Source organism: Sorex fumeus, unplaced genomic scaffold (genome assembly GCF_029834395.1).
Source record: "Sorex fumeus unplaced genomic scaffold, SorFum_2.1 ptg000003l, whole genome shotgun sequence".
Lineage (NCBI taxonomy): Eukaryota > Metazoa > Chordata > Mammalia > Eulipotyphla > Soricidae > Sorex > Sorex fumeus.
In genome coordinates this window covers 45,941,904-46,230,261 of record NW_026606060.1, presented here as the reverse complement: position 1 = coordinate 46,230,261, position 288,358 = coordinate 45,941,904, and the positions used below count along the sequence as shown (strand labels likewise).

At 42.0% G+C, this 288,358-nt stretch overlaps 4 protein-coding genes and 2 non-coding genes across 24 annotated transcripts in view; 2 read left to right on the top strand and 4 right to left on the bottom strand.

Moving 5' to 3' along the window:
- The window catches only part of ANKS1B (ankyrin repeat and sterile alpha motif domain containing 1B), a 1,250,258-nt gene extending 1,127,872 nt beyond the window's left edge, over positions 1-122,386 (top strand). For 5 of the 16 annotated variants that reach the window (XM_056114260.1, XM_056114321.1, XM_056114333.1 and 2 more), the window contains 10 exons: positions 39,170-39,277; positions 41,293-41,472; positions 60,210-60,281; positions 67,063-67,191; positions 69,439-69,510; positions 87,517-87,528; positions 88,444-88,530; positions 97,186-97,323; positions 117,954-118,121; positions 120,499-122,386. In XM_056114260.1, the coding sequence (XP_055970235.1) occupies positions 39,170-39,277; positions 41,293-41,472; positions 60,210-60,281; positions 67,063-67,191; positions 69,439-69,510; positions 87,517-87,528; positions 88,444-88,530; positions 97,186-97,323; positions 117,954-118,121; positions 120,499-120,609 (1,077 nt within the window). In that variant the 3' untranslated portion in view covers positions 120,610-122,386. Of the gene's footprint in view, positions 1-39,169; positions 39,278-41,292; positions 41,473-60,209; positions 60,282-67,062; positions 67,192-69,438; positions 69,511-87,516; positions 87,529-88,443; positions 88,531-97,185; positions 97,324-117,953; positions 118,122-120,482 lie in introns of all 16 variants that reach the window. The other 11 variants (XM_056114289.1, XM_056114349.1, XM_056114295.1 and 8 more) reach the window with 10 other exon arrangements.
- A 9,194-nt stretch (positions 122,387-131,580) lies between these two features.
- On the bottom strand, positions 131,581-228,762 carry APAF1 (apoptotic peptidase activating factor 1). The gene is made up of 26 exons (XM_056114368.1): positions 228,614-228,762; positions 228,139-228,328; positions 227,607-227,804; positions 214,780-214,963; positions 212,711-212,823; positions 212,475-212,606; positions 207,132-207,370; positions 206,567-206,734; positions 205,212-205,343; positions 200,407-200,520; positions 199,784-199,968; positions 197,573-197,699; positions 195,203-195,328; positions 187,168-187,299; positions 184,777-184,902; positions 176,421-176,582; positions 173,182-173,310; positions 167,232-167,357; positions 161,285-161,404; positions 155,602-155,718; positions 153,646-153,771; positions 143,636-143,755; positions 142,320-142,445; positions 139,473-139,598; positions 136,745-136,891; positions 131,581-131,990 (listed from the first exon to the last, which is right to left on the bottom strand). The coding sequence occupies exons 1-26, from the start codon at positions 228,749-228,751 to the stop codon at positions 131,844-131,846; spliced, it is 3,750 nt and encodes a 1,249-aa protein (XP_055970343.1). The 5' UTR covers positions 228,752-228,762; the 3' UTR covers positions 131,581-131,843.
- Positions 228,763-232,467: 3,705 nt separating this feature from the next.
- Positions 232,468-252,844, top strand: IKBIP (IKBKB interacting protein). 2 transcript variants are annotated; one of them, XM_056114421.1, is made up of 3 exons: positions 232,468-232,731; positions 241,587-241,704; positions 252,022-252,844. In XM_056114421.1, exons 1-3 carry the CDS (start codon positions 232,556-232,558, stop codon positions 252,775-252,777), a joined length of 1,050 nt encoding a protein of 349 aa, XP_055970396.1. In that variant the 5' UTR covers positions 232,468-232,555; the 3' UTR covers positions 252,778-252,844. The 2 variants fall into 2 exon arrangements, with proteins under 2 accessions (XP_055970396.1, XP_055970388.1); XM_056114413.1 differs by lacking the exon at positions 252,022-252,844 and adding an exon at positions 244,371-245,382.
- A 6,637-nt stretch (positions 252,845-259,481) lies between these two features.
- Positions 259,482-259,728, bottom strand: LOC130029427 (small nucleolar RNA SNORA53). The gene has a single exon (XR_008793346.1). It is a non-coding gene; the product is annotated as a small nucleolar RNA SNORA53 (small nucleolar RNA).
- Positions 259,729-259,789: 61 nt separating this feature from the next.
- Positions 259,790-267,264, bottom strand: SLC25A3 (solute carrier family 25 member 3). Of its 3 annotated transcripts, none has more exons than XM_056114433.1 (8): positions 267,108-267,264; positions 266,734-266,876; positions 265,362-265,486; positions 262,851-263,030; positions 262,055-262,236; positions 261,221-261,393; positions 260,217-260,327; positions 259,790-260,129 (listed from the first exon to the last, which is right to left on the bottom strand). In XM_056114433.1, exons 2-8 carry the CDS (start codon positions 266,870-266,872, stop codon positions 259,969-259,971), a joined length of 1,071 nt encoding a protein of 356 aa, XP_055970408.1. In that variant the 5' UTR covers positions 266,873-266,876; positions 267,108-267,264; the 3' UTR covers positions 259,790-259,968. The 3 variants fall into 3 exon arrangements, with proteins under 3 accessions (XP_055970408.1, XP_055970422.1, XP_055970418.1); XM_056114447.1 differs by lacking the exon at positions 265,362-265,486 and adding an exon at positions 265,067-265,188; XM_056114443.1 differs by having other exon boundaries at positions 267,078-267,215.
- Positions 261,469-261,715, bottom strand: LOC130029420 (small nucleolar RNA SNORA53). The gene has a single exon (XR_008793345.1). It is a non-coding gene; the product is annotated as a small nucleolar RNA SNORA53 (small nucleolar RNA).
- Positions 267,265-288,358: the final 21,094 nt, after the last annotated feature.

Here is a 288,358-nt window from a genome sequence, read left to right as displayed (position 1 = left end):
GCATTTATATATAACCTCCAGTTATATCTTTAACACTTGGCTTTTTAGTCACAATTTACAAGTTCATTTCTATTTCTGTTTGTAGTCAGTGGTTTAGAGATCAGACCTCCTAAAAATATATATATACATATATATTTATATATTATATAAAATATATATATTTTATATATAGCACAGCGGTAGGGCGTTTGCCTTGCACGCAGCTGACCCCCTTGGAGAGCACGGCAAGAGTATCCCACCACTCGGTAAAGCTTGGCAAGCTTTACCGTGATGTATTCAATATGCCAAAACCAGTAACAACAAGTCTCACAATAGAGACATTACTGGTGATTTGAGCAAATCGATGAACAACGGGAGGACAGTGACAGTGACAGTGACGTGTGTGTGTGTGTGTGTGTGTGTTTATATATGTTTTGTTTCTCTGTCAACCAAGTTGACTCACAGGTAACCAATTTCACTTATAGGGAAGAATGTCCTTTTCCCCTCCCATCCCCTAACACTGAGCTCTGCAACCAACTCTCTCCATTCCTCCTTTAGAAAAAAAGCAGATGAATGTAACCCCTGGAGTTCTGTCCCCATCACCAGCTAATCAGGGTCCCTGCCTCACCAGGCCCCTGGCAGGCTCTGCTGTTCAGCTCCATCCAGGGCCATCGTGCATGGCAGCTGATCTCAGAGGAGGTTCAGTGTTGGGATTTGCATAGCCAGTGCCTCCTGCCCTCTGCCTGTGGAGAGCTGCTTAGCAGCAGCCATCACAGAGGTCGGGATCCAGCAGAGCAGCAGAGAGCACCTGCTGTTTTGTTCTTCGCAGGTGAGAGAGGGCAGAACCTCTTCATGAGCCGTCATTATGGTTAATAAACATTTACTAATAGCAAGAGGGGGTGCTGAATTCTTCTAGTGAGCACAAAGACTTCAGTATGCAGAACAAGACTGGAATTACTGCATCATAGTCCCAAGTAGTTTTTCAAAATGTATGAGAATCTTCATAGATAAGTGGAAGCCTAAGAGTTGATGAGAGTCCCGGTAACATGAACGGATATTAGCTGTGCCTATACTGTGAATGTATTGGAATTTGTGTTGGTTTTCTTGTGGGGACAGTATTGGACCATTTAATACAACTGTCTATAAGTAGTAAGATATTTATTGTTTTTTACTATCACTAAAAAAATATTGGTGGTGGGCAGTGGGCAGGGATATGGCTTAATGGTCATGGGGTACATGCAGGAGGCCCAGATTCGACCCCTGACACCACGTTGTCTCCCAGCCATCACCAGCAGACCCTGGACAATGTGTCAGGAGTAGATCCCCACAACCATTCAGTACCACTCACTGTGGCCCAAAATAAAACAACAGAAAGTACAGAGGGAACAATTCTCTGTGAACAAAATTGTTCTGAACATCACGTTATGGAACTCTAAATGTGTCTTGATTGTGTTATGAAAGCACATAATACTTAAAGCAAGTTTAACTGGACAGTTTGCAGGAGGGTACAAATTGTAAGTAGGGGCTGGAGCAATAGCACAGCAGGTAGGGCATTTGCCTTGCATGCAGTTGACCCGGCTTCCATTCCCTGCATCCCATATGGTCCCCTGTGCACTGCCAGGAGTAATTCCTGAGTGCATAAGCCGGGAGTAATCCCTGAGTATCGCCGGGTGTAACCCAAAAACCAAAAGAAAAAAAAGTAAGTAGGACATGGGCATTATTGATTGATTCATGCTTGGGTCTGGGAGTCCCATAGTTTATATTAAAATACTGTTCTTAAATAAGGCATATTTTTATTGTCCTCAACACCTGAAAATGAGTCCTTGCTAAGTTACTCTGCCTTAGCAAATGATTTTGCATAAAATCTACTCAAATAATTATGAAATTTCACATTCTAAAATGTGTTGTGAAGTTGCATTTCCACTAATATAAATAACAATTGTTTAAAATTCTTTTTTTTTCTTTTCTTTGGTAAAAGGGTGGTTGAGGAGATGCCCTCAGGTAGTGCTGAGTGAGCCTTACAGCCTAACCGTACTTAGCTGGGTGATGTGAACTTGAGGGTTTGATGCTTGATCTTTGCCGGACAGTGATAGGAATCACCAGGGTTACACTCAGTTATGCATCGAGGTCCCATGTGGTAGAAGACTTCACACAAATGAGGCATGTTCCCCAGCCTCTGAGCTACCTCCTAAACCTCTCAAATTGTGTAATCATCGTAGATGCTAACTGCATTGAGCTTTTACTATGTGTCAATCACTGGTTACATGTTTTGCAATTATTAGCTTATCTAATTCTCCTCCTTCCCCAAACACAAACAACCCTTTCTCAACCTGTCTTGCAGATGAGAAAATGGCAATGCAGAGGTTAACTCATTGCCCATATCTACACTGCTGGACAGTGGTAAAGCCTACACTCACTCAATCCAAGAAAACTCCAGAGCCTGCCTGGGCTCTAAGGCCCTTGTCAAGGTCAGGTCGTTCTCTTTGCTTCCAGGAAATTTTCATGTCAGCATAACCCCACCAACATCTATTATAGGAGGGAGGACTGAAACAATTTAGAGCAAAGAGGACTGACACCAACTCTTAACCTTTAGAAATTGATACAGGAGATTCATCTCCCAAAAATCATTACTGAATTTAAAGAAGAAAGAAAATGAGATTTAAAATATTAATAACATTTGAAACATGTAGAAACAGGAAGGTCAAGATGTTTTTTTATCAAATCATCTGTCAAAAGAGAAAGTGAACACCCAAGTGACAGTGCTACTTGATGTCATTCTTCCGGGTGGGTCTCAGAAACAGGATTCTGCAGCAGCAAAATGAGTTTATTCCGACTTCTCTATTAGCTCTGTTAACTCTGACTGACCCTGAACATGGCACCCTTCGTTTCTACAAGCCTACACAGCATTCAGGACAGCTGTGATATTTCTGAGTATCTTCAGACTAGAACTAATGTATATCTTTTAGATGCTCTTTTAGAATCAAAATAAATCTCTTTTAAAGATTATTTCTCCTGATGGGATCAGCAGCTGGGCCATCCCCACCCCTCAACACTATTATGTGATGAGATTACATTCCATCAGCACCAGGGTTTGGGGTCATCGGCTGAAGCTAGTGAAATAGATTCCTCAGGAAGAAGGCACTTGTCGAAACTCCTCCACAGTGTAGGAGCCATATGGAACTCTGAGAATAACAAGCAGCAAGGATAATCATTTAATAAGCAACTAAGCAACACCCTCTCTTCCTTCTCTGTTTTGTTTTCTGTCTTGTTTTTGCCAGAGACACACTCCATCTTTCTTCCTGCAAATTCAGATGTAAAAGGTCACCATAAAGACATATTAACTCTTTGTATGATCAGTACCCATACTGAAAACTAGTAATTGTAAAATATTAAACTCCAAAGGAGAAGCAATGTTTCTTCTAGAGGAGAATCTTCTATGAAAATTTGGGGGCCTTCCCACCTATGCTACACAAGGGAGAGAACAGGCTGGGGCGAGATGAACATGGTTACCACAGATCTGCCCACAGCCCTTTCATAGGCTAAAGCCAGTCTGTTCTTGCCCCTTCACCTAAAGCTACCAACCAACCAACAAATAAAAAACTGACAGGGAAACGAGACCAATTTTTATTGTAGGTGCATAGAGGAAAAGCAGTTTGAGGAAGCCCTTTTCAATGCACCATTGACCAAGTGGTTCTTCTTCCTTGACTGCCACCTGTTCTATTCTGCCTCTTCCTATTTGGTGCCTTATTTCAGTGAAGGATCTAATGTTTTTCTCTGTCCGGTTTTAATTAAGACATTGGTATGCATTCACTAAGGCAAGCTGTGCTTTTATCTCTAAGGAAATGTAAGGGAAAGGAAGCCAAACATCCAGAAAAGTTTAGAATCTTTTCCTAAAATTCAGAATCTCTGAGTTTGGCTTTAATGCAAAGAGCTGACACAGGACAGCTTTAAGGTGCAACAAGAAATTCATGGTTCCTTCCAAATCCCTTTGTTCATAGAATAGATCACAATGTCTATGTTCAGCATCCAGGTGTGAAAACTATGTATATTAGGATATTCGGGACTGTGAAAGCTCATGGGTTTTTAAATCCTTAAGATTGCAGTAATTGCGTACATATATTATCAGAACATGTTTTTAAAACCATCTTGGAATGAGGGAAAACGTGAGTAGCCTACGTGAAACATATGGTAAGATTGTTCTTTCCATTTGCATTTGTTTCTGGGAACTGTACTTATGGCAGTTGCAAAATCAATTCCATTTAACTCCTCTTTGTGCAAATAAAAAGTTTTTTTCTGTGTAATAAAATATGAGCCCAAAATATGGATCTAAAAACATTTTTGTCACAAATTTAGGTGTATGTTGGCCCAGATATATACAAGACTAAAAAAATCTGTATACCCCCCCTAAAAAAATATTAAGGAGATTTTCCATTTTGCTTACAGCGATCTTAAGCAAAATAGCGTGTATAAATATTATTTGTTTAAAAAAATCTATACCTTTACATCTTGTGGGCACATTTATCAACTGGCATTTGATCAACAAAAATGCAGAGCATAAAAGAATTCCTTTTCCCTATTGTTGCCACTGAAAAACATTGACTCAACATTCAAATTATACTTTTCTGATAAAATTCTTAATCTACCAAGTCCTTTCTGTTGTCATTCATAGCTTGCCTTCTGATTCATTATTAATCACAGCTCATGTGTTCAATCACTATAAACTGTTCCTAATGGCTTATTTGTAGCTCTTAGGTTTCCTTTAATCTCCCCACAGTGAATTACAGTAGAACTCAATTCATTTGTTGGCATTATTAAATAGTTGATTAATGCCCAGGTTTAAATTGTTAGTCTTTTCTCGTTTTCACAAAGAACTGAAAAATCAAGATTTGCTGCTCTTGCCAGAAACCAGTGAGAATTTTCAAAATATTTCTCTTTGAAAACTTGGTCTCTGATCCCCTTCCATATGTGAATTGAATGTTCTATTGAAGTCATTGCTAGCTTAAGCTCTCAATGTGTCTGTTCTTCCTTGTGGGATCCAAAGTTCCTGGCATTAGACCTAGAATCTTTCCTAGAAAACAACCCTCATTTCCTCACAAACCAACTGAGTTCATGGGAATGAAAATATCTCCTTCAAAATGCTTCAAACAAGCTTGACACAACACTCTGTAGAGCCAGTTGGAGGTCATTAAAATGAAGTAAAAGAAGTCTGTAATTCCCTTATCTGAGCTCCAGGAAGAGATGTAACACTAACAGAGGCCAAAGTCTTCTTAATGTAACTGGACAATATATATTTTCCCATCCTATGGGAAATAGTTCACAAGTCTTGCTGCCCAAGGACAATCAAGAGACATGCTCAGGTTGTGTGTGGCCATAGCTTCCACAGAACCTGGGTGGCACATCACCTGTGTGAAAGAAATGGTCCCATCCCTGCCCCTGATACTTCTTGTCCCTCAAGTGAGAGTGAGATCTAGCATAGCATTAAAACAGGGAATCAAACCCCAACCTGTTATTTCATTTTCACTGTTCAGCTCAATTTCTTCCATCCAAAAGGCCATTTTCATCCTAGCACCTTATGCCCACTTCAGCCTCTCTTTGGCACCAAACTGCTTTTACATAGATCTGGAGCTTTCTTTTAAGGGTGACAATATTGCTTTTAACGAAATCCTCTCTAATCTCCCCCACCTGCTTATAGAGCAGAAAGCACCACACTGCCCAGTCCTGGGCCCAATACTGTAATCTGACCCAAAGAATAGGAGCATAGGGACTCTGGCAGGAGATGGGAAGTGCATCAAATTCCTTAAACTACCTGAATCTGTGTGCCAAAGGTTTTTAGTCACTTGTAAAATTAAAAGTATAACTGTTGTCATGGGTGAGCTGTCATTTTTTTAATATGAAGGAGAGGAAACATGCTCAGTGTAAGTTAGGACACATCTTAGAGTTATACAAAATATAGCCAAAAATCTTTACTAATCCCCAAGATATCTCTTCAATCTTTTGTTTTATGCTCTGTGGGCCTTTTCCCTAGCTGGTCTCTTTCACTCTTTCAATCAACAGTGCTCTCTTAAAACTTAACTGCTAGAGTTTGGAAGGAAAGTTATGGAGATAAGTGGACTTGATGAGATAGCACATTGGTGAGATTTCCTGGGGATATACTTATCTTTAAGCTAATCAAGAAATATGCACAACTCTCTATTTGGCAATCATACCAAAATAATATGTTGGGGTTTTTTTATATATATAAAAGAGAGTGGTAGGTGGTTCAAAGGGCTTAAGTGCCAACTTACATGCAGGAACTCGGAGTTCTATCCCTGGCACTGTGTGGTTACCTGAATGGCCCTACATCACCATTAGGTGTGTCCCCCCCAAGAAAGATGTATTGCCTTGGCAGCTGTAGATTTATCCAAGTATTACTCAGCTTTATATACCAAAAATCATTAATTCCCCCCTCTTTTTTTAAAGTTAACCATTCCGGTTGTACTCAGATCCATCCACACTCTCGTGCTCCAGAACCCACCCAGTTTTCTTCTTTTAGCCTTAAATCTCCCTATGTGTCACCCACAACTCCCCTCTGCTGAGGTTACCATGCTTGAACAGAGCAAAAGATCTGCAAATCTCCAGAGATTGCTCACACACAAATCCCATTCCTGACTCAAGTTGGTGCATTGGCCCGTGATGCCTTTATATCCTCCACTTCTCTGTGAACTTCCCGTTTGTCCTCTAAGACCTAGTTTAAAATATTCACAACTCCTTGAAAATGTCCTTGATCCTCACAGACAACTTTCTCTCCTGTACTCCCAGAATGTAATGTCTCATAACATGGGACTCAGCCTAGCCTAGCAGCGCCTTTCTTAGGTACGTACACAAATAGCTTTACCCACTAGACTGAGAACTTACTGCAGGCAGTGGTCATGTCTTAACAAGTCATATCCTCTTTGCGTGTTTTTCTCATAAAGTTAATATTTTAACAAATGTTCAGTAAATATTTTTGCTTTCCCATCCTTCCCAGGTAGGATTTGACCAGGTAGTTATGCCTGGGCCTGGAGAATTGTGCAATGGGTAGGGTGCTTGCATTGCATGCAACCTCCCTGGGTTCAATTCTCAGCACCCCAAGCCCACCAGCAGTGATTCCTGTATGCAGAGTTAGGAATAAACCCAGAGTACTGCCAGGTATGACCCCCAAATCAACCCTCCCCCCAAAAAGCAGAGTAAACATGCCTTTCCTATCATTCATTTTGTTCTCTAATGAAAATCTCCTTTTGATGATGCCTTCAGAGTGATTCTTCTAGATAGCAAGACAGTGAGCTTTAAAAACGTATGTGAAAGCTATTTTGGCTCTTCCTTTTTGCCCTCCTCTAGTTGCAATCATCCATCCTCCCAGGCTCACAGAGATTATTTTCTATCTGCCTCATTGTCAGCTTTGGCAACTCTGCTAACTCCAGAAGAAGCAAATACTAGCACTTACCATTCTACTCACGAATGTATAACGCATAAAGCCTAGGGGAAGGACCGCATTGTCAGAACTGCACCCTCTACAGGCGCGCACACACACAGATAGCAGATCATCTGGTTCTGTTAACACATCGTTTTATATACATATTTTCAACTCATTGAGTGCTTTCACTCAGTCTATGGAGGAGGTATTATTACCATCTCCACTGCACATGAAGAAACCAAAGCTACAGAATGTAAATCGCTTCCCTAAGAGCTGTTCTCCTAAATATTAGAGCAAGCAATCAAACTCGGATCTGCCTTGCTTCAAATCTGGTATGCTTTCAGTGGCTCATACTGCTTCAGAAAATACAGAGAACTGATAAACATTAATGATTGCCTGGTGTATATGTTAGGCTGTGTTAGATTATTTATAACTATACTGTATATGTGTCACAAAAATAGAAATTATTTACTAAACTGCTGTTTCCAGCCTCACATATGGTCCTATCTGCAGCATCTCACAAAACACCATTTGAGGAATTGTTTAATTTATTTATATGGTGGAGGGCTAGGGAGGGAGTCATTCAAGTAGCTTTAAAAGGTCTGGGGCTACTTTGGTGATGTGGTTCTCAACCACTTAGACTGGTGGTTCGGACTATGACCCAAGAGTGATTTGCGGGTGGCCTCCAAGCCTCCACTGGGGTGCTCTGGGGTCTTCAGGGCTACACCAGGCAGTGTTTGGGGGATCATGTGGTGCTAGGGATAGAACAGGCAAGAGCCCTAGTCCCTGTACTATCATTCCAGCCCCTAAGTTTCTATTAATGGCCCCTCTGAAACAGAGGATAGTCTTTGATGTACTCTGTGATACTCTGTGATAAAGAAATCAAGGTCCAAGAAGAGCAAACCTCTCTCAAAAGTCAGTTGTTCCAGTACAGAACAATACCCTGGAGTTTGGAGACTAAGTTGAACTAAGCGCACTCTTTGAGAATGCACACCTGCATCTTTTTCTTAGCAAAGCAAAGCTGACACTCTCCACAATTAAGGAGTCTGAAAAAAAATAGCCAATTTGGAAGAGAAACAAGGTTCACACAAGATTGCAATATTAAAGAGGAAAACAGGAAAGGCAGAATAGGTGTTTTGTGGTTCAAAAGACTTTGGAGATCTTGTTTTTATGTCAATTGCCAAGAGCCATCTTTTGGATTCTGCATTTCTTGTTCCAAATTTGTCACACTGAGTATATATTTATATAGGCAGGCCCAGCTTTTAAGACAATGCAGTCCAAATTATGTATGGGTAGAATTACGGAAAAATCATAATCTTAGGTGTTGGAGAGATAATACAGAGGGCACTTGCTTCAACCATGGCTGACTCAGATTTAGTTGTGGCACCCCACAGAGTCCTCGCAAGCCCCAACAGGAGTGACCCCTGAGTGCAGAGCCAGGAGAAAGCCCAGCACCAGCCACTGTGACCCAAAAATAAAAAGCGAAAAACAAATCTTATTTTCTTCATTTTCTTATTTTCTTATCTTATTTTCTTCATTCTTATAAAATACTGTTCTTACTAAGCACCTGTTATATATCAGGTACTCCTCAGGGTTTGGGTGAAGAACCTGGAGTGGTTATTTTCAACATCAGAAAATTAAGTGTGTTCTAGAACATGTGCCTGTCTTCCCAAATCAACATACAAGCATATTCAGCAGTCCTCAGTGACGTGTGGGCATATTTAAAGCACTGAAGCCCTTCAGGGTAAGCAGATCAGCAAAATGCAGTACCAGAGCAGGTTTTGGTTCTATAAATATGGCTACTACATATTTGAATTTTCTTGGCAACTAGTACTGGATGTAGAATTTATGTGCTTTCATAATTTTTAGAGAAGAGAGTGAAAAAATAAGTATTTTGTAAGTAGAAAATGTATATATATATATATATATTTAAATCTTTATTATTATTTTGGTTTTTGGACCACACCTGGCTATATTCAAGGTTTACTCCTAACTCTATGCTCAGGAATCAGTCTTAGCATAAAGTGATATCAGGTGCCAGGGATAGATCCTGGGTCAGCTGTGTGCAAGGCAAGCACTTTATCCAGCCTCTCTCCAGTACTATCTCTCTAGCCTCCTAAAAAAATACTCTTAAAAGGGACCGAAATTGTTCAGTGGAAAATAGATGAGATTTCTAGACAGCCATTTTAGTTCACACAAAAGAGATAATATCATTGTTCTCTTAATTCTGTTTGCAAAAGAAAAATGTACTCTGTCTTTTGGAAGCCAACACTTTAGCAATGATAACCTGCTATTGGCTATTACTGACTTCAAAAGGTGTGAAGTAAAATGTAAGAAATAGCATTGCAGTAAGGAATTTGTAATTATAACTGAACAGCTAAGTTACATGGCTTCAAGCCTGTTGTAAAGAAATGTTAAGTGCTGGAAGCTAACAGACCTAGTTGCGTGCATAACCTCCTGAACCATTTCCTTGCTTATAAAATAGGGACTAATAGTACTTTCAATATAGATCCAAAGGCTCTGATGTGATTCATTATGCATAAAGCCAGGCCCATTGCTCTTCTTTGGTGACTTTCTAGCTGTATCACTACCTGCATCTATTCTTTGCAAGTCTTAAGGATTCACTTCAGGAGTGGAAAGGCAGGAGAACAAAGGCAGTTCTAGAACCTCCTCTCTCCTCCAATATGTAAATCATTTCCTACAGCACCACTTCCTGGAGTAGTTTCTCTTCCCACCCCTGGCACATTCCAGACTCCCCAAACAGTCACACCTCCCACTGAATGGTTCCAACACTTTCCTAGTCTACTTTGAGCAACTGTGAGTCCTTCTGCCTGCATGATTATTTTTATGTACCTTGCATCTTTAACTCAGAGAACAAGGAAACTACTCCAAGGTGGAGGAAGAGCAGTGTTGCTGCTGGGTGCTTCCCTGTGGACTAGTTGATGCATTTGCTTTGGCCGAACAGAAGCCTCAGAGGTATCCTCGGTGCACTGTGAATGAAACCCTGTTTACCATTCCTGAGCCTTAGTTCTCACTGAGCCAGATGCTGGGTCAGGGACCCTCACGAGCTGAGTGGCCCTCTGCTTCTCCATCACATATGTCACCTTCCTGGACTCATTGGTGTTGGTCCATTCTACAGCATGAATCCTTTACAGCTTGCAATATACCACCCCATTGAGGCAGTGGGCTAAGTCAGATAGGTATGTTCCTAGCTCTTGGAGAAACGTTAGAGGCCACATATATGCCAACCTGCAAATACGGGGGATGGCCAGTTCTATAAAACCACTGGACAGTACATAGAGGGCACCAAGAAAGCCATAGGTTGGGCAGAATTGCAGCCCTGTTACCTGAACTATAACAGAAAATCTATGTGTTAAAAGAGGGAGAGGGTCCAGAGTGCTGGTACAGCAGGGAGGGCATTTGCCTCGAATGCAGCCAACCCGGGTTTGAACCCCAGCATCCCAAATGTTCCCTTGAGCCCACCAACAGTGATCCCTGACGGCAGAGGCATAAGTAAGCCTTGAACACTGGTGGATGTGGCCCCCAAACCAAAACAATAGTTTTAGACACAAAAGAACAAGAGTGAGTGTCAAGAAGGGCTTCTTAAAAGTGCAGTTGTGAGACTTAAGGGTGTGCCTCTGGGATGAGAGCTGAGCGGGAAGGAGGAGCATGTCTTCTGGAAGGAGAGGAAAGCAAGCACACACGTGCATTTCAGGATATATAGAAAGTCCTGGAAACAGGGAGCCATGAGCATCTGAAGTGTGGATGTGCTCTGCTCAGCCTGCTGACACCATGGCCTGAGACACCTCACCTTACTCTCCTCAGTCCTCAATGATGATCAGAGGCTTTGCCTTGTGGATGTTATTCCTCAGTAACTGACCATCCCATTCCAGACCTCAGAGGAATTTTGCAGAAATCAGTTGAATAGATTGAGATTTTTCAACTCCAAGCCTCTTTATGTTTTTCCTTTTTAAAACATTAAATTAAAAAGCCATGATTTACAAACTTATTAACAGATGAGTCTTAGGCATGCAATATTTCAACACCAATCCTACCACCAGTGTCCACTTCTTTCAGCCAGAATTCCCACATTCCCTCACACCTCCAACATTTCCCTCCTCTGTCTGCCACCTGGGTCTGAGGTGCTTTTTAAAAATTAAATTAAAGAGCCATGACTTACAAAGTTATTGATGGATGAGTCTTAGGCATGCAATATTCCAACACCAATCCCACCACCAGTGTCCACTTCCTTCAATCAACATTTCATGTACCCTCCCACCTCCAGCACCCCCCTTCTCTGTCTGCCATCTGGGTCCAAGGCTCTTTGAGAAAAGATTGACAGTTAGGGGTGTAACTTGGTGATAGAGCACTTGCCTTGCACATATGAGTCCTTGGGTTTCATCCCCAGCATTGCACAAACAACAGCAGCTGGAAGCAGTCCATGGCACAGAAAAAGAAAAGGATCGAAGGCTGCAGGAATAGCTCAAGGCTACAGCATGTGAATTTTATGTGGAAACCCAAGGTTTGAGCACATGACCCCTGAGCACCCCCAAGCACTGAGCCAGGAGTAACCCCAAGCACTGCCACATATGGCCCAAGACCAAAGATTATAATAATAAGAGAATTGAAAGCACTAGAGTTGTCAGCGCTCTGTGGAAAGTAAATTCCATTCTTTTCCCATAGTGAAAATAATGTTTTTAGGAAACTTGTGCCTCAAACACACAAAAACACCTCAACAAGCTCTCCGAAAGTTGCTTTGCCAAACATTTTTAATACAATGCATTCCGCTCCTGTCATCTTTTGCACATTTCTTGAATTGCTTAACAAGAATCTGAATGTGTTGTCACATTTTTTATATCACCTTGCTTTTATAGAATGCTTTATATATTTTTTTCAAAAAAATTTCACATATTTTTCTGGTTCCTCATAATAGCTGTATGAGTGTGGGAGAAGGGCTTGGAGTAGTAATGAAGCAGAAAGGTCACTGGTTTTTTTTCAGAGTGCCTCCACATGCTTGACCACAGGCTTTCTGAACACAGCAAATGCCACAGTAGAGATATTCTCTTTTTTCCCCTTTCTTTTTTGTTGTTGCATTGACCAAGGGCCATGCACACAGTTGGTTGTGGTGCTTGGTGGGGATTTTGCTCTTCAGTTGCGGTGTTTTCCTGGGTGCTCCCTAGGGGGTGCACTCTTTGGCTTGTGTGGGGCATGTCCAGGTTCTCTGTGGCACTCAGACAGATGTTTATGAAGAGGTAATACCTCCAGGTTGTGGTGCTCACATATCTTTTGTGGTGTTCCGTGCTCTTTGGATATGGCACGCTCCAGTTGTGGCACCCACCATGCCTGGCTGTGCTCAGAGATGGGAACACTCTGTTGGTGGCTCCAAAGCCCCAGTCAGCACATGGGTGGCACTGGAGAGTGAACCGGGACCTCATGCTGGCGATCCAGGCAGTTGGAGCTGCTGAGCCAACCCTAGACACCTCAATACCCCTTGTAAAGGAGAAGGCAGAGTGTGGGGGCTTCAGTGAGGTCACAAGGGAAGCTCTAAGCACAGCACCTGGGGAGGCTCCTTGGTCCTGCTTTGCCCACTTAGGGAAGCTGTGCCCACAGGCTGTAGGTGGTATTCCACATGGCCAAGTCTTCCCTGCCAGCACCTTTCCCTTCTGCAGCCCTATTCTCCCAGTCCTTTACGTAGACCTCTGTTCCTTACCCTGCCTCCCCTATACTCAGTCCTCTGCACCCTAGCCCTCCTGCTACTGAGCCATTTCCCAAATATGCTTCCTGCCACGTGACCCATTTCTTCAGCCCCTGTGCTGTGGGACCAGGGTGACAAGCTCTGGGAATGGTGAAGTGAGCAAGAGGTTCTACCTAGTCCTCACCCTCACTCCCTTGAATCCTTTCAATTTTCTGGCTCGTGGAAGTATCCTCACTCCACTCTGTTCTCAACACTGATTTCAGAATATCTTTTCTTTTGTAAAGTGCCGTCATTTACAAAGTTATTCATAGTTGGGTTTTAGTCATACAATGTTCCAGCACCAATCCCACCACCGGTGTCAACTTCCTGCCACCACTATTCTCAAGTTCCCTGTCCTACCCCCCAACTCCAGCCTACCATGTTGACAGGCACCTTTTGTAAGTTTGATTGTTGAAGTGCGGGTCTCATTTCATTGCTGTTAACTCTGTGATTTGAATATTTAGCTCTATCATTCCTTAATACCATCAATGTACCTGGATCCTCTTGCCCTTTGCCTTCTGTTGCTTCTCATCTACCTGAGATGAGAAACCAATTCTTTAAAAAAAAATTATTAGTGAAACACCATGAGGTACAGTTGTAGACTTACAAAGTTTAGTGCTTGGGTTTCAGTTATACAATGATAGAGTACCCATCCCTCCACCAGTACCCATTCTCTACCACCACTAATCCCAGTAACTCCCCCCCCCCATCCTCCCCATCCCACCCTGCTTCTGTGGCAGGGCATTCCCTTTTGTTCTCATTCCATGGTTTGGAGGCCAGCCACACACGCTAGGGGAAAAGGCAGTTCAGATAGAGAAGGGAGCACCAAGTAAAGGGTGTTGGGAGGATACTCCCAGGATGGGAGATGCATGCTAAAAGTAGACAATAGACCAAACATGATTGCCACTTAATGCCTCTTTTGCAAACCACAGCACCCAAAAGGAGAGAGAGAGAAACCAATTCTGATCTTCCTTCTCCTCTTTAAAACTTGACTAATCCTGTTGTGTGTGTGTGTGTGTGTGTGTGTGTGTGTGTGTGTGTGTATTTGTAGTGGGGCTGGGGAAGGGGAGTTTACAGGGGTCGGAAAGTTCAAAGGGCTGAGTGTATGCTTTGTATACAGGGACCCAAGTTCTACCCCATTACCAAGTAATCCCCCCAGCACATCCAAGAGTGCCCCCCCTCAGCACATACCCAGGAGTATTCCCCTAAGTACTGCTGGGTGTAAACCCCTAAACAAATAAATGTGCTACTGGGTTTCCCAGTGATTCCAACAAAACACAAACAGCTCAGATTGCTCTGTGCCAGGCAGTATATGAAGCACTTTACATGCAGTGTCTACTGGAAGACTGAATTTTTCCAGAACCCACATATGTCAGTTTGCAGCCAGTCTATATAGTCTCCTGTCCTTCCACTCACCTGCACAGTTCTCCCTCACTCCAAAATAAATAGAAACATAAAGAAAAATTCTTTGGCCAGAGGGCTATTACAGGAGCTGACCTTGATTCAAACTCCAGCACCACAAATTCCCCAAAATACCTACAGGGGTCACTTCTGAGCACAGAACCTTGGAATAGCTTCTGAGTACTGGAGTTGTAGAGCGATAGCACAGCGGTAGGGTGTTTGCCTTGCACGCAGCCAGCCTGGCTGAGCCGGGTTCGATTCCTCCACCCCTCTCAGAGAGCCCAGCAAGCTACCAAGAGTATCTCACCCACACGGCAAAGCCTGGCAATTTACCTGTGACGTATTCAATATTCAATATGCCAAACACAGTAACAATAAGTCTCACAATGGAGATGTTACTGGGCCTACTCGAACAAATCAAAGAACAACAGGAGGACAGTGCTACTAGTGCTACAGTGCTACTGGAGTTGTGGCCCAAATCCCACCTCCGAGAGAGAGAGATGGGAAGGGAGGAAGGGAGGGAGGGAGGGAGGAAGGGAAGGAGGGAGGGAAGGAGGGAGGGAAAGGAAAGGAAATAGATTCTCAAACCATAAACCGAATTGTCATTTTTACATTTTTATGTGTTTGAACAGTTTTGTTCCTGGAATTCCCTTCCCTTCCTTCTCTAGCTGGAAACCCCTTACTCATGCCTGAAAGGCCTTCTTTCTCTGCATCCCTCCAGCTCCCATGGGGGCTGTGATTTTTACCCTTTGCTTTCCCTCCACTCACCATTCTCACCTGGTATGTCTTTTCATCTAGGGATTCCTCATCTTCTAAACCTGACAAGGAGCTTCTTGAGGTGATAATTGTGTCCTGTTCATTTCTGGAAACCCCTGTGCAGTTTGGCATAGCCAGCACATCAGTTGTGTTGGATACAAGAATGACTGTGGATGCTAGTGGGGGTTTCCCCAGGCAGGACTGTCAGAGCAGAAGCTGCCTGGAAGGGTCTGAAAACTGTAAGACAGTAGCAATTTTGCAGAGGACTCAGGGATACAGTTTTATAAGTGTTCTGGCTCTTTAATAAGCTCTGTTCCTTGAGGGTTTGATGCTTAAAGAGTAAAAGTCATAGAACGTGGCACTTAGTTAAACGCTGAGTGAAACACTGCTTCCTTCTTGTAAGCTGAGGTCTGGGAGAGCCTGAAGGCTGAGAAGATGGAAATATTGGCAGGTGAGGCACAGAGATTTGGAGAGAATCATTTTTCTTCCATTAAAGGGTGCCTTGTTGGGCTCCATCATCTACTCTATGTGGAAAATAATGTACATGCCTCCAGAGAAAGCCTTCCACCTACATTTTAATCAGAGAGCAAACCAAATGCTTGAAAGGGATGTATTTCCTAAAAGAAAAATGAGGCACTTATGCTTTTTTGATACTTAATTTTATAATTATTTCTTTTTCTAAATGATTCCAAGTGATGAGGAGATGATGAAGAATTAGCAAGTAGGGCAGGAAGAAGCTCTTCTATTTCTAATTCAGCAAAGACATAAGCAGCCAAAGATGTTTATGGCAGAGCTTTGAAAAAATATTGACTGGGGGAGGGAGAGTAGTTCAGGAATGTAGTTCAGGTGGTAGAGCATATGCCTTTAGTGTGTGTGTGTGTGTGTGTGTGTGTGTGTGAGTGAGTGTATGTGTGTGTATGTGTGTGTGTGTGGTCAAAATAGGGTCTAAGTAATGAGTCATGGGGGTGGGTGTTTCTCATTTGGAAACCAAGTGAATTTTCTGCAGGCGTGATGATTTAATCACCAAGTAAATTGAACTACTCAGACAAAGCCCATTTGTTCTGTTGTCTTAATGATCGATTCAGATCCCCCCAGCTTCCTAATAAATTGCTTGGTGGTCAATCCAAATGAACTAGAGATAAACATCTATCTGATCCTGCAAAATGACAGGGTATGAGCCAAGAGGACATTCTAAGGGATAAATGTGAATCCTGTATTTAAATACACTTGACTATAAACCCTTTCAAATTGAGACAAATCATTTTTCCCTGCAAAAGCCCTCATAAATGAGTGTAATATGACTATTTTAAAATAAAGATCATCTTTTTAAATTTCTGTATAACTCAAGGTTTTTCAAATAGCCTTATTAGTGACTATAAAATGGGGCAGGGTGGGAGGAATATTTGAAAAATTGCATTTTATTAAATTCTTAGCTAAGATGCACATGTTTTTCTCTCTTGAACTTACAATTGAAATTTTTCAGTTTTGGGTCTACCCAAATGCAGTCTTTTTTTAGGAAATGAAAAATAAGACATTCTTATGTAAGATGCAAGCGCTTGCTTCCTAAAGCCACCATGTTAATAATACTTGTGTTTTAAATGTTGTGTTTGGAGAGATAGCATCTCTTCTCCCAGCCTCTTTAATTAGCATTTCTCATATATGACATTTCTCTAAGGGACACTGCAGTAAAGAGCTAAGGTTCCTGCATTGATTTTTACCTTTGCTCATGGTTTCCCACAGGGAAACTTCAAAATATTCTGTCCATGTTTGGAAAATATAAAACCTTAATGAAGATACTCAATCTAAAATTTTTTTGAATACTGATTTGAAAAGGAAGCAACATTGATCATAGGAATTAAAATGTAATATCTTAACAATTGAGGCTTTGGGCCTCAAATAAGGTAAAGGTAAAGGCCCTCCTGTTGTTCATTGATTTGCTCAAGCGGGCCCAGTAACGTCTCCGTTGGAGATTTTGTTGTTACTGTGTTTGGCATATCGAATACATCATAGGTGGCTTGCCAGGCTCTACCGTGTAGGCGAGATACTCTCAGTAGCTTGCCGGGCTCTCCAAGAGGGGCGAAGGAATCGAACTCGGGTCGGCCATGTTGGCTGCGTGCAAGGCAAATGCCCTACCGCTGTGCTATCGCTCCAGCCCTAAAGGCCCTCCCGTTGATCACTGATTTGCTCGAGCGGGCCCACTAACGTCTCCATTGGAGACTTTGTTGTTACTGTGTTTGGCATATCGAATACGTCACGGGGAGCTTGCCAGGCTCTGCCGTGCGGGAGAGATACTCTCGGTAGCTTGCCGGGCTCTCCGAGAAGGGCGGAGGAATCAAACTCAGGTTGGCCATGTTGGCTGTGTGCAAGGCAAACACCCTACCGCTGTGCTATCGCTCCATGTTAATAAATTTCTTAGAAAATTTACCAGAGAGATAGTACAGCGGATACGGCATTTGCCTTGCCATGTGGCCAACCCAGGTTCAATCTCCAGTACTACATATGCCCCTCTGAGCACCTTCCAATTGTAAACCCTGCTCACGGAACCAGGATTAAGGCCTGAGTGCAGCAAGTTTTCACCCCTACCCTGTCCCCTCCAACACACACACATACACACACACACACACACACACACACACACACACACACACACACCCCCGAAAGAAAGCTGGGGTTAGAATACTTCTATAGCACACAGTCCTTTTTCATATACTGGCAGTGAGCTTTGGTCTTTATTCGTCGTCAATTGCCTCGAGCAGGCCCCAGTAACGTCTCTTTCATCCTAGCCCTGAGATTATATTCAAGGCTCTTTAGGAGAATGAGACCCATCATTGTTACTGGTATTTGGCATATTTGGTACGCCACGGGGAGTTTGCCAGACTCTGCCCTGTGGGCAGGCTACATTCGATAGCCTGCAAGTTTGTCCAAAGTAGGAATGAGGTAATAAGATGTCATAAAAAGATGTCCAGATAAGATGTCGTCTTGGCCATTGATGGGATTACACGGCGCCAGGGGGCCAGGTGGTGGGTGTGACCCCGCCTACTGGAATTTGGAGGATCTGGGTGGAGGATGCTTGACTCCAATCCGAGTAGGCTTGGAGATCTCGGCCCTGGAACCCGCTTGGCTTTGTCCCTCTGCCAGTACCTTCATGTGTGCGGAGAGTGGTCTCAGCATGGTGGTGTCTGGTCCTGGAGGTCTTCGGCTGCCAGATCCCTGGTTGGGGCAGGGAGGAAAGCTCAACCCGCTCCCCTCCAAGGGACCCCGGCGAGGAACAGCCAGGCGCGGGGGCAGAAGACTGCACTGTTCTTGTCTGGGAGCTGGATTTTATAGTCTCTGAGTCTTGGCCGTTGATGGGATTACACGGCGCCAGGGGGCCAGGTGATGGGTGGGTGTGACCCCCGCCTACTGGAATTTGGAGGATCTGGGTGGAGGATGCTCGACTCCAATCCGAGTAGGCTTAGAGATCTTGGCCCCAGAACCCGCGTGGCTTTGTCCCTCTGCCAGTACCTTCATGTGTGCGGAGAGTGGTCTCAGCATGGTGGTGGCTGGTCCTGGAGGTCTTCAGCTGCCAGAGCCCTGGTCAGGGCGGGGAAGAAAGCTCAACCCGCTCCCCTCCAAGGGACCCTGGCGAGGAACATAAATTACTTGATTCCCAGGAAGATTGAAGAAGGATTTCAGGAAGATTTTGTTTAAGCACTGGTAGAAAATGTTTAATGTAATTAAAAGGCATGATATTAATATGCCAGCATTTTCTTTTTTTTCTTTTAAATTTTTATTAGTGAAACACTATGAGGTGCAGTTGTAAACTTACAAATTTTTGTGCTTGGGGTATAATTGCTTTCAATTATACAATGATCAAGTAACCATCCCTCCACCAGTGCCCATTTTCCATCATCACAGATCCCAGTATCCCTCCCACACCCCATACCCCCCATTTCACCCTGCCTCTGTGGTAGGGCATTCCCTTTTGTTCTTTCTCTCCTTTTGGGTGCTGTGGTTTTTGCAAAAGAGGCATTGAGTGGCAATCATGTTCAGTCTATAGTCTATTTTCAGCATGCTTCTCCCATCCTGGGAGGATCCTCCCAACACCCTTTATTTGGTGCAACACACCAACATTTTCAACATTAATTATACATGTTATGGACATCAGAGACTGCCACATGAATAACATTACATTAACTAATGGCATGTTTCAAACTATCATTCAACAGCAATATAAGGATAACAATAATTATTTTTTATCATCTGTCCAGCTTAATATTATAGTCACCTTAAAGTAAAAGTGAATAATTCTTCACTGTGTGCACAACAATGTATGCAGATAATGAGTTCAGTGACAGTTGTATATTAATAACTTCATTTTTTCCAAATATGAAATCATTATTTATTTCCTGACCTTCTCTGGAGACTTGTAAATTATAATGAATTATATTGGCAAGTGGGGACATAACTTTTCTATTTCAGCATCTATTTTTTAGAAAGCAGTCTCTTCCTTGCACTTTGTCTTGAGTTCATCCATTTGATCAAGAGGCTCACAAACAAAATTGATGTACTTCCTTTTCATGTACAGTGCACTAACGAGGTATTTTTTCTTAAGAGGACCATGACTAATTTGACACCGGAATTCGGAAGAGTTTGTTGCTATTATTTATTTTACAGTTTCTGGGCCTTGGTCTGCTTTGGGTTTAGTTTTGAGCCACATTTTATTGTGCTTCATGCCAGGAATACAAGAAGAAGGCTTATTTCTGCCTTCGAGAGGATTTGGGGTTTGCAGAGGGGATGCCTACAAGCCCCTCACTGAAACACAGCATGAACACAGGCAGAGAGGTAAAGACGAGTGTGGATAGAATTACGTTTCTCACCAAAGAAATTTCTGAAGTAATCTTAACACATTACTTCAAATCTTAACAGTAGTAACAAATGAGTAGGGGACCCAGAGTGATTGCTTTGCACATGGCCAACCTGGGTTCACTCCCCAGCATCCCATATACCTCCCTCAACCCCCCAGCACTACCAGGAGTAATTCCTGAATGCAGAGCCAGGAGTAACCCCTGAGCATCGCTGGATGTGACCCAAAAACAAAAAATAAAAGAAGATGAGTAGGGCTTCACCCAATGGAGAAGAGGTGAAGAACACTCCCAGAAGAAAGGACTCACCTCCTGGACATTTAAAACTTAAAGGAAATGTCTCATATTAAGTGCTTTGGAGTTAGAAGGATCCTCCACCCCTTTTGTCTCTGTCCTTACAAGGCACTTGATAGCAACAACTCTCAGCTCTCCCAGGCCACAGTTTAAGCTGGCCCCTGGCCGTGGCAAAACCCCTTCTTACCAGAGCCAGGACAGAACAGCACAGGCCACTCCATGTTTGGTATGAAAGAGAGTTAGGCTCAGCCCCACCCTCTCAGGATTGTTATTTACAGTAAAACCCCCAATAACTGGAACTTTAGAGCGCTAGTGTTGTCAGCCCTTGCTTTAGCTTGAGACTTTGACCACCAGCTGCCCCTAAGAATTAATTTGTTAAATAGAGAAAGGCCTTCTGGGTTGCTGCAAGGGTCCAGGTGCTTTCATCAGCCCCTTTGGAGGCAGGACTTGTTTTGTTTTATTTATTTATTTATTTATTTATTTATTTGCTTTTTTGGGTCACACCCGGCAATGCACAGGGGTTACTCCTGGCTCTGCACTCAGGAATTACTCCTGGTGGTGCTGGGGGACCATATGCGATACTGGGAATAGAACTCAGGTCGGCCGCGTGCAAGGCAAACGCCCTACCTGCAGTGCTATTGCTCCAGCCCCTGGAGGCAGGACTTGTGACCGAGTGACAAGTCTCTCCACAGAGCCTGACACAGATACCAGGCAGGAGATAAACAACCATGATGAACTGTCCTTAGGGACAAAATGTCTATGCATTTTTGTAATTACAAATGTAATTTGTAATGTAGTTTAAGTATGTAGTGTTTACTATATGATATTTTTAACTAAATATATACCTATATTAGACATATAATGTTATGGAAGACTGTGTATTATATTTCTGGAATAAATATATGGTTCCTAAATGCATATGTGTACATTTAGGAAGAATTTTTATTAAGAAAAATATTTCATTGAGACATAAGATACACTAATTAAAAAAATTGAATTAAGTGAAAATTTCATTCTATAGGTGTATCATTGTATGAAAGTTACTTAACATACCATCTCATTATCCAAAGGTAATTGAGGTTTTATCACGTAAATATGCAACATTGGACCACTAATGCAGTCCTTGAAAATTACCTTAATTACAAAAATTAAGATTTCATGATCTGGGAATCTTTACACATGACAGAGACTTCAGGTTGCCCTCTGATCTCCTTTCGCCTCTGTCTGAAGGATGTTGGAATAATGCTAAGCACGTGATTTGTTTCCCAAAGTCATTTTACCTGTTTGTGTTCTCTTCCTCTTCCAATCTTTACTCTTTCATTCTTTTCCCAAAAACTCTTGTGTTCAACTAAAAACTCTACTAGTTGAACCATGTTCAACTAGTTGAACCAAAGCCATCTCTTTTCCCATCTTGAATTTGCACGATTGATCTCTTTTGGAATCTGAATGTAGGACTTTTCATTTATCCCTGTTAAGTTACATCTTTTGAGTGTCAGTTTAGGCTTTCACCCTGTTGAAAGACTTTTGAATTTTGCATTAATTCTATTAGTTAATTCCTATTACCATATTAAATATTCTTCATAGCTTTATGTCATTGAAAAATCTGATAAGTGTTCCTCTTGTGTCTATTTTGATGTCCTTAATAAAAATACTGAATAATGCAGAATCCAGGAGCAGAGTCCTTAGCATTTATCATTGTCCCTTCACCAGCTGTGACAGAATCATTCTTCAAGCCTTTTGGGCATAGATGTACAACCAGCTGTGAATTTACTTAATTCCTCTTTCATAGATGCTGCCACCTTATAGATAATGCAAGACTTCATTAGAATCAAAGAATACTATAGCTCTGACATTCTCCTCCACTGCTCACCTCATACTAATAACCTTGTCAAAAAAGAGAAATCTAATACCGGGTGGCAGAAACTTGATTTAAATAAGATCACTGACATTTAAAAGAAGACTGGTCAATGGTGCAGGATATTTTACTAGAGAAAATAGACTCCTGTCCTGTTATTAATGTTTCTGGTTATAGTGTTGCCTTGATGAACTTACTAAATTCTAGGACTGGCATTGTGCTAAATGCTTTTCATGTTTTTGGCTTAATCCTGACACTAATAAGTACTATATTTGTTAACCATGTTATTTTGGATAAGTTGGGTAAAGTTGAGAGAGGTTAGATGCCTGAGCCAAAACCATATGTATTAAGTGCAGGAATCAAGGTTCATATCCAACTTTACTTGACCCATAGCTCTGTTTCTGCAGTGCTGGGAATCAAACCCAGGGCTCACACTTCCCGCTCGAGCTCGATGCCTCAGTGGTGTTGATTTAATTGACGAGAGAGCACAGCAGTAAAATTTCTAGACTGTTAACTGTGGTGGGAAAAGATTTCTCTACCTTATTGAATACCTTCCCAAATCCCTGTCTTCAATATTTAACTTCTTGGTGTCTGGATGCCCGGAAGTAGATCCCATGGTTGCTTTTTCCTGGTACATGTAGTATTGAAGAAGTAGGGAATTTGGGGGTATATCATTTGAATCAATTGAGACCTGATGAAATAAACCCTACCTAATGGGGGAGAATACATTTCTCTTACATGATCAAGACTCTTTCTCAACATTCTCTCTCCCAACAGTTCCTGCCAAAGCTAGGCTTCCTGATTGCCTCATATCCATTGTTTCACTCCTTGAATTTATACCCCACCCTTGTTTCTACGCCTACTCCACCAAACATATATCTTCTTTATCAGCTGGGTTTCAATGTCAGTGATTAAACTCTAGTCAAATTGCCTGTCTAGTCCATTAGCTCTTTCCAGGCCAAGGGAGTCATTCTGTCTCCAGTCTGTTGAGGTGATCAATTTAGTGTTTAAAAGGCAACCTTATTTCCTAGCTCTTGAGAAATCTCATTATCACCACCTATTTCCCCTGCAGAGCCTATGTTGGCTCCCAGGGATGACTATACTCTTTTGAAACATTTACAATTTACTGTAAGCATTTAGGAAGCACAAGCATGTTTACCAAAGCAAGGTGGCTAGGAGGATTAAGACTGAAAATATGCCTATGGGAAGTCAAGGATACTAAGTTACTGTTCATATATACTATATCCTGCTGGCCCACTGCTCTGCAACTAATCAGGAGTAGAGCGGCTGGCTTATATTTCTCTAGAGATATGATGCTACCTTGAAGTCCATCTGGTAAACATCACCAGAAAGATTGTGGTTTCTCTCCCGAGCAGTCTGAACTCTAACCTTCAAGAATGGCTTTATTGATTCAATACTAACCAAATGCTGGTTTCTGGGTGTTTTCGACCAGCATTAGTTGCTTTTTAATTAACATTGTAACAATATAAATTATGTTATATTATGTTGTATTGGGGCTGGAGCGATAGCACGATAGCACAGCGGTAGGGCGTTTGCCTTGCACGCAGCCAACATGGCCAACCCGAGTTCGATTCCTCCGCCCCTCTTGGAGAGCCCGGCAAGCTACCGAGAGTATCTCGCCTGCACAGCAGAGCCTGGCAAGCTCCCCGTGACGTATTCTATATGCCAGACACAGTAACAACAAAGTCTCCAATGGAGACGTTACTGGGCCCGCTCCTGGCAAGCTCCCCGTGACGTATTCTATATGCCAGACACAGTAACAACAAAGTCTCCAATGGAGACGTTACTGGGCCCGCTCGAGCAAATCGATGATCAACGGGAGGGCCTTTACCTATATTGTATTATAGCAATAACCCATCATAAAAATCACCCATTTCAAATCCACCATTCTTTGAGTTTTATTTTGCCCAACCATCAACACAATCCAGTTTGGGAATCTTCCCATCATCCTAAAGTGTCCCCTCCTAATCACTGCAGTCAATCACCTCTCTGTCTCTACCCTGGACAACCAATGTTCTTATCTCTTTGTATCTAGTTTTATATTTTCTAGAAGCATCATTTCAGTGGAATCATGTTAAATGTAATCTTATTTATCAGGCTTCTTTGTAGAATAATATTGTTGAGATTTGCCTGTGCTATCGCATGTAGCTGTAGTTTCTTCTGGTTTATTACCACATTGCTTAAATATACTACATATTACTATGTATACACTACTACTCTATGCTACTCCTTCTACTATATACTACTATTAAATACCACTACTACTCTTAATATACATGACTACTACTTTTACACGTCCATTCTCCACAGAAGGGAAACTAATACTGTGTCTAGTTTTTAGTTCTTGAATAATGCTGTTTTAAACATATACTGATACATCTTTACATGGCCATTACTTTCCTTTTTATTTTTTTTTAATTTGGGGGCATCAAGGTTTACACAAACTGTTAGAGAGTTTCATACTAAACTATTCCAACACCACACACTCCACCCAGGTGTCTGTTTCTCTCCACCATTATCCCAGGGTCCCTCACCCACCCTCCCCTCTTTTGGGGGTAATCTCAAATCTCTTACATTTGGGTTTAATGGTCAGAGTATGGGTCAGACAGTGAGAGATTAGCAGTTCTCCTGGAAGTATCATTGTATATTGTCAGAAGCAATCTGAAGAGTCCAGATTCTCCATATCCTTACCAGCACTCAGTACTGTCTGTTTGCTTCATGCAAACCATCTAATGGGCATATAGTGACTCAGTTTTACTCAAAGAGACTAGGAAGCAGATGGTCAATGGGAATGAGGCTCATAGTGGGGAGCCATGAAAAAAAAAAGGAAGTATAAAAAAAAATCTCTCACTATCTTGAGCCTGTCCTTAAAACTAACAGTGGTACTGCTTTCCTTAGAAATACTGGTGAGCCCTTTTCTCCTCCACACTTGAGCTGAAATATACTAAATATCCAATTCTAAAGTGCAGTAGTAGCTAGCTAGGCAAAGTAAAACCCACAGATGCATTTTTCAAACCTTAGCTTAAGCTAGTTTAAGATATATTTTTTTCTACCTCCTCCCACACCAAAGTCTTTTATCAGAGCTGCTGACAAGAAGCAGAATTGACTTGTTTGAATTCATTGCCTCTTTTGCTATTCTCTCCTCTGATGGAGGGTGTTATATGCCATGAAAGTAGCTAAACAACAAGAAGGAGACAGCAACAGAGCAAAAAGAAGAGGCCATTTATAACCCTCAAAGTGAATGGCCAGATCCTCACATAGGATAATTGTCTCAAGATCTGGTTTGTCTTAAAAGCTTCTTTACAAATATGTGTGTATTCACATTTTGTATTTTTCACTTTGATAGTATACAGACATGTGCTAATAATACATTTTGTTGAACTTAAGCTCACTTATAATGTTGAGAACAACAGTCCTCTAATGTAAGTACTTATATGATCTCAAAATCGGAAGGAAAATCAGTTGGGCTATGCCTTCAGTATTTTTTAAGTGCTCTTCATGGTTAGCAAAAAAATAAGCAAAACCATGGCTTCTCTGCTTCTGAAGATGCTGGCATTTTATGTATTACTAATACTGTGGAGAGATTTGCAGCTTTCAAATGCGGTTAACCCATCATCAATCTCCCCAGAATAGCTTCAGATGCAGATATTTCCGGTTTTCTTTCTTAACCAAAACTTCCTTCAATAATCCCCAGCAATTCAGTTCTTGAGCATGCAAACCAAATTCCTCCTATGAAAATCTACTTTGTGAAAAGCTGTACTTAAAAGTAACCTACAGGGAAATGAGTTAGGAACTGATTGGTTGGCTTGTTTATGTATTTTTTTAATCTCCTGGAGTAATGTTTATGTGAAAATATAATCAGAAAATTAGTACCTTCATCAAGAGGTAATTCAAAGCTTTATGAATAAACCTGTTTCTCATTGATTACAAAAGAGTTCTACCTCCTGAACCCTTAAATGCTCAGAGGCAATTATACCATTAGGGTCTCTCTCTCCATGCAGAAATGATCTCATTTCCTCATAATTAGTATTTCCTGTTTATTGAGAGAGACTGTGTTCAGAAAAAGCACATCCCCCTGCTCCCCTCCACTCTTCCTCTTCCTGCCTGCCTTTGGCTTGCTCTGGTGCCATTTAGCCATTTAGCCCCTTTTTCTACTTAAAGCTCCACATAGTCGTATTTGTATGACGCCGCTACAAAAAAAAATGTTATTTGCTGATTCTTTAGTAGCTGTTGCTTTGAAAGCTAATGTCAGAAAAGAAAAGATTTGTAAAATCTAGTCAGAGAAATGATGCTACTGCTTTTGCTCTGAGATGTGTTCAAGGTCAAAAAAAACAGCAGTGGTTGGTCTGGTCGGGAGTAAGACAATTCGTGAAAGATAGTGAAAAGGAAGTGAGGGTCTAAAGGTCAGCAGAAAGAGTCACCTTTCTAGACTGAAGGAGAAAGAAATGGATAGAGGGATTCTATCCTTTTTCTCTTTGCCTTTAAGAGACACCTCCCCAATTGGTGTTGTTTTCTCCCTTATTGGGAATCAGATCTGCAGGTTCAGGGATGCAACTTTAAGGTGTGTTGGAGTGCTAGATGCAAGAGGGACTTGAGTGACAAGGGTTCTGACTTCAGAACTTACACTCTGGTGGAACAGGTGAAACACAGATACACAGAACGAAAGCCCCCAGGACCTGCCAGGACAAACCAGGTTGTAAAGACCACCCGGCAAGTCACAACAATGAGAGAATTTCAGAGAGAAGAGTTGCTGTACAAGAAAACATTAAGTGGTGGACTTTAATTTTATCCTTGCAAGACTCTAATGAAAAGGAGGGCAAGGATATTCTAGAATATGCCGAGGTGTGGTGTATTGGGGCCAATGAGAAGTGCTTAGCACACTTAAAAATGTGGAAGAACTTCAGCTGGTGAAAATAATTTTTTTAGATAATAGGATAGAAGGCTAGAAAAGCATGGTTCTTGATCTAATATCTCCTCCAGAAATAGCTCTAATAGCATATCAAAATAACAAAGAAAATCTTACCTTTTTGCCTATAAAGTTATTCAAAGATAAGATTAAAAACTTTAAGTTCCCATTATATTTAAAAGGGAAATAATTCTTTGGTTTAGTGTCAGACCATTTCCTGATCATTCTCATTTAATTCACAGCAATTGCATTTAATCTGGGAAAGCTGAGTAGGCATATATATATATATATATATATATATATATATATATATATGATACATAAGTAGGTAGGTAGAAAGGTGGATAGGAGGGTGTATATATGTGTGTATATATATTTGTATATATAACACATTTTTTCCAGTATTTTTTCAGTCTATTATATTGGAAATTCAAGAGGATTGGATAGTGTTCCTTTATTGCCCACTAATCACATAATTTTTTTCAAGTGAATTATTGTTGGCTATTTATTATCAGAGCTCAGAGATGCTAAAGTTCACTTAGCTACAATGTCAAGGGAAGAACCAAGTATCATGACTTTTGGCTTTAGAAGGTCTTTTATCTACTATATCATGCCAAATATAGAATCTTATAGTCCAAGAAATAAAAGAGAAAATGTCACAGCCAAAAATCAGGTTCAGGGGCCGGAGCGATAGCACAGTGGGTAGGGCGTTTGCCTTGCACGCAGCCAACCTAGGTTCGATCCCCGGCATCCCACATGGTCCCCAAAGCACCGCCAGGAGTAATTCCTGAGTGCAAAGCCAGGAATAACCTCTGAGCATCACTGGGTGTGACCCAGAAAGCAAAAAAAAAAAAAATCAGGTTCAATAAAGGTTTTCTAAAATTATGGTAGTTGGAATTGGATGACACACAGCCATTTTTGCCTTGATGCTTTCTGGTGGAACGAAAGGAGAGAATTCTTTTAGCTTTAATTACAGTGCTAGTACAGCAGAGAAAAATAAAGAGATACATTTCCAATTTCACTCCTATTCTGGCCATTTAAAAAACACAGGGATCTCCTCTGAACACTCACAATTGATCAAGGAGATTTCACGCTACAGCCAGATGAAGACTCTAGATTTCCATGGGAGCCACTTTCCTTATTTGGCAAATATCTAGAAAAGAAAAGGGAATATTCTACCACCTCAAAACAGAAGGGAGGTTCAAACACAAGATGAAGCCCTTTCATCCTAATACCTTCAAAGAAAATGAAATCAGATTTTCTCCCTAAATAGAAATCCAATAAATAACAAAACCTAGAGAACAACAAACCTAAATAGCAAAACCCCATTATATATCACAATGGAATACTATGCAGCTGTATGAAATGATGTAATCTCACATTTTGCTGCAACATGAATGGAATTGGAGGGTATCATGTTAAATCAGAAGAAAGAAAAATACCAGATGGTCTCATTCGTCTCTGGTAGAGACACAAAACAAGGAACTGGACAGTACTGAGCAATGACAAAGCTGAGAGTATCAAGCGGTGGGGAAGAGGCAGGAGGAGAACTAAAGATATGAATAAGAAGTGACATGAACATGATGGTGAAGGGTCATATGCATTTTGGTGGAGCGTGGAGGGACACACTTTGTACATCAAAACCATCAAAGTTAACTAGTGCATGTTGACCATGTTACCTAAACTATAATTTTTAAATTAATCATATAAGAATAAAGAAAACTCAAGAAACCAAAAGAATGTTATCCCATTGTGATGAGATGTCAAATGGCTCCTGTGCTCAGCCCAGCTGCATGTGTAATCTCTGGAGGATTCCAACACATGTGTTATCACACGTCTGTCAGCTAAAGCTGAACTCCAAAATATAACAGATACAAATGTGACACTGAGGAATATTATGTGAATTTGTGATTTTCCCCAGAGGACTTGGTCCAGCCGGCAATCAGTGGATTGAGATTTCATGCAGAACATGGAGACAGACTGTCACTATATGACTTCTCTTCAGGACTCAAATGAATTCTTGTAGCATTCTCCAGTCTGTGCAGACATGGCACTGAAAATACCATGTCTATAATCTTACAGTTTATTGGGGGCAAATTAATAATTTGATATCCCAAAAGAAAGCTCAAACCAAATTTCCAACCATACAAAGAATAGTTAATGAATTATGGCGCTATTCTCTCAAAGTATTAATATAACAATATGGTAATGGGGAGTTACTCCAAATGTCTGCTGTGCATATGTAAGTAATTTCTTTAGCTTTTGTATTGAGTGAAAAATTTTAAGTGAAAACTCTATGACCACTGCAATGCATAAGCATGGGGAGGAAATGAAAAAAAGTATATCTAAATACTCATAGCTTATATAACTCATTCTCTTATTTAGAAAATATAAGAATGTATCTTCTACCTCTATTGTGGGAAAGAAGAATTGTCATAAAATTCAAAGGATATTTCAATTTTTCAAAAGTAGATATGGAAAACGGGTGTGTAGTTTATATAATATTAAATTAAACATATTTTTCCTATCAAATTACAAGGAAAAAATTATATGAACTGATTTTCAGTATTGCTATGACACATATTCTGATTTAAGCTATTAAGAGCAAGAAGAATGTTACAGTGTCTAGTGGAATTCCTACAGCAAATCCAGACACATAAATGATAGTGACATATTACAGCATTGTCACTCACACAGTTATTCCCCTATTGTTGGGATGTGCAGTGAGATATCCAAAATTGTCCTGTTTAATTGATATTGTAGAATATCCCTAGAAGCAGCTATTCTTCTGATGAATGGATTCTAATCTGCCACAGGCTGTGTTGTTTCAACAATATTCCTTGCCTTTGACCCGCATTTCTCATGATAGCAGTAATAAAAACAACCATTAAGAAAACATGCAATAACTTTTATTTCTTATATATTGAAACTCAGCAGTTAGAGGAACATTCTTATGCTCATGTGTATAATAATTTTTCTGTTAATGGTTTGACATTGTAGTTCTTTGTACCTAATTTCTCTGAGTTTCCCCTCTGAATCTTCAAAGAATGTGTGGCAGAAACTCAATAATGTTTTTTCAGTTGAATTGAATTGTGTCGACTTTTCAAAATAATCAAATCCCCAATATGTACCTTTATTCCTCTTGGGCACCTTTTTACATGCAGTTAACTTACAAGCAGTAATGAAAACCATAGAATTCCCCTATAGTATAATAACTGCTACTCTAGCCTTTTGAAAACTCAAGGTTTACTATCTGATTAGTTATCAGTTATAGGATACACAACTTCCCTATCTGCTTGCAATGATGATGGCTGTTAAGCAGTTTTCTCAAGGCAAACACAATTGCTTTTGGACTTCACTTTTCCAAAATGACTTTCTCTGTAATATTCTTTCTATTGTTCATATGTTGTATTTTTTAATGTTAACTTGGGAGTTTTAAAGCTAAATATCACCTACTTTTCTACTTTAATCCAAATTAGCCAGGTTGGATTAAATTAGCCAATTTGGATTAAATCTTGGACTATGAAGATTCCCAATGCTTTGTTTATATATGTAATTCAAAGGAATTGTATAATGTCCTGCCTAAGATCTTTTGGTTTGTAGTTTTTTTGTATTCAAGATCAAATATGAGTACTTTGAATATGATAACTCAAAATAAAACAGCACCATTTGTTTATATGCAATTAACTTACAAGCAGTAACAAAAAACATAGAATTTCTCTCTACTATAATAACTTGTTCTAGTTTTTTGAAAAATTAAGGTTTACTATCTGATTAGTCTTTAGTAGTAGATATAACCAGTAGTAGTTAGGTAACAGGTATAGCCGATAGTTCAGCCAAGACAAAAATATATTAAGATTCACACGGGGATGCTAAAGAATAGGTTAAAAAGCAGGACTAAGAGCCAGAGAAGTAGTACATGGGGTAAGGTATTTGCCTTGCATGTGGCTGACCCAGGTTGAGTCCCCATCACCACTTACAGTGCCCCTATACCTACCAAGTGTGATCCCTGAGCATAGAGTGAGGAATAAACCTTGATCACAGTTGGTTTGATCACACTAACCATCTAAAAAACCTTTAAAAGCAGATTTTTCAGTTTATTGAGTTTCTGTAATTTACTGTACTTTTGATGGTTTCCTTTGCACATTATTCCAACACTATATCCATTACCAGTGTGCCTACCTCCCTTCCCCAAGGACTCCAGTGCCCCTCTCTTTCAATCCCACCATACCAATTCAGTTCTCTGGATCTGTACTCCCATTGTGTTACCTTTGTTGCTGCCTTCCTGTGTATCTTTAAGTCCCACATATGAGAGATAATTCTGTGTCTATCCCTTTCCTTCTGACTTCACTCAGTGTGATATCCTCAATATCCATCGGTGTTGAGACAAATTGCATGATTTTATTCCTTCTTAGAACTTTCTTAGAGGATTCCATTATGTATATATACTACTACTTCTAACTCCATTCTGAAATTGGGCATTTGGGTAGTTTCTATACCTTGGCTATTGTTCTAAGCTCTGCGATGAACTTAGGTGTGCATATATTGTGCATATATTCTTTCTAATTAATATGTGGTAATGTGTTTGTGTTTTGGGGGTAGATGTAGTATCACTGGATTGTATTGGAGTTCTATCCTATTTTTTGAAGAGGTTTCCATATTGATAAAGAGCATATTTAAACCCAGGCTATAAAACCAATTAACAAGATGACCACATACAAGTTACTCAGTAGATCCAAGTCCCAGGTTTTGTATATCTAAAACGGATTGAGACACAGTGCCCAAAAGTAGATAGAGGAAGAAGAAAAGTGCCTGCCATAGAGGCAGGCAGGGGTGGGTAGTGTGGGCTTGATGGGAGAGAACCTGGGGACACTGGTGGCTGAGAAATATACACTGGTGGAGGGATGGTGTTGGAATACTGTATGACTAAAATCCAATCATGAACAACTTTGTAAAAAAAAAATAATTAAATTAATAAATAAAATGGGTTGAGAATAATAATGTTAATAGTATTTTAAGTAGTAAATAAGATTTTGTACATGTATGAGGTATCCTTAGAATAGTTTATAGCACAACTCTGACAAAAAATAAATATATAATCAATGATTTATCTTCTTTAATTTGGTAATTGTTATTTCTAATAAATAACAGGAGTTATGTAATTTTCTTGACGTGAATTAACTGTATTAATGTGTTTATTCCGTCTGTCTGTCTCTGTAACCTCTCCTGGGTATGGAGATAGCAGCATTGAAACTTATGTGTAGATAAGTGCTTTTGTATACTGCCTATCAGCATGTACAGGAGATAATTGCATCTATTCTTTTAGTTTAGGATCAGTATTAAACTAATACTAAGCTAGAGGCCAGACCCAGTTCTACCCACACGTCTCTTCAGTAAAGGTATTTCCAGCATTATTCAAGTCTCTTCATGTAAAACCAGGCTATTTTGGACATGATTAACTTTATTAAGACAACTCAGTCCGTTTTTCTAGATCAAGATTGCCATGTGTGCTTTGAATCCACTACCTATAATAACCACATTGTGACCGTTGCATCTTCCTCATGCCAGACACTGTGACCGTCCTCACAATTTCACTCTTTACCTCCCACAATTTGAAATTGGCAATCACTCACCTGCATTATAGGTGAGAAAAGAGAGATCAAAGGAGTTAGATAACTTGCTCCAGCTTGAACTGTGGAAGAATAAACCAAACGCAGCAATAGAGATCACACTAGTCCATTTGCTACAGTGATTTATTATTTAATGTCAGTTATTTGTTAAAATAATTTTGAATGCGTTTATTACTATAAAAGCATGACTTGGCAAGACTCAAAAGCTCAAGTGTAAAATCATGACACCTGGTCAGAGAGAGAGAATGGAGCAGGTAAGACATGCACAGCTCCTCTTCCCTGTTGGAAGATAGGTAGTGTGGGTTTTGTGGGAGGAATTGTATATTAAATAGAAGCCTATAGCAAAATAAGTAGGAATTAAACAGAATAAGAAACTATAATCATTTTATTATTGATGTGGGTACCTCCCAGTTAATGCCTAGGGGACCTGGAGGCCACTCCCAGCATTTCTTGGCCAACTGGTATACAATGCCAGAGTTCTGGGGTGCCAGGGATCAAGAGGACCATCTTAGTAACAATCGAGGTCCCCAGGAATACACCCAGTGATGCTTATGGGATGTCATAGCTACATCCAATGATACTTCGGGGACCACATGGTGCTGAGACTTGAAACAAGTTCAGGTGCATGCAAGGGATGCGCTGCTACCTGTTCCACTATCTCTCTGATCCAAAGTAGTGATTTTAGATTTGCAAAATACACTTGAAAAGACTAATTTTATATTTTTCAAAAATTTTTTTAAAAAGGTTTTTATCCTGATGCTTAACAAAAAGAAATGCAAGAATACAAGTAAGAGCTGAAGAGATAGTGCAGCAGAGAGGGTGCTTGTCTTTCATGCAGCCTGCCAGGGATCAATCCCCAACATCCTGTATGGTCCCTGAATCCCACCAGGAGTAATTCCTTTAGCACAGAGCCCAGGAGTAAGCCCTAAGCAAAACAGAGCATGCCCCCCCCAAAAGAAGATGATGAACAAGAGGAATATAAGTGTATTTCTCTGGATTATATAAACAGTTGCTGCCTGCATTGAGACATGCTTATCTAGCAGATTTACAAATCATCTGAAAGAAGTAAATGATGAAATCCCACTTTTTCAAAAACTGTCAAGCTCCTCCAGGTAGTGAAATGCCAAACTGGCTAATTAAATGCAGAAATATAACACAGGACTCTGAGTGGGCAGGAGTTTGGCAGATGGGCTTCTGCATGGGCATCTGTAAGATAAGGAATATAAGGAGAAATCATTCAAATCCCCTTTCCAAGATTAAAGGGCTTTGAACTATCAGCTATAACATGAGATTTTTGCAGCCAGCTTTGGGCCATAGGGGGGCAGGGGCGTTGCTAGTTATTCCTAATGCAGCTAAAAGGACAGCCAGAAATCAAAAGCACTTAGGAAGGGCATTTAAGGCTAGGAGGAAGAGGGTAGCATTAAGAGCAGAAAATAATGTCGCTAATTCCATGGTTCATATATACCTGGAATATTGTGAGCAATTTGTTTCCTGGTTCTCTTATGCCTGGAATATTGTGAACAATTTGTAACAGGGCAGGAGAAGGTGTAGCAGAAGTCATCTAAACTGATCTGTAGGGAAGAGAACCTGCTTTGTGAAAGCAAACTTCACAGATAAAGATCCAGCAATCTGGAAAGAGGTAGGTTTTCTAAAATCCTAGGGATAGGGTGGATGTAGACATTCATCTTTATTAACATTTTCCTGCCATTAACAGGCATGGATCAGAGAATGGACATGAAAAGGTCACAATGCTAGTTTAAAATGGAAATCAGTTTAAGCAATAGGCTAACTGACAAACAGGTAATCAGGCTGACAAACAAGTAAATAGGCTAACTGACAAACAGGTCATCAAGCTAACTGACAAAGAGGCAGACAGGCTTACTGACAAACAGGTAGATAGGCTAACTGACAAAGATCAACTGGCTGACAAGCAGGGAAATAAAATTCAAGGTGGCACAGTGTGAATGCCAGAGAAATACCCAATTTTTCCCTCTTACAACTTGAAAATAAGGCTGAGAGGGCTCAGGTGGCAGAACACAGGCATATCATGTGTGAGACCCAGATTTAGTCCCCAGAACCACATCTCCGCTCCCCCAGTGCTGCCTGGGAGAGCCCCAATTTTTAAAAAAAGCTGTCAAATACTTGAAAAGTGAAGACTTTTGAAAATATTATTTACATAAAGACAGCAGAACTGAGCTTACTGGGGGCATGGGGACGGATGGAAGGGAATGGGTGGAATGGACTTCAGTTGGGAGGGGATACTCTGATGGAGGGCTATAGAGTTGGAACAATGTACGCATGAAAACACTATCATTAAGAAGAATTAAAAATTAAACTAAAACCCTAAGAAATAAAAATTTCTAAATGAAATCTGCATAGGGGTAATATACTTAGGAACTGGCTCTCCAGCAAAAGGTGTCTTTCCTCTAAATTCACATGGGCAGGGAAGGGGTAAATATTGCTTTAATGAAAGTAAAGGCCCTCCCGTTGATAATCGATTTGCTCGAGCGGGCCCAGTAACGTCTCCATTGGAGACTTTGTTGTTACTGTGTCTGGCATATTGAATACTCTCGGTAGCTTGCCGGGTTCTCCGAGAGGGGCGGAGGAATCGAACTCGGGTCGGCCATGTTGGCTGCATGCCTATTTTAATATGTTGTTAAAAGTCAATAATATTTGGAGATATGTCCCCAAGTTTTCATTTTGCTTTGGGGTAAAACAAGCTTTGAAATTAGGCAAACCAATTCAAATTCCACAGCCACCACATCCTGGTAACCTTATCGCCCAGAATCTCAGTCCTTCATCTGTAAATCAGGAAGAATCCCTTCCAATGAGAGTTATTGGTAGGATAGAAGAGTGGTAGCATTTGTAAGACCTCAGACAGAGTAGGGACTGGGGTTGACTGCAAGTCCTGGTGTCTTTGTCATATCTTCTACGATGTCTTTTGTAGCACTGTAAGTCTCAAAATCCCTCCTGGGAATACTAAGTCTCCTGCAAAAAGACAGTGCTTGAGAGGTTAGAGATAATACAGTGGTAGAGGGGTTGCCTTGGATGGGGCTAACCTGGGTTTGGTTCCTAGCATCCTATATGGTTCCCGAAGCCACACCAGGAGAAATCCTGAGCATAGAGCCAGTTTTCTTGTGAGGTCACACATAATGCCCAGAATTATGATATGTTTCTGCTATCAAAACTAATGAGTTACAAATGCGGGCCACCAAAGGCCCAAGCCAGTTAGAACCAGATGAAAGGACCAAATCACTTATAGATAACCCTGGTTTCACTATATGCTCATTATATTAATTAAAAAAATCAGACTCAGTGGTGCTATGGCAGTTACATTTACCTTGGTTACCTCTGGAAGCATCGAAACATGGTTAAAATTTGAGTGGTGCTTTGAGGCCAGAGAGATAGTACAGTGGGTAAGGCTTGCCTTGCTTGCAGCTAATCTGTGTTTGATTCCCAGAACCCTACGTGTCCCGCCCCCCAGCCTACCAGGAGTGATCCCAAGCATAGAATCAAGAGTAAACCCTGAGCACAGCTAGGTGTGACCCCCACACACTCCCCCAAAACAGAAGATAGTACTTTATTCTAAGCCTACTTGCTATTTTCTATATTAGCAGTCTGTCTTTCCTATTTGTTGAGCCCCTATCACTTTAAATATAGATTTGGCAGTTGAGGGGAGGGGGCCCATAGAAATAAAGATATACTAGGACCCTGCTCTCAGGAGGTCGTCCTGAGAAGAACAGTATACAAAGTCTAAACGTATAAAATTGCTTCAGAGAACTGTAAAAAGGATCACAGGGTAGCTCATGAGGACAGTTCTTTTGAGGAGTGGGTGGGGAGGTTTGGGGGCACAGGGGAGTTGAAGGTGATTCAAGCATATGGAGAGACAGAAGTAGAAGCCCCAAGGCAAGAATGAGTATGGTTTGTTGTGAGTAAAACAGATCAGGGCTTAAAGCTTTCATTCTTCCCCAGGAGTCCAGATTCTTGACTTTGCCACAGGAAAAAAATTCAAAAGCCAGAAAAATAATACAGGAAGCAGTTTACTAAAGCAACATATACATTAAAGAATCAGAGTGTAAGCATAACCTAATGGGAGTAGCATTGTATTAAGATAAATCATTTCTTAGAAGCTAGAGTACACACTCGTGTCAGAATGCATATGCACTCTAAAGGAGTTTGTTTCTACAAAACTTTTAAGGTTATATGGATTATAAATGGGGGAAACAATAAGGGGCAAATATGAATCAGATTTCAGAAAATAGGGAGGTTGGGAGGCGGGGAATGATGATTGCCCAGAGGCGAAGCACCACTCAGATATTGTTTGTTTGGGGGCCACACCCAGCCTGCTCAGACTTTACTCCTCAGAGAGTTCTCCGAGATCACTCTTGGTAGGCTTGAGGGATCCTAAGGAGTGCTGAGAATCAAACCCAGATCAGCTGCAAGGACGGCAAGCACCTTATCCACTGTACTATGTCTCTGGCCCCAAAGTACCGCTAAGATTTTAACCGTGTTTCGATGCTTCCAGAGGTAACCAAGGTAAATGTACCTGCCATGGCACTGTTAAGCCGGGGATTCTGGGTTCATAAGTGGCAAGACAGACAGAAAAACTAACTCGATAATGCAAAAGCAGAAGGAGTTTTATTCCAGTATCCTGGGGTCAACTGTCTCACCTAGAGTGTTCTCTTGATAGTGACCTTGACTTCAGACAGCAAGCAGTTTATATAGGGTTTGATTACATAAGCTGTACATGCCTTATTGTTTCAGAAAAAAACCTTATCTAATTACCAAACAAAGGTGTTTTGGCAAGTGTCTAGGGTAACAGTGGTCAGGCTATAGTTAAACAATAGTTTCCAGTAACAGTTTATGGTAACATATGCTACTCATTCTTTTTAGGGTTAACAAAACGCAGTTTCTGGGGAATTGTGAGAATTGATTGATTGAGCCCACTTGCTGGGCACAGGAACTTTCCCAGGTGGGTTCAGGTTGGCTAGTTACGCATTGTTTTATTGCTGGGAAACTGAAGCTGTTTTAGTTCTTGTAACTGAACCTGAGGCCTAGCTGATTTTGCTGATTTCTGCTGCCTGTCATGGCGTCAGTTTTGCCCTTACAGCACCATGGGTCTGATTTTTTTAAATTAATATAATGAGCATATAGTGAAAATAAGTGACTTGGTCCTTTCATCTGGTTCTAACCAGCTTAGGCCTTTCTATTTTCACCCCTTGGGTGCCCCTCATTTGTAACTCGTTAGTTTTGATGGCAGAAACTAATAGTCATACTTCTGAGCATTATGTGTGGGCTCATAAGAAAACCTTGATCAAAAATGGAAACTGATCAGAGATGCAAATGAAAGGTAACTGAGGTTAACATGTTAAATGATAAGTTACAACATTCCTTGTTCTTGGTATAGATGTTCACTTAAGATATGAGCAGAACCTTGTAGATTGTTAAGCTCTATGGTGTCTTCATCAAAGATTTTTTTCAAAAAAGGGAGAGTTTTCTGATTTCTTTCCTAAATAGCTCAACTGCACCCCACATTCATGCTAGATGCTCTCCTGTCTCATTAGGAAAGTTTGAGAAACAGAGGCCATTGTAACATATCATTCTGAATGGAATGGGACAAACCCAGAGAGATACAGGACTCTACCAGCCCAGTTGGACTTTGAGGTCAAGTCAGGACTAAGATCGTGTTCTAAGAGCAATGGGAATCTAAGCTCCTCTTTAGCTGCTTAGGAATAAAATGGATCACATGGTTTGGGCAGATTTTGTGACAGCAGAGCAAAGAATGGATCTCTGAGGCATCTAGAGTGGAAGCAGGGCGGTCTCTCTATGCCTGCCACTAAGTCACCCCAGACTTTCTCAGCACCATTCCTGACTCTTTAGACCTGAGGTCACACCTTGTTTCTCGTGTCGCTGAAGGTGACTTTGTGGAAAGTGGAACTTTCTAGCACACGAATGATACTAAGGGAAATAATAGTATACACCGAAACTATAACTATTGATAAACAAATAATGGACGTGAGGTGGGAGGGAAGGACTATTGGACCAAAGTGGACAATGGGATGGGAGCAGGTCATGGGCACTTTGGTGGTGTGAATGGGCAGTATCTTTGTGCATCAATGCCAGAAACTTGAACAATACTATAACCTTATCATTGAACTAATAGGCAGACAGACAGACAGATAGATAGATGGTAGATATTATATGTATATATTATATAAATATAATGTGTGTACATATATTTCTCACACCATCTTTTAGGACAAATAAAAGTTATTTTTCTCTGTTGAAATATTAAATCTAAATATATTTCATTTCAGGTTTTAAAAATCAGTTTGATTGGCCACAGGAAACGTATTTTGGCATCTCTGGGAGACAGGCTACACGAGGATCCTCCCCAGAAGCCCCCACGCTCCATCACCCTCAGGGTAAGCACCCAGCATCTATGTTCCTTTTGTTCTCCAATATTCTCCTGAAACAGTTTTTTGTGTGATAAAATAAAAATGACCAAAGCTATGGATCAAGAAGTACAAGCTGTTTTCCAGAGAGCTTACTTTATCATCAAATAAAGCAACTGGCTTTGATTGTGCTTTATAAAATAAGATTTATTTTCTTCCCCTGCATTGGAGAAATGCATATTTTTGAGATTCAGACGTACTTTTGACCAACCACATTTAAAGAACTACTCCCTTTTGTCCCATCTACATAAGATAGAAAATGATTCTCTGCCAAATTCCTCAGACCCCCGTATAGAAAATACACCAAAGACCACTATTAAGAGCCATTAAAAATTAACTTCAGGTCTTTTTTTTTGAAGAAATGAAAATTTGAAGAAGTGAAAAGTGAAAATTGTCCTACTTTGAACATTTAGAATAGAGAAGCTACTGAATTTGCTATTTCAACTCATTTTAAAAACATGAAGATGAGGGAGAAAACCTAGGGTAAAACTGTAAAAGGAAGGGAAAAATAAAGGAAAGAGAGAAGGAAGGAAAGAACGAAGAAGGAAAATGAGAGAGACAATTCCCAGGCAAAATAGCAGTGGGAAGGAGAACCCCACAGTTGCTGAACTTTAAAAAAATATATTGTTTTGAAATCCTTCAGAGAGCTAGAGCTCCATGACCAGTTGAAGAACTCCAGATCCGTTATTTATTTCGACCCATGCTTGCTTGGTTTTGTCAATTCTCTTTCAGAGAGTGTCAGGAAAGTAGCAATAATGAGCACCAGCAATGGCACATAGATGGAGCTGTCAGCAATAAAACGCTGTGGAACACCCCTTATCACGAAACTCCAGCAAACAGCACCGAGGCTGACAAAGTTAGCAGGGGGTCATGCAGGAAGGGAGTTGTTAAGATTTTCATCTGATTGTCTTTTAAATGAGAAGAAAAATACATAAAGATTTTAAGGGATGCAGGCAAAGGGTGCCATGGGGGAAATTGATTAGGAGGAGAATTGGGATACGCTAAGAAATTTGGAGAATAGTTGAGTGGTTTGGGACTAGTGAAAGTAGATATGGGACCTAATTTTCTCCCTCAGTAAAAGAAGACTCAAATAAATTGTGAAGAGAAATGAGAATAGACTGTAATTGTTGTCTTGCCTTCACTTGGCTACAGAAGGGAAGAGAGATTTGAGCACCAACTGGGTAACCATACTAATATGACCCGAGAGGAGTAATTTCCTACTACTTAATTTAATCTTTCCTTCCTCTTCTGACTTTCTCTCTCTGGTTCCCTGGAAAAAAAATTAAGGGAATAACAAACAGACCAAAAACAGAGATTTCCAGGAAAATATGCAGGACATTATTCTATCAGGGGGTGGCCAGAGCAATGGGGTCCCAGAAAATCAGTTCTGTTCAATCCTCCTCTGACTTGGAAACACAAAAACCCTCCATCGGGCACAAATAACCTTACTTTGAGCCAGTTTCCCTCAGCTTGAGTTGTCTTTGCCGTTGAAACGCATCCTCTGTCATTATATGCATGGCTCTGCAGTCTGTGCGTGTGACATGCTGTTTCCATATCGTGTCCTCTCTCCTGCCTGATTGCCAGACCACTCTTGGATGGAGGATCAAGACTCCCTAGGCCCCATCCTAGTTTTCACCCTGTTGAGGACCGACCTGAAGACACAATCCCTCCTCCTATAAACATACACAAAAGTGTTGGGGAAACCCACCAAAGGCATGCTTCTCTCTTTTGCTGTCATCCAGTACTGATTCAGGAAACAGAGACTGATGCTTTGTACTTTAACTCTTTGAAAAAAAATGTTGGGGAGGGGGGCAAGTACTGACTGAATTGGGCCATTCATAAAATGGTGGGATGTCATCATTCCTTGGCAGTTGATGCAAAAGTGGCTCCCCACACCCAGTGTGTCTTGTCAGTATTTCACAATTTTGAAACCAAAGGTCAGCCACGAGAACATGGTATTTATTTCATGATGTATTTCCATTCAGGAACCCAGTGGTAATCACACTCCTCCTCAGTTGTCTCCATCACTTAGCCAAAGCACTTACACCACTGGTGGCTCCCTAGACGTTCCTCACATTATCATGCAGGGCGATGCAAGGAGGAGACGAAATGAAAACTACTTTGATGATATTCCCCGATCAAAACTGGAGAGGCAGATGGCTCAGGTAAGGTATCAAAAGCCTCTGTGATATTTATGCCTTTCACCCGTAACAAGTGATGCATTTTAGTACTGAACAATAAGCTTATAATGAATGCTGACTGTTCACTCCTAACTGGAATTTTATCATTTTATTCCATTGCCTTCCTTCCCTAGACTGAACTAGACTAAAACATATACACCCATCCTTTGTATTGGTTGCTACTGAAGAAACGATGTCTTAGTTTATTGCACCTAGAAAATCTTTGCTCTAAAAGCAGTAATACTGCGTAAGAACCAACTCACAATGAGAACAAACCCTGATAGTCTGTATTATAAATTGTAACTTGGCTGAGTAACAGGGCAGAAGGCAGGGGAACTGCTAACACCACATAGTAAGAATTTTCTTCCAAGTTGGCACATTTGTACAGAATTGCACTATTGGATTAGTTGCATTGTCCCCTCTTGTTACCTTGAAAATGGTGATGCAGATTGACACCATTTCCAGCAGAACCGAAAAGGACAGCTCTTCTCAGACTTTCCCATACTTGGGGGTTTGCTATCTATGTCTAGGCTTTCTGCAGATCACAGCTTAGCAACTTGAGTCAGCCACAACCAGCGGTGACACTGTTGTTACTGCACATTCTGTTGGACAGTCAAGTCTGCAGCCTCATCTTGAGATTGATTGTGACATGGGTTTGTTGACAACTATTGGCAAAGTCAACCCTTCTCATCCTCATTCCAGGTTCAGATGATGTGTTAAGAGACTTCTTTCTACCTCCCACACCTAAGATGAGAATCTCGAGGTGAAAATTTGACTGTAATTGCTTTGCCTTGGTTGTTAAATATTTCTCTCGACTGTTTGGTGAGATTCTGTTTTTAAAAGCCTTTGGTAAATATTCCGTGCTTCAGCAGACAAAAGAAAAATATGAAGAGAATATTCTGGAAAGAATGGCATTCTGCCTTCAAATGCCCTGGAGAGAGAGGGCACGGGATAATATGTCTCCTTTCAGTGTTCTCAATATTGAATTGTTCTCAGGGTTCTCTGTGCAGAGAATGACAATGTCAGGATTATGGAGAATCTTTTATTGACAGGATATGGCAAATGTAGGAGAGACAAGAAAAGAATAATTGTCCCCTTTCCTTTGTTAGGTATTGTCTTTTAATCCTTATTATTTGTACTGATGTCCTTTTAAATATAGAGCCTGAAAGCTATTTTTTCTAAATTTTTCTTATATTTTCCTGCTATTTGTTCATAATTGTGTATCATATATAGGGTTAAATTTCCCTACTGAAAGCTTATTAGAGACATGATTTATTTTAACCTTGAACCATGTAGTCTTTACGTATTAATAAACTGGGTCTTTGCTGAACCCTTTTCTTCCATGGATAAAGGAGGATTGTTGGTTAATGAGCATTCACTAATATTAACTGCCAACTTCAGCAATAACCTATCTGAAGCTGATTATCTAATGAAATTTGTCCACATAGTGCAAGTTTTTCAAAGAGGAAATCGATTATTCTTCTGCCTATGTAATCTCAGAAGATTGCTGGAGAGATTGTCTGGCTTACTGTCTTCATAAGATTCACAAGCTAAGGACTGTAGTACCTTTAGCACAGGTACTTTTTCCACTCACTCCAGTCTGACCCGTGAGAAAATTGAATGAACTTTCTCTGGCCAGGTGAGAAAGTCCCCAAGCAAAAGATAAGTAAGATAAGCAGACAGAAGGGAGGTGGTGAGCTCTAGTCTGTGTGCTTGTGCTAGTTTACCTCACGTGCACCACTCTCAGTGATTTATGTGAACACAGGCCTCCATCAGCTACGAGGAGCTTATTAGAAGCTTTCCCATGCCTGCTGCTCCGTACAGCACCTTTGCTGCACAGAAAGTAGGAATCTAATCAATTGGTTAAAGGCATTCTGAATTGCAACTCAATGGTCTGTTAATTGCTGCTTTTCATTTGTTCATTTTTTAAAAATGTATCCTACTCTAATAACATAAAAAAATGACAAAATGAGCCTACACTTACTTCTTTAAAAACTAGTGTCATGTCAAGGTTTTAATCTGCCCAAGTCTGGAATATTTGGTAACTTGTATTTGAACAATTTTGTTTGTATGTCTTTTCCCACTACACAAAAGCTCAGTTGGGTTTTCCCCCCTTTTATTCTACCTTTTGGAGGCTATTTACTATAATAATGTTTTTGAAATCCATTTTTGACCATTTATTATACACTCTCTAGACTATGTTCTTCCTTAAGTCATGTGTTCAACCAATAATGCTGGACCTCCCTAAAGAATTAGCCATTCCGGGTCCTGTAAGCAAGCAGCTAGTTATCCTCCTTCCAACCTAGACCTCAGCCTCTGAAAATCTGTCCCAAAGGGTCTTTCCCAGGGGGCTGACTGCTGTTGGATTTCTGCGTGCCTCACCAGTATGTTTCCCATGAAGACACAGAAGTCGTTTTCAGCCTTGCTGTCTTTTTTGCTAAAAGAAAGGAAAATGGAGTAAGAGAAAATCACTCAGACAGCTCCATGTCCTCAAAATCCTACTACTTCTTTCAAATTATTTGAGTCCCTGCCAGGTTTTTAAGTTCTAGCCACAGATAAGAAAGCTAACATTCTGGGTGGCTGCAGTAATTCATAGTTTGCCTTCCTTTTTTTTTCACAGTGCCTCAAATTTTTTTATTTTATTTTTATTTTTATTAGTGAAACACCATGAGGTACAGTTGCAGATTTACAAATTTTTGTGCTTGGGTTTCAGTTATACAGTGATCTAGTACCCATCCCTCCACCAGTGCGCATTCTCCACCACCACTGATCCCAGTATCCCTCCCACCCACCCCCCGTCCCCGTATCCCACCCTGCTCCATAGTTTTACCTTCTTAACATCAGTGTAACAGATGTTTGGAAATGCTTTGCTTCACTTGGGCAAGGATTGCTTAACATTAAATTGAGATACATTTGATGTCCACTGCACCTATTAAATTTGTTGGTTGGCAAATAGTCTTTAAAAGGTAATATGGGAATAGTGCTTAATTGTTTTCAGTTAAATGATAGAACCTATATTTAGAATTCCTGTCCTGGAATACAGAGGATTGGTAAATATTGTGACTGTTATTTTGTTACTTGCTTACATTCTGATATAAGCAATATACTGGTGTCCATTTGTCTTAAATGTGAGTATGTGAGAAACAAAATTGAATTCAACACTAAATATTTTTTAAACCACTGGAAGTAGTGATATAAATGCATCTAAACAGTGGGGTTCCCCTCATGCTGAAAACATAACAGTTCTACCCTGTAATTCTAATTTGGACTCATTAGCTCAGAAGTTCTGAAGCCCTCTCTTTTCCATACCCCTAATAAATAAATGTGGTGTTTATGTTTGTGTATATGTATGAGATATCACATTTTAATCTAATACCTTCTTATAGATCTTTCAAAATTTCAAAGCTCTTTGTCCCCAGAGTATTCCAGACACAATTGTCCACATGCATCTAGTTCATGGAAGGCAAAATTAAGTTGACATTCTGTGAAGATGAGAAGTAAATGAAAATATGCAAAATATACTAAGAGGAAAACTATTTCCAGCATTTAGGGTCTAATCACAAGTTTTAGAAATTTTAGTGAATGGTGTTCAAAAATCAAAGTGCTTTTTAAATGAGTAGTAAGGTAGAGTGATGGAATTATTAAAGTTGAGGGACTACATTCTCCAGCGTTATCAAAAAAAAAAGAAGAAGAAGAAGAAGAAAGAAAGAAAGAAAAAGAGTTGCCCAGTGTGAAACTTGTAACCATTTATGGAAGACATCCATTTTTAGAAAACATGAAGAATTAAATACTTGTTTTCATAAAATGTTTTTAAAACTCCTAAACAGTGAGAGAAATACATAGCTTTGCACAAACTTAACTTAAAAATAAATAAGGAAAATTTATAATGTAGAAGTCCTTGCGTTTTGAGCGAAAATAAAACACCTAAATAAAGATATTTATATTTCTCAGACTGTTGCCTTATGTAATGTGCACCAACTGAGAAACAATTTTCAAAATAAGGATGTTTTAGACATGTTAAAAACAGGGAGACACCACATGACTGACTGAGGCAACATACCCAGAAAGAAACCAAACACAAAGTAGCCCATGAGCTGCACTAATGGCCCAGTCTTAAATGCTTTCAAATCTTGAGAAGCTCATTTAATTGAGTCTAATGTCTCTTGATCTAAACAGCATTACTAAAGAAGTTTGACTAGATCAATCATGTCTTTATTTGAAAACATTTCACATATTATTATATTAGTTCCACGATGTTCATTCTTTTGGTCTTGGTAAAGTAGGAACCTTGGAGAAGCTTGGCCAAGGCCCTCTATGTGCCTGGGAGCCCTTGTGCAGCTAGACCCCCATAGATGGTGAGGCAGCCAGGCACCCATACAGAACTTCGGTACCCAAAGCATTTTTATTTTTTTTTCTTGTTACATTTTTAAAAATTTTTTATTAGTGAAACACCATGAGGTACAGTTGTAGACTTACAAATTTTTGCCCAAAGCATTTTTAAACCTCAGGATGTAATGGTGTAAAACATCTATGCGATGGGTTTCCTCATACAGAATTGAAATTTTTCTAACCTATTCTTCTAAATTTGACTCATTCTCTCAGAAGTTTTGATATTATCCTGTTTCCACACTGCTAACAAATGTTGCACTCACATTTGTATCATACCACCATAATGCAAATAGTGCTTTTACATTTTCAAAGTACTTCTTCATCTGTTATTTCCTTTAGCCTTAGACCAGGTTTTCTACACAGCTATTCTACCTGATGCTATTTCTCTGTGTCCCCTGACGCCCTATAGGCTGCTTCTGCTTGATAGTGATCTAACACATTTTCCTAAGATAAAACATAGACTAATTTCCCATATGCTGCCGTAAGTTATACTTAGGCAGAACAAGGAAGAAAAGCACTGGTAGTTTAATGGAAACAGATTGAATCAGTTGCTTGTCATCACCATGAAATCTTCTAAAAGTACAGCAACAATGGTTATTCATTTATCTTTTAAATAGAAACTCTCCCTGTGAATCCTGCTAGGGTTTTGCTCTTCTCTCGTGTTTGTGGAAAGTTCTCTACCTTGTGAGGTTTTCTGTGTCTCTAAGAAAAGATCTTGCCTGTAGGATTTCTTCAAATAGTGGATTCTATTTAACATGGTGCTCCTTCACTTGAAGTTAAGATTGGATTTCTGTGGTTGTGTGATCTATACCAACAAGGCCATGTTGTTCTTTTGAACTTCAGTTTATGTATGTGATATAATAATCAATTCAGGTATATCATAGTGTTAGTAAGGTATTGGGTAGTTGTGATATCCTATATAGTCTATATTTTTGGTATAGTTTCATCTGTGCTAAGGATATATATTCAGAGTTAAATAGAATTTTTGCTCCTTATTTTTTAATTGAATGTATATGAAGGTTTATCAAGGAGTTTTTGCCACAATGGAGAAGGTATCTGTGTATAATAATCATCAAAACCTGATATAAAAGAGGATAGCTAGGATATTCTATGCAAAACCATGTTACAAATGGTATAACAAAGGGTATCTTACAGTAATAACATGTTACTGCAGCTTGGCCAGATAAAATAATAAGTGAGAAATAAATTTTTCACTTAAATGAAATTTAAAACTTGTTTAAAACCATAGTACACGAAATTGTTAGCTCAAGAAGCATGACTATCCAAAACAGCCATAAGGCAGACATTTAGCTATCCCAGGGAAGAAAAAAGGATAGTATTTGATTCTTTTATACTGTCTTTTTCTCTGGGAGGGAAAAGCCTGTTATTCCTAGAAATTCTCTTCACTGGTTTGGTATTTGGGGAATTTACAGAAAGGGACTTCAGAAAATAGCACAAGTATGTTGGATGGAAAAGCATTTTACAAAGTCATTTTTTTCCCAAACTGATGAGTTTTTATTCTGTAAAACAACATTTTTTAGTGAAACACCAGGAGGTACAGTTATAGACAACATTGTTTCAATGTCCATTATTCAATGGCTAGTTTTTCTTTTCCATTTAGATTTTTATCACCTAACCTCTACCCCAGAGATCCATCCTGTTCAAATTATCCTCCATGAAGGGCTAAGGAACAACTCTAATACTCAGGCACAGACATATCATATATAACAACAACAACAACAAAAATAAGAATGAAAAGGAAAGGAGGAAGGTTAAGAATAATCTCGGTAAGCTCTTCCATCAGGAGCTTCCAGTTTGACAATACATCAAGGTGACATGCTGACATTTATTCAGAGAAATCTTGAAAAGTTGATGATCTCTGTTCCCTGTTTCATCTCACAAAAAGCATCTATTCTCAAAGACACCATGCCAAGTAAAATGAGAAAACATTGCTTTCATCCTAGGAATTTACACCTGATGAGGTAAAGGTAAAGGTAAAGGCCCTCCCGTTGATCGTCGATTTGCTCGAGCGGGCCCAGTAACGTCTCCATTGGAGACTTTGTTGTTACTGTGTCTGGCATATCGAATACTCTCGGTAGCTTGCCGGGCTCTCCGAGAGGGGCGGAGGAATCGAACTCGGGTCGGCCATGTTGGCCGCTTGTAAGGCGAACGCCCTACCCGCTGTGCTATCGCTCCAGCCCTGATGAGATACATCACTTATTTATTAATGGTGACCAGTGATTGTCTCTTCTCAAACTCATAATACATTACCACATGTGTGGTAGCTCTGGGGTCAGAAATTCCAGTGCTAGAGAGATGAGCATTTTGGCAGCAATGGTCAAGTGTTCCTACCCCTACTGTCCATGAGTCTTGACACTATAATCAGGGAAAGCAGTGGGAGATTCACTCAGGTGGATGCGTTTGGATCCTGACACCTTACAAATCTTGATTCTGCCATGCTCTGTTCCATCAGTAATGAAAATTAGAGACCCATGATCATGTTCTGACCATCACCAGTTAGATTTCAACCCCTCCAATAATTTTGCTGGAAAAATTCTGATTCCCTCAATGCTGCTGCTTAACTAAGGGAGTGGTTCCAGCTGAAATCAGACCATGGATTTTTTTAAGCCTCGGTAGAAAAGATCCTATTTTCAACTGAATAGGTAAGATATCTGATGATACTTAAAAACCCCATTTCAGTGAACTTGGCTTGTGATATTTAATAGTACCCAAAGCTGACTGACATTGAGCAGCTTGTACCCAGAGAGGCACCAGGCTGTGTTCTACTTGTGAAATTTTTTAAATGTTTCTCATTATAGTCAGTCCAATACTCGGAGTTTTGGCTGTGAGAATCTAACCTTCCTAAAATTTCAAGGGTAGATTAATTCTCTAGTTCTATTGTAGCTCTTCCTCCCCTGACACCATAAAAATAAAAATAAATAAATAGAAAAAATTTAATGTCTAGGATAAATGATTTTGATTTCATATGTAGTGAGCTTTTTATAATACCAGATTTAAAGTACCAGGAAGGGTTTTTAAAAAAAATCTCATCTCCTAAATACATATCCTCCATAACCTTGAAAAAACCTTCTAACTCATAGCCTTATTTTTTTTCATCTAAGGAGATATTGATGCCTATCTCACATCCTTGTTATGAGGCACAAAGAAAGTGGTATTTGTTAATGTGTTTTACAAACAAGAAAGTGTTTCATAAATGATAAAAATGCTTGGATTGTTTTGCAAAGTATTATTTCTTTTGGATAATGTATCATTTTCTTCAGGTCTATGATTTTCTACTGCAACTGGGAATAAGTGTATTCTAAAGTAAAGGAAGCAATATTTAGCTATGTTGTACAAAACTATTTCATTTTGCAGCATTGAAGTCTAACTGTTACCTTTCCACTGATAAGAAAACAGTTGTTCTTTGAACTGAAAATGCTGTCACTTGTTATAGCACTATCAGTCTTATAACCTTTTCGGAGCTCTTTGTAGTGGATTTATAGATGATACCCATACTTAAACTTTTAACAGTTTATGAGTTGGCATATATCAAAATACCTAATGACATTTTGTGTTAAAATATTTTATTTCTCTTGTGACAAAATGTATATTACCTATGTTAGGATAAGACCTGACTCTATCTTCAACATTTTTTAATTCTTTATGACAAAGAATTAAAGGAGTAGGAGTCTCCCAGATAACACAGACACTGTTTACAGGTTCTGGGCCTGCAGATTGGACACAAGCTGAGAGGGTCTCAGATTTTCTGGGGAAAAAAACTGCCTGGAATAATAGGAAGCATAGTGCCTCCCTAGTTTTGATCTGCTAGTTCACCATCACCATCATGAGATCCAGTATGGTTAAATGAACTTTATAATGAGGACATGGAGGCATAGCAAGTTGTTGTGAACATAGAGACATGAATCGAACCCAGGCAGTCTGGTTTCACAGCCTGCACCTTAGCCTTTGTGTTGATAAGCACCTCAGGTTATCTCTCTCCAAATTGGGTTCTTCGACCCATGACACATTCTAGAAATTATGGAACTATTAAAGGCTCCACTATTATGCTTTGAATTTCCTGAAAAAGTCTGCTAGTAATATTTAACACCTAATGTACATTCATAGTAAGCTGAGAATTGAACTTCTAAGATATTTTAGATAAATATTTTATTTCAAGAAAATCTTTCATTCTTAACATCCAATTGGCCATCCTTTATAAACCAAAGATAGCAAATACTGCTTCACATTAACTCTTGTGAAATGGGATGACTCATTTTCAGTATGAGTCCATGTTTTCAAGATGTTTGAATGCAGAGCACAGAAATTTCTTATTCTTTCTCTGCCTTAATGGTTAGGAGATTCCTTATTTTTCTCTTAAAAGCAAACCATTGGGGGCGTTGGAAGGACCAAGGCCAGGAAAATGTTCTTGATCCAGCCTCTACTGATAAGAAAACAATTGTTCTTTGAAATGAAAATACAGTCGCCCTGTAGGTAGCATCCCTTTTAATCCCTTTCATAACTGAAAGATGCGCAAGGTTGCTGAAACTGACCCCTGCAAGCACAGCCTAGATCCACTTTCTGCGGGAGCATTGTTGTCACTGGAAACGTTCTGATAGAACTTTTGCCTTTTATCAAACTGAAATCAACCTTCCTGAAGCTCCTAAGTGGTTAGCCCTCTCTTCAAAACAATGAAGAATGAATCTGCTCACTCTTGCTGAGAATTGTCCAAAACTAAAGACAGTTTTGTCTTTCCTTCACTCTAGCAGGCATATTCAGCTCCTCGCCAATATCATTCTGATTAAATGAAGCTGGGGACACACAGCCTGATTCCCCAGCTTCGGGCACTCTGCCTGGTTGATGTTCAGGCTTCATGACATTAATTTATTGTTAATTCCTGCTAAGCTTCTCTTCAGCAAGGGATCCCAGCCTTTATCAGTGGCTATGAGTTATGCAGAGGGCCTCCCTTTTCAGTGCTCAATGTGTGTGTGTGTGTGGTGCACATAGGTGTATGTGCATGTGAGGATAGGTGTGCATGCGTGTGTGAGTATGTTTAACTTTAAAGCAAAATTTACATTTAAATTATTCTTTCCCAGCTAAAATAGTTATATCGTTAGTGGTCCAATTTATAATCTAAATTGTAATCCTAGTCGATCACTCAGTGATCCTTCTTAGCTATGTAATGCACTCTTTTAAAAAGCTTACCTCAGAAAAGCATGTTTTTTTTTCAAGTCACCATCAGTTTATTGATTTTTAGTGTTGAACAAGGTAGAATAGAGTTAAAAACCATGGGGCCTTCTAGCACACATCTCTTACTTAGGTTGTCATCACTCAAGGTAATCATTCAGCTTGTTTTTTCCATGTTTTCCACAAAAACAAAATGAGGTAAAGTAAGGGTCTCAATAAACATCCATTGAGTGAATGACTTTGTCCAACTACCTCTTTTTCACCAGAGGCTGGAAGCATTGTTGCACGTATAGTTAATAAATGGGTTTAAATAAAGAAAATGACAGTCTTGTTCTGCAAGAATGGAGCATAATTTATATTTTTAAAAGATGTTACAGGCAGAGAACAAGATTACTTTTCAAAATTGAGTTTCTTTGCAGTAATTCATATTGTGATAAAAAGCTGATCACAGCTCTCCTGAATAAGTTAACATTTCTACTGCTTTTAGAGGTTCTGAAAAATGTTTATTGATGACAATGATTTTCAAACTTTGAGGTAGAACAAGCCGAAGAACCCATAGTGCAATAAATAGCATGCTTCTAGTCAACTTAAGTTTCTTTAATATCCAGAGAATTGTGGAAGTTCTATCCTGAGATCTGGATTATACAGATGTATTCCATTTTTTTTCTCTGCTCCATTTTTTTCTGCAAAGAGACTTCATTAATAATTGTGGAATGTCATTTAGGGCTACAACTATTACATTAGGGAATGCAAGCTATATTTCAACTCTGCATATGAATAACAAGAATCAAATAGTCAATCGTTCTCTCCTAATTTGGCAGCTGAGGGTCTATTTCATATGTTGTCAGGACCAGAATCAGAGATAGCAAAGAAAGGAGGAAGAGAAAACTATGAATCTAGTCTGTCAACAGGTAATATCAGAATTTATACCATGTCAAAATTCTTATGGCTAAGCCTACATCCTTCCCCACTTCCTAGAATACGGGTATCAGCAATGAGGGGCCCCATGTGGGGAGACCACTGCCCACCTGGCTTTCCACTTCCTGAAGTGAGCAGCCTGCTCTCCAAGCATCCTCCTCCACCCCGAGGGCAGGTCAGCATCACAAAGGTGTCTGATCATCTCTTCAGAAAAGGGAAGAAATGTGAGCAGCTGTGGGTTTTTTGTTTGTTTGTTTTGTTTTGTTTTGTTTTGTTTTTATCTCATCCCCTGAAAATGAAAACCTTCATTGGAAACCACTTACGAAAAGGGTCAGCAGGGAGATCCCTGCATAGTGACCAAAGAACGGACTTCTGATGCTGGCTAAGCATCTGAAGAGAAGCACCAAATTGGGGCCGGGCGCCATGTTCCCATCCCAGAATTCAACTAGAGGGTGTTCCCAGAGTCCACAGTGAGGGGACTGGAGAAATGAGATCTAGCCTGCAGTCCCCGGAAAACTCAGGAGAACAAAGGGTCTGAGTTTCTTGTCCATAAACAGCCTTCTCGCAATATTCCTAAACAGTACTGTGGGAGGAAAGAGGCCCCCCTTCCACAGCTAGAGAGATCACAGAAAACGCAGGTTCCATCCCTGGCCACCATGTGGCTTCCCAAGCACTGCCAGATGTATCCCATCTCACCTACCCCGCCCCTAACAATAAAAGGCTGACTGTGTGGTGTCTTGTTCCTTGCCTGAGACCATCCTTGGACAGGTCTCCTCTCCTTTTATCTCTGCTCAAGTCACTACTGAGGCTGCGGCTCTTGCCCCGGCTGCCTCTGTGACGTTCCCTTGGTCTTTGAAGCAGCTATATTCACTTTCTCGCTTGATTTGGCTTTATTTTAGAAGCACTCTCATGCAAGTGAGGAATGAGCTTCCATAGCCATTTAAATTGCACTGTGAGCCTTTCCTGTTTCTGGTTGGATTCCTTCTGGTCTATTTCTTTTTGCAGAGTGAGAGGGGGCAAGCAGTGCTCAGTAACACCTGGGACCAGCATTCCTCAGCCCAGTGCTGCTTGGGCACTGGGGCCCTCTCAGAGGAGCTTGGGGAAACATGCAGGCATCAATCCTGAGTTCTCCACATATCAGCCATGTACTCCAGCCCCTTGAACTAACGTCCAGGTCCATCTGCCCATTTCCGAACTCCTCCAAATAAGAAAGAATAGTGACCAAAGAACAGACTTCTGGTAGAAGAGCAGAGAAAATGCCTTTTCATTGTTGTCTGTCAGGGCTAAAATAAGGCCGAAGAAGTCATCTCTGATAGACGCTAGATTCAGAGTTCTTTAGGATTGGGGAGATGCCCAGAGGTTTGGGGGGCCTAAGGTTGGGGTTGCAGAGGAGGAGCTCATGTCAGCTTGTTCCTCTCTAAGACCCAATCCAGACTGTTGCCCTCCCATAAAGGCTGTCTCCAAGTAGGCCTGAGCTTAACCCACCAGTCCTGGTGCCCACAACCTTCTGAGACTGATCAGCTGGAGAAGTGGCTCAGTTTCTTAGATAAGGAAAAAAACTGATGCAGAGCAGAGAAGGGGCTCGTGGGCTGAGCACATGCTTTGCATGCAGGAGGAAATCCCTGGCCCCTCGTGGTCTCCTGGGCACCCAGCTGTAAGTAGGCCCTGAGCACCATAAGGTTCCCCAAACAAGAGAAAGCTCATGCAGCAGGTGGGTGGGGTGCAGGGAGGTCAAGCAGTAGTTAGGGTTCAGTTTCCAGCACAAAATGGCCTCCCTCGTGGACAGGTGTAGTCCTAGAGGCCCCCTAGTCCAACAAGGGGATTCTGGTCTCGAACAGCACCACATCCTCAAAGCCTCATCCTGAATCGTCAGCTGGTGTTGTTAAAACCAGCTCAGATCTCCCCAGAGGAATCACACAAAGACAAGTTTCCATGCAATAAGCAAAGGGTCACTATTGGCTAGCTCAAGCTAGGGTCCAGGTCTCATCCCATGCAATGGAGTATTGACAAGGAACCTGAATCCAAATCACAAGCAGTTTATATAGGGTTCAGAGTTAAGAGCAGTTTATATACTGGTCTATTTTTAGCATTGGCCTTATTATATCAGTGGTCAGCAATTAGACAGCAGGCACCAGTAATAGTTTGGGGTTCTTCCAAGAAGGGTGCGGTGACCCATCATGACTGGCCAGTTCCAACTGCCCAGTTTCTTATCTACATGAATTACTCGACTGGGATTTTACCAGAAACTGCAAGTCCTGCCTCGGGGAAACAGAAACTGAGTCCTAATTGAGACTTAATATTAGCTGCAGCTTGTCGTGGCATTAGTTTCGTCCTCACAGTGCATCACCAGCAGTGGCTTCGGGTCTCCTGAGCACAATTTACAGGTAGGGGGACAGTAGTGGTAGAAAAGGTGATATTATCAGAAGCTCAGTTTGGGGCATTCGCATGAAGTTTAAGTTGTCCATTACACATTCAAGTGTGTATGAAGCAGACTGCCAGCCATCCCATTCCAGAGTTCCAAGGAGAGGTCTGGGTTGGAGACAAAAATGTGGGTGTTGGGGCCAGATGATCCCATATCACAAAGGAAGGGACAGGGAAAAGATTTGAGATTTGTCATATGAGAGATCCCAGGATCAGGTCAGATGATCTAACAAAGGAAATTTAGAAAATCCCTTGACTGGGTGGGAGCCACCCACCCAAGGAAAATGGATGTAGGATTTAGAGAATGACAGTCACTGGGGAAAGTGGCTTTAGTAGCACGGGCTTAGGCGTGGGGTGAAGAAGAGGGATGGTGGATAACACATACTAGGGGAGCATAGACCCCTCTGGGGGTGGTGGTGTAGGAAGAATAGAAATGGAACAGGAGTTTGAGGAAGATGTTAGGTGAAGGAAAGGACTTGTTTGCTCTTGTGGAAGCTGTTAACGGCACTTCCCATGAACATGTCATAAAGGGGGAAGCAGGTGAGGAAGGAGAGAGGGTTTATGACAAACAGCTGGATTCCTATCAGTTGAGCAGAGCAGAATCTGACTCCAGAAGAAAATCGTGAGAGACTAGGTTATAGCTTATCTTGTTGTTCTTTTTTAAATTTGAATGCAAATGCTTATATTTTCTGAATTGAATTCATGGCAACCTGAGTTCCCTAATGGAAGCACAGGGGCAATTGGTGTTGGAGTTGTAGGAAATAAACACAGGAGAAAGGTCTGAGCTAAAGGTAACGCACATTTTCAAAGGTGTGTTAACTTCATGATCAAGAAAATAAACATTAAATTATTGACGATGTCTCAGTTACAGCTTGATTTAGCCCCCATTATTTGCATTCCATCATGATTCAGGGTGAGAGAGATGAAATTAGCCTTTGCGGTATAAGTAGGAAAGAGATTACAAGAAAATTAATAAGCAAATGGAATTGCAAAAGGGGGTTAACACCCCTTGACAGAACCGTTTCCAAGCTCTTTCAAGCAGCCTTTTAACAGATAGATGTGCTGACAAATGTTCCTTCTCACTGCCACAAAGTTGGCAGCCAGCTTTCCGCTGTTATCAGGAAAAATAAAAACTCTTCTCAGGAGAAGTCTGCAAGGTTAATTTCCAAGTGTGTTGGGCAGTACCAGTCCCATTTTACTAAAGACACAGCACAACAGCAAGGCAAGCCACCTATAAATGGAAAGAAACCTCAGTAATTAATGCACTACAGTGTTTCACTATTTACTGAGAAGTAGGTGTTGTGCTGGTGTGAGCCGCGAATGAACAGAGAGAGAGAGACAGCTCAGGATAGGATAGTGAGTTTATTAGAGGCTCAGCACTGAGAACCCCAAGTCAGAAGAGAAAGAGAGTTGGAGCCTCATTTGTTGAGAGGGTCTCTCTTTTATCCTCTAAATGTGGGCAACCATCTACGTACGTTCTTATCAGTCAAACAGGGGATACAGAGGTAATAAATGAAAGAAAAATAATCAGTGCATCATTCCCACATCATACGACCTTCAGGTGCTCAAAAGAAAAACAGTCAGTGTTGGTATCTCTTACCCATTTTTGGTGTGGCCTTCAGATACCATCTCCCGTGCACTCCCATAAATCTGTCGGGCCCAGTTTGCTCCCATTAATCTGCGGGGGCCTTAACTAAGTTAATTGGGGTCATAAAAGAAATGCTTCTCCCTCCCTTCTCTTGTTTAACTTAGAGGGTCAGTTTCAGTTTCTCAGTCCCGATCACATTTTCTTAATTTCCAATAGTTTCATAATTCTCATCACATACAGTTCTTGTCATTACAGTAGGAGCACATTGTATAAGTCCATTCATTCCATAAAACCATTAGACAGGTGTAGGCAGTCTGAGTTCTAGGTCTGGAAGTTCAGCTATTGAGAAAGTGTGAGCTCATGAAGTTTACCATGAGTTACAACCCCCTGGAGAAATCAGTACTGTATTCTTCTTTACAGATGAAGAAAGTCTAATTCAAACTAGATGGAATGTTGCTGTTACAAGAATCTGGGCTCAGGTCCTCACTGGTGTTTTTCTTCATCAAAACTCTTCCAGACAGCTATCTAATACTTCTTGCCGCCTGAAATGTTATCTTCATAGATGTAATGAAATTCTGCAATGGAAACTCTTGCATTTAAAAATTAAGAATACAGTTCCAGGGGCTGGAGAGTTAGCACAGTGGGTGTGTTTGTCTTATGCACAGCTGACCCCAGCTTGGTCCCGGGTACCCCATTCTCTAAACGTGATAGGAGTGAGTAATCCCTGGTCAAAAAGCCATGAGAAAGCCTTGAGCAAAGCCTAGTATGGTCAAAAAATAAACAAAAACAAAAAGTTGATTACAGAAATGTCAGATAGCCACAATGCAGGAAGAAAAACTCTTATGAAGATTGCAGTTACAAATGGTCCTCTTCAAAAGACAGTTCTACAAACCTGATAAATAAATTCCTGGCTGCCAGCAAAATTTTTGTGCACTCTGAAATGTATCAACCCTTGGGAACAGCCTTCGTAACTGGAACACAATTACCTGCCTCTCTTTTAAACTATTGTAAAAATTGGACTTTCTGTTATTTTCATGGAACCATGGGCTTATTGGAAATTACAGGCATTTTACGTTTTCTAAATTTAAAACAGTCTGCAGGAAAAAAAATGGTGATAATTACTTCTTAATAATGTAAGTCACATATGAAGTCTCCTCACAGTTTATGATTAGGCTTTTTTTCCTTCGCTGAGGTTGTCTAGAGGAAACCCTTCCCTCCATCCTTAATTCTCTGTTAACATCCTGTGACTGTTGGAAGGTAGAGTCATACCCCAGGACACTAACTAGGAATTAGCCAGTAGACACCAACTACTCACATTCTAAGAAAAGGCTGTGTAGGTGGGATGCAGCTGGGCACTGAGAAGGAGGTGGGGCTTACTCTCTCGCCTGAGTCCCACCCAGGGGCCATGCATGTTTACAGGGAGGCCTGCATGGTGGTTGGAAGGAGCCAAGCTCCATCAGGCATTGGGCATTGGCCCCCCGCCCCATCCTAGCAGTACCTTCCAAAGAATTCATCCAGGTATGCAGCAACCCTGAGACCGGGAAACCTGGCAAGGCTCTTGCTCAGAAGCAGGAGGAAGTACCGGAGAGAAATAAGCCACATAAGAAGGGGGGCTGGGGACATAGTACAGCAGATAAGATGTCTGCCTTGAGTGTAACTGATCCAGGTTCAGTCTCTGGCAACCCATATAGTCCGCCAAGCACAGAGCCAGGAGTAAGACCTGAGCCAGAAGTAAGACCTGAGCACAGTTGGATTTGACCCAAGAAAACAAGGGAAAAAAAGAGAAGAAAGACCCCAGTTCTTCTCCTTTACCTTCCTTCCCAAATAAGGCCATGAAGAAGCTTGGGATGGAGAGCATCTGAGACCGACCTGCTCTTCAGTGAAGAGCAGAGATGGGGAAGACCACATGTCTCGGGTCCCTTGAGCCCAGGGATGGGGCTGGGGTAAATCAGATACACTTTGGGAATCTGGTATAGAATGAAGCTTGTGTCTCCAGGAAGTAGGAAATTTAGCACAGTCAGCCCCAGAGGCTCAGTGGCCGGATGCCCATCAGTGAAACAAGGCGTTCACAGAGTCCACGCCTTTGAGCAGGGAGACTATGCCATGAGCAAGTTTCACATACATTTACTTGCTCAGGGATTCATGTTCCACACAATCAGGGAATCCCTTTGCCTGCCAGGAAATCCAGTACCAGGCTCTCACCCCTCCCAAGCTCCTGTGGCCAACTGGTGTGGACTGATGACCCCAAGTGGGCGCTGAGCCTCTCGCAGGTCTTTACCTCTAAATGGCAAGTGGGTGCTGGGTAACCACTAGCACTTAGCGCCTGTGAATGTGGTAGAAGGTATGATTTATGTCCAAGAATTCGGTCAGAATGGCTCGCCTCTTTCCAGTGAGAGTGCCATGAGATGGAGGTCCAACAGCAGCAGGGAGGCTGTACTTGAGTCAGAGGACACTGATGGATACATGGCTGGGAGTGAATAAACTTGAGGAAAAAATATGTTTGGGGGGGTTGGGTAGAGCCATAGTAGTCCGGTTAAGGTATTTGCCTTGCACGCAGCTGGCCCGGGTTCAATCTCTGGCATCCCATATGGTCCCCTGAGCACCGCCAGGAGTGATTCCTGAGTGCAGAGCCAGAAGAAACCCTGAGCATTGCTAGGTATGACACCAAAAGCAGGAAGGAGGAAAGGAAGGAAGGAAGGAAGGAAGGAAGGAAGGAAGGAAGGAAGGAAGGAAGGAAGGAAGGAAGGAAGGAAGGAAGGAGAAGGGGAAGGGGAAGGGGAAGGGGAAGGGGAAGGGGAAGGGGAAGGGAAGGAGGGAGACGTTCCCTGAGGTGAAAAGCATACAAAGCTCAAAGGAAGCTGAGAAGGGGCTTCCTAGTTTAAATAAGAGTTGACCAGAATAACAGTTACCCAGCATCAATCCCCTGCAAGCTATCAAGGTAGTCCAAGGAATGGAGGCAACGGGGTATGTGTTTGTGTGTGTGTGTGTGTGTGTGTGTGTGTGTGTGTGTAGATGCTCTTGTAACTAGAGAGTGAGAGATATGTTAAATTTCTGGTGAGCATTTCTAGGAGTGTGGAGGTGGGGAAGGTATTAAACCATGGATCAGCTTTCTTTTCCTTAATCTGCTGTTTGATGGTGCTTTGAGGTACGGGTGGGGGCTCAGGCCTGGTCTCTATACCAAAGTGTGGTTCTATTCTCCTCTACTTCCTGAAAATCTCTGGTTATCTACGTGGTCAGTGTATAAATGCTGAGAAATGTTCCTGGTGCTTGCTGACCACCGTTTGAGCACTCGACCATTCTCCGTGGGGTTCAATCTCCTGATATATTTAGAATGATGGAAATCAGGAAAAGAACTCCTGCCAAGATGCCTGGTTAGTTTCTTTGGTGATTCTTCTGTAACACCTGGAGGGAGGGTATTAGTAGTTTGGCATTTGGTTCTAAGCAAAAATTGCCTTTTAATAGCTGCTAATGGTTAGATTGCTAATGATGTGGTTGAGTCCGAATTATGCGTTGATTCATTAGGCTCACAAATGCTGTTCCCCAAATTTCATGCTTTACAAACAGAACTGAGCTTCCCAACCCAAAGCCCTCTCTGCTCCAGCCTCCCTCCCCCCCCACCCTCACCCCCATCAGAAGCACTCCCTCTATCACAGACTTGCATCCATTGTGACTGACCCACAGAGTTTGCCCTTGAGGACACGAGAGAAAAAAATATCTTCTAGATTTATCAAATAAAGCAATGACTAAATCAGGACAGTGGTTTTATTGATTTTTTTTTTTGCCTACTGAATATAAAAAGGTTTAACCTGTTTGAAAGGGGGTTTCTCATCTTTCCTAAACTTCATAAAAACTTTTATCCTCTGAAATGAATGTCAGAAGGGACTCTAATGCCATTCTCTTTAGCAAAGGTATAACATAGTTTGCTTTTTCCAAGATGTGTTTTGGAATCTCCTTTGATATAAAACTATTCTTAAATGCTCTTTTTCTCCCCTCTCACCCCCCCCCCAACCCAAAATGCCACTGAGTAAAACAATGACTTGGAAGGTCAATTATTAAACCTTGGGTTACCTAAAAACATGTTCTGAGTTTGGGGTGTTTTTTTTTAAGGAATGTGATTCTTTGCTCTTTATTATGTTCCTCCTTCCTTTCCCTGATGCTACATTGGTAGCTGCCATGTTTTAAATATTGACAAGATGAGATAGTTTTCTGTTTATACCGGCAGTCGTCTGTCTGTGAGATATGGACGAATCAGAACGCTGGATTTCCTTTCTCAGCCATTCATCAGGTTCATAATGTAAGGTTACACCTGGTTATTTTTTACTTCCTCAACTTGCACTATGTAATGTGTTGCCAAGTGTTGTCAAGAGCTAAGGTACTGTGTCCTGGCAATGCAGAAAATTTGTGATGTCTAGTGACCCTTGAGATTCTTTGTCTATTATATTCATTCGCTGTGCCTTGTGACCAGTTGATGTGCTAACATTGTCCTAGAACAAGCAGCATAATTGGTATTAAAGTCTCCAGTAAAAATCTGTCCCGTGTGAGTTATGGCTTTCATCCTGGGTGTTCATGTTAACTTGCTTTTACAGAAAAAAAGGGAAAGGGTAAATTGATATATATATTTATATACACTCACACACGTATATATCAGCTCTTCTTCCCCATTTTGTATTTCCCCATGTCCATGGGTTATTCAACCTTTTGTGTCTTAACAATTTTCAAAAGTTCCTGTGCTTTTCTTGTGAGAAACAGTTGAGTATGATTTGCATGATATTCTGTATGGATTTTATGCAAACGTGGGAGGATGATAGCCCAGAGAGGCATTGTTACGGCTACAAAGTGGTTCTCAGCCTTTTTTTTTCCCCCTGTGAAAATACTGAATTTGGGGACCAGATGTGAAACTGTGACCAATTTTACTCTGAGCAGCATAATATTCAGAGGTTCGCAATTTGTGTTTCTGGACTTGAAATATTATTTTGCATTTTATATTTGTATATCTGTCTTAATCTTCTTTTTGCAGCCTGTTCAATATTCCCATTGGATAGTCTGCTGTCTGGGAGACTGAGACATTTGGTTGAGAATCACTAGCAGAGCTCTTGGGGTAGCATGTGAAGGCCTCTTTGGGGGTGCCACTGGGCTTACACCCCTCCTCTTGTGCATGAGGCTGCTGTCTCTTGCGGACTGTGGTGTCTGCGTGTGACCAGGTGTTGGTGTGCCAGGGACCCAGCTGAACTGCAGTTGTGAGCAGTGGTCTTCCTGTTCAGAAGTGGCCATCTCTGCTCTTGTTCATCAAAAAGAACAAATTCAGTATAACTAAGTGCATGTGATCTAGCTAGTGTTCTCTATTCTTGAACATGGGTAAAGAAATAACCACAGCAGCATCCTGCTTTCCTGTGTTTGGACATGCTTTGGGGAGGCCTTATCTTTGCATTCACAGCCAAGCAGTTGCATACACATTTATGCAGAGCGCACCATGGAGCATGCTGCAAGACCTAGAGGGATCATGGCATGTCAGCAGCATCACAGAAATCTTATGTTTGTTTGGGTATTTGTCAGAATTATTGAAAAGGAAACCTGAAAATACCAATTGTCACTTCAAATCCATTTAGCTCTTCATTAAGTGTTCTGATGAAATAGAGAATAATGTTTGTTAATGTTCAGATCTAAATTTACAAGCGGGTACGTGGGAGCAGTTCCTAGTAAAAAAGATTTAAAAGCTTCTATTTTAAAAAATCAATTAAATCCTAATATTTAAAAAAATTTAAGACTAATGCAATACCAGGCCTTTCTATTCATCTTAAAAAGTAAAGCAGACTCATGGATTTTAATAATTGACTTGACACCTGAGAAAACTTTTTTATTCTCAAAAATAAGACTGTAAGCAATGATCTCCGCTTTGTAGCTTCAGAGCGACACATTATTTCTATGGGGCTGAAGCGATAGTAGAGTGGGTAGGGCATTTGCCTTGGACGTGACCGACCTGGGTTCAAACCCCAGCATCCCATATGGTCCTCCAGCACCGCCAGGAGTAATTCCTGAGTACAGAGCCAGAAATAGCCCCTGAGCATCACTGGTGGTGACCCCACCCCAAAAAAAATACATGATGTCTAAAATTTCCCATTAGGGGCAAAGAGAACTATTGGCTGTGATATTTTGGCATTTTCCCTGGGTATCTGATTTATAAACAGTAAAACAATATAGTTTATCCACCTTTTGAAAATGCAGTTACAAGGTCACAATTGGGGAATCTGCTATCCACTAAAGCTATCTCTAGGCCTTTGTGAATTTTCTTTCTGTATTAAAATTAAGTTCATACGTAGTTATACTTTGGATGTGGTGGTGAAGGATAGTGGTTTTCAACCTTTTTATACATGCAGACCAGTGAGTGAGAATAAGGGGGGGGAAAATGGAGCTACTGGTGAGGCAGAAGTAAAACCATTCTTTGTAGTAATATTGTGTGTATTCTTTTTAAATCTGATATCATAAAATGAAAATTCTGTGGTTATTTTAGTTTAAAATAGCCAGAAATGGAGCAGTAAACAAAAGTGCTAATAATAGAACATTTTGAACGTGTGAGAAGGCAGTATTTAATTCAAATAATGTTAGTGTGAAATCATGCTGCCACTTTGCTAGAATATTTAACAGTCATGGATGCAGCATTGTTTTAGGGAGACAAAGAGCTGCACTGACATTCCTCTACTGTCCTGTGTGTTAAAAAGCAGGAACTTTTTCGAGGACCAACAGGAAGTTTCTGTAGACCAGAATTGGCCCATGAAAACCACAGCCTTTCAAAACCACAGGTGCAAGAGAACTTCATTTCATTGCATTTCATTCATTAAGACTGATTATAATCCTTCAAAATCAGCCAGACTCTATTTCTAGTTGACGTTAATAAATACCTCTTAACCAGAATCACTCTTCAATTTAAAGCTCTAATCTCAAATATTCTCTCTCTATATTCAAAGGTTAATTTTTATTTGTGCTTAATTAGAAAGCTAGCTAAAGGTGTACATTTTTATCTGCGTAGTTGATATCAGATACTCATGTATCAAGTAAATGAGGCTTTAAACCGTGAACAAAGTCTTGGGATATTGAGATCATTCAATACATATATCTAAAAGAAAAGTTTTCTCAGGAATGTGTCTGGGATAGAGCACGTGCCTTGAGGTAACTGGGTTTGATCATAAGTACAGGAAAAAATGGAAAAGAAATGGCCTGAAAATGTTTAGGAGAAATTAAGAAATTAAGTTGAGCTTCAGTCAACTTAATTTCTTCTCTGTAATTACTTGAAACTTCTAAAGTGTACTGCCAGTTACAGTGTTTTAAAATATAGCAGAATGGTAACCCAAAATTTTCTTACTTTAATCATTTGAATTAAATATTATGGCTATCATTATTAAATTCAGTTGCTTTATCATCATTACCCACACTGAGATCTAGTTTGCGTTAAAGGTTTGTTTATAAACTATTATTTTAAACAAGAGACTTTTGGAGTCTGTTTAATTTTTATATCATATTTAGTAAGTACTTGTTGAACTGGAAAGATATTAAATCAATTGTTTAAACTTACTTGAAGAAATACAGGTATTCCATAGACAGGTTTGTAACTGTTGAACAAGATTGGATACTGGAATTCACAGTTAGAAATTATTTTTATATATGCGGCAAAAATAGCTTTATTTGATTTCTGGACTCCGCTGCTGCTCCACAAAGCAGCTGCTTTATCTAGTCCGTAACGTTACTTATTTCTGCTGTATTTCAGCCTCCAGTAGGACTGAGACCTAAGACATTTGTGTCCTCTGAACTCTTGTTTTCACCCTCAGTTGAACAGGAAAAGCTGAAACCCACCGATGGGTCAAGGCTAGACCTGCCCTTTACAGTAATATAATGCCAAGACCACCTGTTCCCATGAAAGGAGTTCCAAAGAGGAACTTGATTACCTGTAAGCTGAATCATCTAAATATACTGACATATAACGTTTAGGGGAAAAAAATGAAGCTGATGAATCTCTAAGATAAAAAAAATAATTTTCTTGCTTATTTCATCTTAGGAGCACATTTCTCTCTGTTCAAAAGTGAATTTCTGGAAATAGCACAAGGTATCAGAAACCTCAGTTGGTGTTTCCAGAAAGGTAAATTCAGTCCCTGTAGGAAATTTAAAAATATTTGGACAAGAACAATGTTTCAAGGCCATAAAGAAAATTCAAGAAGGAGTGTGTTCTTCACCCCTATCATTATCTCTCCCTGGAGCACATAGGGAAGCCTGGGCAGATTCCCCCCTCCCCCCCGGATTCAGAGCAGGTGGTGTGTAATTTCTGGACAAAGTAGAGCCGAAAAGAGCAGATGATGGTGCTGCCTACACAGAGTTGAGAGGATGTGCCACTGATTTTTTTTTCTAGTGGTTATCAATTAAGAGCTGGGTTTGGTTTCCAGACTGAGGTGGGTTGTGCTGGGGCATCGTTACTCCCCAGCTGGCTGCTGTGACTTATGTGGATGATGTAAATATTTGGATAAGCATTTGGCTGTATGTGTGTGGAACTCACATTGAAGTTTAATTATAAAAGTGCCTGAGTTCATTCAACCATGAAAGAATGAATTTGCATATGATTTGCATGCTTAATGTACTAACACCTGGAATGGCCCCATTAACTGTAGCTTCACCCCCGCCCTCAACCCCGTTCCTCTCCCTTGCCCTCAACCCCTTAGTACTCCCAGCGCCTACCATGTTTGTTCAGGCTTTTTGGAAAACTGCCTGTTGAGCTCGGCCATGATCTACTTCAGCTAAACTATGACTGACAGCTTACGTGAAGATCTGATGCTTGATTTGAGTTGTCTTATCAGCAGACACTGGATCGAAGGATCTTTTGATGTCATTCAAGCTCCTCCCCTTGTATCATTCCACGGAGTTGTGTGCAAACTTCTGTTGTTCTGTCAGCAGTGTTCCTGTGACTTCACTGTACAACACCTGTTTGCTCTGTTGTTGTTGCTTTCTCGAGGGAGGAGGGAGAAGGGGGAGTTAATGGGGAGAGCAAAAGATGACTGGGTAGATTTGGGAGGAGAGTTTTGAATTCAGGATTCACAGCTGCATGTTTCCAGAGTTCTGATTTAAAGGTTTTCACACTCAGCTTCCAAATAAACTTGGAATCCATAGATCCAACATTTTTAATTGTATCTGAGTTTTTGAGGGTAAAATCAAGCCCATGGAAATAAAAACTAGCTAAGTGTTTGAGAGGGAAGGAAAAGTACAAAATAGGAATTCGAAGAAAAACTTAATTCTAACCCACAACAATTACTGCTTTTACAAAATAAAAATCCATATAATTAGAAAACTCCAGAAAATTCAATGAGGGGTCATAAAGTAGACAAAAATGCTAAATTGCTAGGAAAGGTTTTATCAAAAGACAAGATAGGAGAACCAAACCAGCTGAACTTGTAAAGCTACAACTAGAAAGAAACTACAAAGGGGCTCAGAAAAGAGCACAGCAGAGGGGAGAGATGGTTCCATTGCTCACACACTTCAGCCAGAAGCCACTTAGCCCAGACTGCACAGAGAGAATTGAAACATTCTTCCTCAAAACATGCATCCTACTTAAGCCCTTCCTGGGAAATTGCAATTCTCAACTTTTGAGGGTTTCTAAGAGCCTTTCAAAGAATTTAGTAAACACTAGTGAGTTTTTTCTTTCCCACAAAACTTGTACCTGTTTCCAGAATTTTGCATTTTTACCTGAAACTCTCCCTCCTTAAGACACCTAGTGTCAACCCATTTGCTCATACTTTTGTAGAATTTAATTTCTAGTGGAGGTTTTATTTTGTTTGGGACCTCATGAGACCTTTGTGTAAGCTTCCAACCACTAAGGTCATTTCTTAGCATTCTTTAAGACAAGTGAAATCCCAGTTAGGAAAACATGACTTTGGAAATTTGCCTGTGGTCTAATTTTAGTGATAGCCAATTGAGAACAAAGAACTTTGAAAAATCAGAATTCAAACGTGGAAAGAGTAGAAATCTCCTACATACAATACCCAATCAGACTAGAGCCCATAAAAGACGTGTGAACATCACCTTTAGCTTTAAAGATGCTCACATGATTAATAAAGCAGATCGAGACGAATTCTCATGAAAATGATAAGTACAATGTTGGGATATTCTTCTGTCTTTGACCTATCCCAGCATGCAAGTATATTATAGCATCCACTGCTCCATGAATATGTGCTAGCCTTTGTACTTCAGGATGCTCAGGTATATGACTAGGCTCCTCAGATGAAACTGGGAGTTTAAATCTTCTGTCTAACCAAGCAGTAGTACTTAAAATAGATAGGGGTGCTTGCCTTGCATGGCACCAACCCAGATTAAGTCCCTGGCACCATAGATGGTTCCCTGAGTCCTCCAGGAGTGATCCCTGAGCACTGCTGTGTCTAGTCCCCCAAAACAATAAAATAATAAAAAGAATAATGGATAAATATTTGATCTTTGTCTAATTACTGTCAGTGGAATAATAGAAACATAAATGTATTCAGATACAAAAAACTAGCTGTCAACCATTAGTAAATTTTTCTCCTAAACATTTTACTCTAATAATTATATTACCCCTTTTCCAAAGATAAAAACAAGCTGTACAGTGTGGGGTCACCTGTTCTGTTTGGGAGCCAAAATTTATAGAATGGAGTATATTGAGTATAATAGCAATTAAAACCAAAAGTTCCAAACAGTGAAGTCTGAGAGCTGAAAGGAAAATCTTTCTGATAATATATTATTTTGCTGTTGTAACAAAATTAGGAATCAGTAAATAATATATGATATCCTCATGTTTTATTTTTAAATTTACATAGTTTTGAGTGTCTTTCTAAAAATATAATAATTCAAATTTCACACCTCAAAAAATCAATTCAGCTTTTGGGGACTATGATGCTAGTACATATAAAATCATAGTAAATAGTAAAGGCATTTATATACAGATAAAACACCCAAATGTATTTTCACATGTGTAGTTCATATATGTGGATAATATGAACTCAGGTTAGCTATAGGGAATGAATTTTGTCTGCTATTCCTATTACCTCTAGAATAATTGTGATTTTCAGACAGGAGACTGGGGAGAACCTTCTATTACTTTGCGACCTCCAAATGAAGCCACCGCCTCAACTCCAGTGCAGTACTGGCAACATCACCCAGAAAAGCTCATCTTCCAGTCTTGTGATTACAAAGCTTTTGTAAGTTACCCCAAAATAAGTCTTTGGGTATCAGTGGGTATGTGTAAATTGTTTGCTTTTACTTGGAAAAGACATCCAACTAAGTGCCCATTATAGAAATTCCTAAACTATTCTTCCCTTTTCCTTTGTTGTAACCTTTTAGTCTTGTAAGCTTAAAGTCCTTTTGACCACCTTCTTATATAGTTTTGCCTTCTAAATGGAATGCTCTGGAAGGCAATGTTAAGATGGAAGTGAATATAGATAGAGCACACAAAGACATACTCTAGTGATCTCAAAGCAAAAGATCCGCCACTTTCTTTTCTAGACTCTTTTTTTCATCATCATTAGTAGATATCTGGGTTGTCCATTTTTTAATATGATTAAAAATGAGATGAAGGTTCACCTGAAAATTGTAAATAGCGTGAACAGATAAATGTTCCAAAAAATGCCATCAGAAAAAAAAAAAGATACCATCAGTTAGGGGGCAAGTGACGACTGTCATAACCACAGCAGGGAAGATGATTGAACCCTGGCCAGGTCTTTGGAACTGTTGCTCTTAAAAAGAAACATTAGGACAGCATAAGGCTACCTTCAACATAAGGATTTCTCTACCATCCTTTCCCTTAGTTAGATTAAGGTGTGAGTGTTCTACTTAACAGCATAGTAGTTTGCCATGTACTGTCTAGTACTAGCTTCTCCTTTCACTACTTGCTTATCTTAAAGCATTGAATTGACTTCGATCATGATCTTCTCCCAAAGCAACAAGAAGGAAAGGTGTCCTCCTTCCTCCTTCCTGTCTGCTGTGCTTTTGTTCAAAGCCTGTGCACATCCTCAAGGCAGGCCTGCAAAGCTGTACCCAGCCCTGTTATTGCCCTGTACCAGGGTCTCTTAGGTGATTTTCAAATATCTTCTAAAGTAATTATTTTTTATTAACCTAAAACATACCCCAAAAAGGTGGGAGTAGGGGGGAGCAAAGGAAATTGGTCAAAGGGCTGGAGCTCATGTTTTGCATGCAGAGACCCCAGGCTTGAAGGCTTGATCCCTGGCACTGAATGCCCACAGGCCCCCAGACTACTGTTTGGGAGGTCCAAAAAGGATAAGGAAATTAATTAATAAATACATATAATAGAGAATCAGCTTAGTAGGCTCCATACATGCATGCATGCTTCGCATGTGAAGGACTTAGTTCTATCCTCAGCACCACATGGTCCCCCAAGTACTGAGCCTAAGAGTGTGCAGATATGGGGGGAAAGAATGGAAAACTATGGCAGGGAAGATCATATAGAGTTTTGTTTTGTTTTTAAGGAAATTGGGAAGGAAAAAAGGGAGCCCTAGGTTAGCTTCCAAAAGGATCAAGTGCCAGAGAGAAAGCAGAGTGGTCAGGGATGCATAACCTGGCTCAGTCCCTCTTACTGTATGTTCCCGCCCCAGAACTGCATCACATGTGGCCCTGGTAGCCCCCAGGCAGCTAGGCCCCAGGCGGTACTATGTGCGCTAGCCCTGGCATTAAAAAACTGACTAGGGAACAGAGTACCAAAGAGTGATCCCAGGGGTACCTCAGAACCACGAAGGTGAGTGGCATTTTGTCCCAAGACAGCCTGGGGTCCATCCTTGCTGAAATGAGACTTTCTCGTCCTCCACCCATCCTACTTCCCACTATAAGAATCTATCTGCTTCAGAGGCTCAATTCCCCAGAGGAGCATCCTCCCCTCAGCACCTCACCCACCCGCACCTCCTTCTCAGGTGCATGCCTCTAGGGCGTGCAGCTGCAAATGAAGAAAAGTTCTAGAACTAACTGCATCTGGTCCTAAGAGCAGCCTCACTTTAATTACCTATGCAGCCAACTACTACACCAAGGCCAAGGACGCACATTGCTTAGTTTCTCAGCTGTCTCCTGCAGTCCTGTAATTACACAGAGAGTAGTGGGATTTATTTTTGCAGACATCGCTGCCTCAGGAAAAAAGGGTGGATGTTTTTAGATGCCTCATTTTGCAGTTAAATATGATATGAAAGATGGCATCTTTAGAAAATGCTGCACTTTTATTATCAAGAGCAATTACAGCTTCCCAGAACTGTGGTTAATTCTGCTATATTCTCTCTATAAATGCACTTATTTGTTAAGATTGGTTACTGTTGGTTTCTAAAAGTTATTTGACAGCTTGTAGCAAGGAAATATCGCTGGTAGTACTTTCACAATCTGATTTCAAATCGCTACTTGTGTATGTTTTTCATAAAGTCACTGCTCTTTTTGTTGTTGTTGTATTGTAGTATTTAGGTTCTATGCTGATAAAAGAGCTCAGGGGGACAGAATCAACTCAAGATGCCTGTGCAAAAATGCGGGTAAGTTTGCCAAACTATTTTATTTCTAGTCTCTGAAATACTAAATACTGGGTATGGGATACAAATTGCCACTTTCAGATCACTATTTTCTTCATCTGTTGGTCTTCTGAATCATGTTGTTGTTACATAAAAAAGGTGTTTGGGCTTTGTTCCGGCTTATACTTGAGTTTATTTTACTATGGTTTGAGCTGTCCTTTGATATATTATGCCATGTTATGTTTACTCTTGAAGATTTAAAGTCAGTGGGAAAATATACTGATGATGTTTTAGAATAGGAGAAAAACGATCTTGAGTTTTTTGCAAGAAAGCGTTTTAAGCACCCACTGGACATATTTACTGAAAAAAAAATGTTAGTTAACTAAAATTAGCAAATAACAGAAGTGTTGAAACCATAACATATAAAACTTTGGTGTATCTAACTTATTCCATCGTTTTCAATAAAAGAAAAACATTTAACCCAGTTGAATCATTTAAGGACGGTAAATGAGGGAAGGAGTGGCAGATCCATGAGTGTGATTGAGGAGTGATGGATTCTTTAGAGCTCGTCTGAACCAAAACACATGTCACATACCTTTCTACCTCTTATTATGCACATACCTTTCTACCTTTTCTCTTATGTTCCCCCCATTCTTACTTCCTTCAAAGCAGATAAGACGACACAGTAATATGTACCTGACAGTATGAAAGAAGAATACCAGATGTATTCAGTATAGCAACTAACCAGAGCTAAGATCATGGTTCCTTAACTTTCATCTGCTCTCAATTGTAGTTAATAATTTATTTCACATGAGCACTTCTGGCTGTAAAAATATTCAAAAGCATATAACTGAGGCAAAAGAATGAGACTCAGTATCAGTTAATGCCTTGAGATGTACGAGACCTTGGGTTCAATTTCACATACACTCTTCCCCACCACACATACACACACACACACACACACGAAAAAGGCAACTAAGCTATAAAATAGTACGTGAACTAAGCTATAAGGTTTTACAGCAAACAGGTAGCATACATTGTTCATGGCAAGCTAAAAATGTTTGAATTCTTCATAAACTGAAGACTTTAATTTACAATTGCTGATTCAATCATTCCATCAGTTCAGTAGCAGAAAAATGGAAATAGTTATGCTTTTTTTGGATGGAGAGTTATACTTAAACTCCCAATTCCAGTGAATCTCTATCCCAGAAACTTAGTTTAGATAAAACATCTCTGGTGTGTCAGGAACTCAGAGTTCTGGTTCCTGGCCTTAGAGATCCTTTTTCCTCATCATTATCATAACTGCTAAAAGGTATTGAGATGCCAAACTGCTGCCTTCTCTCTTCTGGGCTGAGTGCTTTGCATATTCATCACATTTAATTTGCCATGAACCTGTGAGAGGAGTATAGCCATTATCCCCATTTTACAGATAAAGACATGGAAGCTTAGGTTAAATGCCAACAGAGGCACACAGCAGCTAATTTAGTTTGCTGGTCTGGGACTCACATTTCAGTGGGTCTGGCCTCAAAGCCCTTTAGGATTCATGTCTGGACTTGAAACCCTTTAGGATTCATGCTGGTTTTATAATTCTAGGAAATGTGTATTCTAAATATGTATCTGATCTAGATGTTGTCACCAATGAATGATGAGAAAACGGAAACATTTTTCAAGCTTCATCATAATTTTAGAGATATTCATGCACATGCCTAAGAATTTCATTGGGCATCTCTGATTAAATACTCTTAACTAGATTATCTGGGTCTAGCTACTTCAATGCTGTTATCAGCATAAATAGTCCTACAGCATAAGGCACCATTTAAAACCCTCTATGATTTGAATTTCAGCCCATTTCTTGAAATTAAGTGGATCTGAAAATTCCATTCTGATAGCAATAGAAAAGCTGTATTAATAGTCTCAGTGGAGAATAATTTAGTTAAATACCTGTCTGTTGCTTGAAATGAAATAGGAAAAAAAGGCCATTTAAAAGCCATTCTTCTATTCTTCTGGGCATTTTTATGGCTTGCTACCTTGTGTGTTTGTTTAGGTACTTTACATGAAAACAGGAACTTTATTGCTTCTTAGAATATCTTAGTTCCCATCTTGATTAGATCAGTTGCAGGCAATCTTCAATACAGAAATAAGAGTGGCAACAGTGAATTCACCTTTATCTGGGACTCTGATACTGTGAACTAGAATTCTCTCCAACTAACCCTGGTGTGGATCTCCAATTGCAGTTAGTTTTCACTTCGAACCTGAAGTTGCTATTTCTCTGCTTTCAAGATGGTAGATTTGAGCCACCAAATCTCAGTATAATCAAGTCTATGGGAAATACTTTAGACACAGTGGTAAAAGTTGATATGTAGCAATACCATTTGACCAAATCAATTGTAGATTAAAATTCCACCTGGCTTATACTTTTTATTGAAAAAAAGAAGTTTTCAGTTTTGCAGTATGCTTTTTAACTGAAATTGAAATGCCTTTCCGCATAAGAAATAAATTCCCTATTCTGAGCACTATTTCCTTAAATATACTTTGTTAACACAGAGGACTACAGCTTGGCTTCTGCTCTCACTGAGTTTATGAACCAGTGGAAGAGACCAACATTTGAACATCTCGTACTCCAGAGCAGCAGAATTATCCCAGATGGCACTTGAGAGCTAGCACCATGCCAGGTCTTACACAAGCAAACCACATGCACCAATTCATGTATTTTTTTTAATTGAATCACAATGAATTTCAAAGTTACAGAGATATTTGTGATTTTATTTCAAATGTACCATGTTCAACACCAGTCCCTTCACCAGTGCCCACTACCCTCCATCAACGCCCCCAGTTTCCCTCCAGTCTCCCAGACTGCCTCTGTGGCAGGCACTATTCCCTCACGCATTGTCCTAATCTTCTCTTCCCTAACTTACCCTCACCCCTAACCTAGTGGCAAGCTTCTTACCAAAGACCAGTTCTCCTGCTCTTTGTTTCTATTGCCTTTGGGTAGTTGATATTCGCCTAGGAAGTTTTTTTGTTTTTATATATCCCACATATAGAAAAGTTTATCTTCCACAAGACTTATTTTCACCCGTTCACTTTTACCCCAAAAGAATCTCATGTCTTCCGCTTCTCAGAAATATTTGGAATGGTTGATAGTTAAAACCAGTAAATTTATAAGTTTATCTAAACCTATTCCTCTCTCTCACAAGCCACCTCTAGTTCTGAAATCAAGGTAATCCTGATTTCCTCCAGGGTTTCCTCCCACAAAAATGCACATATTATTTTCCTTACAAGTCTGCCATAATTGGTGAACATGTGTGGAAAGACGGTCATCTGCTTCAGTGCACAAGGAATTCCTTCTCTCTCTTCAGCTAACAGTCTGTCCTCGTTGAAGTCTTTAACAGTTTTTAGATTTGAGGGGAAACTGAGTATAAAACACAGAAAGTTTCCATGTAAAGTTCCTCTTTCTCTGCCCATCACAATCTACTCGCCTATTAACACCTGTATTAGTGTGGGAAGCCTGTCCAAATTAGGAATTGATACAAATCTTTTATTAATTAAAGTCTGTGGTTCATATTAGCATTCGTCCTTTATAATTGTTTTGGGGTTTTTTTGGGGGGGAGGGAGTTTTTTTTGGTGGGGGTGCTTTTTGAGGCACACTCAGTGATGTTTAAGGGTTGTTCCTAGTTCTGCACTTAGAAATTACTCCTGGCAATGCTACGGCAACAATATGGGGTGCCAGAAATTGAACCCAGATTGACCTTTAGCAGGGTAGAAGCCTTACCCACTGTACTGTCACTCCAACCCCTATTTTGACTTTTGACAAATACCTTATATTGACAAATACGTAATGTCTATCAACCACTATAGTGTCATACAAAGTAGTTTCAGGACTGGAGAGATAGGACAGGGATAAGGCTCTTGCTTGGGTTCAATCCTGAACACTTTCAGGAGTAATCCCTGAGCACAGAACTCAGAGCCAGGAATAAGTCCTGCACACTGTTGGGTATAGTTCAACATCCCCTTTCCCTAAAAGAATAGTTTCATGCCCTAAAAATCCCTGATCTCTCTTATCACCTCTTACCCTAACCAGTGGCAACTTCTTATCTCTTTCGTGGTTCTATATAATTTGGTCTTTTTCCAAGTGCCATATCTGTTAGAACCATACATGCCCACTTGAAACAGTTGTCTTAAGAGTTCTCCTTGTCTTTTGTCACTTGATAATTCATTATTTTTCTCTGAGTAATACCCCATTGCATAACTGTAGCATAGCTTGTTTATCCACTCACCTTCTAAAAGCGTTGGGTTGACCAGAACTGCTAGTCACATTTGTATGCAAGATTATTTTAAGATTTTTCCCTCCTGGACTTTAAATAGCACCAGTATTAAAATTTTCTTCTGAGGACCTGCTTTTGCCCTGCATCTATGAAGTCCTGCATTTGGGTCCTGGCATTACAAAAATAAAAGAATCTTCTGAACTATGTTTAGTGATGAAGAGCAAATATGAATTTGCATTAAACAGTGATAGTTTATTAAGTAAAATTGTGGTTGTTCTTAACTCTTAAAGACTTTTATCAAAATATGATCCTAAATGAGTTATTATCTTAATTTTTATTGATTAAAAAATGTTATTTGAGGCAGCATGATTTGCAGTACTGTTCATGGTAAGCTTTTCTGCATACAACGTTCCAATACCACACACCCCCTGAGCAGAGGGTCTGCTTCCCTTTACCATTGTCCCAAGGCTCCCTGCCATCAGCTTTCCCCCACCTCCTTGGAAAGCTCTTCTGAGGACCAGTTCTCAGGCTCTGTTGCCTTTAGCTGTTTGCTCTCCCCTGACTATGTGTCTTTCTATCCACATATGAAATAGATCATTCTGTAAAAACCTTGATTTTGAAGCACACTCTAAGGTAGAATATTTCTGTGAATGATTTCACTCCTTAGTCCTACAACTTTTCAACATTTCTATTTTTAAAGATGTTAGTAATGCAGGAGAGGTCATGAAAGATACCCATTTCCCTGAATCATTCCTGGAAAGCACTGCCTGCCTTTTATGTTTCTAGTGGGTTTCCCAGCAGAAGCTGTTCTCTAAAACTGAGTCTTTCCCTCTGAGAAAATGTCTGAGTTAGAAAATTTCTGAAATCTTACACTGTACGACTGAAATCTAATCATGAACAGCTTTGTAAAGATGTATCTCACGGTGATTCCATTAAAAAATCTGAAAAATTAAAAATTATAATAACAATAATATTTAATATTATTGTTATTATAATTTTTAATTTTTCAGATAGCACTGTAGCACTGTCCTCCCGTTGTTCATTGATTTGTTCAAGTGGGAACCAGTAATGTCTTCATTGGGAGACTTGTTACTGTGTTTGGCATATTGAATACATCACAGGGAGCTTGCCAAGCTCTGCGTGTGGGCGGGATACTCTCGGTAGCTTGCCGGGCTCTCAGAGAGGAACGAAGGAATCAAACCCAGGCCGGCCACATGCAAGGCAAACACTCTACCCGCTGTGCTATCGCTCCAGCCCAAATAATAATAACATAATTAAATTAATTACAAAAGAAAAAATGCTGAAATCCTGAACACATTTTCATAGAAAATAAAATTTTCTTTCTATCACTCTTTCCCAAAACTTTGCATAGAAGTCTGATTTCTCCCCGCAAAAGAAGAACTCATGTATGGTGTATCCCCACTACGTGCTACACAGTAGCTGCCTTATATTAGGGCTTGTCAAACATTTTCTGCTGCCTGTACCTTTTCCCCCCCAGCAATGTAATAGCAGGGAGCACTGCCAGAAACACCTGGGCTACATTAGGAGGCTGGCTTTGAATTAATTTTAACTTTTAGCCATTCCATGTTCAGAAACTTTTTATTGTTGTCAAATTTTTCAAGTCCCTCCACATTTAGTGATGGGGCCATGATTCACAGTTTAAGAAACTGGGCCTTATATGATAGTGGTATTGGTTCAACCAAGTAATGCATGCAAAGTATCTAGTTTGGTAAAATTATAAAACTTGTCATTCTCTTGCTCCCAAGTGCTTGAAAATTAGGAAAGCAACGCTTAGATTGGCTGAATTATCAAGTGATGGTGAATGAAATTTTTCCACTATATATTCGGAGGAGGTAATTTGCTCTTAAATCCACTTGGGAATTGTCTCTTTTAAATAGGGTGTCTACAGCTCTGAAGCTTTTGAATGCTTCTCTCTGATGTGATTCTCTCCCCCTGCTCCTGCTTCAGAGGTTCTAATGAGGTTCCAATGAGGTTCTACAACTCAGTCTTGCATAGCAAAACTATTGTATACCCCAGCCTCTTACCCTGAATTTTGCCCCAGGGTACAATCATCACTAATATACAGTACTCTGTCACTTCTCTAATTAAATATACCATTAGAAAACATCTGCTGCTGTAAGTGGTAGGCCATTACATTCAATTTAATACTGTCAGAAATCCTGCTTTATCGAATCCCACAGTTCTTGGTTAGTGTTGCTCACAGGTGCTTATACTAAAGTAATTCCTCTTACAAAGAAAATAAATAGAATATCTGTTTTCAGTTACAATAAGGTGGAGATCTGCCCTCCTGGTGTGAGAAAGAAAATATTTTAAAATCATTTTTAAGTCAGGAGTAAGCAAATAAGTCATGTGTTTAACTTTGGAACCTTTCCATCCAAAATCTAAGGCCCACTTACTACCTGTATTGCAAACCATAACACCCAAAAGGAAAGAGTAAAAGGGAATGTACCCGCCACAGAGGCAGGGAGCAGGGGATGGGGTGAGGGTGACAGTAGGGATAATGGGAACATTGGTAGTGTAGAATGGGCACTGGTAGAGGGATGGGTACTTGATCATTGTATGACTGAAATGTAATCACAAAAGTTTGTAAGTCTGTAAAAAAAAATAAATTAAATTAAAAAGTAAACGAAAAAAGAAAAAGAATTACAGAAAATAAAAAGTTTTTCTGAACGATAGCACAGCAGGTAGGGCATCTGCCTTGCACGCAGCCAACATGGCCGACCCGAGTTTGATTCCTCCGCCCCTCTCGGAGAGCCCGGCAAGCTACCGAGAGTATTTGATATGCCAGACACAGTAACAACCCAAACCAAAAAGAAAAAAGAAAAAAAACTCTTTTCTGAGTAAAAAAAAAAAATCTGAGTCCTTAGTTTAACTGTAATTAGCCTTCTCATTGAGTCTATGCCCATTGTGTGATTTTTAAATTTTCAACCAGAGACAATTCTAAATTCATTTTTAAAAATTAAGTCTTCAAAAAAAATTGACTTTTCAAGGGTCAGAACAATATTACAGTGGGTAGGGTCCTTGCCTTGCACATGGCTGATCTGGGTTTAATCCCCAGTAGCTCATATGGTTCCCTGAGCACTGCCAGGATTAATTCCTGAGTGCAGAGATGGAGTAAGCCCTGAGCACTGCTGGCGGTGGCTCCAAAACAACTCCCTCCAAAAAGTAGAAATTTCAAACATACAGATTTCCAAATATTTGTGCCTGGCTTGAGGTATGAAGACTATCTTTTCTGCGTTTGTCAAGAAACAAATTAGTAGTGGAAATCGACTCAGCTCAAAGGAATAGTTTAATTTTTAGATTTATATGAGAACATTAAAGTTAAGCTCCTTCCTTATAGAAGAAACTCATGCAATGATCAGTCTAGCATCAATTCCTACTCTAAGCAATTGTCATTTTCAGGAATATCTCTAGGAATTACTTTTAGGAACAAGCTGTAGAAAACCTCCCCAACAACTGTTTTTCTTTGAGTGTCTGTTAGCTGCTCAGAGTCAGAGTTTGTGTCTGGTGTGCAGGAGACCCTGGCACTACTGCCGCCACCTAAAAGGGTGACCCAGGGGGCCCTGCCACACTGCTGGGTAGACCATCCACTCCAGCCTCACACTGCAGTTTCTGAGCACTGAATGATCAAGCCTGTTACATGCCAGACAGGAATCCCTGGGAGTGACCCTGGCCTTCAAGCCCTTCTAAGGAGCCCCATCCCCAAAATAAAAGACCCTGTCTCCAGAGTTTAAGGGAAGCGTACGATATTTTCTCTCTTACTCCAAGTAATGCACAGAATGTGTGAGTGTGTGTGTGTGTGTGTGTCCATGTGTCTGTGTGTGTGCACGCTGCTGTATTAAACTAGTAATGCATACTAAGAAGCAGCCACCATTATAACTTCCTCTTGCTGAACTTTGCTCCTGTGTGCTTTTTCGGGAATGTTTTCGTAGGAGTCAACATCTAAGACGCCTAATTGCCCCTAACTGTTGGATCCCATATTCTCTTCATACCCTAGTTCTCTTTGTTTTTCACTTTTGTTTCTCTTGCTCTTTTTGCTGCCTCTTCTCCTCTCTAAAACCCTCATCACTCTACTGAGAGAGTTCATGAAGTTTGTCTTGACTTTCAGTGCTGCTTTTTCTAAAAGTGTTGATTGAGTTTATCGACTTGCGCCCAGATGCCCTCTCTTCTGAATTGTGGTACTTGCGGCTTCTATTTGACTGCCATCCCTCAGGTGGGTGGGAGTGGATTCAGTTATGATTACCAATATGGATTTCGTTTTCACCCTCTTTGGACATTGATGGCTGTGCTTTGTAAAGATATCAGACTAACAGGAAATTCTGCAAACCACTGATACTCACCACCAGCAAGACACTGAATTATGTCTGCATCACAACCACTGTATAAAAGAGTTGCTATGTTAACATACCCACTTTACAGATGAAGTAACTATGACAGTGATTTAGTGCCTAACCAAATGACTGTGAAGAAGAAGAACCAATTCAGGATCCAACTACACACTCCTGTACTCTTAGGCATAGCATTGTGGTGCCTCCAGGAGGAAGCAGCTTTTCAAGGACTCAGCATAAATTGAACACACACATACACACACACACTCAAACACACAAAACTGCACAACAAGTGATAGATTGAGAAAACCAGAATGGGGTTTTCACACATTTATAATTGGCCTTTTTAACTAAAATGCTTTATATTTTCTTATTACAAAAACAACACATGTTCACTATTATTCAACTTTAAAATAGATATATAGATAAAGAGCTGTAATTTTGCCACCCAGTAAGTGGTAAAGGCAGTAAGCATCTTGTTGTTAACACCTTATCCATGTGTAATCTTCCATTACATTTATACTTATGTAGGAATCAGTTTCCTGATATGTGTATGTATATATGGTCTGTGTCTACTATAGTATCTATTTTTAAACTCAGTGCACTTCAAAATACTTTTATTCCAATAAACATCCATTCCCAATGTTATTTGTGGGGGTTGAACAATAAGCCAATCCTTTCCTGAACCAAATAATCCAGTCCCTCATTGGACTAAATGTGTTTAACTCATTTCATTTGCTGGATGCTAGGTCATTCCAGTTTTCCCACATTGTAACCAATTCTATGTGTAATAGCCCTGTACCTAATTATTTTGCAAGTGGTTTGCTAATTTTCTTAGAATAAGCCACTGTGAGGGCAACATTGATAGGATAGAGGTTAGGGTGTTTGCCTTGCATGCAATTGACTCTGCTTCAACACCCAATACCACATATTGACCCCTGAGTATTGCCAGGAGTGATCCCTGAGCACACATCCAAGAGTAAACCCTGAGCACTGCCCCAAGACCAAAGAAGAATTAGAAAAATGAAAACTAAATTAGCCACTAACTGTAGAGTGGCTGAGTCAAAGGGGATACATATCATTAGAATTTGGGTAAGTCTGCTCAGATTCTAATTGTATTCCTAGTGAAGGGAGAGCTGGGACTGAACACTTCATGAGGAACTCTATTCAGTATGACCCCTAGACAGAGCTACTCTGTCTGATCAGCATCCCTTCTGAAAGTAATTTAGAATATGTCTTCATGACTTGAACTCCTTATTTTATGTGAAGCATATTTTATGCATTCAGAGTCCCTGAGAGACTACAAAAGAATTCAATAATTCGTGTTAATTGCTCAGAAGATCAAGAGCTGTAGCTAAATGCTAACTCAGGACTTTGGTGATAACTTGACAAGTGGAGAACAGTGTGTTTTGATAAATCAACATCCCTCTAAATTAAAGTAGGATGTGATACAATGGAGGTTACTTGCATAGCAGCAGGGAACAGATCTGGCATTGACTTCTAGCTCAAGTGATGGAGCACATTTTCAGAGCAGTAGATCTCAAAAGATGTAAATCCTGACTGGCAGCACCAGAAGCTTCTGCACATAGTCAGAAATGTAAAATTGCAGACCCTCCCTCAGACTTACCAGCTTTTACCTTAAGAGAAGCACCATGTCCTGGGGGAAAGGTAACTCATTTCTAGAGATCAGGAATTCAGGATCAAAGTCTGGGCAAATTCAGTGTCCAGCATTTTCCTGGACTATAGATACTGCATTTCACGACATAATCATTGCCAATTTTATGCTAATTTTTTAAATGTGTTTGGCCATTATGTGAGGCTTTTCCTTTTCCTTAATTGTGTCAGTGTTACTTTAAGGCATGGTTCAGTGATTATGGGATGGGGACAATTATTTAGTGCGAAAGATGATAGTCAGATTTTCACTGTATGAAAAGGAGAAAGAAACTCACTTAGACTCTACTATAAGCACAAGGATCTCTTTCAGAAGGGCTTCACCTTCATGCCCTAATCACCCCTAAAGGACCCCCACCTCCCTAAAACCATCATTCTGGGCATGGCTGTGGGGCACACACACATTTAGTCTATAGCCCTTTCAGAATCAGAGCTCTTGGGGTGAAACCCAGCAATCCATCACTTCCCCTGCCCTCCGTGGGATTTGGAATGCACTTGGAATTCAGAGAGCCTGTGTAGATGGGCTGCAGTGCTAGCTACATTCTGCCCTTGCCTAGGAATGTGCTCACACTGGAGGGACGTGCTAAGGAGTCACTTTAGAACTGGCTACACCTAGGCCAGGTGTGTGAGTTGCATTGGTAGTGCCATGACTGTGTTCCTTGATAGAGGAGTAGTTCGACTGGCCCTCACTACTGTCTGCTCATGTCATGTGGTTTCTTAGACTCTGCTCACCCAACCTTTGTTTTGACTTCTGGTTCTCGGAAGAGAAATGCTGAGAAGTCATTTTGCTTAATTTCGCTTCATTTTTGGCCAAAGGAATCTTCACCCGAACCCCAGTCATTATTGATAGTTCAGTGTCTAACCTATTTTCAGAAAGGAAGAGAAACTCCCAGCTGCCCCTGCTCATCAGGCTGCCTTCCCTAGAAATCTCTCCTTCTTCTCTGAGGGCTTGCTCTTGGAGCCAGTTATTTGCAAATGGGGAAAACAAAATGCAAACACGCAATACCTTTCTCCTTACAAGGCTGGAAAGGCTGGAAAGATCTTAAAAGCTTAGATTCCAGTCCCAGCTCTCCTCCAGCTTCCCCATGGCCTCTGTCCTGGAACGCTTGCTGTTCTTTGTAGCAAAGAACTTCCCACACGATACACAGGCCAGGCTACACACAGCTTTAGCCCAGAGCAGTGGACACAGAAGTTCGGTTTTATGGGGCAAGTGAACAGGGGAGCAAAGGGGAAGAAGTCTGGGGAGAGAGAAGGGGGTGTCTAGTCAAGGCTTCCCCCAGAAGACAATGATGGATCTGAGTTCCAGTAGATAAGAGTTCATTTCTGGGGGCTGAAACAATTGTACAGGGGTCAGGATGCATACACTACTTGTGGCTGACCCCACTTGGATTGCCCAGCACCATAGTCTCCCAAGAATCTCTGGGTGTCGTTCTGGAGGCCTTCCCGGGAGGTTGGCTAAGTTGGCCTGGTAATCCCTGGCATCACAGGGTGTGAGAAGAATCACAACCTTGAACCCTCTTATTGAACCCTGAATCAGTTGGCCAAGAGTCATTAGGAGGAGGTCCTGGGTCTTCTAAATACCAACTGGGCACACGCCTCTCCCGCCTTCCGTCATCTCCCTGCAAAAAATGTTCATTTCTAGCAGCTAACTCCTCATCTAGTTTTTTTTTAAATCTCTTATCATCAGCTTCACTGGATACAACATCACCACAATAATGCTTGTTTTGTGTATTTTTAAAAAAGCATTTGAAGTCACTGAGGGCTATCAAACCTAATTGTTTGATCCTATTTTAATTTACTCACTGAAACCGAATATAATAATTAAGCTTTAAGACTAAGGAAAATATCTTATGGCAAAATTAATCGTTATGACTCAACAGTGACTATTTAACTAGAAAGCATTCTCAGGGTAGCCCTGTGTAGGTTGAAAATATACTCTCAGTCGGATGGCAGCAGACACTGGAAATCTCTTCCCAGTCTGGAGGTGAAGAGTTAGCAGAAGAATGAAGGGTGAGCAGTGTGCTTCCCATGGTATGTGCATGGCCTTCCTCTGTCCCCCCCCTCTGCTGATTAGAGAACACACATGATTCAGGTTTAGATCCTGAACCCCAATCAAGATGCCAACCCAACATTTGAGCTCCGGGCTAAAGTGCTCCCCATTATATATCTTTTGCTCTAATACACTCTTGGAAAATCGTGCTCTGAAATCAGAAAATAACTGCAATCTGAAAAGGCGTCTCATACTGTTTATTTTCCATTAGAAATTGAGGAACTGTTTTCAGGATCTGCTTTTAAGTGAAAGTGAGAGTGCCTGTGGCAATTTGATTTGATACAAAGATACCAAGTAGTTCCTAATTTCTAATGAAAAAGGAAAAGACAAAAAGGATGGTTATATCCTTTCTTGGTGACACAAATGTCCTCTTTTTCTTCTTGAAGGGGGGCTGTCTAATAGTATCCACTCACCTTATTTATAAAGATCTATATTTTAGGGACTATCTCCAGATAGGAAAATGAGACCCTTATTCTGTGTAGGTGCTGACAGAACATATCAACCACGTGAAAAATGGGAAGCTGACTTTGAATTCAACCGTTGCATTTCATCTTAGGTTTTAGAAATGCAGTATCACCGCATCACTGAGTATTGTTTTTCTTAGAATATAAAAGAATGAAAAGGGAAACAGAGCAGAAATCCTATGACTTTAATGCTGTCAGCTGCTAGGGTGCAGTTCACTTTGAGCATCACTCAGGGCTGCTCAGAGGTTTCACTTACATGTTAGTCTTTCCTATAAAACGAGCTGAAAGGGAGAGAATTTGGGGAACCTCCGAGATTCCTTAAAGGTGACACAGGAGAGAGAGAGAGAGAGAGAGAGAGAGAGAGAGAGAGAGAGAGAGAGAGAGACTATAGGATTTGCCCTGACCATTTTACTGGGGGAATAGTCCTAAAGATGAGAATTGCTTATGTAAAAATATAAGACTTTGTTTTTATCCTTTTAAAACCATATATACATGTATATATATATATATGTATACATGTATATATGTGCATATATACTATATATGTATGTATAATACATATAAAATATAGGTATATATGCATGCATACATAGATGTACATAGGTAACATGGTTACAATAGTCTAAACCCCTATGGGTTGTTTTTAAGGGGGAATGGGTGTTGAACCACACCCAGTGGTGTTGGAACAGGTAATAGGGACTACTACAGGAGGTACTTGGAGGTATTAAACTACTGTTGACCACATGCAGGCAAGTGCCTTTCCTCTTGTACTTTCTCTCCAACACAATATTTAGACCTTTTGATGTACAAAGTTGTTGCAGCTTCACCACCACCAAAGTGCCCAAGATTCTCCACCACTGTCTTCAGTCACTTCTAATCCACCCCTCTCTTCCTCCCCTCTACTCCTTCTGCACTGGAATCTCAGTGTTATGACCCTAGATCAAGGGTCTGATAAGACTTGAATTTTGAACAAGCAACTATGGGAGCACTAATGCTCCAGAACTCCAGCAAAGCTTGCTGATGGCTGTAGGTACGATGATGCCTGAGGCACAGGTTTGGTCACTGGAGGGAAATGGAGACCAGGTCCCTGGTTTCTGGGAAGAAGAATGTGCTGCTGGTGGCACAGGCAAGGATGTGGGAGTGGTAAGTGCATCCAAGCGTGCACATTACTGAGATGTAAATTTCATAGATTGAAATGACCTGGGCACTTAGTGGACTTCCTGCCTCCTTCATTTGTTTTCCTGAAGATTCATTATGTTTCACTTTTTTCTTTAGAGCTATATTTCCAAAAGTGGAAAATGCACCCTCTGCGGGCATTGGACCAGTGGGGAGGTGGGTGATACGGGCTTAGAGACAGTTGGGAAAGGCTTTCTAGTTACTTGAAGAAGGTAGATTTCTAGTGGGGTGTAATTGGTTTTTGTTTTTGTTTTTTTCCTTTTTGAAAAGTAAGCAATGGCTAAACTAGTTTAGAACCCTGAGCCAAGTTCAATTCCTCCGCCCCTCTCGGAGAGCCTGGCAAGCTACTGAGAGTATCTCACCTGCGATATATTCAATATGCCAAACATAGTAACAAGAAGTCTCAAAAATGGAGCCGTTACTGGGCCCGCTGGAACAAATTGATGAACAACGGGGAGGACAGTTTGTTGTGATTTAGCATTTGTGCAAGGACCTCTTTATAAACTCTGTCAAAGTATGCCACCAGAAAATACCCCCAAGACAAGAAGGCAGTAAAGACCCTCCAACCTCCACCCACCCAGCAGTGCCTGGCACTCCAGAGCTGCCAGCGTCCATCATATTCTTGTCATGGGACTCGGATAGGGCAGGAAATTCAGTTGAGGCTCCAGATGAGAATTCATGGCTTCTTCACTCTTGTCTTATAAAGAGGCGAGGACACTGGACACAGCCTTCGTCACTGACACCCCAGCACCTATCTGTGAGCAGAGAGAAAAGGCCAGTCTTCATCTCTGCAACTTTGTTTGACTTGGTTGAGCATATAGTCCCCACTCCTAGATTCACTTCAGCCCGAGAGCATGCGCTGAGCTGCCTGCCCATAGTCCAGCCTCTGATGAGACACTCACATGTCCTTCTCTTCCTGTGCCCTTGCTCTCCTAAAGTCCTCAGAGTTCATTTCACCACAGACTGCTCCATTGGCCAAAGCCATGGGTTTCACCCAAGGAAACCCGATAGAAGTAGCCACTCCTCTGCGTGCCAGCCACAGTGCTGAGTGTGGACTTTCTGTTATACATGGACCACACCAACAGTGGTTGGACAGATGTAGAGACACAGGTGGAGCCAGAGATCGAAGGCAGGGCCTTGCTCATGGTAGGTCTGTGCTCTATCATCTAAGTTCGCTTCCTGGTTCTTTCTGGCTCAGACTTTTAGATCTTTTTAATCCCCACGGCCTCAGGCAGGCCAGGACACACTCACTCTGGGGCTGAAGTGAGGACAGCAGCAAGGAGCCCGGTGCTGTAGGGTCAGCCATGCCTCTGCCTGCTCCCAGGGATCTTCTTTTTGTCCTCCCTGATGCAGCTCTGGGGCTTCTTTATCCTCTAGCTCAGATTCCGCCCCCCACCACCCCGCTCTGCCCTTGGACATGCCCTTTAAACAGCAACCTTCCTCTGAGTTGGGGGCTTCACCCTCCCCCTACCCATTCCCTTGAGTTACGTGGTCTGTCCCATCTCCCCAGACGCCCACTTTGTGTGGGAGGATTTCCCCACTGGATATTCATTTCTGGTTTTCTGCTGGACATCTCCACCCGATGATCAAAGCAGGCAGCCCCCAAAAGGGATTGTCTGATGCTTATGCAAAAACCACATTCCCCTTCTGTGTGGCTCCACTCACTTCAAGGCCTCTCTGCCAAGGTCATCCTCCGGCTCCCCATCTCCTGATTCTGCATCTTTGGAATTGTGTCTCCTGCTTCTGTTCTCAAACCCCTCTAACTTCAACTCAGTTGCTGAGTGCTGTGTTTGAAAGTCCACAGCAACTTCCGGCCTCCCTGCATCCAGCCTGTAGCTGACCCAGTCCAACCATCCACCCAGAATTACCTTCCTGCCACATAGATATGACTGTGGCAATCCCTACCTGCAAAACTCCTGTGCCTCCTAGTCTGATAGAGAAAGCATGATTCCAGACCTTTTTGCCAATGTCATCAGTCAACTACCCAGATCCACCATATTTCTCATTGTGTGTGTATGTGTGTGTGTGTGTGTGTGTTTGTATGTGTGTGTTGGTTTGCAGCTTTAATACCTCTTACACAACCCCAAAAAATTTTCACCATCTTCTAAGAATCAGCTCAGTTCCCAGTAGCCAGCTGTCAGTGTTTGTTGAATGAAGACTTTTTCTCCTATTCTGTTATACTCTTCTGGGCCTCTGGAAGCTCTCTGTCATATGGGTTGCACCTATAAACATGCGTTCCAGACTTGTTCTTTGAGGCCAGGCGTGGCTCATGTGCGGTCTCATCCACTCTCGTGGCAGACATCATGGCCAGCCCTCTTTCCAACAGAGCCCAAATATGGGCTCAGAATCCTTCTGAACATGTCTTGTCAGGCGCCCACCTTTAGCAGCTTGGATGCATCCAGTGTGTCGTTTTGTTTGATCCTGAAGTAAGCTTGGAGTATTTCCAGAGACCCCAGTGGACTCCCTAATAAAATCAGCTCATTGTTGAGTGAATGACGAATGAAATTTCCCCCTTTTTTGGCAGGGGCTATTCTTAATACTAAATAAGACATTGCTCTTTTCATTTATTGTTTACCATATCCTGTTTCATGTTATAGATGAACCTGTTCAGGAAGAGCAAAATGAGTTGTTGAAATTCACTGTGAATTTTTATTTAATTTTATTTTTGGCCACACCCTGTTGTGCTCAAGGCTTACTCCTGGCTCTGCACTCAGGAATCACTCCTGGCAGGGTTCCAGAGACCATGTAGGGTGCCAGGCATCAAGCCTGAGTCTACTGCATGCAAGGCAAGCACTCTACCTGCTGTATTATTGCCCCAGCCCCAAAATCCATCGTTATCTTTTACAAAGAGTCCCTTGTAAGCACACACACTTAGCGCATCAAACTAATACCTGTACCTGCCACAGTCTCTCTGTAGAATTTGGTCTACAGCTTTGTTTTGAAATCATCACACCGCATGTATTTTCTTCTGGCCCTTGCCTTTGATTAACCTGACACATTTTTATGTTTTAGTTGGACAGAGCATTAAAAGGTTAAAGATACCTAAACTTACATTCCAGTTTCCAAACATCTCTTTTGGCCATCACACAAGGAAACTCGAAGTTCGGATCATTTGAAAATGAGTTAAGAGGGTTGCTCTTTTCTATTCTGTGTGAGACATTTAATAAATGTGAAATGTGATACTTTAGTAATCCACGTGCTTGATCTCTTAAGCAGGTAGTGTGAACTATCAAAAAGATGTTGTGTCAAAACAATCAGGAAAATGTGAAATACCTTTTCCGTGGCTAAGTGAAAGATGCAAAATAATTATCATTACTGAGTTCAATGGGTTTCATTCATACTCTCTAATTAAAAAGCTTTCTTTAATTCTGATCACATTTCAAGGCATAAAAGGCAAACATTGAGGGGGAGGGGGAGGAGATAGCTCAAAGAACTGGAGCACAAGCCTAGCGTACACAGAACCCTGGTTCATTCTTAGGTTTCTACCCCTGATGGTGCCCTGCGTCTCTGGGGAGACCTCCAAATACAGCAACAATAGAATGTTGGATTATAAAAATGAGGAAATCAAACACAGTTTCTATTTTTTTGTTTTGTTTTGATTAACGGTGTTTGGGGTTCAGCTCCATCCAGTGGTGCTGGGGGCGGCAGGGGGCGGGGGGAGGGCTTGTGGAGATGAGGATCAAACCCAGTGCATCACACTTGTCAGGATCTACCCCTTAAGCCACATTCCAGGCCCAAAAAAGATCATCATTTTTTTCCTGATTCATTTAATAAGCAGCTCATTGTAGAAGGCTCAAGGCAGAAGGTTCTCTTGTGGCAGTCATGAGACCGGTGCAGGAACCAGGAAGACAAAACAGAAGAGATGAGCTCTGTTAAAGCCAGTGGCAATTTCTCAAATAGTAGTTTCCCTTTGGCTACCTATGGCTATAAAGCCTATTCCCTTGCGCTTGCTAATGAACAGATGCTGTAGATGAATTATCTGAAAAGGTCTCTTCTTACTTTGTTGCATGTTTTCTCTCCTGTTATGCTCCTGCCTGTCTTCTCTGGAAATCCATCAGGCTAACTGTCAGGTGGGTTCTTCTTGATGTTTAATGGAATTATTAGGCCTCTTCATAGCCAGAAATGAAGAGAAGATATTGGTTGGGGGGTGGGGGGGAGATGAGTGATGAATGCTAAAACTAAGCAGAAAAGGCACATCCAAAATGAGGGAGAAACTTTTTGCAGATGCATAAACCTGTGCAAGCTGCAGCCTCTAAGCACATTAAGCCAGTGTGAGCATCTATCCTAAGAACTGAGCCTCAGGGAATACAGCAGCTCTCACTGATAAAGTAGGTTACCTGGACCATCCTGTTTTGCTGTGGCTCCCAGTACAGACTTCTCCCGGAGGGCTTAATTGTTATAGAGCAGGAAAAATCCGAGGTGGTTACAAGTGATTCCATTGTAAATATACTATCAGCTTTTGCAAATGTGGGTGGGTTGAGAAAAATTCACAATGTTGAATTTTAAATCCCTATTGGAAATATTCATTCAGACATACCTTGGGCCTTGAAGTGAAGGGGCGGTTAGGAGAAAAGGTGTATGTGGGGCCGGGGTGGGGAGGGGGGCGGGGAGAGGGTCGTGGCTTGTATTTGGTTCTTGCTGAACTCCGCATTGGCGTTAAATCTGGTGTGAGGCAAGGCAGAGGAATGGCCGCTTGAAATTGCAGTAGGAGCCAATGCAGTTCATTTTTCCCTTGGGTGTCAGGGAAGAGGACTACTTCACCCAGATGCAGCTCTCTTTAGATCCTCAAGTGCAAGACAGATACTTTATGAGCCCAAACCACTGCTAAGCCTAAGAGAGCTATGCATTTAAATCCATGTGTTTGATAGTGTATGTGTGTTGTTTATAACTTGAGCTCATTTTTATCTTTCAAGAGGAAAAATTCTGTGCTTCAGTTGCCATGCAACACACACACTGCTCTAACAGCTTTCTAATTTTAATTTCAGAAGTCTACAGAGCAGATGAAGAAGGTCCCTACTATTATTCTTTCAGTCTCTTATAAAGGAGTCAAATTCATTGACGCAACAAATAAGGTGGGTCCCATGTCCTCTCTTTATTGTAGATAATTCTTTGTAGTGATCTAAAGTTCTTTGCTCCTCCTCATGTCCAGCATACCCCCACTATAATCATTCTCCACACACTCCCCCACTTCACGCTTCCAAGATACACCTAGAGATATGCATGCACACACAAGCACACAGAGTAACACACTTAAGAGTATTGACCCACAGCTCATATACGATTTTGCTTCTACTTCACTGTGGTACTTTCCCTAAAATGTGGCATGGTCCAGCACGTCCCTTTAATCTAGAGTGATGAATATCAACCTTTAAACACCTGTACCACATCAGCTGAAACCCACTGATCTAGAGAACATTAAAACACGGAGTTGAAAGTATGGGTTTCATTGTATAGGGGAAAATTCTAGCTTGAACACCAATCCTCTATCAGAAGAAATGTGACTTGGCCTTTCTCTTGCCCTCCCAATGTCTGTGTCTGTAGTGAAAATCTAAGGAAAAGATTCGGTGACTTTCTTATTTTATAATGGCATTTCATTCTCAAAGTGCAGTGAAGGAATTGTCTTGGTTTTCTTAAGAGAACATGAGAGGGGCTAGAGCAATAGTACAGCAGGTAGGGTGTGTTTGCCTTGCACACAGCTGACCCAGGTTCCATCCAGCATCCCATCTGGTCCTCCAAGCACTGCCAGGAGTGATTCCTGAGTGCATAGCCAGGAGTAACCCCTGAGCATCACCAGTATGACCTAAACACACAACAAACAAAAAAACAAACCCAAGGACCAACAGACAAGCTGAGCCCATGACTGACTTGGAATGTCATGAGTGCTCTGGGGCCAGCGGGGAGCAGCAAGGCTGCATTTGATTTAAAAAAGTATTCCAGGGGTTCTATTGTAGGGAAGATGACAGTGTGGGGGTGCTAAACAATAATGCTTGGGAGGAACCACTCTCTCCAGAAACTCAGAAAGACTGGTTCCTCCTCACAACAGCTCCCAAGGGTTCATGTGCTTTACTCCTACATCCTTCCAACTGATGAAGTCTGCAAAGGGAGGAAGAAGCTGCACCCCCAACCCTCACCCTTTGGTGGACACTTTATTCTCTTGCCTAGCCCCTAGACCTCCCATCTGGACCCACTCCACTCTAGAGAAAGGAAGAGACAGCTAGATTCAAATGCTTGGGGTCATCCCACGGCCAGTGATTCGTGGGTGTCTGTAATCAAATTGAGCATCTTAAGTCAATCCATTTGACATTTTCCTCATTCGTTTTCTGTAACAGCCGTGTTTGCGTCTGCCCCGGCTTCCCATATCTACTTAGAAAATTCACTTCCCAGTGTTTGAAACAGGTCTGAAACCCAAGCAGCTTCTGACTCGGCCTGATCCCACTGGCTGACCTTGTCCAAAGCACATTCGGTCACGCGCCTCCCAAGGCATGATGCTTGGGACTCTTCACGAGGTTGTTGACAGTTGTTTTTATCATATGACAACCGTGACCTGAAAAAAAAATCCCAATTGATTTGTTTTATTTATTTCTTGGAAGTCAATTTAATTACTGGTGCATCAATTTACTGTATTAAATTATAGTTGTTGGTTTTAAAAAATGCCCCATCGCAAAAAATAATGTTCCCAAACGGTAAAGCTAGAGTAATAGTACAGTGGCAGTGGGTAGAGCACTTGCCTTGCACTCACCAACCAGGTTGCCCAAACTCTGTCAGAAGTAATTCCTGAGCTTGGAGCCAAGGCTAAACCATAAGCTTCCGGATGTGGCCCAGAAACACGCAAACAAAACTTAAAATAAAATGTTCCTAAACCTTCATGAAACTTGAAGATCCCATGGCTATGACTGTATCTAAATTACAAGAAAGGGACCAGTATTTGTATTTTTCCCTAACCTGCAGCAACTGTCTCTACCTCCATTTGCATTTGAAAACCATGAATAGTTATATATTCAGTCTGTGAGTCTGACACCCTCTTAAATTAACCTTAAGCAGGCTCGGATTCTGACGATCTCTAAACAAGTGGTATTTTTTTGGAAAAGTCCCTAGTGTTAGGCTGTTGTTCCATAAAACTAGAAGCATGGTTAGAAGCATCTGTATTAGTCACAGCCCTGTACCCACAGCTCCCGCAATCAGAGGAGTGAGAGAGCACTGTTGGCTTTGTTGCACATCACTTACAGACACATCAAAGGCTACTGACATCCCTTAAGAGACAGTTCTGCTTCAGCCAGAAATAAATAGATGAACTACCAAAACATGTCTGCTTGCTGAGAACTCTTCTTTGGCTCTAGAAGCCCCCAAAGACATGCTAGAGAGAATCCTGTCTTGGTCAAGACACTCCATAAAGAAGACTAGTATATCTTTCAAGTTCTTACAGCAACTACATAGTTTTCTTCCCCAGCATCATTTTACTACTGTCTGAAAGGGAAGGCAGGTGCTGTGTCAGTGGTGGGTACAGCCAACCTCTCTGCATGCAGCTCTGAGACAGCCTGTCCCAGCTTGTTCCAGAATTGGGATGTTGACTTCAGTGTGCTAAACAGAGTCCACAGCCCAGCATTCTGAATACAGTTGACCTACCCCAATCTGTCAGAGGAGAAAGGTGAAAGAGTGCTCATCCCGGGGCCACAGCCTAGTCGCTGCCCTAAAGATGCCCTAAAGGACAGAAGGTGTTAGAAGCACAAAAGAAAACAAAAGGGCCATGCTTCCCTGGTATAGCTGGACTGCAGAAGGATGAGTAATGCCCAAGGACTGGTTTCAAAAGGCCTGGCCATACCATAGGGGAAAGGTCTTCCCCAAGGTGTGATATCAAAGGAACTGTGCTCAGACATTAGATTCTAGAAGCATCTGCCCTGGTATTTTTTGTGCATTACTTTGCTCTGGGGCAAATTCCAACCTCTAATTAAAGCCCACAGCAGGGAAATAAGAGACGAATAAAATCCAGGATCTTCCTGTTTGTAGGAGATTTCTCCCCTGGGAAGTGTCCTAGTGGCAGACCATTTTGTTTGATGGAAAGAACCAGGGAGGTGCAGGCATGGCTGAAGATGGCACAGTTTGCGGCACCCAAGTCACTAAGCCCACAGGAAGGCACTCCCAAATGTCACTCTTGAATATCTATATTGATGACCTGGTTTCACCTTCTGCTTGAGCAAAGATCCCTAGACCTTGCCTCACTGTACCTGGTGATGGACAGAGATGGGTCCATTCACTTTCATCAGTAGCAGACACTCCCAGCAGGTAGAGAGACCACAGCTCAGCTCCTTCTTGCCTGTGTTTGTCCCTCCATCACACAGCCAACTGGCCATGGAGAAAAGGACTAAAACTTGACTTCCCCGCTCCCCAAACTGACACTTTTTCTATTACTCCTCAGCTACCGTCCACCAATTAGTTTGAGAAGTGCAATGGATAATTATATGCTCATTACCCTTCCATTCCCATTAGCTCCCGTTGGACTATGTGAAGGATGAACCCTCCAGCAAAGAAAGTAGCTCTTGCCTTTTATTTCAGTGAATAACTGCCTTTGGCTGGGTTCATGGGGAAAGAGTTAGGTGCCTCGTTATAAACTCATAAATTTATTATCTCTCAGCTTTGGAAACACAGTGAACCAAGAGTCCTGATTTCAGAAGGAAGAAGCTGAAAACAATCTAATTAAAAATGGAACTTGGAGGGGCTGGAGCAATAGCACAGTGGGTAGGGCATTTGCCTTGCACGCAGTCAACCTGGGTTCGATTCCCAGAATCCCATATGGTCCCCTGAGCACCACCAGGGGTAATTCCTGTGTGCAGAGCCAGGACTAACTCCTGTGCATCACAGGTATGACCCAAAAAGCAAAAAAAAAAAAAAAATGGAACTTGGACTATACTTGCCAATGAAATATTGCAGATAGGGTTGAGAAAGTGACTCGTGGGTAGAATGCACACCTTTAGATGTGTGAGACCCTGGGTTCCATCCCCAGCATATGCCCATAGACAAAGAAAAGAAATATTGCAGAAAAACATATTGCATGTCAATCTTCTTTAGCTCCCTTTGCCTTTCTGCCTCGACTGCCCTCCACTCCCTTTCCCAGCCTATCTTCCCTTGCAGCTAAATCGAGAACACATTGTTGGCTTTGGTTTATGTTGTTTTGGTTAGATTTTGAATGTCAACTTCGAACAAAGCTTATGCCATTTTTCAGGCACAAGAAAAGTTTGCAACACTTGACTCAACAAATGCCCATTGTTTTTATCGCACCTTCTCTGTCTAAGAGACTCTGAGTCTAATTATGAGCTCATTAAGCATGCGCACTGTTCTCCTCAGCCCTCTGCCTGCAATGTGGGCAGTTCCAGCGAGCCTTGGGCAAGGCTGCTACCTCTGGAGAGCCCCTTGGAGGGGCCCTGAACTCTCACTCAGTTAAAAAAAAAGTGTTGACTTGAGGAGATACCATCCCCCAGGGTCTGGGGAGAGGGAAAAGCTCAGCCTCAGATCCCCCACATCATTATCTTGCTCCCAATTAGAGCATTTCTATTAGCTGGCAGCCCCACACCCTCCTACACCTGCTTCTCTCCTACACCTGCCTGCCACACACCTCTTCAGCCCTCTCTCTGCCCCAGGAACAACCACATCACCCCCTGGAAGGGTCCTGAGCAGCCAAACTCTTTATCCTGAAGAGGCAGGCTGAGTTCATCCTCCCTAATCCTCCTCATGAGTCTTTTTAAAAGCTCGGGTCTCAATAGTACCGTGGGTCAGGCTCCTGCCTTATCCGGCAGACCCGGGTTCAATTCCATATGGTCCTCTGAGCACTACCAGGAGTGATTTCTGAGTGCAGAGTCAGAAGGAACCCCTGGTGTGGCCCAAAAACCAAAATCAACAAAGGCGGGGAGGTGGGGGGGAGGAAAAAACAGCTGAGTCTCAAAAAATAGAAGTTTGAGCCTCCTTGGAGCTCCTGAGACATAGAGGGAGACCCTTTTCAGTGAGGTCCACCCTGACCTTCCTAGTCACTTCCTGTCAGACCCCGGGCTCATCTGACTACCCTGGGCTTGGGCTCCCTGACCCAAGTGTCGTGCTCCGGGACTAGATGGTGACTGACTGGCAGCTTCAGTACCGAGGCACTGAGATCCCACATTCCCCCCACACCCATCCTGAGGCACTGCAAGAAGTTCTGTTCATGACACCTCTGATATCAGTAGGAATTGTGGGCCCGAGAGACAAGACAGCAGGTAAGGCACCTGCTATGCATAAAGCTGACGCCCACCACCAGGAGCAACCCCTGAGTGCAGCCCCAGGAGTAGGCTCTGAGCACCACCGTGTGTGGACCCTCTCAAAATAAAAGCCAATTTCATTTAAAAGCATATTTTTAACTTCCAGGTAGGATGATTATTTTATTCCAAGTTGGGGGGGGGATCTCCCAGGCAGTGTTCAGGAGGCTCAGAGACCCCTAAACCAGAAGTGCCTTGAGTATGATGCTGGAGGTACCCCCAAGTCACCCTCAGTCTTTGGCTGGGGCCACACCTATAATGCTCAGGGAACCAGGTAGTGCCAAGGATTGAACGGAGGCCTTTCAGCACGCACCTTACCCCCTATACACTCTCTCTCTCTCTCTCTCTCTCTCTCTCTCTCTCTCTCTCTCTCTCGCCCTCAGTTACTATATTTAATCATAATTTATTTTGTTTCATTTTGGAGCCATACCTAGTAGTGCTCAGAGCTTCTTCTTGGCTCTGCACACAGGGATAAATCCTGTAGAGCACAAGGGACCATATGTAGTGCCGGGGATCAAACCTGGGTCAGTCACATGCAATGCAAACGCCTACTCCACTGTACTATCTGTCAAGCCCCAACAGCAATTATTCTTAACCAAATAGGGAATATTTTTGTTAGCCTGCTTCTCCTGCACTAAGACAGTGAGAAGAGAGAAATAATAGTTTTGGCTGTGGAGGGCCAGGGAAATAGCTCACACGTAGCTCACGCTTTGGGGCTACTGTCACAAATTGCCATAGACTGGGTGGTTTCCCCAGTGAACAGACCTTCCTCACAATTCTGGTGGATGGCAAGCCCCTAATAAAACAGCTGCAGACACAAATGTGGTGGGAGACTGACCCCCATCTCTCCCTGTGCCCTCACAGGGCCCAGAGCACAGCTACCTATCTTTCCTCTTCCTGTCGAGCACTCATCCACCCTGTTCATGAGAATCCTATCTTCCCCACCTTGTCATTTCCCAAAGCCCCCAACTCCTAAGAGCATCACTCTGCTGGAGGGTAGGTGCTCCACAGAAGAGCTGCAGGAGCCAGGCCCATCCCTGCAGTGCGCCATCGAGAGAGATCACCAAAGAGATCTTCTGTTTGGCCATTGTGCCCATGGCCACGATGCTGACACACTTCACTGACGAGCAACAGTGCTGCATCCTGTGATTTGGCAAGATGTAGGGTGTTCTGTGCTATAAAAATCACTGAGTGGGGGCCTGTGAGGTAGTACAGGTGTTAGAGCATAGCCTTGCACACAGTCAGCCCAAGTTTGATCCCTGCAGACACATAAGATCACCCCACAATCCCTGAGTGCAGAGTGAGGAGTTAGCCCTAAGTACTGCAAGGTATGGCCCCAAACAACCAATACCCCCCCAAAAAATTCACAGACCACTTTCTACTATAACATTTGCCCAGGAAGTTGGTCCACTCTACACTATGGAAAATTCTCAAGCACACAACAGGCTGTTCTGTTAGTAGCTAAAGGCAGAAGTTAGAAATCTTTGTTCCCCCAAATGGTAAGTCGTGGCCACACAGATTTCAGACTCCGTAATCTTGTGGTGAAATATAGTGGGTAAATGGACTAGTGTAATTCGTCCCCAACTGAAGTGATGGCGTGACTTTTCACGTTGTTGGCATGGTATCTTAAAGACTGTGTTGATCTTGTTATTTTTAAATACTCTTTAAGGGGATTAGGTGGGTTAGGCACTTGCCTTGCATACACTGCTGACCTGAATTTGATTCCTGGCACCCTACATAGTCCCCTAAGAACTTCCAGGAGTAATTCTGAACACAGAGTCAGGAGTAACCCCTGAGCATCACTGACTGTGACCCAATAACAAACAGAAGAAAAATGCATGTTAAGACTCGTTCCTGGTTTGGTTTCCTCCTAAAAGAAATGCCAGACGAGGATGTGACAGCCAACTTTGAAACTCTATCTTGCAATAATAGCATGCTACTTGTTTACGGAATTCCAGTTCCATTCTGAGTTATTTTTGACAGGGCATGGCAAGTCATGTCAACATACAGGGCATTAGTGAAGAATATCTTCACTTCATTTTCTTTTATGTGTTAATTCTTTAATTGCTTGCCAATCACACAGCTCCAGAGAGTGAGGGACATGAAGTTCTTGCTGGGGTGGGGGGGAGGTGGGACATTTGAGAAGCATTTCTGGCATTGATGGGTGTACGTGGAACATTGTATTGCTGACAGGTTATTTTAAACTGTGCAATTAAAAAGTAATTAGAGTAACTAAAGCATTGAGGGCTTTAGATCTATGACAACTGCAAAAAAAACATAAATGAGAATATTAGAAGATTTTTTAAAAATGCAAAACTCAGTGAAACTTCCTGCTTTTTAGAATATGGATCCAAAGAGGTTTCTAGCAGCCTTTGCAGCAAAGTGAAGCTCCGTAGTTATTTTGTGCTGCAGGACAACTCTGCTGAAACCTTTCCTCACCTGCCTCCCACCAGTTATTTTTAGAGGCAGGTCAGGATGATGGGACCAGCAGGGAAGAGAAGCTTGAAGAAATGCTGGAAATGAGGAGTCGGCATGCCACAAAATGATGTTAGTGCAGCGCAAAGTGGGGTTAAGCGGGGCTGCAGTGCATAGTGCATGGGAAAGAACCTTGAGCACTGTAGTTATACAGGCCCAAATTTGTGCTCAGCCACACCACCTGTTCTGTGTAAGGCACTTTACACTGAGTATCAGCTCTCTGCCCCCCTAATTCCCCACTCCTCCCCCCCAAAAAAATAAATAACAGTGATCTCTGCACCACCCACTCATTAACTGCACAGGGGCTAGAGCCAGGAAAGTAATTTCCACCAGACCCTGCCTCCAAATGGCACCCCAGCTTTGAGTGTGATGGCTTGGAAGTTCCTGATGACATCCCAACACCTTGGCCTCCATCAAACCTGCAACAAACCTCCATCGAACCTCAGCTCAATGCTTCTGTCCCCACCTGTGTACCGTGGTGAGTGCCACAGGAGGGGCAGGGCACAAGATCCTGGGCACTACCCTGGTGAGGAATTTCCAGCACATGCTGGAGTCAGAGCTCCAGCCTGCAGCAGGTGACAGGTGATCTGTTCGGCATGTCAGGGAAAAGCACTGCCAGGCAAAGGTGGAGGCAAGGAACTGAGACCAGAATGGGTGTAGTAGTTACTGTGTCTGCCCAAGTGTCTGTCTCCCAGACTGCTTCTGCATACAGAAGCAGTTCTGTATGCAGAACTTAATGGGTGAGAACCGCTTCTCCAGGGTAGAACTAATTGAGGTTGTTTTCAATGCAGTGAAAATATTTCTGCGGGACCCGGGGTGCCTGCACCCATGGACAGTACATTGAATCACTTTGGAAGTCACCCCTCTAGAGTGTTCTAAAGCATGGCTCAGCAGCAGTTTCACTGTGCCCTTGCCTTGGCTCTGATATTCTGTCTTGCAAAGGAAAACAACGGTCATTTGTGTCATTTCCTCCAGAATATAATTGCTGAGCATGAAATTCGCAATATCTCCTGTGCTGCCCAGGACCCGGAAGACCTCTCCACGTTTGCTTATATCACAAAAGATTTGAAGTCCAATCACCACTACTGTCACGTGTTTACTGCCTTCGATGTGGTGAGTAACTGCCCTCTGCGGGCAGGTGAGCTGCTTCCCTCACCCTGTAGTCATGTTTTTTGAAAACCCAATTTGCAGTTACCTTATGAGCTTATTTTGTTTGCAAAGTTATGAAAGAAGATCTCGAGGCTGGAGAGATAGCAGACAGGTTAAGGCACCTTTGCCTTGCATGCAGCCCAATCTCGGTCAGTCCCCTATACCACATATGGCCACTTGACCACCCCAGTGGGTCACTCCTGGGCATATAGAACACCAACCTGTGTGACCCCAGACATTCCCCACAAAGAAAAGAAAGGATCCCTAGTATAAGACTTTTTAAAAGCTCAGCTAAGCCTTTTCTGTATCTTTGCTTATCCAGGAGATGTAGAATTCCACTTCTTTTTTTAATAAAGTTGTTCACAATATTTGATTACAGTTTATATTCAAACACCAATACCACCATGATTACACCTTCCCACCACCATACTTCCATCCTGAATCCCAAACTCTAACCCCCAAACAGAGCCAAAATAATTTATTTTGTATTTCTTGTTATGAATAATCTGCTAAAAATGAGACCAAAAAAGTTTCTTAGAGGAAAGTGTATGAAAATTGTTGTTTTTCACCCAGGAGCCATTAAGCCCTTCTATAAGAGATTAGTAACCTGTTGTTCAAGGTTGAGCCTGGTGTGCTTTTATATGTATACATATATATATGTATATATATATAATATCTGTAAAAATATATTTTCCCCTAAGATTGGTTGCCTTCTACTTTAAACGCCATCAAATGTGGTATGCTACTCTTAGTATTTTGGTGGTGTAAAGTATGAGATGTCTAGGAATAGATTCACTCATGGGTGAGGCCCGTCCAAGCGTGTGGAGAGCAGCCATGAGCCAGGCGGCAGTTGAGTTCTGGAGGTTTTTGGCTGCCAGAACTGGATCCCTTGGGTTGGGGAGGGGTCTCACCTGCCCCCCTCCGGGTTGCCCTAAATGAAACAACCTGGCACGGGGTCTGGCAGCATGGCTATGGCGTATCGAGAATTCCATTTCTATATGGAATCTCAACTGCCATGGTTCAGCTAGGAGCCTCACTTTCTGGGTTTGAGGAATTCCTTTCTCTGGGTCCAAAATTCAGTGAATGTCTTTCCGCCTCCATTTTTCTCCACTGCTTCTCCGGTAGCTATTTCTAAGCACTGGGGCATAGTAGTCTGTATGGTGAGAAAGAAAAATTAAATGTTGGTACTTCATACAGTTTTCCATACTGAATTAGAACCAAATTAGACACCTACGTATTCTCGTTGGAAACACTAAGGTTTGCCCCATTTGTTTACTCAAGTAGTCTTATAATGAGGTTCTTAAGGTATTGCACCACTGTTTTATCATTAAACTAGCCCATTTTTCACAAGCTTGGGAAATTAAGGGGATTCTAAAAAGCACTTAACACGCCTTTTAAAAGGCAATTAATGTTCCTCTACATAAGTAGAGCTATCCATTCCCTCAAAGTGGTACATGGCACCTGAGAGATCTCTGATACAGCATATTAGTCATTCTGCTTATGAAGCAGATAGAACAAATGTGGTTATAACCATGTAATAAGTTTGAATCAGAAGAATTAAAATTGTAATTTCTATTCTGCTCTGCTCAATGCATTCCAAAATCACCCATAGAAATTGCGGTATTCTACATCCACAAGAGGCCAGCCCACAATCAGAGAGTTTCTGGAGAGTTTTTTTTTATATATAAATGCTACTGAAATTGATTGTAAAGTTGTCAGATCTAGCAAACTAGTTATTTGTATTATCTTGTAAAATTATCTCATTGAATATTCACAGTAACTCTGTACGGACTAAATGGAAGAATTTACTAACTGGATACCTTCCCTTTTATGAATTGTCACATTAATGTAACTGCACAGATGCACTGTGATGGTATAATATGTGTACAGAGAAGTTTCCCAAGTATTTTGATAAACAAGACTGGCACACTTAAGTTTTCATCTATAGGAGAATGTTTCAATAAATACTGATATACCCCACAAGGCATTATAACGCCAAAAAAAAGAGGCCAGCCCAGAGTTCAGTGCTTAAAGCTCTCTTTATTTATCCCGACAAACATCCATGAATCATAGCCCACTGTCATCCAAAACTGATGCCCTCCTAAGGTAAAGGAAGGTGTTTGTACCTAGCTGCTTATGGCTCTTCCCTTCCAGTTTCTGAAGATTGAAAGCAGGAAAGAGGGACGAGGGATGTGGCTCAGTAGTAGAGCACCTGCCTTGCATATGTGAGGCTCTGGGTTCAAATTCTGACAATCAAAAAAAGTATCTGAACTCAGGAGAATGTTCAGGAGGCTTTTAAAATTTTCTTCTATTGGAGAAGACATGAGGAGAAGAATATGAAAGAGGTGTGTGGCAATGGTAAGTACTATAGAATAGAGCCCGGACAAGCCACTCTGAAGATTCCTGGGAGGGTGGGGGGGGGGGGGGGGCGGGGGGGGAGCAGGCATGGTGCTGGTTAAAAGCATTCTAGTTGGGGTTTCCAGGGACAGGGAGCAGGAATCGTCAGGGATCTTAAACACTGCTTGCCATCTTTGTGAAGTGTGATTGCTGCTGCAAACAGCAGAATTCCTTCTGTCCGTGCACATGTATTACTGGTTTTCATGAAGCACTTTCTCTGTGGAGTCCCATCCTGACTCTGCTGCCTGCTCTCTGATCTTACACGAGCCGCAGGACTTTTCTGAATCCAGATCTCCTGTAGGGAGCTAACTGCTGTGGTATGTTGAGCCTCACTGGCTCTCATCAGGACTGAAGTGAAAGGAAGGAATGCAGGGAAAGAGCCTCCTAAATAATACGTATATTCAGAGTTAGTTGCATCCCCACCGCTTCCCTTCCCTTGCATACTAACATCACAGTGGACAGCCTGGCTGTTCCCCTGCTAGATGGCATAAGAAAGATTGGCCAGACATGTATTGACAACCCAAGTTCCCCTCCCACCGCCCCTCCAGCCCTATAAAAGAACTGAAGAAAATAGATGCAATAAGTACATAAAATCTGCACTGTAGCACTGTCCTCCCATTGTTCATCAATTTGCTCGAACAGGCACAAGTAACATCTCCATTGTGAGACTAGTTGTTACTGTTTTTGGCATATTGAATACGCCACGGGGAGCTTACCAGGCTCTGCCGTGCGGGCAGGATACTCTCGGTAGTTTGCCGGGCTCTCTGAGAGGGACAGAAGAATCAAACTCGGGCCAGCTGCATGCAAGGCAAATGTCCTACCCACTATGCTATCGCTCTAGCCCACATAAAATCTAAGTGAAGAAAACAGAAAATGTTGACTGCAGGCATATATATTGGCATATATTACTTTTCTGCAGTGTTTTCATTGAATGTCTTAAATATTAATTTTCCAATACTTTTCAGCCTTGAATGTTGCAGCATTTCTTTCTAAATGGGTTTTTAAAAATATAATGTATAATTTGCCTTGATAAGAGTATTCCAAAACATTGTTCTCCGTGTGATCTAAAAATCATAGCTCGTGCCCTCTGTCCCCTGGAGTTTTTTCAGCTCTGTAATTATGATGCAGATTTACTAAGGTGATATGCAGGTGGTAGGAAAGAATCAACATTTGTGTTTTAGGACCAACATGATATCGGTGTCCCTGATCCATTTAGGAAATGTAAAGTGTCGCCTCACCATTTATCTTTTCACCCATATGTTTAAGATGTTTGATTTGCTAGCTTATAATTCTGGTATCTCTTCCAAAAGATTTTCATCTCACACCACCAATCCACCATTCTAATCCTCTTTAGGTAAGCACAGTTTGTCCACCTCCAAAAATAGTAACACAGGCGACCAGCCTTGACCCGGGCCTTTGAGCCATTTTGAGATGCAACAAGCTTTGCTTGCACCCGAAAAAAGCTTCTTTGAGTGTAGATTTTGTCTCTTTATCTAGGACACTTCAATATTCAGTCCAGTCCTGAAACGTTACAATTCTTTTGATATCAATCAGTCCCTTGGGCTGCACAAATGGCAAAAAGGAAAAAAAGAGTGAGGGGTGAAGAAAAAGAACTTCTCAAGTGCGCATTCAATCTTTTCGCAGATATTTATGAGTGTATAAGTATTTTTATTGCAAAGTTAGTGATGCTTTTGGCCTTGTAACCTTTTGTGAATCACATGATTTTACTTTTACTTTTTAATCTATCATCAAGAAAATCTGGTGATATTTAGGCTATTTCTGGTTACAGAGAGTGAAATGGGAAATTCAGAACATTCTCCCATAGGAGCCCCGGGGCCTGGGAAGGGAGATGCAAACCGTCTGAGGAGCTGGCATGCACATTTCTCACGAAGCACATACTGGTACTTACTGCAGGACTGTGCCAGGCCTTTGCTTGTCTCCCACGTGAACTAGGGGTGGAATACCTCGTTTTCCAAGCTCATTTGACCTTGTTAGGAGAGTACCTCATACCGAGCACTCAAGGAAATGTTATCCTTTAGGATCTCTATGCCTGTTTTACTACTTAGAATCTAGGCTAACTTCCGCCTGTGATGGTTTCTATTTTAGATGACAAGAAGATGCAATAAAAGGACTAGAGCAAAGATGGAAATGGGGTCTTCCCTTCAAAATTAATATTGATCTTTTATCTAGCATCAGACCTAGCATGCATCTTACAGGTGATTACTTTCACATAGTTAGCTAAGAAGCCTCACACTCTTCCCAAATGCCACCTTCCACGCAGTCAGAATTTACCAGAGAAGAAGGAACTGAAGGGACAGGTGGAAAGGAAGGACCAGGACTCATGCTTTACATATGGGAGGCCCAGGAACAAACCCCTGTTGCTACGTGGTCCCCTGAGCACTTCGGGGAGCATCTCCCAAGCAGTGATCCAAGGGTAACACCTGAGCATCCCCCCCCCCAAAAAAAAACTCGAAACATAGAATCAACCTTTTTCAGGCAAATCAACCTTTCTCATTTGTCTGAGAAAGGCTCCCTAGCTCTGTCTTATAGAGGGCAGAGGGGACTGCAGTGACAGCTTCCCCCTCCCACCCCTAACCCCCCTACCTCCCACCCCCCCACCCCACCTCGGTAGGTAAGATTTGGGGCTCCTCCTCCTCTATGCATTATACTCCATTCACCAAGATTATTAAATAACAAAATTAAAATAGGTAAATTAGAATGATCTAGTGAGAGTATGGGATTTATTTTTAAAATCCAGAAAGAACTTCATTCAACAGTTGTAAAATATGAAAGGCTTATTTTAAATAACGTTAAAAGCCATGACTGCTGCTAGACCCCAGCTAATTCTCACTTCTCTAGAAAGTGCGTGTTTGCAGTCTTTGATATTTTTAACCAAGCTCTCCCCATCCCTCTAGCCCATCTTTACTTGGAACTGCCAAGTTCTGTAACCTGGGTGTGTGGTGCTTGGCAGGACCTGGACCACTGGGGGAGTGGGGGTGTAGGGAAGGTGGGAGTCATCAGTCTGGTGGGTGGCATCGGGGGTGCAGAGCGCAGATCTCCTTGACTGACTCCAACCAGAGTGGGCCCTGGTGGCTTCTGCTCCGGTCACGCAGGCTAGGGCACCTGCAGGGTCGCCCCTGTGAGAGCCAGTGTTGGATACAAGATGCAGCCAGCAACTCCATGGCAGCCCGAGCACAGGGTGACGAGTGCATTGTCATCATGACAGGGCTGCAGTTTCATTCTGCTCTGAGCTGCTTGCTTGCTTTTTGCATCCATCAGATAAAATGACAAGTGCCGAGCCCTTCCTTCTTCTTCTTTTTTTTTTAATTGAATCACCTTAAGATACAGTTACAAAATACAAAGCTGTGGTTGGGTTACAAACCCATGGTTGGGTTTAAGTCATACAATGTTCCAATACCCATCCCTCTACCAATGTACATTTCCCAAAACCAGGGTCCCCAGTTTCCCTCCCAAAGCCCACCAGCCCTTCTCTTTGGGGTCACCCCTGTGGGTGCTCAAAGGGCTACACCTGGCACTGTCTTCAGGAGCGCCCCATGATGGTGCTTTGGGGAAACTATAATGTGGTGCCAGAATCAAGGTTGGAGGTTCAGCAAGGCAAGTGCCCACCTCCTGGACTAGCTCCCTGGCCTTATCTTTTGAAAAATAGTTTATCTCTGTTGTTGAGCAGTCATTGACATGAAACATGGGAATCATTTCAGGTTCACCACACAATCCTTGGATGTAGACATGTATTGATGAAGTGATCACAGTTGAGTTAGCATCCATCACCATCCGGAGCTACCCAACATTTTCTCTTGTGCTGAGGTCACTGAGATGGACACCCCATGATGTGTGGTGGCTCTCTCTAGTCACCTGACCACACCTTACAGCCCAAGACGTGTTGATGAATGATGAGGACTGTGTCCCTGGTACCCCCCTTCCCCCTCCACCCACCCTTACTCCTCTCCTACTCCCACGTTGCCCATCACCCTTTCTCAAATACTTAGATTCTTTCTGCAGAAGAATTAATGGTTCCTCACAGAAAATATATATGGGTTATATTGCAGAGGCTGAACCAAAAGGTGCTCGAGAATTTTGGTGGTGGTTTTGTGAAGGCTGGAGGTTTTCTGACAATGACAAAGTTGGGGGAAAGGGGTATGTGACCTCTTTTGTGCCGTTTCTCTTTTCTCCCCCTAAAAATGACCCATAGCCTATTAGATTATGACACTAGGAAAATTGATGGCAGCATTAAAAAAACATTAAAGTTCAAGCTGGAGTGATAGGACAGCAGGTCAGGCACTTATGTTGTCTGAGGCCAACCCAGATTCCATCCCTGGCACCACATGTGGTTCCCTAAGCACTCCCAGGAGTGGCCCCTGATCACATAGGTAGGGATAATCCCTGAGCACCACCAGGTATAGCCTAAAAGCCAAAAAAGAAAACAAAATAAAAATGATAAATGTTTGTCAAGTCCTTAAGATTGGACTGACATCCCTTCCCTTGGCTATCTGCCACTTACAAACAGCAAGGGACTATAAAGTAGAATCCATCCCCAGGGTTGTGCGGTGACTGAAATTCATCCTCGAGGGGTTGCAGTAGGGACCAGTTCCTGGGAGCAAGAGAAGGCCCTGACTAAATAGGAAAGGCAGCATTGCCAGCCTATAGCCCTCCCACACCACCATATGCACCTTGCAGAAGGTAAGGAATGAAGGAGAAGGGGGAAGGGGAGGGAATGAGAAACAGAAAGGCAGGAGGAAGGGAAGGGAAGCAGGAAGGAAAGGCAAGGGTTAGGAAGAGAAGAGTAAGGAATGGGCAAGTAAATGGAAGGGGGAAGGGAAGAGGGAAGGGAAGGGATGTGAAGAGAAGGGGAAAGGTAGAGAAGGAATGGAAAAGAAGAAGGAAAAGAGAAGGGAGGGGAAGGTAGGAAGGCAGGAAAGCAGGAAGGAAAAAGGAAGGAAGGAAGGAAGGAAGGAAGGAAGGAAGGAAGGAAGGAAGGAGAAGGAGGGAGAGAAAGAAGTAAGAAAGTTAAGTAAGGAAGTAAGGAGAGAAGTAAGGGAGGCTTTCAGGGAACTCAGTTGGGTAGAAGTTGGGAGATCCATAGAGTTGCAAGAAAATCCCCATCTGGAGGTGTACCAGTAACAACAGTTCTGGGGTGCCATTCCATTGAACTTAGGGCCTTGCACATGCGAAGCATGTACTCTATCACTTGAACTCTTTAGCCCGAGAGATAGTACAGGAGGTAAGGCACTAACCTTGCAATATGGCCAATCCTAGTTTGATCCCTGGCACCACATCTGAGACCCAAAGCACTGCCTATAATCATTCTTGAGCACAGAGCCAGGAGTAACCCCCGAGCACCATGGGGCATGCTCTGATTGAAACCAACATTTGAGCTCTTTCCATGGGGGGGTGGGGGGATTTACTTTTCAAGAGTGATGAAAGGTTGAAGTCTAGCAAATTTCTCTCCTGCGTACCGTTTTCCCCCAATATTAGTCAAGTAAACAGGATTAAGACCAGGCAAATGGTTCAAGTAGTAGAACACATGTTTTGAAAGTACAAATACAGAGTTCATTCCCCAGCACTGCCTCCCACCTCCAAGCACCATCAGGAGTTGCAAGTATTTTAGAAGTTATGAATTGTTGGATAACACTGGGTTGTCCTTGCTGCTTGGGCCATTCCCATAACAGTGCAGCTGAGGCACACCCAATTCCATCAGGCACTAATAATTCTATTTTTTTTTTCCTTCGGGATCTGTGGATCCCGCCCTCCATGTTGTTCTTCTCTTCAGCTGAATGCTGTCAATATGGCGCTGGGGGGCGGGCTGTGGGCGTGACTTCCGGAATCTGAGGTTACCTGGGAGTTGCAGTCCCGGCAGATTTGAGGAAAAGTCCAAGTTCCCGCATACTCGAGCTGTGGTTGTAGAGGCTTCTGGTCACCGGGGTTCCATCTGGGGGAGGCGGGATGCGGTACCTACCCCATCTGGGGCTTCCCGATGATCTCGGCTCTTTTTGGAACCTGTTTTTTTTTTTTCCTTCGGGATCTCTGGATCCCGCCCTCCATGTTGTTCTTCTCTTCGGCTGAATGGCACTAATAATTCTAAATTGCTTTTCTCTTTCCTTTATGTTATTTGTATGGTTCCGGGATCTGGATTTTATAGTCTCTGAGTCTTGGCCGCTGATGGGATTACACGGCGCCAGGGGGCCAGGTGGTGGGTGTGACCCCCGCCTACTGGAATTTGGAGGATCTGGGTGGAAGAGGCTCGACTCCAATTCGAGTAGGCTTGGAGGTCTCGGCCCTGGAACCCGCGTGGCTTTGTCCCTCAGCCAGTACCTTCATGTGTGCGGAGAGTGGTCTCAGCATGGTGGTGGCTGGTCCTGGAGGTCTTCGGCTGCCGGAGCCCTGGTCGGGGCGGGGAGGAAAGCTCAACCCGCTCCCCTCCAAGGGGCTCCGGGAAGGAACACCCAGGCACGGGTGCAGAGACTGCACTGTTCTCGTCCGGGATCTGGATCTTAACAGAACTTTTTTTTTTTTTATGACATCTTATTGTCTTATTCCTACTTTGGACAAACTTGCAGGCTATCGAATGTAGCCTGCCCACAGGGCAGAGTCTGGCAAACTCCCCGTGGCGTACCAAATATGCCAAATACCAGTAACAATGATGGGTCTCATTCTCCTAAATAGCCTTGAATATAATCTCAGGGCTAGGATGAAAGAGACGTTACTGGGGCCTGCTCAAGGCAATCGACGAATAACAGGATGATGAAATGAAATGAAATGAAATGAAATGAAATGGTTTATTTAGCAATATCCTTCTTGTATAGACACAGAAGACAGTTGATGCTGTGCTATGTAACGTGGGAGTTAATTGACTCCAAAATAATATTTACTCCTGGGCATTCATATTTACTTGACTTAAGCCTCAGTTGCCCTTAGTTCCTAGCACTCCAAGAGCAGGGTCCCGACGAGGGACTTATGGACCCAGGGCAAGCTATGAGCTACCCTGGCATCTAAATGGGCCAGACCAAGCACCATAATACTTAGCTATAAGTTAAGAGCACAGTCATGGACATGAATGAAAGACAGATCGTGTTTCTTCCCTGGTGGGCAAGAGTCTCCATGATGGGGATTAGAAGGGTCTGCTGTCTGGCCACCTTAGACTGTGGTTTCAAGAAATCAGGTGACTACAAAGCAGAAGGACATGACCTCCATGGAGAGCCTGCAATGTTATAAGTAAGCAAGCTGGAATTTAGCCCCAACCTCCTTTCTTGGTCTTTTGCTACACTGATGTGCAATCAATACTTGGGGTGAGATAGGAAGTGAGGCCTTTGCAAATACAGTGGAATGCTTTGCCACGTTTGAAAATCTACATTTGAAGACCATTTAATGACATGGAAGAACCAATCACGATTTAATGTTGCGTGAAAAAGCAACTCATGAAACTTCTCATAAAGCCTGATTCTAATGTTCTTTAAATTCACATATATACATATTCATATAGCATATAAAAGTCTCTATGTATGCACAAATGTAAAAAGAAGACACACCAAAAGGTAGCAATGGCTCAATCTCAGCAGGGGGATTTCACAGGCAATTTTAAAAATCGTCCTCATGTATTTTCATTTTTTTCCCCTGGTGTGATTAGTGGAAGATATCAGTTTCTTGAGTTTCTGAGTTAGCTGAAATTGGCCCTTAAGAAGCACTCTGTCTTGGTCAGCTGATATAACAATGATATATCCGAGCAGGCAGGCAATCCTAGCAGAATGCCTCATATTTGCTTCTCAGTGCTGAAAACTGCTGATTGGACAGTATTTATCTCTATAAATATAGTCTATCGAGACTAATTTCTGGCTGGTACATGAGCAAACTAACTATAGGTAGAGCTAAGGAGATGTCAATGAATTCTATGAATATGCCCAGAATATTCTCAAAAGTTATTTTTGCCTTGAGACGTGGGTGATGCAAGTTGTAGCTGAAGCTCTCCTTGGGACTTAGCAGCAAGAAGTACAAGCAAAATATTGCCAAGACAGAAATGTGGCTTCTTTCTGGAGGCCCCATGGAGGACCTCAGTGGAAAAAACACTTGGCTTTATCTTGTGGCCCCTGGTGACATTGCCTACATTTCTTGTGCATCTGTTCCTCCAGCCCTACCATGAGAGAAGATAGAAGGAAAGAATTGGAACTGGCTCTGGCCAATTTTCACCCTTACCTTACTCAGAAGGTTCAAGTCCTTTTACCTTGGGGACCTAGCAGGAAGCTGCTTCTTCTTCTTCTTAACCTTCTTTTTTTTTTAAAAAACTCAACCAACCAACATTTGTTGAGTGAGTGATATATCCTAAGCCCTAGAGAGTCAAAATCATATGGAAACTGGCACTCTCAAAGAGTTCCATCCACCGAAGGATTCGACCTCTTAAGAGAAACTCATGATAAGAAACCATGCAATGAGTAAAGCTGTCCCCAAGCCAATGTGGACCCCAGGGAGAAGCACCTGCCATCGCCGGGGCAGTCTGGAAAAGTGACTCAGAGAAGGGTCCTAGAAGAGGGGATGCTGAAGTGAGGTGTCTGGGGTGAGCAGGGAGAGGTGGGGAAAAGAATATAGTGCTGCAAAAAACAAAAGCTTGCTGATGAAAGACAAACTGCTTGGTCATTGGACTTGCTTTTGGGAGATGGTTGGAATGGGAACCTCTCTGAGATGAAAGCCAGCCCCTCAACCATTGCATCTGGTGTGTTGGTAAGCGCTGCTGTCTGACCTTTGGATTGTGTACTGCTGTTTGCTCTGGTGCCAGCTGAACATGAGCCTCTAAACTGAATTCCTCCTGGTCCAAGGCAAAGACAGACATGGCTTCTAATCAGAGAGTGCTGAAGAAGCTATGGTAGAAGGGATCAAAAGGCCTCAAGATGAGTTCCCTTTGTCAGAACCCCCTCAGTGGCAGTGATGGGGGCCGAGAATCCCAGACTGAGGGTCCAGGCATGGATTTCATCCACCAGCCCTGAGTAGCGGGACTTTGGGGGGCCCCTGCTTCTGTCCCCCCCCGAGGACTTCCCAGCGAAGACAGTGCTTTCCACAGCCACGCCTGCACCTGAACCCTCTTCACGGTAGGTGTGGCTCTGCTGACCCCAGGGCCTCAAGAAGTCAGTACTGAACCTGTAGCTTTCTGGGGATATGGAGCTACCCCATTTATGTTGCTTCCATTTATTTCCCACTATATGTATTGGTGATTCTTTTAATGCAAATGGACAAATTGGTCCACATCTAGGCTAGCAGGGGGACCTTTGCGGTCCCCTCCCCTCTCCACAAGTGTGTCTGACAGACTTTGTCAGTCATTTTGGCATCCAGGGATTAAATTTTATCTCAAAACAGTTGTTTAAGGGAACAAAAGGATGCCATTTTACACCATCCTTCCAGAAAGAGCTATGGGAAGCCTACAGGAACAGATACGATGAACCTAAAGAAATAGGGCTGCAAAGCTTCACAATCAGGAAAGTGTAGGTTCAAAGAAGATTTTCCATGGAGGGAAAAGTCTCCATGTGGATGCGCAGAGCAGTGTTCTGCAGGAGTTTGGGGAGCTAAGCTGCAAATTTGGTTTCCAAGTTCCTGGAGGCAGAGGCAAACAGGGAACTATATGCTCCCCATTTCTTTGTGAGGAGAGCAAAATCCATCCCCTGGGGAATCAAGGCTACAGTCCAAAAGAACATTTGATCTGGAATCCCCAGGAGGAGATGCGTGGCTTTACCTTCACCCACATGCTTACAATGCATCTCCCAAATGCACGAGGGTTTCTGCAGATTCTCTCCGTGATGGTGGAGGCAGAGCAGCTGCAAACCCATGAAAGCATTAATAAGGCAGAATCACCCAGGCTAAGCTGAATCAGATTTGGATTTGAATTCCGTTTCGCACATGGGTGGTGTAAACATGGTCAGGTTGATCTCACTGATCCTGAGTTTCTCACATGTAAGATGAGGATCATTTTTCCCTAAATTAGGAGACAGGGTTAGATTCTCCTCATCAGGCACTTAGCTCGCTCCCTGGTCCCCAGACCACCTTATGGCAATCATTCCAGTAGGTAAATGCTACTGCGTAACAGCCATCCCTTGGAAGAACAGGTGGGATGGATTTCAAGTGTGCAGTGTTCTGAGTTGCAGCAGAGATCAAACCTAGCATATCTGGGTCCATATGCTGATATCTGCTTCTTGTTTTTATTGGGCATGGTTGGAACTGGTCAAAAGGGTCAAAAACTGTCTCAGTACTTAGAGAAAAGGTGTTGGAGGTCCAGGCTGTAGGAGAACTGGGTGTTTTTAAAATCCAGCTAAGCAGAGGGTAAAAGTGGTATGCAGCATGAAAACTAAGGAACCTAAAAAGGGTTCCTGGCGAGGTGGTTGGGTGGCCAGCCCACTGGTTGATGGAGGTGAGCCATGGGAAGAAACACCTAGAGCAGGGCTGAGTGTCCTGGGAAACTGTTCCCACTCCTTTGTGCCAGAGAACAGAGCGTGTTCAAAAAGGATTCACTACACTAAAGACTTTTTTAGTGGTTATCAACATGCAAAGGCTTTCTATTTTTTATGACTTTTCACTGAATGAATCTCAAACCATATTAAGTAAACTGAAGAATTAAAAAGTATGCATAATATCAAAACTTGGGGATAACATAGTATTTTGATATGTTCAGCTATTTTCTGTCCACACAGACAAATAACATATATATATATATATAGTATAGTCTTAAGCAACTTTTTTTTGTATTTAAACTAATAGTAAAATAAAAGTTAGCTTTACTGAAAATTACTTAAATGACAGGGATGCATTATCTTCCACAAAGGCCAAGTCCCAGCACGGGGTGTGGTTCAGTGGACAGCACATACTTCACATGTGTGAGACCCTGAATTCTATGCCCAGCACTGGAAATTACTGAAGTAGAAGAGATTAGAATTAGAGTTAGTTTAAACCAGACCCAGATTCAGTGTTTTTTTTATTTCCATCACTCTGTTATCTTCAATTAGTATGTTGTCCAGATGAACATTTTTTGACTGTTTTCACCTGTAAACTGAGAAAAGTAAGGGAACTATCTCTTGGACTGGTTGGTGGATAACAAAAAGTGAAAATGTAGCACCTGAGTGTTGCTGATGGGGCTGAAAAGATGTAGTGGTCAGAGCACTTGTCTTGCGTGCAGCCATCTGGTTTGGATCCCCAACACCCTCTATGGTTCCCTGAGCACTACTAGGAGTGATCCCTGACTGTAGAGCTAACAGTAAGCCCTGAGCACTGCCAGGTATGCCCCACCCACAGTCAAAAATATATATATACACAAAATATATATATGCACACATATATATACATATGTGTATGTATATATACATAGCTGCTACATGAATGTGGAAAGACCACCAGAAAATGTCTGTGGACTAACTGCAGCCCACATAACACAGTTTGAAGAGCAGGGATCTAGAGCCCCTCATAATCACAAAATGGCTGCAATAGCTCCAGATATCAAATATCTACAGACTAACATCCAGAAAAGACTCGTTTAATGCATCTGGCATTAAACAAGTATCAAGGGGCTCTTTCCAGGGAGTATCAAGGGGCTTAGGGAGTAACTCTTCCGTTCTATTTTGAGTGCTTGCAAAATGTCATTTATATGTACTGCAGTTAAATTAGAAAATAAGATAGAATTTTAACCAGTATTTTTTTTGTCAGTTGTGGAGACCATACCCAGTAGTGCTCAGGAGAGACTGTGCCATGCTGGAGATCAAACCAAGGACCTCCCGCATGCAGAGCACATGCTGTACCATCCCTGGCCCTAACCAATTTCATAAATTGCTGAGTTTACATTTTAAATTGCTTCCTGGCCATGCTTCCCTTTGTGAATCTCGGCAATAAACTTAATCAGTCCCTTATTGAAGAAAAATTTACATACCATAATGAATTTTTTTTCCATACAAGCAGTTGATTTCTTAAACCTGAAAGATTTGAAATGAGGTGGCTTATATATATATATCATCCAGGTTGCCATACATAACTTCTAGAGACAGATCTCTCATCACTTTTGGTGTAATTTTTTTAGGAGTTTGGGAGAGCCACCCACATCTGTGTTTAGGGATTTTATTCCTGATTCTGTGCTCAGGAATCACTCAGGGAACCATATGTGGTGCCAGGGATTGAACCAGGGTCTGCCACACCTTAGCCTCTGTCCTATCTCTCTGACCCCTAACACAATATTTTGAATACTTTAACATCAAATTTTGTGGAGATACCATTTATTTACAATGCTGCAGCATTGCAGGAGTCCAGCGTCACACCTGAGGATATGACCTGCTTCATCCTCACCTGCCCCCATCTTTCCTGCCCATCACAAGAGCAAGTTGACCCCCTTGGCCCATTCCTCCCACCCCCACTTCCCCTTGAATAACCACTTTATTTTTCACATCTTAAGTGGTTGTGTGCAGAAGTAAGTGCAGTTTTATGTGGTGCCAGAGATTAAACCCAGGGCTTCACAAGTACTCTGCCGCCCAGTTCATCCCTGGCCCTGTTCCGTAGGGTTTGGGCCAGTTTTCTTCTGCACAGTACTGCTGAGTGTTCTGAATACTGCTTCCGAGACTTGGATGCAGGAGAAAAAAAAGTGTAGGGAGAGGACATTTTTTTCCCCTCAGTGGGCCTCCTCTCTCCCACATCATTCTGTGGGCACGACTTGTATTCACAAGCCAGGCACAGGGACAGCTCTGGGGGCCCAGCAGGAGTCCCGGCTGCCTTGTTAGGGAGCCCACAGGAAATGGCAGCTTGCTGACGCTTGTCTCTAGTTTGCATCGGGAAGAACAGTGTTGATTACAATTAGGACTTCGCTTTAAGAGAGGAGCAATTCTCAGGGTTCTCTAAGGTAGTGATTCTCAATCCTTAAATCAGAATCAGCAGGGAGAGAGGAAACAAGGCAAGGCTTCTGAGACAACGATAAGCTCCCTGGCAGTGTCTCAGAGCACAGAAACTTCCTGCCCCCATCCTAAGGCACTCAGGCTGCATCCTTCAGATCATGCCCCCTGCGGACTCAGGACCCCTGGGCTGATGATCCAGGTCAAGTCATCAAGGACTCGCTTTGCCTCAGGCCACCTCTCCTCCACTTGCCCCAGCAGATGGCATGGCCTCTGGTGCCCTCCACCCGAGCCACCATGCTTCTCTGTTTCATGTTCTTAAGAGGTTTTCTTTTTGGATAGTTTGCAGATGACTTTTATTTGATCTGAAGTATCAGCACAACCTATCGAGGGTATCTAAGTTCAGAATCCAGCTCAGCCAGGCTTTGTTATGCAAGCAATTGAACCTTGCTGCGCTTAGCTCTCTCAATGCTAAGTGAAATAGCCCCAGCAGAAGCTTATTGTTAGGATGAAAGGAGATGGTCCCTGTGCAGTGTAGATACTTAAAGCCAGCAGACCCAAGAGATAGTACAGTGGGGTAGGGCACTTGCCTTGCACATGGCCAATCTGAGCTCGATACCCAGCACTGTCTATGGCCCCCCAAGCCCCACCAGGAGTGAGCACAAAGACAGAAATAAGCCCTAAGTACCACCATGTTTGGCCCCCAAACAACAAAAACTGAAAGAAAAAAAAAAGAAGTACTAAACATCAGTGAAAACTGTCAACAGTCTTGATGTTAAAAGAAAAGATAAGGGGGACAGGGACCCTGCCCCAGAACAGTAGTACAGCAGGTAGGACATTTGTCTTGTATGTGGCCATGGTTGCTGGTTCCATCCCCAGCTTCCCATATGGTCCCCTGAGCACACCAGGAGTAATTCTTGAATACAGAGCCAGAAGTAACCCCTGAACATCACTGGGTGTGGCCCCAAAACAAAAATAAATAAAAGGAGTGACTCCCAGAATAATCCAGTCCAGTGGCTACTACAGATGTTATGATTCCCATTTTTTTTTCCTTTTTAAATTGAATCACTGTAAGATACACAGTCAAAATTTTGTTCACGATTGCACTTGCTTCCCATTTGGAAATTCCTGTAAGGAACCTGAGACTCAGAGCCTGTGCTTCCCAGTAGTTGCCCACCCCACCACATACTCTAACACACATACACATGTGGACTCCCCCTCCCCCGCTTTCCCAGGCAAAATCAGAATATTCAGGACTGGGGCTGGGGAGATGGCCCAAAGGGCTATTTATGTGCTCCATGCAGAAGCCCAGGTTCAGTCTTCAGCACTACATTGTCCCCAGCACTGTCAGGAACCACCTTTGAGCACCACAAAAGGAATAGCCACTGAGCAGCTGCAGGCGGCCCCGAAGGCCAGCTGTCATAATTGTGTTAGGACACAGATGCACAGAGGCCACAGCAGGTCTTTCCTAGTCGAGTTGGAGAGGCAGAAGGAGCTGGGACGGGGATGGGCCAGGCTACAGCATTGAGCAACTGGGGCTTTATGCTCGATGGGGTGAGAAGGTACCTGAGCTGGATGCTAGCTGCACCGTTTGGCAGTGCTCATGGGGAGGAACCCTTGGGGCTAGTTTGATATTGGAAGCAACACGGACCACAGTGAGGGGCCAGCGTGCTCCAGCCTCCATCTGGCCGTCCACTTCTCTGGGGCTTACAAACCATCCCAGAACTCAGAAGCATAGAACAGCACCAAAGGTGACAGCTGTGGCCATCTCATTCTATTTCTGGCTGATTGCCTATGCCACATACTCGAGAGTTCATCTGTTGGTAGTTCAAGAGATCAGGCCTTTGGGGGAACAATGTGGGTCTATTCTCTGTTCTACACTATTGGGGGCCCAGGCCAGGGACCTCAAAGGGCTGGGGCTACCGGGCCACTGGACAGGGCCATCTGTCTACTTATTGGAGCATTGCCTGGTGCTCTGGGTCGAAGACTCCCTCAGCCCTTGTTTGTATCATAGCAGTGGGTTACGCAGCTGGTGCCCTTCCAACAGCCTTGCCCCTGAGCCAGTTCCAATACCCTCACAGCTCAGGGGCTGCAGTGAGTCTGACTTTGTCCATGAGGTGGTTTCCCTTGGGGTCAGAGATCCAGGAGGCATGGGCTGCTGCTTTGAGCCCCCTCAACACCTGTTCTTGGAAGACCCAGTATGCCACTTCCGGCCCCCTTTCTTCACGTCAGTTCCAACATCATGGATTCAAAGTACTGGAGCGACAATGTGTCCTCTCTATGGGACTGGGAAGTATGTGACTGCAGGGAGAGAAAATGAGCTTCTCAGACACCAGCTCCCACCTGCATGGAAGGTTAGGAACAGGATTCAGAGGAGAGAGAGAGCAGAGGGGCTAAGGCACCTGCTTGTTAGGTAGCCATACCCAGGTAGATTCATGGTCATCAGCATCTCTGGGTGCTGTCCTGGTTGCCAAGATGGGCACAGGGCCCAAGCAGCATCCTTTGGCTCTTGTGTTGAGTTGTCTGCTGGGCTGACCAAGAATTCTTGGAGGGGACCCTGTGATTCCTAAGCACTGCATAGGCGACCCAAAAGAATATAGGATAGAGTCAGCATGGTCATTTTCTTGCTCTGTGATCTCTGAATTTCAGTCTCCCCGCCTATAAATGAAGAGGCTGATGCTCTACTGCAGAAGATAGGGATTCAAGGTGAATGAGATACACTGAATACTTGGCACTGTCCCATAGCCCTGCTAAGTGCTCATTTAGTGGTCACTACGCTCTCTACAATAGTAACTGAGAGTGTTATTGCTCCAGCTTTGTCATTGGGCTAATAGCTCATCGAGCATTTGGCTGAGTGCTGCAACACCGCGGGCACTCTCAGGCCCGCAGCCTTCCACAGTTGCAAAGATGTTTTGAGCAAAAGCCTAGCTCAAAGGCGGAAGAAGGGGCTTGTCCTCTAAACCCCTCTGATATTGCGATATTTTTAGCCTTTCCCAGTTGAGTTGCCTGCTCTCAAGAGACTCTTCTCCTGTCTTAGAGGAAGAATGTGACTAAAAAGAGGCAGAAGAAGTCACCTTCTCCTCTGCTTCTAAGTGTGATGGGCAATTGCTCCCCTTGAGAGCCTGGTGTGTGGGTAACACAGCCCTTCATGCAAAATATCCCAGCAGTCACCAGCTGCGTTCCCTCCCCCCTCGTCTCAGTGCCCCTGGGTCCTTTGTAACCTCCAAGTCCTTACCTCCAACAGAAAAGTGCCAGAAAACAGAAAAATACAATGCCTAACTCTTCACTAGACACTCTTGTAAAGAAGAACATTATGAAGCATTCAAAAACAAAATGAAAAGTAAGACATTGAGGAGAACGCAAGCCAGACCAGGGAGGTCACTCAGCAGGAAACCCTGGTGAAGTTTACAGCACCAAGAACTAATTAAAAGATGAAAAAGGGTAACACCCAACTCATTGCCTTTGACAACCTTTAGGCTTCTCACAATAGTCATATGAAAAATCTCACTGCCTCAAATGAGCATCTTTGATGTTCAGTCAAAAACACTGGCGCTTTAAGTAAATCTCACTTTCAGGAATATGTTTTATGCTTGAGCATAAAGGCCTTCATGAGGCAGCGGCTCTTCATACCCATGAGTGCCTGGCATCTTTCCTTAGTCTGCTGCTCCCCCAGATCAGGAAAGCCAACTGCAGATCCCTGGCAGACGGACAGGGTCCATCTCCATAGTCATGGGGAACAAGACCACGAGCCTATGACTTCAGGCATAGATCATGAAGCTCTCAGATGGGGACCCATCCCCACCCCAGGAGGCAGTGCTAAGCTGACGGGTGTGCGGGTGTAGGCAGTGGGAGGACTCAGCCCTCTTTGTACACTGATGGCCAGAGCTGTCTGCCTGCCCTCCTCCTCCACTGTCATTCCTTGGTGCATTACTAATTTACTAGGCTGACTCATCCTCCAGGCAGACAGGAGCTCAGTGCTCACTGCAGAAAGAACTTGGCTGGTGTCCTGGGGTCACGATTCTCACAAACAGCACCAGGCAGCTGTCAAACAAGTCCTCAAGTTCTGAGGCATTTACACAGATGAGGTCAAAGGCCATGACCCCAGGTCATTGACCCAAAATCTAGACACTTCAGAAAATCCCAGGGTCTCTTCTGCACAACCCAAGAAAGTTCCCTGGAGCCGTTCTCTATCTTCCCGTGGGGAACACTCCCAAACAGTGCTGCCCAGATTCTCAGACCTTAAGGTCCTCATTGTCTGTGCGTTCAGTAGGGCTGGTGAGACCAAGGAGGGAGAGGGCAGATTGGAAAATCAGCATCACAAGGAACTGCCTGCCCCCACCCCCAGCTGACAGATCCTGCCTGCTCTTAGCGGGATTTGGGGGAAGCTCTCGGGGTCCACAGCAGGCGGGCACTGCCCCTTGAAGTGCGGACAGACCCTTCCTCTGGGGCTGTGATTCCATCATGTTTCCTCAGTGACAAGTTTGGAAAAGAAGGTAGGAATCAACTGCATGGCAGAAGAATGAGAGGAATGTGAAGGGAGGAATCATTCAGAGAAGGTGGAAGATCAGAGGCAGGCTGGAGCCAGGGCCCAACGGGCTCAGTGCCACCTGTTCATGCAAGAGGTCCAGGTTCGGGCCCCAGCAATGAGCAGGGGTGAGGGCAAAAGGGCAGGTCACAAGAAAGGGCCCAGACTCAGGCCTGTCCAGAGCTCCTGGCTCTGGCCCACTTGCTGGTGAGATTCCCATTGGACCCAGAACTAGTCAGAACCTCAAGAAATCACTGCAAATTGGCTCTGCTGGCTGCTGCACTTGGAGCCGCCACACCAGCATGACTAATGCCTCTTCTTTCTGCCGAAATTAGATTTTGATTGTGTTTCAGAGATGTTCACTGAATCACAGATGTTGGAGGTAAAAAGACCCAAACTTCGCAGGAACACCTCCCGTGGAGTGTGTGGGATCCCTCACAGCCGTGCAGGGGGCGCCGAGCTCAGCTGCAGGCCTGGAGGGGCAAAGCCGCTGCCCGCTGTGGTGTGCAGGGGGGCTCCCGTGCTTAGTGCGTGGGGGCTCAACGCCCCCACCCTGGGTGAAGTGGGGCCCCAGCAACTTTGCGTGGTGCAGAGCAAGCACATGGCATCAGTGACTAATGCCTCGTAGAGACCCAAAATCGGACCTGGGATGCCGGGGCCCTTCCAGATTCCCACTGACTCACCGGCACCACAGGTGGGAAATTCAAGGTCCTCCAAAGTTCACCTCCCACCGCCTGTGTCAGCCCCCCTCACCCACTGGGTTCCTGCTGCTCACGCGTGGGCCCCCTAGGAAAAAAGCTTTCTCCTTTGTCTTTCAGAACTTAGCTTATGAAATCATCCTAACGCTGGGACAGGCCTTCGAAGTTGCTTACCAGCTGGCCCTCCAAGCAAGGAAAGGGGGCCACTCCTCCACTCTCCCGGAAAGCTTTGAAAACAAACCCTCCAAGCCCATCCCCAAGCCTCGTGTTAGCATCCGCAAGTCCGTGGTAAGTAGCAAAGACTCGGGTGTTGGGTTGTAGGGAATAGAGCAGGGGGCTGGGGGTGGGGGTAAGAGTGCGACCCGCCTGGCAGCTCCGCCTCTTCCTGTGTCCCACCCCATAAGTCCTGCCCCTTTTCCAGCCCTGCCCCTTTTCACTAGCCCCGCCCCATCCCCTACCCTCTGCCCGCACCCTGTTCTGTCCAGCCCCGCCCTTTTCCTCCAGCCATGCCCTGTCCCAGCCCACTCACTATTCAGACTGTCCCCTCTCCCATAAGCCCCACCCCTTCCCCAGCCCCGCCCCATTCTGTCCATCCTGTCCACAGGCCCCGCCCTTTTCCCCTAGCCCCACCTCATTCCCACCCTCTTCTGTCCAGCTCTGTCTTTTTTCGCCAGCCACGCCCTGTCCTGTTCCATCCAGCCCCATCAACCCTGTCCTTTTCCACCAGCTTCGTCCCATCCCAGCCCTCACTTCGGGTCTTGTCCCACCCTATAAGCCACGCCCCTTTTCCAAGCCCCACCCTGTCCTGTCCAGCCCCACCCCTTTTCACTAGCCCCACCCTCAGCCCCGCCCTATTCTTTCCAGCCCCACCTTTTTCCGCTATCCCCACCTTCAGCCCCGCCCTGTTCTGTCCAGCTCCGCCCTTTTTTTCCAGCCATACCCCATCCTGTGCCATCCAGCTCCATCAGCCCAGCTCTTTTCCACTGGTCTCTCCCTGTTCTCCCCTCACACATACACACACCCCCACCCCCGCCCTATCCCGCAGGAGCTGTGGGTCCGGCTGAAGTCACTCTCTACTCCAACAGCCTTTGCCCCTGCATCCAACCCTGAGCAAATCCCAGCCTCTGAAGGTGTCTCAGACACACACAGCCCTCTGCTTTGCATGGCTGGCTCCAAAATCCCGACTTAGCTCTTCTCTAGAACTCCAGTGCTTCCTCCCGGCAGCAAGCCCTGCCATCAACCTACAGCAGGACCCACATTTCCCGCTCACACCACACCCAGGGGCCCTCCTTTACCAATGCTCGGGTCTCCCTTTCATGGCACAGACAACGTTCCCTCCATCCTGAGGCCTCTGTGCCACATGTGCACCGAGCCTGGCAGGCAGTCCCCCTAGTTTCAGCCTCAGACTTTCCCGATCTGCAGTAGATTATCCAGCCCATGCAAGTGGGTGGCCTGTTTTCAGTCCTGTGTGGAATTAGTTTTTGTTTGAGGGCCACACCAGGCAGTGCTCAAAGGCCTAGCTCTGTGCCCAGGGGTCACTCTTGGGAGGGCTCTGGGCACCAGACAGTGCTGAGAATCGAGCCCAGGGACTCAAATACATACAAGGCAAGTTACTTTGCCAGTCAGCCACGTCTCCAGCCACTGCGTGACATTTAACAGAGATTTGTTTATTAGCTCTCCCCCACCAAAAGAAAAAAGAAAAAAAGCAGTAAAATAAGCAGGAATTTTCTCAGTGCTTTAGAGACGATCTGAGACATTCCTCCTCAGTGTGGACTGTAAACGAATGCAGGTGGGAGCTCCAGCTGCCGGTGCAGGGTCCCCACAGACGCCCTCCGGGAGAGCACAAAGGCCTGGGTGCCAGAAGGCTCCTAGAATAGTCTTCCAGACCCTTGGGCAGAGAAGCAGGTGGCTGCAGGGGAAACAGCCCTGATGTCCTCTGACCACCTCACCCTCTCCATGCGTGTCCGGGTCTCCGATCCCAGCCACACCTGTTGAGGTCAGAGAAAGAGCCCAGGATTCCCAAGGAGCTGGGAAGTCGCTCCCACAGCAACATGGTCTGTCACTTTTGCAAGAGGCCATGATGTGCAGATACCCCCACCTAGCTCGAGGGGTGGGGGGAAGTGGGCCCTGTTTGCCTGCACAGAGCTGGGCTAAGAGATGGCCTCAGTGACTCTGTGACAGTCTCCACAAGCACTTTCTGGAGGTGGGGGACAGAGGTATTGATGTGGGGTGGGGTGCATAAAGTCACACGGGACAGTCGGGTGGGGCTAACGGGCAGCAGCACACTGGGCCCATGTTGTGAGGACCATGGGCCTCGTCCAGCCAAGAAAACCAGGAGGGCTGGAGAACTGGAGAGGGACATGCTCTCCTCCAGGAAGCCCCCCGTCCTGGCTCCCTGAAGGACGGGAACTGTAGCACCCTTTCTGCCCCATCCTACCTTACATCACAATTTTTTTTTCTTATCTTTCTGCATCTGCTCCTCATCCGTGCACCTGAGTAGGGGTGCCCCATCTCACCTCACCATCTAAAGATGGAACAAGCGCTTCCCCTCTCTCCGGCTCCCTGAGGTATGGGGGAGGGCGCTAGCAGCCTTAGGGGGTTGGGGTGCAGGCTCACACCTCCATACAGGTACCGTATAACAGGCATCAGCCTTTCTGTTTTAAAGCAGATCGACCCATCTGAGCAAAAGACTCTGGCCAACCTGCCGTGGATTGTGGAGCCGGGGCAAGAAAACAAGAGGGGCATTAATACCAAGTATGAGACCACGATTTTCTGATCCTCGCCCGCCCGTCCTCGTGGTGCCTTGCACGCCCACAGTCCCGAGCAGGCTTTCCTGGGTGCCTCGGCTCCCGCCGGCCCAGGAGGGGACACTGCTCTGTTGGGGTGGCCTTGTCACGGGCCACTGGCCGCCAGCCGTCCTGGGAAGTTCTTACTGCCCCCACGGCAAGAAGCGTCACCCCTGAGAGACACGAGGTGACCTTTTTTTCACGGACTCCCCCAGCTTCCCCTCCCTGCCACCACCCCCCAAGGTCCAGCTTAACGACTCTGCCCCTGCACCACTCACTCTGCTGTATTTGGGGTTTGTACCTTTAAAAATAATAACAATAATCATCATAATAATAAAGTGCAGGGGATCTCTAATACTGCCTAGAAGTCTAAAAACAATCTTGGGTTTATTTTTCACTGTCCGCAGTTTTAAAGGTAGACTCAGAACAGAACTACCCCCTAAAGCAGCTGTAAAATCGTCCTCTCGCTGAGTATGGTTCCGTGCAAAAGGACAGAGAATTAAAACACAATCCCACCCTGCGATGGCCAGGAAATCCTGTCTCCCAATTTCTATATTTGTGGATTTTATATGTCATCAGTTAACCTTTACAGCTAGGAATTGATTCAAAAGTGGAGAATGATTTCAAACAGAATTTATTATATGCACAGAAAAATGTGTCTTGTACTAAATATTTTTCTTAAAAAAATGTTTTGTTCATGCATTGATAAGCAAATTAGGTTCGTTGTGAGGGATGTTTCTGGTTTCATTTCAAATAACTAAATTTCTACTGCCAAGAGGACTGGCTGGGCGAGGCCCCGGAGCGCTGGTACTGGGTCTAGGGGGCTCAGCCCCCACCAGCCTCGTGCAAACAAAAGTGCTGACGGAGCCCAGGCCGCCAAGATTGGTGTTTTAATCTTCACAGCATTTTAAAGAACATGTTAAAAATAAATAAATCTAGGGCTTCTGCTGTCAAGATTTCTGCCATGGAAACCTTGTTTGAGAAAGATGTTCATAAAATTCTATTGTAAAAAAATTTTTATAGAAAAAATAAACACAAAAAAAAGAAATTCCAAAGTAATAAAACTCTTTTCTTGAAACAAAAAGATAAATACATAAATGTTTGCTTACTATTTGATTACATAAAATTTACTTACATTTCTTTAAGGTATTTTAATTTTTTAATGTCTCTGTGGAGTATTTGTATGATACCATAATGTATATTTATGTAGAATCAAATTATATAAACTACCAATATCATTATAGAAAAAAATTTAACATTTTAATGTATATTGTTCTAACCAATCATATTGTGAATCATTTTGAAGTTCATTATAAGCTATATTGATAAATTGTGGGATTGTCTTAATGTTTTTTTTTAATTAACCAATATTATTTTAAACCTAACTGGGGTAATCAGTTACGTTCATCAGTTGGTGAGTTTTGAGGAAGGATAACTAAATTTTATCTCAAACTGACAAATGTATATGGATTTAGTTCAGTGTTGAAGAATTTTAATACAATATTAAATTACTTGAACTGAATAGTTCCTTGTATATATTTTGCCTATTCACTGTTGATATGTATGTAGTAAACTGAGAGTAAAATAACACTACAATATGGTACCAAAAGGAAATTGTATAGGAGCAAAGTAAAGAGGAGCTTTGCTGAAACAGAAACATTATGTGTAAATATGCTTGGGCTTCCAGTTATAAATTTTGTAATTTTTGTCATTATTTATATCCTATTAAAAAAAAAGCACACAAAATAAAACAGAAATTGTACAGCCGCTGGTGCTTGGCATGGTCTCTGAGCACCTTCCCTTCTGTTCAGGACGCCTTCTCAGCACCCACAGCTGAAGGGATTTTTCGATTAGCAAAATGACAAAATTTGCTCACTTCCAAGCCCAGCCAGTGTGAGAATGATACACCAGCCTCTAAAGCCCGATAGCTCCCAAAGTTTTTTTGTTGTCTTTATTTAAATATTGAGGTGGGGATGAGAGAAAGAGAAAGAGAGAGAGTGAGAGTGAGAGAGAGTGAGAGAGAGAGAGAGTGAGAGAGAGAGAGTGAGTGAAGGTAAAGCGTTTGCCATGCATGCAGCAACCTGGTTTGAATTCCTGGTTGTCCATATGGTCCCCTGAGTACCGCCAGGTGTGGCTCAGCCTCCCACCCAAATTAAAGTGGACTATAAGGAGGAAATGCTGAAATAGAAATTTCTGAAAGAGAAAGGACCATCAGGGGCTGGAGAGATAGCACAGAGGGCAGGTGCTTGCCTTGTACACAGCACGGCTTCAATCCCTGACACCACAAATAATTCCCCAAATGCCACCTTGAGTACAGAGCACAGAGCCAGGAGTAAGCCCTGAGCAGCCTGGTGTAGCCCCACAAGAAAGGGGGCAAAAAGAGAACCATCAAAGTGGATCACTTTTATAGAACCACAGCAATGGCATGCCTAGAAAAACATCTCCATGTTTGTCTCAGCCTGCCCAGGTGGCTGCCATGGAGAAAACCATAGACCCAGGACCAAACCAACAAATTAACTTCTAATGGGTTTGGAGTTAGGAAATCCAAGGTCACGGTATCAGCCAGGTGGATGTTGTTCTGGGGCCTGCTCCTGGAAGGGCACGAATCCCCTCCTCAGGACTTCACCCTCATCTAATTACATCCCAAAGGCCCCGCCTACAAATTCCATCACCTTGAAGGACTAGAGATTCAACAGGAATTTGAGGGGCCATAACCATGCTGTGACCTCATTCCTACTCCCAGAACAAGGCACTTGCTCAAACACAGGGATTGATCAAGAGGTGTGTTAGGGACACATGGAAAGATCAAAGGTGCACAACTAATATCCAAGGACTTTAGGAAAGGATCTCCCTACCGGCTGGGTAGAAGACTGTCCCTTCCTAAAACACACGCCCAAGGAATCTTAGGGTGATCCTGCCTGAACACTCAGAGACCCGAAACCTTGAAACCCTAAACATTTAATCCAGTCTAAGATGGGTGGAGGATTCCCAGAAGTGAAAGGGTTTCTGGAAGAAAGGCCAAAGCTGGGATTTCACATGGTGATGTTTGGAATGCACCAGTTCGGTGCCCTTGGATCTCTTTCCATCGCTAGAAGGTCAGAGATGCTCTTCTCTCTGATCTCTGTGAATCAAATGCTCCTTTGGCACACAGCAGAGGGCACGCTACAATCCGGGGAATAATGGTTTTATCAACACTGATCTCAGGACTGGGAGTGGGAGGGAAATGAGGACTTCTCATCTCCCCAGGAAGGAGAAAGCTGCCAGACAGCTTGGGGGATGTGGCCCCACAGTGGCCTCAGACAGGGAACCAGGAAGAGTCCCAGAGCCCCCTAAATAAGAATGTTCTGCACTCACCATCTACCCAACATCTGCCCCCACCAAAGGCAGAGGATGAGGAGCCATGGGTACATTCTTCTCCAATGTTTCTCAACCATGACCCAGCTGTGGCCCCTTCTGACCTAGTTTTCTTTAGTGACCCTGTGGTCTCCTAGTCTCACACCATGGCCCCCCATTTATGTAGTTTTAATCTGTGTCCCCTCCCTGTTGGAAAAGGCCCCAAGGGAACAGAGAGGACGCCTCTCAATACCAGCTCTCAATCAATTTGCAGCTGGTCTCCCTCCCCTTCCTTTTTCACTCAGCATTGTGAAGTCGGGGTCACAGACACATGCTTCCTGCCTGGGTGTGGTGCTCCCCACTCTCTGCCATAGTGCTCTCTCCAGGGTGAAATGCCCAAGCTGCAGTGCTCTGGGCTGTGCTTGTTATGGTGTTTGCACCGTCTGGTGGGAGTGCTCAGGAGGGCAGGGGGTGTCTGAGGTGCTCACACATGCGCTCCCTGGGAGTCCTACTCCTAGCTGAGGTGCTTGCTGTGCTCTGCTCGCAGTGCACTCTGGGATTGCACCATTTAGCTGCCGGGCCTCACACACACCTGGCAGCAGTGTCTGTGCCAGCGATGGCATGCCGTGTCGCAGAGCTGGGGGTCCCAAAGAGCAGAGCCACTGAGACCACCCTCAGCACATGTGAGCAGCACCTGGATCACACTCAAGCCTCTGGCTCACAAAGCAGGTGGTCTTTGCCCCTCAGCTCTCCCCGAGGACCCCTGCAGCTAATTTTCTTAAAGAGGAAACTTAGCGCGTTGATACCTGGAGCCAGCATCTTGAATGCTAATATTATTCCAAAAAGGGCTTCAGCGACTCCATTTGAATTTTTCTTATTAAATTATACTCTGTGATGAATTTGGGCGAATGAACCCTATGAAAATTATGCAGAGTTAGTTCATTAATAAGTCATAAAGCGATTTTTCTCAAGATGTACCAGCCTTACTGTTGGAATACTTGGGAATATTTCAGCTGCAGCTAATGTTTGGATATGACAGAGCAGAAGACAGGCTTTAATAAAGAACACATAGCCAATTTCTCAAAAATCAATAAAAATTCACCCTCATACCCCAAGTAACATTCCCCCTAAGCTATTTCAGAAAAGAAATGAAAATTTGATAAGTGTGCTGGCCTCTGGAGTTCCTCTCCCACAGAACAGAAATCGAATGACCGTGTTTTAAAGCACATATGGAATCAACCTTTTTATTTTTAAAGACATGTTTCAACTCCTTTATTGTATAGACTATTCACTAAGTTTCCTATGAAAAGAAAACCTTCTATTGTCAATGCAAGAAATTCTGTTGCATTTTCTTCCAACAAAATTGGGAGGGCAGTCAGCCTCGAATGCTTTCCTAGCCCAGACTCCTTTCTCTACACCCACCCACCACTGGCCATGTGGACCTGTCAATCCCTCACAGCATCTGTGAGTGTCCGTCCCTCACTGTGCTCTTGGAGGTCCCTTCTGAGTCTGTACACTTGAACCCAAGCCTCCATCTGCCCAGCCTCAATCCTGGTCCCTCCAAAACCTCATCCAAAGTAGGCAGAGGATTTGCTTATGAGACCAGTTTCCCCACCACCATCCTATGCACTGTGATTAGTGCCCAAGAGCTCAAACTTCTTTTGGGGGTGTCATTGACCCGAGCCCCGGGTGCATATTTGAGAATCCCCCTTCCAAAATGTCTTTGTCCCAAGCCAATGCACTGTGAGCTCACAGTGTTCACGGTAGTGTGGCTGGTTCAGAGCTGCGGCGCCCGGATGTTTGTCCCAACCCAACATATGGCATCGTGTGTGTGTGTGTGTGTGTGTGTGTGTGTGTGTGTGTGTGTGTGTGTGTAACCGGGACACAGCAGAGCCCCAAACTAGTCATCATCAGATCATTTCCGGTCTACCACCCGGTTCCTGAGACCCGCTGGTGAAAACTGCAGGCACTGAAACTTCCCAAGAGAAGCGAATGGCTGGGGTGAAGCCTCCCACAAGCATAAGACCAAGAGATTTCCCATGTAACAGCCACCCAAAGGTCCCTGACTGCAAGGGGTAGTCCGGTGCCTGAGGTTTTCTCTGAGTCATCATGTGGTTCACAGGGCAGCCTGGCAGGCACCTGGGCAGGGCAGCCCTGAGCCCTACCTCTGAATCTCTGCGCTGTGCCGAGCCTATGAGTACACTGAGTGGGGAGTTGTTCTTACAAAGTCAGCTCGCACCACAGTAATAAATGCACCAGCACTCCTCCACGGAGTCATCCGTGGGGTGACAGCGAGCCTCAGTTAGGCATCCCAACAGCTGCGCCCTGAGAGCGAAGCTCCCGCACAGGTGCCCGAAAGCCATGTGACCAGGGAATGAGCAACATCAGCTGTTTCCTGATATTTTAGAGGCTGATCTCTCTCCACTTTATAAAAAGTGCCTACTCAGTGTTGTGTGTGTGTGGGGGGGGGGAGGGGTTGCAGCCGGTCATGGGGAGGGGGGCCTGTGGTGTTAAAACACTAAACCAGAAAAGATTGGGGAGTGGGGAAGAGAGCACAGTGGGTAAGGCATTTGCCTTGCACCCAGCTCACCCACATTCAATCCTCAGCACCACAGTGACCCCCTGAGCCCTGCAAGAATCAGTCCTAAGCAGAGCTGGGTATGGTCCAAAACCAAAATACACAAGAACAAACTGGGAAAGAAAGACCCAGGGCTGGACTGGACAGAGGGCCAAAGTGGAACTAGTGCAAGGGGCTGGAGCAAATGCCCTGCACGTGAGAGGCCCCAAGCTTCATGTCCAGCACCACATGCTGCACCGCTGAAGCACCGCCTGATGTCACCTAAGGGCTCAGCAAGAGTCTGAGTACCAAACTGTCAATGGACCCTGGGCCCCAAGCCCAGCTGAGGAGCCCCCATCCAAAAAGAAAACAAATAGGACGATGCAGCTTGCTCAGAAGCTAGAGTGCATGCTTTGTCTACGAGGTACCAATACCACAAGGGACCCTGGTCACTACCAGGTGTAACCCATGCCTCCCCACCCCCGCCTTCTAATAAACAATAAAAAAGAAAGACCCAGGGAATCCAGAAATTCTATTTTAACACGGCATTTCCAAGGAGAGGGTGCAGGGCTGGTTTTCTCATTTGCCAATACATATCTAAGACACCACAGAGATGACAACTGCTGACATGTATTACCTTGTTAGCGATTGTCTTCATTCTCCCCTAACAACTAAAATGTATTTTACTGCCTTTCCAGCTACTTAACAGAGTAGATGTACAATGCATATAGAACAGGAAAATAAATGTCTGGTGAACTAACTCATGAGATAAATTTTAAGATTACAGTGTGCTAAGGGATGCCACACCCATCACACACTCTCGACTTATCACACTGAAAAGCAATTTTCAGTCTTTGCTAGACCTTCCCCAGTTTCCTATGCTGATTTGTCATTTCACCAACCTGCAGAGGACCGTGGTCTCAGTCTTGACTTCCTGTCTTATCTATCTTAAATACACCCATTTTACAGTGTGATCTTTCTGGTCACATGGTTTTACATATCATTGGTTCATGGGTGACTCTGAAATTTCTATCTCTTTATCATAGAATTTTCCCATAGCTCCAAACCTTTTCACCTACTCAGCACTCCCAGTTGGATGCCTAATGGGTATTTGAAACTTACTCTGTCCTTGTAATCTTCATTCCTATGCTTCCAGCTGCTCTACCCAAAACGGCAGGCTTTGGTATCAGTGCTGTCTCTCTTGCAACTCTTGTCCAGTTCAATAGTAAACCCTAGTAACTTCTTTAAACACCCAGAATTCATCTTGCCCCAACTTTATTGTGTCTCTGTTCTAGCATCAGATCATTTGGCAAAAGCTTTGAAAAGAAAAAAAAAGAAAAAGAAAAAAATCAGTCTCCCTGCTGTCTCCTTGGCCTGTCCCCCTTTCAACAGATTCCCAGTGTCAGAGTGAACAAGGTACTCTACTGGTCTAACTCTTCCACTGGCTTTTATCTCAGAGGAAAAGCTCTGACAATACCTCAGTGACGGCTACACCGCCCATGACATTCCTTCACTGTCTTCCCCAACCAGTCCTAAAACAGACCGATCTGTCCCACTCTTGTGTCTCTGCCATGAACCCCACTTTCCAAAGTCTATACTTTTACACTCACCTGCTCTCTATCTGCTGGCTCTCCCCCTCATCCTTCAGGTGTGAACTCAAGCATTACCTTCTCAATAAGCTTCACCACCTGAAATGGAAACTTTCCCTCTCTCCATGGGCATACATCGACCAATACCCAGAGATTACACTGGCCGTCTGCCTCTCCTCAGGCCCCTGGAGTTGCTCGAGCACCTGTTGAGCTTGCTGCTAGACCTACACCTGTACCCATAATGCTGCCAGGTACAGGGAATGAATGAACAAAACTAGGGAAGGAATAAATGAACTCTCTTTTCATCAGATCTTCTCCACTTCTGGCCACCCTGGGCAGCAATCATCAGAGACTTCCTAAGGAGACAATATTTGGATTTATACAAAGTGGGGAAAGCATCAGTTGAAAGGTTAATGGCTTTGTCCAAAGAGTCTATCATACCTGTTCTCTAATCAACAGACAAAAGACAAACAAGATCATTGCAGCACTCTTTACAGTAGCCAGAAACTGGAAGAGACCTGAGTGCCCAAGAACAGATGACTGGTTAAAGAAACTTTGGTACATCTACACAATGGAGTACTATGTGGCTCTTAGAAAAGATGAAGTCATGAACTTTACATACAAGTGGTACAATATGGAAAGTATCATGCTAAGCGAAATGAGTCAGAAAGAGAGGGATAGACATAGAAAGATAGCATTCATCTGGGGGATATAAAATAATAAAATATGAGATTAATACCCAAGAATAGCTGAGAGCAACACCAGGAGAATTACTCCATAACTTAGAGGCCAGCTGGGTATTCTAGAGGAAACGACAATTCAGATAGAAAGGGGAACACCAAGTGGAGGGTGTTTGGAGGATCCTCCCAGGAGGGGAGATGCAGGTTGAAAGTAGACTGGACTGAACATGTTCGCCACTCAATGCCTCTTTGGCTGATCACAGCGCCCAGGAGGAGAGAGAGAACAGGGGGGAATGCCCTGCCACAGTGGCAGGGGGAGATGGGGGGATGGGAGGATGGGGGGGGAGGGATATTATCCTGGTGGTGGAAAATGGGCACTGGTGGAGGGATGGGTATTTGATCGTGGTATGACCGAGATCCAAGCACAAAAATTTGTAAATCTACAACTGTACCTCATGGTGTTTCACTAATAAAAAAAAAAAGACAAACAAGAAATCAAACAATGAGAAAATATTTTTTAAAAATATCTTAGAAATTTTATTTTTATAAAATTTTTAATTCATGTTTTAAAATGTAAACCAACATACAAATCATGTAAGTTGCATCATAAATAATATGAAACCAACAGTTTTCAAAACATATAAAATACATACAATGTGGGGGAAAAAAAAACTTTGTATATGCAATTCCCAATACAAAAGAGATAAAGCAGGGAAAATTCTTGAAAGGCGTTCATCTCCTGTACAAGAAAAATCCTCCGGACTGGAAGTGCCTTACTCCAGGCTACTCTTCTTTTGCTTCAGGTTCCCTTGACTTTCTCCCCATTTTCATTTGTTTTTTTGGGGGGAGGAGCCACACCTAACAATGCTCAGAACTTACTTCTACTCTGTACTCACGGATCACTCCTGGCACACTCAGAGGACCATAGGGATGCCAGAGATCAAACCTGGGTTAGCTACATGCAAGGCAAATTCCCTGCCTGCTGCACTATCACTCTGGCCCCTCCCATTTTTATTTTTAATTTTTTCTTTTGGGGGCGGGGGCCTTCAAAAGAAAAAGCTTTATTGGCAACAAGCTGGCAGGTTGGAGGTGGTCATGTCCTTAAAGCAGCTGTCTCCTTTTAACTTACTTATACAACAAAGGCCAATCAAGTTTGTGAAAGCTGATGTTAATGTTACACTTTAACAGTCAAGTGGCATACAAAAGTTCCTGCTTCATACTCTGAGTTATATATGAGATGGGCTCTAAACATTACATAGGAGTTAAAAACTTCAAGTGGATACTCAGAACAGATCATTCACAGAAATCTTTTTATAAAATTGAGATTTTCACATTACATTTGCTTAAATCACAGTAAGCCTGTAAATTAGTCATTTAAAAAAAATCCTTAACAGTATGAAAAATTTTACTCACCCTACTTATGGTGTCTTCAAATGCTAACTAAGAATATCTAATCTAAAATGTATCCAGAGTAGTCCTAACTACCCCATCTATTAGTATTCACTAAAACTAGTTCATTACTTACATACTGTGAACATTAATACTAATTTGATTTGGTTTGGTTCCTGTTGCAAAACACTTTTGAATTTTGGCTGTTTTTATGAGAGCTACATATATTATTAATTTATCTCCACTTCTTTTAGCAACATATTTATGGGAAATGTTTAGATATATTAAACTTCAACTGGATATAAATGCCTAATTCGTTTTTATTATTTTAAAGCTACTTAATAGAACTGGGGATGTGGCTCAGTGGTACAGTTCATATCTGGCAAGACCCTGGTGTCTCTCTCTCTCTCTCCATCTCTCTTTCCCTCTGTCTCTGTCTGTCTGTCTCTGTCTGTCTGTCTGTCTCTCTCTCTCTCTCTCTCTCTCTCACACACACTCACACACTCACACACACACACACACACACACACACACACACACACACGAGTTAATGCTGTGAGTTTTCCTTGTCAAAAACTCTCTTTTCTGATAAGCCTTAGAGAACAGGAAAGAGGAAAGATAATGTGAAAAGAGAAAGAAGACAGATAAAGGTGGCACTTTCAACAGTTGCATTGATTACCTGGAACTGCTGAAAATTATAACGAATTATCTTGAAATTCACTCTAGCACTGGCAATGCTAGACTAATAATTTTTTATCTTACTATTTGTTATTAGAATACTATATTGTTAAAATTTATTATTAAAATTAGCTCCTCCCCTCAATAAATCTATATTTTACTAGAATTTAACTGTGGAGCATTTGATTTTTTTATAAAAAAGAAAAAAAGTAAGGATTAAGAAGGATGAAGTTCGGGGCCAGGAAAGTAACTCAAAAGAATGCATGCCTCAGATGTGTAAGGCCCTGTGTTCCATCCCTGGCATCACAAAAAGAGACCAGGTTCTGGCATCAGAGGTCTGGCATGTGACAAGCAGAGCAGGACTGTGCCTGACTCAGAGCCCAGCTGGCATAGGGCTGCCATAAGCCTGTGGAAACAAGGCAGACCAACAGAACCAACATTCTCCTAGCCATGTTTTGCTAGGCAGAACTTCTGAAATCCAAAATTCTCTTAAGTGGATTAAAGTAAATGCTGAAAAAATGTAAACACAGATATATTTTAAAGAAAACTCAGATACACTGCATGAAAGCAAATGTAAGGGGTACAACTAAGCGCCGAGATTATATCTCTCCCCACCGGGTGAGTGTGGATCCCAAAGCAGGTCGCTGCCACCCCGAGGCAGAGCCTGCATAATGACAGGGACTGAAACACAGATTCCCTGAAAATCATTCACCATTCATTAATTGTGTCGCCAACTTGAATGCATCAAGAGAAAATGTAACTAGGTACATTTTTACATTTCATTTTAAGGACAAATGGTTAATAACAATGAGTATGAAACACAAGATTAAAGGCATGTTCATTTGAGGAAAAGCTACATTAGTATTACTCAACCACAAACACTTCTGCAATGAATGCAACATTGCACACAATTCACAGCTTCATAAAAAGTTAAAAACAACCGTTTCATTGGAATTTTTTTCTTATTTAAAAGACTTCAACCATCAAAGCTTAACTATTTACTCTAAAATCTGTAAAATATATAAAATACCAAGATTATCCACAGTCACATAGGTTTTGAAGTCAGGGGACACGTGTATTTTCTTAAGATTGGTTCCATTTGTGTAGAAGGTCTGTGACGATTCACCAGTGACAACATTCCACCACTGTTTGGAGAAAAATTAAGTTTTTATTAGATTGGCCATCACACCGTGTGACAATTTGTTATGCCAGCCAGATCCTTGGCTCTATCACCTTCCCACTCTCAACCTAAAACAGGAGAGAAGTCTAGGGTTTAATGCTAATCTAGTATTATAAACCTCGTCAGCCTCTCCCAATTCATCTGGAGAGGGCCTCAGAGTGAACCTCCACTTAACCAACCCTCTGGGAGACAAGACTGGAGACACAAGCAACAACTGAGAGCTTTGAGGCCACAATTGTCCATTGCCATCTCAGCTGGGCAAAGCCAACTGTCAGAGCATGTCTTTCTCAGTGAGATGGACAGAAGACTGTCCTTCTCTCCCTTCAAAATGCCCCTTTGATCACTAAGTCAATGATGGTTGGAGGAATCATTCAGAATGGGAGATGTGTGCTGAAAGCAGATAAAGGATCAAACATGATAGTCTCTCAGTATCTGTATTCGAAACCATAATGCTCAAAAGTATAGAGAGAGTATGGGGGAAATTGTCTGCCATGAAAGCAGGGGAAGTGTTGGAAAGAGGAGGTATACTAGGGACACTGGTGGTGAAGAATGTGCACTAGTGGAGGGATGAGTGTTTGATCATTGTATGACTGAAACTCAACCATGAAAGCTTGTAACTGTATCTTACAGTGATTCAATTAAAAAAAAATGCCCCTTTACAGACCACTAACCTATTCATCATACGAGCTATAGGACAGAACATTTCCTTTCCCTCAGCTGAATCTTCCCTTTCACAGGTTAATTCAAGAGTCATTGACCACATTTCTTTTAAAAAGTCTATGAAGGGGCCGAAGCAATAGCAGAGTGGGGAGGGCACTTGACTTCCATGTAGCTGACCTAGGTTCAATTCTTGTCCTCCCATATGGTCCCCCAAGGCCACCAGGAGGCATGGGCACACCTGGTGATACTCAGAGGTTGGTCCTTGCTCTGCACTCAGGAATTACTCCTGGCAATGCACAGGGATGCAAGGGAATAAACCTGTGACAGTCATGTGCAAAGCAAACACCCTACAGAGACGGGATGGAACTAGGGTTGGCCACATGCAAGGCAAACACCCAACCCACAGTGCAAGACGCTGAATGTACTAGTGCAGTAATGGTGTCACTTTTGTATTACGTAGCCATTACGTAGCATTCTGCCATGCTCAAGTGGCTGGGTCAACTAATTTGTTTATTATCGATAAGAGTAACCAGTACTAGTATAACTCATGAACTTTAGTAAACCTCAATGAAGCACCACATACTGACCTGAATGTTTCTAGAACTGAGAGATTTCTTTCCAAAGTAGAAATGTAATCAAGATCACAGAGTACATACTCCATCTCTCTGAGAAAACTCCCTAGTTTTCAATTGTGATGGGCAAATTATAGAGGCACTATGACCCTGCAGAATCACCTAAATCTAAGCAACTCATTTTATAAATATGGAAACCAGAGATTTGAGAGAGTAAAATACTTGTTGTGTACCCATGATGACACTGGTAGTGGCCAGGGGCAGGGGTGTGACAGTTCTGCTTCCTAACTGAATGTTCCTACCACCTTCCCCTATGAAAACAAGATCCCTGTACTGGGAGGCGTGCCAACCGCTGGTCTGAATATGGGTCACTGTTAGGGCAGTGAAACATTCTGTTATGATATGGCAATAGTGGAGACATGGCACACTTGTCATACATCTGTCAAAGTTTATAGACTAAGCATTAAGAGTAAACCCTAGGGAAAGGAGAGAGAGAGAGAGAGAGAGAGAGAGAGAGAGAGAGAGAGAGAGAGAGAGAGAGAGAGAATGGGGATTAAGGCACTTGCAGCTGCCTGATTTGAACTAGGCACCACATGGTCTCCTGGCACTGCTGGGAACCTCTCCCAAGTACCAACAGTATGGCCCAAACCACTCTGCCCCAAAATAAGAGTAAACCTTAATGTAAGCCATAAACTCTGAGTGGCACAATGTGTGATGAATGCTTATCAACTGTAAAAAAAAAAAAAAAAAAGAACACTCTGGGGGATATTGATGTTGATGACAGAAAATACATGGGAACTGCATTTTCTGCTCAGTTGTGCCATGAACCTAAAATGTTCAGAGAAATTAAGTGTGTGTATGTATATATGTATACACATATGTACATCTTACAAACATAATTTTGGTCTTGAGAAAATTCAGAAAAATATTGATGTCTATTGCTAATTACTGACTAAATTATTATTTTTTTAATGGGGGCAGAAAGATAGTATAGCAGGTAAGGTATTGCCTTGCACCCAGCTGACCAGGGTTCAATCCCAGCCACCAGGAGTGATACCTGGTCATAGAGCCAGGAGTAAGCCCTGAGCACCACTGAGTGTGACCCCCAAAACAAAAATAAAAACAAAAAAAAGACTTTAAAACTAAGCAAAATTAATCAGAGGAAGAACAAATATTGGATGTTTTCAATCATATGTGGTACTAACAACAACATGAATAGCATCTAATGACAACTCTTTTGATTATAGAACAGAGGTTGCTGGGCCAGAGCGGTAGGGGGTAGGGCCTTTGCCCTGCACGCGGCCAACTCAGGTTTGATCCCCAGCATCCCATATGGTCCTCTGAGCACTGCCAGGAGTGTTTCCTGAGTGCAGAGCCAGGAATAACCCCTGAATATCACCAGGTGTGACCAAAAAAAAAAAAGTCAAAATAAAAACCAAAAATCACAGAGGCTGCCAACTCAGGTGGCAAAGGAATGACAAGGAGACTTGGACTAGAAATGACACTAGGGCAGTCTGGTGGTACTATCTGGAGAAATAATTCTCCACACCACAAACATTAACATAAATACTACTGTAACCATGTTACTTCCACTACAATAGAAAAAAATAACAAATTCCAAAATAAAATTAAAAAATAAAAACATCTTGAAAAATAAAGAGTTTAGTGCAATATAAATTTATCATATCCAATCCCTTTTACAAGTGAAATACTACTTAAATGTGTCAAAACCCCTTGCCTACCTTAAAAATTTTGCTGCTTGGGGCACGGCCATGGCACCAGAGGCACATGGAACTAATCCAGAGCCCAGCAGCTTGCGGCAGAAATGTGAATGGACTATGCATTAAACTCCGGCGCCATGCCCACCCAGGAGGGAAAGAATGTCTCTTTCACCTCGCCCCCCCACACCCCGGGCAGCACAGTGGCCACTGCCTCAGAGCTTATTGAAAAGCCAAGTATGAGCCGGCGGTGACTGGGAAACTGCAGCCACATGGGAAGGGGGACGGAACCAGCTCATCCTTCACGCCCAACCGAGGCCATGAGTTGCCCCCCACAAGCAGCTCTCCGGCACGGCCATGTCACCAGAGGCACAAAAACCAATCTCGTAATTATCCGGCTCTTGGCAGAAATCCCTCCAGACTTAATAAAGTATCAGAAATCCAAAATCATAGCGTTTTCATAACCAGCAATAGAAAACAAATTATTTCACAATGCCTTTTCAGCAGTTCTGATTGTTGGGGGCAAATTCCAAACAATAATAGTGCATCTTTTGTCAAAATAATGAATGTATTCAAAGTAGAGAGAGAGTTAAGTAAAAATCATCTGGCTCACAGGCATCAGGATGGGTGGGAGGGAGGGCATATCTGGGTTCTTGGTGGTGAAAAATAATTACTGGTGTGTGTGGGGGGTGAGGGGGTGTTTGATCATTGTATGACCAAGACTTAAACCTGAAAGCTTTGTAACTTTTCTCATGGTGATTCAACAAATAAATTTTTTAAAAAATAGAAAAAAAAATTATTGCTTGGGCTGGAAAGATAATACAACATGACTGACCCAGTTTTGATCCCTGGAATCTCCTATGTCCCCTGAGCCCACCAGGAGTGATCCCTGAATGTAGAGCCAAGAGTCATCCCTGAGCACAGCTAGGTGTAGCCCCAAAACAAAAACATTTACTGCCATTTCTCCATAAATTATAAATCATCTGAAGTCAAAAGTCACATCTTTAACATTGTGCAGTAAAGCCATGTCTTAGAACACAGTGGGCACAGACACTTAACACTTAATTCTTAGTGAGTGACTGAAAAAATAGAAAAAAGCACATTTAACACTGGCTTCCATATTCACTTGTAACAAGTTTGCATGACTCAACTTTACTATGTAATTTTAGGGAAGCCAGAACCTTCATGAGCATCAGTTTCCTCATCTATAAACAAAATACAATAAAACTTCAGCAAGTGGTTTCAACTACCAGTCCATGGACTAAAGTTGGTCCACAAGTATGAAAAGTGGTTTTGAAAAACACTGTTCTAAACCTCCTAAAACTGATGGATAGCAACGACATAAGTAAAGTGCTTTGTAAACTCTCAAGCAAAACAGCTGCTGCTATTATTGTTCTTTTGCTTATTATTATCACTACTGAAGTAAACATGTTTTATTAAAAAAAAAAATTTAAAGACTCAACCAAAATAGCTAACAACTAATGAAGTGGAAAACAAAAGTAAGCATACACTCGCCATCACCTTGATTGTCTAACATTCCGTAAGGTATATCAAAGTCCTGGACTGAGGCCAACCTTAACACGGTCACAGAAATTTCCAAGAACTATGAGGAAAGCAGTCTCATGACCTCAGCCTCCAAAGAGAACTAATGGTACTGCCGTCCACTCTGCTGGATGGCAGGAGACCAATCTGGGAAAGAAGAATGGAAAACATCTAGGAAAGTAGGATAGAAGCTGTTTCTCCTTTAACCAGCTTTAAGGAATGCTTACCTTAAGATACCCTCCAGCAGAGACAAGCATTCTGCTATCTGGAGAAAAACGAAGGTCAGTCACCCAGCCTCCATGAGTAGCAGTTCCTCCTTCTACTGATATCGGAGCACACAAGTGAAGCAGCTCACCACTTGAGACATTCCATATCTGCATAAAAATGATTCACAATTCATTAGCAGGATTACTCAGAAATGTAGAGACATAACAAACACCTGAAAGATACATGAGAACACTTCTTTAGGGGCTGGAGCGATAGCACAGCAGGTAGGGCGTTTGCCTTGCACATAGCTGACCCGGGTTCGATTCCCAGCATCTCATATGGTCCCTGAGCACCGCCAGGAGTAATTCCTGAGTGCAAAGCCAGGAGTAACCCCTGAGCATCTCCGGGCATGACCCAAAAAAGCAAAAAAAAAAAAAGAAAAGAAAGAAAAAATACTTCCTTATAACAGAAGTACTATTCAGAAATGTTTTAGGAATTTTTATAGACTATCTATATAGTCTATCTGAATTGGAAAGACTACAATAAAAACACACTAAATAAGTTTTTAAGAAGTTGCCAGTAGTTTCATCACCTGTGGAATATAACTGAAGCTCAAGAGACTGGCAAAACCCCACAAAACTAACCCCTAGATTCAGTGAAAACCATTGTGGTTGCCAAAGGTAAAACGACATGGGAGTTTAAGGAATGGCAGGGGGCATCTTTTTGGTGGTGATATGGCATTGGAACGTTGCAGGTAGATTTTGTGGCTATTATACACATGCAGGTTTAAAATGACACCCTTAAAATTCTACAGTATTGCTGATCAATGGTAGATTACTGAAAAAAATATTAAAAACACATAATAGCAGGGGAATATCCTTAGGAGATTTAAAGTTGGGATATACTCATAGCCATATTGGGGGAAGAGGGTGGAGGCAGGATACTTTTGGAGATATCTGGTACAACTGCACGAACCAGAAGTACTTGGCCTAGCAATGCATCTGCTCAGGCCAGGACCACCCTGGCAGTGCTCAGGGGCCACCAGGGCCACCACTGGTAGTACTTGGGAAAGCATGTGGTGCTAGGGATCAAACTCAGGAACCCCACATTCAAGCGGGCCTTCTAGCCTTTTGCACTATCTTCACAACTCACCATATGTTAGTGCATTAGAAATAGTGTCAAATGCAACAAAATATTAATAGTACCTGACTAGATTTAATATTTTTTCCTTGGTTTATCTTTTTTTTTTCATATTTCTAAGATACTTTATCAATTTGTAATTCAGCATCTCTTACAGAAAACTGAATGTTTATATATTTTTGTTGTTGTATTTTATACATGAACAAAAATGAAGTGGCTGGCGACTGATGGGGGAAAAATAGTGAAAAATAAAATCAAGGCCTAGGGATATGGTTCAAAGGGCTGGAGCACAGGCTTTACATAAGGGAACTCCAACTTCAATTTCCAGCATTGTCATCTTTTCCCTTTAGGGGTTTCTGAAAAATAAAGCACTGCCTTATACTCAGTAAAGAAGTATTTGCATGGGAAGATGAGAATTTAGCGCAAAATGAGTATTCCCAGAGCAGTCCTGCTTCTTCAGCAGACAGAGGCACTCCTGAGAATGATTTTGAGAAGGCTGGAAATTTTCTTGGAAATGTAAATTTCTTGGAATATATATAAATATAAATATAGAGATCCAATAATGCCTATGCTCCTACATTCTCTCATTCCTCTGCATTACCTACCTACTTCATGAGGGGTTGTTTTTGGGGGGCTACCCAAGCAGAGCTGAGGTGGACCAAGGGCTACTCCCATAAATACTCAGCACAGCTATGCAGGCAGGACAGTCTATGCTCAGGTACAGTAGAGGTCATGGGAGTCAGTCCAGTGGTGCTCAGGTGCCATCCAGTGCTGGGATTCGAACTCAGGATTTTCCTGTTGAGAAGTCTCCTCGTACCCCTATATTCCTTGAATTTTAAATCCTCCATGTTTAAAAAAATATGGAAAAAACACACAAGACTCTCCACTGCCAACTTTTCCATCAACTACCCAGTCCTTCTAATACTCCAGGCAAATAATCCCAAGATGACTGCAATTAACCACAGTGTAAATCTAGGGGTTTCATTAGATTAAGCAGTGTTGACTAATGGGTACAGAGCTAAAGAGACCATTTCTTTCCATGCTATAAGCAGCAGAATTTGCAATTCATTTACAATCTAGATAATATACAAGGATTATTTTTCTCAAATTCTGACAACGAAAACAAACCTTTCCCTTAAGTCCAAGAATTAAGATGAATCACTGTCAAACAGCAGAGTTACTGACTGCGAATAACTAGGACATCCTCTCTTCACTCTGACTCTAAAATGATTTCTTCCTGGGGTTGGACATATAGTACAGTGGGTAGAGCACTTGCTTTGCATGCAATTGAACCGGGGCATTTGATTCCCAGCTTCCCATATAGGCCCCCAAACACTACAAGGTGTGAATCCTGAGTGCAGAGCCAAGAGTAAGCCCTGAGCATTGCTGGGTATGTCCCAAGAGCAAATAATTCTCCCCCCCCCCCCCCCCCACACACACACGAGTTCTTTCTAAAGTGGAGTGGCTGCTATGCATACAATAAGCAAACAAAACAAAACAGAAACTGCCACTCCAACCATAAGCCCAGGGTCAAGGCAGCACAGGCCCAGCAGCACTTGGAATGGTCCCCGAGTATGCAGTAGTGCTGACAGGGTCACAAGCACCCACCCGGATTTCTCCATTGTCATCTCCAGTTGCCAGCAGGGTCGTGTCCACAGAGAAGACGGAGCAGCGCACACAGCCCTTGTGGCCCTTCAGTTCATGAAGGGGGGAAAACAGATCAAAGCTCCAAATCTGGAAAGCAATTAGGATTGCTTAGAAAGAGGAAATACACTCCTAAAATATGTAAGTATCTGCCAACCCTGCCTGCAGGTTTGGTTACTCAAATTTATTCACAAGGAAAGTCTAAGAGTCTATACACTTTAACAAGAGGCCCAAAATCCAACTTGCAACCCTGTTCATTTTTCTGAGTTTGCCTTTAATTACCCACATTAACTTCAGCTCAAGATCAAAGTCACAGCTTTCTTAACTTTATACTTAGAGGAACACAAATTCAATTAAGAGCACTCAGTGACAGAGATTTGTGCTCAAGAGAGCTCAGAGGCTTCTTCAAAAAAAAAAAAAGAAAGAAAGAAAAGCACTCAGTGGGTGGAGGCAACCTGAGCCTGTCCCAGTTTCACTATTTACTTATTCCCTATGGCCTCCAACCATCTCCACTGTCTCACTACCTGTGTCTGCATCTAAAGAAATGGAGCCAGGGGTCAAACAGATAGTCCAGGGGTTAAAGTGCTTGGATTGATGCAGCAGACTCTTGTTCACTATGTATTGCAGGGAGTGACCCCTGAGCAGCATGGTCACTGGAGCCCAGTGGGAATAAACTCCAAACAGAGCTGTAAGAAGCCCCAAACACCAGGAGGGGTGGCCCAAGCCCCTCTGGTCAAAGGATATTGACAGTAGTACTTACGGTGGGAAGATTAAATAAAATTACTGAGTGAAATTCCTAGCACAGAGCCTAACATATAGCCAGTGTTCGTTAAGGGTAAGTCTCTATACTTAACCTATTTACTATCTTAGCAGACAAATATTTTTTTCTGTCCAATACTCTCCTCTCATGCTTTTTTCATCACCATTTAATAAGTATATACTAAAAAAAAACTGCCATGCCCAAGGCTGTTCATGTGGCTGAGTTGCAGAGATTCGCCTGGCATAAATGAGACTCTGGGTTTGATTTACAGCACTGCATTTCAGAAAATGCAGCTTCCTAAAAACTGCCATGTTCTAGGCACTATGAGCTACAAGCTGGTGACACAAAGATGCACGAATTCAGTTCCTGTCCTTAAAAAGCAAAGAAGCATGAATACAACCCCTGCCTTTGAAATGCATATTGTTAATAATACAGATCTACAAATGGTTAAGAGTTAAATGAAGAAAGTGTTCTAATAGGTTATGTCAAGCAATAGTTAACATCATACACAAGAACAGAGAAGCAGAAGTAACTGTGTACTGAGAACAGAGAAGCAAAATTCCAAAATTCATCATCTGGAAAGACGAATATATAAATGATCTTTGTTGGATAACATTGGTTTGTCCTTGCTCCTCCCTCAGTACTCCCACCATAGTGCTCCTGAGGCACACCCAATTCCATCAGGCACTAATAATTCTATACTGCTTTTCTCTTTCCTTTATGCCTTTTGCATGGTTTAGTAATTTTGTATAGACACAGGAAGACAGTTGATGTTATGCTTTTGTAACATGGGAGTTAATTGACTCCAAATAATATTTACTCCTGGGCATACATCAAATTTACTTGAGTTAAGCCCAGCTGGCCTTACTTCCTAATACCCCCAAAAGGAGGGTTCTGGCGAAGAACTTGGATGGACCCAGGGCAAGCTATAAGCTACCCTGGCATCAAGAAGGGACAAGCTAAGTGCCATAGAAGCACAGCACGATCAACAAACTCTGTTATGACCCAAAAGAAAGTAAATGAATAAGGACCCTGCTGAGGTTAGGAAAGACTAACCTGGCTTGAGGACTGTAGTCTGGGATATATAGCAAGATGTAATCACCCTTTAAATTTAATATATTTCTTACTGTATTCATACAAAGTGACTAGAAATATCAGTTTCAATATGATTGTTTAAATGGATTACTGGCTAAGGAAAGGAGAAAGCAATACACCTTTAGACAGAATCCCACCTTTGAGCAGATATCCTAGTAATCTAGAGTGCGATCCCCAGATGAGATTTTGTCCCTGAGTTAATTTCCCTGAAGAACGTCCCCTAAAGTTTTACATATGTTTATTGTTATGATAATGTTCAACCCCATCTATGTGTGCCCCCACCCTTCATGATTTCTATACAACTACTCTATAAGAGAAGTAGGAAGAAGGATAAATAACTTTGCTGTAAGAGAGAGAAGTAGGAAGAGAAGAAAGAAAAATAAATGGTCCCTAACAACCAACCAGGCTGAGGCTCCTGTTCCTCTGTTCCTCCATTTCTCCATTCTGTCATTCATCCCTCACTATCAGCTGGCCTGGGGAGGCAACTCTCAGGCCATGGAACATACACGTCCTGCAAGCCCAAGTTTTGAACTCACAATGTTAACAAAGATCGAGGAGCAGAAATGGAGTATTCAATAGTCCCCAACCAATAATGTTGGTTATTTCAGAAGTGATTTATAAATGTGATTTCAGAAGTATCCACTTACATCAATCATATAAAAGTTTACCATAGATATGCAATTAAATGCAAATCTCCTCAACACTTTTTCTTGTCCATGGAAAGGGTAGAAATTACATTTGATTAGCAATAGACAAAAAGTAGTAAATAAGAGAGAAATCAAAAGTCCTCAGTGTCATTTCTTCTATTTGACAATAACTAAATGCCAAGGACATCCTGCATAGACTCACAAAATATGAGACAGACATCTAAATACTCAGTATTCTGTTGCAGACATTATTTGGACTCATAACCAATTACAAAGTTTATGCACACACATTTCAAATGACTCACCAACCTTTGCAGTCTTGTCAGTAGAAGTAGATGAAAATTTGGTAGCATCCGGAGAAATATCACAAGAAAGTACTGTATCTTGATGACAAATAAAGTCCTTTTCAATTTTTCCAGTAATAATATCCCATACCTTTAAAGAAAAAATTCACAAAGTTAGCACTTCTAAGAACTGTTTGTATTACTGAGCATCATCAGCTAGGACACAGATCTATAAAACAAGATCTTTTAGGGCAATGGCTATTCTCTTCTTTAGGCATTCTTTAGTATAAATGTTCATAAACATGCAACAGAAGTGACAACAGTAAATAGAAAACAAGTGTGAGGAAATAGAAATTCTAAAATTCAAGTAAAAAGGTTTTTTTCCCCAGCCACAGCCCCAGCAGCCACACCCACCACCACACAGCAGCCACCACAGCAATGGCCCAACTCCAGTGCTTCACAACTCATCTCTGCAGAGAAATCAACCCAACAAAAAATTCCAGGTACACTGGTGATCAGGCTGAAAACTGGGTTCTTCTCAGAGTGGGGGCAGGCAACTTCTCCCAATGCCCCCCTACTGCTTCCGGAAGCCCTGGCAGCCACAGCCACAGCCCACAGCTGCTGCCATGTAAACTCATCAGCCCAGATCTACAGACCCTGGAGTTCCTGGAGTGGACATCCAAATTCCACAATTCTGACAGCCCAGTAGGAGCACACCAAATTGGACGAGAAAGCAACATAGAAGCCAACCAAGCTCATTAAACAAAGACAATAACACAGAAGGCTCAACTACCAACAAGCAGCCTAGTAAAGCCTCAGACAAGGACCTAATGATTCCATCATGGGATATGACAATTTTCATAAATTTTCTTTTACTGAAGTTTTTTTTTATAATTTCATTAGCCATTTAGTTGTAACAAGCAATATAAAGTAAATTATTTTGTGCCTGCTAAGGGGGTGGCTTGGAAGGGAGGAGGTGGGAAATTGGTGGAGGGAAGGTTACACTGGTACTGGGATTGGTGTTGGAACACTGAATACCTGCAACAACTATGTTATGAACAAGTCTGTAAGCCAAAAAGTTTCCTATAAATGAAAATTAAAGTAGTTGGCAGGACAGATACTGGGGAAAGTAGTTGGTGGTGGGAAAGCTACACTGGTGGAGAGATGGGTGTTAGATCATTGTATGACAGAAACTTAATCATGAAGACTTTGTAACTGTATCTCAGTGATTCAATAAAAGAAAATTAAGTAGTTATTTAACATCTGTCTGCTTTGGACTCTCACAATATAATAACTGCAATGTTAGAATTTTTTTTCAAAAAAGCCTGCATTATAAATTACCTTCACTGTTCCATCAAATGACCAAGAAAGAAGACTTGAATTTTTCAGGAGCCTAAAATCTTTCACCGTTTCCTGATGAGCTTGCAGAAAGACATATTCCTCTGATTGCCAATTCCAGACCTGAGTATCAAAGAAATAAGTTTGTTAATAATCTCCCCCCATAATATACCACTGAAAGAGTGGAGGAACTCACTTGTCTAAAAGTCTCTTGTGGTGGATGAAGGAGGGAGTTGGGCATACTCCCAAAGTCTTTTGTGGGGAGGTATTCAGGGATTATTCCTGACTCTGTGCTCAGGAGTGACCCCTGGTCACTCCTTGGTACTTGCCAAGCAATATCTGAGATCAAACGAGGGTTGGCCACATACAAGGCCAACCTTGGCCCCTGTATTAATTCTTTAGGCCCCAAAATTCTTTGTTTTGTTATTGTTTTGTTTGGGGGGCCATACCCAGTGTATATAGAGCTTATTTCTGGCGCTCACTCCTGGAGGAACTCTGGACCATATGTGATGCTGAAGACTGAACCCAAGTCAGGAGTGTGTGAGGCAAGCACCTTATCCACTGTACTATCTCTCCAGTCCCTAAAAGTGTTTTTTTTTAATCTTCATGACTTTTCAGCAAACAAAACAAGAGTGATAAGAAGAAAAAAAATGATGTCACCATATAACAGGGAGTGGGGGGAAGCTGGTTAGTTACCTTCATTAAGGGCAAAAGAAAATATATTTCCTCCTAAAATACACGGTTTTTGTTGTTGATGTTGTTGTTGCTTGGAGAACAGTTAATTATAACAGAATATAGAGAAAAGTCACAATATGCCAAGAACTCACCATCTGATGAAAATTTTAGAGACATTTATCCCAGTTACATATTCATAGATCCCTAAGTGTCACGAGCCAGGTAAGGCTGCAGGTTCCGCTCCACATAAGCTACAGAACCCATTCTACCTATTACCTAGAAAGGTCAGTTGACCAAAGTTTCAAACCCTGAAATTTCCGAGCTTAAGAGACCTTATGTATCTCTTAATGCCAACTTCAAAAATGACAAAAGAAAGTAGAAGGAATTATTTTTTGAGGCCAACAAAATAGTACAATGGTTACATAAGGCACACAGCTGACCGGGGATCCATCCCCCCACCTCCCATTTGATTCCCTGAGCACTACCAGGAATGATTCCTGAGTAGGACCAGGAATCAGGAGTAAGACCTAAGCACTGCCGGAAGGACCCAAAAAACATTTTTTTATTTTAAAAATAAATTATTTTTCAAATGGTTCCAAGAAATCAGGTACACAAAATAATGATCTTAAATACTATGAATAATAGGCAAAAATAATTCGTACCACTGATCTGAGGGTCTGTCTTTATTTCAATACCATGCTTTTTTAATTACTACTGCTTTGTATAGTACAATTTGAAGCTGGGGAGGTGACGCTTCCCATCTTCTTGTCCCCAAGGACTGCTTTAGCTATTAGTGGAGGTTTATTGTTCCATAAGAATTTCAGGAATGTTTGATCAATTTCTTTGAAAAAAGGCATGGATATCCTTATAGGGACTGCACAGAATCTGTATAATTTTGGAGGAAGTACTGCCATATCTAAGGCATATAGATGAACAAAATATAAAATTCATTTTAATATCATGTCCATATAAAGAACATCTCTTAATGGTCGAATCAAAACTACTGGATTTCGAGCCGTATTGTTTATTCCCATCAAATTAACATGTGTTTGAGCAGAAGAAATAGTACAGCAGTTAAAGAGGTTTGCCTTGCACAAGGACAACCTGGGTTTGATCCCTAGCACCACCTAAGGTCCTCCTTACCCTGCCAGGAATGATCCATGAGTGCAGAGCCAAGAGTAAACGTGAGCAACACTGGGGGTGCCCCAAAACAAAACAAAAACAAAAAAGTTCACAAATGGTTATTTAGTACCTATATGTGCGGCAAATATCAATAAGCAAGTATTTAATATAAAGAAACCTGAGAGTCTAGTTCAAAAGAATGAGAGATACAAAGCCAGAGAGTAGTACTGGGGAGTTAAGATGCTTGCCTTGCACATAGGTGACTCGTGTTTGATACCTGACACTACATAGGGCCCTCTGAGCACTGCCAGGAGTAATCCCTAAGTAGCAAAAAGAATCCCTGAGCACCAGCAGGTGTGCACTGCCAACAACAACAACAAAAAATAATAATGATGATAAGAAAGAAGAAGAAAGGGAGATGGGCAGGGAGGGAGGGGAGGGAATGGAAGGAGAGGAAGGAGAGGAGGGAGGAAAGAAGGGAAGGGAGGAAGGGAGGGATGGAAGGAGGAAGGAAAGATGGAAAGGAGGGAGGAAAGATGGAAAGGAGGGAGGGAAGAAGGGAGAGAGGGAGGGAGGAAATAAGAAAGGGAGGGAGGAAGAGAGGGAGGGAGGGAGGAAAGAAAGAAGGAAGAGAGGGAGGGAATAAGGGAGGGAGGGAGGGAGGGAGGGGGGAGGGAGGGAGGGAGGGAGGGAGAAACGGAAGAAGAGAGGGAAGGAGAAACGGAAGAAGAGAGGGAAGAAGGGAGAGAGGGAGGAAGGGAGGGAGGGAGGGAGGGAGGGAGGGAAGGAGGGAGGGAAGGAGGGGGAAGGCAAAGTTCTGCACAACTCAAAAAAGCTATTCTATAGGAAAGACTCAAAGAAGACAGTGCATGTAAACCAGGCCTTGGGAATAGGCTAAAGGTACGATTCCCAAAACGATGGCATTTCCACGAAGAGAATGAATGCTTGAGTTCAAGCACAGAAATTAAAAAATAAAATAGGAAAATTTTAGGAACCTGCTCTTAGTTCAATCTGGCATATGGGGATGTAGAAATAATAGTAAAGGGGGAAAAGGCTCAGAAGATATTCAAACAAACAGCCCAGAGGACTTGATGAAGCTAGGTTCCTGAGCTGTAGATAACCAGGCAGGCTGCAATAGAATTATCTTCTATTTTTGATACCAGGAACAAGAAACTAAAAGAATCAGCTATTCACAGATATGCTCATTAGTAATATTCTGGGTCTAGTTTTTGACCGGTGAGAATTAAAAAAGGAAAAAGGTCTTGAAAGCTTTTCTTACTAGGCTCAGACAAAACTATAGAGAAACTCTATCTTATTCCCTTCCTTTGCTCCTTCATCCCCTACATTTAGCAGACGCCCTCCCCACTGAGTGCTGACTCTTAGATCTCCCATCTCTCCCAGCCCAGAATGCTGATTAACCGGAGCAGGATTTCAGGGCACCTTGTATAAAAGCTAATAGGCAGAGAAGAGTGACAGCAGAGTTACTACAGGGACGGGGCAGAGGTACAATTAGGGGAGCTGGGGTTGAGCCTAATATCTGACACCCTTGGCTCCTATGATCCATCAGAAGAGAGATGAATCTCTGACACCTCTGCGATGACTTCCAGAAGGAAAAGAGCACAGGCAAGTGAAGGACATAGCAGAGACTAGAAACATCATTGATGATCACTATGGCAAACTCACTTTCCTTGAACCCAAAAGCAGTGACATCAGTATGACCACCTCCCACCCTACAGATGAAGAATTCCCAAACACTGTGCTTGCAGCAGTTACTGGAGAGACAAGTAACAATTTTGGGAGTAGATTGGGGTCAGACTCTCTGGAAGGCCACCTTTGACACCTAACTGCTGTCAATATGATAGCTGCTACACTGAAACCTGCCCTCCATTTTACTGGACACTGAGGATGAGTCCCAAATGAAAGCTCCACCATCCCCTCCCCAGGAAAATATTTAGCTAGCTCCAGGAGAAATAACTATCCAGACAGGTGGGATAATAATGAAGAAACTGGGGAATACACATCAACTCACAGATCAAAACAAAATTCTGCAGAAAATTCTTAGTGTAACAGAAAGAAACTACCTAAAGAAGATTTCAAACCAACAGTCCTAATGATGCTCACTGAAATGACATCAATAGAACAGAGTTTCAACAAGAATATAGGAAATATTAGAAAGGTCCAAATAGAAATCACAATGCTAAAGAACCCCGATGAGATCACCTCTGCTCCAGAGACAGAGCAGCAAGTCCTGAGAGACACCACATCACTGGAGATCTCTCTGGGTCCTGTACCAAGCCAATTTCACCAGGGCACCTCAGATGGAGCAGGTGCACTCTCCCTACCAGCTCCAGATGAAGCTTCGGCAACCATGAGCTTCCACAAGCAAGGCCCACGTATGCAGATTCCAGGACTAAGATTCCAGGTCACATGGCGATGGTAGAGGAATCGGGCTGTCCCTCCCCAGCACCCCACCCGCTCTTGATTCTGACTGTCACACCCATGATCTGCCTCCAGGCACCATCTCAAGGCACCAATAGCCCTGGTCCAGGGATTCCCAATTGAATTACAAAATAGATTAGCGTCCTACAGAGATTCTGGACCCCAACCATTTACAATCTTAGAATTCCAGAAGCTCTATATTCAAAGTGAGCAATAGAAAATAAATTATCTGGCGTCTGCCCCTGATAGGCAGGCTTGAATAGTGATGGGAAAATTTGAGCAAGCTATAATGCCCAAAAGTAGGAAGAGTGTATTGGGGAAATTGTCTGCCATAGAGGCAGGGTGAAGACTGGGATGTGGGGAGCAGGAATACTGGGGACAATGGTGGTGGAAAATGTGCACTGGTGCAGGGATGGGTGTTCGATCATTTTATGGCTGAAGCTCAAACATGAAAGCTTTGTAACTGTATCTCATGGTGATTCAATTTAAAAAAAAAAACAAAGAAATTTTATTAGCATTATTCAAGGGATAGAAACAAATATTACTAATATCTGTATAGAATCACAGAAGATTCCAAATAATAAAAGCAATCTATGAGAACGAATGAAGAGTGGTGGTATCACATTCCCTAACTTCAAAGTATACTACAAAGCTATAAAAATTAAAGTAGGGGCTGGAGAGATAGAACAGCGGGTAAGGCATTTGCCTTGCACGCAGCCAACCCGGGTTCGATTCCCAGCATCCCATATGGTCCCCTGAGCACCGCCAGGAGTAACTCCTGAGCGCAAAACCAGGAGTAACCCCTGTGCATCGCCAAGTGTGACCCCCCAAAAAAAGCAAAAAAAAAATTAAAGTAGTATGGTATGGGAACCCACAGATCAATGAACTAGAACTGAAAGCCCGGTGGGGTGGGTAGGGGACAGATACCTTTGAGACAGACACTGCTGTTAATTTATAACAAAATCAGCAAGAGCATACAAAAGGAAAAAAAATACTCTTCAACAAATGGTGCTGGGAAAATGAATACCACTTACGAAAGAGTAAAATTATAGTGACTACCTTACACCAAAAGCAAAACTCAATTTGAAATTGACTCAGAAGTTGAAATGTTATACCTAAAGCCATAAAACAGAAGAAAACAGGTAAAATAGTCTACAATATTGGCATCACTGATATCTTTGAAGACTCAACACCAATAGCAATGGAAATAATAATAATAAATTACTGGAACTATATCTATCTAAAAAGCTTTTGAAGAGTCAATGAAACTACCAGCAAAATGTAAAATAACACTACTTGGAGAAAATACCTGTATATCATACATCTGACAAGGGATCAATGCTGAAGATATTATAAAGAACTCATAAAACTCAACAACAAAAATAACATGGACAGAAAACATGGGCAGAAGAATTAAACAGACAATTCTCCAGAGAAGGCATAGAGAAGGTCAATGGAAAAATATGCCAATAGGCACATAAAAATATAAGGCTCTGGGGCTGGAATAACAGTACAGTGGTAGAGCATTTGCCTTGCACACGGCCAACCCAGGTTCGATTCCCAGCATCCCATATGTTCCCCCGAGCACTGCCAGGAGTAATTCCTGAGTGCAGATCCAGGAGTAACCCCTGTGCATCGCCAGATATAACCCAAAAAGAAATATGTGTGTATGTGTATGTATGGCTCATTATCATCAGGGAAAGAAAAATAAACAAAGGAATGAGAGTGGTCCAAATTACATATACCAGAAAACACCAGTGTCAGTGAGGATGTGGATAACAGGGAACCCTTATTTCACTACTGCCAAAAATGTAAATTGGTCCAGCTTCTTTAGAAATAAGTATGAAAGTTTCCCAAGATGCTAAGATGCTCAGATGATTCCTGGCACCACAACAAATGTGAACTTCAGTGCACTGCAACCAGAATTTACAATCAGAGCAAATATCAAAATCAACTGTGCAACAATACCCACAGCCCCATTGAAAAAAGGAAAAAAAATTATAGAAACAACAAAAAAATGGATGGGAAGAAGGAAAATTTGCTATAGAACCTTTTTTTTTCCTTTTTGGGTCACACCTGGTGATGCACAGGGGTTATTCCTGGTTCTGCACTCAGGAATCACCCTTGACGGTGCTCAGGGGACCATACTATATGGGATGCTGGGAATCAAACCTGGGTGCAAGGCACGTGCAAGGCAAAAGCCCTACCCGCTGTGCTATTGCTCCAGCCCCACTATAGAACCTCTTAACATCTGCAACAATCAATAAATTCTTTTACTCTAATTAGATAAATACTGCTACTACTTGGACTCTATTTACCCCTAAGTAAAGGATCAAAAGCTACCAAGTAGCCCTCAATCTTCACAGCTCTCAATGCTACAATTAGGAATTTTAATTTTTCAGATTTTGGCAGTAATTTAGTTCAGCTTAACAAAGATCTACTGAGGGGGCTAGAACGATAGTATAACAGGTAGGGCATTTGCCTTGCAACAGCCAACCTAGATTTGATCCCTGGCATCCCAGATAGCTCCCCAGGTACCATCAGGAATAATTCCTGAGTACAAAGTCAGGAGTAACCCCTGAGCATTGCAGGATGTGCCCCTTCACATTCCCCCCCACAAAAAAAAGATTGAATCACTACTCCATTCCAGGGCTGGGGATATAGATGATTAGAAGGAACCTCCAAAATGAGGTTTCATCAGAATGAGGTACCTTCTGTGATATGATGTAGTTATTTGAATTAGACTGTGGTAATTATTTCACAGTGTGTATATTTATCAAATCATTACACTGTAGATTTTAAATACAGATAAAATATTATCAATAAATCTGGAGGGAAAACAAACCTATTATTTATTAAAATAGTAAAAAACTAAAATATGGGCTGGAGCAACAGTACAGTGGCTAGGACAGTACAGTGGTCAGCTTGCACATGGCTGACCGCAGATCAATTGCTGGTATCTGTCCATATCATTCCCCAAGCACTGCCAGGAGTAATTTCTGAGCACAGAGCCAGGAGTAACCCTTGAGCATAACCAGGTGTAACCAAAAAAAAAAAAAAACTAAAACAATAACCCCACAAATCACTTCCTAAAAATACCTACAAAGCCTTTTGTTATATGACTGTTTACTCTTCAAAACACTAGGAATGTAAAGTATTCTGAGTAGAACTGAAAAAGAAGACAGCACAACTCATATTTCTAAAAATAATTTAATTCCAATTCTAAAAATATTCCTAGAAATTACTTCTCCCTCTGGCTGAGAATATTCGATCCTCAAGTGGGTTATAAAACCAATGAATTTAGCTTTTTACAAAAAAAAGCTACATATATACAGTGTCTCAACAGAATTTCTTCAGGTGTATTTTAGTTTTATCCATTTCAAAGCCAGATGGAGTGCAAGGAAGGTGAATATTACACCAAGTTTCATAGTTAATACACTTGTCTTATGGGAACCTGTAATGAGCAAGTTTCTGTACTAAAGCCAAATTTCATTCCAATCACAGAACTCACAAAGACATAACAAAGATATTTTCCAAAAATACTTTTTAATTGGGATAATTCAATATTGCTACCATAAGAAATTTTATTACTTATATATGTTTATATTCAAATACATACTTAATAAAAGAATATATCTAGAGAAGTTACTAGGTGACAGCACAGGAAAAATCTAAACTTTCCTCTCTTATGAACACATCATATCTGCCACAGGAAACAATTATTAAGGAAACAGGCCTGCATACTGGATAACTAGAGCTCCTGCAATAGACCAGAGCAGGTGGGAACCACAGAGAGAAGCTTTCACCAGGAATACACTCCACCCGGGACACCGAGACACACAACAGAAAGAGATTCCAAAGGCCAGAACTTTTCTCGGGTAACTGGTGAAGAGTTTTGTCTTGCATCAGGGACCCCAACTCCTGATCCTATGCAGCAGAGACAAATCCCTAGAACCCCAGAGTATTGAGGACTGATGTAAAAATCAAATAAAAATACCCAGTGGAATCAAATAACGACACAGTAGAGAAAACCTGCACGACCCTCACCCTAAAATGCAGCATAGTAACAAGGCACTGACTGGACTGTAAGTCACAGAGGAAGGAAACCTGGCTTTGGTTTTCTTTGTTTGGGGCCACACCCGGTGGTGCTCAGGGTAGTGCTCAGAAACCACATGCAATGCCCGGTATCAAACCAGGGTTGGCTGTATGCCTCCACTTACCACTTTAGAGTCTCTGCCTGAGAAGCCAGAAGCTTTCGTGATGATCTGAAGATTAGATACACTGACAGGACCTATCTCAGCAACTTCACGCTAATACCAGTGCCAACGGGCACATTTGGAAGTCCTCTCTCAGTTCACCAGACAGTAAGTAAGCCCCACTGAAATGCCTGGGCTGCACGGCTGGGACTGCACTCCTAGATGCCACACAACATCAACCGTGTAAGACCGTTCTGAAGTGACCAGAAGGGTAGTAGAGTCGACTAACATATAGAAGAACAGAGAATCAGACAAACTGTGGTGTAGGAGAAACGTGCCAAAGAAGAAAGCAAAGCAAATGCACAGAAAAAGACCTTAAGGGGGGGAAAAAAAGGTATGCAAACTACCTGAAGAGGAGCTAAACAAAATAGTTATAAAAATGCTCACCAAATTAATGGTTGGAATCAAGCACAAGTATGTGTGGGGCGGAGGGTAGGTAAGACAGAGAAGGGACCAAAATGACAAAAATAGCTGAAAATGATCATGCTGGACAAGAACTGAGTGTTAAAAGTAGGTAAAGGGATATACACAATAATCTTTCAGTATCCGTACTGCAAACCACAATGTTTTCTAACCATAGCTCATAGTGATTCAATTAAAAAAATAATTAATAAATCAATAATTTAAAAAGATTTTACATTAAATTTTACATTTAGCCAGAAAAGAAATAGTAAAGACTACCTTAAGGATCCTCTGTGACAAAACCAAGAATATTTGCATTACTGGAGTCCCAGGAAAAGTAAAGGCCATAAAAATTACTCAAGATCAGAGAAATAATTATAGAAGTTAGTCCAGGTGTTTGCCTTGCATGCAATTAATCCTGATTCAATCCCCAACACCAAATATGGTCTCACAGCACCACTAGGAATGATCCCTGAGCCCTACGTTTAATCCCCAGCACTGCATGCTCCTAAAACACTGCTGGGAGTCACCTGCCAAGCACCAAACTGGGAGTAGTCGTTGAGCACCCCTAGATGTGGCTCAGAAACAAAACGAAACCAAAAAAAAATGCTTAAAGAACACACAGTAGTCTGTTTCCAGATATCTCTCAAATTGCTGAAGCACATGCTTTGTATGTGAGAGTCCCGGATTGGATACCCAGTGACACATGGGCCCTCAGCACCACTGGGAGGGACCCTTGAGCAACAAGCTAAGAGCAGCAACTGAGCATTGCCTAGTGTGATCCAGAAACCAAAAGGAAAATTTAGCAAATATAGTTTTTTCTAAAGTGTATTTATTGATACAAATTCAAGCACCAACCAAAGCAGGCAGAAGAACGCAAATGAACTGCTGATTTACAAAAATAAACAACATTCCAGTAGAGGTTTTAATTCAAATCGCCCTACCTACAGAAAAAATATTAAACATGAATGGCTTCATCCAAGTCCAGGCACACATCTGCATGAATGTCCAAAATAGTACGACCTTCAGAAGTGTTTAAAATGCATTCCATGTTTAAACCAGAACCCAGTGTTCTTTAGTCAGTTAACACTGCTTATATTTGGAGTTTATCCTGCTCACCTGAATTATAGAATCATCAGAGCTTGAAATCACGGTCTTTGCATCAACTGTGAATTGGATGTGCCGTACAATGTTCTTGTGCCCAATTTTAGATTGGAAGATTTTGTTGTTTAGGAGCTCTAAAACCTTCAAAATAGAAACAGAAACAGACACACACACACACACACACACACACACACACACACACAGAGTTATCAGAAAAATTCAGCGACATCCAGCATTATACCTCAAAGTGTTACATTAAAGTTAGAATATAAAAAGTAGAGAATTTCCTTCTCATAAGGCTTTCAGTTTACCTCAAGACAAACTAATTAATTATATAAGTACACATACACACATCTATAGGCTTGCCCAACACACATATACACACACTCCTTAAAAATAAAACATGCACTGGAATGACCAGATGGCAGGAGAAATCAATCCTTCTGAGTAGCCAACTACAAAACCATCAAACAAGTGGCAGTTGGGACTCAGCCTCCAAATGAAAATGACATTTAAGAATGATGAGAGAAAAACAAAACAAAACAAAAAAAATCCCAGCTGAGAGACAAGCACTTTATAAATAACAGATGGGCATAATAAAGAATAATGAAGAAATCAAGCAAAGAAAAACAAGGTATGAACAGACCTGAGGTGCAGAGGGGAAACACACTGAAGGAGCTTAAAGAGCTGGTGATTAATATCCAAATGTCGAGATAAAGGGACCAGAGAGAGAGTACAGTGGATAAGGTGCTTGCCTTGCGCACAGCTGACCTGCGTTCAATCCTAGCACCCCATGTGGTTCCCCAAAGCCCTGCCAGGAGTGATCCCCGAATGCAGAGTCAGGAGTAAGTCCTGAGAACCACCAGGCATGGCTCAAAAACAAAAGAGTAGAGGCTCCAGTACATATCACCATACCAAAAGCACCTGTGAGGCTAAGCATCACCAGACTCAGGATCACCAGGAGTGGCCACCTCTAGGGTAACCAGCTCTTCTGGAGAGCTCCCCCTCCAAAATAAACTGTTGTGATGCATTTCATCTGCAAGTAAGTCAGTTTTGATTACAATTTGGGGTTAGGGGTTGTTTGTTTTATGTCTCATTTGATAAGTTATTTCAAGTGGCTAAAAGACAATACATTAAATACCACAAATATTGCCAGAGTTAATCGAACAGGTAAGCATGCAGCAGTCCTGTACTAGTATTTTTAATACCCTCATCAATACCAAAAGGGAAACAACTGAGGCCTCTAGATGATTGAGATTCTTATTTTTAAATAAAAGCAAGGTGGCGGTTATCTTTACATAATTAACTAAATTGGGCTGGAGCAATAGCATAGCAGGTAAGGCATTTGCCTTGCCCGCAGCCGACCCGGGCTCAATTCCTCCGCCCCTACTGGAGAGCCCGGCAAGCTACCGAGAGTGTCTCGCCCGCACGGCAAAGCCTGACAAGCTCCCCATGACGTATTCAATATGCCAAAAACAGTAACAACAAGTCTCACAATTTGTTGTGAGACATTACTGGTGCCCACAAATCGATGAACAGGAGGACAGTGCTACAGTGCCTAAATTGCCAATAGAATTTAATATATTCGAGAAGATTTTTTAAAAAATGAAAGAATAGGACAAAAAGTATATGAAATAATAATAAGAGCAGTCTAAAAATTATACAAAAACAGAATTAGATTTTTTTCTCTTTCATAGATTTACACAAGTTCAAAATGATATTCATAGCATCTTCTAAATGTTGGTCGATCAAAAAATGCATTTAAACTTTGGAACATGTCCACATAGACAGGAAGCTGACACCAATAGTAGTTAGCGCAGATACCTGAGATAGAATTAGATTATTTTTTAGTATTATGAACAAAATGTGTACAGATGATCTGTTTAGTACATAAGTCTGCAACGTTAGGCATAAAACTAACCTTACATAAATAACTAAACTGCACAGAACTAAAAAGTAGATGTGAATTACCTTAATGGCTCCATCTTCATCTCCAAATGCGATGTACTGAAGTTGTGGACTCAAGCAACAGCAACTAACTTGAGCTTCAGTGAGATCATCAATTTGACCTGTTTTTCCATTAATAAGCTAATGGAAAATAAGACATAATCAGTTATTTGATTGTACAGCAGTGTCTGTTCTTTTGAATAGAGACTTCAATTGAAAAAATAAAATAAAACACAAAAAATAACCAACAAGAGCTCCCAGGGGAACCACAAAGCCCTCTCCTAGTCTCAGAGCTGCATTTAGCACTTCATGCTTCCTTTTCATTTCATTTTTCTGTGGTTCAAATACACTTTCATAAAATAAAATGAGCTTTAAAAGGTTTCCAAAGCTGTGCTGCGCCTACCACCTAGGACATATCAGTAGGATTTGTGATCCCACGGCGAGCTCTACGCCCTGTTTTCCAATTCCTCACCAAGCCCATATTAATAGGGCTATCACTCTTAAAATACATTTTTCTGATATTTTTCAGAAGGGCTAATAAAATAGAACTGAGATAGATCTTACATAAAAAGATAAATTCAAATTAAAGTGGGTTTATATTCTGCAAATCACTACACATAAAAGCAAATTAAAATTCTTTCCTTTTCTTTTTGAAAAAAGGAGAGGACACTGGGAAAGAATTCGTAAGTATAATTTGAATGGCTGAATTCATAATACTTAAAAGTTTTCCAAATTTCACAATCCTTACAAAGCTAATGATTTTTTAATCCTGCTAATAATGATGCCTTATCACTCGAAACATGTGATTTATAATTGTACCTCAGAAAATCAAGTACCTTGGAATCAGCTTAACTAAAGAAGTTAAGGAATACAAAGACAGCCCATGACATGGGAGAAATTATTTACCCAACACTCATCTGATAAGCGGTTAATATTGAAACTATATAAGACACTAGTAGAATTTTACAAGAAAAAATCCAACCTCATTAAAAAATGGGGAAAAGAAATGAACAGAAATTTTCTCAAATACAAATGGCCAAAAGGCACATGAAAAAATGCTGTCACTAATCATCAGGGAGATGCAAATCAAAACAACAATGCAATATCATCTCATGCCACGGAGACTGGCACACATCAAAAGAACAAGAACAGCTAGTGCTGGTATTGATGCATGGAGAAGTGGACTCTCATTCACTGTGGGTAGGAATGTCAACTGGTAAACAATTTTTTGATAAACAATATGGGAATTCCTCAAAAAACTAGAAATTGAAGTTTCCATGTGACTCAGCCATACCACTACTAGGAATGTATCCTGGGGGTGCCAAAATACAATGCAGAATACCCATCTGCACTCCTATGTTCATTGCAGCACTATTCACATTACCCAGAATCTGAAAACAACCCAAGTGCCTGAGAAAAAATGAGTAGATAAAGAAACTATGGTACATCTACACAGTGGAATACTATGCAGCTGTCAGGAAAAACGAAGTCATGAAATTTGTTTGTGCATGGATGAGCCTGGAAAGTATCATGCTGAGGGAAATGAGTCAGAGGGAGGTCAGACAGAATGATTGCACTCATTTGCAAGTTATTATATATATGCATATATATTTAAGATATTAATACCCAGGACAATGGAAATGAGGACCAAAAGACTGGGTCATAGTAGGAAGCTTGCCCGAGTATGCTGGGGAGGGAGCAAGGAGTGCAGTTAGGACAGAGAAAGGACCACTATGACAATGATAGTTGGAAATGATCACTCTGGACAAGAACTGGGTACTGAAAGGAAGTAAAGTGATGTGCATGATAAGCCCTCAGTAACAGTGCTGCAAACCACAGTGCCTTAAAAGAAAAAAAGGTGAGGGGAGAGAGACGTCTGCCACACAGGCAGGCTATGGGGGACTGTGGATTCTAATGACAACAAAAGAACACTCATAAGGGAACTGGGCATTGGAACATTGTACAACTGAAACTCAATCATGAACAATTTTGTATATCACACGGTGATTCAATTTTTTTTAAGATTTGAAACAAATTTTCAATTAAAAATCTTGAGAAAAAATAAAGCATATGACTTGGAAAAATATTTCTCAAGCTTAAATTAATTGTAAGGTATCTCTCTTAAAGAAATGGAAACATATCTGTTCATGGATCGGAAGGATCAATATTGTCAAAATGACAATCCTTTCTACCTAAAGCAATACAGATTCAATGCAGTTACTATAAAAAAAATACCCATGATATCCAGCAATTCCACTTATTGGAATACACCCCAAGAGGCCAAAAACATAATGTAGAAAAAATATATTTGCACTTCTATGCTCACTGTAGCACAATTCACACTAACCAAAATCTGGAAACAACCCAAATGTGCAAGAACAGATGACTGGATAAAGAAACTATGGTACAAGGGAATACTAGTCAGCAATAAGAAAAAAATGAAGTCATGCAACTTGCTGCTATGTTGTTGAATTTGGAGAGTATCATGCTGAGTGAAGTTAATCAAAGGGAGAGAGACACTGACGCAGAATGATCTCTCACATTTGCATGGGATATAAAAAAAAATCTCATAAGTGGGATATGAAGAAACATGGAGAACAAATGTCCAAAGGCAACTGAAATGAAGACCATGAGAACTGGGGGGGCAGAGCAATAGTACAGCAGATAAGGCATTTATTTGCCTTGCACGCAGCGAAACTGGGTTCAATCCCTGGCATCCCAAATGGTCCCCCGAGCACCTCCAGGAATGATTCCTGAGTGCAGAGCCAGGAGTAACCCCAGAGCATTGCTTGGTGTGCCCCAAAACAAAAACAAACAAACAAAAAGAATATGTGAGCTGGTCTTCAGTAGGAAGCTTTCCACTTAGGGGGTGTCAGAGGACAAGGAAGAGAACACTATGACATGGGCAGTGAAAGTAGTTACCCTGGAGGAGGGGGTGGTGGAAGGTGGAAAAAGTGTTAACATAAAACTCTATCAGTAATCGCAACGTGAACCACAGCACCTAAAATTTATTATTAAAGTGCCTGTCATAGAAGCAGGCTGGGGAATGGGAGGGAAATTGGGGACACTGATGGAGGGCAGTGGGCACTGGTGAAGGGACTGGTGTTGCACCATCTTATGCCTGAAACCCAAATATGAGTAAATTTGTAATTCATGACTAAAGTTTTTTTTTAAAGACACAGACCAAATGCTACTGAAATAATAAAACTCCCCAGAATCAAAGCAATCCGAGAGAAAGAAAAAAAATAGGGTCTTTTCTTTGTCTAACATTAACTTACACTGTAAAGCTATAGTAATTAAGGCAGCATGGTACTGGAGTAAAGATAAACTCTTGGATACATGGAATAGAACTGAGATTCCAAAAACAAATCCTCAAGCTGTCAAAGACAGCTAATCTTTGACAAAGAAGGAGAGTGTGAAGTGGAGCAAGGAAAGCCTATTGAACAAAATGGTGTTGAGAAAAGTGGCTAGCCATCTGTTAAAAATGAACTCAGACACTTTTCTCTCACCATGCACAAAAGTCAACTTAAAATGGATTAAAGACCTCAATATCAGATCTGAATCAAATGCTACTGAAATAATAAAACTCCCCAAAGAGTCAAAGCAATCCTAGAGAAAGAAAAAAAATAGGGTCTTTTCTTTGTCTAACATTAACTTACACTGTAAAGCTATAGTAATTAAGGCAGCATGGTACTGGAGAAAAGATAAACTCTATTGAAAAAAAACAGGTAGAACTCTTCATAAAATTGAATTTAGAGGTACCTTCAATCATTCAATACCACTGGCTAAGCAAACAGAAGCAAAGTCAAATAAATGGGACTACATCAAACTAAGAAGATTTTTCTCTACTAGAAAACATTGTTTTCTGTACTGGAAAACAATGACAACAGTAAAAAATATACCCACAGGGGGCTGGAGCAATAGTACAGTGGGTAGGGTGTTTGCCTTGCATGTGGCCAACCCGGGTTCGGTTCCCAGCATCCCATATGGTCCCCCAAGTACCGCCAGGAGTAATTCCTGAGTGCAAAGCCAGGAGTAACCCCTGTGCATCGCTGGTGTGACCCAAAAAGCAAAATAAATAAATAAATAACTACACCCACAAATTGACATAAAATATTTGCCAACCACTGAGTCAAACAAGAACCATCAACCCATAAAAAAAAGTGGGGAGACCAAATAAACAGAAATTTCCCCGAAGAAGACATACAGCTGGCCAAGAGGTATATAAGAGAAGGTTCTGTGTTGCATGTCATCAGGGAAATGCAAATTAAAACAATAATGAGATATCAACTCCCACCAGTGAGACGGGCACACACACAGTAATAAAAACAACAAGTATTGGTATAGATGTGGGGGAATGTTGACCGGTTGAACCTCTTTGGAAAACAATATGGACACCTCAATATACTAAGAATTGAGTTTCCATATAACCCAGCAATTCCATTACTTGGTCCCCAAGATTACAAAAACTCAAATCAGAAAAGACATTTGCGCCCCTGCATTCACTGCAACACTATTCACTAATCTGGAAGCAATCCAAGTGTTTAAGAACACTTAATTGGATTAACTATGGTATATATGCACAATGGAATATTAACTCTAAGACAAGATAAAAATCAAGCCACATGTAGATTACCAGCCCAGGCCTCCCAGGTGGGGAAAAGGTGCCGATATACCACCTGTTCCCCCTAGCAGCTTGGGGTCCGCCATCTTCCAGACGCCAATGGAGCCACCAGATCAAAAAAAGTCAACCCCAGTAAATGTATGACAGATGTCACAGTCAAATTTCCTTCACAACATAAAAGTATGTGAAGTAAAATGAGTCAAATAAAGACCATTTGGAGTTATTCTGTTTTATTTCATTCTTAATTTGGAGGCCACTGAAACCCAGTGATGCTCAGAGTTTCCTCTTGGTTTTGACAACAGGAGAGACAGCTAAAGAGACTTAGAGCACATTTTCCACCCAGAAGTCCCAGGTTTGATTCCTGGTATCACAGGAGTAGCACTTCAGATTGCAAAAAAAAAAAAAAAAAGAAAGAAATTGAAACCTGTAAAATACAAAATTAATTGTATTTAGGGGTATCTCATAGTTTTATTCTTATCCCTATAACAAGGAGAAATTACCACAAAGTGTAAATAATTTTAAATGTTTGGGTTTTTGGTTTTGTTTGGTTTTTGTTTGTGGTGGGGATGGGGAGATGGGGAAGACCATATCTGTAAGTGCCTGGGGAACCAACGGTGCCAGGGAGTGAACTCAAGGCCCCAGCCTGCAAAGCATGTACTGTTCCTTTGAGCCATCTAATTATCCCTCATAGAACATTTGAAGATGAGTACAACCTCAGAAGTGAAGAAAGTGAGATAATTTTTGTTGATTTTCAAGTATCTATTATTTTCCCTGTAATAATTCTTTCACTATCCCCCTTGGAAATGTCAGTAGGTACATCTCACTTGTGTAGAAAAATCAAAGTTTCTTCCCATATGAGAATTCATGCAAATTAAGAAAGGTGCCATAGATGAATGAAGAAACTTACTGCTTTATTTAGTTCTAAATTGTACTGCATCTAAGCCTGAGCTCAAAACCAACTGGTAACTGAACAAGTTATGTAGATATTCTAGAATTAAGTCTACTCCCAATCACCAAAACAATGAAAACTATGAATTGAGAGTTCAATCAAAACTATTTTACAACATTTTAAAACATACTTACTTGAAGATGTCTTATATTATCAACTGCAAGAACCATCACTTCATTTTCTTGAAACGAAACATCTATTTCTTGTTTTAACACTTTAGCGGAGTTCTCACATACTTTCTTTGTCTCCCAAAGCTGATTAAGAAATTTTTAAATAATGAGACAATAATTTTCACATAAAAATAGTTTTTTATACTTAGTGACTTTTACATTGGAGCTTTGTTATCCAATCAATTTCAATTCTAGAATTGTAACAACAGTTGTGGCTTTTGTCTACATTAAAATAAATTTTTAAAATATTTTTAAGTTATTAAAAAACTAACATAAAAATCTATATATCGTGAAATGATAAAGATAATTCTTAAATCTTATAGCAAAATACAGACTGTGCTTCACATTCAATATGCACATAATGTTAGAAATTTTTCATTTGCTTATATTTATATATTTCTGTAATAGATTATTTACATTATAAACAAAAAATTCATTAATTAAATGCAATAGTTCGAAGTAATTAGTATTAAGAGTAATGGATGCACAGACCGGAATCTATAAGATACATTGAGGAAAATGTTGGCAAAACCCTTCATGACATAGAAGCTAACGGTGTCTTCAAAGATGTCACACCACTGGCCAAGCAAGTGAAAACAGAGATAGACAGATGGGACTATCTTAAACTAAGAAGCTTCTGCACCTCAAAAGAAACAGTGACCAAAATACAAAGACAGTCTACAGAATAGGAAAGGATATTCACCAACTACACATCTGATAAGGGGTTAATTTCAAGGATATACAAAATACTGGTTCAACTCCACAAAAAGAAAACATTCAATCCCATCAAAAAATGGGGAGATTAAATGAATAGAAACTTTGACAAAGAAATCCAAATGGCTAAAAGACACATGAGAAAATGTTCCACATCATTAATCATCAGGGAGATGCAGATCAAAACCACAACGAGATATCACTTCACACCACAGAGACTGGCCCACATCCACAAGAACAAAAGTAACCGGTGCTGGCGCGGATGTGGCGAGAAAGGGACACTCCTTCACTGTTGGTGGGAATGCCGACTGGTTCAGTCCTTTTGGAAAACAGTATGGATGATTCTCAAAAAATTAGAAATTGAGCTCCCATTTGACCCAGTAATACCACTCCTGGGAATATATCCCAGAGAGGCAAAAAAGTATAGCCAAAGTGACATCTGCAATTGTATGTTTATTGCAGCACTCTTTACAATAGCCAGAATCTGGAAAAACCTGAGTGCCCGAGAACAGATGACTGGTTAAAGAAACTTTAGTACATTTACACAATGGAGTACTATGTAGCTGTTAGAAAAGACGAAGTCATGAAATTTACATACAAGTGGTAATACATGGAAAGTATCATGTTAAGTGAAATGACTCAGAAAGAGAGGGAAAGACATAGAAAGACTGCATTCATCTGGGGAACATAAAGTAACAAAATAGGAAACTAATACCCAAGAATGGCAGAGATTAGTACCAGGAATTTTACTCAATGACCCAGAGGACAACCACACGTTAGGGGAAAAGGGAGCTCAGAAAGAGAAGGGAACACCAAATAAAGGGCGTTGGGAGGATCCGCCCACGATGGGAGAGCATGCTGAAAGTAGACTATCGACCAAACATGATTGCCACTCAATGCCTCTTTTGCAAACCACAACACTCAAAAGGAGAGAGAGGGAAATGCCCTGCCACAGAGGCAGGGTAGGATGGGATACTGGGATCCGTGGTGGTGGGAAATGTGCACTGGTGGAGGGATGGGTGTTTGATCATTGTATAATTGAAACCCAAGCACAAAAATGTGTAAGTCTGAAAAAAAAAAATAAAATAAAATTTTAAAAAAAAAAGAGTAATGGATGCAGATGGATAAATAAGTTGCAGTGTATATATATAACTGTCACTGTCCTTCCATTCATTGATTTGCTCAAGCAGGCACCAGTAATGTCTCCATTGTGAGACTTCTTGTTACTGTTTTTGGCATATTGAAGATGCCATGGGGAGCTTGTCAGGCTCTGCTGTGCAAGTGGGATACTCTCTGGAGCTTGCCGGGCTCTCTGAGAGAGACAGAGGAATCCAACCTGCATCAGCCGAGTACAAGGCAAATGCCCTACCCACTGTGCTATCACTCCAGCACAGCACAAAAATTTTTTTATTTGACTTATTTCACTTAACATCATACATATCCTCCAATTCCATCCAAGTTGTACCAAACTGCAAATTCCATCATTTCTTACAACTGCATGAACAAATTGGATGGAATTGGAGGATATGTATGGTGTTAAATAAAATAAGTGAAATAAAAAAGGACAAATATTTATCTCACTCACCCCTAATATAAAGAAACAAAATAAGGAAATGGACAGCATCAAATGATAATAAATCCTTGGACACAGAGTAAAAACCTGGAAATATTAAGCAAGATGGCAGTGGGAGGAGGAAGAATGGAGGCTGGGAAATGAAAGAATGCCTGGAAGTGACCTTAGCTGACAGTATTTTGGTGGTGGTGAGGTGTGATAACTATGTATATCAAAATCATAAACATTGGTACTACTATAAACAGATGATCTAAGCTACAATAATTTAATTTTTAAAAATTTTTTTAAAAATTTTAAAGATTAATAGATGGGTAGAGCCAAAAAGTTAACAGTACAAAAACTAATTCCCACCTAGAGTTGTGATTTGGAAGGTTATTTAACCGAGTGCCAATTAAAATAAAAGACCTCCTGCTGGTCCTCAAAGTATCTAATTATCATCATGAAAAGAAGTTCTATCAGAATGTAAAGCAAAGTTTCTTTAACCAGTCATCTGTATTCAGGCACAGGGGTTTTTTCCAGATTTTGGCTATTGTGAACACTGCAGCAATGAACATAGAAGCACAGATGTCATTTTGATTGTACTTTTTTGCCTCTCCGGGATATATTCCCAGGAGTGGTATTGCTGGGTCAAATGGGAGCTAAATTTCTAATTTTTTGAGAATCGTCCATACTGTTTTCCAAAAGGACTGAACTTTGGTACATCCACATAATGGAGTACTATGCAGTTGTTAGAAAAGATGAAGTCATGAAATTTACATACAAGTGCTACTACATGGAAAGTATCATGCTAAGTGAAATGAGTCAGAAAGAGAGGAACAGACATAGAAAAACTGCATTCATCTGGGGTATATAAAGTAACAAAATAGGAGACTAACACCCAAGAATAGCTGAGATAAAGTACCAGGAGGTTCTCTCCATGGTTTGGAGGCCTGCTGCACATGCTGGGGGAAAAGGCAGCTCAGATAGAGAAGGGAGCACCAAATAAAAGGTGTTGGGAGGATCCTCCCAGGATGAGAGATGCATGCTGAAAGTGGACTGTAGTAGACTGAACATGATTGCAACTCAATGCCTCTTTTGCAAACCACAGCACACAAAAGGAGAGAGAAAACAAAAGGGAATGCCTTGCACAGGGGTGGGGTGGGTGGGGGGGTGGGATGGGGGGATAACGGGGGGGGGGTGGAATACTTGGGAGCATTGGAGGTGGAGAATGGGCACTGGTGGAGGGATGGTACTCAATCATTGTATAACTGAAACCCAAGCACAAAAATCTGTTTGTCTACAACTGTACCTCATGGCGTTCCACTAATAAAAATTAAAAAAAAAAAAAAAGTAAAGCAAGGGCATCCCTGAAACACTCTAACAGTTTCCTTTGTGTTACAATTGATTTTTTAACCATATTCTCTTGATGAAGGAAGCAAGGCAATGATAGACATTCTGGCTCAAGCCATTGAGACTGGCACATTAAATAGCACTGACTTAATCTTTGTGTCTGTTTCCTCTGTAGCAAAAAAAAAAAAAAAAAAAAACCAAACAAAAACAAAAAACACTGTTCTCCCGTTGTTCATCTATTTGCTGGAGTGGGCCCAGTAACGTCTCCCATTATTTTGAGACTTGTTGTTACTGTGTTTGGCATATTGAATACATCACGGGTAGCTTGCCAGGCTTTGCAGTGTGGGTGAGATACTCTTGGTAGCTTGCTGGGCTCTCCAAGAGGGGCAGAGGAATCGAACCCGGCTCAACCCGGCTGGCTGCGCGCAAGGCAAACGCCCTACCACTGTGCTATCGCTCCATTAATACATATACAGTACTTTGCACAATGCCTTGCGTTCAGTAAATACTAAAATAATTTGTACAAGATACTGTATTAGTTGCGGCAGCTAATAATACTATATTAGTACCTGGTTTCAAAAAGTTTATGATCTAAATATGTGTGAACAAGTCAGAGGAACAGTGAAGCACCAGCATAAATTAAATCTCTTATTCATAAAAGGCAGATTTTGGTATGTACCATAAGAAAATTATATATATGGAACTTTACCTCAATAACAAAAGATGAGACACATCCCCCAAGTGGAACACTTAAAAAAACCTTCCAGAGGCTTGAGGAGAATTGCAGGACCATTAAGATTTCATCAAGAAGATATATGGGAAAATGGGGTTTCTATACATAAGAAACCACATAAGCAAATACACAGCAACAGATTGTTACTGTGTCACTGTCCTTCCCTTGTTCATCGATTTGCTTGAGTGGGCCCAGTAACATCTCCATTGGAGTCTTTGTTGTTACTGTGTTTGGCATATCGAATACATCACGGGTAGCTTGCCAGGCTCTGCCGTGCAGGCGAGATACTCTCGGTAGCTTGCCGGGCTCTCCGAGAGGGGCGGAGGAATCGAACTCAAGTCGGCCATGTTGGCTGCATGCAAGGCAAACGCCCTACCGCTGTGCTATCGCTCTAGCCCACAGCAACAGGTAAATATACAAAATGTTTGGAAAAAATGTAAACAATCCAAGAAAGCAACTTGTAGAAATAAAATTAGATGAAAAACTGGAACAGAATGAAGCCATACTGTAGAGGAGATTAATGACAGACTTAGGAGTATATATTTCATTTGGTATGTAAGGGAGCAAATGTTTCAGGGCAATATGACTACATTGTAAATAAGGAAAATATCTTGAAAGCAACATATAAAAAAAACAAGAGAGAAAAAAAAGTTGTGGCAGAGAATAATAAAAGAATGGCAACAAGTAGTAAACAACTAAATTTGAAATGGAAAAGTAGAAATAAATGATAGAACATTGAAAAGTAGACTTTATTAGCATTGTCAAATAACTGCATGTAGGAATTTTAAGTAGAGGAAGAGAATCAAAAATTACTCTGAGGCTATATATATAAAAGCACACAAGGTTCAACCTCTAACATGTTAGTGATCTCTTATAGAAGGGCTTAACAGTCACTGGGTGAAATACAACAATTTCACCTTCTTTCCTCTAAGGATACATTTTTGTAGTATTTTCAGCGGTTTTTCAAAACAAACAATACAAATTACTGTGAGAGGCCAGAGTGACAGTGCAGTGGGTAGGGCACCTGCGTTGCACCCAGTCAACCCAGGTTCAATCCCTGGTATCCCATATATGGAATGCCAAGCAGCACCAGAGATATTCCTGAGTGCAGAGCCAGGAGTAACCCCTGAGCATTTCAGATGTGGACCGCCCCTCAAAAAACTACACTGAGAAATAAAACATAAAACATAATACATTTTAAAAGGGAAGTATAAGACCTATCTTCCTATTTACCCTAATATTGTTCATCAAATTTCTTTTTAGATGAGGCTGAGTTTACTCTAAGTAAAGGTAAAGGTAAAGGCCCTCCTGTTGATCGTCGATTTGCTCGAGCGGGCCCAGTAACGTCTCCATCATGAGACTTGTTGTTACTGTGTTTGGCATATCGAATACGTCACGGGGAGCTTGCCAGGCTCTGCCGTCCGGGCGAGATACTCTCGGTAGCTTGCCGGGCTCTCCGAGAGGGGTGGAGGAATCGAACTCGGGTCGGCCATGTTGGCTGCGTGCAAGGCAAACGCCCTACCGCTGTAAATGTATAAAATAAAAATGTCAATATTTCTCACCCTGATTGTTTGGTCATCAGAAGATGTCAAAAACGATGATCCGTCAGGAGAAAACATCACACAATGAACCCAACTTAAATGTCCTCTGCAATCAGCCACTTTTAAGCAGGATTCCATATTCCACAACTACAGAATAAACAGACCATATAGGAAATCACATTCATAAATATTGTGAATATACTATGGATACTGAACAATAAGAATGACTAAGCAATTCAACTTCTATGAACACAGTAAAAACACACTAGCAAAAATACAAAATGATTTGTACAGTTACTATTAATTGAATTATTTTTAATAGCAAAGAACTGTAAACAATCTAAATGATCATCAACAAAACCAACTTAACTATACTGATCATATAATGAAATATTTACAGCAATAAAATTTAGTTAACCTTGGTAGAGAGAAATGGACACTGGTGGAGGAACTGGTATTGGAACACTGTATCACTGTAGCACTGTTCTCTCCTTATTCATCTATCTATTTGATCAGGCTGGCACCAGTAATATCTCACAACAAACTGTGAGACTTGTTACTCTTTTTGGCATATAGAACATGCCACAGGTAGCTTGCCAGGCTTTGCTGTGCGGGCAAGATACTCTCAGTAGTTTGTCGGGCTTTCTGAGAAGGGCGGAGGAATTGAACCTGGGTCGGCTGCGTGCAAGGCAAATGCCCTACCCGCTGTGCTTCCACTCCAGCCCACTGGAACATTGGTATTTGAATATTGTATTGCCTGAAGCCCAATCATCAATAATTTTTTAATCCATGGTGACTAAATTTTTTAAAAATAAATTAAATTATAAAAAATGAGTTAAATACTCCCTTCTGGAGACTAGTCTTTGGATATTAGGAGAGTATATGTGTGAATGTAAGTCATTGGTATGTAATGCTAACTGTAGTTAATACTGCATCTTTCGAAGCTGCTAAGAGAAAGGCCTTAAAAGTTCTCATCACAAAAATAAATATTTGTGGGGGCTGGAGCAATAGCACAGAGGGTAGGGCGTCTGCCTTGCACAAGCCAAGTTCGATTCCCAGCATCCCATATGGTCCCCCAAGCACCGCCAGGAGTAATTCCTGAGTGCAGAGCCAGGAGTAACCCCTGAGCATCGCCAGGTGTGACCCAAAAAGCAAAAATAAATAAATGTTTGTGTTAATGTGTGGTAAAAATAAGTTAATTGAAACTACTGTGATGATCATTCCACAATATATACAAATACTGAATGTTTGTGCATTTAAAATATAATGTTATATGCTGATTACACCTCAAGTTTTATTTTAAAAAAGAAAGGGAGGGAATGGTTTGGGGAATTATTTCTTGGGATTTCACCTTATAATTTTTTTGTCTTTTCTGTTTAGAACATTTTTCTTTATTTTAAACTTTTAATTAAAAAACAACATTTTTAGTGGGGCTGGAGTGACAGTACAGCAGATAGGGTGTCTGCCTTGCATATGGCCAAACTGGGTTTGAGTCCTGGCATCCACATCCCCCTAGCCCACCAGGAGTAATTCCTAAGTGCAAAGGCAGAGGTAACCTCTGGGCACCACCAAGTATGGCCCTAAAACAAAACAAACCAAAAAATAGTTAAAAAAAAATAAAAGGAAAGGGAACCTTGCCCCCCACACCTCTGCCTCAAACTGCTGTGCCCAAGTCATCCATCGCCGCCCACTCCGGACACAGAACAACATCCAGTCATGAATGAAAATGAGCAGGGGCAGAAGGCCAAACTGGCAGAGCATGCTAAGCTCTGCATGATGACATATGATGACATAGCAGCCTGAACAAAGTCTGTAACTGAGCAAGGAGCTGAATTATCCAATAAGGCAAGGAATCTTGTCTCATTTGCTCATAAAAGTGTTGTGAGGATCTCATAGGTCATCTTGGAGGGTCATCTCCAGTACTGAGCAAAAGAAGGAAGGTGCTGAGAAAAAGCAACAGATGGCTTGAGAACACAGAGAAAACTGAGACTGAGCTAGGAGATATCTGCAATGATGTACTGTCTCTTTTGGAAAAGGTTTTGATCCTCAATGCTTCAAAAACCAACAGAGACTACAATAGATACTTGGTGGAGGAAACCTTTCAGTACCTGTACTGCAAACCAATATGCCCAAAAGGAAAAAGAGAGAGAGCCAGAAAGAAAGAGAAAAAAGAAAAGTGCCTGCCTTCAATTTTGCCTCTATTCATTCGGTGCACAGGTTACCTTTTTCATCCTTTGTCTTGTTGCCAACCATTACTACTTGGTGGCCACGTACTTGAAAAAAAAAAAATTCTACAAGATCTTTCTGGCTCCACTCAATGTCTAAGGATATCTTGCTTTTTTTTGCTTGCATCCCACAAACTATTTCCTCAACCTATTACTGCAGCTGGAGCGATAGCACAGCGGGTAGGGCGTTCGCCTTATAAGTGGCCAACATGGCCGACCCGAGTTCGATTCCTCCGCCCCTCTCGGAGAGCCCGGCAAGCTACCGAGAGTATTCGATATGCCAGACACAGTAACAACAAAGTCTCCAATGGAGACGTTACTGGGCCCGCTCGAGCAAATCGACGATCAACGGGAGGGCCTTTACTTTACTTTATTACTGCAGCAAAGCTCTCCTTAATTGATAAGATTGTGTTTATCTCCCTGGAAACTGCCACTTCTGAGTGGTCTGTCACTGTCTGCCTTTAACTGCCCCCACCCCCTTCCTCTTGAAATAATGATGGGGCTAAATTATTCCCAAAGCTCATCCTACTGTCTCCTAAGTACCTTGAAGAAAACACCAATCAAAAATAACATTTGTCTCGTCCCTCATGCCGTACTGAGGTCACGAGTTGCCCCCCACGAGCGGCTCGCTGGCACGGCCATGGCTCCAGAGGCCAAAGGACTTAGTTCAGAGCCCGACAGCTTGTGGCAGAAAAGTGAATGGACCATGCGTTCAACTACGGGGCCATGTCTTCTGGGAGGGAAAGGGTGTTGCTCCCTTCCGCCTTCTTCCCGCCCCCACCACCCTGGCAGCAAGGTGGCCGCTGCCTCAGAACTTAAAGGAAAGCCAAGTGACAGCAACTGCAGTCTCATGGGAAGGGGGGCGCTACCAGCTCGTCCTTCACGCCCTACCGAGGTCACGAGTTGCCCCTCATGAGTGGCTCTCCGGCAGAGCCATAACACCAGATGCACAGAAACCAATCTGGTAATGATCTGGCTCTTTGCAGAAATCCAAAATCATTATATGACATTATATGATTCTCATACCAGCTATAGAAAACAAAGTATTTCACAATGCCCTGTCAGCAATTCTGATTGTTGGGGGGGAAATTCTAAACAATAATGGTGCATCTTTTGTCAAAATAATGAATGTAATCAATGTAGAGAAGAGTTAAGTAGAAATCATCTGTCTCACAGGCATTGGGAAGGGTGGGAGGGGGGTATATTGGGGATCTTGGTGGTGAAAAATGAGTACTGGTGAAGGGAAAGGTGTTTGATGATTGTATGATCGAGACTTAAACCTGAAATCTTTGTAACTTTCCCCACAGTGATTCAATAAGGTAAAGGTCAAGGCCCTCCCGTTGATCGTCGATTTGCTCGAGCGGGCCCAGTAACGTCTCCATTGGAGACTTTGTTGTTACTGTGTTTGGCATATCAAATACTCTCGGTAGCTTGCTGGGCAGTGATTCAATAAATAAATATAAGAAGAAAAAATAAATAAAATTATGAAAAAAAAAGTAAGGTGGAGTTCATGCCCAATTCAATCCGCTAATCAGCGAATAAATAGCAGTACTCCTACATTAAAAAAAATAATAACATTTTTTAAAAAGTGTACTTTTTTTTCCCATTTAGAATGTAAGCTCAAGAGAAGGACATTATTTTCTATTGTGCCTGGTATACTGTAAATGTTCAATAAGTATTGATAATGGGAGGTGGCAAGACTTGGAGATAAAGGGTGAGAAACTGAAATTTCCACCAAAGAATAGTAATAAATTTAAAATAAATTTTTAAATGAGAAGGCATAGGAATGAAAGAGACTGAAAAACATAAAAGTTGATATGGAATCATGTGAATGTTTTATCTACTTAAAAAAAAAACAACGAAATTAACCTAAAAAATAAACAGGAGGAACAAAACTAGCTCCCAATTTCAAATTACTTTCCACTGTTATCTAATTCTCATTTCAAGTAACTGCAAAAAATCCTACAATAAATGAATGTACTAATTATACAAGTACATAACTCTCTTTTTATTTGTGCTAATTATAATTGCTCGTGCCTGCACCAGCCTGGTTATATTTTGTCCTAAGTTCCGCTGTAACTTGCTCAGATATATTCCAGTCTAATGAAATACCATATGACCATATGTGCCTGGGTTCTTCTGATTACACTCTAAATTACAGGAGGCTGAAAAGAAAAGGCTGAAAGAGGGTTGTTCCTTCACTCCTAAAAATCCTGATAAAACAAAGAACAGGGGAATTTGGAGATTTGGGTGAGGGGCGGGGGGGAGTGAGGCACACCCTGTGATGCTTAGGGATTACTCTTGGTCTATGCTCAGGAGTCACTCTTGGCTTCCCTGGCAGATCTGGGGGTCCATCTAGGGATCGAACCCAGGTCAGCCACAAGCAAGGCAAATACCCTACCCACTGTACTATCATTCTGGCCCCAATAAGGGGAAATTTCCAATCACATTACCTTGAGGAACTATAAGTAAGAGAGAGGATTCCCTGGAAGATCTAAGTTTTTGATTCAAGGTCTCTGCTGAAGAAAACGCCGCCCATACCACTCCTTCTCTTACCTCTGCTTCAAACGGGACTAAAACGCATTCACACACATGGCCCTTCATTCTAATGGGAAGAATGTTTGCAAGCAAGTTCTATTTTTTTTTTGGAGGGAGGCACATCTGGAGGTGCTCAGAAGTCACTCCTCACTGGGTGCTTGGGTTCCATACAGTGTCTTAGAGAACCCAGCCCTCCAGATACAGTGTTTGAGCTAAATCTGTTGAGTTATCTCCCTTGCCTGAAAAGGAAGCTCATTAATACCCATTGCACTGTTACCCATAAAATTAGGAGACGCTTCCAGAACTCATCCATACTCTCATCTGAGTCTAATGTTGAAGGTCTATAACTCTGCAACTCTACTTCCACCTATTCATAGTGAGGGGCAAGGTTGTCAAACTAACAAAAACTATTGAAATAAGCACAGAATGATGAAAAAATGTTTGTAGTAGTTAAGCTTCCTTTCAAAAGAGACTGTGAACCAAACAAACTTCCTGATTTCTAGATACAGATCCATACCCACCTTGTTGAACTGTAATCACAAATGGTTTGAAATTACTGAAGGTTAAGACCCACTCTTAGTATAAATGCTTGGACAAACTGATCTACCTTTGGAGGAAAAATTACCAAGAAATTCATTAACTGAAAAAAATTAAAGAAGTGATTTTTAGGTGGGATTCCACCAGAGACAAAGGTATAGTCTAAATTAAAATTCTATCAAGAGGATGTAAAATTTAAAATAAAATCTAATAGTCATTTTATGCTTAACACTCTAGATTAACTAATCCTAATTTCCATGTTACCTTTTTCAGTAATCTAAACATTCTGAATCAAACTCATCTCTCATCAATTCCTTTACAGAAGGATCTGCATGGGTGGTTTTTTAACAGATGCCATGTTTCTGCCTGAGAAATCATGATGAATTTCAATATTCCCTAGACCCTGGATCATGCTCGCCACTCAATAAAGCGTGGTGAATGGTACTACCATCACTCCCTGGAACACTGTCAAATCAAATTAAGTCTTCGACAGCTGCTAAAAAAATGAAACATCCAGTTTAGTTTAATATCCTAAGCTATAGGTCACTATACTATGAAGATAATACAACTTATCAAGCAAACTTTTCTAGCAGTTAATGGTATACACAGTTCACTGCTTGCCACCCTTGTACTTCTGAACACCTTGACTTCAGAGTAAATACAGCACTCACCTCCACACAGTACTGCGATAAAGTCACCACCGCCAAATGATTCTGAGGGGAGAAGTCACAGTACTGGATGGTGCTGTTATGGCCTGTATGGACTTCCGCCAACAAACTGCTGGTATGAATGTCAAAAAGCTGCCAACATAAAAACAAAGAAATGTCTATGACAGTGAAACATTTTTAAAGTTGCAGCAAAATTTCATCTAATTTCTAAAATAATATCCCCTCTCTCAAAGAAAAAAAATCTGTTCTGAAGAAAGACTCTAATTACTGATAACTGGCATAATTATATTTGATATCAAAATTAAGATATAAGAAATTATATACTTTGGGTTTGAGGGGTGGAGGTGGGGCACACTGGCAGTGCTCAGGGTTACTCCTGGCTCTGCACCCAAGAATCACTCCTGGCAGTGTCTGATGAACCATATGTGATGCTAGGGATTAAACCTGGGTCATTTATATGCAAGTCAAGCATTCTACCTGCTATACCATTTCTCTGGCCCTAATTAGAATTAATTAATACTTTTAAAAGACTGCTCATCTCAAAACCTGACTCCTATAGAGGAAAATTTATCAGAGATTATCTCTCATGATGACCTGGAAAGAAAGAACACTTTTGTGAATGGAAGAATAGATTAGCTAAATTAACAAACAGAGCAGCCCTCCTTTGTGAGAAAATGCATACTTATAAATGAAGATCGAAATCATATAGAACAGAGAGACTTTTCAAAATGAAAGCAGCCAATCCTTTTTATTTATCTTTTGAGTTACTGAATTATTCCATTACAATGAATCTTTTTCCCATTTTGGAACCCCAATAAAGCTATTTATTGAGTACGGCAATGTTCTTCATTTCCATCTCTGAAAGACTTTTTAATGCTGAATATAGTCTTCTAAAGTTTTTGACAAATGATGAAAAATCATTTCTAATAATACACAGTGTAGCAATATAAGAGGCAGGAAGTCTTCAGGAAGAAAAGCTTCCAGTGGGAACCATGTAAACATTCTGTAAACGCACAGATGGTAAGATGCACAGTATCAGGAACCAACAATAAAGGACAAGAAATCATACTGAAAATACTTCCCAGGAAAATTCGTGCTTAAAAATTAGTTGGCTGAGTGATATAGAAAATTACAAATATGAAATAAACAGTTTTTCTAATTACTAGGTACAAAAACAAAATAATAAGTGTGTGCTAACTAAAAGGAGTGGGATAGGGGAAAAAATACAAACTAGCCTAACTGGAAAAAAGTAAGAGAATAATGAAGAGACCAAAGAGAAAGTAACTGAATTTTTTAAGTAGAGAGATGGCTCAAAGGGTTAGACAGAATACATGTTTTGCATGCAGGAGACTTAGGTTTGATCCCAGGCACCTCAAGATCCCCTAACTATTGCTGGACTGGCCCCCAAGCATCACTATGTGGCCTAAAGGTTAAAAAGAAAAAGAAATTAAATATTACACATAGTTAAGGATGAGCGTACAGTAGCTTTATTTTAGCATGATAAAATATGGAGCTTATCTACAGATTTTTAAAATAAGGTACTTTATACAATGTAAAATTATTTTCCTTTTTTCACCATCTCTCCAGGCCAACTCATTTAGTTTCCATATAACTATATGGAATATTTCAATTTTCTTCTTTAAGATTATATCAGCTGAGATTGGTAAAAACTACATACAAGTTACAAGATGAACAATGTCTGAGGATGTAATGTGTAACACTGACTATAGTTTATAACTTTGTGTAAGTGAAATTTATGTAACCTAAAAGTTCTAAGGAAAAACAACAAAAAAGGTAAATATGTGAGATGAGATATTTTAATTAACTCCCAGGGTGGGGAGGTGGGAAGTGTCTTCTACAACAAATATGAATAGCAAGTCATCAATCCATCATATCGTACATTTCAAAATTTTATCTTTAATCATATCGTATCTTAAGTTTTATCTGTTAATTATACCTCAATTAAGCTAAAACATTTTAATTGTATTATCTCTCATTCAAGTCTTTTAAAGCAAATAATAGAATGTAATATCAGTGAATTATAAATCAAAAGTTGGGCTCTCCAAATCATGGTATAACTGTAGAAATTTTCTGATTCTTTGAATCTATTTTCTCATTATCATAGGGTTATTAAAATTTTGTATATCCTGCATACTGTTAAGGAAATTATATGTGAAAGAACTAAAATATAACAAATATAAATTACCATGATATTTAGAGGGGGAAAAAGGGAAGGCATTTCCTGACATTTAGTATCTTTGCATGTCTTCCTCATTAACGTCACTGAAATTTTAGTCTTCTCCAGTCATTGACAAGTACTTGTCACTAGCAATCATGAAATTATAGAATTTTAGGGTAAGAAAACACTTTGAAAATAACTTGAATCAATGTATTAAAACAATGTATTTAACAGATGCAGAATGGATCCCAGGTTTGAAGTACATTTGAAAAGCAGTAGACTAAACATGTAGCTTCTGTATTGTAAGAATTCTTTGTTGTTTTTTGTTTTGTTTTGTTTTGTTTTTTTGTTTTGGGACCACACCTGACTGTGCTCAGGGCTTATTCCTGGCTCTTTGCTCAGAGATCACTCCTAGTGAATCTCAGGGGACTGCAAGAGGTACCTGGGTCAGCTGCATGCAAGGCAAGTGCCCTACCTGCTGTTCTACAGCTCCAGCCCTGTATTATAAAATTTCTTAAGACAGTACATATGTTAGTATACACTGAGCAGAGCTCTACTGAGAGAAAACAAGACACAAGATTTCTCAAACCTGAATGAACACCAAGATCTTTTCTCATAAAGCCCACAAACATTCCCTGGAGCAGTTTTGAGAACTATGAGCTAGGGATCCTGCCCAAAATAATTCATCTAGTTTTATCAATTAACTGTATATAGTGTAAAAAATCTGCAAAAGTTGGTTTTTATTTTAAATTCAACTAAATTTTACTTTTTACAGTCCTGAGGATTAAACTTAGAATCTCATATGTGCAAGACAGGTGCTACCTCCCTGAGCCACATCTCCAGTCCCTAAGTTGGATTTTTTTAAATACTTAGGGGCCTGAGAAATGGAACAGTGGACAGGGTGTCTGCCTTGCACGCGATAGACGTGGGGTCATTCCATAGCATCTCTTATGGTCCTCCCAGTCCACCAGGAGTGATCCCTGAGTGCGCAGAGCCAGGAATAAACCCTAAACATTGCCAGGTGTGGCACCCAAACCAAAATTAAATAAAATATAATACTTACAAAGATTTTATTTTTTGCTGCCACCATGATTTTAGCACCGTCAGCTGACCATGAACAACATTTCACTATCACCTCCAAGTCTTCTTGAGGCCCTTGTGAATTCAGGAAGAACTGCTTCACATTAATGCTTTTGCTCTCATTTGCTGATTTCACGTCCCAAAGCTTCAAATTGCAAACATTCGGGGGAAAAAAATTAAGTTTACTTTAATCCCAAAAGACACCTTCCTGGTTATCTCCTGGTTATCAAAATTATTTAATTCATCTAATGAATGATTTTTGTATTTTCATGACTTTAACTTTTAAATTTATTGCTCTTGGTTCATTCAATACCTTTCTAAAAAGGAAAACAAAAAAGAATGCCCAAAATTTAGAATGCAGATTTAGAATAAAATATTTTTTAAAAAGACCTTTGCACAATGTGGAGAAGGCTACAGACAGTTAAGGAGACTTAAGAGAAGAGAATGAAGAGACTCATGACTTGTCACTGCTGCCCTCTGCTGTCCCAAGCGTGAAGCTGCTTTGCCTGAACACTCAACTCCAGCTAAGGAATAACTGAGAAAAGAGCATGCAGAATACATAAAGAAACCCCTGAAAAAAAATACAACAAGGACCTTTTGTATGCTTGGTGGGGACACACCAGGTTATACAATAACGGGAACTGAAGTGATGGGCACAAAGCCCCCACTCACTCCCCAGCACAGTTGCAGGAGCAGCATGAAAGTCACTTGTGCTCAAGAAGATTCACTCCTAGGAGGCTTCAGGGTCCTGACTCAGAGTCAGAATAGTTGCCATGTCCAGACCACTGAAGGTGGAGAAGGATGAGCATCAGAAACCTGCTGCTCAGGCAATAACCAGCTTCCAATGCTGAGGACCAGGTAAAAATTTAGCCAGGCACCCATCTTTCTAATTTCTCTCAAGTTTAAAGAGACCACCTGTCTCTTATAGAGACAGAAAGAAAAAGAGAAGAACAAAACCAAGATCTCTCCCCCCCCTTGAAACACCTGTATGAATTAGTTAATGCAGAGAAGACTTCCTTCCATAATGCTAAAGAGAAAAAAAAATTCCCAATATAAATACTAGACACTTTAGTCATATCCATGAGAATATGAGAATACTGTTTTCCTCTTAATATGAATAAAATAATCATTGCCTAGATGCAAGAAAATGGGTAATCCAGTCTCATTACATCTGCCTAAACTACCGCATCTGAACCTGACTTCAACTCCTATATATGGAATAAAGAAATTCCGTATGAGAAGCGGGTTTAATACTGTCCTGTACCTGTGGCCCAAAGACACCCTCATCCTTGTGTGGTTTAAATATCAGTTTTAGGGGCCAGGGAGATGACACAGTGAGCAGGATGCTTTCCTTACACATGGCTGACCCAGGTTTGCTCTCTGGCATCACATACGGTCCTCCAGCAATGCCAGAAGCGATCCCTAAGCAGAGTCAGGAGTAATCCCTGGGCATCTGCTAGGTGTAGCTCAAAAACCAAAAATAATAATCATTTTTTAAAAGCATTGGTCTTGGGGCTGGTGCAATAGCACAGCCGGTAGGGCATTTGCCTTGCACGCGGCCGACCCGGGTTTGATTCCCAGCATCCAGTTTGGTCCCCCAAGCACTGCCAGGAGTGATTCCTGAGTGCAGAGCCAGGAGTAACCCCTGGGCATCGGCTGGGTGTGATCCAAAAAGCAAAAAAAATAATAAAAAACAAAAAAATAAAAACAAATAAATAAAAGCATCGGTCTTTAGACAAAACTCAAATCTTTAAAAAGAAATGCAACGCCCGCTCCTCTCTGGAAAGAAAGATGGCGGCTGCACGGGAGCCTTGTGGACAGCAGGTTTGAGCCGGGGGTGGTGGGAGCGGCAGGGACCTCATGGGAAGGGGGGCGTAATGGGCCGTCCTTCACGCCCGACCGAGGTCACCAGCTGCCCCCCACGAGTGGCTCTCCGGCACGGCCACGACTCCAGGGCACAGAAACCAATCTCTTAACTAGCTAACTTTTAATAGAAATTCTTCCAGGGTCAATAAGTAAAATAGCAGAAATCCAAAACCGCGCAGCCGCTATTGCGGCCGCGCAACATCATTTTATTCTTAAACCAAGTTGTAGAAAGCAAATCATTTCACAACGCTGTTTCAGCATGTCTGATTGTGGGGGGTGGGTCGTAAACTCTAAACAATAATTGTGCATCTTCTATCGAAATAATCTACCTAGTCAAAGTAGATAGAGTATTAACTAGAACTCATCTGCCTCACAAGAATTGGGAGGGGTGGGAGGTGGGGATCTATTGGGGTTCGGGGTTAAAAATGAGTATTGGTAAAGGGAAATGTGTTTGGTATCTACATGACTGAGACCTAAACCCGAAAGCTCTGTAACTTTTCCCACAGTGATTCAATAAATAAATAAATTATAATAAAAAATAAATAAATAAATCTTAAAAAAAAAGAAGAAATGCAAGCTTTTCAATATAATACCCTCAAAACACTTAGAAGACTACAGAGCTCTTTGAGACAGTAAATAATTTTACAGTACTTCATTCTCTCAGAAGAGAAAAGCTACAGAAGACTCTGACCTTGCAATGTTGCTAACCAACAGCATTTTGCAGGACCTCTGCTTCCTATGTGTCACTGTTTCTGTGCACAGCAGCTCAATAGCAGCACAGTGAGAAAGGTGCCACTAGCACACAGCAGTTCTCACCAAGGGGCAGTCACGTCTGTCCCCTGCTACTCAGACTCTGTGCTCTAGAAACACATCCTGCTACTCACACATGAAATCAAAATCCTGTCTCTGAAGACCATTTCAGTCTTTTCATTCTCTTGTATCTGGAGAAAGTCTATCTAAAGCTTTATCATCTTTAACATATTTTTAACTAATCACTCTGAGACCCTATACGTGAATCAAAGATAGATACTACTCTCAAGGGTCTGAGAGGTCAGTCAAGTGGAGTGAAGGCTCAGGGGTCAGCATAAACTAAGGTACAAACTGGGGGAGTAAAACACTGAAAGGAGAATATGTTCAGTCTGGGTGTGGCTTGGATTCCTGCACATCTCCGGGTGAAACCCCACCACTCTCAGAGCACCCTCTACAGACTTCAGGCCAAGAAACATATACTTCTAATTCTAAAGTGTTGAAAGCCCAAGTGCCTCACACAGTGTTCTGGCACATACTATTTACTCACTAAATGAGAGAGAGAGACATATTTTATGGAAAAAAAGAAAAAATGAGATTATGCCACCTTTCAAGCATAGATAATATAGACAACGATGTTATTGAAAGAAACATATACATTCATTTTCATCTCTTCCCAAAAACAGGCAACACTAGGAAAGAAAAATATTCTCCCCAAGAATAATTCACAAGGAGAACAGAGGAACAACTTACAACAAAATTGTAAAGGTCAGAAGGCAGAAAGAAAAGTGATAAGTGATAAGATGCTTTGTCTAAAAAAAATAGAACTTAAGGGGATTGGAGAGATAGCACAGCGAGGTAGGGCATTTGCCTTGCACACGGCCATCTATACCTGTTGGTCATTGTGACACTGTTCACAATAGCCAGAATCTGGATACGACCCGAGTCACGACGACTGGTTAAAGAAATTTTGGTACCTCTACACAATGGAATATTATGCAACTGTTAGGAAAGATGAATTCACGAAATTTGCTTATAAGTGAATGGACATGGACAGTATCATGCTAAGTGAAATGAATCAGAAAGAGAGGGACGGACACAGAATGACTGCACTCATTTGTGGAAAATAATATAACATAATATGCAAGTAGCACCCAAGATAAGGGCCAGGAAGACTGCTCCTAAGTTGGAAGCCTGCCTCATGAACTGGGGGAGAAGGCAGCTGGGATAGAAAAGGGATCACTACTGACGGTTGGAGGGATGGCTCGGAATGGGAGATGTGTGCTGAAAATAGATAATGGACCAAACATGATGGTCTCTCAGTATCTGTATTGCAAACCATAATGCCCACAAGTAGAAAGAGAGTAAGAGGGAAACTGTCTGCCATAGAAGCAGGAGTAAAGTGAGATGGTAGAGAAAGGATACTGGGGACACTGGTGGCAGAAAATGTGTACTGGTGGAGGGATGGGTGTTCGATCATTGTATGACTGAAACTCAAACTTGTAAGTTTTGTAACTGTATCTGATAGTGATTCAATGAAAAAATAATAATAAAATTAATTTTTTTAAGTTGTATGAGAAAAGAAAAAGCTTCTACTTCATGACTCAACTGTGATCAGAAAAACTGATAATCACTGATCTCATCAGTCATAAAATATAGGAACCCTAAAAAGTGTGTCAAGTTTACGAAGAAAAGGGACTTGGTTTGGTTTAGAACACCCAAAGTCTGAGGCAAGTTTTATCATCTAAGTGACAACAACTTGTGGGCATTTAGGGAAGCAGGACAGACACAGAAGACCTGAGGACTGGAGGTAACATATCTGAAAGTCATTCATAGGAAAGATGAAACCATGGAACTATATGAACTGGAATGAAGAAAGGTGATGGAGGTGGGAAGTCAAGGCTGGATGGTTGAGAACAGCTACACTTAAGTACGCCAGAAAGAAAGTTCACCATTAGAACTGAGAGGAGAAATAATTAAAAACTGATGGCAAATGAGAATCATTTGAAAAAGGAAATATAGGTGGGTGAGCAACAAGGAACTGACACACTGGTGAATACAACAAATCAAACATAGATGAAAAGACCTTAACTCAACAGCAAAGGAGGGTTCCTGGAATTTCACAGCTCAAATCTGTAGAACAGATGAACAACCAGTTTTCAAAACTTTCTGAGACATTTAGCAATCTAATACAGACTAATACCAAAGATAACGGAATCAGCACAGAACCTGTAGTAAACATTGGGAATAAGATGATACAATACAATTCCAGAACCTGGCTAGAAATTGTAAATGTCTTCTAAAGATATTCACTTTATTTTAAAAAATAAAAAACAATGAAACTGAAAGATTCTCTCAAGAGAAACTTGCCTTCACCTATGTAGAGACAAAGATAGTTTCCAGAGAGGAGCTGAGGGACCAGAGTGAGATAGCACAGCAGGCAGGGCATTGAAGTTGCATGAAGCTGACCCAGATTTGAAACCCAGCATCCCATCTAATACTCGAGTCAGCCAGGAGAGATCCCAGAGCACAGAGCCAGGTTTGTCCCACTCCAAAAATAAATAAATAAAAGGAAGAAGAAAGGAGAGGTCACACGATGCATGTTGGGAAGGCGGCAGGTGGGCCCAGCCCTCCATGATCAAGAATGCCATGCGGGGGAAAAAACTCTCCTCTGAAGTGGATCATTCCATGTACATTTAAGCCAAAACTGTTTTAACTAGTATCTACCTAATCAAAGTCCCAGCATTTATTAACTGTTAGCTAAATTCTAGAAAGGATGATTCTACCCAGAAAGGGTTCCTAGATGCCTTAAAGTAATTGATACAAATATTAATTAAATTATATTAAACAAGTACAGAGATATCAATAATGATAAACCTCAGGATCAGCATCAAGAGATCCTTTACCTTACATAATTTAAGAGTTATTAGTAGTGGGCTGGAGCGATAGTACAGTGGGTAGGGCGTTTGCCTTGCACAAGGCCGACCCAGGTTCAATCCCTGGCATTCCCATATGGTTCCCCAAGCACCACCAGGAGTAACTCCTAAGTGCAGAGCCAGGAGTAATTCCTGAGCATTGCTGGGTATGACCCAAAAACAAATAAACAAACAAAAGTTATTAGTAGCATTAATAAATCTCACTCTCTACACAATCTAGACAGAGTATGTAGGATTTAAGTATTTCCCATAAAAAGGTACATACAAGAAAATTTATTGGAATAAATTTTTAGTGGTTGTGTGTATGATAAACTTCAGAGATATGCAGGAACACAAAAGACAAGAAAGTCTCTGCAGATCCTAAATCTTTATTTCACCTTACCAAGGAAAAAGATTCTGGAAATGAGTTGTTCAAAGCAGTTGCAAGTGAAAGCAAGAAGACAAAGTAGCTTCTATCTATGTAAGAGATATAGATAGATAGATGCACGTGCACAGGAGTATTCGACTGACTTGGGTTCCATCCCTGGAACCACATATGGTCTCCTGAGCACCCCCAGGAGTGTTTAACTGGCCATAGACACGTGTTTAAGAGAAGAGTTCCTGAAAAAGAACTGTGCAAAAAGTTTTGAGTCATTAAAAACCACATGACTGGTAGTCAAGTCAGGTCAAATGAACTGTTGCCCCCTCCCCAATAAATCCCATGAAAAATTAATAAAACTGTAAGGACTATAACTGAAGTCCCCCAAATTACCCTGGCCTAGCCACACACGCTAGGGGAAAAGGCAGCTCAGAAAGAGAAGGGAGCACCAAATAAAGGGTGTTGGGAGGATCCTCCCAGGATGGGAGATGCATGCTGAGAGTAGACTATAGACCGAACATGACTGCCACTCAATGCCTCTTTTGCAAGCCACAGCACCCAAAAGGAGAGAGAGAACAAAAGGGAATGCCCTGCCACAGAGGCAGAGTGGGATTGGGGGGGGGCGGGGTAGGGATACTGGGATCGATAGTGGTGGAGAATGGGCACTGGTGGAGGGATGGGTATTCGATCACTGTATAACTGAAACCCAAGCACAAAAATTTGTAAGTCTATAACTGTACCTCATGGTGTTTCACTAATAAAAATTTAAAAAACACTGTCCTCCCGCCGTTCATCAATTTCCTCGAGCGGGCCCAGTAATATCTCTATCGTGAGACTTTGTTGTTACTGTGTTTGGCATATTGAATACGTCACGGGTACCTTGCCAGGCTTTGCCGTGCAAGCGAGATACTCTCGGTAACTTGCCGGGCTCTCAGAGAGGGGCGGAGGTATCGAACCCAGTTTGACCAGGCTGGCTGCACACAAGGCAAACACCCTACCACTGTGCTATCGCTCCAGCCCATTTAAAAAAAAATCAAATTACCTGGCCAGAACATATCATTAATAACAGAAGAAATAAATGAATAGGGAGGAAGACGGAAGAATGATAGATGGTAAGAACCTTAAAAGAGTTTTGAGGAGCTTGAATCTATCACAATTAATAATATGGTACTTTTTTGTCTTGCTTTGTTAATTTGGGTAGGTAGTGGGCCCACTCCCAATGGTGCTCAGAGCTTTCTCCACTCCCTATACTCAGGGATCAATCCTGGGGGGTGCTCAGGAGACTGTATGTGGGGCTATGGGGCCAGAATTTGAAACCATCCTATCCCATGTACCATTATTCCAGTTCTAACATGGTGCTTTTGTGTTCAAACTAAAAGTGACAGGGATGAAAGAAGTAAAAAGTTAGTCGAGCAGCACTGTGTAGGGATAAAAAGAGATGGTCAGTGCATCTTGAGTCAGACAAACACTATAAATTGAAAGCGGAAAAGATAGATTAAGAGATGAGGTAGTAGGAGGCTGAGAGACAGTAAGTACAGTGGATAAGGTGCTTGCCTTGCGTACAACTGAGTCAGATTCAATCTCCAGTGCCCTGAGCACTGCCAGTAGTGATCCCTGAGCACCATAGGGTATGGCCAAAGAGGTAGAGAGAGAGATGTAGAATGATAGGACTTAAGGTCAAACGAAAAATGAAGACTCAGTAAACAGGAGACTAGAATAAGAATAGGTAAAGGATTATTTTAAAGCGTAATTAATATTTCTGAGAAGGCAGAAAATTTTAAAAGGAAGATTTTGGTATTTTTTTAGGACTATAGATTTTAGGTCACGGCAAAGCCTGGCATGCTACCGGTGCCATATTCAATATGCCAAAAACAGTAACAGTAATGGGTCTCATTCCTCTGACCCTGAAAGAGCCTCCAATACAGCAGCATTGGCAAAGACTAGGAAGGACAGGCTGCTAAAACCTCAGGACTGGGACAAATGGAGACGTTACAAGCACCCACTCGAGTCAATCAATGAACAATGGGATGACAGTAATACAGTGATACAGTGACAGATTTCAGGAGGCATTTTCCTAAGCTTATCCCAAGTTTTGCTCCATATAACTTCTCAAAATCATGACAATAAATAAAAGGTAGAATAAATAAATGATTAAAAAAGAAGTTTTACAAAATTCCCCCTAAAGATCTAAAAATATTTTATGGGGCCTTTAAGTGGAATATATACTTAAAATGTAAAAACTCAAATTATAAGACCTTAAAAGCGTAAGGCAATAAATCATAAACCATTATTATGACAAAAAATATTAAACATTCTTCTGGATGTTAAAAGAAGCTCTTTCTATAGAAATATGAAAAACAAATCCATTTTCCTAACCAAATCATAAGAACACACAATTACAATTCATTTTAATGATGAACAAGAAAACCTACCTTTAATGTTCCATCAGCTGAACAACTAGCCAAAAGTTTATTATCTGGTGAAAATCTGCAGTGATTAACAATATTTTTATGGCCAAACAAGGTATTTCGACATTCTTTTTGATTCAAATCCCAGAGCTATTTGAGAAGATAATAAGATAATTAAAAACCAGTACTGAACAGGGAAAGTTAAAAATCACATAAAGTTCAGCTTTCCCTCCTATTTAAGTTTTTTCCTTTTATAGAAAGATATTCAAGTCTGTAGCACAAAGGGGTGAAACACAAAGGTGGATGTGAATTAATAATGCAGTAACTTCTAGAGGCAATGTTTTAGGTGCTAGGTTGTACAATTCTAAAAACGGTGATTTTGAAGATTTCCCAATGCAAACTCTGAACTATTAACTGAATAAAACCTGTTGGCACTCTAAAAAATTACCCAAAAATACAAGAAGAGCAAAGTTAGGTTTTATAAATACGTATGATAAGAGATTAGAAGAGCAAGTTAAATAATATCTCTAAGGAAGCAATAAGCCAAATCCAGAATGTGGGTTATTCTACAGAAAAAAATGACTCAAGTCTCTAACAAATCAATGGTATCTTTGAAAGAGGGAGAGGAAAAAGAATTTTTAGGGAATAAAAGACATAAAACCAAAATCTACTTGAGCTTCATGTCTGATCCCAATAAAGTTATGCTTCATTGAAATAGATGTTTAAGACTAACTGGGGAAAGTGAAAAAAAATTAGTTTATTATGTTAGGTGTGATAAAAGAATGGTACTTGTGTTTAAAAACCTCAAGACTCACACTAAAGTATTTTGGCTGAAATAAATTAATATGAAATTTGCTGTAAAGTTTTGGAAACAGAAAAAAATTGGTCGGGGAGGGGAAATAAGATGTTTCTATTTATAGAAACATCTATAAATAAGATGTTTCTGCCAAAATGTTTATAATTATTGAAGCAAGGCAATGAAAAAAATACCATAGGGGTTCATACTGTACTCTCTCCCTTTTTCAATACTTTTTAATATTTTAAAATATAACTAAGATGAGGTCATAAATTAAAATGGATACAATCATTTGCAGTGATTTTTCACAACTACACCAAAGAATCGCCGTGGCGTATTCGATATGTCAAAAACAGTAACAAGTCTCACAATGGAGACGTTACTGGTGCCTGCTCAAGCAAATTGATGAACAACGGGAGGACTGTGCTGCAGTGCTACACCAAAGAAGAAATAATTTACACCCTCAACTAACCTCGGTAAAAAGTCTTTGGAAATGATTATGAAGTGAAATAAGTCCTGTTCTTTTAGTTTTTATTGTTTTAAGTGTGGGTGGAGGGAACCACACCCTACAGTGTTCAGGGATTACTTTACTCATGGCTCTGTGCTCAAGGATCATTCCTGGTGGTGCTCATGGGGAACACATGTGGTGCCAGGGACCAAACCAGGGCTTGAAGTGTTTTACTCAACCCTCCCCAAAATACAATGTGCCACTGCAAAGATGGTATGACATTGGTCCTTCACGCCCAACCGAGGCCATGAGTTGCCCCTCACGAGCGGCTCTCTGGCACGGCCATGGTACCAGACGCACAGAAACCAATCTTGTAATTATCCTGCTCTTGGCAGAAATCCCTCCAGACTTAGTTAATAAAGTATCAGAAATCCAAAATCGCACGGCCGTGACATCATATGGTTTTCACAACCAGCAATAGAAAACAAATTATTTCACAATGCCTTTTCAGCAGTTCTGATTGTTGGGGGGAAATTCCAAACAATAATGGTACATCTTTTGTCGAAATAATGAATGTATTCAAAGTAGAGAGAAAGTTAAGTAGAAATCATCTGCCTCACAGGCATCGGGAGGGGTGGAAGGGGGGTATATTTGGGTTCTCGGTGGTGAAAAATAATTACTGGTGAGGGGAGGAGTGTTTGATCATTGTATGATCGAGACTTAAACCTGAAAGCTTTGTAACCTTTCTCACGGTGATTCAATAAATAAATTTAAAAATAAAAGATGGTGTGACATTAAAAAGGCCAGGCACATGCAAAAAAACGTGAACTCAGACTACTTCCTAAGGTCGTGAACAAAAGTCAAATCAAAATGGATTAAAGACTTCACTATCAGACCTGAACTCCTAAGTTACAAAGAGGAAGCTAGAGGCGTCTTTAAGGATACAACAACATTGGCCAAGCAAGTGGAAGCAAAGATATATGGGACTACATTAATTTTTTAAACGAATATAAAAGTGGGGGGTGGGGAGAGAGTACAGCAAGTAGGATGCTTGCCTTGCATAGGGCCAACTCAAGTTTGATCCCTAATATACCATATGGTCCCCATGAGAAAATCAATAAGATAGTTCAATCTACCAAATTTATCCACATAGCTCTCTGTCCATACTTACTTTGAGGAGGTGATCACTCGATCCAGTGGCTAAGAGAAGGTGATGGCTACTACAGGTAAAGTGACAGCAATTGACTTGTTCTGTGTGCTCATCATAGGTATGTATTAGTTTTCCAGTCACTGAATTCCAAATCTAAAGAAAATAGAGAACATGAAATTTACAATGACCCATTGTTCTCAGAGGGGAAAAGCAAATGGAAACTCAGCTATGGATGCTTTCCATTCTGTCTGGCAGATCTTCCCATTAGACAAAACACTTACAAATAAGCCCCACCTTCCAAAAAAACTAAGTATTTTGCCAAGATATCTTTCAATTACTTGCAAATCTATACAACCATCTTTCTATAGAATATTTAGGATCTTATAAAAATATTACATTCTTTAAAAGTAAGGTTTCACATGGACCTAAAAATAACAGCAAGTATATAAAGAATGGTATAGGGAAAGGATATTCGTCGAATACACATCTGACAAGGGGTTGATATCCAGGATATACAAAACATACAAAATACTGGTTAAACTCCACAAGAAGAAAACATCCAACCCCATCCAAAAATGGGGCAATGAAATGAACAGAAACTTTCTCAAAGAAGAAATCCGAATGGCAAAAAAGCACATGAGAAAATGCTCTACATCATTAATCATCAGGGAGATGCAGATCAAAACCACAATGAGATATCATCTCACACCTCAGAGACTGGCCCACATTCAAAAGAACAAAAGCAACCGATGTTGGCGTGGATGTGGCGAGAAAGGGACACTCCTTCACTGTTGGTGGGAATGTCGACTGGTTCAGCCTTTCTGGAAAACAGTATGGACGATTCTCAAAAAATTAGAAATTGAGCTCTCATTTGACCTAGCAATACCACTCCTGGGAATATATCCCAGAGAGGCAAAAATGTATAGTCGAAGTGACATCTGCACTTGTTTGTTCATTGCAGCACTCTTTACAATAGCCAGAAACTGGAAGAAACCTGAATGCCCAAGAACAGATGACTGGTTAAAGAAACTTTGGTACATCTACACAATGGAGTACTATGTAGCTGTTAGAAAGGATGAGGTCATGAAATTTATATACAAGTGGTACAACATGGAAAGCATCATGCTAAGCGAAATGAGTCAGAAAGAGGGATAGACATAGAAAGATTGCATTCATCTGGGGGATATAAAGTAACAAAATATGAGATTAATACCCAAGAATAGCTGAGATCAGCACCAGGAGGATTACTCCATAGCTTAGTGGCCAGCCGGGCATTCTAGAGGAAAGGGTAGCTCAGATAGAGAAGGGAGCACCAAATAAAGGGTGTTTGGAGGATCCTCCCAGGAGGGGAGATGCATGTCGAAAGTAGACTATGGACTGAACATGTTTGCCACTCAATGCCTCTTTTGCAGACCACAACACCCAAAAGGAGAAAGAGAATACAGGGGACTGCCCTGCCACAGAGGCAGGGGGGATGGGGGGATGGGGGTGGGGGGATATTATCCATGGTGGTGGAAAATGGGCACTGGTGGAGGGATGGGTATCTGATCATTGTATAATCGAAACCCAAGCACAAAAATTGTAAATCTACAACTGTACCTCATGGTGTTTCACTAAAAAAAAAAATAGAAGAAAAAAAAAAGAATGGTATAACACCAGATCAGAAGAATTAAATCCAAGAACTGGGTCCGATATAATAGTAATGTATATCCTTGATCAAGTTCTTAGTTTACCTGTATCTGTTTTCTCCTTGGTAAAACTGAGATACTTATCTTAGCAATTCAAGGTATCAAAAGATAAGTGAAATAGTGTTGTGCTGATTAAATGGTATCGATAAATAATCACTTCTTCACTTAATCACTTAACTTCCCGTTAGTCGTCGATTTGCTCGAGCGGGTGCCAGTAACGTCTCCATTTGTCCCTGTCGCGTGCTAGTGTAGCCCAATGGCATCTGTTCGCTCTGGGAACATGAAGAGCCTCAAACCAATCGTTCATGATCTTCACTGGCAGACTTCCACTATTGACACTACCTCCACTACCCAGCCCTCGCCACACTCCAGGACGCTTTCTGGAACCGTGCGGCCGCAAAGCGGCCACACGACACATCATAAGACACTAAATACCCATCTTCCAGAATTGTCGTACCATATTTGATAGGGTTCAAATATGGTAACACCTACAAGGGTGATTAGAGGTTGCCCCAAAAGCCTCTATCCCTCTCGGAAAGACTGGAAAGCTACCGAGAGTATTCCGCCCGCATGGAAGAGCCTGGCAAGCTATCCGTTGTGTATTCGATATGCCAAAACCAGTAACTACAACTGGTCTCATTCACCTGACCCTGAAGGCTTCACCGACATGGCAGCACTGAGAAGGATGAGAAAGGAGAGGCTGACAAAATCTCAAGGCCAAACTAGGCTGCCACAACTAAGGAAGACAAAAATGATCGTCTGTACTTTCAATGCACGTACGCTAGCATCAGATGCATCCATCGAGGACCTGATGGTACAAGCGAGAATGATCAAGTACGACATCATTGGTCTGACCGAGACAAGAAGGCACGAATCTCACCATGCCATTTTCAACACTGGAGAAGAACTGTTCCTCGGAACATGCGATAAAAGAGGTGTCAGAGGCATCGGTGTCCTTGTCAACACAAACTTGGCCAAGAGCATTGATTCGATCGATCGATCATGAACGATCGATAAATAAAGACAAATAAAATGATTCAGTAAAGAAAATTCAGGCTTGAGATTGAAGAGATTGTATAGCAGGGAGGGTGCTTGCCTTGCATACAGTTTCAATTCCCAGCACCCCATATGGTCCCCAGAGCCCTACCAAGAATGATCTTTGAGTACAGAGCCAGGAATAAGCCCTCAGCACTGTGTGTGTGGCAAAAAAAAAAACAAAAAAACAGAAAAACAGAGGCTTGGGCCAGGAAGACAGTTCAAAGGTGAGATCTCTAGCACTCCATGTCCCTCACGTACCACCAGGAGTCACCCTTGAACACTAAGCAGGAGCAGTTCCCAGGCATTAGTGGGTGTGGTCCCCAAACCAAAATAAATAAAACAAATGAAATAAAGGCTTTACAAACTGATTTTTAAAAAAATAATTAACTATGAGGGTATGGTGCCACTAGCAAGTCAATCTGTACCTGTGAGGTGAGTGCATCAGCAGCCTGATGGCACCTTCAGACTTCCAGATACCCCAAAATTGCTGCTGTGCCTTTGACCAGACCCCAAAAACTTGGGGCAAAGTTTATCAAGAAAGTAAACGGCCAAAAGTTAGGTATTTGGAAAACACACCCACAAACCACCTCCAGCTCAGCTATAATTGGAGGCATGGCCTCTCTGGTTCCTGATCACACTGCCTAACAGCCATGATCCCAGAGACTCAGAAACAAATCTCAAAACCCAGCGGCTTTTGGCAGAAATGCATCCGGTCCCTGCAATATGTTACCAGTGCTAGGCCAACCTAGATGGGAATTGGTTTCGTGCCTTGGTTTGTTCCCCCTGGCAGCCCGGTGGCTGCCATCCTCCAGCGGCCACTGTACAGTCAGGTTTAGGCCTGTAGTGACGAGACACGCAGGGCCTCAAGGGATGAGGGTGGAGCCAGTCCTGTCCTCCCCGTCCCAATGAGATCCCAAGTCATCGCGCACGAACGGCCTCTCTGGCTCCTGATCAAGCTGCTTAACGGCCATGATCCCAGAGACTCAGAAACAAATCTCGAAACCTAGTGACTTTTGGCAGAAATGCGTCGGGACCCTGTAGTAGGTTACTGTTGCCGGGCCACCCCAGGGGGGAAAGGGTGCTGTCACTCCTCCTGCTCCCCCTTGGTGGCTCTGTGGCCGCCATCCTCCAGAGGCCATTGGACAGTCAGGTTTGGGCCCTCAGTGACGAGACATGTTGGGCCTCACGGAATGGGGGTGGAGCCAGTCCTTTCCTCACCACCCCAATGAGACCCCAAGTCATCACCCACGAATGGCCTCTCTGGCTCCTGATCAAGCTGCTTAACGGCCATGATCCAAGAGATTCAGAAACAAATCTCAAAACCCAGTGGCTTTTGGCAGAAATGCGTCTGGACGCCACAGTAGGTTACTGTCACCGGGCCACCCCAGGGGGGAAAGGGTATTGTCCCTCCGCCTGCTCCCCCTAGGCGGCTCAGTGGCCACCATCCTCCAGAGGCCACTGGACAGTCAGGTTTGGGCCCCCAGTGACGAGACACGCCGGGCCTCATGGAATGGGGGTGGAGCCACCCTTTCCTCCCCATCCCAATGAGACCCCAAGTCGCCGCCCATGAATGGCCTTTCTGGCTCCTGATCAAGCTGCTTAACGGCCATGATCCCAGAGACTCAGGAGCAAATCTCGAAACCCAGCAGGTTTTGGCAGAAATCCCTCCAGATTTAAGTGTTAAAATTTCGGAATTTCAAAATCGTGCAGCCACGCGACATCATATGTCATTCGTAACCAGCAATAGAAAACAAATTGTCTACAGTTGCCTTTTCAGCAGATCTGAGTGTTGGGGTAAAATCTCAAATAATAATGGTGGGTCTGGTGTCAAGATATTGAATGTGATCAAAGTAGAGAGAGAGTAATGTGGAAATCATCTGCCTCACAGGTAGGGGGAGGGTATGGGATGGGGGTATACTGAGGTTGTTGGGGGTGGAGAATGGGCACTGGTGAAGGTACGGGTGTTTCATTGTATGACCAAGACTTATACCCAAAAGCTCTGTAACTGCTCTCATGATGATTTAATAAATAAAATTATAAAAAATGAAAAAGAAAAATAAGGTGGAGTTCATGCCCAATTCAATCAGCTAATCAGTGGCTGAATAAATAGCAGTACTCCTACAAATAAATAAATAAATAAATACTAGATTTGATTGCTGGAGGAAAAAAGGGAGCAAAGTGGAGGTACAGAGGGGCTTTTTTAATAGAGGGATGACTGGAAGTTCAGTGGTAGGAAGGAAGAATCTTTTACACACAGAGTACAGTACATTAAGTTCAGAGCTCTATCCCTGAGATTCTATTTGTTAAGTAATGATAATTCAAATTCATGTATGTCTTAGATTGATGGAAAACTACCTTACAATCTGGCTCTATTTTATTAATTAAAATGAGCCTGAAGAAAAAAACTCTCCAGGAACCTGTTTCATTATCTGTAAAATAAGATCAATCATTAAATTAGTGGTATAAAGCTTCATAGAGTATTAAGTTCACCCAGTAAAAGTAATCATGAGCCTTGTTACAACGTAATCTATTCCATTTACCAAAAAAATAAAAAAAAGAAATTAACTAATGAAACTTCATTGACACTGAAAAACTTTAAAAAGAGAGACAGAGACACAGAGACAGAGAAAAAATAAAGCCTCAATGTAAGTTCACCCTTTATTTATCAGAAAATGTATTTCCACAGATTCCAGTTCTCTTAAAGTCTGTACTAAAATAAAGGCTCTGGGGACCAGGGAGATAATACAGGGGTTAAAGCATTTGCCTTGCGTGCACCTGACCCTGGTTCAAAACCTCAGCACTATATACAGTCCCCCATGCACTGCCAGTTGTGGCTCCTAGGCACAGAGTCAACTATAGCCCCTGAGCTCTGCCAGGTGTGGCCCAAAAACCAAAAACAGAGCAATAAAAATAAAATAAATTCTTTGGCTAAAAGGCAAATTTAAAAACAAGAGACAAAGTGACAAAAACTACATAAAATGGCCAATAAGCATTTGTAAACTTATCGATATTCTCTTTTCATTAAGGAAATGCAAATCAAAACAAGGAGACATCACTGACACACCTGAGAAAATGGTGATTATCCAGAAGACCAAAAATATAAACATTGGAGGGAATACAGAGAAGAGGAAAATTTAAAAGAGGCTGGTAAGAATGTAAGCAGATGTGGCTATGGATATTCCTTAATCTATACAGTCCAGTTATCTGTGTATTTACTTACAAAGTACAAAAACACTAACTTGAGCCCTGAAGAGACAATGCATTGCCTTGCATGTATTATAATCCCAGTTAGACTCCCAGCACCACATATGGTCCCCTGAACACCACCTGGAGTCACTCCTGAGCACAGAGCCAGGAATAACCCCTTTTGAACCCTGGAGTGTGGTTCAAAATAAAAAAAAAATAACTTCAATTTGAAAAGATGTATGTATACACATGTTTACTGCGGCATTATTTAAAAGCCAAGAATTAAAAACAACCTAAAAAATACATCGACTGGGGCTGGAGCGATAGCACAGTGGATAGGGCGTTTGCCTTGCACGCAGCCAACATGGCCGACACAGGTTCGATTCCCAGCATCCTATATGGTCTGCCAAGCACCGCGAGGAGCAATTCCTGAGTGCATGAGCCAGGAGTAACCTCTGAGCATTGCCGGGTGTGACCCAAAAAGGAAAAAAAAATACATCGACTAATAAATGGACAAACATGTAGTGCCTATACACAGTAGCATACTGTTCACCACAGAGAAGAAATCCTTTCGTGCCATTTACAAAGCCATGGATGGACCGAGAGTACTACTGTAGGTCAGGTAAGCCAGACACAAAAGAATAAATACCAAATAATTTAACTTAAATGCGATATATAGAGGGTGAAAATATGAACTAAATAAAGTAATAATAAATGTTTGGACTATGCGACCAATTAGTGATAACTCGAAGAGCAGGAATAAGGCAGAGGGTCTGGAGCTGTTTTGAGAAAGAATATAAATCAGGACCAAAAGGGACACGTAAATTGATCTTTTAAAATATATTGTCTTTGGATCTTGCCAGCAGAGAAACGGCCCAGAGTCACATCTCCAAAATAACACGATGCCATGGAATCTTCCCAGGTAAAATGGTCCGGGCTGACAGCTTCGGGACTTTCTCAAAATGGGGGTGAGCAGATTCCCCATTCTACCTGAAAGCATAGCTGTCTCCAGCCATACCTGACACGCTCAAACGTAGAAATGCCCCAGCTCCACAACTGAACCTCATCAAACTGCCAAGACACCCAACAATCTGAACATAGATTGTTCCAGATCTATGGCTCCTTGAACCTCAAATTTTCATAGTCCTGTCAGCCCTGTACAATCACAGTAAATCTCTTAGGAAAGCTGCATGGAAGTCCACCAAGCTCAATGGGCCTAAACAATAACACAGAAGGCTCAACTAGTACCATCCAGCAGAGCAGATCCTTGGACAATGATTTCAGTAACATCACTGAGATATAACAATTATCACTAATTGGCTACTATTGATCTAAGGTTTGAAAATTCCATTTGCCTTTGTGTTGTAACAAAAGAAATGAAATAAATTTATTTGTGCCTGCAAGGAGGTAGGCTGGGGTGGTAAGTGGGAAACTGAGGACACTGGTGGAGGAAAGGGTACATTGGGGGTTGGATTGGTGGTGGGACATTTAATGCCTATATTATATTATGAACAACTATACTATGAACAACTTAGTAAATCATGGTGCTATAGTGAAAGAAAGAAATTAATATAGTTATTGAAGCAACATGGTTAAAGTATTAATGCTAATGATTTTGGTTACAAAGTTATTACATTTTCACATATAGATTTAAATTATGTATATCTTACATTTGAAACCTATCATAATGTAATGATAGCTTAATTTAAAAAAATTTTTTTCCTTTATTTTTCAGACTAATCACCTGTGAGCTTGTTCTTCCATCTGGTTTTGCATTAAATAAAAGCCAATTCATAAAGGCAAAAATATCTAAGCAGCATGTTACAAATTATTTTACAACACAAACTAGATCTCAGAGAATGAGTTTGTGCACCACCATTCCCAATCACAATACACTCAAAAATTTCAGCTGTTATTTAACCCATAATCTTGCAATAAGTCGCATTAATTTGTTCCTATTTTTCCCAGGTGTCTGGCAAATATCTCCAAGTGATCAATATATGCATTCGAATTGATACTTAACCCTGGATAAAAACTGGTATGGCTCAAATTAACATCCTAAGAGGCAAAAGTGCTCATCCTACAATTAAGGAAAAAGAAAATTTTTGTAATAATTACAACTCAAAAATATACTATTTCCCTACCTTTACTGTTTTATCCACAGAGCAAGTTGCTATAAACCTATCACAAGCGGAGAATGCACAGCAAAGTATTTCGTCTTCATGAGCCTTGATTTCTAAGAGCTTCTCTCCTGTTTCAGCTTTGAACACCTACAAATGCAACAATACATAAAATATTTTTACAATAAGCCACTTAGCAACCTTGGGCTACTAGCCAATAAAAATATTTCTTTATAACATCTTAATCATGTTTAAACTTTGCCGAACAAATGAACCTTGCCAAAATGATTTTAAAAATCAAAATTTTGGTCAGAATTTGCTCTAACATAGAGAACTATCCATTGCTAAATGTCTATACATAACAACTTTAAAAACTGACTGAGTATAGCAGCTTCATTTATGGAAAACAGCTTGGCAAATTCTATACGTGTATGTAATATAAAGGGGAGTGTATGTGTGCTGTCTGTCTGTGTCACGTGCATGCTTAAACAGAGTGTGTGCTGTTGCTAGGACTGAATGTGTGTGAGTGTGTGAGTGTGAGTGTGTGTGTGTGTGTGTGTGTGTGTGTGTGTGTGTGTGTGTGTTCTGCTGGATTGAGTGAGGCAAATTCTTTTATTTTCCTCTTCTTCTTCTTCTTTTTTGCTTTTTGGATCACACCCAGCAATGCTCAGGGGTTACTCCTGGCTCTGCATTCAGGTATTAATCCTGGTGGTGCTTGGGGGACTATATGGGATGCCGGGGATTGAACCCAGGTTGGCCGTGTGCAAGGTAAAATGCCTTACCCGCTATGCTATCACTCCGGTCTACATTAGGCAAATCTTAACAAACCAAATACTTTAATACGCTTTCTGAGGCTGAAAAATCAGAATTAATAAAATCAGTCACAACAATCACCAACAGAAATTAAGTATGTGGTCATAATCTTGTGAGGACTAAAGCTATATTTGTTTAATGTAGGAGTACTGCTATTTATTCAGCCATTGATTAAACTGGTTGAATTGGGCATAAACTCCACATTACTCTTTTCAATTTTTTAATTGGGTATCTGTGAGACAGACCATTACAAGCTGTTCAAAATTGGGTTTCAGGCATACAATGATCCAGTACCCATCCCTCCACCAGTGTACATTTCCCACGCCAATGTCCCCCCATTTCCCCACCACCATTCCCCAACCTCTCAACCCCTACCCCCAGCCTCCCTCTATGGGAGGCACTTTCCTTCTTTCTCTCTCTCTCCTTTTCCTTTTATGCATTATGGTTTGCAATACAGGTTAAAGCTATTTTAAATATAAAGGCTTTACCTAATGTGATCCTGTTTCATTTAAAATCAAAAGGTAAAGCAAAAACATGAAAATAAAAAAGTAAATTCTTTCAAGCACTTTAAGAAATAGTCTAGTCCAATTCCTATTTTTATTCAGATATTTATGCCTGTGTCTCTGATTAAATGTTGCTTAATCACTGTTTTCTAGCCTAACTCCTGTTCCTATGAAGAAGAGCTATGAAATCCTTATCATTTTAAACTATCATTTTCTCATCAACCTTAGTGAGTACACGAATGACAGTGACTGGCAAGGTAAAAGGCTCTTCCACATCACTCAGCAAGTTTAGAATGATGAAATACGCAACTATATCTTTTAAATCTCTAATTTGATTCCTGATGTTGCTAACATGCAATGTTGGTGCTAAGCCAGGACATTAGGAAGAGCCTCTGGACGTTGCCCTGCAAACAGGAAGCAGAACCAAGGCTCCACTTTTACATTAAGTGGGCAAGCTAAAACTTGTGAGTCCAATGATCTGGAGAAGCACAGCATGCTCTCATATACCCACCTGGTCATACCTTATCTTGGCAGTACAAGGCAGCAGTTTCCCCTCTCTTACACATCCTTAGTATCTGGGTTGACCTTCAAGTATCAGTATCAAGTATCAAGGATCTCTTTGCCCTATGTGTAACCAAATGTGGGGGACTTGCTCTGTAGAGCCTACATATCCAGCTCCATATCTTCCTCTCATGTTTTAATCATTACAGCATAGCTTCGATAACATAGCTTTGACAAGAACAATGTATACCCTGATGTTCTTTTGATGAATGCTTACCCTATAACTGTTGGTACTCTCATTAGTGATTCTTTCTCTGTGACATAGTCACTGTGATGTAGCTGATAAAAAATAAAATAAAATAAAAGGACACCTCTGGCAGTTGCTCTGTCTCGAGCCAGATCAATGCCTTGGCCCTTGGTGCTCTCTACATTCCTCTCACGTGTCTTGTCTCTGCACCTCCAACCGGAAGAACATTTATGCAACATGCAATATTCTTTATTTTATTATTTAAGTATATTTCAATATGCACACTATTGGTCACATGCCCAAAAAATGTTCTGAGAAAGTATGCTTTACCTGTAAGGTTTTATCAGCTCCACAAGAAGCTATTCTTTGGCCATCCTCAGAAAAGCAAGCATGGTAAACAGCATCTGTATGGGGGCGGACAACTAAGCGAGAGAGATTCTTGATGGTTTTTTTGTTTCTGTTTACAAGAAAAAAAGTAATAGAAACCCAATAAATAAGAATCAAAGTGATTATTTTTCCACAATAAGTACAGTGTCCCCTGTCGCGTATCACAAATGTCACTTGGCTTGGATTTCTAGTTTATCAAAACATGTCACTTTTTATTTTCTTTTGCTCCATTAAAACTAGCACAGGAATGCCCTCTAAAAATCTGTCTTTTGAAAGGAAAGAAGAAGAAAGCAAATGTTATTCCTGAACTAAAGTATTGGTTTATATAAACTACCCCCACTATTACTCTGGTGTATTTTAATTACAAGATTTCTAAAGGGAAAACAAATTTTTCAAGTCATTTTCACTGGGTTGTTTCTTGAGGGTTGGTTTGTTTTTTTTTTTGGGGGGGGGGTTTGGTTTTCAGGGAAACACCCAGTACTGTTCAGAGTTTAGTCCTGAGGGATCAAATCAGAATCAGCCACATGCATGACAAACACTTTAACTCTTGTACTCTCTCCAGCCCCTCTTTGCGTATTTGTCTAGTAAATACCAACTATTCCACCAGAGCAGATATAATTCCTCATGGGTTAAAGAATAAATGAATATTATGTATACTTACAGCAGCAGAAGTAGAACAGTGTTAGTTCACATATATGTGACCACAGAAATAGCTCAAAGGGCTGGAGTGCATGCTTTGTATAGTGCACCCTTAGGTTAACCCCCAGCACTGCATGGTCCCCTGATCATCACCAGATATAACACTGAAAGAAACTGAGCATGGTCAGAATGGCCCTCATGGGCCCAGTCATTAGAGGGCCTAAAAAAGCTCAAAATCTCCAGGCCCAAGCATTGAGCTGCCTGACTCCAGTTGCCTACATATCACCAAGAGAGGCTCCCAAGTGTCTGGCCCCTCCAACTCTCAAAAAAAAAAAAAAAGAGTACAGAAAATAAGGCTGGATAGACCCAGAGTTTAAATCCCATTTTTGCAAACTATCTGAGCTTAGTAAAGTCTCAACCTCTCTATGGCACAATTTTCTTGTTTTACTGTAAAAGAGGGTAAACAACAAAGCTATTCTGAAAATAAATAACACACGTGAGCACAAAATATATAATACACATTAAAATGATGGTGGTACACTCTTTTCCTTTCACTGACTGATAAGATTAAGGTAAGAGAAAAACTAGTCTCTTACAGGGGCTGGAGCGATAGCACAGCAGATAGGGCATTTGCCTTGCATGTGGCCAACCCAGGTTCGATTCCCAGCATCCCATATGGTCCCCCGAGCACTGCCAGGAGTAACTCCTGAGGGCAGAGCCAGGAGTAACCCCTGTGCATCGCCAGGTGTGACCCATAAAAAGCAAAAAAAAAAAAAAAAAACTAGTCTCTTACAGAAATAAGAGAATCAAGTTTCAATTCTAAAATTTAACATATGTAATGTTAAATTTCATATGTAATGTTCAAAAGCAAAGTGATCGGGGGCTGGAGCGATAGTACAGCAGGGAAGGCGTTTGCCTTGCAAGTGGCCCAGGTTCAATTCCCAGCATCCCATAGGGTCCCCCAAGCTCTACCAGGAGTAATTCCCGAGTGCAGAGCCAGGAGTAACCCCTGAGCATCACTGGGTATGACCCAAAAAGAAAAAAAAAGCAAAATGATCAAGACCTAATCCAATATCTCATTTAAATATTCACAAAAATAGCACTTGTCACAAAGGATTGATAGTTTACATTTGAGAAAGAAATGTAATTTCTAACACATTTAAAACTGCAATATTATTAAGTTTTAAAACTGAGACTCAAATCTAGGTTTGTGGCTTGAAGTCAATGTTTTCAACTAACATATTTTACATTTGTTATCAATTTCTTATTAATGCTTAGGATGAACTGTCAAGATATCATGTAAGCCAACATCTATTCCTATAGGACCTTTGAAGATAATTCTATTTCTATTTGCTGCTGACTTCTCTAAAACTTTTCAGTTGGTAAGAATGTCTTTAAAAGTTCCATCCCTCAGCAAAGTAGTTAAATTTTCCTGGAGTGAACTTATTCACTATCTGAAAAATAATGATATAGTTAGCACTCCACCTCCTTCAACTCCTCCCCTAACCTACTTACATCCACTCCAGGTAGAGCATTCCATTATCGACCTCCTGCTTGGCCCGCAGCTTAGCCTGCTGATAAACCTCTGAAATTTCAGGTTCACAGAGACCCAGCTGTATAACATTAGGAAATGGCTGTCGTCCAAGAAGGTGTCCATTTAAAGATAAAAACTCCTGGAAATTCTCACAGACAGCAAAATCCTGTGAACAAACTAAAATCCATTAGAAACATAACCGAAGCCAAGATCTGACACTTTGTGGTATCTGTCATCTTCTCATATTAAAGGTTTAAATGAGATACTCTCTACATGAACTGAAATACTAACCATTAGGTAACAACTACATAGTGACACTCCTCAGACTTTTATACATAAAAAAATCATTGAAGTGTAAAAATATCATGATCAAAGTTCTACTTTAAGATATTCTTTTTAAAAGGGAATCATTGAGTATTTCATCAACTTTCAAACTTCAATTTTATCCACTTTACTAGCAGACAATGAAACAAAATTTAAATAGACAAATATCAAAATAAGGAGATGATCTCAATTTGCCATTTCTATTCTGTGCATCCCCATTATTAAACCTAGAATCAAATGTTTAAGATGTCCATTATGACTAATTCAAATTCATATGTACCTTTTCATCCAATATATGCCTGTATTCCACAAATTCATGAATCAGATGAGCAGGACCTACAAGTTCCGTTTTGGCTTTAATCCAATCCAGAGAAAACATTAAAGTGCAAAGTTCCTTTAAAAAAAAAAAAAAGACAGGGAAGGCAGAAGCACTGTTAGAGCAAAGTCTCTAATCATCTTCCTAATAGCACTAAGAGAAACACCAGGTATCTAGAATTTAATGCAAAGAAAGCTACTGAAATGAAGCACATTATCAAAAGTTGGAGAAACACCAACTCAACCTCATACTTTAATTCAAGATAAATTTCAGAACAGGGAGATAGTACAGGGTTTTGGTAGGGCACAAGCCATCTATGTATGCAATGCTGGTTTGATCCCACCATATACAAGCCCCAAGCATTGCTGAGTGTACCCCTTGAGGTCCCACATCCTGCTGGGTGTGGTCCTGGTCTGGAACCATAGTGCCCGAGTCGAACTGCATCCTGAGGCCCGAGTATTCTACCATTCAGCCAGTTGGCTGAGAATAGAGAGTCAGGAGTGGCCCCAGGACCGCTCAGCATCACTTGGGAGGCCCTCTCCCAAATCATGAAAATTTCAACTAGATTGAAGAAAACATTTTTAAAAGAAAACTCCAGACACAGTTGGAAGGGATGGGGTGCATGTCTAGCATGTGTGAGGCCCCCAGGTTTGATTCCTAGCACTACATGGTGTCCACAAGCATTTACCACCACCCTAGTGAACTCCAGTCCCACCAGTCCCAAGCAGCACTCACTGCTGACCTAGAGCCCTGAATCATCAGACCCAGCCTAATGGACTGAGTATCTCTGGGAATAGCCCCAAGACCTCTGGCCAAAGAGGACAATAATCATGCACTGAAACCTATAAAAACTCAAATTCTCCAGGTTCAGAAGACAGTTTAAAAGTAGAGTACATGCCTGGAACATACATAGCTCTTGGCTCAATCCCCAGAACCCAATACCCTTCCAGCATCTACTAATATAGACTTGATGGGCCAGGAGTTCTGTCATCTATGCCCTCAGTCCATCCCAGGTTTCACTTCTTGAGCTCTGCTGTATATATTTTTTCTGTTATATTGAAGTTTTGAATGTTTTTGGATGGGGGCCGCCCCAGAAATGCCTAGGTTGTGGAGAAGGATGTTAAAAATAAAGATAATAATTAGCATGATGGGGATACAAAATTTTGCATCACTTTTTTCCTTTTCTCATTTTTTGGGGGCAGTGCCAGGGATTGAACCAGGGCCTTATGCATATGAGGATGAGTTCCACCACTGAGCCACATGCCCATTATTTTCTACTTTTATAAGTCAATTAAACAAAGATTAAAAACTTTTAAAGACAACCAGATCAGAAAAACAACATGCATTTATAAAACATTTTATAGAGAACTTAATGGGCTGGAGCGATAGCACAGCGGTAGGGCGTTTGCCTTGCATGCAGCCAACATGGCCGACCCGAGTTCGATTCCTCCGCCCCTCTCGGAGAGCCCGGCAAGCTACCGAGAGTATCTCGCCCGCACGGCAGAGCCTGGCAAGCTCCCCGTGACGTATTCAATATGCCAAACACAGTAACAACAAAGTCTCCAATGGAGACGTTACTGGGCCCGCTCAAGCAAATCAATGATCAACGGGAGGGCCCATCTTGCCCCCCCATCAATAATCTTTATATAAAATTATAATAAACAGTAAAAAAATACTCAATAGAAAAAGGTTAAAGTAATGAAGAAACACTCAAAAGAAAAAGATCAAGGTAATGAAGAATCTATTCATAAATAAAAGTACAAATGACCAAACACCTGACAAGTTCGCCATAATCAATGTGAAATGAAGTTTTATGACTTTTTTAAATACAAATACAACATTGTATTTGATATCTCAGCATAGCAAAAAAAAAAAAGTAAGCTCTCTCTATGTCCCTATGATCCCATCTTGGGATTAAAGAGCAATATATATGAGCAACAAAATAAAAATGATACAGAAAACTAAAGCCAAAAATACAGGCAATAATTCTGATCTTCACTGTTTTCTTTTAGTTTATTCCTAAATTTTTTTTTAATAAAAATGAATCATTACCTTAAATTTAAAAAAATAAGGATTTTTTTAAAAAGTGAATCCTGGGGCTGGAACAATGGCACAGCGGGTAGGGCATTTGCCTTGCACGCGGCCAACCCGGGTTCAATTCCGAGCATCCCATACTGTCCCCCAAGCACCGCCCGGAGTAATTCCTGAGCGCAGAGCCTGGAGTAACACCCGAGCATCACCTGGTGTGACCCAAAAAGAAAGAAAAAAAAAGTGAATCCTGCCACAATCATACCTATCAAAAAATGTTTATTTTTGGTTTCGGGGGCCTATCAGGATGGTGCTCAGGGGTTACTCCTGGAACAGTGCTCATGGTTCACTCTGGGCGGTGCTTAGCCAACCGTGGGGCACTGGGCTCAAATCTGGCTTCTAACATGCAAAGTGTGTGCTCCAGTCTCTTAGAGCACATCTCCCCAGCTCAGTATCAGGTCTGGGGTTGCTTGATTCAGGGGCCATATTCTGCAGTGCTCAGGGGCTATGCCTGTTCTGTGCTCAAGAGTGATCCCTGGTGGTGTATGGTGATCCCTGGTGGTGTATATAATGTGCTGAATTTTCAAATGAGGGTTGGAGGGATGCAAGGCAAGAACCTTAACTTCTGTAATATCTCTCTGACCCACAAATACAAACCCAAAGGGCTTACTTATTTATTTCAGCCACACCCAGATGTGCCAGAGCTTGCTCCTGGCTCTGTGCTAAGGGGTCACTCCTGTGGCAACAGGGGGCCATATAATGCAGTGCCAGGGATCAAACAGCGGTCAGCCACATGCAAGGCAAGCACCTTACCCCTGTACAATCTCTCTAACCTCAATTTTGTTTTAAAAATTATGGCCCCAGTAATAACATTTCTAGGAATTTTCAAAGGAAATAATATAGGTACAACAATAAACAAGAATATTTATTATATCATCAAAAGGGAAAAACTGGGGGCTGGAGCAATAACACAGCGGGTAGGGCGTTTGCCTTGCACGCAGCCGACCTAGGTTCGATTTTCAGCATCCCATATGGTCCCCCGAGCACCGCCAGGAGTAATTCCTGAGTGCATGAACCAGAAGTAACTCCTGTGCATCGCCTGGTGTGACCCAAAAAGAAAAAAAAAAAGGGAAAAGCTGAAAACCAACACAACATTCAAACAATAAAAATTCATACAACTTGGGACTGGAGTGATAGCAGAGCGGGTAAAGCGTTTGCCTTGCATGTGGCCGACCCGGGTTCGATTCCCAGCATCCCATATGGTCCCCTGAGCACGGCCAGGAGTAATTCCTGAGTGCATGAACCAGGAGTAACCCCTGTGCATCGCTGGATGTGAACCAAAAAAACAAAAACAAAAAAATTCATACAACTAGAACAATTTTTTTTTTAATTTTTGGGTCACACCCGGCAATGCACAGGGGTTACTCCTCGCTCTGCACTCAGGAGTCACCCCTAGTGGTGCTCAGGGGACCATATGGAATACTGGAAATCGAACCCGGGGTGGCCGTGTGCAAGGCAGATGCCCTACCCACTGTGCTATCTCTCCAGCCCCTAGAACAATGATTTTTATTGGAATACCTTCCTTCCAGTACAGATTATTATATACAAAATACATTGTGCTAGGTTTCTGTCTTCGCATGTATAGCTATATCATCTCTATATCCAAAACATAAAATAACTGAGAATAGAAAACTACCAAAAGCATATACAATTTTCTGAAATGTAAACATTGGGAATAGTTAGCTAGTAATCAGAACTTCAAATCTCTCTATATTCTGATTCCCAAATTTGAATGCTAGTCACTAACTTTTGCCAGAAAATTTCCTATCTATCTGCTTATTCAGTATTTTCCATCAAGTATCTTCATATTCTCACAAGACAACATAATCAAAAGAAGTTCCTACACTCCCATTCTATTTCTGAAAAAACACTTGTTTTGTCCAAAGATGTCTCTAATTTAGCTCTAAACAACTCCATTCTTTCTATTTAACAAGTCTGGAGTCATCTTTGACTTCTCTTTCTCTCTATAGTTAGGTCAAAAACTAAAACTCTCAAAATAAAGCCTACATAAGTCTGGCTGAAAAAAGTTATATCATATTCAGAAGCAAATTATGCTACCCCTTTATCATCACTCTCTTTCTCTTTCTATGCTTCATTTCCTCTGAGCACTTACCCTCTGATATAATTTAAAACCTATCCATTGTAATTCCCTCATCTAACAAAAATTCTTAAGAAGCAGTTTATGCATGTGTAAGCCCACATAAAGAAGAATTGTATTACTATGTAACAGGCAATCAGTAAATATTTATTAAATAGATAAAAAATATTTTTCTTCTCAAAGCCTAAAAATAAATCCTAGCCTCTCATAAAGAAAAGCTACTGGTAAGAAGAAAGTGAATATTTTTTGGCTTTTTGGGGGGTCATACCCAGTGATGCTAAGGGGTTACTCCTGGCTCTAAACTCAGGAGTTACTCCTGGCAGTGCTCGGGGGACTATATGGGATGCCAGGGATTGAAACCAGGTTGGTCGCGTGCAAAGCAAATAACCTACCCACTGTACTATCACTCTAGCCCCAAAAGTGAATTTTTAAACAGTTCATTTTCTAATTACTAAGGTACAATTATAAATCACTGTAGGTTTAAAATACCTAGATAGGTTGCAAACTTTATTACTCATAAAAGAAACTTTCTGTCATAAGATGAAAGTGAGCAAAAAGAAAATTTTTTAAACAGGTATCTTACTTTGTGCATTTTGGCACTGGCCATATGATAGGCCAAAAAATTATACCAGTACATACAGTCCTCCTCATCTGGTGAAAGAGTATATAACTGATGATATCTCTGGAATTGGGTGATTATCTTCTTATGTAGGTCCTGAAATGCAAATGAAACACTTCAGAGAATAGATACAACTTCATGACCTAAGAATTACATAACTCTAGTTTCCAAAACTTTAGAACAAGAATGTACAGATCGCTCCACAAGATACTTATTAATTTAAAAAGAAAAAATTCTAACATGATAGTGGGAAGTGGCAGATATCACTTTAAACAAGGTATCAGTTTGCCATGCACGCAACCGATCTGACTTCAATCTCCCAGAACCCTGTATGGTTCCCCAAGCCCTCTAAGGAATGATATCTGAGCACAGAGCCAAGAGTCAGCCCTGAACACCACTGGGAGTGCACCCAAAATCACAACAAAAAAGTGATAGTGATCACTGTTGATTTCACTCATATTAAGTAATCAATACACTGACATGACACACTATAAACACATCATTTCTATGGTATTATGCTAAAAATATACAGCCTTGATCTAGTCCATAAAAAGCCAGGGATATAGTTCTGGCGGTTAAAGACATTCCTAGCCTTTGCAAGGCCTAGAGTTTTGATCCTGGGTGCAGTATGCAAGACCCACCAAGCCTGAACTATCATGCCCAATTCACTGCACCAAGCATCACTGGGAGTGACCCTGCCTCCACCCACACCCATATAAGCACTGCTCAGAGTGGCCCATATGAAAAAAAGTGACTCTAAGATAGAAAGCTGTACAATTTTCAAATATGTGAAGAAATGAGAGAAACATGATACTCATTTTATGCTGTATGATAAAATGCAATACAAGATCAAGAATTGGAACTGGACCACAAAAAAAAAGGAGGGAGACATTAGTGAGTATGGTTAAGAAATAAATGCAAATAAAATATGGGCTGGGGACTGGAGTGACAGCACAGCGGGTAGGGCATTTGCCTTGCACGTGACCAACCCGGGATCAATTCCCAGTATCCCATATGGTCCCCTGAGCACCACAGGAGTAATTCCTGAGTGCAGAGCCAGGAGTAACCCCTGTGCGTTGCTAGGTGTGACCCAAGAAGCAACAACAACAAAAAAAGAGTATGTGGGCTGATTGATGTATCAGTGTTAATTTTCAGTTTCTGATAACTATTATAGTTGTATAAGACATTAACATGTGGGGAAGATAGGCAAAGGGTGTATGTGCAGAAACTATGTACTGCGTGACAACTTCTCTGAAGATGAAATATCTTTCCAAGTAAAAGTTAAAGAAAAAAAAAATACATATGCAGACATGAAATACCTGCAACTGGCTGCGATTCTTCTCTGTAAGGAAATCTACTTGAAGATCATGTAAATAGTAATGAAATGACTTTCCATTCCGATCACAGAATAAAAGCGACTTATTAACAAACTCCTGCAGAATGTCTTCAACTTCTTCAGTTTCCATGTCCCAGAGAATACATAACACCTAGGAATCATTTTAAGCTTAAAATGTGCCATTAAAAAAATACCACCAAGAAAAAAAAATACCACCAAGACTGCTGAAAGGTTTTAAGACCCCAGGAGTTTCTATCTGAAAACCCATAAGGTCTCCATTTAGAGCCCAACAATTACTCAAGACAGAAAAGAGAAAGAAGTCATACTCTCCTCCAGCTTCACTACAATCGCTGTAAAGTAAGATAATCATCTAAATTCTACAGAAAGTTCTTGATGGAGGCTAAGAACAGTGAACTTCTATATCTCCTACTATATCACTCGGTCACTTTCTATCCCTCCAATTTCCTCTGTAACAATATACTCAGTATTATACAAAAGATTCCATGCTGTAAATAGCCAAGGACAAAAATTGGTGGTTCTTCTATTACCTTTGTAGGCACCTTGACATCCTTCTGAAGAATAGAAAGATCGGTATAATAATCTTTGATATCTTCTCTAAGCATTTCTACACTTATAGACATGGCTTCGTCCAAAGCCTCATAATCATAAGATGAAGATTTCCTTATTCTTTTAAACTGCTTGTTCTGAAGTTGTCTGAGGTAGTATTCCCAGCGATTGGGAAAGTCACGTAAAAGAGCACCGATTAAAGATACTACAAGAGGAGAACCTAAAAAAAATTTCAAATGAAATAAAATAGATGTTAATACTATCTCATTTTTAAATGACTTGTAATTTGAGAATCCCTTTATTTCTGCTGCATTTTTATCCAAAGCCTTAAAGATGTTTGTAGCACCTTGGTTTATTTTTTCCCATAGTTTTACTGAGTTAGGATATATAGCATAACAACTTCCATAAAGGTCAAATTACTTAAGCTCACTTCAGGTATGTTATTCTAAGGAAATCTGTCTGCAGCACTGTCCTCCCGTTATTCATCGATTTGCTCAAGCGGGCCCAGTAACGTCTCCATTTTGAGACTTGTTGTTACTGTGTTTGGCATACTGAATACATCACGGGTAGCTTGCCAGGCTTTGCCATGCGGGCGAAATAAAAAATATTTCATGACACTGGTGGAGGGATGGGTGTTGGAACACTGTATGAATAAAACCAGATCATCAACAGCTTTGTAATGTTCTATCTCACAGTGATTTAATTAAAATAAAAAACTTCTTTCATATGTTTCATGGGGTCAGGGAGACAGCTTAACTGAGAGAGCTTAACAGATATAGTAAAAGAACAACCCCAGGGACCAGAGAGATAACTCGAGGAACTGAGCATAAGCTCTCCAAGCAGGAAGTTTGGTCAATCCCCAGACCAGATGGTGCCCTGATCACCATAGGGGGTAACCACTTAGCAAAGAGCCAGAAATAGTCCCTGAATACTTCTCGGTGTAGCCCCAAAGAAAAACTAAAGCACAAATCTAGCATGTGAAAAACCCTGACCCCTGGTACATAGCCCTGAGTACCATCAGGCATAGTCCTGGATGCTCCAAGCAACCGAGGGTGCAATGCTGATGGACCCAGCATCCCAGGTACAGCCCAGTGACCCTGAGCACTTGGAATTCATGCCAGAATCACCTCTGCCTGGAGTGGTCCCAGATCTCAAGCACTACCCGTGTGCCTTCTACCTTAAAAGAAAGAAAGAAGAAGATATAAACTTTCTTTCTCTTATACAGGAGTTAAGGATCTTGTCTTATACCCAGCAGGACTGGGTCTGACTCCCAGCACCACCAACAAGGGGGTCACTCTTGAACACAGAACCAGGAACAATCCTTGAGTATGGCTGGGTGTGGCCCAACCCACTTCCCCCAGCCCCACAAGAAAAGAAACATTTTCTGTGATGAAAAGTATAGCCCAAGGATGCACATATCTAGTACGTGCATGACCCGGCCTTCAATTCTGGCCCCTGAAGGATTTAGCATGGCCCCCTGGAGCACTTCCTGGAGTGCTCTATCAGTCCCTGAGCACTGCTCAGGCCAGCAAAAAATATGTCTGGCCCAAACGCTGAGTCAAGCATTATTGGGTATGACTACTATAAAAACAAAATAATACACCAAAATTTTTTTCATTTATAGATATATATCACAGAACTATTTAAAAATAAAATATTTTAACCAGTTAAAGAAATTATTGAATAAGTATATCACAATATTACCTCATTAATAATTTTTTCAAAAGATATTTAAAGACATGTAAAATGTTCACTGTATATTTTAGAAAATATATATATGTGTGTGTGTATATATGTATACATATATATATAACCAGAAATAGTACAGTGGGCAAGGTGCTTGCCTTGCATGCGGATGACCCAGATTTGATCCCAGCATCCCAAATGGTCCCCAGAGCACTAGGAGTGATTTCTGAGTACAGAACCAGGAGTAACCCCTGAGCACCGCCAGGTGTGGCGCCAAAACAAAAACATAAAAAAAAAGATATATTATGAAAGAAGACAATATCCAAAACCAAATATACCACCAAGTTTCAATTATTTTTCCAAAGCTAGTTATGTCTAAAAGACAGGAAGAAGAAAAACTCTCACAATGGTAGTAATGATCAGATTACACATAATTCCAATTACTTCTTTATAATTTCATTCTTCAATCCTTTAAAAATGGACATGTAGCACCTTTATAATGAATATGAATCAAGTATATTTTCTATGTTTAATATTTTTTAAGTTAAAAAAAATTTTAAGTCAACTAACTCAAAATCATGGAGCTCAGATTAGTACCAGGAATTTTGCTCCATGACTTGAAGGCCAGCCACATGTGCTAGGTGAGAAGGAAGCTCAGATAGAGAAGAGAGCACCAAATAAAGGGTGTTGTGAAGACCCTCCCAGGGTGGGAGAGACATGCTAAAAGTGGTCTATAGACCAAACATGACTGCCACTCAATGCCTCTCTGGCAAAACACAGTACCCAAAAGAAGAGAGAGAGAACAGGGAGGAATGCCCTGCCACAGCGGCAGGGTGGGACGGGGGGGGGGGGGGGGGGGGGAGGGGGGGAGGAAGGGGGGTCGGAGGGATGATAGGACCCGTGGTGGGGGAGGATGGGCACTGGTGGAGGGATGGGTACTTGATCATTGTATAACTGAAACCCAAGCACAAAAATTTGTGAGTCTATAAGTATACTTCATGGTGTTTCACTAATAAAAAAAAATGATAAATAAAAAAAAAAATAAAATAACATCAAAAAAAAATAAAATAAAATAAAATAAAATAAAAAATCATGGAGCAATCTGACATAGAAGAGAAAAAAAGAAAGAAAAAGTTTGGCCCTGAGAAACACCCAGGGGCTTAGAACTGTCTTTCAGGCATATGGTTATGAGTTTAATCCCTGGTACTGCCACACAAGTCCAGAGTAATACTGGTTGCTCTGCTATCTCAGTCTGACAACTATGTTCTGTGGTCTCTGGCACTGCAAGCAATTTCCAGTCGTACTGCAGTCAGCTGTGTGCAAGCACTACCACAAAGGGGTACATCCAACTAAAAATGAGTGACCTATGTGATAACAGCGACCCTACATACACAAAGACACATGTGCCTAGCCCCACCAAGTATGTATGCAAGCACAATCAGGAATTCAAACCTTAGTGGGATTCAGAGCAGAGTTTGCAAGCAACAAGGTCTGATGTGTGACCCCACCCCCTACTCCAGCAGCACCACAGCTAAAAATGCAACTACCACAACCCACCATGTGTTCATCCCCCCCGTCATCATTACAACAGTGAAGGGAAGGGGGAGAGGGGGGAGAAAAGAAACAAACAGAAAAACTAGTGTTCTCTTTCCCAAAAAGAGATTCCCAAGCATTAACAACCAATGAAGAAAATGTTAACAGCTGTGGCTTTGGCCATAATAAAATTTTTAATTTCTGTATGTCAAAAAGTAATACAAATGAAAGTAAAAGGCAAAAAAAATCTGGGGCAAAACTATTTGCAAGACATAACAAGGGTATAATATCTTCAATCAAGTGCCTTTAAAAAATCTATTAAATACTCATGTCACAAAAGGATTGTTTCTTAAAATATTAGTCATGGTCACGGTCACAGTCCTCTCATTTTTTGATTTGCTCCAGTGGGCCCAGTAACGTCTTCATTTTTTTGAGACTTCTTGTTACTGTGTTTGCATATTGAATACGTCACAGGTAGCTTGCCAGGCTTTGCCACGTGGGCGAGATACGCTCGGCTGCTTGCCGGGCTCTCCGAGAGGGGCAGAGGAATCAAACCCGGCTCAGCTGGGCTGGCTGCGCGCAAGGCAAACACCCTACCACTGTGCTATCGCTCCAGCCCAAAATATTAGTATTTTATACTAATATTTATATAGTCATTTATGGGGCCAGAGTGAAAGTACAACATGTAGGGCATTTTCCTTGCATGCAGTGGACCCAAGTTCAATCCTGGCATCCCATACAGTCCCCTGAGCACTAATAGGAGTAATTCCTGAGTGCAGACTCAGGAATAACCCTGAGCATCGCTGAGTGTGCTCCAAAAATGACCCTCCTAAAAAATGTCATTTAAAACACACATTTAGAAAATGACACATGTTCTGGACTGACCATATTAAGAGCAATAGCTTTATTGTTCCCCTCCTCTCGTCTTCCTTCTGAGGTTGTGAGGTGACACCCATGGACGCAGAAGGCCCATGCTTTGACTGCAAGGCCTGCTGGGCTCACACACTGTGGGCCAAATTGTAGCTGTGAAGCTCTCTCTCTCTCTCTCTCTCTCTCTCTCTCTCTCTCTCTCTCTCTCTCTCTCTCACACACACACACACACACACACACACACACACACTATGGTACAGCAGTAACTGCACACTTTGATGTGCCCTGGACATGAGCGTCAGTGCTGGGGATCTACCTCTCCACCGCAAGCCTCTGAGCTCTACCACAGAGAAACTCCAGACCAGAACACTTGTTTTCTAAAATCCTCACACAAAAGAATAAGTTAAACTCTAATAATTCTAATTCTCACTGTAAATTTTTATTCTGTGATGACAGTAGTCATGTCTTTATCTCACACCTCCCACAAATAATTTGAGATTTTTTTTTTACAAGAAACTGAACTTGAACCCAAATCTCATGCGTGCAAGGCATGCACTTTAAAACAACACAAAATAAATTATTTCCATTCAGCTTTGGGGCAGGAGTTTGGGTTCGGGATGGAAACATCCAAAATATGGTGGTGGGAAGGTGTAATGGTGGTAGGATTGGTGTTCAAATACTAGCACTGTAGCACTGTCCTCCCATTGTTTATCAATTTGCTCCAGGGGGCCCAGTAACATTGTGAGACTTGTTACTGTGCTTGGCATATTGAATACGTCACGGGTAGCTTGCCAGGCTTTGCCGTGCGGGTGAAGTAGCTTGCTGGGCTCTCCGAGAGGGGCGGAGGAATCGAACCTGGGTCAGCCATGTACAAGACAAACACTATTGCAAGGCGCTATTGCAAGGTGCAATGTCCTACCCACTGTGCTATTGCTCCAGCTCAAATATTAAATGTAATCAAATATTGTGAACTAGTTTATAAAAATAAAATTAAATTTGAAAAAAAAAGGCATGAACTTTACCTTACTGTTGACTTGCATTTTTTTGCATCCCTAGTTTTTAATGAATGATTACCAAAGCATCACTAACCACATACAGTGTTGAAGAGATTTAGAATATTAAACATCCTAGTACAGTCTGGGCGTGCCCATGTGCTGTTTATATCCATTAGTTCAACTTTCAAAGTGTACACTGTTATCTCTATAAGCACTCATGTGTAAAATAAATAAAGATACCTTTACATTCTTTTATAATACTATGCGCTTGTTCTGGCAATTCTGTTTTCTTCATATTTACAAAAAGAGATAAAATTTCAAGTCCTTTTTCTTTTCCTAAGCCACTCTCCACAGGAACTACATATTTAGGACCTGTAACAAAATTATAAGACAATAAATAACTTGGTTTCCCACATATTTGGAATAGCAATTGAATTGAAAGAGAAGTACTGAAGAAACAAAATACGAATCCTTACCCATTACGGAATCTGTGACACTCTTGTCTCTGGTTGTAAGAAGAATCTGACACTGATTGTCAAAAGCTTTTAAAACCCAAGGATCCCAAACATCATCCAAGATCAACAGAGACCTAATTAAAAAAATAATAATAACTGTATGGAATAACTAATTACATTTATTTTAAGCTTCCTTTTTTAAAAAAGGAATGCCCCCAATGTTTTTAACATCTGCAGAATTTGAGGAGGGAAAAAAACACAATAGATCATCCTCCTTTGTTACATTCCTTCCATAGCAAATATTGATTCAAATGAGAAAAAAAAGGGAAGATTTTCCTTTCCTGAAATTCCAAATAAAACCATATTAAAGACTTTATAGGGCAAGAGAGCCTGATCAACTGCCTGAGTGCATGTTTCGAGTATAGGAGGCCCCAGGTTTGATCCTTAATACCACATGATCCAACAAGTACCAACAGAAGCAGTACTGAGTCCTCTGCCAGGAACAGAGCCAGGAGAAGTCCCAAGCACCTCAAGGTGTGGCCCAAAAACAAAGAAAAAAAGAAGACAACTGTGTATACCATGTAAGTATTAGGAATGAATTACCTAGTACATAAAGAGAACTATGAAAATAACAGGATCTTTTTCCCAATGGGATCTTCTCCCCAATAGAATTCACCAATGCCAAGGAAGTACTAGGCTCAGGTTAGCAGTAAAACAAATCATACACCATAATAATATATGATCATGTTTCACCTATGAAACTAGAAGCTTATGTTCAAACCCAACAAAACATACTGGCAAGAGCACTACTTTCATTTGGTACCCTGGAGAACTCTATCCAAAAACGCAATTTGTTTCTGATGACAAAGAACCTCTGTGCCAACTTCTCCTTGATTTACTCAAAAACTTTTAACTCATCAGAACAGATGGGGAAAAATACAACCAAAATCTGATAGCATAATGCTACAGTGGTTTCATCTGAATGGCACACTACTTCTTCACATTACAAAAAAAGACTCAAGGGACTGACACAAGTCTGAAAATTGCAACAGCATAGACCCAACGATGTGAAGAAACATGAAATGATGGGCTTTATAAGCCATGCTCCCATACACACACAAGAGAGTAGTTACAATATTTTCCTACATGCAAATCACTTGTATTACTGCAAGGGAAGTAGGATCAAGGAAGACACTGAGTGAGAAAGCGGGAATGGTCAAACCTATTTCATTAGGAAAACAGATGTCAGTGACTATCAAGGAGAAGGAGAGGTAACAGAAGAATCTGGAGAAAGAAGCCAGAGAAAATGGAGCATATCCAGTACAGTGAGCACCCTGAAAAATTATCTCAGAGGCTTTTCATATGAATAAATAATTCATTTTAATGCAATGTTTTACCAGCTGCCTATATTTACTTCTTCTCTTATCCTATGCTAACTTATTATAGATTAAGGAATTCAGGATAGTATGGAAATAGTATAGAGGTCATAGTGCTTGCCTTACATACAGAAGAATACTATTAGATCCCTGGCACCACATTTGGTTCCCTGAGCACTACCAGGAGTGCTGTCTGAACAGGGAGAGAAACAGTCTCTTAACACTGCAGAATATGGTCCAAGAACAAAAAAGGAAACCATGGATTCAAGGTAAGAGGCTTGCATTTTCTAACAGAGACCAGTCACCAACTGACTACTAAGAAACTTTTCTTGAGAGACTTGAGACTAGACATACCACATGATGTGAAAGGTATCATGCAAAAAGAAAAGGAAAAGCAGCAATTTTAGGACAGTGACAACCACTTATTTTTAGAGACAATAAACCCATCCAGAATGATGTTCGACGGGTTGAACACAAGCTTTGCATGTGGAAGGTCCACATTCAGTCCCTGGCATCACATGGCTCTTAGAACACAGCTGGAAGGACCCTCCTAATATTTGCTGTGGCTTCAAAACCAGAAAAAGAGAATATCTAGAAAACAATGGCTCTGTCTTGACTCTCAGGTGAACAACAGTAAAGGCTATGATGCTTTCAATATGTCAGTATTTCATTCTCATTGGAATTTATACACCTACTAAATTTGACTATTTGTACCTTGGATATTTGCGTAGCATCAGAACGCGGAGACGGTCTTTAGCCTCTTCAATATTAAGTGGGAGCCTCTGAGAAAAGCTCTCATCCTGATCCAACCGTGTGCAAAGATTTTGCAGTTTCATCAAAAGTCCAGACTTGTCTTGTTTCCCGATGGAAACCCAATGTACACCCCCTGGGAAACAACCTGAGGAGGAAAAAAATAATTTAGAGCCTTTAAACAGCAGTTTTCCTTTCAAGATTTCACTAATAAGCAACAGAATAACTCATTCTTCAATTTCAGCACACCATTCATGCCTTATGTATTCACAGTATGAATTTTGCTTAGGGACAATGTTGAGTTTTATAGATATGAGAAAACTGAAGTTTGAAGTAAAACTTTATCAGTAAAATCTCATTGAACAAAATTTCACCATATTCCTCCTATGTCATCAGTAATCAGTGTATTGCAGTTTCTCAACTTCAGCATCCTTGACATTTGGCACCAGGTAACTTTATATTTAGGCTGTCATGTCCATTGAAGAGGATTTAACAATCTTCCTGGCCTCTATGCACTGGACCCGAGCTTCCCAAACTTAATCTGGCCTACCACCCTTTTCAGGGGGAAAAAAAAAATTCCCTGGAAATCTATTTAAGCAAACAAACAGAAAACAAGCATCCCCCAGTATCAAGGGAGGGTACTATGGCCCCTTCTGGCTGATTCCAGCACCCCTCTGGGGACAGTATCCTCCATTCTGAGAAAGAATGCATTAAATGCTTTGATCATTCCCCCTTCACAGTTATGACAATGAAAAATATCTTCAGTGGTGGGCTGGAGCAATAGTACAGCAGGTAGGACATTTGCCTTGCACACAGTAGGTTCAATTCCTGGCATCCCATATGGTCCCCCAAGCACTACAAGGATTAATTCCTAAGTACAAAGCCAGGAATAAGTCCTATGTATCACAGTGTAACCCAATACGCCAAAAAAAATTTTTTTAAAGAAATTTCCAAGTATTATTAAATATATGCCCGGGAGAGGGAAGAGCAGAATCACCTCTGCCTGAGAACACTGGCATCCAGTAACACAGAACTCACTCATGGTTCTCAGAGAATCTTAAAAAAAGAAGTCAGGTTCAACTCTGGGTCTTTTGCTTACTAGCTGTGCAATTTTTAACAAATCACTTAATCAGTCACATTTACTTTTTATTGTCTATCCCATCTTTTTGAAAGTTATGTGAGATTAATGATATAAAATATGTAATTTGAGGCCAGGAATGTGACATATTGGTACAGCATACATATGAGGTCCTGTGTTGGATCCCAGGCACCAAACATCAATGTTTTTTTTTTACAAATATTAAACTATGAATTAGCAATAATTGTATTAGAATAGATATTATTAGTGTTAATATTAACTGTTACCTGTTATTAATATCAACTTAAAATATTTGAATATTTTTTTACTTATATATAGAGAAGACAAAAATATTAAACTATACTCAAGCACCTCCACATAGGTAACAAAAATAAGAAAGGGGTCTCGCTGGAGAGATAGCACAGTGGGTAGGGCATTTGCCTTGCATGCCGCCTACCCGGGTTCAATTCCCAGCATCCCATATGGTCCCCTGAGCACCGCCAGGAGTAACTCCTGAGTGCAGAGCCAGGAGTAACCCCTGTGCATCGCCAGGTGTGACCCAAAAAGAAAAAAAAAAGAGGTCTCTATTGTAAAATATGAACAGGAGTATCAGATTATACCAGTGAAATTAAATTAACCAAAAATATTTATATTGTGTGGTTTTAAAAGTATAAAAAAGGCAAAAAAAAACAGATATAAAAGTCTAAATTGCATTATACCAAAGTAAAGTTCACTGGTATTCACAAATAAGTAAAAAAGAAACCTGTATCTGAAAAACTAAAGTATCTGAAAGATATATAGAGACACAGATATATATAGATATAGATATTTGTCTACTTTTTTTTCTTCATTTCTTGGCCACAAACAGCAATGCACAGGGGTTACTCCTACCTCTGCACTCAGGAACTTCTCCTGGCAGTGCTTGGAGAAGGGATGGGATGCTGGGGATTGTACTCCAACCAGCCACACGCATGGCAAATGCCCCACCTGCTGTACTATCACTCCAGCTGCACAAATATCTATCAGTGACTGATATTTATGAAATACTATTATAAAAGTTATATATGTCGGGGCTGGAGAGATAGCACAGCGGGTAGGGCGTTTGCCTTGCACGCAGCCAACCCGGGTTCGATTCCCAGCATCCCATATGGTCCCCTGATCACCGCCAGGAGTGACTCCTGAGTGCAGAGCCAGAAGTAACCCCTGTGCATTGCTGGGTGTGACCCAAAAAATTTTTTTAAAAAAGTTATATATGTCAATATACATTTCATCCTGAAAGCAACTATCAGGAAGACACTATTACTATCCTCATTCCAGAGGTATAGAAAGGTTGAATGATTTGCCCAAAGTTACAGTTAAACAAGTAGAACTGGGATTTAAACTTCCAGTGTCAATGTTCAGTTTGGGCAAGGCAACACAGTACTCTTCAGAACTGAAGCAAAGATAGTACCAGGAAGAAAGATTTCATTATCAGACCCAGTCTTAGGAGGAATGAGGTAAATTCTCCTATTTTAATTCTGAAGGTTCCTAAAGTTCCCTTAGATTTCCCTTCAGTATAAGGTAATATGCAAGAAATGGTTATTAAGAAGCCCCTATAAGTTTAGCTGTGTCTGTATCTGATGTGTGAAAGAGTTTGGAAAAGTAGGTTCCAAAGTATTATATCTGATTATCTTTAATAAATGATTTAGAATTTAGGATAAAAAGCAAGTGAAAATAATTTTTATTTCTTTTAAATGAAAATACTATTTTGTCATTTTTGTTTTGGGGTCACACCCAGTCATGCTCAGGGGTTACTCTTGACTCTGCACTTAGGGATCACTCCTGACGGGCTCAGAGAACCATATGTGGTCCTGGGATTGAACCTGGGTCAGCCACATGCAAGGCAAACACCCTACCCACCATACTATTGATCTAGTCCCTAGTCTGTTACGTTTAAAATAAGAAAAATTTCAACTACCTGTTGTTCTGTTTTCTTTTTAACTTGTGCTTTCAACTTTAAAAAATTATCCTATGAATAAACACAAGGCAAAGGAAATATCCTAATACAGGTGATTAATCTGCTCTAAGGACATTTAAAATTTAAATACCTATTACCTACATCAACAAAGGTCTTTCTCTCCTAAATTTACAGCAGAAACACTCGGGCAAGATAAACATATGCAAAAAAACTCTTCGAACTACTAGTTTTAAAAAGATAAACATCCTCTCCAAAAACATTCAGGACTTGTTCTTCAAGCCAGTGTTTTCTTCTGAACGCATATCTTGCATGCTTGTCTTTGTTTCCTTGCTTGCCTATTTTTACTCTGGAGAAGCCCATATTCTCTTTTGAACACACATCTCCCTTTCTTTCCCCTCACATCTTCCTAAATATGTTTCAGAGCAATAGTACAAGCAAGTAGGGCACTTGCCTTGCACACAGCTGTCCTGGGGTGAATTCTGGCATCTCATATGGTGTCCCAACACCTCCAGGAGTGATCCCTGAGCACAGTAAGGAGTAAAGTCCTGAGCACCCAGGATAATTTTTGTAAAATAAGTAAAATGTATTATATTAATTTAATAAATATTGTAACAAAACAAATTTATTGTAATAAAGTCATAAATTTATAATCTTATAATTATACATTTACAACTTTATTATAAAACTAATTCCAACTATAAACTCTGCTGCATCACCAAAAAAAAAAAAAAAAGACTGATAAAATGACCACCTGATCTCCAAATCTGCTATCACAACATGGTTAAACACTAAAGCACAGTTTCACATTTCAGAAAGAATCCATCTTTAATATGGGCACAAGAGGGAGCAATTTAGCCTTGAATAAGGCTTGTACATATAATTCAGAACATTTTATTCAGAGAAATGGTATATTTACTTAGAGAAAATCAGCCCATACTTTCACATGAGATCTATTCTTGCAATAATTAATAATGTAGCAACATCAGAGATATCAAATGAATAGACAACCACAGAGGAAAACATCCAAGTGTTAAAAGCTCAACAGATAAAACAGTATAAGTCATTCAAAACTACAGAAGCTCTACAATTTTCTTATCCACCTTAAAAAAAAAAACAAAAAATTTAACTTTCAACGGAAAATCAAGTTATTTAAAAATGTACAGGCAAGGACCCAGGAGACAGTACAGGAGGCAAAGTGCTTGCCATGAATGTGGCTGTGGGGTTCACAATCCCTGACACCACATATTCCCCAGATGTGACCCCAAAATAAAACATATACACAAAAACACATAGGCACGCGCATGCACACACACACACACACACACACATACACAATTATCTAGGGATATGGCCACACAGATAGTACAGGAGCTAAGGCACTTGCCTTCATGCAAATATACAAAACCCTGGTTCAAACCCCAGCACCACATATGGTCCTTCAGGTGTCTCCCCAACCACAGAGCCAGGAATAAGAAATAGGCCTTGGCAGTGCCAGATGTCACCCAACTGACAGCCTCCAAAATGTATAGGCCTAAAATAAGCACAGAAGTTTAAGAATTTAGGGTCCAGAATAATGGCCCAACAGACAGGAATGTGTGCGGAAAGTGTGGGCTTGATCCCTGACAAGGAAACTGGGGTTGTCCCCACCAAAGAAACTTAATTGTTGTTTTTGAACATTCCTGAATTTGACTAATCACCACACACACACACACACACACACACACACACACACGCACACGCACACACACACACACACATACAAAAGGAAACTTCCTACAGGAATAACCCTTAATGAAGATAAAGTTCTTGGGTTTTTTGTTGTTGTTTTTAAATAAAGTTTACCTGGGGGCTAACAGTAGGGCACTTGCCTTGCATGCAGCCAACCTGGATTCGATCCCCAGCACCCCATATGGTCCCCTGAGCACTGCCAGGAGTTGTCCTTGAGCAAACAGCCAGGAGTAAGCCCTGAGCACAGTCAGGTGTGACCCACAAAACAAAATAAGTTTACCTGTAGATTCATCTATACTTTTAAAAGAAAAAAAGGTAACTGTGTACAAATGAAATGGCAAAAAATAACAATGTTTATATACATACATATATGTATACATATATGATTTTAAGGCCACACCCAGCAGTGCCTCAGGGATCAGTCCTGTTGGTGCTTAAGGGATCATATGGGATGCAGGGGATCAAACCCTGGTGGCCACATGCAAGGCAAGCACCCTAGTTTCTGTGCTATCACTCCAGTGGCCCACTCTTGAATCAGTGGATGTATAAATGCCAAAAACAAGTAAAGAACTAAATAAGAATAGTAAGAGTACAAATTAGAAGAAAAAGCTCACTGATTTAGTTACCTTAAAAATAAAGATATCTACAAAGAACGACCAGGACAAAATTAATATGGATGGTAAAAAGAAAGTATTTAATAACATCTAAAACCAAGGCCTAATATCTAAAATATACAAGAAACTTAAAAAAAAATGAAAATTCCAAACAAGTGATATAAAAAAATAAATTTAAGTCAAACTCAAGCTAGCAGAGATAACAATTAAGAAAAAGTCACATTGCAGGGGCTGGAGCAATAGCATAGCAGGTAGGATGTTTGCCTTGCATGTGGCTGAACTGGGTTCGATTCCCAGCATCCCATGTGGTCCTCCAAGCACCACCAGGAGTAACTACTGAGTGCAGAGCCAGAAGTGACCAAAAAGGAAAAAAAAAAGTCACAGTGGGAGGGGACTGAAGGAATCACTCAATGGCTTAGAGCAAAGCTTTTTCCACTCATGATCCCTTCTTGCCTGAGAAATGTTTATGAGACCCTGAGTACATAGATATATATGAAATAGGTATACAAATCAAACACTAATAAGAAATCATACTGAAATTTATCTTTCAAAAAACATTTTAAGATTTTTCACAATCCACACCCCACGCCACCCCTGCAACCCCATTCAGTTATGTTGCCCTGTTCTGCTAGCTTACAGAGAGCATCTGACTGTATGGCCACAAGTTCAAAACCCCATGGTCCCAAATATACCAATGGAATTCTGGCAGCTCTGCTGTCTGCGATACCTGGTGCCACACCAAAGCTAATTCCTGGTGCCACACCAAAGCCACATTCCTTGTCCGGTGCATCTGGCTATTTCTGAGTGAAATCCTGATTTATAATGGCTATCCAGTAAATAAAGTCACCAAAGAAGAACAAACTTCAATCTCTGACTGTTCAGAATCACAGACACCAACCTAGATTTGTACTTGGCATCTGAAGAGGAAAACGAAATAGTTGGTTTTGAGTTTTTGGTTTGTCTGGTTTTTTTTTTGGGGGGGGGGTGGGAATTGGTTTTTTTTAAAGAGGTAGTTTTGATTCTTTGACCTCTAGGAGTTGACACTATCTCCAGCTGTCAGAGTAAGTAAGTCATAGGACATCTAGATGATGTTGAAGAATTCCTTGTATCAAACCTACAGGTGTGATACAAGAAATAAAACGATAATCATGGAGAGGAGAAAAACACATTAGAGAGAGGGAGAATAAGGAGAAGAAATGACAGTGGGAAACCTTGTTGTTATTGTTATTTGGGTATAATCTGGCTGTGCTTAGGACTTACTCCCAGCTCTGAATTCTGGGACCACTCCTAGCAGGGTCGGGAGACCATATGACGTGCTAGAAATCAAATTCAGGTTGGCTGCAAGCAAGGCAAACACTAACTGGCTGTACTATCTCTCCAGCTATAAGAATGGTAAGATTTTGAAGGAAATAAACAAGGGAAGAAGCTAAGACTTGGAGTTCGCAGATGGCTTGGTGGTAGAGTATCTGCCTTACAGACATGAAGTCAAATATTCAATTCCTGGTACAGCCCTACAAGCAGAGTGTGATCCTGGGAGCAGCATCATTTTTGATTCTCAGTGCAAAAAAAAAGTGTGCGGATCTCTGGCATGTTACAAGCAAGTACCTGACAAATAAAGTATGAGACCCTCAGCAAAAAGCACAACTCAAGTGTGTGACACTACAACCAAGTGTATAAACCCCAGGGAACATCTCAAACAAGTGGACAACCACCGCAACTAAATGTGTGTAAGCCCCAGTTATCACCACCACAACGAAGAAAAACGAAGAACGGGAAGCTAAGTCTCTTTAGTTTGTCTGGTTTTGTTTTGGTACCACCCTGAGCTTGGAGATAACACAGAGGACCTAGTGGGTGCCACAGGATCATAGGTGGGACTTCTGCATGCAAAGCATGAGCTAGAGCTCTTTAAGCTATCTTTACAGCCCTAAAAGATTCAAGGACTTAGAGCTAAAATTGATACTAATCACTGATATTTTCTCAAAACGAAGTGGTTAAATCTATTTGAAGACCACAACTTGTGCGATTTGATTCCTGAGTAACTAATTCCATAGACTACTGGTCAACTAAGTTCCACAACTGAAAATTCACCCCGATAATCTGGAACGACTTAAATTAAGTCAGGGGAACACTTTCAAAGCTATAAATTATATAGATTTTTTTTAATTCACAATATTGAAAGGTAACCCCACTTCTTCACAAAAGAACTTAAACAAATTTAATATATACTTAATAACTAAGTATATCATAAGGCCTTTACCTTTACCTTATGATATATATATTATGTGTGTGTGTGTGTGTGTGTGTGTGTGTGTAACCAAGTAACTTTGCAGTCAGGTTAAAAAACAAGTAAAATAAATCCTTTCCCAAGACCACATGGAGCAAAGTACGAGGAAGTTCTCTGTAATGCACAAAGGGAAAAACAAGGATGAGGAACTGAGCATACTTCCAACAAATTACAATCAATACTACTGACAAAGGCTGTGAAGTATAAAACTAGGATGAAGTACAGTAGATGTGCCCTCAACTCCATCTTCTTACATCTTAGAGGAGAACCACTTATTTCATTCATTTTGCCACCATATAAGCTGTCTTAACTCCTGATTATATATTGTAAATAAAATAATTATTATCTGATTGGGCCACAGATATAGTAAAGCAGGCAGGGTAATTGCTTTTCACGAGGCAAACTTGGGTTTAACCTCTGGCACCAGTTGTTGTTCCCCGAGCCCTCCACCAAGAGTAATCCCCTTGTGGAGACCCAGGAGTAAATCCTGAGCACCACCAGGTATGGCACAAACACAAAAGAATTATTATATTCTCCCCTCCCATCCCTACCTTGTCTGCCTAAAGAACTTTTCTATACTTCCTCAAAACTCCACCCTACCAGAATGTCATCTCATTCAGGAAGTCTGTCTTGACCATCTTCTTCACCCAGAATCAACACATTCTTCCTTCCTTTATTTTGGCTTTTTTCATTAGGGCTGGAGCGATAGCACAGTGGTAGGGCGTTTGCTTTGCACGTAGCCAACATGGCCGACCCGAGTTCGATTCCTCTGCCCTTCTCGGAGAACCCAGCAAGCTACCGAGAGTATCTCGCCCACATGGCAGAGCCTGGCAAGCTCCCCGTGACGTATTGGATATGCCAAACACAGTAACAACAAAATCTCCAATGGAGATGTTACTGGGCCCGCTCAAGCAAATCGATGAACAATGGGAAGGCCTTTACTTTTACCTTTACTTTTTTTTCATTGGCTGGGTGGGGGAGTGGTTGGTCAGTGTGGTTGACCAGTGATACTCAGGACTTATTCCTAGCTCTGCACTCAGGGATCACTCCTGGCAAGAGGGGAGACAAGAGGTGCAGGGGATCAAACCCAGGTCTGCTGTGTGCAAGGCAAATAAGAACTATACCTATCTGGTCCTCTTCGTTTACTCTAAGTCTGTGCTTTATCACTGCATCACTGTCATCCCGTTGATCTTCGAATTACTCGAGCAGGTGCCAGTAATATCTCTATTCCACCCAGCCCTGAGATTTTAGCAGTCTCTTCTTACTCGTCTTTTCTCAATTATTGGAGACTCTTTCGGGGTCAGGAAAAAGAGACCTCTTCTCGTTACTGTATTTGGTATATTGAATATGCCAGGGGGGGCTTGCCAGGCTCTGCCCTGGCAGGCGGGATACTCTCGGTAGCTTGCCGGGCTCTCCGAGCGGTATATATTTATATATTTTTCTCTATGATTTGTTGCCTACTATCTGAACCCTATCAGATATGGTGTAGTAATTATAGGAAAATGGGTAGGAAGTATCTTATAATCACTGTCGAGTGTTCCAGAATGCGGCCTGGAGAGTGGCGATGGTTTGGTAGTGGAGGTCGGCTACTGGGGCTGGGTTCCTTGGGGTAGTCCAGTGGCATGGTTCTGGAAGCCTCATTTTATACTCCTGTCTGAGAGGAGCAAACTGAGTTCTGGAGGGTGGCCAATGAGGAAATTATCTGGTGCCGGCAAGGTGTGGCTTATGGGTGTGATCCCTGAGTCACCGGAGACTGGGGGAAGCAGGCAAAGGATCTCTGTTTCGAGGTCTGCTGAGTCCGGAGTCCAAGGTAATGAAGTTCCACCCTTTCTGGGTTCCCTGGGACTTCATTAATGCATGAGGCTCGGCCTGAGCGTCGAAAAGTGGCCTGGAGCATGGTGGTGGTTGGCTAGTGGAGGTCGGCTGTCAGGGCTGGGTCCCTTGGGGGTGGGGAGGTCTCTCACCTGCCCCACAGCCTGGCACGGCTGTCCTTTATAACTCTCTATTACTCAATTTCTCGCAAACATTGTAAATTGTCTCCAAGCCGAAGACCTCCAGAACCAGCCACCACCATGCTGAAACCACTCTCCACACACATAAAGGTACAGGCAGAGGAACAAAGGCATGCAGGTCCCAGGGCTGACATCTCCAAGCCTGCTCAGATCGGGGCTGAGCATCCTCCACCCAGATCCTCCAAATTCCAGTAGGCAGGGGTCACACCCACCAACTGGCCCCCTGGCACCGTGTAATCCCATCAACGGCCAAGATCCAGAGACTATAAAACCCAGCTCCCGGAAGCGATATCTTATTATCTCATTCTTACTTTGGACAACCTGGCAGGCTACCGAATGTAAACTGCCCACACAGCAGAGTCTGGCAAACTCCCCGTGGCATACCCAATATGCCAAATACCAGTAACAATGATGGGTCTCATTCTCCTAACCCTGAAAGAGCCTCGAATATGGCACTTTTTAAAAAATCTCAGGGCTAGGATGAAGGAGACGTTACTGGGGCCTGCTTGAGGCAATCGATGAACAACAGGATGGTTGTGATCGTTATTGTAATTTGTTTATATATTCTTTCTCCCCTCCTAGACTGTGAGTGGATTCCTTAGATGCACAAACTGCCTTCATTTTGGATAGATCCCCATTGCCTAAAATAGTACCAAATACTGCTATATTTACTGAACATAGACTCTTAAACTTACTGGATACATGCCATTTACTGAATAAAAGTCAAAAAAAAATAATAAGCACCAAGAACAAAGCTCAAAGAGCTGGAATGCTTACTTTGCATGCAAGAAGCCCGGGTTCAATCCCTGGCACCACATGGTATGGGTCAGCAGCAGACCTTGAGCATCACCAGCATGACCCAAAACACAGAAAAAGAACAACAATCACCAGGCAACAAATGAGACAGAAGTCTCTTTCCCTTTTCTTTTTCTAAAAAACCCCTTGCGGGGCCGGAGTCATAGTACAGAAGGTAGGGTGTTTGCCTTGCACACAGCCAACCCAGGTTCAATCCCTGCCATCCCATATAGTCCCCAAGCACCGCCAGGAGTAATTCCTAAGCGCAGAGCCAGGAGTACCCCTGAGCATCACTGGGTATGAACCAAAAAGAAAAAATAAATGAAATAAACAAAAAAACCTCTTGGTTGTTATTCACACATGTTCATTTTCTTATGGACAAAGGAAAATGGGCTCCAAGGCCAGGAGATGGCTCAGCGGTCAGGACCATATTCCCTGCATGCACAGGGGGCCTACCTGTTCCCTGTAGTCCAATCCACAAGTCACCCTTCCCAGCATCGCCAGGTATACCCTGGATGCACCAACACACTGCTAGGATTGCCCTGGTGGACCTAGGCTCTCAGAGCTCCAGTGGCACTGCACCACTGGAACCAAGAACTGAATCGTCAGGTCCAGTGAGCCTTGTATTCTCAGGAATGGTCCCAGGATCCCCCTGGATACTGCCTGGATCTCCCCCACCCCCCAAAAAAATGGACTACTAAAGAGTTTTATTTTAAAAAACAAGTGACAGAATTAGTTACAGAAATGAAATTAGTCTTTTAATATAGGAGTTCAAATACCACTCACTGGGAGAGTCTTAGATGTGATGCATTTCCAAGATTCCTTCCTCATAGCATTCTAGAGCAAAAGTAACACAATTCACGGGACATGTAAGTCCAATAGTGCTTGAAGGCAGGGATATAAACTGAAACATTTTAAGGTCTCTTCGATCCTAGAATTTTCTCCTTTATTAAGATACAAGGGAACTACTTTCATTCACAGTGGTACTATGTGCAACTAACACAAATATAAAGCTACTGGCCTGGCTAATCTAGTGTCAATAATAAGGATGAGAAAAAAACAAATTCCAAATTTAATCACACATATGGTAGGCAGAATAATGACCCTTCTCCTACCACCACCCCCCCACTTCCAGACCCCAAGATATCCAGAGCCTACTCCACAGAACTTGTAAATATGTCACCTTATAAGGTGAATGCAATGAAAGATTTTTAAACAAGATATTATCAAGGATAATCTGGTGGACCTAATGAAATTATAAGGCATCATACGCAGGAGGCCAGAGATCAGAGTCAAAGAATATGTGACAGGAGTCAGAGAGATAGTATAGCGAACAAGGCACTTGCCTCCATGCAGCCAACCTAGGTTTGATTCCAGGCACCACAATAGCCTCCAGGATTGATCCCTGAACACAGATCCAGGAATAAACCCTGAGTACTGCCAAGTGTAGCCCAAAGACAAAGCAAAAAAAAAAAAGAAGAAGAAGAACAAGCATGTTACAATAGAAGCAAATATCAGAGAGGGAAGAAGAACTTAAAGATCAGAAAAATTGCTCTAGGTAAAGGTAAAGGCCCTCCCGTTGTTCGTAGATTTGCTCAAGCGGGCCCAGTAACGTCTCCATTGGAGACTTTGTTGTTACTGTGTCTGGCATATCGAATACGTCACGGGGAGCTTGCCAGGCTCTGCCATGCAGGCGAGAAACTCTCGGTAGCTTGCCGGGCTCTCCGAGAGGGGCAGAGGGATCGAACTCAGGTCGGCCATGTTGGCTGCGTGCAAGGCAAACGCCCTACCGCTGTGCTATCGCTCCAGCTCTAAACATTTGGACAAGGGAACTATAAGAAGAAAAAATGCAGGCCACCTCTAGAATCTGAGAAATGTCGAGGAAATGCTTAGTCCCGGGGCCTTAGGAAGAACTCAGTCCTGCTGAACCTTGGCATTAGCCCAATAAAAATTACTTTGGACTTCTGGCTTCCAGAAGTAATTTGGAACTTTGGAACTATGATAATCTGGTGTTTGGGATCACCAAATACATGGTAATTCAGTACAACAATAATAGAAAATTAGGGGCTGGAGCGATAGCACAGCGGATAGGGTGTTTGCCTTGCACGAGGTCAACCCAGGTTCGATTCCCAACATCTCATATGGTCCCCCAAGCACCACAAGGAATAATTTCTGAATGCAGAGCCAGGAGTAACCCCTGTACATCGCCAGGTGTGACCCCCCAAAAATCAAAAAAATTAAAATTAAAAATAAAAAAATAGGAAATTAATGTAAGCCTAAGAGTACCTCTTTAGTCAAAAAAAGGATAGTAGCCAAAACTTACTTTCTAGGAAGCAATGATCTCGAACAGCTTCTGCAGCTAATACAGACTTTCCACAACCTGCCATTCCATATATAGTGACCCATCCTGGTTCAGAATTCAGTTTGAAGAGCCTCTCACGAATTGCAGTCACCAACTTCTTCCTGGTAACAAAAACAACCGGCCTCTGCGGTACCCCACCTTCACACAGGACTGTTCTAACTGAAATGCAAAACAAAACAAAGTGAGCACAAATAAAATTTTGAAATGGATACTCAAGTAATAGTACTAAAATCAAGTAATAGTTCTAATTTCTCAGTACACCCTAAATTAAAGGAAAACAACTTTTAAAATTAGGATGTGGATATATTATTATATCAGCAGCAGACAGCACTTTAAATAAGAAAAACTGAAATTAAATGAAAATACTTAGATTAGAAAAAATAATTATGTTTTCACATCCATTTTGCAGTATCTTCAGCCAACTCCATCCATAAGACAAAACTGTATCAATGTAGCTTTTAGGGAAGCATTTGAAAGTATCCTGAATACAAACCATATGAAGTTATTCCACCAACTGAATCTTTGCCATTGAAAGAAGAGACCGCAGGAACAGCACCATGGAGAAGAGCGGCAAGGTCTTTATATCCTTCATGGAGTAGAGCATTATAGAATGATATGTAGGAATAATTATCTTTTTTAAGTATCATTTTAATTAGCATAGCTGCTCGATGCTGTTGAGTGGGCTAAAAAAAAAAAAAAAGAATATGTTTGCAACATAAATTCGTGGAGACCTTTGCAAGCTATAGTTTAAATTCTACAACTCTGAAAGAGGGGCCAGAGAGACAGTCCAAGGGTAAGCTCTTGCCTGGCAAGTAGCCAACCCAGATTCAATCTCTAGTACCACATATGGTCTGCTGAGCACTGCCAGGAGTGATCCCTGATCATAGCCAAGTATGGCCCATCCCCCCTCCACCCTAAATTTGTTACACCTAAAATTCTGAAAGTACAGACTGCCTCAGAGACTTCACCTCATTTTTAACTTTTTCTTCCTCTGATACTGTTAAAACGCCATCACTAATCATGTGATCCATGATGTAGGATGTCTTGATGTCCTTTTCAAGAGCTTCTCTATGTTGAAGCAAACAATTTCGAGCTTTTGCATCCATTCTCCCTCAAGTTTTTCTTTCTCTGAGCTGTCAACCATGAGCTGAAAATCAAACATCAAAATATCTGTCAGTCTATGAGAGAACCTGCAGTAAAATCCAGGTATGCGGGACCTGTGACTGAGATCTCTGAGCTCTCTCAGAATGGGACTGGACCTCCTCCTCTCCCTAGCTCCCTAGTTTTCCAGTAGCTTGGCAGTCACACCCAAACTGATAAACACACACACACACACACATACACACATACACACACACACACACACACACACACACGGTGCCATATAATTTCATCCGCAGCCCAAGAACCAGAGACTATGAAATAAAGCTTCAGGAAGGGAGCGACATAGATAGTCCTGGACCTATCGTCCTGTCGCAGACCTCTTAAACTCTAGCCGACAGATGTATCAAAAGTAGCATACATTTGTTTGGGTCTAACATACATGCTTGTAATAATCTACAAGATGATATAATAGCATTCAAACAAGCCTATGGTAAACACTGTGTGTAAAAAAGTGTATGTATGAAATGGAATGTTACACTTTAAATTAGTAGTTATTTAAAATTGGTAGCTACAGCTCTATGAACTGCCTTGGAAAGATGCACATGACATATTACTGAGAAAATTAAAACTATAACCCTATATATAGAACATAACTTTGTTCAGGGTCTGGGGTGGGGCTCAGTGTTACAGTCTGAGTTCAATTCAGAGCTAAGAAGGAAGAAGAAAGGAAGAAAGAAAAAGGAAGAGGGGCTTAAAAGAAGAGAGAAGCTAGAGAAAGGAGAGAGGGGGAGAAAAAGGATGTTACATATTCAATAAAACGTATGCGTTACTTTGGGTAGCAGAATTTAGAAAGTATTTCTGCCCACTAATTTGTATTTTTCCATATTCACTTAATTTTTTTAACACGTTATCATTTTCCACGTGTACAAAGATACTTGTTCGTTAAAATTTTATCAACAGAGACCATATAGAAACTCTAATGTTTAGGAACTTTTGTTTTCCTTGTCCAAAAGACTAAAGAACATATTGATGGAACGGGGCATTTAGTCTTCACTGACAAAACACAAGTCTCACATGCTTGCTTTCAGTTTCTGTTGAGTTGCTAAGTGTGATAAAGCAGCAGAAAATACTCACTGATGTCACTTCTTGGATTAAAAAAAGAAAGGACAATATTCTTGACTCTACCGATTTTTCTACCATTTTGTTTCTACCAAAATTATTTCATACAGAATACAAATGTTTCCAAAGGCTTAAAATCCAGATCAGAATGTTTGCAAGTTTTAAAATAAGTACCAAACTCTACCCGGTGGATTACAGTGTGGGTTTATTAATTTATTCATTCAATAAATATTTGAGGGGGCTGAGCAATAGCACAGCGGGTAGGGCGTTTGCCTTGCACACGGCCAACCTGGGTTCGATTCCCAGCTTCCCATATGGTCCCCTGAGCATTTCCAGGGGTAATTCCTGAGCACAGGGCCAGGAGGAACCCCTGTGCATTGCCGGATGTGACCCAAAAAAGCAAAATAAATAAATAAATATTTGAGTCCCTTCTATGTACAGGTCTCTTGGGAGCATAAAGAAGTAGTGAGAGCAGTTACCTCTGCTTGACAAGGCTCACGAAATGCTCTCACTAACATGAAACTAACTGATTAAAGAAAAAGTTATGATTAGGGGCCAGAGGGCTAGCACATTTGCCTGGCAAACAGCCGACCTGAGTGCAAAGCCATGAGTAACCCTTGAGCATTGCTAGGTGGGGCACAAAAAAACAACCCCCAAAAAATTACAATTAGAGAATCACTATCTTTCAAACATCAATGACGTCTGTTATCCCAATTTAAACAGAAAACGTTCCTTCATTTCAAGTAATGACATTCAATTTGACAAGATCGAATTTGTTCAGGTAGCAAGCAACAGTTAAGCAAATACACAATCTGAAACTAATTTCCGACTTTGGTAGCTTTATGAAGCCTCAAGGCGCACATTTTAAGTTGGAATACTAAGATACTTTATTGTTTTAAAAAGATTAAGTGTTCATATCGGCTATCATTTATATTCAACCATATATACATATAATGGGATGCTTATATGCAATCATATTATACATAACTGAATAGTCATGTTCAACCGAAATAATCGGGACAAATTCTCCAATCCCTCCAACTTTGGGAAACACCATCAATAGAGGAAGTGGAAACCGTTCTTTGCTGTGCAATAGACAGAAACGGGTCGTTGCATCCAAAAAAACCTAACTGCTGCTGACTGCTTCCTCTTGCTAGCATTTCTCTTCCTGGTGCAGGAGGTCTAACAAGAACCATCCTAGAGGAGCAGGAGGGTGTTCAACCCTTCCTCGTCCCCGACTTCAGGCTCACTGACACGGGCCACTGCAATCCCAAAGGGAACCTGGCTGGGGGGGACTGGGGGTGGGGGGAAGCAGAGAATCCATCAACTTACCCAAGCCTTGGCGCCGAGGTCTTACTTCCCAGGACTCAGCCTTGCAACGGACCGAGTGGGGGAAAATCCAGGTCGGGAGGTGAATAAGAACTAAGGGGTGGGGGGTGGGAGGGAAGGAAAGCAGGATTCGGGGCGCCACGCCCAGGCAAGTCCGGACCTCCCAGGTATACTGCGGCCCGAGGAGTGCCTGAGGACCCCCCGGGACCCTCGCCCCCACGTCACTCCCTCGCAGTCCTGGGACGCCGAGGGGAATCCCGGCCCGCGAGCCTCAGTCCCGGAGGACCCCGCCCCGCACACAAAGGGAGGCGGGCCCCGTCGGGCGGTCGCTCCTTCCCTCCGGCCGCAGCAGCAGCAGCAGCCCGGTGGGCCACTCGGGACGCCGCCGCGGCTACTTCAAGTCCCTGCGGCTCACAGACGGCCCAGACCCCCTCACCCGCCCTCTCCTCAGGTTCCTCCCGCCACTGCAGCCGCCGGAAGAAATAAAGCACCCGCGTCCGCTTGACAGCTCCTCCCGGCCTCCTCAGGACCGCGGAGCAGTCAAAAAAAAAAAAAAAAAACGCCGGGCCCGCCCAGCCGGACAGCGCGCACACGCGCAGGCAAATCAACACGCCTCCGAGCCCCTCTGGGGACGGCCGTCGCCGGGCGCGCTCCCGCGCGCTGAGGAGGAAGCGCTTCCCGCCTCACCCCGCCGCGGGGGCGTGGCTAAGACATCAGGGTGTGGCTAAACCTCCGGGATGTGGCTAAGACTCCGGGGCGTGGCTAAACCTCCGGGGCGGAGACGTGACTAAACCCCGGGACGTAGTAAAGCTCCGGGGCGTGGCTAAACAGCGAAGTGTAGTAAAATTAGGGGGCGTGGCTCAGACTCAGGGGCGTGGCTAAACCTCCGGGACTTGACTTAACCTCTAGGGGCGTGGCTAAACCTCCGGAGCGCGCCGCGTCGGGCTGAGGAAGAAACGCGGCGACGGCGCCGGCGACGAGCTCGACGTGGCGCGCGCGGCCCCGCCACGCCACGGCCACGCCCCGCTAAGGAGCCGCTTCCCTCTCCTCCTTGCTCGCGTCCCACGCAGTGTTTTGCACAGATTTGCACCCTGAAAGCAAAGGACGAGTCTAAGAGGGTCGACCCCTGCCTCAGCCGGAGGAGCCTGCAGACCGGGGTGGGGGGGGGGGGGGTCCTGAGAAAGTGGGGGGGGAATGCTTTGAACCCACGGGGATGGCCGGGAGAGGGAGGGAACCGGTCTCTGGGCGGTGCCAAGTTCGGTTGGGGGCGCGGTCACCGCCCCTGCAGAGGCGGCCACGTCCCGTTCCCCCCAGAGTTAAGGAGTCGGGGTTTGTGGTGCGCAGGGTCTTCCCAAGACATGTCTGAGGTGAAAAACCGGAAGAAGTCGGGGCCCAAGGGAGCCCCTGCGGAGCCCGGGAAGCGGAGTGAGGGCGGGAAAAGCCCCGAGGGACCGGGCAGCGGAGGCGGGCGCTGGGCAGACCCCCGGACGGGCCTGAGCCTGCTGTCGCTGGGGACGTGCCTGGGCCTGGCCTGGTAAGTGGACGCGAGGCCGACCCGCGCGACCCTCAAGTCGCCCCGCTCTTGCCCGCGCCAGCCGGCGTGGCATCTCCCTTCCTCACCCTCGACCCCGAGTTTCCTATTTTTTTTTTCATTTCTCTCCTTTCTTAGAGCTCGCTTTCCCTTTTCCTTATCCCTCGATCGAGGGGTGGGGGGGGTGCCGACGTTGAGGTTTAGGAACGAGAACCAGCCACATTTTCCAAAGGGCGGCAGATTCCACGCCGAACCGCGTGGGGGTCCCGTTACTTTGCGTCCACTGCGTCGGTCCGGCCGTCGTGGACACGTTTGCACCCCCACCGCCACCGCCATGCATTCCTGACGGCCGCGTTAGCAGCCTGGAAAGAAAGCGTTCTGTCACTCTTGATCTCACATCCACAGAGTAATGAGCATCCCCCGCCATCAGGGGATTTGTCCTCTTTTCCATCACGGTGCGTCCAGCACAGCCTAAGGCTTAGGATGTGGCTATGTAGGACCCCACGATGGCTTGCATGCTTGAAGCTCCGAATTGAAACTCCAACCATGCCTCAGTACTTTTTTTTTCCTACTTTTTAATGAAACAAAAACCTGTTTCCTAGTTTATAGGTTGAGCTATGCACCATGATGTAATGAACATAGACCACTGTTGTTCACCTAAAACTTCCATTTTTATTTATTTGGGTTTTTGACCACACCCTGCAGTGTTTGGGGCCTGCCCCAGGCTCGGTGCACCCAGTTTTCCCTGGTTGTGCTGGAGATCCGGCCTGGTTCATCCTTTTGCGCAATCTCTCGGGCCCTAAAACTAAACATTTATAGTTTTTAAGTGTAGTGGATGATATAGTGGGGTCATAGGGAAAACATTGGCTGGAATAGTAGCACAGCGTGTAGGGCGTTTGCCTTGCACGCCGTGGACCCGGGTGGATTCCTCCGTCCCTCTCGGAGCTGGGCAAGCTACCGAGAGTATCCCGCCGGCAGGGCAGAGCCTGGCAAGCTCCTGGCGTATTCGATATGCCAAAAACAGTAACAAGTCTCACAGTGGGATATTACTGGTGCCCACTGGAGCAAATGAATGAACAACGGGAAGACAGTGCTACAGCGCAGGGAAAACTTTAGAAATATCCTTGAAACCAGCTTAGTTTTGCCAGTTCTGGAGTGGGGTGGAGTGTGCTTGTCTGCCAAGTACACATAGCTTCGCTGTAGCCCCCCACCGGAACTTTTCCTTTAAGCATAACCATAATTTCCTTTTGATAATATCGATGCTTTTTAAAAAAATATTTTAAGATTTTATTAAAGCACCATGACTTACAAAGTTATTTATAGTTGAGTCTTAGACAATACAGTATTGCAGCACCAACCCCACCATTGGTGTCAACTTCCCTCCACCAATGTTGTATCAATGCTTTAAATTACAAGTTTGCTCCAATGTTCATCTATTTTTAAAGTATTCATAAAATACTTATCTTCCAGAGTATAATAGAATTTTATAAAGGACGGGGATGTTCTCAAGTCCAGAACATTGTTGATGCTAAGACATTTTGATTTATGGATTAGAGGATAGTATAGCAGGTAGGATACTTGCCCTGTGTGCAACTGACCTGGATTCTATCCTGGCATCCCATGTGGTCCCCTAGCATTGCCAGGAGTAATTACTGAGTGCAGAGCCAGGAGTAACCTCTGACCACTGCCAGGTGTGGGCCAAAAACTAAAAAAATGTTTTATTTATGGAGCTGGAGAGATAGTATAGCAGGTAATGTCAGGGTTTGATCCCCAGTGCCCCATATGGTCCCCTGAGCACTGCCAGGAGTGATTCTTAAGTGTAGAGCCAGGCGTAACCCCTGAGCATTGCAAGTTGTGCCCTCCCAAAGGTGTTTTTTTTTTTATTGCACTTTACTCATCCAGAGTTGAAGTCTTTCAACAAAAGATTTATTTAAGTGAATGTTGACTCTTAAATGATTTTTTTCCCAAAAGAAATCATTTATTAATATAATTTTCTTTGTGGAATATTCTGATCTTAAAAGAATAAATTACTGATTGTGCTGTTTTAAATAAACTTCTTTGTGTTTTAAAATTTATGACCTTAACAGAAAAACAAAACAAGTGCTGGGAAAGTTACTCAAAAGTCATTCTAGCAGGAGAAAAATTTCTCTCTTTATTGAATTTAAGAGATTAAGTGATTATTAGCTCTCATCAGTCACTTAACAATTACAGTTACTTGAGATAAATCACGAAATGTTCCACTTTTCGATAAGTTACTTCCTGGGAGAACAGCAATAGGAATTTAAAGGAGAAAGAAATGTTTTAGGTTTTACATCCTTCATTTGCATGAACCCAACTCTGCTTTTAAATGAGAACAGACCTGGAGCTTCCACCAAGTAAAAGTAGTTTGGGGGTTTTTTTTGTGATTTTTTTTGGGGGGAGGGGTTGTTCCCTGAGATTTTTTTTTTTAATTTTTATTAGTAAGACATCATGAGGTACAGTTGTAGACTTACAAATTTTTGTGCTTGGGTTTCAATTCTACAATGATCAAGTACCCATCCCTCCACCACTGCCCATTTCCCACCACCACTGATCCCAGTATCCCTCCCCCCCCATCCCCCCCCCCCCCCCCCCCCCCCCCCCCCCCCCCCGTCTCTGTGGCAGGGCATTCCCTTTTGTTCTCTCTCTCCTATTGGGTGTTGTGGTTTGCAAAAGAGGCAATGGGTGACAATCATGTTTGGTCTATAGTCTACTTTCAGCATGCTTCTCCCATCCTGGGAGGATCCTCCCAACACCCTTTATTTGGTGTTCCCTTCTCTATCTGAGCTCCCTTTTTCCCTAGCATGTGCGGTTGGCCTCCAAGCCATGGAGTAAAATTCCTGGTACTTATCTCGGCCAATCTTGGGTGTTAATCTCCTATTTTGTTACTTTATGTTCCCCAGATGAATGCAATCTTTCTATGTCTATCCCTTTCTTTCTGAGTCATTTTGCTTAACATGATACTTTCCATGTAGTACCACTTGTATGTAAATTTCATTGCTTTCTCTTTTCTAACAGCTACATAGTACTCCATCGTGTAAATGTACCAAAGTTTCTTTAACCAGTCATCTGTTCTCGGGCACTCAGGTTTTTTCCAGATTCTGGCTATTGTAAAGAGTGCTGCAATGAACAAACAATTGCAGATGTCACTTTGACTATACTTTTTTTGCCTCCCTGAGATTTTTATGAGGGAGAGAGGGTTCCTTCCTGATTTGGGTGCCACACCTGGTGTTGCTCAGGGCTTACTCGTGGCAGTGACTATATGTGTGGAGCAGTGGCTCAAACCCAGAGCAGCCACATGCAAGGCAAGTACCCTACCCGCTGCACCAGAGGCCAAAGGAAAAGGCCAAAGAGCTGATTGGTGGTGTAATCTAGGCACTCAGCTTTGTAAACATGAGCCTATTTAATCTCTACAATTCTATCAGATAATATCTTTGCTTTACAGGTGGAAATATAGTAAACATGCCCAAGGTTATATGGGTTAAGCAGTTAGTAAATGGCAGGGCCAGAGTGGTCCAGCTCCACATTCCTTTTGTGCAGTGTTAGGAATCAAACTCGGGCTCTCCTGCAGCTCCACATTCTTAAGCCAGTATAATAAATTTGTCTCTTTTCAGTAATCTAAAGAGAGTGTCTGGACCTATAAATAAATTCCTAGTCCAGAGCTATTAAGAGCTTTTCTTCTAGAAGTTATAGTCCTTAACAGACTAACCTGAAGAAGACAAAAAGGAAGGTTTTAACTGCTCCAGGTTGGAGCGCATCTAACACAAAATAGAAATGAAGTACTTCAGATGGTCACTTAGATGCCACTTTCAAAAGTTCATCTTTCAGAATAGAATCTACCTCCTACATTTTTGGCTTCTAGAAAATCATCCTTTTAAAATAAAATTGGGGCAAGGGGGCAGGGCATTCTGCTTGCCAAGCAGCCAAACTGAATCAATACTTAGCACCCCATGTACTCCCCTGGGAACCTTCAGGAGTGATCCCTAAGTGCAAAGCCAGGAGTAAGCCCTGAGCACAAGGTTTGCCCCCAAAATTTTTAATTTTTTAAATCCTCTTCCCAGGACCCGAGCAATAGTATAGTGAGTAAGGCATTTGCCTTGCATGCAGTCAACCTAGACTTGATCCCCCAGGACCCAAGATGGTCCCCTAAGCCCTACCAAGAGTGATCCCTGAGCACAGAGCAAGGAGTAAGCCCTAAGCATCACCGGGTGTGGCAAGAAAAATCAAACCAAAAAATCCTCTTTCCTAATATGAAAATAAGTTAATATTTATGCAAAAGTTGTTTCAGACACATTTAAGTGAAAAGTGAAGTATATTTTATCTCAATACCACACAAACCACTTTTTTATTAATAATACTGTTTTCTTTTGTACACACTATTAATAGGTATCACTGATGAATCTTTTGATCTAAAGCTTACCAAAAAAACCCTCAAAAGTGCCAAAGATGATATTTCACTAACATCTTCAATCTTTTGCTTGATATTTGTCTTTAACAAAGGCTCAGAGATAGATAATATTTTAAGTGTTTAATTAGGGATCTAAGAATATGGCTCAGTGATAAAACTCATGCGCTGTATAAATGAGCCCAGGGATTATCCCAGCACACACACTAAAATTTTTTACAGTTCAATATAACTAAAAACCCTAGCTTCTTAAACTGTGGACCAGAACCCCATATAAGGATATGTAACTGAATGTAGGAGAGTCAAATCACAAATTTCTTTATGATTTATTATCAGTAAATGGTTTGTCCATAACTATTTTATATACGTGTATGCCCCAGGGTTATGTAAAAAAATTCGGGCAAGGGACTGGGGTGATAGCACAGTGGGTAGGGCGTTTGCCTTCCACACGACCAATCTGGGTTCCAGTCCCAGCATCCCATATGGTCCCCTGAGCACCGCCAGGAGTAATTCCTGAGTGCATGAGCCAGGAGTAAACCCTGTGCATCGTGGGGTGTGACCCAAAAAGCAAAAAAAAAAAAAAATCTGGCAAAAAGTGATTGTGAACAGAAAAAGTTTAAGAAACCTTTATGTGAAAAAAAAAAAACTAAGATCAAATCAAAGTTGTTCAAGCTTTCCTTTGATAGAGTCTCAATTAAAGACTTTAATATGCCTTGTGAAACTAGAAACAAATAAATAAACCTTTATGTATAGAACAGGATAAATCCATGGGTGTGAGATAAATCCAGTGTTGGAGGACAACACTGTAGTCCAAAAATATGATGAAACTAGTCTCTGAAACTAAACTTACTTTTGTGGGGTGATCTTTGTCCTTGGATCTCTTCTGGTCTCACATAACCTATAATCTGAAAAGAAACTCTTAAAGCTAAGAATGAAGTTACCAAAGAATTAAGACTAACATCCATTTTTGAAAAGTAGGATAATGGTGTTTTCTAATAAATTGATGTTTTCTTCAGAATATTTTTTTAATTGAAGAAAAGTTCAGTGCTGATAATACAACCTCAGCTTAACTTTATTTTACTGTTATCTCCTAGGGGACATTAACAATCATCAAAAGGAATATATTTTCCTCGATATTATAAACATTTGATTAAAAAGCAAAAAATTCATTTTAACCTTTGAGAACAGCTAGCCTAATAATGACATTTGTTAGCCTGAAACATAAACACCTTCACAGTGATACACAAAGCTCAGATCTTTCAGCTCTCCAATGCGTTTGTCTTTAAATACTTTTCTTCAAAAGAAGTGTCAATTTTACCAAACAATGGGTCATTAGACGCACTTAGTTTTGCCAAGCACTTATAATCCAGGGGATTTAATTTTTTTTTCTGTTATATAAGTCATGTCCCAAGCCATTTAAGTCCTATCTATTTCTGTGTGTAGGACCAACACCAGATTTTTTTTTTTTTTTTGCTTTCTGGGTCCCACCTGGCAATGCACAAGGGTTACCCCTGGCTCTGCACTCAGGAATCACCCCTGGCCCTGCTCAAGGGACCATATGGGATGCTGGGAATCTAACTCAGGTCGGCCGCTTGCAAGGCAAATGCCCTACCCTCTGTGCTATTGCTCCAGCTCCACTGACACCAGATATTTAAAGCTACCAGATGACTCCAATTGTGCAGTGAAGCTTTTGCACCTCTGGTCTCTGTCTGTGGTTTAGGCACTCTTTTCATACTCTTAAGGCACTCTTTTTAGGCATGCATTTTAGGCACTCGTTTCATGCAGTTCTGCTCCAGTGCTTTTTGATGACTCAATAAATGACCAAAGAATTTCAGCTGCTATGTCTGAGCCTGAAGAATTCAAAGTTAATTAACCAAAATTTCATGTGTTCTAGATTCAGATCTTATGCAAACAGAAGTTCATTTATTGTTTTCAAGTTGGAATGGATTTTTGTATACCTGCCTCAGCCCTTATTTGCTCTATGAAGAATACAATTTTAGAATGGCAGTGAAATGCACTTATATGATTTATAGTGATGAGTATAACCAGTGATGCATACTATATACCTTGCATACTACCATTACTTTTAATAAGTCCTTTTTTCAGTTTTGACCTTTTTGTAATTTCTTTCTTTTTGCTTTTTTATGGGGGGGGGTCACACCCAGCGATGTTCAGGGGTTACTCCTGACTCTGCACTCAGGAATTACTCCTGGCAGTGCTCGGGGGACCATGTAGGATGCTGGGAATCGAACCCAGGTCTGCTGCATGCAAGGCAAACACCCTACCCACTGTGCTATCACTCCAGCCCCTTTTTGTAATTTCTAATTGTCATCACCTCTTTATTCCAGCTTTTTTTCCCTCTTCTACATTTTAATTTTAAAGTATATTTTAAGGACAGGGAAATGGCATTAGTGCATGCAGGAACTCTGGGGTTCAATCCCAGCTCTGTATGTATCCCCTGAACTATTCCAGTCTGATGAATGTGGATGGCCCCAAGACAAAGCAAAAAGCAATTTTTTTCTTTATTTAGTTTTGGGGCCAAACCTGGCCAATGCTGGGAAGCTATTCCCAGCTCTGTGTGCAGGGGTGAAGGGTGGGAGGGCTGGTGTCTCTTCCAGCAATGATCAAGAGTACCAGGTAGTGCTGGTGTTCTAACTCAGGTCTCCTGCATGATTTGTAAGAGCTTAGCCCACTGAGCTATCTTTCTGGTCCCAAAAAATGCATTTTAAATTTAGACAATTGTGCTTCTCAATATAAAAACATCTTTTGGATATTACTCAAATATAGCCTTGAAAAATATATATGGATGAGGTCAGAAAGATAGTACAGTGGGTATGTTCTTGCTTTCCACACAGCTGACCTGGGTTTGATCCCCAGCATTCTATATGGTACCCCGAGCGAGCACCACCAGGAGTGATCTCTGCACACTGGTAGGTGTGGCCCAAAAAACGAAAACAAAAGTTAAATAAATATCCCTCCAAGATACTTTCTTTGCTTGCCATTATTGCAGATACCATACCTTCACACTCACTGAACTGAAAAACCTGAAAACGAGGGCAGTGTTTTCCTGTTTAGTAGCACAGGTACCCAGATCTGGCACATAGACACTGCCTAAAAGTGTGCTGAAATACTTGTTTTCCTTGTAAGATACTCCATTTTTTTTTCTCCCCACTCACTGTTTTTATTTCTAGAGACTCCTAACCATATCATTGGTAGGAGCAGAAGTTCTCTCTTAAACCTGGGGCCTCTAAAATGTTGATCTATTGTTCCCAAACACACAAGCAAGTGGTGTCTTAGGGCTGGCAAGTTATCTACAATTTAGTCTCTCTCTGCTAGAGCAACAAGGTGAGCATCAATTTCTGCTTCTGTAAGACTCCTAAATTTAGGATTTTCAGCTTAGAACTACTTCAACTTCTCTTTCTGAAGGTTTAAAAGCAATTGATGGAACAGTAGACAGATGTAATTGTACTTTGGACACTGTTCAAATGTCCAATCAAATTTCTTCTTTACTTTTTTTTTTCCCAAGAAAGCTGATTGACTCGGTTTGTATCACTCCTGCTGCGGTGGCTTTAAACCCATAGTAATAACCTGCAGGATCACACTTGGACACCTGATATTCCTTTAAAATTCTGTCTCAGGGTACAGAGTGATAGCACAGAGGATAGGGTGTTTACCTTGCACACAGCCTACCTGGGTCCAATCTCCAGCCTCCCATATGATCCTCAAACACCACCAGAAGTAATTCCGAGTGTAGAGTTAGTAGTAACCCCTGAGCATCACTGGATGCCCCCCCCCCCCCCCGCCAAAAAAAAAGAACAAATTTCTTTTTCGGTGTGCACTCCACTCGGAGGGTACCCTCATCCCAGCTGCAGGTGTACAATTGGTTTTTCATAACTCTACCTTGGGGTTGCCTCTGTTGTTTAGGGCACAAATTTCTTGTACTCTAAAGAGAGAAAGACCTTTTCTTTATCTCTCCAAAGAACATCTTATTCTCCTTAGAATTAGTATCCTCTCAATAAATCTATTTTACTTCAAAAACAATAATACCCCATGTGAGACATCCATCAGAACGGCTGGAGCATTGCAGTCCTGCAGTGCCAGTCGGCTTGGCCACCCACACACCCTGCAGTCAAAGCCAAGCGGGTGATAGCAGGAAGCTGCTTCCTGCCCCTTGAGTGCCAGGCAATTCCCTGGTGCAATACGCAATGTCTCGAGCAAATCTTTGTGATTTGTAAACTCTGAAAACTGTTAAAAATAATAATAATAATAATAAATAAGATTTTGTCCCGGGGTAGATACAAGTGGGAGGCCTTGGGTTTGATCCTTGGCACTGTGAAATCCAATAGAGAATGAAATTCTCTAAACTAGAATGAATGTTTTAAAACTTTTGACTTGGATATGAATTAGGGAGTAGTGATTTTTTTTTCTTTTCCAGGTTTGTATTTCAGCAGTCAGAAAAGTTTGCCAAGGTGGAAAACCAATACCAGTTACTGAAAATTGAAACCAGTGCATTCCAAGGGCTTCAAAATAAAATCAGTTTAATTTCAGAAAAGGTAATTATCAAATGATTTATTGACGAAGATTTTCTTATCTCTTTCTGTTATCATACTTTTTTTTAAAATTTTTATTAGTGAAACACGATGAGGTACAGTTGTGACTTACAAATTGTTATCATCCTTCTATTCCTTTTTTCTGTCCTTTATTTTTGGTCCTATATTATGTGGTTCCTGGGAACAAATCACATATGCAAGACAAGTAAGACAAGTGCTTTGTCTCTGAGCTGTATCCCAGCCCATTTCCTGCCTTTCATACCAGTTTCCCAATCTTTTTCCAACTATGATCTCCTTCAGATCTTATTTCCTTCCTGTGCACTTCCCCCACCCCTAGATTGGCCCCCTAATCTTGAGTTGTAACCCCCAATTTACACAATTTCCCTATGCCCCCTTTGAAAGACACTTGATTTCAAACATTACTATTATAACTCCCACTGATCTCCCTTACTTTTCGTATCCTACCTTTACTTTGGTTTAAATTCATAGTTATTTAAAATGACAGAAAGCTTTTTTTTGTACCATGTTACTGTTTTTTAAGAAAAAAATCTACTAGAATATATTGGCAACCCATAAATACTTGTTATTGTAGTATTCCAGCCATCATTTGCCAATTGCACGTGACTGATGTGGGTCAAATCTCTGGCATCCCATATGGTCCCCTAAGTACCACCAGGAGTAATTCCTGAGTACAGAACCAGAAATAACCCCTGAGCATCGTTGGATCTCTCTCTCTCTCTCTCTCTCTCTATATATATATATATATGTATATATATATATATATATATATTTCTCTCTCTCTCTCTCTCTCACACACACACACACACACACACGCACACACAAACACACACAAAGAGTAAATTTTCACCAGCCTGATTCATCAGTGTGTTCAAGAGACAGGATTCAGAAACACTTCTGAGCTTTTTCTCATTGCCCACCAGGTTTTCTTTTCTCTTCTCTAAGCCTCTGTTAATAACCTGTGTTATTTGTCATGACATGGTAGTATATCCTGACCTTTTGTTATTATTGTTAATTTGTCTCTTTTACTGATCTTTAGAACCAACTTTATCTTTTATAACTCTAGTCCCTAGTAATGGAACTAGCTCACAGAAGAAACTCAATGAATCTTAATGGAACATCAAGGAATATGAGATGTAAAAGAGCCAAAACACTGTCTCCCCTATCAAATAGTAAAGTCAAGAGTATATGCAGTATAAGCTCTGAGCACCACTGGGTATGGCCCATAAAACAAAAATAAACAATAGGCCTGGAAAGATAGTACAGTGGTAGAACATTTGTCTTGCAAACCTGGGTGTCCCAAGTTCAACCCCTAGTACTGCATATGGTTCCTTTACCCCCACCAGGAGTGATTCCTGAGCAAAGAGCCAAGAGTAAGTCATGAGCATCACCTTGTGTGGCTCCCAAATAAATAGACATAATTTTTAAAATAATAAATAAAAGACTAACATTTGGAGATAGCTCAAAGGACCAGAGCATATGCCTTGCATGTGAGAGCCTGGTTCCATCCACAGCACTGAATGCCCTCAACAGATACCAGTCGGAGTAGCCCCTGAGCATTATGCCATGAATAAAAAAAATTATATTAAGAAAATAATTATATGTGTTAAGTGCCAAATATGTGGGAAATCCCTATTCCAATAAGCACTCCCAGAGGTTCATTCTGTCACAGAAGCTTGGCCAGGATGCCGCACTGACAAGCTGCGATCTCGTCCAGAGCATGAAGGAAGGAGAGAATTTATTGCTGCAAAGTGGAGTGAAGAAAAGCCTAGGGCAAGGAGAGACTGTGGAACTGTGGTCTTTATCCCATGCCGTAATAGGCACAGCAGTTAAAACTTAATCTGTATGCCTAGTGTAGAATGATTTAGAAGGAAGTAACCAGATGTGGATGTTGGATAATCCTTTGTTTTAGGCCATCTTTCTTTGGTATGTGGTTCAGATGTCCCATTCAAGTACTTCCATAGCTCCTTCCCTATCATACCCCAGATAAACTTATCTTTCTATTTTTCACTTTTGTAAATGCTATAAAGGCCAATTCTGGTACCTTTTCCAGAAGTCATTTAATTCTTTTTCCAAGCAGAATCTTGCAGAGAGTAGTAAGATTTAGGAAAGATAACAATTTTTATAATGATTTTATTGCTTAAACAGGCAAATAACCATAACAGTTATTTCTAAGTTGCTTTTCATTGGAATAAAATAGAAAGAATACATGATATACTTAAAAGTTTTTTCATTTTTTCTAATTTTTCCACACCCACTTTGCTCAGGGCTTACTCCTGGCTCTGGACTCGGGATCATTGCTGGTAGTGCTAGGGAACCAAATGGGGTGCCAGGGATTGAACCCCAGTCAGCCACTTGCCAGACAAGCATTTTGTCCATTGAACTATATGTCTGGCTCCAATTTAAGAGTTCTTAAATATTTTTCTCTTGAATATACATGCGTGAATATTTGAACTATAAATTGGTATATATTTTTCTAAAAGTTTTACCAGATGTTTTAAAAATATTTATTAATGGACTATTTTCCAGTATGATTCTGATAAACCCAGATATTTTTAGACACTGGTAGAACAGCACCACTGTTAAAGTATGTTTCCCTAATACAAAAGTTATTAAGTAGCCTTGGGAATTGTTTTGTGTTACAAATACAGCTTGAGTCCACTGAAAGTATCCTGCAGGAAGCTACATCATCCATGTCTTTGGTGACCCAGTTTGAGCAGGAAATATCAAGCCTCCAAAGTAGCATGCATAAGACTCAAAGTAGTGAAGAGATGCTCACTCAAAAAATGCAAAGCCTTACTGAGAAGTTCCAGAATGTTACTGATTTCTGGAAGAGAAGCCTAGAAGAAATGAGTGTTAATACAGATATTTTCAAATCAGAATCCAAACATATACATTCACAAGTCACCGCCCAACTTAACAGAGCTGAACAAGGAATAAAGTCTCTCACCGAAAGGCTAAGAGACTTGGAAGATAGCACCCTCAGAAATGTCAGAACAGTAAAAAGACAAGAAGAAGAAGATCTTCTGCGCATTGAGGAGCAGCTGGGCTCCGACACAAAAGCAATAGAGAGGTTGGAAGAGGAACAGCATGCTCTTTTTGCCAGAGATGAAGACCTGACGAACAAACTGTCCAACTACGAACCCAAGGTTGAAGAGTGCAAAACTCATCTTCCAGCAATAGAAAGTGCTATACATTCTGTCCTCAGAATCTCACAGGATCTAATAGGGACAGAAAAGAAAATGGAAGACTTGACTCTTAAGATGTTTAATATGGAGGATGATATGCTAAAAGCAGTGGCTGAAATCATGGAGATGCAGAAAACCCTTGAAGGACTTCAGTATGATAACAGCATCTTAAAGATGCAAAATGAACTGGACATGCTAAAAGGAAAAGTTCATGATTTTATAGTATATTCAAATACAGGAGAAAAAGGAACATTAAAAGAACATAATACAGAAAACAAAGAAATTGACAATGATTTTTAAATTCACTACAGTTATCCTGATGAGCCACATGAGAATATATAAATTGATTTATTCTGTGCATTTAAGGGTTTTGGTTTGGTTTGGGCGTTTTATTCTTGATTTTGGTGGGTTTTAGCCATACCCAGCAGTGCTCGAATCTTACTCCTGGCTTTGTGCTCAGGAATCACTCCTAGGAGTGCTCAGAGGATCATACGCAGTGCTGGTGATTGAACAGCTTCCAAGCCCCTTAACACCTGTTTTGTTTTTACATGCTTCATATTATTGGAAAACTAAGCAACATGTCCACACAAATGGATTGTGTTTTGGGGAATTGGGGGGGAGGATTTAGGCTTTTGTATATCTGTGGTGTCTAAGTAGGAACCAAAGGCCTCCGTGACAGGCTACCACTCAGCCCTCAAAATTTTAGTATTAAAACTTTTTATTTTAACTATCTTAAAAAAAAATTTCTTAAATATCTATTTTTCTACTTTTTAAAACAATATACTCAATTTTCTTACGTTTTTTAATAATGAATCAACAGCATCATAAATTTTACCCATTATAATTGACCCAAATATATTCATGTCTCTAGCAGCTACTAAGGAGTGGTTAACCCTTTACTAAATAAAGCCAGTTTGGATTTTTGGTTTTGTTTTTTGTTTTTGTTTTTGTTTTTTCAGCCTAATGCCTGTTTCTTACACCTTGCCTGAAACTTGATCTGTCAGGTTAGTTAGTAATGTCCTGGACTCAGTTAGTTCTTCATTTCTTTTGTTCGTTACTTAAGATTTAGAATCCAGACAACCAACTTTATAGAAATTTTATCTAACAGCGATAACATGACTGAGGGAAAGCCATGAATTAGTATGTACTTTTTGAAAACTCTGGAGTCTGGGACAATGGCTTTATTACTTTACTTGTTCTTAAAGTTTTAAGGCATTTGTTAAAGGTTATTTTAAAAGGTCATACCAAGTTATGCTCCATCTAATGATTCTGTGCTGAGGCTGAGGTTCAGCCTGGTGGTGTTTGGAGGCCCCCAGGCATATACCCAGTAGTGCTTCGGGGCCATGCAGTTCCAGGGCTCAAACTCATGACCTCATACAGGACAGACTGCTACATTGACTATATCTCAAGGTAGGTCCTCTTATAAGAATTTATTTTTGTTTTTATATGGAAGACATACCCAATAGTCCCTAGAACTTACTCCTGACTCTGTTCAGGGATCACTCCTAACTGGATTTGCTGGGAATAAAACTATGGTCAGCCATAGGTAAGGCAAGTTCCTTACCTGCTGTACACAGCCCTTAAATAAATATAGTCTTATTGAAGGCTTCTATAAATGAATTAAGTATATTCTTTGAAGTATGAACATTGGAATATCTTTGTATCCCTGGTCATTTTTTTAGGATTATGTTTTACAGACGCTTGAATTTTCTAGATATATTTTTTTTTCATCATCCTGTTATTCGTCGATTGCCTCGAGCAGGCCCCAGTAACGGCTCTTTCATCCTAGCCCTGAGATTATATTCAAGGCTCTTTAGGAGAATGAGACCCATCATTGTTACTGGTATTTGGCATATTTGGTACGCCACGGGGAGTTTGCCAGACTCTGCCCTGTGGGCAGGCTACATTTGATAGCCTGCAAGTTTGTCCAAAGTAGGAATGAGATAATAAGATGTCATAAAAAAGATGTCCTGATAAGATGTAGATATATGGTCTCTAAAATAAATTATTCTACTTACAATTGAAAGACACTAATGAAACGATAGGAGGAGGAAAAGAGGGGGGAGCATGATGAGAAAATAACAATTATGATCTTTTCAATTAAAAGTTTTTGGGTGCTGGAGCGATAGTACAGTGGGTCCCATCCTGGGCATCCCATATGGTCTCCCATGCATCACCAGGAATAATTCCTGAGTGCAGAGCCAGGAGTCACCCCTGAGCATCCCTAGGTGTGACCTCCACAAAAAGCCAAAACTTTAAAAAATTAAAGATATGTGAGAGAGAGTGTACAGGGGCTGTTACTTGCCTTGCATGTGGTTAACCCTAATTTGATCACTCGCATTGCAGTCCCTAAGCACTGCCACCAGACTCAGCCAGAGATAGGCCAGAAACCTAAAAAAAGAAAATCACAGTATTGGTTTCAATGTACTCTGAGAAATTTTAGGTTTCTGTGTTTTTATATTTCTAAAATACTATGTTTTAAATATTTTTACTTCTATCTTCATGTCAATGAAATAAATAACTGAAACATTGTTGCTTCAATCTCTATCCTGTCAGGGAAAATTCATTTTTCTACACTTTTGACAGCTATTTGGCTGCCTAGCAGACCTGATTCAACTTTATTAACCTACAAATATCACAGTCATGGTTACAAACAATAAATGGGAACAGTAACCACTATAGCCTATGATGGTTTCCTATGGTCCCAGGGAAACAAAAGCCTCCCTAATACATAATACTTGTGAAGATTTAGATGTACTCAGTTTGTCTTCCTCTGAATCTTCTCTTCATTTACAAAGACACTTGAAATTTCAAAACTGTTCTGTGTATCAAATATTATATTGTATTGTCAGCCTTTCCTTTAAAGATTACCAATAGTCTAAGACACATTTTTGTATCTTTGTTATTAACAATAAATTTTGTAACAGTTAACTTCTGATAGAGTTCTGGATTTATTGCTTATAATTAGTGAAAATTAACTGCTTATAAGAAAACATAGGGGAGGTGGAGCAATAGGACATTGGGAGGACAATGGGGTTCATCCCCTCTCTGGCATCCATATGGCTCACTGAGCACTACTGCCAGAAGTAATTCCTGAGTGCAGAGCCAGGAGTAACCCCTGAACATCGCTGGATATGACCCAACAACAACAACGGAAAAAAAAAAAAACTAATTTTTTTAAGCTTTGGATGTAGAGCTTAACAGTTGTTTATAGATGCTAGATAGTACAGCAGATTCAGTGCTTGCCTTGCTTGCAGCCAAATGGGGTTCAATATCTGGTACCACATATGGTCCCTGAGCCCTACCAGGAATGATCCCTGGGCAAAGAATCAGGAGAAAACCCTGAGCACCACTAGGTATGGTCCCCCCTCCCAGCAAAAAAAAAAAACAAAAAAAAGTGTGTGATATTTTCTAAAATCTATGCACAATTTGTTTGGCTTTTTTCGTCACACCAAGTGGTGCTCAGGGGCTACTCCTGGCTCCGCATTCATGGATCACTCCTGGCAGTGCTTGGGGGACCATATGGGGTACCAGGGATCGAACCTGGGTCAGCCCCATGCAAAGCAAATGCCCTATCCGCTGTACAATTACCCTGACCCCAAAATTATGCATAATTGCCGAAAGCTATTAACTAAGTGCACTTTAATATTTTATAACAAAAAATGGTTTATTCTTTAAAATTTCATAGAAAATTCAACTTATAAAGAAGCAAAGGTAATAGCATCTTTAATCTTGATCTAATTATAGATTATTGTTTGAATCTATAAGTTCGCCAAACATGAAAAAAAAATTCTTAATAGATACCTCATATTTGCATTGTTGGCCCAAACTAAATTTTTGGGGCTTTTGTCTTTTTGGATCACATCCAGCTTTGCTCAGGGGTTACTCCTGGCTTTGCATTCAGAAATCACTCCTGACGATGCTGGAGAACCATATGGGATGCTGGGGATCGAACCTTGGTTGGCCCCAGGCAAGACAAATGCCCTACCGGCTGTACTACCGCTCTCAGTGGTAGAACATTTGTCTTACATGTGTGAGGCCCTTGGCTAGTTCCCTCAGCTCCAGCAAAAAAAAAAAAAAAAATATATATATATATGATGATGATGATAAAGATAAAAAAAACCATTTAAAAATAAAAACAAAACATTATTTTGGGGGCTGGAACAATAGCACAGCGGGTAGGGAGTTTGCCTTGCACACAGCCAACCCGGGTTTGATTCCCAGCATCCCATATGGTCCCCTAAGCACCGACAGGGGTAGTTCCTGAGTGCAAAGCCAGGTGTGACCAAAAAAGAAAAAAAATTAAAAAAACTATTATTTTGCCATCACAACTTGATTTCTTTCCAATTTGTGCCTGTTCCTTAATTCTTTAAACACAGCATTTTCACAATCTACCTCCGCTATTATTTTTAAAAAATGGGGTCACCTCTTGGTACAGTAATTAGCATATACCTATTGAGAAGGAAACTTCTAAAATATGACACCACAGGGCAGGGTCAGCTTTGAATGAACTTCTTGCTTTGAATCAAATTCCCATTTTAGATTGCGTTTTTGCAACTGTATAGCAGTTTCTTTTTTTAAGCTTCCATGAAAGTATTCTAAGCACACTAAAATTTTATTTTCAATAATCAAAACAAAGTTTATGTATTCATCTCAAAAGTCCAGATGAGGAACCAAAGAGAGAGGTAGGGTGCTTTACTTGCACAGGACCCACCTGGGTCCCATCTCCAGCATCATATGTGGTTCCTCAAGCACGGTCAGTACTAATTTTTGAGTACAGAGCCAGGTGTAAGCCCTGAGCACTGCTGGGTGTGGTCCCAAAATACAAAAATGTTCAGGTGAATGAACTGTGCATTTCACATTTAAGACAACTTTAAAAATCATAGTGAAGACAGTCTACAACTTTTAATTTTGCTAATTTGTGATTGAGTTTTGGACAACTCCCAGTGGTGCTCCAGGGTTGCTCTCAAAGGTGTACCAGTTAGTGTTGGGTCTGAAGCCATTGCTCCTGCGTGCAGCATCATTCCAGATCTTTGAGCTCTTTCCAAGCCAATGCACAACTATTTTAGAAAAAAACTTGTTGACTTTAATTAATTTCCTCTTCCTTAAAAAAAAAAAAATACTTTTCAGCTTTTATGTACATTGTTACCTGAATTTTTTACAATCCACTTATGGCCATTTTCTGTCTCAAAATAAGGGACAAACTTTATATAGCTTGATTGTTCTATAAATATTGTCCAGTCAGACTGGTTTTAATTATTACTAGAAATTCTATAGTTATCCTTCACTTGACAATGACTTCCTAGAAAACAGGCCAAAGCAGTCTGGAGTGATAGTACAGCGGGTGGGGTGTTTGCCTTGCACACGACCGACCCGGATTTGATTCCCAGCATCCCATATGGTCCCCTGAGAACCACCAGGAGTAACTCCTGAGTGCATGAGCCAGGAGTAACCCCTGTGCATCGCCAGGTGTGACCCAAAAAGAAAAAAGAAAAAAAAAAAAAAGAAAATGGGACATAGCTTAAATGCTGTTAAATCCATTGTAAATGGATTTACTTTTCCATTGTATACACAATGTATATCTGACTCCAGACAGAGGCATTGACAACATATTTCCAGCATTTTGCAATTGTTCTTTTTATTTTTTTCTCATCACTTAAGCACAGCCCACAAGTTTAACATGGCCTTCCCAGTGAAGCTTAGTGGTCTCACCTAAAGGTCTCTTTCCAGTATTCAATTCTGTATTATTTATGAGATTTAAGGTTTAACCATCTCGATAACCATGACTTTAGCTCTTCCTTTCTAATTTTATTAATTTAGGACACAAGTTTTCAAAGACTTGAAATTCAACAAAATATTCAATTTCTCCAATACTATCTAAACACACACACCTACCACCAGCAGCACCAAAAGTTAACATGTCGTGAAGCAGCTGGGTAACTGTTAAGTTATGTCCAAGTTAAACCAAAGTAAAATTTAGAGGTGTCAGCAAGCAATGGACAATGGGAATAGAAGAATATAGCTCAAAGGGCTGAATCACATTCCTGGCATGTACAGGCCCTGGGTTCCATCCCTGGCACTTCATGACCTTCCAAGCACTGCCAGGTATATTTTGTATGAGATGGTGCCCTAAGCATCACCAAGAACAATCACTGAGCAGTGAGCCAGGAATAGCTGCCATAAAGCATTGCCAGGTATAGACCCAAAAGCAAAAGAAAAATCAGTAACAGCATTGAAACAGTCACTTTGGGAATTACGTATATTTGGAATCACAGATTTATGTGCCTTGGAGATGATTTTTGTTTGTTTGGGTGCTCTGCTTTTGTCTTGTTTTGTCTTAATATCAATCTTCTCTATAAAACTGTTTCACTAGGGGGCTGGAGAGATAGCACAGCGGGTAGGGCATTTGCCTTGCACGTGGCCGATCCGGGTTCGATTCCCAGCATCCCATATGGTCCCCTGAGCACCGCCAGGAGTAACTCCTGAGTGTAGAGCCAGGAGTAACCCCTGTGCATCGCCAGGTGTGACCCAAAAAGAAAAAAAAAAAACTTTCACTAAATTGAGGCCACTACCCAGGCTGTAATCATGTTCAAGTTCCTCACCCCTTGGTACAACAAATAACATACCAGAAAATTGAGCTTCAGTTGAATTGAGTTTTCAAGGTCTCATGAATATTTAACTCCAGAAACTTACTCTCAAAGTAATAGGACAATCCAGCTTATAAACAGTATCTTGGACATTGATCCCTTTATTCTAGCACATGGAAGTACCAACTTGTGTTTCAGAATTGTTTAACCCCACAATCTACCAAACCTTACCTAGAGACTTCCTTCTCCTTTCTCCAGCACCTGAATACAACACTATCTCTCATTTCTCTTACTTTGTCACCATACACAAGACTGACGTACAAGAGCAGTAACTTTTAAAAATGCCATTTTCATTCTTATGAAACGTTCTTAATGTTTTCTTTTTAGTTCTTCACTTCATACAGCTTTTTTCAAATGCTCTCTGAAGAGCAGTAAAGTTAGGGTTAAAAATAACTTGAAAGGTAAGTAGAACTTTAAGTTTTAAGCACTGATCAATTTAATTATTGTGGTATTACATTGTCTTACAGTGTCAGAAGTCTGAAGCTATCATGGAACAGTTGAAGTCTTTTCAAATAATTGCTCGTCTAAATCGACTACAGAAGGAAATTCATGAGGTGAAAAGTTGGTCCAATGGGATAACTGAAAAACAAAATATATTGAATAATAATTTGACAGCGCTTTCTCAAGATGTTGCAAGTATAGACCAAAGTACAATGTCCACTGCAAAAACCGTTGGTCTCAAGATTGCCACTGTGAAAACAGATGTACGACGCATTTCAGGTCTGGTAACTGATGTGACATCATTGACAGAGGCTGTGCAAGAACTAGAAAATAAAATAGAAAAGGTAGAGAAAAATACAGTAAAAAACATAGGGGACCTTCTTTCAAGCAGCATTGACCGAACAGCAATACTCCGAAAGTCAGCCTCTGAAAATTCACAAAGAATTAGCATAGTTCAGAAGATGCTGTCTGAGTTAAAGAGTGATTTTAGCAAGCATACTGATAGGTTTTTAAGTTTAGAAAGTGACAGAGCTAAAGTTCTCAAGACAGTGAATTTTGCAAATGATCTAAAACCAAAAGTGTATAATCTAAAGAAGGACTTTTCCCGTTTGGAGCCATTGATAAATGATTTAACACTGCGCATTGGAAGACTGGTTACTGACTTACTAAGCAGAGAACAAGAAATCTCTTTCTTAAATGAAAAGATATCTAATTTAACAGTAGTCCGAGCTGAGATTAAAGATATGAAAGATGAAATAGCACAAATTTCAGATATGGATTGAAAAACATTGTTCAAATCAGACAAGCTTAAGAAATTTTGATTTTTCTTGTGTGTGTGTGAAACTGAAAATTCAAACCTGAAAATTCACCTAACACGAGAGGCATGAGCTGTACTACTGAGCCACATTCCCAGCCCAGTAACTGGTTTTTTTCCCCCCTCACAATGGGGCCTCTCCTGTTTTAGAAAGACAGAAATAGCAGGATTTGGGAGTAGATGCCATTCATTCTGTGTCATACTGTTTTGTATTGTAAAAACAAATATTTTTTAAAAGATTGAGCACTTGATTTTTCTAGAATACTATAAGAAAGCATATGCTTGCCAGTTTCCATGCCTCGCTGCATGCAAACTTTTTTTTTAATGTAGGAGTAGTGCTGTTTATTCAGCCACTGAGTAAGCTGACTGAAATGAACACGAACTCTACATTTTTTTTTAATTTTTTCAATTGAATATCCTTGAGATAGACCATTACAAAGCTGTTTTGGGTGGGTTTCAGTCATACAATGATCCACCATCCATCCCTCCACCAGTGTACATCTCCCACCACCAATGTCCCCTGTTTCCCTCCCAAATCCCCCAATACCCCACCCCCTACCCCCAGCCTCCCTCTATGGGAGGCACTTTTCTTCTTACTCTTCTCCTTTTCCCTTTGAGTTTGCAAACTCTTAAACAGTCATCCTTATGCAAGTATGGAGTAGAACTTGCATAAGGATGATTGTAACAGCAGAACTGTTACTGGGTTGCTCATGGGAGAAGTGCTCACCAGGAACAGTGCATTCATTATCCTTTCACAGGAAGAGGGATAAGGTCTCAGGAAACTGCAGGGGAAAAAATTGTAGGCTTTCCTGATTTTAGAAACAGAAACGTTACCTAATGTGACCAGGGAAGGCACCTGGCACATTGGGATGTAAGAGAGCACAATGGCAGGGGGCTGGCCAGACCTGAGATGGAGACCCCCTCAGAGCAGCACAGCTCAAGGTACCAGAAGCAGACAAAGGAAGTAGGGGAGGTTCTAGTACAGAAACACAGTTATCAGAGAGGGTGAGTTTGCATGGGGTAGAAAGGTGGTAAAGTGTTATGGGTGAACCCTATCAGTAAGAGTACTGTAAACCACAGTGCAAAAACATATATATCAGCCTCTTGTAGAAGTAGACTGGTGGCAGGGAAGCAAATAGGAGGTGTCAGGTTCGGGGTGGGGGGCGGGCTAGGGGGGATTGGACATTGGTGAAAGGATTAGTGTTGTAAAATTGTACGCCTGAAATCTAATCATGAATAACTTTGTAATTTCATGGGGACAAAAAATAAATTTATTATTTTTATTTTAATAAAGATAAATAAAAACAAAGAAAGAAACTTTCAGGGATAAAGTAAGCGCCATGGGGGAGATGGGGCTGGAGAGATGGCACAGGGGAAAAGGAACTTACTTTACATGCGGCTGACCTTGGTTGACCCCCAGCACTGAATATGGTTCCCCCAGCACCTCCAGGAGTGATCCCTGAGTACAGAGCCAGGCACTAGTTCTCAACCCTACTCAGATGTGGCCCCAAAACAAAACTCAAAACAAAACAAAAAAGAAGTGTTATTGGGGTAAGGTGTACAGACAGATGACAAATTATACTGCATACTTCAAAGCTGCTAAGAACCTGGATCTTTAAGTTTTCATCACATACCAGAAAATCTCATCAATGGCCACGATCCAGAGACTCATTGTCTTCTCTTGTAAGAGAATATAAAACGACACTGCCATAGTCATGCTTCAGGACCCCGCGCCAGGCTGTTTCATTTGGGGCACCCCCCAGAGGGGGTCGGGTGAGGCCCCTCCATACTCTAGAACTCAACACCACCATGCTCACAGCCGCTCTTCACACGCTTGGGCAGAGCCTCACCCGTGAGTGAACATATCCCTGGACCGCGTGACATCTCATACCTCACACCCCTCATACTCCAAGAGTAGCACACCACATTTGATCACATTTGATGGGGTAAAGTAGAAGGCAACCAATCTTAGAGGGATATATATATAGGTATATCTGTGTGTGTGTGTGTGTGTGTGTGTGTGTGTGTGTGTACAGCACAGCAATAAGGCATTTGCCTTGCAAGTAGCCAGCCCGGCCAAACTGGGTTCAATTCCTCCGCTCCTCTCAGAGAGCCCAGCAAGCTACGGAGAGTATCTCGCCCCCATGGCAAAGCCTGGCAAGCTATCCGTGATGTATTCAATATGCCAAACACAGTAACAACAAGCCTCACAATGGAGACGTTCCTGGGCCCGCTAGAGCAAATCGATGAGCAGGAGGACAGTGATATCCTCCGCCCCTCTCGGAGAGCCCGGCAAGCTGCCGAGAGTATCTCGCCCGCACAGCAGAGCCTGGCAAGCTTCCCGTGACGTATTCGATATGCCAGACACAGTAACAACAAAGTCTCCAATGGAGACGTTACTGGGCCCGCTCAAGCAAATCGATGATCAACGGGAGGGCCTTTACTTACACACACACACACACACACACACACACACACACACACACACATATATATATATATATATATTATTGTGAACCACTTTATAAAAATAATAATTTTTTTTTTGGAGTTTTGGGTCATACCCCAGTAATGCTCAAGCGATGCTCAGGGTTTACTCCTGGCTTTGCACTCAGGTATTACTCCTGTCAGTGCTTGGGGGACCATATGGGATGCCGGGGATGGAACCCGGGTCAGCCACGTGCAAGGCAAATGCCCTACCCAATGCCCTGCCCCACTGTACTTTCGCTCCGGCCCCTAAATTGGCTCATCGGGCTGATGTGCATGCTTGGTAAATCTGGGATAGGATCTCTAAATTATGTGGTCCCCTGAGCATCACTGGGGACAAACCCAAGCATGGAGCCTGAGCATCACTGGCTGGGACCCCAAAATAAAAACAAAGTTCTTCCCATTACGCACACCCCATTCTGGTGCTGTCTGCACATCAGCTCAGGACATAGAATTTGCTTTTCTTTATGGGATTCTCATTACACACACACACTCACTCTCTTATCACTAGGCTAACTCAGAGACAATTCAATGGTAAAATACTTCCTTGCAAGAATGAGATCTTGAGTTTGATCCCTATGAGGTTCCCCACAGTACCTGGCACCACAGCATACGACCTGGTCATCACAACAACCAAGGGAGAGGAAAATAAATGACAAATCCTCATCACCAGAAAAACTCATGTAACTAGAGATGGGTGTGAATATCATACTAAACTTACTGTGATCATTTCTTAATATACACAAATACCAGATTATGTTGTATAGTGGAAACTGGTAGGTCAGTTAGAGACCACAAATTCTAATTTGAGGATTTTTTTTGGGGGTGGGGGGCTGTTGAGGTGGGGAGTGGGAGGGCTCTCCCAATGATTCTCACACAAAAAGGGCCAGCTATTCAACATGGGGGCTACTAGAGGAAGCAGTGCTACTTCAGTCCTGCAGTGCTGGGGATTACCTGGGCCACCCAGGCAGGGCTTGGCAGACTATGGTGCCATGGATAAATGAAGGTATGGCCATATATACAAGAAATGCATCCTATACCCAGAGAAGTAGTACAGCAGGTAAAGCATTTTGCAATTCATGTGGCCAACCCAGGATCAGTGCCCAGCACCCCATATGGTCCCCCATAAAGCCTACCAGGAATTATCCCTGAGCACTAGTTCAGAGTCAGGCTAAGTCCTGAGCACCACCTAATGTGGCCCTAAAGCAAAAAACAAATGACATGTACCCTAACCCTTATATTATCATTCTGGCCCTTAATTTTATTAAAATACACATTATTTGGTGAGCTGTAGCAATAGCACAGCGGGTAGGGCGTTTACCTTGCACGTGGCCGACCCGGGTTGGATTCCCAACATCCCATATGGTCCCCTGAGCACCGCCAGGGGTAATTCCTGAGTGCGGAGCCAGGAGTAACCCCTGTGCATCACCGGGTGTGACCCCCAAAAAAAAATATTTGGCAGGCACCGCTCAGGTTTGCTTCTAGCGGTGCTCAGTGGTATACAAGGAACGTGCCCTACCCACAGTACTATCTCTGGCTGTTGTTTCTGGACCACACCCAGCAATGCTCAGGGGTTACTCCTGGCTTTGTGTTCAGAAATTATTCCTGGATGGTTTCAGGGGACCACAGAGATGCCAGGGATGAAACCCAGGTCGGCTCCATGCAAGGCAAATACCCTACCTTCTGTACTATCTATTAACAAGATGGGGCCTAGTAGTACAGCAGAACTATTAGCCAGAAATTATTTTTTGATGTTTCATTTTCCAAAAATGGAATTACCAAAGCTATACTGGGCAAACCTACAGAGAAGAGAATGTTAGTGTGTACATGGCACTATGGCCTACAAAAATACATAAAAACTTGTCTTGGCTACAAAATTTTGCATTAGTTACCTTCTAAAACTAAACTTTAATAACTAAGATTCATAAACAGGGGCTAGAGACAGTGAACATCACACACACTCACTCCTACATACACTTCTGAGACTATCAAGTGAGGTCAGCCTTGCAGACGTGATTATCTTGTCACTGTCACTGTCCTCCCGTTGTTCATCGATTTGCTCGAGCGGGCCTAGTAACATCTCCATTGGAGACTTTGTTGTTACTGTGTTTGGCATATCGAATACGTCACGGGTAGCTTGCCAGGCTTTGCCGTGCAGGCGAGATACTCTCGGTAGCTTGCCGGGCTCTCCGAGAGGGGCGGAGGAATCGAACTCGGGTCGGCCATGTTGGCTGCGTGCAAGGCAAACGCCCTACCGCTGTACTATCTGAAATAAGAGATGTCAGGAGTAGCTGGCTAACATTATTTCAGAAGGCACAGCAATTGTGTTGTTTGGGATCTGCACCCAGTTGTGTTCAGGACCTACTCCTGGGTCATTTGAGGGATACCTCCTGGCAGACTTGGGCGATCATATGGTTTACTGGAGACTGAACCCTTATCAGCAACATGCAAAGCAAGTGCCTAAAGTTGCTGTACTACCTCTACAGTCCCTGCACCCAACTGTGATGCTGATTCTTCTGTCTGAAATGTTTCTTATGACATGTGGTTTTAAACACTATTATCTTAATACAAACTATGATTTTATGCTAAAGTAGTATAGCTTTTAATTCACAGTGCCTGCCACGTACAAAACTTCACAACTGTTGTGGACACTTTACGTATCCCCCAACATGATACTGATAGGACCACATGGTATTCATCTCATATGAACATCTCATGAGATGCTCACAATGGAAACTTGGCTTCCTACATGAGGTTGGGCTCTATCCATAGCACTGCTGAAAGGAAGCACAGGTAGAGGATAGGCCCTACAATTTACTCTCTATATTGTATCATTCCGTTGGGTTCAGCTCAGAGTCAGCTCTGCCAATGCATGGTTCATACAGTTCATCAGGGCCTCCCCAGTGCAGAGGAAGGCATGCGACACCCCGAGAGCACTGGCTGTGCAACCAATCCCACATTATTACAAAGCAGAGGAAGCATTTCCAGCATACTTTAGAAAAAAGAAAATTCACACTGAAAAGCTGTGGGTGTGGGAGGTATAAGGGCTAAGCATGTTTTATATGTGGTCGGGACAGGCTCAAGTCCTGGCATTTCTAAGTGTCCAAATGCAGTGTCAGAAGCTGGGTTAAGGAACTCCTCACTGAGCCACATCACTAGCTGAGTAATTCATCACACTCGGATTTTGAAGAATGGCTTATCTCTACCAGATCGAAACATGCAGCTTCAGAGACTATTTCGTTAACATGGAAGCAAATTTTGTCCTGTTAGTAGCATTGCTTGGTTCAGTCAGGTTACACCCAATCCAGCCCACCTTGAATCTACCAGGTTGATAATGGAAATTTCGGTGAGATGGCTGAACTACAAACCCTGAATCTTCAAAGCCAAAGCTCTTTTGAGTTGGTCCCATATACATACATGCATATCCAACTCCCATCTTCCTTTTCTGTGAAACTGAATTTCTCTGGGATAGTTCTCTGGGACTTTTGTGACCAAAAGTATAGTAAGAGCAGTGACACGTGGTACTACTTGCGCTTATCGCCACTCGTATCACTTGCCTGAGTTCAGATTGCCCTCCAACTTTTGTTTGGCTCAATTTTTCAGCTACAGACCCTTCTCTCTGCAACATAGGTAAAATATTGGAAGCTTAAGGTAGCTATGACCAACCACTTTGGTCCCTTGGAAACTATTTAGGGCCAGAAAGAGTTCAAAGTGCCGAGTGCCTGTTTTGCATGCAGAAGGCTCAAGTTTGATGGCATTGCCCTGCTATGACAAACCCCAACCCAAGCACTGAACCAGTAGACCCTAAGGACCCCAAGATAAAAAATAGTAGTACAATTTAAACTATAGGTCTAGAAAATTAGGCTAATTTACCTTAAAATAGGCAGTATTAGAATCATAAAAAAATGTAATGTTGCAAAAATTTGGTCATATGCTGAAATTTACTTCGCAAAATATAACCATAAATGACTATCCAAGTTATTGAAAATTTTAGGGCATTGCCTAAAAATAGAAACACTATTCAGTGACAAATTTAGAAACTTATACATAGACCAGAATATTCAGTAAAGAGGTAAGCATTTATTTCTTGAGGTTCTAAATTCTATTTCTTTTACATTAAATAATCCCTCTAGAGAATATGGGAGACTTAACTTCTGCCATTGCCAAGCAGAAATTTTCATCATTAGTGTCCGCACACCAGTCACGTCCTGATAGTCAAGAATGACAGCATAATTGCATGTCATTTCTATCAGAACTTAAGACTAACATGCAGGTATATTAATCTCACATGCCAATGACTCAAGCACCTTTGACTATACAACCAAAAAAGTTGCTGGATGTTTCTTTCACTGGAACTACAAGAAACCAAAGTTAACAAGTAGAACTCAGATCAAGACTGACATCCACAAAGGTGGATCTAAGGAAGCATGTTGTGACCTAACAATGTTACCAGCTTCGTAAATAATTTAAAAAATCATGAAGTCACAGACAAATCATGAGCTGATGAGTTTATTTCAATAGTAAGTTTGAAACCCTTGCCTTATGCAAGAGTACTACAGTAATTACTCTCAGGAAGACAATTTTCTACACTGTCAAATATATAAAAGTTCCTTTTGCACTTTCCTCAACACTGATCAACACACAGTTTCAGTCCACATTTAGTTTGATCAATCTACTGAGTTAACCCAAGCTTCTTCTTCAGAGACTCTGGCATCTCAGGAGGAGGAGGGCGGGGGAGCCTGAAGTAGACCTTCACAGAATCATAGATGAACCACTGAAGGGCAGTCAGAGTGCCAATCATGATGATGCGGGCGAAGAGTCCCTTCCATACACCTGGTTGAAAAATGAAACATGATTAAGAAACGTATACAAAACTGTAATTTATTCCTTATAAGCTGAAACATCAAAACACAGCCCTACCTCTAAATCCAAGTCTCTGAAGGACCTGAGAAGCAGTGCTTCCTTTCTCTTTATTCAAGACGGACACCACAGAATCAGCAGGGTGAGAAACAATTGCACAGAAGACTCCAGCTGAAAAAAAAAGATAAATGATCAAATATGGTGTATGTGTGTATATTTTAAAACCCAACAAGGTCCACAACATTGTAATTATCCTATTTCTAAATATCAGATGTACTGAATTGGCAAAGTTATAATGTAAAATAGTGATTTTTCAAAAATATTTATATTCAGGTTTTTACAAATACTTCCTCTTATATTAAAATGTTGGAGGGAGGAAGGGATGCAGAGAGGGAGAAAGAAAAACAGAGAAAGACAGAAGTGGGAGTGGGGTGAGGCAGGGGATAGTGGGAGGGAAACTGGGGTCATCCGTGGTAGGAATTGTATACTGGTGGAGGAATAGGTGTTGGAAAACTCTATGACTGAAACCCAATCATGAACAGCTTTGAAATGGGGTGTGCCTTCATCCCCACAAAAAAAAGAAATCCACCTGCACCCCATGTGGTCCCGAGTCCTGCAACAAGTGATCCAAGTTCAGAGTAAGACCTGAGCAAAGCTGGGTGTGGCCTTCCCATCACCCCACCCAAAAATGCACAAATACATCAGTAAAATCAATCAATTCCAGCTTTATGATGATATTCAAACCACAACAGACTTTAGGAGAAGCACTGCACTGCACTGCCCTGCTGTTCATCAATTTACTCGAGCAGGCCCAGTAATGTCTCCATTGTGAGACTTATTGTTATTGTGTTTGGCATATTGAATACATCACGCGTAGCTTGCCAGGCTTTGCCATGCTGGCGAGACACTCTCGTTAGCCTGCCGGGCTCTCAAGAGGGACAGAGGAATCGAACTCGGGTTGGCCGCGAGCAAGGCAAATCGCCCTACCTGCTGTGCTATCTCTCCAGCCCTATAGGAGCTAATCAGTAAAAATGTATTAACCCTAAAAACATAACAATACATACCAATGTAACCTGCAACAAATGTTACAACCAGCTGCTCTGCCTTTGTACATTCATCTCTGGGCTTGGGAACCACAAACTTGTACAGTAGTTCAACAGTGCGTTCAAAGCAGGCGAACTTCATCATGGTATATGGTATCTGTCTCATCCACAGAGGAGCAACCCCCTTGTAGAATCTAGGAAACCAGGAGACCTGTTTACTCAGTTGTTACGTAAGATTTCCCCCAGCCGAATTTTCCATCATTAGCAGAAATGTCCGCACACCAGTCATGTCCCGATAGTCAACAATGGCAGCATAATTGCATGTCATTTCTATCAGAACCTAAGACTAACATGCAGGTATATTGATCTCACATGCCAATGACTCAAGCACCTTTGACTATACAACCAAAAAAGTTGCTGGATGTTTCTTTCACTGGAACTACAAGAAACCAAAGTTTACGAGTAGAACTCAGTGCAAGATTGGCACCCACAAAGGTGGATCTAAGGAAGCATGTTATGCCTGAGTATAAATATTCCCTTTGACATGCCAGGGATGACACATGCAAAACACACTCTTAACACTGACCCACATCTCCCCTACATGTCAATTTTAAAATGTGAACATTGATGACAAAAATTTCTAGCAAACTTTCCCCCAAAGGTTAACAGTTAATGTTTAAATACCAAATCATTTGGAAGAATGATAAATTTACAAAAACCATACAGTAAAGGCTCATGCCTTTTATCAATTTATCTGAGCCACAGAACTGTATCTTCTATGTAAGAAACAACAAAAAGGCCTGGTAGACCTGTTACAAAATGCAATTTTTGCATTACATATAAATGTTTACTTACGCATTTAAGCCTTCTTCCCTGTACATTTTGGGAGCTGCATCTCTCAAAGTGTTGGCATAACCAGGCTGGGTTTGAATTCGAACCTTAGCAGCTTCCATAGGAGCCAGGGCAATGTCAGCAAAGAATTCAGCACTGGCAGAGGAAGCCAAATATAGTGATGTACGCCAGAGGTAGGTGTTTTCCTAATCAAAAAAACACAAAACAATTGCCAATATAAGGTCTGTTTTCAATTTAACTTTAAAGAACAGCTCTGCAAACAGTTAAATTTCAGACATTTCTTGAGCATTTATTATACTTTCCGTGAACTATACATGGATAAACTATGTTATCACCCACACCCCCATCAACAAGTATCCAATCTAAGTAATTCAATCCAAGAAACCCCAATCCTCAAAAACCTTAAATTTGTTTGGAAGCATATAAGAGCACTGAAATCAAATGGAATACACTTCCTTCTCATTTGGTCTCTGCCAAAACAGCCTTATGATTTGAAGCATGTCATTTGCCCTTTCTAGAACCATGTTCTCAGTTCTAAAACAAAATGGGTCAGACAAAAAATCTAAGATCCTTTAAATCTTAATCCTGTAAACAGGACTTTTAATTTCAAAATTAGAGATCAGAGTGTGATAATAAAATCAGGTAGAGTGTGCCTTGCGCAAGGTTGATCTGGGTTCTATCCCTACCATCCCATATAGCTTCTCCCCTCCAGCCTACCAGGAGTGATCCCTGAGTGCAGGACAGAATATCCCTAAGCACCGTGGGTGTGGCCCAAATACAATGAAAACTGATCACATACCTCTCCCAGCATGTTGCTATACACCACTTTGAAGACTTCATAAAAGCCAAACTTGCAGAGGCCCTGCATGGAGTAGCCAATGAAAGTTGGAGCCCATCCTTTGGCCAAGCCACGAACACCATCCTCTTTAAGGGTAACGGAGAATCCATTGAATATGCCCTTGTACTTCTGGGGATCCACCTTTATTTAAAAGAAGAAAATAGTTAGATATGCCAGACAGCTAATACTCCCCACAAACACTTCAAGTTCATTAAAAGCCTTTTCCTTTTGGCTCTAAAATAAACGAGTAACTAAACATAATGAAATACAAGTTCACTGCATATTAACCCATTATCTATGACATCCTTAGTAAATCTAACCTTACACATTTAGGTCTATTTTCTTTTTTTTTGTAAGCAGAATCAAAGTTAACACTATAAAAATATATAACAAAATTGGCTCCATAAAGAGTATTTCCCCCCCGACTGAACCCTAAAGTCCAAAAAGAGGCTGGAAAAATAGTATAGCAGGTAGTATACCTGGACTATATCCCCAAATATTCCCAAGTCCCACGAGGAGTAATTCCTGAGTAGGGAGCCAAAAGTAACCTGAGCATTGCTGGGTGTGGCCCCAAAATAAAAGTGAACAGATGAGTTCAAAAGGGAAATGGATAGTACAGCAATTAGAGCATTAGCCTTGCACATATATGATCCCCAGAACACTGCTGCATGAATGAGGCCACCACCCCCCAAAAAAGCCTTTAAAATTATTGCCTAAAATATCAAATCTTATTCCCATACATGCCAGCCCATTAAGTAGATATACTATCAAGACTGAACTTAAGACAAAGTTTGAAAGACAAATCATCCAGCAAGTAGGGATTTGACTACTTTTCATGTGACTAACCCAGATTCGATCCCTAGCACCGTAAGTTTCTTGAGCCCCGCTCATGAATGACCCTGAGGGCAGAGCCAGAAATAAGTCCGAAGCACTGCCAAAATAAAAGGCCAATCAGCATGAGAATGCCTTTTGACTAGGTAACAAATTCATGTCAAGAAAACACTGTATTCTATAATGGGGGGGGGGGGGGGAATTGTCATCTCTACTAGTTCTGTCAATACTAGAATGGGGACTGGAATACGTCACCTTCCTCTCCCTGATAGTATTTCACCTTCCTTTCTTTTAGGTAAGTTGACTTCTACTCCTGTTTGAGACAAATTTTTGATGTTTGATTATTTTTACTTCAATAATCCTAATTAAGGTAAGTTTAATTGTAAAAAGTCTATAAGTATCCAGTTATGTGTACAAAAGTCAAACCTAATCACTATTTTAAAACTAAAATAATTGGGCCAGAGAGAGATTACAGTAACTAAGGTGCTCGCCTTGCACTTGGCTGAGTGGGAATGATACCTGGTACCTCAGATCCCCCAGAACGACAGTATGCGCACCCCCCAATAAACACAACTGAGTTTTTCATCTATATGATCACTGCCCCGATCTTTATCGGTAACAGATGACTGGGGCTGGCCAGAGCAAATAGTAAGACACTTGCCCTCCACCTGTCCAATGTGGGTTCAATCCCCAGCATCCCATATGGTCCCCCGAAACCTACCAGAAGTAAGTCATAAGTGCAGAGCCAAGAGTTCCCCCCCAGTACTGTTGGTGTGAATCCCATCCCCTTAAAAAAGACAGATTATCCACCTCACGTAACTAGAAAAAATGACTATTTGGAGCATTAAAAGCCATAAAGTCTTGAAGAGAAACTCTAAACAGAACTGAGCCCAACTGCAGCCCTGTCCCCCCAAATGAACAATAACAGCAAGTCTGAATCCAACAATCTAACCATCCTCCAAACTTAAGAGAGACATTTCTTGGATTTGAAACAATTAAAAAATAGAGATCACCAGTGCTGAAGAGAGAGTACAGCAGGTACGGCACTCGCCTTGTACACACCTGACCCACATTCCCCAGCACCCCATGATCCCCCAAGCACAACCAGGAATAATTACTGAATACAGAGTGAGGAGTAACCCAAGTATCACCTAGTGTGACCCAAAAATAAAGGTCAAGAAAAAAAGTTTATAAGTTTAAAGAAAATCCTGCCTTTTCCCCCTTTCTGTGAAAGTCTCTAGCAGTTATGAGGTTTCAAAAGCTTCTCATTTGTAAAGCCTTTCTAAATTATTTGGAACTGAATCAACAGTGAAAATTAAGTTCATTGTTGTCATCGCAATACAAACCTGCATCCGGCATTTCACTAAATCCAGAGGAACAACAGCCGTGTGTGTCAGACCACAGCTTAAGACCCCACCAAAGCCACACAGTGCATAAAACTTCATGGAGCCATATTCACAACTGTATTCTGTAATAAGACAAGACACACCATGCAAGTGAATACAAAACTCAGGTTACAGCATCAACTTACCTCCTGGACAGTTAGGTTTCCACACAGCTTGTTAGTAGATGACTACACCTTACAACGCAACCACCATGCGTCAACAATATGCTTTATTTAACCCAGCATGCAAAACAAACCTGCATTCTGCATTTAATCAGATCTAGAGGAACCAATGCTGTATGTGTAGTGCCACAGCTAATAATTCCTCCAATTCCACAAAGGATAAAGAATCTGCCAGATCCATAGGCACAGCTATACTCCTCTGTTTGATTGAAAAAAGAAAATCAAGTAAGTCTTCAGAGATGATGAAGGCCGTGGGAAAGAGAACTATGCTTCCCTGTAAAACAGCACTGTGCAGCACTACAGCTCTGGCCACTTTTTAGGTATGCTGAAAATGGAATTTTGCATTTAGTGCACCTAAGAAGAAATTCACTGCCAAAAATTAAAAAAAAAATCAATTCTATCCACGAGACACTAGAATCTCTTATTTGATTTATAAATGAAAGTTTTTCTGCAACATTAATAGCTCTCCCAATTAAACACCAAACTTCAATTTGACAGCTGACATGAACACATTTCGAGTACAAATTCGGCTGATAAAACACCCTGTACCTGTCAGAGCTTGCCATCAACAATGGCATAAAGCTCAACAAATTCCTGCAAACGCAGTAAGTGCCAAAAAGGCATTAGCTTTGACTTTTTAAGTGAAGGAACAAGTATGTGGGTGTCTGTATTTATATATACATATTATGTGTGTGCACACACACACATACATATATGCACACACATACGCTTTTTTTTTTTTGCCCCACAGCAAACACGTTAACAGGAACATCTGGATAACCACATAAGAGTAGTTTTTACAGGAACCGGTAAATAACGTTTTCTCAAGCTAACCCTACAATTCGTTTTTCGGGGTTTTCAGCACAAACACTCCATCAGGATTTCAAATCTACACCGTCAAGTGGGAAGCTGGATCTGATCACAGTGCATCCCGAGAATACCAAAAGGGCTCCCCGGCGCTTAGCGATCTGGAGCCGCCTGTGCCAACTACTCCAAGGCAGCGAATGCTGGTGGGAGGAGATTTTTTTTTTTTTTTGCGGGGGAGGAAGGGTGGAGGTGGCGAGCTCAATCCAAGGCCGGGGGATGGGGTCAGGACTGCGGGGCGGCCCGGGCTTTGCCGAACCGACTTGACCCGATCCCTGATCTGCTGACCGGCCGGCCCGCGGCGGGGCAGATAAGGAGCTGGGCCCGGTCCCTGGGCCTCTGCTCCCTCGAGGACACCGAGGTCACGGGGGCAGCCGAGCCCAGCGAGGCCTTTTCCACGCCCTTGAGGGAGGGCCAAGGAGCCCGGCAGCGGCCGAGCCGCCCCCCGGGACTGGCATCCTCCCGCCCCCACCCCGCCCGCCTCCGGTCGCAATCGGGCGCCTTCCCGCGCGTCCTCCCGGGCCGGGGCGCCCCGCACCGCCCCGCACCCGCATCCGCACCCGCGCACGGTCTTGACTTCACCTTCCACGGCGGCGGCGGCCAGGCTGCGGGAGCGCCGCGGCGGCTGCGGGGTCCCGGCCGCGCTGCCATCCTGCACCAGCTGCAGGTGGGGCAGGTTGAAGGGGTTCGCCCGCGCTAGGTGCGCCACGGACGAGAACATCTTCCTGGAAGAGGAGGAGGGGGACACAGGGAGACGGGCGGGGGTGAGCCGGCACGCCAGGGGGTACCCCGACGCGGGCCCCGCTCCTTTCCCGCCCGCGCGCCCTTGACGAGGTCACCGCGTTCTCCCCAGAGGCGGCCGGCCGGGCGCTCGGCCAGCGCTAGGGCCCCTCGGGGGACGCACCGCGCTTGGCTCCCGCACCCACCCTCCGCGGGGAAGGCCGGGTCACACTCACTCCCTAAGATGGCGAAATCACAACCTCCTCCTCGGGAAGGCAGCGGCTCACAGAGGCCGAAATGTCCTCCCAGCCCTTAGATCTGTGCCCTTCGCGCGGCGTCAGCGTGACGCACGCGGCGCGTCACCACCGGCGGCAGCGCCCATTGGTGGAGCGGAGCGCCGGCGCCCCCGACGTCATCGCGCTCTCCTAGCAACCCGTGTTCCCGCCCCCGCTCGTCCCAGCTCTTCCGGCCCGGCCTCTGCGCAGGAGGCTTCGTTCTGCGCAGGCGCGCGCTCCGGCTGAGGTTGGGGTGGGTTTTTTTTTTTTTTTTGAGGTATGGGGCTCCCTTCGGTCACCTCCTCTCTGGAGCCCTTCACCTTCAAATCTCTCCTTGACGCCGGTGACTTCGAACTTTTACATTTAAATGAGTCCCGGGACGTTATTTAGTTACCAAAACAGAAAGAAGAATGCTTAATGATACGTTGTTTCGCTGTTAGAAAGTCACTGCAGTCATTTGTCACAACTTCTGCCATTAGCGTTCTTTTTGATTCCGCCCACTGGTATTACACATAGACAGTTTTGCATTTTCCACTGACATTACACTGCAGGAAAGGTACGAGAATTCTTATACAGACGAAGCAGTTTGCTGCATCCCGTCTTACATAAAATTAAACCAATTGATTGGGTGCTTTTTTTTAACATAGAGGTGTCGGGATGAACTAGGGCAAAAAGAAGAGGCAACAAAATTTGTGTTTAATGAATTTAGGGATTTGGTTTAACAGGGAAGAATCTAGCTTAATTGGGAAACATTTAATAGGGGGTCAAACCTTTGCTAGAATTCTGCCTCTGACTTGGGAATTTATTTGGTCTCCAACAGAAGCCAGTTTCTGGAACGTAAAATAGAAGCAAGGTGGTCTTGTGGACTCGCTACTGATTCAGTTACATAGGGTGCCACTTCTGGTTTCATGCTCTGTTGCCACCATTTTGAAATTCATACTTCATGAATAGGAGATCCCTCTGTATGGTGTGACACCTACATAGCAGAGTTTGTGAGAACTTGGTTAGCTAATGTCTAAATGTCTGGGAAAAAATGGTCTGTTAAAAATTAGCTATCATCTAATGTCAGACAAAGAGCCCTTATGTAAGTAAGGTTCCAATGAAGCACACAACCATAAAAAAAAAAAGATGAGGAAGCCTTTAAGGCATTACAAGTTTATTCGGCAAGTAACAAGTTTCTCAGAAAAAAAAATTTTTTTCAAAGAATTTGTTTCCTCTTTGACCCAGGTTTCACCACCAAACAATTGTGAGACCTCAGTCATATATGGTAGCAATATGACTAGTTGTGTCACAGGTATGATTTGGACATTTAGGAAGTGTGGTTTTGTGTGATCCTCTCCAGAACAAGTAAAGGACAAATTCTCAATGCAGAGTGAGGAAAGGGAAGCTAGAGGCAGATTAACCTGGAAGAGTGTGCTAACATCTGATTGAACAGGCTCTCATTCCAGACTGACTGCTTAATCTTAAGTGGATAGAAAGCCATAGTAATAGTACAGTGGGTAGGGCCCTTACCTTGAACATAGCCCCAGGTTTGATCCCTGACATCTGGTCCCCAGAGTCCACCAGGAGTGATTGCTGGGTGCAGAGCCAGGAAACCAGCTTGAACATTGCTGGGTGTGGCCCCCCAACAAACAAACATAAAATATGTAACTTTAGGGGAGCAGAGCTAGCCCAAAGGGCTGGAGTGTATGATTTGCATGGAGAACCCTGGGCTTGATCCTTAGTACTGCACGATACCTCTGTAGCATTGCAAATCCAGAAATTAATAAAAATATGACCCTAATGACTCCTTCCTCACCCCTCCCTCTGCACTAGATAGTTGTTTTGTTTTGTTTTTCTCCAAAGTTTTCCATGTTTTTGTTCGTCTTGGACCACACCTGATGGCACTCAGGGGCTACTCCTGGCTGTGTGCTCAGCAATCCTTACCAAAGGTACAGGGGAGCTGAGGACTAGAAGCCCAGGCCTCAAACCCAGTCCTCCAACAAGCAAAGCATGTGCTCAGTTTTCTGCTGGAGCCAGGGTGCCCTTCACGTACTGTGGCATAATGTACCTGGCCCCAGGCTCACAACTTGCAGAAGATCCAGTGGTAACTGAAGGAACTGCAGGACTAGCTCTCACATATGTCAACAAGTTGTGACCTTCAGAATGTTATTGCTACTGTTTCATGTCTGCCTTTCAAATCCTACACAAATTTCTCTTCTAGCCAACAGCTACTGGAAAACCATAATGGAAAAAAGAATTCTGGGAAATACTGTTACAATTTAGCTAAATTGACATAATAAAAGGCACCTTCGCTGTTGCTTATTAACTTGGCATCATCACACACCTCTTTAAATTTCCTTTAATTCCCCAAATGAAGATGCAGTCTTCTTCCTAACATAATGTAGGCCTCCTTCTTACAACCCTCAACAGTCTAACCTGCCCCAAATAGGGTATAAAGTCCCTTTATCCTTTGATGTTCATTCTAGGCAATTGTTCTCTTTGAGCTAAATCTTACTCCCCTTTCCTCCGGCTTATAAAACAAACAGACAAGGCCTGGAGGAGCTTGTCAAGGTTCTTGCATGTTGTCCATCCTACTCTGATCCCCAGAGCCAATTATGGCCCCCATAACATTGCCAACAATGACCCCTGAGTCACAGAACCAGGAGTAAGACCTGAGCTCCACCTGGTGTGGCCCAAACCCCTCCTTAAAATAGTAACAAAATCAAAACTTAGAAAACAGGTAAGATATGATTGGAGACTATTAATACATCTTACAGTTCAGACAATGGGAAGGGCAGGACAAAATGAAAATTAATATCAGCACTAATGTATTCATTTCAAATCATCATTATGCCACTTCCTCAGTAGCAGGAGCTGCCAGGTACAGCAACTTGACCTTCTCTTCTTAAGGATAAATCAACCTGTCACAGGGCACTGGAATTTACTATCGAGTCCCGAGTAAAGTCCTCCAGCTCTGATTAGGGCTGAGGTGACATAGCTCCGAGGTGGTGTTGGCTCTCTCTGCTGAAACAGGCTGTTTCTGAAGGCCTTGACCGATAGGTTAGGAGGAAAAAAGTATTCACTAGCTGGAAACCGGTGCCCCCAGTGCCAGGAAGCATGTTGGTTTTTCTCCAACAGCAGCAACTGGACTTCACAGTTCTCCAGCTCCTCCTGAGCTCCAGCGGTCTCTGCAAACTCCAGATGGGCGATCTGAGACGGGATCACACCATGTCACTCAAGGCCTCGAAGCTGGCCTGAGTATTCCATCAGCAGTGGCTGTCTGGTGACTTCTATTTGTCTTCTCTTATCATGATTACCTCCATTCCCTGGATCAGGCTTCTCAATAGGAAGTAAAGGATATGAACTATATGTGTATATATACAAACGCACAGCAGGATATATATTCCTGTGGTGTACTTCAGAACTGGGTACTTCAGAATTTGAGAACTAACTACACCAGCTAGGAGACAGACCTGACACAAATCCCAACAGATTAAGTTACCACCATAAATCCCACTTTATTTTTCACTCTTATACTTCCCTTCCCTTTATTGCTATTATTGCAGGGATGCCCAAGGATCACACACACTCAGCCATGGTGCTCATGAGGGGTCACACACTTCGTTCTTTTATTTGGTTTAATCTTACTATTATTATTATTAATGTTTTTGCCACATCTATTGGTACACAGGGCTGATTGCTGATTGTGCTCAGGGATCATTCCTGGTGGTGCTCAGGGGCTCTTATGTGGTGCTGGGGACCAAAACAGAAATGGCACCCTATCCACTATACTATTTCCCCAGCCCCAGGAGTCATACAAGTTATTTTATTTTATTCTGATCTTTGGACCACACCCAGAAGTTCGCAGGGCTTACTCAGGACTCTGCACTCAGGGATCATTCCTGGCAGTACTTGTAGGTCCATATGGGATACCAGGGATCAAACCCTGATCGTCCACATGCAAGGCAAGTGCCCTACCTGCTGTACTATCTCTCTGGTCCCATGGGTCACACATTTTTAGTTGCAGTTCTTGCACACATTTCAGTCCTGACCACAGAAATCTTTGGATTTAGTACTCACCTGACTGCGTCCCCAAAATCCCATATAGCATACGAGGACTTAGAGCGCAAAGCTACTGGGACAGTGCTCAATGCATGTGGGTAGCACCAGGGATCAAACTCAAGGCTTCAGGCTGACCAGATAGCAATTTAACCATTGACCCATTTTTGAAGCCATTATAAGTCCCATTTTATATCAGTAACCCAAAGTGATGGTTTGAGTCTCTCAAAGTAGTGTACTTGACATTCTCAATTCTGTGATAAAAGTCTAGTGGTATATTTTCATTGGACATTGTCAGTTTCCTTGTGTTGTTTATTCATAGACCTCATATAAAGAGATTGTCCAGCACAGGTCTTAGGCTTTCTGACTTTTTTTTATATAGCATGATCCTCTCAAGTGATCTCTGAGCACAGCACTCAGAGTAAACCCTATGCTCAGGGATTATATGTGGGGCTTGGGATTTAACCCAGGCTGGCTATGGGCAGAACAAATGCCTTACGCCACTGGACTATCTCTCTAGTCCCAATTTTATTCTATTGCATTTGGACATGCTGGAGCAATAGCACAGTGGGTAGGGAATTTGCCTTGTTCGTGGCCAACCCAGCCAACCCGGGTTCAATTCCACCACCCCTCTTGGAGAGCCCGGCAAGCTACCCAGAGTATCTCGCCTGCACAACAAAACCTGGCAAGCTACCTGTGACGTATTCAATACACTAAACACAGTAACAACAAGTCTCACAATGGAAACGTTACTGGGCCCGCTCAAGCAAATGGATGAACAATGGGAGGACAGTGACAGTGACAGTGCATTTGGACATCCAGTTTTCCCAACACAATTTATTGAAGACAGTCTATTTTTTCCACTATTATTATTATTATTATTTGCTTTTTGGGTCACACTTGGCAATGCACAGGGGTTACTCCTGGCTCTGCACTCAGGAATTACCCCTGGCGGTGCTCAGGGGACCATATGGGATGCTAGGAATTGAACCCGGGTTGGCCGCGTGCAAGGCAAACGCCCTACCTGTTGTGCTATTGTTCCAGCCCCTCTCCACTTTTATTTTATTTGACAAAAGCACACCTCGAAATGTTAAAGGGTTACTCCTGGCTCTACACTCAGTAATTACCTCTGGCTGAGCGTGGGGGAACATATGGGATTCTGGGGGTCAAACCCGGATCAGCCATGTGCAAGGCAAATGTTCTATTTGCTGAACTGTCACTCAGACTCCCCCTTTCTCCACTTTGAATGCTCTTGTATCTTTCATAAATTAACAGTCAGAGGACTAATCTTGAAGAGACGCTGCCACTGAATCGTCCCAGTTTTGGGGGCTGAGATCTCTAGAGCCTTCTTAGAAAGTTCCACCCTGCTAAAAGCTGATACCTACCTCTTTAGAGGCTCTGCTGACATATTACTGTGGACATACTATTCACTATCTTTGATCATGTTAATGTACCCTGTGCACAGAGATAAAGGTGCCACAAACAAAAATTAAGGTGCCATGGTCACCTTTATGTTTGACATTTGGTTATCCCTGCCTTTGATTTATTGTAAGGATTAGAGTTTATGAAATTATGGGGGCTAAGGAAGTTGCCTGCCTCTGAGGGTGGAGCTGATACTACCGCAAACCAATAGGGTTGAAAGTCAGGCAGGAAAGCTGGATAAGCATTGGAGTCAGCAGGAAAAAACTGGAACCCACACATGTGGCTTTCTCCACCCACTGCCTCCACAAAGCAGAGGCCCACAAGAGTTACAGTGTGGGCATTTGTGGGCACCACAATGCTGCCCCTGCATCTGGTTCCTGAAGTTGAGCTACAGTGTCATGGCCGTAAAACTCAGGGTGACCTTTTATCAAAGTCCATCTCAAGAGAGCCACCCCAGCTCTGGGAGCCAGGTTCAGACTCAACAGGACATGCAAATCCTTTTCTCTGGTCCTGATCTCTTGGTAACTTCCAATTTTCTTTATTGGTGCAGAAAGGAGAGGTATACTTAGAGAGCAAAAGTGTGAATATCTAGCACCCTGGGAAATGCTTAGAGACATGTTCCTGTCCTCTGAGGATTAGATTTGCTAAGCCTGATAAGATCTAGAACCTGCACTTTTTTTTTTTAAAGAGCTCTCCAGGTAATTCTCCTCCTTTTTGTTCTCTGTGTGGTATTGGGATTGAACTCAGGGCCTCACACATTTAAGGATTTTATGTTATCACTGAGCTCCAGCCCCAGGCCCCTGATGATTCTTAGAAGCAGCCAAGTTTAGGAAGCAATGATCTAATTCAGAGATAGACGCGAACCAACAGAACAAACCTGACTAGAGTTTCTTGTTGTAAACTGAGATAACAGCCTGCTTCTCCCTGTTTGCAACAGCTAGCACTCTGTTACTAGAGAAGAATCCCTGCTGATCTGGATTGCTTCAAACACATTCACAGGCATCTGAGCCACCATGCAGTGGGTAGGCACTTGCTGTACACGTGGCAAACCCAGGTTCAATTCCAAGCACCGCACAAAACAAACTGATGCTCAATTGTTCTTTGGCATGAATAACAGGTGAAGGGTGCCCTCCCCGCCATCAGCACAGCACACAAAACAGGCGCCCTCCCAAGAGAGGTGAAGAGAAGTGAATTTTCAGCCTCTCAAAGATGAACAGGTAGCCACAGACTGCAACCTACAGGAAATCTGGGGATTGCAGGGAATATATAGACCTGGTAAGAGGAAATATAAAAAGTAATGCATATCATATGAAAGGGTTACGGTTGACTGAGAGGAGTAAAAATCACCATGAGACAGAATATACCTAATGTCTGAGCTTCTGAACTATTATTATGAATGAACACATTATGGTTTTATTGTACTTCAAACCTCAGATCAATTATGACATTTTTACTATCAAGTTTAAGGAATCTACTCACAATTGAGGACAATATAGTTGCAGTCTACATTAAATAAAAACTTGCAAACATAATGAAATGTCAAGAAAAATTACTGGGTGCTGACTGGAGAGATAGCACAGCAGGTAGGATGCTTGTCTTACACACGGCTAACCAGGGTTTGATCCCCAGCACCACATATGATTCCCTGAGCATCATAAGGATGATTCCTCAGCACAGAGTCTGAGTGAGCCCGAGCACTGCTGAGAAAGAAGGGAGAAAGGAAGGAAGAGAGGGAGGGAAGGAGGGAGGGAGGGAGGGAGGGAGAAGAAAAGAGAGAAAGAGGAAGAAAGAAAGAAAGAAAGAAAGAAAGAAAGAAAGAAAGGAGAAAGAGAGGAAGAAAGGACAAAATGAGTGAGGGAGGGAGATGAAGGAAGGAAGAAAGATTACTGGCCTAGTATCTAAATGTGGAAGATAGTTATGAACAGGAAAGCTTTAGGGAATCATACACACGCACACATACAAACATATGTGTGTATACATACACACATATATATCTTATTTAGGAAGAATACTAGAGAGAGAGATGACATGCTTCAAAGAAAAGTAAGCACCCTCTCAAATATTCTCAAATAGATTTTTTAGCAAGCAGTTCATTCTGTTATTAAAATTAACTGATTTTTCTCAAACCAAATATTGCTGACTGATTCGCAATCACAGTTAACTTACGCGACACTAGCAATTATATACTTTTCTTTTTTTTAACCCTCTATTCTTTGAAATGTCACTGTCACTGTCACTGTCCTCCCGTTGTTCAAGAAAAAAAATTCCTCGCTTGTTTTAAAATGTTTTAACATTGAAAACATTTAATTCATTCCTCATTTAAATTATGAAATAGGAAAAATTAAAAGAATTTTGTCAACTGTCTATTCCTGTTGTGCAGGGCAATCTTATGGGTCAGAATAACTTTGAAAATTCACTTCATTTTTTAAGCAGTATAGCTGAAGGTTATGAACCAATTTTCTTTTTCAAAGTACTTTTCTTCAAAGTACATGAAGGGGCTTGGGATATTCTATAAAGGGCTAGAGCATCTGACTGGCATGCAAAAACCCAAGTTCAATTTTTGGCATCTCTAGGTCGCCTTTCACCTCCTACTATATTCTTCGTGTTGTCTAAGCACCTCTGGATGATACAGGTTTGGGGTTTTTGTTTGTTTGTGAGCCAAAATACAAAAACCCAAGCCAAGGTTTTGGGTTTTGTTAGTTTTTGAGCCAAAATACAAAGAAACACCCAGTGGTGCTCAGAGATCAGAACTGTGAGGCTTGGGGGACCAAGTGTGGTGCCAGGGTTGGAACCCAGGTAGGCTGCGTGCAAGGCAAGGGTTTTAACCCCTGTCATCTCTCTGGTTCCTAAAATAGTTTTATTTAGGAAACATAAGAAAATAAAAGGAGGAGCTGGAGCAATAGAACAGCGGGTGGGTAGGGCATTTGCCTTGCACAGGCGCGACCCGGGTTCGATTCCCAGCATCTCATATGGTCCCCCAAGCACTGCCAGGAGTAATTCCTGAATGCAGAGCCAGGAGTAATCCCTGTGCATTGCTGGGTGCAACCAAAAAAAAAAAAAAGAAAAAAAGAAAGAAAGAAAGAAAGAAAGAGAAAAGAGAAAGAAAGAAAAAGAGAGAAAGAAAATAAAAGGAGAGAGACAGACTGACAAAGAGTCAGAGAATTCATATACCCATCCTTGACCCCACCTTTAAAAAATTTCTTTATATTTTATGTCTTTATTACTACATTTCAATGTTCCAGGCTCATTTTACCTTTTTTTTTCCCCCTAAACCAGAACTAGAACCAGCCATTTCCCCCAAAGAGCTCGGGTTCTGTTCAAAAGAGAATAGTGGTGCTGGCATTCTCCTCTGGACACATGAACCCCAAGTGTTAAGCCCGAAGCAAAAGTGAAGTTGGCTTCTTGCTCCTGTGAAGTCTGGCGGCGCGCGAGGCTGCTCGCCTCCAAGTGGTGAGTCAGGGATCTTCGGGCTTTCACGCTGCGGTTCTGCACGTGACTTTAGGGATGGTCCAAAGGGAAGAGACAGAACACGGAAGGGCACACCCGCGCCGCTGCCTCTGGGAGAGAGTGACACATCGCCACTGCTCAGGCTCCTGGAGCGAGGGTTGACTTTGGCGGCACCTCCGGCTATAGAGGAGTGAGAAAGGGAGGGGACACAAGGGATTCACAAGCCCCACTAATGCTCCTTCCTCACCCAACACAGTAGATAGGGAATAGAATAGAATAGAATTCATCTCTAGATTGTTCTGTAAAGGCCCTCCCGCTGATCGTCAATTTGCTCGAGCGGGCCCAGTAACGTCTCCATTGGAGACTTTGTTGTTACTGTGTCTGGCATATCGAATACTCTCGGTAGCTTGCCGGGCTCTCCGAGAGGGGCGGAGGAATCGAACTCGGGTCGGCCATGTTGGCCGCTTGTAAGGCGAACGCCCTACCGCTGTGCTATCGCTGGAGCGATAGCACAGCGGGTAGGGCGTTCGCCTTCAAGCGGCCAACATGGCCGACCCGAGTTCGATTCCTCCGCCCCTCTCGGAGAGCCCGGCAAGCTACCGAGAGTATTCGATATGCCAGACACAGTAACAACAAAGTCTCCAATGGAGACGTTACTGGGCCCGCTCGAGCAAATCGACGATCAACGGAAGGGCCTTTACCTTTACCTTATTGTTCTGTAGCTTCCTGATAAGCGTTCTTGGAAGGCAACAATGAGGTTGGCAGGAAAAGAGCAGCAAATCTACCATGTACAAAACTCTGTACATAGTACAAAGATGCAGAAACTGTCTATAAAATATGAAGTCCCAGTCAGGGAGATGGCTCACAGGGCTGGAATCATGTTTTGCATGGTGAGCCCTGGGTCCCATCCCCAATACTGCATGGTCTCCTGAGCACCACTGGGAGTGGGCCCCAGTACTACCAAGTGTATCCCCCAAATTAAAGCACATCGACAGGATTGAGGTTGTGAAATTTAGCTGATTTAAGGCTACTTCCTTGCAGTACTGAGTGGCAAGCAGGGTCATATCCCTGTGACAGGCATTCCTAGTCCATAGATTTAGGGTCTTTTCTTTTAAGCATCCAGATCAAAAGTGAGGACTGAGGGGCCTGGACCACACCTCTCAATGCTGGAAGGTAAGTCCTGACTTCATGCTCAGGGATCCCTATTGGTGGTGCTCAGGGAACCACGCGTACTCAAACCTATACTTTCCACTTGCAAAGCAGTTATTCAGTCCATTGAGCTATCTCTCCACCCAGATTGACTTTCTGTTCTAGCTTCATTTGGCGACCACACTTAACTATACTCAGGGTTTACTCCAGGCTCTCAGCTTAGGGGTCACTCCTGGTAATGATGGTTAGTTTGGGGGCCACTCTTGGGACAGGGTCACTCCAGGTGGTGAGTAGGGGCCATGAGAGTAGCTCCAGGTAGTACTGGGATCTAACCAGGGTTTTGCACATGTAGGGCACATGCTTCACCTCTTAAACTAAATCTCTGCCCTCTCTTGGTTTTCCTGCTGTCAAGCTGCTTTAGAGAAACTTGTTTGAGATGTGGTTCCAACTGTAAGTTCAAGGATCACTGCAGAACAGTTGCTTTCTCAGCATTCACGTATTATACAGCCTCTTGCTGTAGATTCATAGGTTAACACAGACTACTCTGCCTTCCACTTTACCTTATGTTCCATCTGCTATCAGAAGTTTTAGGAGCCAATAGTTAATTCTACAATATTTTCCCCAAACAGTCTTATTTTCTAAATAGCTGCTTTTAAAAAGCAGTGTTTTTTTTTTAACCTAGAATGGGACAATAATGACATTCTATGAAGTCTGAAGTGTTAATCCAAAATGAATGGTGGAGGGCCAGGGAGATTTCTCAGTGGTCAAGGTTACATGCAAGGCATTCACCAGAACTTGAGTTGATTCCTGCCTCCCCATGGACCTTCAAGCACTGCCAGGTGTTGCCCTGGAGGCCCCTGGCACCACTGGCTCAGAGAAGCACAATATCTTACCCATTGGCCAAGTACCCTCCCAGGCCTCTGAGACACTGCCCTGGGAGCCCCTGTCCCCTCAAAGCCAAAATTAGTTGAGGTATGGGGGGGTGGGGAGGAGTGTCTATGTGTGGAGTGTCTGTGTGCTGTGTGGAGAGCATATGTGTGGAATATGTGTTTATGTAGTGTGTGTGAAGAGTGTGTGTTATGCTTATTTTTATTTTCTTTGACAAACCTGGATTATAGTCATTCTATCAGGGAAAAAAAATAGCCCAGTTGATGTAACAGAATGCACAATAATGGAATTGCCTCAAGAGGCACTGCAGAGTTCCGAAGTCCCATGATATTAACTGCAGAAAATGAACCCAGCTTTAGTGCTGGAAAAGCCAAATGCATAGCAGGGGCCAGGAGTGGCTCATGGTAGTCACATGCTTGCTTGTGTGAGGCCCTGGATACACACACACACACAGACACACAGACACAGACACACACACAATCTGAATTTAAAAATGAGGGGGCCCATGGATATGGCTCTAAGGGCCATATCCGTAGGCACATACAAAGCACATGCTTGCTTTGTATGCTGGAGTTCTGGGTCAGCCTCTGGCACTGCATGGTCCCCTGAGCACTTAGTCAGGAGCTTTTCAGCACAGCCACACATGACCCACAAAAACAAAATAATAATAATAATAATAACAACAACAACAACAATAATAATAGCAAAGGCAAAATCGGGTTTCTCAATCTAGCATGAGAAGTGAAGCTTTGTGAAACTGAAACCAAAAACTTGGAAGACACATCCGGCAGCTGCCAGTGTCTCCAAACACCAGGCTTTGTGTGTGTGGGAGGCGGGAGTGGGGGGGGGGGGGGGGTGGGAGGTGGGGCGGAGTGTCTATGTGTGGAGTGTGTCTGTGTGCTGTGTGGAGAGCGTATATATGGAATGTGTGGTGTTGTGAGGGTGGCATAGGAGGTAGGGGATGGGTATCCTGAAATAGTGGAATTGGTTTAATCAAATAAGTGGATGCTATCTACCACTTGAGCCCTAAAACTTTTTTTTAAGTTTTACTTATTGGATCACCATGAGAAAAGTCACAAAACCTTTCAGTTTAAGTCTCGGTCGGTCATACAATGATCAAACACCCGTCCCTTCACCAGTGCACATTTTCCGCCACCAAGAACCCCAGTATACCCCGCCACCCAATCCCCCCACACACCTGTGTGGCAGATTTCCACTTTACTCTCTCTCTCTCTCTCTCTCTCTCTCTCTGTGGATCACATTCAATATTATGACAAAAGACCCAACATTATTATTTGGAATTTTCCCCAACATTCAGACCTGCCAAAAAGACATTATTAAATAATTTGTTTTCTATTGCTGATTATGAAGAGCATATGATGTCGTGTGGCTGCATTAGTGGTCACACAATTTTGGATTTCTGATATTTTAGTAATAAACCTAGAGGGATTACTGCCAAAAACCCCTGGGTTCTTTTTTTTTTTTTTTGCTTTTTTTTGGGGGGGGGTCACACCCAGGGGTTATTCCTGGCTCTGCACTCAGGAATTACTCCTGGCGGTGCTTGGGGGACCATATGGGATGCCGGGAATCGAACCCAGGTCGGCTGCGTGCAAGGCAAATGCCCTACCCGCTATGCTATCACTCCGGCCCCAAGCCCCTGGGTTCTGAGATTGGTTTTTGTGCTTCTGGGATCGATCATGATCATTCAGGAGCCAAAGGAGACGTTTGTGGGTGGCAACCTGGGGCCTTGTGAGGGCGGGGAGCAGGGCCGATTCCACCCCCTATCCCACAATGCCCCGTGTGCCTCATCATTGCAGTCTCATACCTGGCTGTCCATTAGGCTCTAAAAGATGGAGGCCACCATGCTGCTGCTGCAATGGGGGATAGGCAGAGGGAAAAACATCCTTCCCCTCCCAGGGTGGCTTAGCAACATAGTTAAATGCACAGTCCAGATGCATTTCGGTTGGGCATTATATTTTGCTCAGATTTTCCCACCACCGAGATACTCTCGGTAGCTTGCTGGGCTGTCCGAGAGGGGTGGAGGAATCGAACCTGGCTCGACCGGGCTGGCTGTGTACAAGGCAAACGCCCTACCGCTGTGCTGGAGCGATAGTACAGCGGTAGGGTGTTTGCCTTGCACGCAGCCAACATGGCCGACCCGAGTTCGATTCCTCCGCCCCTCTCGGAGAGCCCGGCAAGCTACCGAGAGGATCTCGCCCACAAGGCAGAGCCTGGCAAGCTCCCTGTGACGTATTCGATATGCCAGACACAGTAACAACAAAGTCTCCAATGGAGACGTTACTGGGCCCCGCTCGAGCAAATCGATGATCAACGGGAGGGCCTTTTCCCACCACCATTCAAGCCTGCTTTCCAGTGACAGACGCTAGATCATTTACTTTCCATTGCTCACTTTGCATATTGGGAAATGTTGGTTTGGAAGAATAGTCCTGGTGCCCGCATACCGGAGCCATGCTTGTAGAAGCTCATGGTCGCCGGGATTCCATCTGGAGAAGGCGGGGAAATAGCACCTACCCCATCTGGAACCTCCAGGTGATATTGGCTCAGTATGGGGCCCAGAGAATTCTTCAGGAGTTGTGGAGCCCACCGGCTAGTTTTCTTCGCTGCTTTGTGCTGCAAGATGAGCCCTAAATATTTATTTTATTTTTTTATTTTTAGAGGGGTGCCCACCCACAGTGGTGCTCAGAACTTACTCCTGGCTCTGTGCTCAAGGATCACTTCTGGCAGTGCTCAGGGAACCCTATGCAATGCTGGGGATTGAATCAGCTGCACACAATGAATTATTATTTTTTTATGTACTTCGATTTTCAAACCACATTTACGGTGGGGTTGGGGTGGGCCTCCCAAGTGGTGCCCACGGAACTGCAGAGCCACTCCCATCAGTGCTATGCTCACTGGCCAGCAGTTCAGTATGAGGGCCAGAGGACAGAACCCTGCTCTGGGCCGCTGGGGATCATCTCCTCCAGTCCAGCAGTGCTCCGGAGCCTCCAGCGCTCCCCTGAGTAATGCTCGGGAAGTGTGTGGGACCAGGGATCAAACCAGGGTCAGGGATCTCCCTTAGATACCCTTTAAACCCTGACGAGGTTTCTGGTCAAGGACAAAACTAAAAGTTATTGTGCTGGTGTTCTGGAGAGTCCTGGATTCAGAACATGCAAGTAGGTAAGGGAAATGGCTACTGTTCTTATGAGTTGGGTTGTCAACTGAAATAAATTATCCTAAGCTAAATCTTTCTTTTTTAAATGTCTCCTTGTCTTTTTTTCCCCAATTTTTTTGTTTCCTTTTTTTTTTTTTACTTTTTATTTTATTTTCCTAGACTTGATTTTAAATTCTTAGAAAAGGAACCAAGAGATAGCTCAAAGGATTAGAGCATGTCTTTCATGAGGGAACCCCAGATTCCATTAAATTCCTGACACTGCATGGTACCCCAAGGGCCTCATGTCCAACCTGGTGACCAATAAACCCACCTGGGGGCCAAAGGATATGGCTTAGTGGTAGAGCACACGCCTATCATGTTTGAGGCCTTAGGTCAGTCCCTGTACTGCAAATAGAAAAACCAACTTGATAATAAAGTTCTATCACAGTGCAAATAACAAGTCAAAATTCAGAATGCTATTTCCTACTTACATATTTTTCTATGACTATACATTTACTCTCACTTTAATATAGCGATTGAAGTCCAAAATAATTTTTGATCTAGCACACAATAAGAACTAAATTAACAGTTATTTGACAATTTAAGTGTTACTTACAAGTGCCAGTGCCAGTTTAGTTGCTTGGTAAAGCTTTTAATAGAAATATTATAAATAGGGAACTGGAGAGATTAGTACAGCAGATAGGCACTTACCTCCTTGTACGCTGCAGACCAGGGCTGGGGGAAGGGGAACTGTCAGGGAGGGGGAGGGGTGGGGGGGAGGGAGGGAGGGGTGAGGGGAGGGAGGGAGGGAGAAAGAGAGAGAGAAAAACAGAGAGAGAGAGAGAGAGAGAGAGAGAGAGAGAGAGAGAGAGAGAGAGAGAGAGAAGGAGACTCATCAGGTGCAGTGATTTCCACAGCGACATCTAGTGTACTGTTTTGGTAAAATTCTTTAGATTGTGGTATAGTCATCTCTTTTTTTTTTTTTTGGCGGGGGCGGGGGCGGAGGGGGGACTTTTTAGGTCATACCTGGAGATGCTCAGAGGTTACTCCTTGTCCTGCAATCAGGAATTACTCCTGGTGATGCGCAGGAGACCATTTGTGATTATGTGATGCGGGGGATAAAACAAAGTCTTACCCACTGTAATCTATCTACAACCCCCATTTCCAATCCAATTTAACTATATAAGCCTCATTTTGAGATGTCAGGTTTCTTATCCAAAGGCAAAATTGAATTTGCCTTGTAATTTGATGATGACACCCCTCATTTCTCTAATCAAAGCTACTGAGCACATGGTCACTGAACTAATTAGCGTCTCAGTGTGAGGGGTGACTTCACTGTGCTGCTTTGACATTCCTTTGTTATGATCACAGTTAAAACAATAGACCCGGGCAGGGGGGGGGGGGGGTGGGGGGGTGGGTGTATGGTGCCACCAGCAGTTCAATCTGTACCTATGAGGCGAGAGCATCAGCAGCCTCATGGCACCATCAGACTTTCAGATACCCCAAAATTGCTGCTGTGCCTTTGGCCAGACCCCAAAACCTTGGGGCAAAGTTTACCAAGAAAGTAAACAGACAAAAGTTAGGTATGTGGGAGACACACCCACAAACCACCTCCAGCTCAGCTATATAATTGGAGGCATGACTTCTCTGGTTCCTGATTGAACTGCTTAACGGCCATGATCCCAGAAACTCAGAAACAAATCTCGGATCCCAAAGGCTTTTGGCAGAAATTCGTCCTGTTTCTGCAGTAAGTTACTGGTGCTGGGCCATTCCAGGTGGGAATAGGTTTTGTGCCTTGGCCTGTTCCCCCTGGCGGCCCAGTGACCGCCATCCTCCAGAGGCCACTGGACAGTCAGGTTTGGGCCTGCAATGATGAGACATACGGGGCCTCACCAGATGGGGGTGGAACCAGACCTTTCCTTCCCATCCCAACGAGAACCCGAGTTGCCGCCTACAAACGGCTTCTCTAGCTCCTGATCAAACTGATTTTAACGGCCATGATCCCAGAGACTCAGAAACAAATCTCGAAACCCAGCAGCTTTTGGCAGAAATGCATCTGGACCACATACAAGGTGGCCGCCGCTTCAGAGCTTATTGGAAAGCCAGGTATGAGCCAGCGGTGATGGGGCAACTGCAGTCTCATGGGAAGGGGGGTGGTACTTGCTCGTCCTTCACGCCCTACTGAGGTCACGAGTTGTCCCCCACAAGTGGCTCTCTAGCACGGCCATGGCTCCAGAGGCAAAAGGACTTAATCCAGAGCCCGGCAGCTGGCAGCAGAAAAGTGAATGGACCATGCGTTAACCTACGGTGCCATGCCTCCCCGGGAGGGAAAGGGTGTTGCTCCCTTCTGCCTTCTCTATCCCCTTCCCCTCCCCCCCCTCGCCGGCAGCAAGGTGGCCACCTCCTCAGAGCTTTTTGGAAAGCCAGGTATGAGCCGGCGGTGACAGGGCAACTGCAGTCTCATGGGAAGGGGGGCAGTACGGGCTTGTCCTTCACACCCTACCGAGGTCACGAGTTGCCCCCCACGAGTGGCTCTCTGGCACAGCCATAACACCAGATGCACAGAAACCAATCTCGTAATGATCTGGCTCTTTGCAGAAATCCAAAATCATGGCCGTGTGACATTATATGATTCTCATAACCAGTTATAGAAAACAAAGCATTTCACAATGCCTTTTCAGCAATTCTGATTGTTGGGGGGGAGAATTCTAAACAATAATGGTGCATCTTTTGTCTAAATAATGAATGTAATAAATGTAGAGAAGAGTTAAGTAGAAATCATCTGCCTCACAGGCATTGGGAGGGGTGGTAGGGGGGTATATTGGGGTTCTTGGTGGTGAAAAATGAGTACTGGTGAAGGGAAAGGTGTTTGATCATTGTTTGACCGAGACTTAAACCTGAAAGCTTAGTAACTTTTCCCACAGTGATTTAATAAATAAACATAAGAAGAAAAATAAATAAATAAAATTATGAAAAAAAAGTAAGGTGGAGTTCATGCCCAATTCAATCAGCTAATCAGTGGCTGAATAAATAGCAGTACTCCTACATTAAAAAAAAAAACAATAGACCCATAGTCAGTTCTGGGTTCAAACAGAACTGGGTTCAAAATTTCATCTGTGCCTCATAAAAATCAACTTGGTACTTTTTGTTTGTTTCGTGGTCAGGGCTAACTCCTGGCTCTGCACTGAGGGATCACTCCTGGGGGGCTCAGTGGATCATACACGGTGTCAGAGATCAAGTGGATCGGCCCGTGCAAGGGCATCCTCACACCACACCACAGTGATGACAACAGAGAGGTGGGAAGGGAGAGATTGTGAGCTACATAAGGAGGGGACAGACGATGGGATCTTCTCAAGGGTGGAATTCCATCCAGGATGTATTGCTTTCTTCTTTCCATAGCTAGTAATCCATTTAAACTGTCATAGTAAATTTACTTCTTAGAATATTTCTAGCAATATCATTTTGTATGAACAGGGAAAGAGATATATTAAGCTTAAAGGTTGGCTCTCCCTGAGTACATCTCACTTTATATTCCAGACCATAGTCTTCAGGCCAGGTTAGTCTTTCCTAACCCCAGCAGGGTCCTTATTCAGTTACTTCTTTTTGGGTCAGGGTCATAACGGAGTTTGTCCATGACTGTGTTGTTCACTTATAGTTAAGTATTATGGCACTTGGCCTGACCCATTTTGATGCCAGAGTAGCTCACAAGTTGCCCTGGGTCCATCCAGTCCCTTGTCAGTTTCCTGCTCTTGGAGTGCTAGGAACTAAGAGCAATTGAGTCTTAAGTCAAGTAAATATGGATGCCCAGGAGTAAATACCATTTTGAAGTCAATTAGCTCCTATGTTACATAGCATAGCATCAACTGTCTTCCTGTGTCTATACAAAAAGGACATTGCTAAATAAACCATTCAAATGACATAAAAGAAGGAGAAAAGCAATATAGAATTATTAGTGCTTGATGGAACTGGGTGTGCCTCAGTTGCACTATTGTGGGAGTGGTTCAGTAGACTTTAAGGTCCCTGGGGGAGGAGCAAGGACAACTCAGTGTTACCCAACAGTGCAGTACTTAAAAGAGTTTATGTGGGGCATGTATGTGAGTAGCAGAGCTCTTTCTTAGGATCCGCCTCTGTTTGACATATATGAACCTACTTTCAAAGTTGTATCAATTTACATTCTTACCAGTGGCACCTGGGTATTCCTATTACTTTGCATGACCTTTGAGTTTTACACTATTTACTTTTGGGCATGTTGTTTGATTTGTAAGAGCATCTCTTTGTGGTTGTGGTTTATAAGAACCTAATTGCCCGCAATAGTGAACAGCTTTGAAAGTTATGTGTGAATAATCTGTTGAAGACTTCTGCTCATTCTGGCAAAATATTATCTTTTTGTTAGTTGGATTTGAAAAAATATGTTCTAGAAACTAGCCTTTTTTCTCCTTCATATGTTGGATATATTTTTCTTCTCCTTTGAGGCTTTTTGGTGCAATCAGGGACCTCATTTTATTTTTATTTTTTAAATTTATTTATTTTTTAGGGGGACTTCATTTTAATGTGCGAAAAATTGAAATGAAACCCAATTCTATGGCTGAGACCCAATCATGAACAACTTTGTAACTGTGTACCTCACTGTGATTCAATATAAAAAAAGAAATAAAAAACCCAAAATTTAAGTCAGTATTGTTTTGATTCAGGTCTTTTGCACCTTGGGGCTGGAGTCGATGTACAGTGGATAGGGCATTTGACGTGCATGTGGCCGACCCATGTTCTATCCCTAGGATTCCATAGGATTCCCCTGAGTACCACCTGGAGTAATACTGAGTGCAGATCCAGGAGTAACCCCTGAACATTGCTGGATGTGGGCTTCCCCCCACCCTCTCGCCCAATAAAATAAAGTACCATGTTTTAAAAAAAAAGCTTTTCCAGGGGTCAGAGATAGGTAAGTGGCAAAAAGTGACTGCCTGGCTGGAGAGGCAGGTCCGCAGGGTAAGCACTTGCTTTGTACACAGAAGGTCCTGGTTCCATCTCCAACACTTAACAGTCCCCCAACACCACCAGGAATGACCCCCGTACACTACACTCAATTGCTCTGACCCGAAAATTGGAAAGCAAACAAATACAAAAGTGCATGCCTTGCCAGCATGAGGCCATGCTTAGTCACCAGTACAGACCCATTGCACCAAGCACAGTCCTGGCAGCACTGCCACGAGGGACATCCCTCCTCCCTCCAGAGACACAACCAGGTGTGCTGTCTCCAGCGAACACCACAACTCAAGTGTGTGAGCCGTGCAGCAGAACCAGGACAGCCACCAGGCGAGCTTAGAAACCAGGTGTGCATGATCTCTCATCACTACAGTGATAAAAGCATGGGGGAGGGAATAAGCATAAACAAAACAAAACCCAATCCAATCCTAGCTCTTAAGAAACACTTTGAAACAGCCTTGCCATCTTGTTAGTTCCCATATAACAAAACAAGTTGAAAACCTGACCCTGGCTGTTTGTGTTTAACAAATTAGACTTTTAGTCCTGGTATCAAAAATCATTTCCATTTTAGAATCAAGGTCAGCCAGATTACTTGCAGGGCCAGGGATCACAGATGACAGGGCTGCCAGGATGGCACCAGGGGCCCGTGGTGGCACCACATATTCCGACTCACAAACTCACTCTTACAGGCAGGTGCTTCCAGCCACTGAGCCAATCCCTGGGGCCTGAGATTAATTTTTATATATTTTAAGTAGAGATTTAATTCAATTTTTTTGTTGTTGTTGTTGCCATGTGGCTCTTTAATTGACCCACCCTCAAAGGCCTTGCTTTCTCCCATGGCTTAGCACTGTCACCTACCAGGTGATCTTTTCAGCCTGTTTGGTGCCTCTCTGTCCTGTTCCACTGACCTGTTTGTCTCCTACTGGAACAAAACCACACTTTCCACAGTTCTGTAGCTCAAATAGGTCATATTTATCAAGTGGTGTCATCTTTTTTTTTTTTAAGATTGCCCCTAGCTACTTTTGACTCTTTGCATTAAAATTCCAAATTTTACATAGATGCAACTCAGGGGTAGAGTGCTTGTCTTGCATGTGGGAAACCCTGGGTTCGATCCTTGGCAGCCCCTAAAAATATAATACTAAGTTTTAGAGTCAGCTAAATTCAATTTTTTTTGCATCAAAACATCAAAACTCTGCTTAAATTTTGACTGGGTATCACATTGAACTTAGAGATCCAGGAGTGTGAGGAAAATTAACATCTTTAGATTCACTCTTCCCGTCTCTGAAATATGGGATATATTTGAACTTCTTTTCATTTCTCACTTTCAAAATTAAGTTTCCAGCGAAAGGCCTTTATCCCATGTCTGATACTTTTAAAAATATTGTTGTGGGTCCGAGTGATAGTACAGTGGGTAGGGCACTTTCCTTTCAATCCCTAGCATCCCACATGGTCCACTAGCATGGCCAGGAGTGATCCTTGACAATGGAGCCAGAAGTGATCCCTAAGCACCATTGAGTGTGGCCCCAGAACCAAACCAAACCAACAAACAAACAAAAATCAAAAACCAGGCTGGAAAGATAGTACAGGGCATGGGGTGCTTGTCTATAGTGCAGCCAACCTCAGTTCAAATCCCTGGGTACCACGATCCTCTAAGCACAAGCCAGGAGAAATTCCCAAGTACTGGCTCTCCTGTTGTAGGTCATTTTAAGCCATAATTGTGTGTTGGATTTGAAAAGAAGTACAGGGTAAATATAAAATTTAAATGTTTAAATGGATGGAGGCTGGAGTGATAGTATAGCAGCTAGGGCATTTGCCTTGCCTGTGGCTGATCCATGATCATTCCCAACACCCTAAATAGTGCCCCAAGCCCCGCCAGGAGTAAGCCCTGAGCTCCGCCGGGTGTGGCTCAAAATAAAAAACGTTTTTTTCCCCAATGGATAAAGGTTACTATTTAAGACAAAATGGGACATGTTCTCTTTTATTCAATTCTAAAATGAATTAAAATCTCTCTGTGGACTGTGACTACGCCCCGTGTTAATGAGCTCAGGGATGCTCAGGCTCAGGGACCACCAGGCCCCCTCCCAGTCTGCCAAGCTTTGAAGACACAAGAAAAGGCTTTCCCAGAGGGCCGCTG

What these genes read in the sequence shown, in the direction of transcription:
- IKBIP (XM_056114413.1), top strand. Translation starts at nt 232,556, where the DNA reads ATGTCTGAGGTGAAAAACCGGAAGAAGTCGGGGCCCAAGGGAGCCCCT. An exon ending in ACGTGCCTGGGCCTGGCCTG is followed by an intron (nt 232,732 to 241,586) that starts GTAAGTGGACGC and finishes TTTCTTTTCCAG; the next exon opens with GTTTGTATTTCAGCAGTCAG. An exon ending in TCAGTTTAATTTCAGAAAAG is followed by an intron (nt 241,705 to 244,370) that starts GTAATTATCAAA and finishes TTACAAATACAG; the next exon opens with CTTGAGTCCACTGAAAGTAT.
- APAF1 (XM_056114368.1), bottom strand. Translation starts at nt 228,751, where the DNA reads ATGGATGCAAAAGCTCGAAATTGTTTGCTTCAACATAGAGAAGCTCTT. An exon ending in ATGCTACGCAAATATCCAAG is followed by an intron (nt 212,824 to 214,779) that starts GTACAAATAGTC and finishes TTTTTTAATTAG; the next exon opens with GTCTCTGTTGATCTTGGATG. An exon ending in CTGATGATTCTATAATTCAG is followed by an intron (nt 143,756 to 153,645) that starts GTGAGCAGGATA and finishes TTTGATACTCAG; the next exon opens with GTCTGGAATTGGCAATCAGA.
- SLC25A3 (XM_056114433.1), bottom strand. Translation starts at nt 266,872, where the DNA reads ATGTTCTCGTCCGTGGCGCACCTAGCGCGGGCGAACCCCTTCAACCTG. An exon ending in TGATTAAATGCAGAATGCAG is followed by an intron (nt 263,031 to 265,361) that starts GTTTGTTTTGCA and finishes TTTTAAATAAAG; the next exon opens with GTGGATCCCCAGAAGTACAA. An exon ending in ATTTGTTGCAGGTTACATTG is followed by an intron (nt 260,328 to 261,220) that starts GTATGTATTGTT and finishes TTTTTTTTTCAG; the next exon opens with CTGGAGTCTTCTGTGCAATT.